The following is a 288,358-nucleotide window of genomic DNA, read 5'->3' on the forward strand; positions in this document are numbered from 1 at the left end:
TACTTTTGTAATATTTTATTTTTTTGTTTTATTTATTTATTTTGAGGTAGGGTTTCACTCTTGCTCAGGCTGACCTGGAACTCACTATGTAGTTCTCAGGGTGGCCTCGAACTCACAGCTATCCTCCTACCTCTGCCTCCCTAGTTCTTGGATTAAAGGCGTGCGCCACAATGCTCGGCTTGTAATATTTTATTTTTATTTATTTGTTTGACAACGAGGGAGACAGACTGAGAGAGAGAGAATGGGCGCACCAGGGCCTCCAGCCGCTGCAAACAAACTCCAGACACGTGCGTCCCCTTGTGCATCTGGCTAACATGGGTCCTGGGGAACTGAACCTGCTAAGCCATGCCTCCAGCCCAATTATGCATAAATTCTATCATTATTGGCTTAGGATCAGATATTTAAATACTGAAACAGCTTGGAATATTTTGTGTATTTTGTGTTGTTTTTCTCTACATGTGTGGGGAGGGAACTGGGCCAGTTACTGAATCTCCCGTGCTTTCTGCATCCTCCGTAAAACTTGAGCTACCACTAGTGGATGCTGGGGCGTGCCGGGACCGCCAGCAGGACCAGGCCTGGGAGGTCCCATGGCGCAGTCAGCCTGGTATCCAATCCGAGGCTTCAGGGCTCGCCTGTCCACTTGTCTTTGGCAGGTGGGTCAATTGAGAAGGAGTAGACTCAGTACTGAAGTATTTTGGGGCACACATTCCTTCCCTAGTAGATTGGCTCTTCTGACCTCCTATTGATGGGTGTTCTGTAGACGTCATCTCGGACAGCACCAGGTTCACTAGTGACATCTGATTACCTAACTGTGTACCGGGACTTTTTTTCACTTCACACAACAGAGTTAAGTTTGGTCACTAACCTGAGGCCCTTAAAGAAACAGTAGGAATAGAAGGACAAGGACGCTTACTGAGGGCTTTGAGGAACCAGCCATGATGAGGCACAGGCAGGCAATAATTTTCACAAAAGCAGCACATAAGAGAAGTTACATGGTTGTTCCCTCAAAATTGGAAAACAGGGACTTGAGATGTAGTTCAGTGGCAGGGTACTTGCCTAGCATGTGCAAGGCTCTGAGTTTTAACCCTAGCAATGCAACAAAAAGACATGGAGATTGCTTAGAAGGGGACATAAGTATTATCCTACTTTCAAGTTAATAATTTGTGCCTAAATTATAACTTATTTCTCATAACAGCTTATGTAAATCTGTGGGCGAAGATCGAAAACATCCTCTGGACTTCATCCAGGAACTCTTTTCTGTGTGTGTGTGTGTCCCGTACTGACCAAGCAGGTGTGGGATTGCTGCTGGCCAGCCTAACGTGCTGGATTATTCTGGGTTATTTTGATAGGGACAGAATGTGGGGAAAAACTGGATTCACTCCAGGGGAAAAGCTACTTAGACCCAGTGGATGTGAGGAATCAGGATGAGGGAGACAGATGGAGAGTGGGAATGATGAAGCTGTGACGAATGAGACAGTTTGCAGTCAGTCAGACCTGGGATCTTCCCACTGAGGTCACAAGGGGTGGCAAGACCTTGCGGGGAAAGTACACAGAGGAACCAGAGCTGGAGGACAGTCCCAGTAAGAGTGAGTTAAAAATAACACGAGGCAAACCTTCAGACTCAACCTTCTCCAGCCCCCTTACACGTTCAAAAGAAAGAGACGCAGGGTGGGTTGAAGTTCTCAGAAGTGAGACCTAGCTCATAGCTGTTTGGAAGGACAAGTGTAAGTTCTAGGCATTGCCTGCAGTTTCAGATAGTCAACAAGTGTCTAACTAACAATAAATAGCAATGTTGACATTCTACAGTGTACCAACAGAGGTGTGCTAAATAAAGTGGGGGACTAAATAAGAGCTTAGCCATTCTAAAACACCTGAAGAATAAGATCAAGTTTCCTCAACACACACACACACACACACTGAATTTAGACATATGAAAAAGTGTTGCCTAATAAGTAAAGCTGTGGTAAGAAAATTAACAACTCTTGTCAGAATATTCTTGTCAAAATAACTAGGCCCAACATGTCCCAAAGTCGGAAACGGAAAGCGATCTACAGGCATTTTCTTTTAATTGCATTAACTTGATTCATGTTTTCATCAGCTCAAAGCACACGGGAAACAGACCGTTAGCTATCCCCAGGCTGGAGAACGATGACTCACGAGTCAGTTTTTCAGGAAGTGAGGTTGTCACTTAGACGTTTGGCAACTCACTGTCAACTTAGTGCAAGGGCTATTTCTAGTTAGAAATACCTTACTTGTGGGAAGGCCATGCCAGAGCTGAATGGGACAAGGTCCAGGCCTGAGGAAGGACATGTGGGGTGCGGATCAGACTCCAGTGTGACGCGGAGGCCTGAGGCAGGAGCACTTCTACAGAGGAGTATGGAAAAATCGCTCAGCCCTGAGCATCATCAAAGTTCAAAATGATGGGATGCTAAGTAACTGACAGTCCTACTCCTTAGAGCTGGGAGATGGCTCAGCTGTGCAAGGCACTGGCTGGCAAAGATTGCTGGCTCAGGCTCAGATTCCTCGCCTCCCATCTAAAGCTGCCCGGGATTCACTTGCAGTGGCAAAAGACCCTAGTGTACTCACGTTCAAACAAATAAATTATATAGTTTGATATATATTTCTCTCTCAATGTGTGTGTGTGTGTGTGTGTGTGTGTTTTATGCATAGATACACTTGCTTTAGATTTAGAGCTGGAGACACACTGTGCATCCAACACACAAAGTTTCAAAACCATCCCCAAACACCATTTTCTTGTCTTCTCTATTTTTTATTATTATTAATTAGTTTTGTATTCAGCAAATACAGGCAGTTTGGTACCATTAGTAGGCTCATCTGTGACCTACCCCTCCCCATTGGCCCCTCCTTGTTGAGGTATATGGGTTGTGCATTGTGGAGTTAGCCCACAGTTATTGGTACAATAAATGTCTCTGCATATCATGACCCAACATGTGGCTCTGACATTCTTTCTGCCCCCTCTTCCGCAAAATTTCCCTGAGCCATGTTGGGTTCATTTTTGGTCTGCTTCAGTGATGAGGTGTTGGGGACCTCTGGGTCACTGGTTCTCTGATTTGGTTGGAGTTGATTTTTTTCTGTGTTGATCTCCTTCCCCCTTGTGCTGGTATCCAGTTCATCAGGAAAACAACACCCTTGCTTATTTTGCCAATTTTTCTTGGTTTCAGCCAGGGCCCTTTCCATTTGGGACTCAAGTACTTTTAAACTACCTGCATCTTGTGTCTGAATATGTTTAAACGCCACCTTTCCAATTTCATAATGAACTCACTTGAGTATAACTATGGGGCTAAAAGTTTTAGTTCCATGATTATCAGCAGCTTTTTCAGCCTTACAGACTTCAACCAAGTCGTTAGCTGCCTCCTTCATTGAATGTCAGTGCATTGCTACTATCTTGGCCATGACCTGGAAAGTATGTGTGTATGAATGTGTTTACCCTCAAACCTTAATCATTTTCCTCTAAGCCCTACTTCTTGATACCACCATATTAGATATTAGGTTGCAATTTATGAATTTTATTCCACCAAAATAGACCAAGTTCATGCCCTTCTGACATATAAAATATATTCATTCCATTCTAATAGCTCTAAAAGTCAGTTTGTTTCAGTACCAATTTTAAAGACTAAAGGCTATAGTCTCATGGTAAGACTCAATGTATGATTTATTCTGAGGCAAATCTCTCCTGTTTATGACTCTATGAACTAAGTTGTGTGATTCCAAAATACAAGGGTGGGATTGATCTAGGATAGACATTCACATTCCTAAAAGGAGAAATGAGCAGAAATAAAGGTGTCAGTCATCCAAAGTAAGTCTAAAGCACAACTGGGCAAACACTAAATATTAAAGATGGAAGGAAATCTTCTTTGACTCTAAGTTTTATTTTCTAGATCCTAGGGTAGGGTTTGGGTCCCAGCCCCTGGTTTTGCTGGGTGCAGACCGGGTAGCCATTCTCAGATTCTATGATCTCAGGTCTGCGGGTCTCTCAGGCTAGAAGTGCACGTGGGGACCACAGTTCCAGTCTCAGCATGGCCACTACCCCGGGGCTCTCAGTGGCTGCCCTCTCCTAGGACCCTCAGAGTCTTTGGGACGCCCTTTGAAATCTAGATGAGGGTACAAATGTCCTCAGAGCTCAGGAACTCTGACCTTCCAGAGTTAGTACATGGACAGTGCTAACGTGGATTCTTGTGCTCTCTGGGCAGTCTCTCTCGAGAGTAACCCTACCCCTGGGCCCGACTGAGTCCCAGCGAGGGAAGTATCACAGGAGCTTTGTGTCAGATGCATGGAACACATGTGAGGATGCCCTGGACAGTGAACCCCAAGGTCTCAAAGGTGCCTTGGAACCCTTTGTCAAAATATCATTCTCATTTCTCTGTGAGTATGATGGGAGCTGCAGCTCTGTGTTTGAAGGTTCCTGAGGTATCTTTGGAGCCATTCTCTCATCCCGACGGACAGAACTGGGCTTCCTTCTACCCATGCTACTCACAGCAGATGACCACTTGAAGCCTACCTTTTTAGACTCTGCCAATTGGCCAAACTGAAAATTTTCTAATTTCACTTTTGCTTTATTTGTTTATTTATTTATTTATTTAGTTGGTTAGTTAGTTAGGGTTTTTGGAGCAGGGTCTCATTGTAGCCCAGGCTGACCTTGAACTTACTCGGTAGTCCAGGCTTGTCTCAAATTCACAGTGATCCTTCTACCTTGGCCTCCAATGTGCTGGAATTAAAGATTTGCACCACCATATCCAAGCCTTCCTTTTACTTCTAAATCCCATCTTTAACTCATTTCTCTATTCATGCATCTTACTATAAATAACCAGAATAACCCATGCCACACCCTCAATACTTACTGGATTTCATAGTTAACTGCTTTTACATAAAGTAATGCCACACATGAGGGAACTTCTTTCTTGGTGAAAATAGGAACAAAACAAAGACAATGAGCAAATCTTCATCAGCAGAGCTTTGGTGGAGGAGTTGTAGGTCAAGAAGATGGGTACAGTACTGATTGAGAGATATCACAATCTCTTCACACAAAGGAAAAAGACTTTTATTCATGTGCCAGGACTATAGAAATAGGCCAAGGCCAGTACACATTGCTAGCCCTAATCACAACTTCAAAAATATATTTGTATTTGTGATGTGCACATCTTGGCTCTGAGGAATAGGCAACTGATATTTTCCCACTGCTGTAGCATTGCTCCAACCAATGCTTCATCCAGTATAAACATCCTAGCATTGGGGTGAGGATGGAACCACCATAGTAGCTACAAGAATACATTGGATGGGCTGGAGAAATGGCTTATTAGTTAAGTTAAGGCACTTGCCTACAAGACCAAAGGACCCAGGTCTGATTCCCCAGTACTCACATAAGCCAAATGCACAAGATGGCATATGCATCTGGAGTTCGTTTGTAGTGGCTAGAGGCCCTGGTGTGTTCATTCTCTCCCTCTCTCTCTCTCTCTCTCTCTCTCTCTCTCTCTTAAATAAATAAATAAATAAAAATAAAATACTAAAAAGAATACTTGGGGTAAAGCTAGGGGAAGAAATCCTTTCCACAAGTAACTTGTGTAAGGCGCCAGGGGCTTGTCTTCTGTCCTGTGGTGTGACCCTCAACAACTCATTCTCTCCCCTGGACATGGCCCAGTGAAGGGACGCTTGTTTCAATGACACGTGTGAAATGTGAGGCCAGTAAGTATTTGTAGTTTTACCTTTTCACTGCTGAGACAAAGCCCCCAGCAAAAACAGCTAATGGGAGGAGAGGGTTTACTTTGGCCTACAGTCTGGAGTGGAAACTTCATGGTGGCAGGGGACAGTATGACATGAGCAGAGGATGGATATCACCTCTGCCCAGCAGGTAGGAAATAGCAGCAGATAAGCCAAACTCTGGCAAGGGGAAACAGGTTAAAGTACACCTAAGCCTGCCCCCAACAGCATACCTCCGCTGGCAAGGCGGCACCTCCCACATTGCCATCAGTCAGGGACCAAACATCCATAACCTATGAGCTTATGGGGGTGCATCTGACTCAAATCACCTGAGTAAGTTTATCCAGGGAGTGAGAGGTCAGGGGTCAACATACATGATATTTGTCATAAGAAACAGCTTCTAGGTTAAGGTTCCAGTCCTGTACTCTGGTCCCTACTTGTGCATGTGTCAATCCAGCTCATGTCTTTGCCACATTGAGCAAGATTAAAGTCCAATTAAACATTCTTTACTTTCCTCTAAGACCCCATCATAAGTGCGTTTGTACTCACATTTTCCTGACCACGTAATCTCTGAGAAGACTGAGGTTTTATGTATAGCATCCTTCTCTAGGTTTTCTCTAGAATCAGCCTTTATGGTCTATTCAGGGGTCTTTAAACTTTTTCTAATCTTCTCCTCCTTCCATTTTCTGTCCACCACCCAGTCCCAAAGACGTTTCCATATTTTAAATTATTTCTTGTATTAATGTACTCTTTTTCAGCACTAATATCTATGTAAGTCCATGTAAGCTGTAGAATGGGAAATTTAAAAAAAGAAAGAAATCTGTTTCTCACAATCTAGAGTCTCAGGAACCAAAGTTCAAGGTTTCAGAAGATTTGGTGTCTGGGGTGTGGTCCTGTCCTTCAAGAAGGTTATACTGCTACTATGTTTTCAAAAAAAAAAAAAAATTATACACACTACTACCATACACTTAAAATTTTTAAAGGATACATTTGAAATTATGTTTTATAATCAAATACTTTCTAACATTCATCCATACCACTGGGCATTGTTAATCATTCTTTATGTAAGAGTCACAATTAGCTTTTAATATTTAGAAGTCTGGGCACGGAAAGTGGGTGATGCTACTTTTAGGCGGGCACGTTGGCATAGAGGATGAGGACGATGGTCTCGATGCACTTACTGGTATTTCTACCACTCTCTGCACTGCCGGTTTTCTTCCTGCCAGGCATGAGGGTGTTCTTGTCCATCTGCAGCTTCCAGCCGACCCTGCCCTTAGGTACAGTGATTGTGTAAGCGCTTCTCTGCCTCCACTGACAGGCGCTTAGTAGGTTTTGTTGGCAGACGTCAGAAGTTTCTTGTACCAGTCACTAGATTCTCGTCTTCACTGAGGCATGCCTTTGTGTACGATTTTGCTGACAAAGATTGTTCAGTTCATTTGAACTCTTGCAAAACCCTTAGAAGAAATGAAATAGAGTCTCCCACGAGTAAGCGTTTTGAATGTGCCCAGGGTATGTTCAACCAATATTATAAAGGGTGTTGCTATGTCGTGGTGTGAACCAGATACTGCCCCCAATAAACTCATGTGGTTTGAATGCTTGGTCCCCAGCTGACGGAAGTTTGGGAGGTGGAGCCTTGCTGGAGGAGGTGTGGTGTTGGTGGGCTTGGAGGTTGTATAGCCAGCTCCTTTACCAGGACTCAGCTCAGTCTCTTGCTGCTGTTTTCCACCTGCTGTGGCAGAGGTGATGTCCAGCCTCTGCTCATGCCTTGCTTTCCCCTGCCATCATGACCTTTCTTCTTGAGACTATCAGGCAAACTGAAAATGCTCCTCGTGTCAGCAGCTTCTGGTTGGGTGTTTTACCCCAGCAATGAGAAGGTAACTACAACATGCTACTTTGTGCTTCTTAGATGTCTCCCAGTGCGCACATTAAGTAACACATGCATGTCCAGGCATGGAACACCTCAGTTATAGTACATACCATCATTCAGCTCCAGGAAGAAATGTCAGTGTGTTTTCAGAATTTCACGGGAACTAGCTAGACTACCTCCCACCGGCAATACATAAAAGATCCTGCCTACTTGCTACTCTCCATCTGTTACTGTCAATCTGTCTCATTCTTTTCTCTTTCCTTTTCTTCAGTAAACCCTCTGTCACAATGGTGTCTTGCTACTGCATCCTCAATGACGTAGCGAGGCAATCATGGATGGTATCCTCTGAAGCTCTATGTCTAAACAAGCTTTTCCTCCTTCAAGTTGATTTTTTCCCCATTGCCATTGACCAATGATACCCTCTGTTTACATGATGTCCTTTTCTTCAGTATATTTTCTGCTCTTAATAGTATATAGAAATGTAATTGATCATGAATACTGCCACATTGCTAAAACACTCTGATATTTAAAATAATTCATTCTGGAGGTGAAAAAAATGGCTCAGCAGTTAAAGGCGTTTGCATGCAAAGCCTGATGGCCTGGGTTTGATTCCCCAGTACCCTATGGGGAATCCAGAAGGTACTTTGTGCCAGATGCACAAAGTGGCACATATGTTTGGAGTTTAGTTGCAGTGGCTGGAGGCCCTGGTGCACCCAAACTCTTTCTCTCTCTCTCCCTCTCTCTTTCTCTCCCTCCCCCCTCTCACGTAAATAAACTAAAAACATTAGGATTATTTCTTTTTAAATTGCTTGGCCTTCCCTATGGAAGTGATTATGCCATCTGCAAATATTAATTTCAACTCACCTCTCTGATGTTTATTTAGACTACTGTACTATTTGTTTTTTAATTTATCATACGACAGAGGACTTCTCATAAATCTGAGCAGACATGGTGTCAGTGGGTTTCATGTGGCATCCTTTAGCATAGTTGTTTCCATTGTTTCCTTATTTAGAACAATGTTACTGCTCTAAGAATTTATAATACAACTTATTAGTTAAGAATTCTCTTAATTTAGCACTTGCTACCTGACCACAAGGGCCTGAGAAGTCCAAGTTCAATCCTTACTATCCAAGTTCAAAGGTGGGCACAGTAACGTGTGCCGGTAATCCTTCCTAGTCCTGCGGGGAAGACAGAGAGTTCTGGACAGTCCTTCTGACAGAACGTGGCAGCACTGGATCCAAAGAGAGAATCCATCTTAAGGAAACAACACATGAGAGTGATGGCGGAGGACATCCGGTGTTCTCTGCAAACATGCACTGGGGGGCAGGCACCCTCACATGCTTGTGCTAATGCCACACAGACAGACACCTCACACCTCTGTGTACATGCAAATTATATCTCCTGTATTTCACTAAATTAGAATACTATTAAACATGTCTATACGTCTACTGAGAAGAGGATGTAGTTTCTTTTGGGATTTAGAGTTTCTGGCTTAACTTTTGTCTGTAATCTACTTTTTGCTTGCATTTTTGCCATTTTGTTCCCGTGAGACTTCTCCATTTCTACTCTCTTACTATCTTGGCTTGGTCTAAGAGTTTTTATCTTGGCTTGATGGGCAAACTGGGATTATTTGCTTTTCTTATAAACACAGAGTGTTTTAATAAAATGGAGATAAGTCTGTCCTTTGACTTTTACTAGGACCTGCCTATAAAACCAGCTGTCTTGTATCCTAAGTGAAGATTGTAGTTACCGCCTCAATTACTTTAATAACTAAAGCAGTATTGAAGGATATTTCTAGTGAATTGTGTTTTTATGAATTTTCCCATTTCATTATGCATTCAAATTTGTTAGTATAGAAGTGTTGATAATTTCCTAGTATTATCTCTTTGATCTCTCTTTATCTGTAGATGTCACATTGACAATCTTTATAATGTTTGCGTAATTTGTTCAGCTGACCATTTAGTGGAAATCTGACTACTGTGACTGCATTCTAAGAGCTAACCTGTGCTTTTGGTTCTCATTTTCTGTATCATACTTTTGATCGTTGTGGTTGACTTTTGCTCATTTGTTTTATCCTATTTCAACTTAATTTTCTTTTATTCTGTCATTGTTTTATAAACTTCTTAGGATAGATACTTCACTGACTAATTTGAAGGCATTTGTTTTTTACACAGATTTAGAGGTTGAAATTTTTCTGGAAGATAAAAATGAGAGAACTTTTGCCTCAGCTACCTCCCACAGGTCTTTCAAGTATGTTGTTTTCATTATCAATCAGTAAATTTCCACCGTGGTTCCTCTTTTAACTGTTGAATTATTTAGAAAGTGTAAATTTCCAAACATGTGAACATGTTTTATCATGCTGGTATTAATCATTACTTACAAAGCATTTAGGATTTTGGTTATTTGAAATTTATTGTTGCCTGACACTGACTCAAGTATAACATGATTCAAGAAAAAGTATATTTTGTCTAATTATTGGTAGCAAAATGCTGTCTTTAAGTAGGTTATCAATTGCATTATTGAGGTTTACTCTATTCTTTTGAATTACATTGTCAAGAATCTATTCTTCTGTGGAGCTCAGGAGGCTGGGACAGGAGAATGGCTACAAGTTTGAGGCCAGCTTGAGTGACATTGTGAGACTGAGCTTCAAAACAAGAAAAATCAGAATGAAACCAGAGCAAAAGAAAATAGGAATCTTCTCCTAGGAGGGCAGATTTAAGCATGTATTTGAAGCCCTCTTCTTTTTTAGCTCCCTCCACTTCCCGGTTATTTTACTAAGTGTGCACGCTTGAAGCAGCCATGTCTTCTTAGTAAGTCAAATCATTCATCACTCATGATCTTTTTCATCTCTGCTCAGTTTTTAATCTTAAAGCCAATTTGTTATATGTTAATATTAGTTAACAGCATTGATTTCATTTTGGTTACCTTTGAGTGTTTTCATCCTCAGGAATATTTTAGGTTTTATTTAGTCTTTCATCTTCACTTATGAGCTTAGTCCATTTACTTTTAACAACATATTGTGATGTGTTTCAGTCATTGTCATTGTTTTAATCTGCCCCTCTTCTTCTTCTTCTTCTTTTTTTGTTTTAGATAGAGTTTCACTCTAGTCCTGGCTGAACTGGAATTCATTATGTAGTCTTAGGGTAGCCTCCAACTCATTGTGATCCTACCTCTGCCACCTGAGTTCTGTGATTAAATACAGGTACCACCATGCCCTGCCATTTTTTTTTTTTTTTTTTTTGAGAGAGATTGACAAGGAGAAAGAGGCAGAGAGAGAGAGAGAAGAGAGAATGGGCCACTGTGAACAAACTCCAGGCACATGCGCTCCTTTTGCTCATGTGCGACTTTGCATGTTTTTGTCACTATGCATCTGGCTGTGCGGGGCCTGGAGATTCCAACAAGCATTCTTAGGGTTCACAGGCAAGTGCCTTGACTATTGAGTCATCTTTCCAGCCCCCTTCCCTGTCCTTATTTTCTATCTTCCTTAATTTAAAACGAAATCTACATTCCCTACCCTAATCATAACATAGCATCTTCTTACACACTTTGGTATTTTCCTCACTGTAAAGTTGACATAGTTTTCTTTCAGGACTTCACAGCATGACATTACACAAACAATCATATATGTGCTGCTACACGCGCACCTTGACCACGGCTTTGACCAGGACAGGGAATGGCTGTAGTCAGGTGAGAACGCACGCTTCCTTGAGTCCTTCACGGTTAGCTGCCAACTTGCAGGCTAGCACAGTTATGATCTGTCTTGAGAAACCAATTTCACAGATTATCAAATTTATGGAAGTCAAATAATCCACATTAATACTTTTCGTGCCAAGTTTCTTGTTCTGGTTTAACATTTTGATATTTATCCATGATATTATACTTATCAATGTTTTATTTTTATTATAGAGCAATTATTTCATTGCTTAAATATATCAAAGTGTGCTTCCATGCTTTTATGACAGACACCTGGGTTGTTTTCAGTTTGTGGATAGGTCAGCATTTCTATGTTGTATGTACCTAATTCTTTTTTTTTTTTTTGTTTTTCGAGGTAGGGTCTCACTCTGATCCTGGCTGACCTGGAATTCACTGTGTAGTCTCATGGTGGCTTCAAATTCACAGCAATCCTCCTACATCGGCCTCCCAAGTGCTGGGATTAAAGGCTTTTGCCACCACGCCCAGCTTGCATATACCTAATTCTTAGAGTTGTCCATAATCTTTATTAATAATTAATGACAACTGTTTTCATTTTATTACAACTAGTATATTCTTTCCAATGTTATCCCTGTTTTTATATTTATTTTTTTATCCTATTTTATACTTTCTTATTTGGGGTACACTTTTACATTTCTTTCAATGAATCTGACTGATTTTGAATTTTTGGTTCATCTATTTTATTACCTGAGGCTTTTTTTTGGAAACATTTTTCAAATATGTTGTTTATCTCTTGAAATAGGTGCACTTCTCAAATGTCTTATTAATTTTTTTTCCTTTTTTTTTTGGCCAGTGAGCTCCTATTTTTTCCTGGAAATATGAGGCCTTGGTCACAGGAGCCTCAGATAGATCAAGTGACAAAAGGTGGTGATGAATACGCCGATTGTAGACAATCTTGAACACCAATCAAAAACCCTGTCATGTCCCCAATACTCCAGCAGCAGCTTTGTGGCTCAGGTGGACACCATTTCTCTTCCATCCGTAGAAAAGTTAAAAAGTCAAACTGATAATGACAGATTGACGTAACCCAAAATGGTAGAAACCAGACTTTAGTCATGTCTGCCTCCAAATAAGCATTTTAGTCTGTGCAAACTTGAGTCATTTTTTAGCACACAGTGAAAGCTCATTAGGCCAAAAACTTGCTCTGTCCTATAGTTTGTTTACCTGCTGTGAGCTGGACATTTTTTGTTGTTGTTGTTTTATTTTTTTTAGTTTTTTGAAGTAAGTTCTCACTGTAGCCCAGGCTGACCTGGAATTCACTATGTAGTCCCAGGGTAGCCTTGAATTCATGGCAATCCTCCTACCTCTGCCTCCAAGGTGCTGGGATTAAAGGTGACCGGTTAGCTGGCCTTTTCATTACAGTGGAACACTGGAATTCTACACTTAGCTGACGGGCTAACAAGGGTCTTTTTTTTTTTTTTTTTTTTTTTTTTTTAAGTCTCTAACTCTCCTCCTTTTCCGAGAATACTGTTGTTGTTATCCCCCTACTTTGCTTTTGGAGAACTGCTAAGTGTGCATTATTTTCTTTTATTTTATTTCTTTGAGGTAGGGTCTCACTCTAACCCAAGCTGACCTGGAACTCTCTCTATAGTCCCAGGCTGGCCTAGAACTCACAGTGATTCTCACACCTCTGCCTCCCAAGTGCTGGGATTAAAGGCTCTGAATATATATTCTTTAAGTTACCCAATTCACTTCTTACAAAGAGCTGGCTACCATGTTGTACAAATTTAATTTTTTAGTGTTATTTATTATTATTTTTAAGCCAGCAAACAAGTGGTTTTATCGTGGCATTTTCTTATACGTGCATCATTGTACTCTGCTCTAATTCACCCTGCTCCCTTCAAGTGTCTCCGTGTCCCCTCAGGCTGGGTCCCGCCCTTTCCCCACCACCCCCAGGTGGGGGTGGTCTCCCTTCCGCTTTCAGGTCACAAGCATCCCACCATTACCTGCCCTTTCCCTTCTCCCAAAGAGCTCTTCCTCCCCTTTCAAGATTCTCTATCGTTTCACCACTGCGCCCACGGACACACAGGTCCACACAGGAAGAGAAAGGATACCTGAAGCCACACAGAAAGAAATGGTTCCATAAAATACCAAAGTCGTGGGCTGGAGAGATGGCTTAGCGGTTAAGCGCTTGCCTGTGAAGCCTAAGAACCCCGGTTCGAGGCTCGGTTCCCCAGGTCCCACGTTAGCCACATATGCAAGATGGTGCATGCACCTGGAGTTCGTTTGCAGTGGCTGGAGGCCCTGGCATGCCCATTCTCTCTCTCTCTCTCTCTCTCTCTCTATCTGCCTGTTTCTCTCTGTCTGTTGCTCTCAAATAAATAAATAAAAATAAACAACAACAACAAAAAAAAAAACCCCAAAGTCCTTACCCCAGGGCAGATCAGGAAACAACAAAGAAAGAAAATGACAAAAAAAAAAAAAAAAAAGTCTTACCTGACCAATGCAGATACAAGAATTCTCAATAAAATTCTTGTATATCAAACTCAAGACCGCATTAAGAAGATCATAAACTCCCAAACATCTTAGGTGTCATTCCAGGTTGGCTCAATATAAGGAAATTGAAGAACAGTACACTGCATAAATAGACTTAAAGACAGAAATCTCACAATCATCTCAGTCAATGCAGAAACATCCCAAATTCTTGCAAACTTTTATAATACACTTCTGACTTGTGATTTAAATATATAAATATATATATATACACACATATATATACTTATATATTGTATTTTATACTTATATATAAGTATAGATATGTATATATATACTTATTTAATTTTTTATTTTTATTTATTTATTTGAGAGAGGGATACAGAAATAGGCAGGGAGAGAGAGAGGGAGAGAGAGAATGGGTTAGCCAGGTCCTCCAGCCACTGCAAACAAACTCCAGATGCATGCAACCCCCTTGTGCATCTGGCTTACGTAGTTCCTGGGGAGTTGAACCTGGGTCCTTTGACTTTGCAGGCAAGTGCCTTAACCACTAAGCCATCTCTCCAGTACCCTAAAAATATTTTTTGAAGTAAGATCTCACTCTTACCTGACCAATGCAAACATACTCTGTAGTCCCAGGCTGGCCTCAAACTCACAGGGATCTTCCTACTACTACTTCCTGAGTGCTGGGATTAAAGGCATGTGTCACCATGCCTGACCCAACTTGTAATTGTTTTTGTGCTATGAAAATCATAATCAAATGTGATGGGCTCACATCAGTAAGTTCAGAGCCAAAAGAAACACAATGACGAAACTAAAAAGTGGAATAAGGCACTTGCCAGTAATTCCTGAAGACCTGGGTTCAGTTCTTCAGCATCCATATAAAGACAGATACACAAAGTGGTACATGTATCTGGAGTTCCTCTAACAGTGGCTAGACGCCCTAGAGCACCCATTCTCTCCCTCCCTTCCTCCCTCCCTCTCTCTCTCTCTCCTTGAAAATAAATAACTAAAATACAATTTTTAAAGTGGAATAAGGGGCTGGAGAGACAGCTTATTTGTTAAGGCGCTTGCCTGCGAAGTCTAAGGATCCAGGTTCAACTGCTCAGAACTCACTGTAAGCCAGATGCACAAGGTCACACATGTGCACAAGGTGGCACAGACATCTGGAGTTCAATTGCAGTGGCTAGAGGCCCTGGTGTGTCAATTTTCTCTCTCTCATACAATAAGATTTATTACCTGCAGCGGGTAAGGAGCGCACATTAAATGCCCTTCCTGAACAAAGAAAATACCTATTCAAGGAAGAGAATAGTAGGAACAGACACATTCTTGATTATACTCGGTTTAAAAATATAATTCAAGGGTTCTGGGGATGCAGCTCAGTGGTAGAGTACTGTCCTAACATGCTCAAGGTTCAGTCCCCAATGCCGCAAGCAACAGAAAACAATCCAAAAGGGAAATGGCTGGTGCACTGTACAAGGTCATGGCCCACAATATCTGAAAAGCTCAAATGACAGTAAGAAGAATTGGAGACAGGCTCAGCTTGCAGTGCAGAGGTGGGAGAGAGAAACGCCTGTAGGCATGCTCTGATTGGGAGCAGAAGTAGGAAGAGAAGCACCTGAAGCATCACCTGCTCACTTCAGAAATATGGCTGACAGGAATATCTTTGAGCATGCTCAGCTTGAATCATAAATCAAGCCATGTGTATTATACACATGGGGCAAATTTTAAAAATGGGCAATAAATAAAAGAGAAAAAAATTAAAGGCACAAAAGTAAGATGAGGATGGGGGGAGAAGAAGGGTGTTAATGAGAGGAAAGTGAGAGGGTAACTGGGGATAATAAGATCAAACTATATTACGTAGGTAATTAAACATGTCAAAGTGGAAAGATAATTTAAGAAAAGAAATTTCAAAAGCAAGCTGGACAGGCTCATCTTGAGTGTCTGCTCTTGCTTAGCAATTCACAAAACATTTTTTAAATATTTTTTGTCTATTCTTATTTATTTGAGAGCGACAGACACAGAGAGAAAGACAGATAGAGGGAGAGAGAGAGAATGGGCGCGCCAGGGCCTCCAGCCACTGCAAACGAACTCCAGACACGTGCACCCCCTTGTGCATCTGGCTAACGTGGGTCCTGGGGAATCGAGCCTCGAACCAGGGTCCTTAGGCTTCACAGGCAAGCGCTTAACCGCTATGCCATCTCTCCAGCCCTCACAAATCATTTTGAAGTCTGTGACACCTGCCAGCACAGGATCTAGTCCTCCGAATTTGTGTATCTCAAACTACAATCCTGATTGACCCAAAGTAAGCTATTTGTGCCCCCTTTTCTTTTGACCTATGTACTGACACATCACAGGGATGAATTGTAGGGGACGGCTCAGTGGTCTGGAGCTCAACATATTGGCCAGTCCAAGTCCCAGACCTTCGGCAAGTTCAGGTCTGTAAAACACATCCAGCTAGTGCCATGCATGCTGGACCTGCCAGTTTCCAATGAGGCCTTGTAGATTTAGAATTTGGGTTTAAATTCAAGTACCTCACAAGAGTTTCAGGATACTGTTTCTCTCCATGTGTTATCAGCTGCTAAGACATAAGGTTGAGAAATTTAAGGTGAGAGAACTGCAGAGAGAATTCCCTCCTGCAGAGATGCCAGACACAGTGAGCATTACTGTAAGTTTCCATTCAGCTGAACTAACGCTTCTCTTTCGCCTTTGCCACTTCCCCCACCTTCTGCTGTGCAAAGAAGTGTCACATGTACCTCAAGCAAAGCGGTTCTTTAGGATTTTGCTGCCACGTGTGGACACTATAAAGTAAGAGCTAGGGGCTGGGGTGATATCAGGCAAGCCTGAGGACCTATCTCTGGCACCCCCACAAAAATCCAGGCATGGCTTTACTCTAGTGCTGAGGGGACATGGGGACAGGAGGGTCTCTGGTTGGCCAGTTTAACTGAAGAACGAGGAGCTCCGGGTTCTGAGAGAGGTCCTGCTTGGGGAAATAAGGCAGAAGAGACCTATGGGAGAGGACAGCTGATGTCCTTCCCTGGCCTCCACATGTGTGTGGACGGGGCACCTGCAGTTACACACACACACCAACACACACCTCACTACCAGATCCATCCATCTATCTATCTGTCAATCAATCATCTATCTATACACAAACACACACCACAACCACATATTACACACACACACACACACTCACAGAGCAAAACAAGGAGAGAACTAAACAGATGTAGGCAGATTATCTGTTAATCAGTGCTCTTCACACAGCCTGAGTGATACAAACTAGCCTCACCTGACACAGCCGTAGCTTATGCAACATCAAAATTTGCTGTTTTATTAAAACAAACAAACAAACAAACAATGTTGACTCATTTGTTGACTATATCCAAAAAGAATATCCCAGGCTAGAGAGAGGGCTCAGAAGCTAAAGGTGCTTGCTTACACTGCCTGACAGGCCGGGTTTGATTCCCCAGTACCCACATAAAGCCACATGCTCGAGGTGGCACATGTATCTGGAGCGTTTGCAATGGCAAGCAGCCCTGGCTTGCCCATTCTCAGTCTCGCTCACTCTCTCCCTCCCTGCTTATAAATAAATAAAATAAAAATAAAAAATAAAAAAGAGTATCCCAAGTAAGGTTCCTCACAATTAATACAAGGGATACTGAAAGCAGAGACTGGCTTCTTTGTTTCTTGTCAGTGCTGGTTACATTTTCAAACCGTTGCAAAATTCTTGAGTGTTTCCTTTCTCTAAGGAATTTAAAAAGAAAAATTCTGATGTAGTTTTGAGAAGCATTTTTTTTTTGCCTTCTCTTTTAAACGTACCAAACACAATGTCACTGACAAAAGAAAGACTGGTGGTTATATTTATTTTGGCAAAGTCAGAATTTTAAGCATAACTTAACGCTGTGAAAAAGTCCATGGGCCTTTACGACAAGGTATGTTTCACATCCATTTACCCAAGTCGACATGAGCTTGGCGTCTACCTCCTGGAAGCCCTCACAAGAAGCAGGAGTTCCAGGCCGGACCGTGGGAGCCATGGCTATGGGCAAGTCGCATGGTCCGGGGGCTGAGCGACAGAAACGCTGAGAAGCAAAGCCCAGAGTGGAAAGCCGGCAAGCACAGAAGGCGCTCCCCGTTGGGGCGTCTGGCCCAGCTTCAGAGGAGAGCTGACATTTCACTTTGGTAGACATGGCAACGTGGAGGAGGGAGGAAGAACGCTGGGGGAGGGAAGCGACATTAAATCAGAGGTCAGGGAGGAGACGCCAGGGATAAGCAAGCCGGAGGCTCGGAAGGGGCATTGGGAGGAAGGGGATTTGGGCATCACCTCAGAGCAGGTATACACATCCTCAGACAAGTTTGGTTTTGGTAATCAGGGGCTAGGAAAGTAGAAACCACAAAAGTCAACAAAAAATTCTCAAAGTTTGAAGACGTCTGAAAAGCTCTGAGTAGCACTGACTCTCTTTAAAAAAAAAAAAATTGTTGTTCATTTTTTATTTATTTTAGACTGACAGAGGCAGAGAGAGGGAGAGAGGGAGAGAGAGAACGGGCGCGCCAGGGCCGCCAGCCACCGCAAACCAACTCCAGACGCGTGCGCCCCCTTGTGCATCTGGCTAACGCGGGTCGTGGAGTATCAAGCCTGAACCGGGGTCCTTAGGCTTCATAGGAAAGTGCTTAACCGCTAAGCCATCTCTCCAGCCCATCACTGCCTCTCTTAAGTGACATCAGAGGACAAATTTACTAAGATGACACAGTTCCCCCCAACCCCCAGAGAAGTATCCACATGAACATGGGAAGGAAAGGGGGCTTGGGCCCCCGGCACGGCGCAAGGCTTTCTCTGGCTCCCACCACATGCATGTACTTCAGGCCTACCATGCTTTGGCTAGACACCTTCCTAAATCAGTTATACCATTGTGATTTGTTACAGCAATTATAGAACTTGATAAACTGTTAATAACATGTAGAAAGCAAAATGTTTGTTTCTATAAGAACTAAGTTCAATGTTTTCAAAGAACTGGTAACAAGGGAGCTACTGGACTTGGTATGGAAAGTTAAAAACACAAGAAAGTGGTAAGTGGTAGAAATCTCAGGCTTCTGGCTCAGTACTTAAGGTGCTTGGCTGCAAAGCCTAATGACCCACGTTTGGTTCCCCAAGACACACTTAAATCCAGATGCACAACGTGGCCAGGAGTTTGTCTGTAGTGGCAGGAAGCCCCCCCCCCTCTCTCTCTCTTCTTCCTTCCTTCCTCCTTCTTTCTTTCTTTCTTTTCTTCCTCCCTCCCTCTGTCTTTCTTTCTCTTTCTTGCTCCTCACTGCTTGCAATAAATAAAAAATTTTTTTTAAAGAAGTAGTAAAGATCTGGAAGAATTCCTGGAGAAAGTGGGGGTGGGAGGGATCTGGCAAAGGTTGGTGCCGATAGTTATCTAATATGCCTGTACTGAGCAAGACAGTTTCTCAGTGACTTGCTGAGTCACTGTATGACCATTCACTATGTAGTTCATCAGTTATTGGAATGCTGGAACCTTATTTTGCTTTTTAAAAAAAATTGTTTTATTTTTAGATAGAGTCTCACTTTAGCCCAGGCTCGCCTGAAACTCCTACCTCAGCCTCCTAGTTGTTGGGATCAAAGCTGTGAGCCACCACACTTGACTGGAATTTTCACTCTCTTTCTCCCCAAAGAACATCCAAGATTAGTCCCTTAATTAAAGACATGACTTTTGGAGTATTTTATAACAATGCATGAGCAAGAACATCTGAGGATGGTGATGGTGCACCAGGTACTCTACTGAGCTGGGATCCTGGTCTCCAACCAGAGCCTAAGAAGCAGTCTCAGCCAGTCTCAAGGTTCTGACAAACAGTGGCAGCAAGGCAAGCATGGATTAGAGCTTCGTGGGGTTCCAGCGAGCTCTTCCCTTAACCATCTTCAGACTGTCTCAGCCAGAGCAAGTTCCGGTCAAAGCAAGGATGGTAATCAGCACAACTCACCTCTGGAAACAGACAGTGGGCTGCAGAGATGGCATGGCAGTAATGCACTTGCTTGCAAAGTCTGCCAACCTGGCCTCAATCCCCTAGTGCCCAAGTAAAGCCAGATACACAAAGTGGCACATGTGTCTGCATTTCATTTGCAGTGGAACGAGGTCCTGATATGCACATTCTCATTCTCTCTCTCTCTGCTTGAAAATAAATAAAAGGTATTTATTTATGAAAGAGACAGATTAGGAATTCTAGCAAACTCATGGCATCCTATGTATTTTCTGGACAATAGAAAGGCTTAAAAATAAGTATTTTTATCAATAAGAGCCATACACACAATATGACTTCATTTAATTACTAAAATGAGACATCAAGATAAACATCTATAAGCAGAAAAGACCAGTCAATATTCGGCTTCTAAAATATTACTTTATTAAATAACTGTTAAATAGGATTTTTACAAAATACATTGCATAGAAAAAGGTACAAATGTTTATGTTGCCTGAACTCTCACTGCTTCTCCCGCTTGTCCACACTCATTCACTCTAGAGAGCTGCCAGGAAGTAGCAGGGTTGAGAGTCACCAACTTGTTGGCCACGCTCTCTCCAGTATGGCGGGGCGGGGGGCTGCGGCGTCTGCACTCAGAGCGAGCCCATCCCAGGAAGCAGCGCAAAGCTGGCACCACGTCAGCCTTCTGGGGCGCTGTCAGCTTTGGCGTGGTGCATCTCATGGCTCAGGAAGAGTTCAGCAGCTGCACTAGGTTTTCAAGGCACTTCAAATAGTAGGCATCTAGAGGGTTCTCTTCTGAACTGGAGAAAGCTGTTATGGAACAGAGGAGTAAGAAATACCGGAATATTAAACTTGGTACTGTGGCTGAGTGGACACTCCAACACAAGCTACCAGTAAGATTTATTCATAAATTGTACTCTGGAAGAAGACTTTTGTTTTTAAAAACTTAAGAAGTTAATAAAATTTACATGCACTTTTATTAATGGTTTACCCAGGGTACATTAACAATACATCACCATAATAAATAAAATGACATCTAATCCTCAGAGGACAGCATGACTTCTTCAACATACCATCTTTCTAAACACAGGAACTTGCATGTAACAGTTCCTTCCTCCAGAAGCTCATTATCATCGCTGCAAACAAACCACCTTACCCCTCTTTCAAGAACACAGATTAAAAACAACAGATCTGCTAGTGTAGGACAGACACCTTTCAACTCTCCTGAGATAAAACATGTTCCAAGGACAATGCTCATTGAAAACTGGTATCTTAAAATGAGGAATGAGCTTTGCAAAGAACACCTCTCCAGTCCTGAGGACCACACAAGAACATGGACAAGACAGGCAACTGGGTCTATTTTTGGAAGGCTTCAACTCCCTGGTGTTAAATCAAAGTTTTCCATCCAAGGTCAGTTCTAATTGGGCCGAGTTCTTATCACCTAAGAACACACATTAGCAAAGTGGCAGCAACCTGCAAAGAAAATTTAGTCCCAGAAAAAGCTGGCTTGAAGAGAGCGCACGCATACATTTTAAGAAACTACTCTACCTCGACCATTTGTCTCCTAAGCACGGTAACAGCAGGCACGGGCTGGCGTGGGCACTCGGAGAGCGCATTGACAGGGAGGTCTCAAGCAGCCACAAAGCTGCCCTCGCCCTCCTGCTGTCCCCGTGTCTCAGGAACCAGAGAACTCGCTCCGAGCTTTCCCAGGTCAGTCGGGAGCTCCGTGACATGAAACTTACTTTTCTTTGCTGTGGAATACGCTTCATCTACTCTTCTTTTTATGGATGGGTTTCTCAAAGTTGTTTTTGCCTGGGGATAACGTAGAGCAATCCTTCTATTAGATTTATTCCCACGTGGTAAGGGATTATGATAACTCAATACTAATTCTGCCCATGCTAACCACAGTGTCAAATAGGCCAGGACACGATCCTGCACTGTAAACAGAGTTTAGACGCTAGCACCGCCTCCGCAGGTCCCGCGGTCGGCCCTCCAGCCTTCTCGGAGCCCGCAGGATCACTGCCTAACGCCCGTGATTCTTCTCTTTTCTTTTGCTCTTCTCTCCACCTTAATTTATTGTTTCAATCAACCTTAGGGAATTCCATATTGCCTCCAACAGATTTCAATATCAAGTATTTCAAGCACTATCCGTTGGTCAGAGAGAAAACACTGTTTACTGAGTGACTGTAAAGTCAGGCAAAGTCACTATCAAGGCCTGTGCTCAGGCCAGGGACACCCAGGCGAGCAGCCCAGGCCAGCGGGGCGTGCGCGGCGCAGGCGCGGGTGCTCAGCTGGGGGAAGGCTGTCGCTCCAACACGCAGCAGCTGGCTGCTAGGCCAGCACGAAACACTGCAGGGTGATTTTCTTAGGCGTGTGATGTATATGGTGAAGAAGACCTGTCCTGAAATAAAACATGAAGAAAGAGGCCAGGAAAGGAGGGGTCACAAGTGCCTACAGCGATGTTCCCCCCTGGGCAAGACCTGTGCTGCCAGGCCACAAGAACTGCGCCAATTTCAAAATTAAGTGATAATATGTATGACAGAAAGGCAAATCACATACTTGGATAACACTGTTTTTCAATTTTGCATCAAAACGCATTCTTCCTTAACACATTTTTTTCAAAGAAATAATTTTATGACAATTGCAACAAATTGCCAAATCAGTTCAAATAAATGAGGAAACTCATTTTACAACAGAGACTACCTTCTGAATTGAGGCGGTATTTACTGAGTTGTGTGCAAAGTCGCTCTAAGTCACCGCCACAGCATCAGAGCATATACTCATTTGAAATGAGTAACGAAAAAAACCCCTCAATGGACCGATTGGCAATTCTACACAGATGAAGGGACTTCACTTTTCTCTGCGGCTGGCGCTCCTGCACCCTTGTGTGCATACTAAGATGACTGGTCCTTTAACTGCCCTCTCCCCCCCCCCCCCCCCCCGCCCCGTGCCCGAGCATAGCGACTGTGGAGACTGGCCTTCTGGTAATTGTAGAGCAGAGCCCACAGCGAGGCCGCGCCGATCCTCTGCTCGTTTCGATTCTCACTCTCCAGGCAGGCGGTGAGCGCAGTGATGACTTTTTCTAAAAATAAACACATTTCAGAGAAGCTTACATCAAGAATACGTTGTGTATTCTTATCTTGAACTAGTCGAATCGGGATACAGGGAAGAAGATGGTATCAGTCAACCATGGCAAGAGCATCTTTTACTACTGCGGCATGTTGGGGACAACCTCAAAGCGAACTGCTCCCTAACAGGCACAGAGAGAGGTCAAGGCTCTCTAAACTTTTTGGCCCAAGCCCAACAAAGATGTATTCGCTGGGAGATAATATTGTAACTATAAATATAGTATGAGTTATATTAATAAGTTACTCAGTTATAGCTCATATTGTCATGTGACCTGCTGTCATAAAATTTAAAAAAATATATAAACATATTGTAGCTTGTAATACTCTAAAGAGAATAGTAACTATTAAAATGTTCAACATTTTTTTAAAAAGAACTATTGTAGAGAAATTCTGTGTGTAATTGACATGAGAAAAACTGATTTGATGGAATTTCAAACATAAGATATGACCTCTTTGCAAAGCTACCCAGAGTAGACAGCCTGCTCATATTAAGATTCAGAGAAATTTATTTCCAAGGTAATTGTTAAGATGTCTCAAACAATATTTGAACTTACTGTCTTATTTTTATGTATCATTAAAGATATTATTTTGCCTCTTGTGTGTGCATAAAACCACATTACATTCCCAAGGATGAGACACTTGCTACTGGAAATTCTCTACCGACCTACATGTTAGCCCCTCCCTCCCTCCCCATCCAGTCACTCTAACTCAGTTAACCTGATTCAAGGACAATGCTGGTTTTCACCGACATGTACTCCAACCACAGGGCCAGGGCATCACTGGGTGCCACACTGGCCCTGACGCCTAAACACCTCTGACCCACTGCTCCGTAGCTGCTGTTACAGTGCATTCATCTTTTTCACAGTGTTTCTTTGGGAATGACTTACTGTGACCTCGATGTTGAAAGAGTTGGAAAAAAGGGAAGCTTTTAGAGAATAGAAGTGGAATTATTTTTTCACTACTCATTTCTGCAGTTTCCCAAATAATCTTCTAGACTAATGGCTTATGTAGACCAATATCTAGTCTATATAAATTATTATTGCATAGAACTTATCACATGAGATTGTGGGTGGCATCATAGAATGGGAGAGTGATTTCATTTTGTTCTGACACAGTATCATTTACTGATGCTTTCAGATACCACACATCCTGAGTACATACTATCTAAGTAAGTTTTGGCACAATACCTTCCACCAGTTGTTATCTTGTAACTTTTTGTAATGATAATGTACTTACAAAAGTCGATGAATGTGGTGATCTTATCTGTTCATGCAAGTGGATAAACATTTTCCTTTGTGAATGTACGTGTGTGTGGTTACATGTGTATATATGTGCATGTGGAGGTAAGAGGACAAGCCCATGTGTCCCCTCAGGAATGCGATCAACCTCCTGAGAAAAGCCTCGCAGTGGCCTGGAGTTTATCCCTGAGGACAGAGCATGTGGTTAGTGAGCCCCAGGGATTTCCATGTCTCAGCCTCACCAGCACTGGACTTTAGACATGCACCATTACTCTCTGCGTCAGGTCTTCCTGACTGTGAGGCAGGCGCTTTACTGCCTGAACTATGTCCACAGCCCTCTGGGGTCAAACTGTTGTCAAATCACATCTTACTGTAAAATACAGCATGCACACAAAAAATATAAAACATTTTTAATAAATCAGTATGATCTTCCATTAAAATATAATAACCTGGGCTGGAGAGATGGCTTAGCAGTTAAGCACTTGCCTGTGAAGCCTAAGGACGCCGGTTCGAGGCTCGACTCCCCAGGACCCACGTTAGCCAGATGCACATGGGGGAACATGCGTCTGGAGTTCGTTTGCAGTGGCTGGAGGCCCTGGCGTGCCCATTCTCTCTCCCTCTCTCTATCTGCCTCTTTCTGTCCCTGTCTCTCTCAAATAAATAAACAAAAATAACAAAAAAATTAAAATATAATAACCTCAGGAACATTATTTTCCTGTGGTTATTATATATATATATATATATATATATATATATATATATATATAAATGGTGTGTGTGTGTGTGTGTGTGTATATCATTAGATTGATGTTTGAATTTTTGTCTTATTAATGTAAGTGACTTCAGTTATTAGTTTAGGGCTGTCATTGTTAGTATGAAATCAGCAAGAGTGACAGATAAACACTGATTTAAGAGATGCTATAAATCCAGGTTGATTTAGCAGGAAAGTTAACAGACATTTCACTTTTATGAATGCATCCTGCATGGCAGTGAAATGGTGCCAACAGCATACTATTAGATTAAAGCACAAAAATTTATTGGGAAAAGAGGTTGGATACAATTCCATTGCCTGTCAAATCATGGCTACAAGGACACCATATTAGCCATGGATACAAAAGATTAGGAAAAATCATGGAAGGCATTCCCTGACAATCATCTAGCCATGGAGAATTTACAGTAGAGAAGATTGCTTATTGGCTACTATCTGCTCATGCCACACATTCTTCTATCAGTAAGATTTATATTAATATGTAAACATGTACTATACACAATACGATTTCCACCTATTCTATATGCTCCACCCCATTCATTCTCTGTGAGCTGATAGATAAATACTGACTGGAACATTCTTTGCCCTTGCAAGAATTTGCTATTAAGGTTATGTGAGCCTCATTAAATGAGAAACTCTCTCTCTCTTTATTCTCAGAAAAAGTCTGTATGTTGGACTTGTTTCAGTGGCTAGTAGAACTCACTGGTTAAGTCCTTTGGGTCTAGAGGTTTTTATGTGGTTAATATTTCTGACTAATTCAATGTCTTTCATAGTTACTGATTTTTTTCTCTATTTTTTAATAAATTTTCTAAGTTACATTTTTCAGATGTCCGTTTCCTTTATTTTTCTCTTTTGCATTTTTTATAAGTCACTGTGATGTGTGTAGGAAGAACCAATACTTCTGCTTAGCTGGGTCTCTCGAATCATTATGTCAATGTCTAAGAATTTGAATTCTAAGTCCACGCCTTCCATTTTCTACTCTTCTTGGGTATTATTAAACATGTCAGAATATCTCAACATATTTGTTGTTACTTGCCTTTAAATCTTTTAGTCCTTTTATATCTTTTTAGCTCTTCATTGCATTCTGAGCATTTTTCTGTTCTATTTTCTAATTCCTTAATTCTCTTTTCTGCTACATCTAATTGATATAAATTTTCTAAATTAATGCTGTCCAATAGAATACTTTACAATGGAATGTATATAATAATCAGTATGGACTCATATGACAGTCACTAACCACATGTTGCTTGTGTGACTGACACAGTGAATATTTCATTTTAATTTACTTCCATTTAAATAGATACATGTGATGACTCATAACTGCACTTCTCAGTGAAGATCTTCAAGTTCTATTTGGTTCTCATTTCAAATCTTTCAATCTTTTAGTTTCCTTGACTCTGAAAATACTTACAGGTTCATGTTTACTAGTGTAAATAGACTGTGATTCTAGTTATTCCTGAGTCTATATTTTCCAGGATGTTGCAATTTTGTCTCTGCTGATTCTCAGTCATGTTACCAAATTTCCTAACATATTTTACAATAAACTGTCTTCTGGTTGGTACTTCCAAAAATTCTCTGTGCATATTCCCTGAGGTCTTGTATGAACTTGACCTTCACCCATGAGTGAGGAATGCCACTTCTTCCAAGACTTCTGGGCACTATATCCCAGTTAAGGATCACTACAAACAAGTTCAAGGCCTACTCAGACCACACACCCTGGGGTGAAAATTCTGGGGAAAGGCAGCTTGTGGTCCGTCCTCACTCCCCGCCCTTTCTTTTCTCCACCGGCCTCTGGGTGAGGAATGGAAGATGCATTTAATCCTCCTCCGCTCACCTCCAAGGATCTGGAGTACCGGCTTCAAGCAGGAGGGCCGCACAGTCAAGTCCCTCTCTTCAGGGTCTTCCCTTGGGCGTGAGAGAAGAACTCACTGACACACTAGGACAGAAGCAGCAGCGAGACTAGCAAGTTCCTTTGGGGCAACAGAGGTTCCAATGGACCCATTTGGACCCAAGCTTTCAATTCCAGTGACCTGGAAGTACCCAGCCACTTTCCAGTTCTTTGAGGACCTTGATGTGAGTTCCTGACACGTATTCAGCATGTTCTGAAGCTTCCGGAAGACATTTCCCAGCATTACCCAAAACAGGGAGCGCTGTGAGCGCACGTTCTTCAGCAGATGAAGTCGCCGCGCGCTCCCCGCCTTGCCAGGCGGGCGGAGCCACTGCGCAGAGGCACAGCTAAAGCCTGGGAGTGCCCCGCACCGCTCTGCACAGGACCTGCCCTGGTGTGGCCCAGCTCGAGAGCACCCTGAACTTGGGTCTGTGGCAGTTAGCAACTCCTTCTCAAGCGCATCCACCTGCTTCAAGCTGATGGAGGGGACAGCTCTGCTCACTACAGGGCAACTCCAAAAATAAAGCCCCCGGGAGACCTCGAAGTGGCAAGCATAGACCCTTGTGTTCTCTAAAAGCCTTTCCTTTTTCCAACTTTCTCAACATCGAGGTCACAGTAAACCATTCCCAGAGAAAACACTGTGAGAAAGAAGAATGGACAGTATCAGCAGCACGGAGCAGGGGCTCAGGCCTGGCACATCCCACCCAGATACTCGACGAGGCAGGACTGGCAACCCTCCCGTCGTGCAGACGCAGCTGAGGCCGATGGTGGGGAGGGGGAAGGAGGCACTGGTGGGGAGCACCACGCAGAGGCGTGGTGTAAGGCAGAGACACATCCATGGTCACTTGATGTGAGTGAAGAGTGGCCTGAGCTCTAACAGATTTTCTATCTTTCTTTTTATAAAATTATTTATATTTTATTCATTTATTTGAGAGAGAGAGAGAATGGATATGCCAGGGCCTTCAGCCACTGTAACTGAACTCTAGACCCATGTGCCACCTGGTTTATCTGGCTTACATGGGTCCTGGGGAATTGAACCGAGGCCCTTTGGCTTTTCAGGCAAATGCCTTAACTGCTAAGCCATCTTCTCCAGCCCTCTTACAAATTATCTATAATATTTCTAGCAATTCCGTAACTGTTATGAAAATAAAGGATCGTTACTTTGCACACAGCGAACATAAACAGTCACTTCCACTCACTTGGAAAACTCCATTTCCTGGGGGGGAGTGGGGGACTCTGAGAAAAGAGAAAACATGAAAGGGAAAGAAAACTGGGAATGGGTAATTCATGTATGCTCATAAAGCAGACCTTACCAAACAAAGAAGGGAACACTTTATAGACTTGGGAATGAGATGGAGTGCAGCGGCCTCGGGCAAGGCGGCCTCAGGACCAGGTGGAGGGGTTTAGGGCCACCTCCCTAGGTTCTCCTTCACTGTAACCCTATGAACCTCACATGCACTCACATATTCCTCACAGAGGCAGTTATGGTTTCAGAAGCAGATCTTTTCAAGTCTTTTCTGTTTCAATATTTTTCTGACTCCGTATCAGTCACTACCGCCATCTGCCTTACAGCTTAGCGAAGGAAGTTTCTGTCCGGCCAGCTTTGCCATCCGGTTATGGCTCTGAACTCTTGGGCCTCTCAGGTTTCCTCTCCATCACTGGAGCTCTTGCTACATAAAAACTGTCGTGCTACATAAAAACCAGCGTAAACCTCTCCTAGCAGATCAGACTGTGATCACACTACACACTAAATACAGTTGATCAGACCATGATCACATTATACAACACAATAGACTTGGTCACACTGTAAGCACTCAATACAGTTGAGTTGATTAGATAGTGATCATGCTATAGAAAAACACAGAGACCGTGCAGAGAAAGAGTGATGAGAGAGTGAGGGGCAGGAGGCAGGAGGGGGGACGGGATGCCACGGTACCTGACTGACATGGTAGAATTTGCTCAGAAGCAGAAAGACGGGGAGTTAGAACAAGAGCGAGTCGAGGAGAGCAGAAGCAGAGGGCGGGGTCACACTGTAGTCCTGCCCACGGCTCTTCCCACCGACACCCTGCAGCCAGTGTGTCCGCCGGAATGGCAAAGCTGGGCAGCTCACAGCGGCTACAGCCATGAAGGATTCACTCTGGCCGGGCCCTGCCTCCCACGGGGCCTTGAGCACAAAGGGTGCTAAAGACGTGGGGGAAGTCACAGAACTGCTCTGCGTCTTCATCTGAACGCCGAGCCTCTGCACCAGCACGGGCGAGCTTGCGCGCGCTGGGAGGCTCACCGTTGGCCAGGATCCTGGGCTTGTGAGCCGGGCTGAAGCAGAGGTTGTGGAAGATCAGCAGCGGGATGCACGGGCCGCCCCGGCGCCTGTACCGGCTCATCTCCGAGAGGAAGTCCAAGCAGCCATCCAGCCTCAGGATCATTTGCTGTCCATCTTCTCCCAACGACAGGTTCAGGAGTAACTTTAACCACAGGACAGCAAGGCTGCTAAGGTGCTTATTGCCTCCTTTTGGCAATGTTAGCGACAGGAAGTTCTGTAAGAAGTTGCTCTGCGGGAGACAGAGAGAGTGTTATTCTGGCTGAATGTCTCTTCCACTATTTTCTGAGTCCCTTGGTGACCAATTAACCAGCATTTGGATATTCATTACCCCAACTTTAATTTCTCCTTTTACCAAACACCATCTAAATACGTCATCTAAACTATTTTAAGTATAAACTAAAAAGGTAAAGAAAGGAAGATTGTGTTCAAATTTTAAATTTTGCTATTTTTTCCTAATGATAAATGAAATAACCTATATTAAACGCAATTATTTAGGATTGATAATTCAGGTTGAGAATTTTAGGCCTCTTGAGTTTTTTGTTTTTATTTATTTTTTCCTTTTTGCTGCCTTCTGGCAGTTTTGCTACTCATTAAAAGACATCCTATGGGGAAGGAGAAAACAAAACTCAGATCAGTCCAGGATATGAGTTAACAACTCTAACTAGCAAAGTTATTCAATATCATTATAACTGCAAGTATTCAATTTTTAACATTAGATATATTTTACTCAGCTTATTTTTTTAACCACAAATAATAGTTTTTCATAGTTGTTTTAAACTTACAGATGAGAAAGCTCTCTGATTTGAATGTAAGGGCCATGTCAACCTTTGGGTAAATTCCATTCTGGAAAACCCTATTATCTCCTCACCTAAATGAAAGGCACAGAGTAATCTACATGCAAACAAAATGTAAAGAAACTACATCAATAGATGTCTACAAAACCAACATGGAAACCAGTTAAATTTTGACTTTTTTTAATCCATAAATTTCTTTTTACTTAATCTGTGTGACCTAATGCTCACACAGCTCCCATACACATTTCAGCCTCGCAGGATGTGCCTGAGGCAGTAAGTCTGACTTACCTACCACGTACGCAATGTTTGCATTCTTGAACAGTGTAACTACCATCTTTCCCTCCACTGACACTCTACTCTAGCTTGTTTGTTAGGTTCTCCTGGACCTAAATCAAGATGGTGTTTTTAATATATAAGATTAATTAATACTTTCACAGAAAAGGACTTTGAGTATAAGAATAAAATGGGTTATGGAAATACTATAAATTACCCAAGCAGCAAGACAGTGTAAGCCGCATGTCCCTCCCCCGCCCGCAAAGCGGTCCTTGCCATCACTGTCAACTATCCCGCTTCTCAGCCCTGGGCACAAACCAATGCTGTTTCAATTCAGACTCTGCCTTTCCTATTTGGCCACAGCGTACCATTGTATGAGGTCTTGGCTGAGGGGAGGTGGAATGTATGTCAGCATTTAACTGCTATGGACTGGATTCTTTTTGTTGGCTCTAAAGATGGTTTTAAACTCCAGTTAAAACTTGCAGAAATGTACCATGGGAGAAAGAAATGAGACATTTCAGAGCTGTACAATAGTGCTAACTGCATTTTCTAATGGCTACCGTGAGTAATGGAGGCATAACAGTAAGTGTGCAGGCTTATTATTACTTTGTGCAGCAGAGGAGGTCTCAGGAGCTTCCCTAATGAGAGCAGGGGAACATGACGTGATTTATCTGCCCTGAAAACTCGCTTCAATCACACGTGTGTACCAATATTCTTAAGTGCAGCAGCATAATCACATACTGAGAGTTAAAGATACTTGAGATATTTTGCTTAAAGTAATTCTTATAAAAGTAGTAAGAAAAACCAGGGCTGGAGAGATGCCTCAGCAGTTAAGGCACTTGGTTGAAAAACCTCATGGCCTGAGTTTGGTTCCCCAGCCAGATGCACAAAGTAGCACATGCATTTGGAGTTTGTTTGCAGCAGCAAGGGGCCCTGGTACACCTGATCTCATTAGCTCCCACCCTCTCCACTTGCAAATAAAATAAGGTATTTAAAAAAAAAAAAAAAAAACACAACCCTGTAGCTTACAGAAAAGAAATCTCTAGCTCAAAGTCATATTGCTGACTTGAGGTGCCCGGGCATTTCATCCACCGCCGGTGCACAAGGACCCAGCAGAAAGCACCGTGAGCCAGGGCTGCGGGCGCATGCGCACACCTCTCACTGGCCGGAGGGCTGCGGGCACATGCGCATACCTCTCACTGACGGGAGGTGAGAGCATGCAGCCATTTCAAGGTGCCATCTCCTTTTTGAAGGGATCTAAATACATGACTATGTACATGAAGAAAACACACACAACATACATGGTGCGTGTGTGTCTGTGTGTGTATGATACATTTCAACCACCCAACCATGTACTGGCCCAAAAAAGCAACTGAACTGGCTGTGTTTGAGTGAGGGTAAGAGGGATCTCAGATTGGCAATGTTTGCCAAATTACATGGTGTGAATGCTCCCACTGCAGAGAATTTAAAGACAACATGATGTCAGTCAGCTTGCGGATTTTCTTACTATTGAATGATGGCACCCGGGAGCCAGTGGGGGCTGGGCACAGCTCATCCCTGCGACCTTGTATCCATAGCCAGACCAATAACCCTCCTCAGGAAGACATGCTGCTTCTCATTTGGTGACTGTGCTCAGCTGTCTGTCTGGGGGAGGTTCCACGAGGTGGAACAGCAGAGGAGACTCCACTCGGAGGAAGCAGGAGTCCTCAAAGCACTGTTATTACTCAGTAATCGCATCATATGGGAGTTTTACGGGGCTTTTCCCAAGTAGAAATTCTTTTTACATCCAACCAAGCTGCACACCATGAGTTCAAGGCCACCCTGAGATGACAGAGTTAACTCCAGGTCAGCCTGGACCAGAGTGAGACCCTACCTCGAGAAACCAAAAAAAAAAAAAAAAAAAAAGTTAGGCTTTGGACCTGCTGGCAGAGAACTCATATAAATTGCCTAGTATGTCATTTTAAAAAAAGTGAAAGTCTAACTGGGGATGGGGGCTCTGTTTTTATAAACTTTTTTGTTAAGTGACCTGAAATTATTACTGCTGAGCTGGTCTGTTTGCAGATCAAATCTATTACTTTTATGATCTCCAATAAATGTAAGACAGCTGTCTTTCTAAGGTCACCATTTTGGGGACAGATAAGACACAATCCAAACTAAGAAGATAAACTAAAAGCAAATGGCATGATCACATAATCATAGTCTGGCTTTGGTTACGTTTCAGGAACCATTTGCCAACTGGCCTTTAATAGTTGATCTCTTAATTCTCTTACAATTCTTTAGAATATCTTGAAATCAAAACAAATTAGACTTAGAAATTAAGTTGCCACATTTGATTAAAAGGATTACATTACTGAATATCCTCCTTATGATATACAAGCATTCCAGTACTTACCTTCTGAATTACTCCCTTACAGTCATGAGACAAAGCCAGGTTTGAGAGAAACATAAAAACCATCTGCTGGAGTGTGGAGTTCTCCAGAGGTGTCTGAGAGGCCAGCTTGAGGATGCAGAGCATCAGGGAGCTGCTCGGGGCTCCCCGGTGTGTGACTTGAGAGTACTGTGCACAGCTGGACCAGCAGAGAGAACTGCACCCTTCAAAAGAAACAGCCTGTCACCATGTCTTCTCCGACCCATTCTTAGTTCTTACAAACAAGTGATAAAGCACATGTCGATCGAAAGACTTGGCCATTAACCTGCGAACCGAAACTGGGCCCTGAAGGCCAATGCTGTGCATACATTCAACCCAACAGACCGAATATCCTCACAACGCAGCATTCAAATTACGAACATATTTTCTTAAAAAGGATGAAATAAGCATAGCAGGCTTCTTAATAGTTTATTAAGTAGGCAATTAAATAAAAGCCTGTATGGAAGAGACAGAAATGGAGCATGGGCGTGGCTCATTTTCCTTAGGGAGCGCAAAAGATAAGGTATTCAAAGAGCCATCCTGGTGGGAGGCTCAAGGTCACACTGCTCATAGGAAGCATGAGAGCTGGCAGCCTGTCTACTGGCTTTCCAGAATTCAGATTTTTCTGAGTAAATTAAACAGCCACAAGATAGTTATTGATGGAGTAAAATAATCAGAAAATGATTTAGAAATGCATTTTACTGTTACATCAATAAGGCCGCACAGTAACGCAAACTTAAGATATAGTTACTCCATAAACATTTATGTAAGGAGGAAAGCTTGAAGTGGAGGAAGTCACACGGGAACCAACACTTCCATGGATGGCGTCTTTCCTCAGGTCATAACCTTTCAGCTGTATTCGCATACCAGTGTTTCCAGTGTTACACAAAACAGGTGTTAGCTTTGCTTAGAAACAAATCAGATAAAAAAAAAAATAACCACTGACAATATTTACAATTATTTTAAGTATAAGCAGAGCACAGAACATAGTTTTAATATATATTTTTTTGGCGTAAGCAACTGACTCTATCCCTCCTCACTGCCCTGAATCCTAAACTAAAACCTGAAGGGAGTTAAAAGAGGACAACATCAAGACCAAGGCTATGTATGTCACAGAATAGCTGCTGGGACGGTTTTGACACAGGAGAGCCTGACACACAGACACACTGAGAGCGGCATCTCAACAGAAGAGATAGACAGAGAAAGTTGCAGCCGCCAGGACGATGCTTTCCTGGCTGAGAGGCTGCGGGGATGCCGGCGTGGCAGGGGGCGGGGGCTCAGAGCTCTCGGAGCACTCCCTGCCCTGGGCACGCTTCGATATGTGGACGTCCCGTGCCTCGCCTGCCGAGTGCTGCCAGAAGCAACCCCTGAATGGCTGACGGGCTGGTCAAGCCTAGGAGCCTGACTCGAAAACTGAGTGGGTGCTAAGCAAGTGACCTCGCCCCCTGCTGTGTTTGCCGGTCCCCGCCCTGCGACAGCTCATACTGGACACTTGCTCTCTTCTCTGCTGACTCGTACACGATGAAGGTGTTGAGGAGGGAGCCTGTCCTCTTATGTGTCCGTCTCCTCTTTCTCCGCCCTGTCCCCAGCCTGCCCTTTCTTTCCTCTCAGCCCCCGGCTCCTGGTCCCCACCCTTGGCCTCCCTTTCCTTCCTGCTGCCAGCGTTTGTGCCAGTCTCCTTCCACCTGCACGGGCCTTCCATGGGCACTATTGCTTCCTGTGCCCTAGATTAGCACGCATGCCTTCAAACCACCCAAATCAAGTGGGAGCCCCCCTCAGCACCAACACGAGTGGAACCCCCTCTCAGCTCCACACGAGTGGAACCCCCCTCAGCTCCACACGAGTGGAACCCCCTCTCAGCTCCACACGAGTGGAACCCCCTCTCAGCTCCAACACAATGGAAGCCCCCCTTAGCTCCACTGCATCTCTTGCTGTAGCCCTGCTTCCTTGCCTCCTCCCAGGAGCACACCTTAAGAAGTCATCTCCTCTCCTCATTCACTTCCTCTTCTCAGCCACGTTAAGTTTCTGTTCCCAGTATTACACCAACATTGCTTTTCAAGTTGGCAAGAATATCAGTGTTGGCAAATCTGACAATCACCCCACTTTATTTGAAATTTGCACAGCATCTGACCCAGCTCGGCGGTGTCTCCTGTGACTCTACTCCCCTCTCCCATCCCCAGCTACTACTTTCTTTTTAATTACATTCACATTTCTTATATATTTTTATTTATTTATTTGCAAGAAGAGAGAGACAGAGATGAAAGACAGAGAGACAGAGAATGGGTGCTCCAGGGCCTCTAGCTGCTGCAAACATACTCCAGACACATGTGCCACTTTGCACATCTGGCTTTTTGTGGGTACTGGGGAACCAAACCCAGGTAGTTAGGTTTTGCAGGAAAGTGCTTTAACTGCTGAGCCATTTCTCCAGCCCAGCTTTTTATTTTTGGTCAATTCTAAATGATGATTCTTAGTTTACAGTCAGTTTATAATGATGCTATTCTATTTTCTGAAGTACTAATGATTCTCTATTTTGACAACTAACTCAAAGTGTCTGTCTGTTGTTTTAATGCCATCCAGAAACTTCGCCTATGTCCAGCACATCACCCACAGGGAGACATGCTTCAGTGCATGCACGTGCGCTTCCCGCCCAGCCTAGCATGGTTTGCGTGCTGTGCTCTGCTTATGGAAGGGCCGTGCTGGCGCTCCATTTACCGCTGGGGAACTGGGCCGTGTAGACACAGAGCAGCTGCATGGCTATCTGCATCAGCGAGTCCTCCATCAAAAGCCAAGGCCAGAGTGAGTGCAGGACAGGGACCAGGTTTGCCTCCAGGGCTGCTTCCTGTTGTGGGACAGAAATAAGGACAGCAATTAGATTGAAACTATGACATGCAAAATTAAATTAAATAAACTTTTAAAAAAGCTATCCCTCGCATAAGAATGCATTTGAGTTTATCTGTGGTAAGCGTGAGGGGCAGCAGTGTGGCTGGCCGGCTTCCCTGAGTTGCAGCGCTCTCAGGAAGATCCCGCTTAGCTCGCTGCTGGGACGGCTGCTCAGGAGAGCTGCAGGGCACACTTGCTGCAGCATGTAAGTAAGTATGCGGGACAGAGAGCACCTCCCAGCCGGTGTGAACCTGGACATGGCCAAGCGACAGGGAGTTGTACTTGCGTCGGTCTCTGACCAACTGTCGCTTTCTTCTTTAATGTGTGTACACCGAAAGAAAACTGCTACTTAGCGTAATCTGAATATGGCAAAAATCAGTCTAACATCACAGTAAGTAAATAAGTTAGTAGTTAAGTCTTTGTTAAAAATTAGTTCCCATCGGGACAATACTATAGATAAAATATAGCTGCTTGCAATGAATGTGGCAGTCTCGTTTAGGATCAGGGATTATTAGGTAATTGTTGTACCCATGTATTCGTGTGTACAGGCACACCTTACTGTACACCTCATGGAGCATCAGGCAGTAGAAAGGACTAGAACTGCATACTGCCTGTGAACTCTGCTGTCCCTCCCATACTCTTCCTCGTGTTTGCCCTGTCCGTGGGCTTGGCACCCAGCCACCCTGGCACAGATGGTGTTTGTCAATAGTTCACAAAGATAGCATGAGTAGGCATGCCCTCTCATCCATCCTGCCAACCCATGCACACGATGATTGTTTGTCCACCCCTCTGTCCTTTCTGTCTTTCTGGCCACAGACACGTGCCCTGCAGCACTCTGCCGCCACAAGCGCCGGCCTCGTGCCCGTGCTTTCCCGCTGTCTCCGAACCACTAGTCCCCGGCGCGCTCGTTTCTGATGTATGTGCAATGTCACTAGTGTCGAGGGACACGGCGAGGTCAGGTGCATCCTGTTCTGCGTCAACTCTGAGCTCAAGCTCCAGTCACCGGTGAACCGCGCTTTCACTGCCCCCGGGTCATCGCGTGTAAGGACCCCGCGCTGCCCCGCGGCCCCGCCACGTCTCCTAATCACTGAGCTGCCCGCGCGCTGCCCACTCACCTTGCACTCTTCGTTTCGGTAAAGACAGTTTCTGAGGAGCTGCATGGTGATGCTGAGCTCTTGAGTAAAGCCGTCCTCCTGTTAACACAACGGAGGGGCACAGGTGAATGCAGCGCACCGCCCGCACCCGGGTCCCAGCGCACCGCAGCTGGGCGCCCTGCAGCCCACTGTGCCCAGGGGCCTGCAGCTAAGCGTGCCCGGGAGACCCCCATCTCCAGAAGGCACTTTCTGTTCCGCCAGGCCCGGAGAAGTCAGGTAAGGAGCAGCCTGCCGGCTCACCCGTCTCGGGGAAGCGGGCAGCACTGACTCTCAGACGCAGTGGGCGCTTTCGCTGAGCGCAGAAAGGAAGGGCAGGAAAGCAAGCCCCCAGCGTCAGCCAGTGCTAGGGACTGACTAAGCTGTCACATAAAGCACTGCCTTGCTTTCTGACTAGATGCTGCTAAAATGTCCTTACCTGCTACACATATATTTACCTATTCATACACACATAAATTCAGCTTCAGAATAAATATGTGAGGCAAATAATTATGATCACAGTTATTATTGACTACAATTATGATAACCAGCTATATGCTATACTGTGTTTACATAAGCATGCAATATCAACCCAGATGAAGCAGACTAAAACCCAGAAGGAACATTCAGAGGCCATGGAAGGAGATACAGAGATTAAAAATGATAGCTTTGTAATGTCCCAGATGTGGGGGCAAATTTGTGCCTCATAATTGCAGGGCCATGTGCCTAAGTAGCTACAAGTGTTTGATCATGAGTTAATAGAGACAGAATGTTTGAATAGTGTTTGACATATACTAAACATTTAATAAATTACAGCTGTTATAGATCTCACTCTATAATTTTATTTTCTTTTTGGCTTTTTGAGGAAGGGTCTCACTAAACCCAGACCAGGCATTCACTTTATAGCCCAGGCTGGCCTTAAAGTCATGGCAATCTTCCTACCTCAGCCTCCCCAATGCCGGGTGAAAACCGTGAACCACCAAACCTGGCCCATAAAATTCATGTGTGTTTTTTTTTTAAATGTGTGTCATATAAAAATCTATTATAATGAAATGTACCTATTTGCAACTCTATATGACGCAGAAATATTTACCATATGGATCCCAGCAAATGTAGAAATCTTACTTCCCCTGACGGTGCCTTCCTCCACAACCCACCCTCTCTCAGGCCTGAGCTCCTGCCCGGCGTGAGAGCGCTAGGGCACGGCCGCATGCCAGGTCTCAGGCCCGAGCTACCTTTCTCTTCAGGGCCGCTTTCCTGGGCCTCAGGGAATCGAGGTTCAGCTGGGCGTGAATGTGCTTCAGTCGCTCCATGCAGCTCTCTACCAGGTCAGCTGAAAGACAAAACCCCCGACAGTCAAGGGATGGTTCATTTCTAGAGCCACAGGGTGGACGCCATGACTAGTGGCGCTGCCTCCCCTCAGTAACTGACTGCGGATCCCACAGTGCATAAGTAACCCAGAGCCCCACGGGGAACACCAGAAGCCCCACTGAGGGGGCCCTGCAGAACGGGGTCAGGGAGGAGGGAAAAGATGGTACCATATATGATGCATCCACACAAAGTATGTTCTTAATTTAAAAAAAAAAATACTGCATGTAATTAACTCTCAAAAGTTCTATTTCTGACTCACTTACTTTAGGAGTATCTACGAGAGAATAATGAACTGAAAAGAAAAGAGAACTGCAATACTGAGGTGCACTCCTCATCAGTTCCATGGAAGATACTCCCCTTATATAATTTATATTTTGCGGATTGCATAATTTGTCTCAGTTAAAAATCAGTAATTGAAATGAATGGACTTGGCGCTGCAGCTCTTCTCTTTAACTCTCAGGCCTGCTCCTGAATGTCCAGAAGGGGCATTATAACACATTAGAGTAGAAGCTTCTGTGAAAATACAAGACCAGCCTTTTAACAAACAGAATTATTTATTTATTTGGAAGAGAGAGAAAGTGGCTGAATGAATGAGAGAATCAGCACGCCAGGGCCTATAGCCACTGCAAACGAACTCTAGATGCACGGGCCACCTTTTGCATCTGGCTTACATGGGTAGTGGGGAATTGAACCTGGGTCCTTGGGTTTCACAGGCAAGTGTCTTAACTGTTAAGCTCTCTCTCCAGCCTACAAGATCATCTTATAGTGTTGTCTTTACCATGAACACTGTTTTGTGTGTGCTAGATATGTAAAATGTGCTTAGCTTATGGACACTAATAATTATGAAATAAAATATGCTAATGTTTTCATTTCTCTAGTATTTAAACACATATTCTCTACAGCAAAAACCATTACATCTTAAATAAAAGCAACCTGCATGTATAGTCCTTACACTGTCTGGCTGAGTAACTACCTGATTTCAGGTGCTGGAGATCAAATGCAAGGGTCTGGGCTTGCTGGCCAATGGTTTACCCAGAGAGATAATCCTAGTCTCCTCTCTTCATTTTAAAGTAATGAATGTATCCATTTTGCTATAGTGGGAGGCTGTATTTTAAGCAACAGATTATAGTGCACATTCTTTACATTTGTAGTCAAAAGAATATTTAACAAGGGGCTGGAGAGATGGCTTAGTGGTTACGGTGCTTGCCTGCAAAGCCAAAGGACCCAGGTTCGATTCCCCGGGACCCGTGTAAGCCAGATGCACAAGGCAGCACATGCATTTGGAGTTCGTTTGCACTGGCTGGAGGTCCTGGTGTGCCAATTCTCTCTTTCTACCTGCTTATTTCTATATCTCTCTCTGACTCAAATAAATAAGTAAATAAAATTGTTTTAAAGCAAGAAAGAAAAGTAACAAGCAGCAGCAGCACACTCGGGCTGCCACGTGAGGAGCTGACTTGCTGGAAAGGTTACGAGTCTCAAAAAATATTTTATTTAATTAATAAACTTATTTATCTATTTGAGAGAGAGAGTGAATTATGGATGCACCAGAACCTCCTGCCACTGCAAACAAACTCCAGAAGCATGTGCTACTTTGTGCATCTGGCTTTGGTGGGTACTGAGGACTCAAACCTGGGCCGTCAAGCTTTGAAAGTGAGTGCCGTTAACTGTTGAACCATCTCTCCAACCCCAAGATTACCTTTTAAGGCTTGCTTCTGGGCCTGCCTGCTGACAGCCAGGAGGGACATCAGGGCACTCGCAGCGACTCTTCTCAAGGCATCTCTGGGGGGCTTTCCTTCATAGCACTACAGAGTACAGATCAGAGAGCTCTGAAGACAGTCTTAGACTGCAACAATACTGCTATGGATAAAAGGCACGACCTAGGTAAAAGGCACAGCTTGATTTCAACACTTGTGTGAAAATTACTATCTAAGAATGCTCCGGTGATCAGACGGCATCCAAACTTTATAACATGGGGAACTGTAATCATTCTCAAACACTCATCATCTACAGGAAAAAAAAAAAAAAATCAAGAGCTTCATACATTTCAACTGAATACTAGAAGTCCCTTACATGCATTATAAATATTCTATATAATCCAAATTCATCATTTTCCAATGCATCAATAATCTTCAAGAGGAACCAGCTCTATAATTATTAGAATTAAAATTAAATTATGACTTTCAATAAAATATAGTGCAGCATAATGACCTGTATACTTCACTAACATTTCCTTTTGGCTTATACTTGGACAGGCAGCATTGGAGATCACTGCACAGTTGTGACCCTCCAGCCTTAATATCAGACCAAAAGATCACCTTAAATATTTTCCTTAGGAGCTGCCTCCAGCCGCACGGGTTCTACTGCCCTGTGGCTTAGATGTGAAATGCTCCACCATGGGGAAAGGTCATGCCTGTGTGCAATCATGGAGCGGGGCATGGGGAGGAGGAGAAATAGTACAGGACAAGGAATGTGTGTGGGGTACAAAACATCACCTGTGAGAACCCTCATGTGCCTAAGGAGGCGAACCTCGTGGTTACTAACACACCCTCTTTACTAACTCCTATGTATTCATCGTGAGGAGAACAAAGCTGACTGCACGGAGAAGTAGTTACCACCTACCGCATGAACTGTTAAGAGGACAGAAAGTCAACAAGGGGCAAGACTGCTAATGAAACAGCTTTGTGACAGATGTCTTTTATTACCTCTTGAAATCTCATTAATTGGACAAAAATGGAACCAATCTCTGAGACTGACACACATGTACACCTACACACACTCACACACACACACACACACACACACACACACACACCTAGAAATGAGAAAGCAGCTGGGTGAAAACAGAAGAGCACTGCTTGAGGATCCCGACTGCTAAGAGGTGATCGAGGAAGGCCACATAGCACCCTCGGTAGTCTCCAGGCACCGAATTGCTTGAGGTTAAGGTTAAACACTAGATTCCCCAGCACTGAAGCAAAGCAACATTGTTTGAAAAGCCTCTAAATAGCAGTTAAATGACTAGATTTTGTCTACTTCCAATTAATTTCTGAACAGCCAAGCCACTCTTTCCAAGGAGAAAGAAACCAGAAATCATCCCAGATTCACAATTTTCTGCCTCAACACTGAAAGTTAAAGGGAATAGCAGGATCTTTGAAAGATTTCCAATCAAAATTCTCACTTGCCAAACTATAAACCACATATAAGTGATATAAAGGTAGAATAAAGGCTGTCAGTTTTACAGATCTCAGAAAGGCCAATACACTTTCCCCTGAAACTGTAGAATAGATTCTAAAGACATCAACCAAGAGAGGACACAGGTGCCAAGACACAGAACACGGAGGCCAAAACTGTCCTCAGGAATAAGATGAATAGTCCCCAAGGAAGACACAGGGTATCAAGGTCAGAAGAAAGTGGGAGGGCCTTCTTTCTGAAGATGAAGCAACATATACATTAATTTTATATTATATTATATGTATATGTCGTATATATGTAAATATAAATTTTATGTATTTGAGAGAGACAGAAAGAAGCAGACAGACAGAAAATGAGCTACAGGTGCACCAGGGCCTCCGCCTTTGGAAACGGGCTCCAAACGACTGTGCGCAGCAGCGTGTGCTCCGTGCAGGTGCTCATACCACAGTCTCTTCATCCCTCCTCTGACTTTTCTTGGTGCATTTGGTGCATGTTGAAACAAGTGTGGATTTGCTCATTACTCCCATTTAGTTTTATTGTATGTTTTTTGGCTTTTATATCTTTGGGATATAAATATTTTAGAGCATTAAGCAGTTCTACATGTTTTCACCCAAAATAAAAGGGATAGCTTAGCATTCTCCCTTTCTCTGAAAGGTGTTCACTTATACTTCAATTGGATAATTATCTTATAGCTTTCCCTGAATTTCTCTGAAATACAACAGCATTCTGTTTTCTTTTCCTTGCATTAGTAGCCTTAGACACCAGCTCAAATAAAAGGAGTAAGATTCATTTACTATATCAGTTACAAATAAAACAGAAACTTTAATCAATCTTACTGTGTACATGTATTTACAAAAGAAACATATTGAGAACATTGTAGGAAAGGTAAAACATCATTAAGTCAAACATACTCAGCATTTTCTGGACCAAACCAGCTAATAATTTCATAGAGCATATTCAACTTTTGAAGCCATCGTGAAATGGACTTATGAAAAAAAATAATCTTACACATGTTTTTATGATATAAATATATAAAATTTTAATATGTATTTCCTATGATAAAGTACTATAAAGTAGTAATTTGAAAGGTACTCTGGCAAGAAATTTTAATTGAATGTCCCATATAACAATTTACTAGGAGATAGAGAATTTTAGAAGTGTCTCATGATTCCAATAATATAACACAATCCTCATTCTAAATTCAAGGAGATGAAATGCAGGAGAATAAGTGATTTGCCCAAGGCCTCGCATCTAGCTTTCTTTGATAATTTTACTTCTTTGCACACGTGTGTAAGCTAGTGTGACATTCGCATGTGTAGGTGCCTGTGTGGTGTCCTGTGCCTGGGTACTGCCTACATCAGGGGAGCCTGGCCTGCAGTAGCTGGAGGGGAGTGTCAGGTGCCACTCTTCCTTTGCTCTTCCTCCAACTCTTACTTGGGCCCAAGTCTCCTACTGATTCTGGAGCATGCTGGTTTTTGTTTTTTTTTTTTTTTTTTTGTCAGCCCTGGTGATTCTCCAGTCTCTCTGCTCCCCACAGGACTGGGGTTTCAGATGTGTGTGTCACGTTCAGTTGTTTATATGGATCCTGGGGATCAGACTGGAGACTCTCTTGCTTACACAGGAAGTGCTCTTAATCTCTGGGTCACCTCTCTAGTCCATTTGAGCGTAGTTTTACAGAGACTAAATGTCCCTTTGGAGAAGACCAATTTTCGGACAGTATCTATTCTGATAATTCAAACATAGTTGACTTTGCTATGTCGAGTGCTTGATTCCGCCCCATCCTACATAAACACACGGTGCAATGCACACATCACTCACAATAATGTGCTGCCATTTAGCGCAGTCTAGGACTGCTGCAGTTCACACGTCACTCACCTCCGGGGCAAAGCAGACAGTGCTCTAAGCTGGCTCATCTTCACCATGAGTCTACTCAGGATGCACGCTGCTGGGGAGAAAGCTTCTCCAGTGTGGCCTGGTTAGAAGGTCATTACATTCCACCAGGGCTGGCAGTAAAGACCACGCAGCCACAGGAGCCAAATGCCCAGAGCACCTTCGTTCTGACTGGGCCAGGAGGCAGGGCCAGCACAGGGTGCTCACAGCACCCTTCTCAGAGGGAAGCCCGTCAAGTTCCCTTGAGAGGAAACCATGCTGACTACACCAAGTCCCTTTCTGCAGGGGGGGAGTGGGGGAAGAAGTGTTTCTTCTTTTCTTTCTTTTTTTTTTGGCAAAGCCAAGGTTAAAAAAGAGATGAATTTGAGTTTTCTTGCCTCAAAACTCAAGAGCCACCTCAGTTAATCACTGGGAGAGTACAGTCTGTTATGTGATGAGGCTGAGCCCGCTGGGAGAAATAGCAGCTGTGCACTGGGAAGCAGGGTGGCGGGCGTGGAGGGAGCTGCAGGGACGCCACGGCCTCCCAAGAACAAGTGGCTTTCCGAGGCCTGCTTCGAGGACTCCGTGCCCTGGACACCGACTGCTGGCGGCAGATGGCAAATGCTGGCAATCCCAGCTGCGCTGGAGAAGCACCCTGATCTTGTGAGGCAGGGCAAGTTGCCGCCCCCCGCAAGGGACCCTGGGAGACTGGACCAAAGCGCATCCTCTACTGCCTGTCTTTTTTAAATTAAAATTTTCGACTTACCTACAGAGAAATACGTTTCATTGAGGCATTTTCACACATACATATCATTAAGCTTTGTTCTTATGACCACTCCACTGTCCTCTCTCTTCCTCTTCTCCCTGCTTGTTGTGAGGCCTTTCCTCTACACTAACTACCCATACACATATATTCCATTCCCTTCTCTTGCTTCCCCTCCCTGCTGTTGCCCGACCAGCCGCTTTTGCACTGCAACACAGTCAAAGCTAGTGCTCAAAATGTACAAATCTTCAAAGCCAGAAATACCTTTATGACTACAACCCTCCCAAGCCAAAAAAGGGTGAAAGTCCCCAGTTCTCAGCAGCAAAGAGACTGCGACGAGTCAGCAGCTGGCGAACCTTGCGTTCTGCAGTGTGCTGAACATGGTGACACAGGTCACTGAGTGCAGGCAGACCCCATCATTTTCCACCTTCCAGAGGGGACGTGGGAAACCGTAAAGTCACATGGGTTAGACTTTGTGTAAGACAGGGTCTCAGCATCCCAGGCTTGCTTCTAACAACCTAGGAGAAAAAGGATGACCTGGACCTCCTGATCCTCCTGCCGCCATCTCCCAAATGCTCCTATTCAAGTGCGTCACAGTGCCTGGTTTACGTGATGTGAGGGATTGAACCCACGGCCTTGTGCATGCTCAGCAAACACTCAGTGGAACTATTTCCCCAGCAGGGTAATCTCAATGAGTCAGGAGCCTGAGACAGAAAGATCACAAGTTCAAGGCCAGCCTAGGCTATAGTGTTTTTAAAGCAAACCTAAGCAACTTTATGAAAACCTATCTCCAAAGTTTAAAAATAGAAGGATGAATAAGGAAAAAAAAATGAAATTTGTAGGAAAATGGATGGACCTGGAAAAAAAAAATCATACTGAGTGAAGTCACAGAAGTTCAGAGAGACAAATGCTACATGTTCTCCCATCTGCAAATCCTAACATGGAATGGTCTTGTTTGTTTGTAAGCTGTAGTAAGCCTCAGGAGTACTGGTGAGGAAACTAGAATGAGGCTCGAGAGAGGAGAAGCAGGGAGGGATGGAAGGAGAAAATACTAGACAGGCAACTAACTGGAGGAACAGAATATAGGGGCGGGGGAGGGAGTGACAGGAGTAAGGAGGACGAGATACACGACACAAATGAGGCATAAATCAGTAACACAGAAACCTTCCTCTTGGATAGCTAAGGAAAAGATATAACTCACTTTAAAACAGAGACAGATAGAGAGGGATGTTCTGGGCCTCCATCTGCAGGTGTGGAGAAAGCTTTGCCCTAAAACCACAGGCTACTGCTGGTAAATCCCATTGTCAGAATTGCATAACTGGGTTACACCCAGAATAGTAACTTGTTGGGTGAGGGAAGGTGAGGGAGGTCCCAAACCAAAGTCCTTGGTTACCCACCAGACCTAAATGTAAGACGCTATTGCTGAAGACGTCACAGGCTGCGATCACAGGATACTGAGAGCTCATCTTGGAAATGAGATGGAAACCAGCTCTCTCCTGGCAGCTGTCATAGGGGCGAGAAAGTGTTAGGTGAGCTGCTTGGGTAATGGTCACCAACAGTGTGAACAAGCAGTGGACTACGCAAGCTATAAAAAGAACCAGACAGGCAGTATGGGCACACCAGTGCAGTATGGCACATAGGGTATGGGAGTAACCAACTGCTCTCTGACTGAATATAAGGCTCACTGCACTGGAGGGAATTCATACGTGGTACTGAGAACCAAGTCTGAAGCCTATGTTTGGTAAGTCATAGAATCTAGGGTAGGTTTCCATTGTTCTTTGGCTAAAAGGAGCTGTAATGGCCATCAAAAAATCTTCTAAATGTTTACGTTTATTCTCTTTGATCCTTGTTGTTCTCGCTCTTGGCTAGAGAGTCACCTTAATTACACCTACCAGGACCCAGGAAGCATTACACAGGAAATGGACTACTACATACGGGTGCTGCTCTCATTACCAGATTGAGAGAGAACCTCCTCCAGGGAGACGGTGGTAGACACCAAGGAGACTCAAGGCTCATCAAAGCAGAAAATCAGAGGCTGCTGAGAGGTCAACACTAAAGGAGACTTACAACAAACTCTTCAAGGCTTAGGGACCATTGCAGAAGAGAGGATGGGGAGAATGTCAGAGCCACAGATAGAGAGGTGTTCTGTAAAGCCTTGTTCCCCCACTCAAACACACAGAAACTGGCAGGTACATTCATGACTCCACAGTGAATACCAATAACCCCACTGAGAAGGGCACTCCATGGAATTGAGGCATGAGAGTATAAGCCAAGGGCAATATGACCAATTTGAAACATGTTCATATGTTAAAATCCTCAATAAAAAAAGAAGCTGAGGGGCTGGAGGGATGGATTAGCAGTTAAGGCATTTGCCTGCAAAGCCAAAGGACACAGTTCAATTCCCCAGGACTCATGTAAGCCAGACGTACAAGGTGGCACATGCATCTGGTTTTTGTTTGTAGTGGCTGGAGGCCCTGGTGCACCTATTCTCTCTGTCTGTCTGTCTCTCTCTCTGACTCTCTCAAATAAATTATTACCAAAAAATCTTAAAAAAAAAAAAAAAGAGGCTGAGGACATAGCTAAATGACAGAATATTTGCCTAGGATTCAAGAGGTCTTAGAGTTAATCTCCAATACAACACACACACAAATCTAGAAATATTCCTACTTTAAAGTGGGTAACATTTTGAGTCCTTTTAAAAATTATTACTTTGAAAAGGCCCAAGTGAGGTCTGGGGAAGAAACTGAGTAAAGGAAAGGTGGAGGGAGGGCTAATCAAAATCTAAGAGGCTATAAATAAGTCATATGAAAACCTACTTTGTTGGACAATGGAACACTCAGGAGCCGTAGATTGTTATTAGAAAATTTTCAGTGTCAGGGATGGGATATCTTCCAGTGAGTTGTTGGACAGAGAGGTCCGTGATTCCCCCAAAACATTATAGGCCATTGCTGAGGCCCTTGGTTTCCCACCAGGAATAAATGGTAAGACCCTATTGCTAAAGACTCGACATACTTGGGCTGCAAGGTCACTGAGAAATCTTCTTAGAGCTGAGCTGAAAACCTCTTTGTAGACCAGCTGACAGAAAACTGGAAAAAGCCACGCTGCATGCAGTTCAGTGGGAGAGAGAGAAATCACCAGTGAAGACACTCAGTAGTGGACACTGCAAGCCTTATATTTGGCCAGCCAGAGCAAATGAGCCAATGGGTGCAACAGTGACACATCTGTTATGGGGGAAACCAACCGCCCTCTAATTGGACTGGAGGCCCGCTCCATGGGAGGGAATACATCCCTGACACTGAAAACTTAAAACAGGGGTAGTCATGAGCCTTAGGGGTGTAACATCTGCTGGTATCTGGCTAAATATTAACATATATTAATAATAAATTAATAATAAATATTAATATATACTATGCTCACCATACTACCCAATAAGCACTTCTCTTAATGTTTATACTCCTATATTAATGCTACTCTCACTTTTAGTTAAAGAACGTTCTCTTTCCAGATGGTAATGACCTTGGGATGACTCAGAAGGCACCATGGTGCTGAGAAGTGACAGAGGAGTGTTTGGCACTGAAATATCTCTATCACACCTTCTAAGGCTCAGAGTACATTGTGGAAGAGGTGGCAGAAAGAATGTAAGAACCAAAAGAAGGGTAGGACCCCTTACATTGTGCTCCTCCAGACACAAAATGGCCTGGATATCCATGGCCTCACAGTGCCTGACACTAACTAACTATACAAGACCATCATAATAGGAGGAAAAGATCATGACATCAAAATAAAAGAGAGACTGATTTGAGAGGGGGAGGGGATATGATGGAGAGTAGAGTTTCAAAGAGGAAAGTGGGGGGGAGGGACAGGGAATTACCATGGGATATTGTTTACAATTATGGAATTGTCAGTAAAAAATTATTAATTATACAAAAAAAGAAAAAAAATATTTTTTGTACTGTAGCTTCTCTTCAGATTGTATAAATCCCTTGCCTTTTACTAAAAACTATTTCTTTATGTATTGTTTTATGTTTTATATTGTTTTGTATGGGTTAGACAGTCATAACGAATATTCATTACTTTTTAAAATTCAAATGACTAAATTTTTTTAAAAGAAGATTAGAACTGAAAGTCAATTCATTGAAATACTGAAGCTTAGGAAAATCAAGTGATCATATACCTGAAGAATCACCTTGCTGAGTTGCTCTGAAGATTCCTGGTTTTCATCAAGAAGGGCGGCAACTGTGGGAGGACGGCCTCCACTTGTCCTGCCCTTGGCCTGGAGATGGCGCTTTTGTTCTTCAGTCAACAGAACGGACAGGAACTGCAGACTGGCCACGCACAGTGCCGGGCAGCTGAGGGACAAGCCCACACATGCACAGAGCGTATCTAAAGAGAGATGATTCAGATGTAAACATTTAAAGTTCTTCAAAATTAAAGAGGAAATGAATCAGATTGATTTGAGTAATTACATTTAGATTTCTTATTTTTAATAGTATAATGTCATAAACAGCGCAAGTAGAACAAGAATATTAAGGCCATATACTGAATCAAAGAATCTATTCAGTTTTTCATTACATGAATCTGTCTTTTATATATCCATGAAGACAATATGTAGACGAATACTGGTCATTCAAGCTCAACTGGTGTATGTAACTTCTGATGTCAGCACTGAGAAAACGTTAGCTTACTGCAGTGGCTACAGGCTAGTGGCGGAGCCCTCGCCTGGCATGTGTGTGGGCTTGGTCTCAATTCCTGCACCACAACAAAAAGAGAGAGAGAGAGAGATAAGGAATAGAGGAAGAGGAAGAAGAGAAGCAGGGAAAGCAGGAAGAGGAGAAAGAGCATGCGGGTTCTGTTAGTGTTTATGGCAGAGCGATACGAGTCCTGTGCGTGTCTTCTTACCCGCCACCTCGTCCCAGCGCCGGGCGAGAGCCGAGGAGACAGCAGGCAGGGAGGCAGCAGCAGCTTTCCTCAGCAGCGCGGCCAGCAGCTCAAACAAGTGTGTCCATGTGTGATGAAAAGTCAACTCTAGCTGTGCATCTACAAAATAAATCACAGCATTTCATGTTATCAACACAACTAGAGGTTTGCAAAATACATGGACACTTCATTTACAATAGTAAGAAGCATATGCTTGGGCCGGAGAGATGGCTTAGCGGTTAAGCGCTTGTCTGTGAAGCCTAAGGACCCTGGTTCGAGGCTCGATTCCCTAGGACCCACGTAAGCCAGATGCACAAGGGGGCGCACGCGTCTGGAGTTCGTTTGTAGTGGCTGGAGGCCCTGGTGAGCCCGTTCTCTCTCCCTCTCTATCTGCCTCTTTCTCTCTCTGTTGCTTGCAAGTAAATAAAAATAAACACATTAAAAACAGGGCTGGAGAGATGGCTTAGCGGTTAAGCACTTGCCTGTAAAGCCTAAGGACCCTGGTTCTAGGTTCGGTTCCCCAGGACCCACGTTAGCCAGATGCACAAGGGGGCGCACATGTCTGGAGTTCGTTTGCAGTGGCTGGAGGCCCTGGCGTGCCCATTCTCTCTCTATCTCTCTCTGTCTATCTGCCTCTTTCTCTGTCTGTCACTCTCAAATAAAAATGAACAAAACAAATTTTAAAAAATAGCACATGCTTGTCAAACACAAGACCTGATTCATCACTTACCAAAATTCAATTAAACTAACTTCTTTTGAATTGCTTATTAAAGGTAAATATTCCTCTTTTCCTCCTACACAGAAGGACACATCAACTTTCCTCTTGTTAACATATTTCAAAGAACAATCACGAAGTGTTAACATGCTGCGTATACGTTATAGCTTTGGAACAACATGGTGGGCACATTGTAAAAACACTGCATTATGCTACTTTTGTAAAGCAAAGTTTTCTCCTGTTTTCTTTATACCCACAACAGCTCTGGGCTGGGGTGAAATGGAAAACACACCATGCCATGAGCAAAGCAGAAAAACAAAACAAAAAAAACAACTTTATTTGAAGAACCAAACAAAATGTTACCCACAAAGAAAACTAGGATGAACAAGAGGACTTTGTCCCTTTGCCTGTGGTCAAGCATCTAAGCATCTCTGACTAGAGAAATGGGGCTGGAAAGCAGGGGCTGTCTTTCTCTCTCTCTGGCCAGGCTTGGGGTGCAGGTGTATAAGATCATTATTTGAGGCCAGGCTTGGGGTGCAGTTTATGTTATGTTTATTGGGAAACATAGGCAAGTTTGAGAACTGCCTGAATTACAGAATGAGGTAAATTCAGCACAGACAACTCAGCAAGACACTATTTCAAAATTATAAAATCATAAAAATGTGCTGGTATGTAACTCAGTGTAACGTGTCTGAGTTACCTTGCGCTCGGCCTCACTATCTGTGGTAATGAAGAGGAGGAAGAATGAATGAATACAAAGGCAAATCAATGACCAGTTATGTCACTGTAATCTGTAGTCTAAACTTATAAAACCACCATTACATTAGATTTATGGGGGGTGATGCTGACGATCTAATCCAGGCTTCACATGTGGTGTGAGACTCCGCTGCCGAGCCAACCCCCCAGCCCTGTTGGATTTGTTCACATTTTCTCTACAGCAGAGCATTACACTGCATTTCCAACATAAAATGCTTTCCGATAATTTAAAATCTTAGGAAAAATCTGATATTATATACTACACTGCCTTACACTTGTTACTGCAAGTGACTTAAGTAAGGCCATTTAGCCTTAGCCACAGTTTATAATTAATACATAGAACTCACTGTAGTTAGATGTATTTCAGATGACAGACACAGTCTTTCATTATACAACAACTAAGTTGTCTTCTAGAACCTCTATAAACTGTCCAAACTGTAAAACCTAGCAGTAAAACCTCCCAAAATCATGACAAAATATGCTCCCTAAAAGTAAACTTGAAGCAAGATTTGTTCCACAGTATCACAGAGTTCTGAACAATATTTAAAGTGAATAAAAATAAAGCTCACCCGGTAGGTCTTTGATGCGCACAGTGAGAACTCCCACAAGATTAGTGATGAGAGGTCTCAGGAGCTCATCCTGCACTACCAGGGCAGAATCCACCAACAGGCAGGACCGCAGAAGCCCGGACAAGGACGACAGGTATTCCAGGAGAAAGGAGACCTATTTATTGGGAAAGGAGGTAAATACAAGAAAACAGGTAGGTCACAGGCACAGCCGACCTACACATGGTGGTATCTTGTTTCCCTGGATATTATAGGGAAATACTTGTTTGTAAGATAACTTTAATAAAGTACTAATAAAATATTAATCACAATTTATTTTTTAATTTTTATTTTAGAGAGAGAGAGAGAGTTGGCACACCAGGGCCTCAGCCACTGCATTTGAGCACTGGAGGCTTGCAGCACCTAGTGGGGACACTTGCTTCCCCTTCGTGCCTCAGGCTAAGGTGGGATTTGGAGAGCAGAACGTAGGCGAAGCCGAAGGCGGCTTTGCAGGCAAGCACCACCAAACCTTCTCTCCAGCCCTTAATCACAATTTCTGTAGCTCTGAATTAATATACAGCAGCCATGGCATTAGTTTTTGATCTCTCTTCTTTTGTTTTCTGGTTTTTCAAGGTATCTTACGCTAGCCCAGGCTGATCTGGAATAATCATGTCCTCAATGGTCATGTCACCTCTATCAACTACAGAGTATTTTTAAAGTTGAATTTTGTATTTAACTTTTTTTAAAGTCTTCATATTTTAAACTATCTAAGTAGTAGAACTAATATTTAAGAAAAACATAGAGGGTATAATAGAGTCATAATAAGCACAATTTTTTAAACAAAGAAAGATTACACACACAGACACACACACACACACACACACACACACACACACACACACACACCCTTCCCTCTCATCTTAGTTATGTAAGCAGAGTTGTGTTTCAGAAACTTGCCTATATTTGTGGAAGGGTATATGCCTCAGCACGCAGCAATGGCAGGCAGAGCCAGGGGATTCCTGAAGCTTGTGAGCCAGCTAGGCTGGCCTTCCCCATGTGCAAACAGTAGGAGCGACCCAGTCCTCCTATACAAGGTGTACGGAGAGAGCCCATACCCTGACACTGTCTGCAGACCTCCACATGCATGCAATGCCATGTGTGTGTCCATGTACATACACACTCACACACACACACACACACACACACACACAAATCATCACGATGGCGTTTCTTTTCCTACTTCTCCTGATACATATGCCCTTCCTATATCTAATTTGCTGTCTTGATTTATGTTAACATATACGTTGCTCTGTCCTACAAAAAAACACCTCCTGAAACAGCTTTTAAAATTCCCACTGTCATTGCTGTGAAGTCTGCCTTGATTACTTCATATGCTACCTTGTTAAAGGTAAGGCAAGTCTGATCTTTCACTTTCTACTCACACTCTGCAAAATATCTTACTGTTTCAATTAAGATCTGATTGCAAAATTAAAAGGTCAGTAGCAACAACCATATGAAAACTTTTAACAAACGTAGCCTATATGGAGAATCTAGCTATTGTCAAGAACCCTGAGCAGTAAATATCTGCACCCCCCCCAAAAAAAAATCAAATTTATTCTTACCAGATTATGCCTTAAAAATGGAGCCGAGTGTGGTGGTACACACCTTTAATCCCAGCACTCGGGAGGCAGAGTTAGGTGGATAGAACCTAAATAGTGAATTCCAGGTAACCTTGATCTAGAGCAAGAGCAAGACCCTACCTCAAAAAACAAAAGCAAACATACAAACAAACAAACAAAAAAGCCATAATTTAGTCATAAGGTATTCTAACAACTTCACCAGAGGAGAAAAAATAATAGACATAACAGAGGTAGCCTACAAATACAGAAGGGCAAGTGGGTTATACTAACACCCACCTTTTAAGTCATCCTCCAAGAAATGTGACATTCACAGCTGACTCATGGTGAGTCAGGAGTCAGCCAAACCCATTACTCTCTTCCTCCATCCAAAGATAGAAGATATTAAAATTTTAAGTAACCTATTTCAAATAAGCTTTTCATACCGCATACATCCCGAGAGATCTTCATTCTTTTCCTATGATCCAATCTCCTCAGCAGGGTTTATGATTTTGGCACTTAAGGTCAGGAAACCCAAGACACAAGGTAAGAGCCAGACCTCAGATGCTCACCTGAGCCTGGGTATGTTCAACTGGGAATGACGAAGGCAGTGGGCTCTTGAGATCCTGGACATACATGTCAATGAGGGAGGCATCCACAAGACTGGCAGGGACAGAGAGAACAGCCTTCAGATGGCTACTACATGTCTCAGTAAATACCAGTAAATCAGAAGTTGAAGTTTGAATGCAAACCTGAATACAAAGAGAGGAAACTTTTTTTTTTTTTCAGTTTTTTGAGGTAGGGTCTCACTCTAGCCCAGGTTGACCTGGAATTCACTATGTTGTCTCAGGGTGGCCTCGTACTCACGGTGATCTTCCTACCTCTGTCTCCTCAGTGCTAGGACCAAAGCTGTGTGCTACGATGCCCAGCGAGAGGAAACTTTTATAAAGAAAAGATGTGTAAAGGTTTTCCAAAGTATTTTAGAAAACAGAAATAAAAAAGTTGGTAAATATGAGAATTATGGGAAGTGAAACCAAGGATAGGTAGGTTTCAGTCCTTTATTTCATTTTATTTTTTTTTTATTTTATTTTTTGTTTTTTGAGGTAGGCTCTCACTCTAGCTCAGGCGGACCTGGAATTCACTATGGAGTCTCAGGGTGGCCACGAGCTCATGGTGATCCTCCTCCCTCTGGAGTGTTGGGATTAAAGACGTGTGCCACCACACCCAGCTTTCAGTCCTTTTAAATATACTACCAAGAAAAGACAGCAAAGAGAGGAAGGTAAAGAGCTACAAAAATGCAAATATGCTGGGCGTGGTGGTGCACACCTTTAATCTCAGCACTCCCGAGGCAGAGGTAGGAGGATCGCTGAGAGTTTGAGGCCACCCTGAGACTCCATAGTAAATTCCAGGTCAGCCTGGACCAGAGTGAGACCCTACCTTGAAAAACAAAACAAACAAAAAAAATGCAAATATGCATGTGGTCAGAAGGAAGCTGTCCACAGTGGCTTGCGTAGCTAGTAGCCAGAAGAAGCAATGTTTCCTGCACTCAGAAGAGCATCCTGGACACCATCCCTTTAAGCTCACACGAACCTCTTTAGACAGGTGCTATGACTCACGTTGAGATGAAAAGATGCTTCCAACAATACAGCAGTGCTGAACCTGTAAACTTAGACGGGCCTGACTTCAACATTCAGGCTTTTCTACTGCATTTTATAAGAAAACCAGAAAAACTGTATCAAAGGCTCACTAATAACATTAGGTAAATAAAAATTCAGAGGATTAGATCATCATTTTCCTAAATGTTATCACAGTATTTCTGATGAAAATTTAGTTTCCCATTACAAAATAGCTCTAAATGAACTTAACAATAATTTTAAACCCAACAACATTACAACTACTAAGAAGACAGATTTTCAAACCCCTTCACATGCAATTAAGAATAACTCTGGGGATGGCAATTCTATCAAAAGCAATTATACAGATTTAATGCAATACCAATAAGTATCCCAGCATCATTCTTCACAGAGATAGAAAAAAAGATCTCTGTGGGTTGGAGAGATGGCTTAGGGGTGAAGGCACCGAAGGACCCAGGTTCAACTCCCCAGGACCCACGTAAGTCATATGTACAAGGAGGCGCACACATCTGCAGTTTGTTTGCAGTGGCTGGAGGCCCTGGCATGTCCATTCTTTCTATCTCTTCCTCCCCCTGCCTATTTCTATATCTTTCTCTTTCTCTATCAAATAATTAAATAAAAATTTTTTAAAAATCTCTAAATTCATATGGAATGGTGGCAGACTTCAGATATCCAAACATATTCTCAGCAAAAGAAACTCCTTGAGGTATCACCATACTCGATCTAAAGTTATATTACAAAGCCATAATAACAAAAACAGCATGGTACTGGCATAACACCAGACATATAAACAAATATAACAGAATTGAAGACCTGGCCCTTAGGTCAAGTAACTATAGCTACTTGATCTTTGACAAAAGTGCCCATAATATAGACTGCAGAAAAGATAGCATCTTCAACAAATGGTGCTGGACAAATTGGAAAACCACACATAGAAAAATGAAACTAGACTCATTCATCTCACCATACATAAAAATCAATTCCAAATGGATTAAAGACCTCAATATAAGACTTGATACTCTTAAACTACTGGAAGGAAAAATAGGAGAAACTTTCTACAATATATAGTATAAGACTGGGGAAGAACTTCCTGAACAATATTCCAGTAGCCCAGGAAATTAAACAATCACTCAACCAATGGGATCTCAATGAAGCTAAAAGGCTGTTGTACAAACATACCATAAGCAGAGCCCACAGATTATGAACAGATCAGAAAAAAAAAAAAAAATTCTCTAGCTATAACAGTGACCAAATCCTAATATCTGGAATCTACGAAGAACTCAGAATACTACACAATAAAAAAAAAAAAAAATCAAAGAACCCACTCAAAAAATGGGGTAGAGAATTGAATAGGGAGCTCTCAGAGGAAGAAATACAAATGGTTAACACACACTTAAAATGTTCAACATCCCTAACCATCAAAGAAATAAATATTAAAATAACTATGAGATTCTACCTGACTCCAATAAAGATGGCAATCATTTAAAAAAGAAAAAAAATCAAATGACAACAAATGTTGAGAATGTGGGGAAAGAGGAACCCTCATTCATTGTTGGTAGGAATGCAAATTTGTACAACCACTATGGAAATCAGTATGGAGATTCCTAAACAGGATAAATACAGAACTACCAACAGACCCAGTTATTCCCTTACTGGGCATTTACACTAAATGCTCCATGCTTCACTACAGACATATTTGCTCAACCATGTTTATAGCTGCTCAATTCATAATAGCTAAGAACTGGAATCAACTCAGATGCCCATAATTGGATGAACGGATAACGAAGTTGTGGTACATTCACACAATGAAATTCTATTCAGCAGTAAGAAAAAAAATGATACAATGAAATTCGTAGGAAAATGGATGGACTTAAAACAGATTATATTCAGCAAACACACACCATCCCAGAAATGCATTCATTTGTGATTCCTAAAATGGATCAGCTTGAGTAGTTGCTGGCGTACCTGATAGGCAATATGAGACCCAGAAAACAGGGAGGAGCCTGGTGCGGTGGTACACATCTTTAATCCCAGCACTCGGGAGGCAGAGATGTAGGAGGATGGCTGTGAGTTCAAAGCCACCCTGACACCACAGAGTAAATTCCAGGTTATCCTGGGCTAGAGTGAAACTCTACCTCAAAACAGCAACAAGGGGGAAAAAAAAGGATGGAAGGGTTTAGGGGGAGAAGAAGTGGAGGTTGGGGGAAAATAAACACAAAGCAAAACTAAACCCAAAATGAACTGGTACCATAAAAACCTTTCTCCTTGCAGGTGGACTAAAAGATTTAACTCTCAACAGGAGTTAAGGGAGCATCAGTAAATAAGGGCCCTGGAGAGAGTGGGATGAAGTCTAGTATTTTGGCTCTGCTCTGTCACTCACAGTTCCAGAAAAAGGTGCTACCCAAAATACTGAGCTGTTGACTGAGAGATCTATGAGGTGCCCAAAATAAGACAGGCTTCTGTCAAAGTACTTGATTACCTGCCTGAGGTAAAAGGTAAGACCCTACTGCCGAAGACAGCATATGCTGCTGTTACAGAACATGGAGAGACCTGGCTAGGATCCAGAAGAGAGCCAGTCCCCAGACAGTCAGCACATCTAGTGCTGGAAGGTGCTACATGAGCTACTGGGGAAAGTGGCCAACAGCAGTGTGAGCAAGCAGGGTCTAAGCTGCTCAGAAGCAACCAGCCTGACAAGAAGTACGCACCAGTGCAATGGGGCGCACAGCCCTGGTGGGTAACCAGTGGCTTTCTCATTGCCCAAGAGAGCCACTCACTAGAAAAGAACCCACAGCTGGAACTAGGAGCCAGGTCATAGGGTTCTGACCATCAACACCTCCCTAAATTAGTAACACTTACCCTATTTAACCCATACTGAGTTCACTCTCTGCTTGGAGAATCGTTTTTCTTTCTCAGAAGGTAGCAAGACCCTAGGAGATAAACCACCCCATGCATCTCAGCAAAGGCCCAGGTACAACCACGGAGGAAGTGGGGAGACAAGCAAGAGTGTTGCTTCCATGATGAACCTGACAATCAGTACCAGGAGGAGACAGACCTTGAGATACTCAGCACCTACCAAAGGAGAAATCCAGAGGCTCCTCAGAGCTCATCACTGAAGTAGACTTAAAACTCACCCACCAAGGCTCAGGGAATTCTGTGGAAGAGGGGGACGTGGCAAGATTTTAAGAGCCACAGGTTAAGATCATGCCCGGAGGCATTGTCTCCCCACAATAACTTACTGCTACTCTCACAATGCATGATCCACAACCATATGGGGAATACCAGCAACCCAACGGAGGCGGGCCCTTGTGGAATGCGGGCAGGGAGGAGGGAAAGATGGGAACAACACAGGATGTATCCATACAAAGTATGTTCTTAACAAAATAATAAGAATAATAATAATAAACAACCTGTTGGCATCAATAGTGAAGATAACAAGCCAATCCAAGTATACTAACAGACTTAAAAAAAAAAAAAAAAGAAAACCTGTGAAGATGTGAAGACAATTGTGGCATAAGCAAACCCTGGAGTTTAAAGAGCTAAGAAGGGATGAAAACACACTCCATAAACGAGGTCTTATGCCAATCCAAGAACCCCACTCATGAAAACTCACGTTCTACCAGGCCTCCATGGAACATGGACCTCTTACCTGCAGAGCAGCTCGATGAGGTGGGCTTGTCGCAAAGCTTCGGCAGTGTCCCTTGGGGCCGTTACCAGGAGGTTGTCTAAGAGGCTGCAGGTTGCTGACAGAAGGGACGGCATGACAAGAACACACTGCTTGGGGAGGGGAGCCGAAAAGGAGGAATCGCAAGGAGGCAATGCTGGGGTAACTTCAAGTTGACCTACAGATGAGCATAAGCAGAAAGTCATTACTTCCTGTGCACTTCAAGTATCTACAAGCTCTAACCATCAAGGGAAAGTTCTTGAAGATGATGAAGGGGGATGGCTGGTCAACTTCCATAGACGCCTGCTTCCCCTTAACCCTGAGGCCCGGGAGTGAAGGCTGTTTCTCCTGCTCCACACCTCCATCCTCTACCCTCCGGGTGTGTGTGTGTGTGTGTGTGTGTGTGTGTGTGTGTGTGTGTGTGTGTGTGTGTGTATGTATCCTGGGAGACAGCAGAAGAGCCTAGGCAAGAAAGAACTAAAGCTATTGTGAAAATCACCCCTTCAGACACTCAGAAACCAACTTGTGGTCCACACTTGGTTTTCCTGATTCTAGGTGCCACAAATGTGCCCAACTTTAAAATAATTTTGGACTCTAGAAAAGTAAAAAGTTACGTTCATATGCATCTTCACCCGGGATCTTAGCACCCTGTGATGACAAATTCCTGCAGGACAACAAGGGTTCCATCACAGCAGGAGGAAGGAATCAGTAAACGGACGTCAAGTCAACGCTAGTCATTAGAGGTTCCCCAGCTTAGCTGCCTGTTGAGTTCTGAACAGGGTTTTAGAACTGGCGATGTACACTGTGGACCTTTCCGAGCAGAATCAAATCTTCCTCAACATTTTCCTGATTGTACACAGTCCTTGCTTCTCTCTTAGAGAACACATTGTATGTTGAATTAATTCACACTTAGCAAAGAAAAGAAAATAATGCTGACACACCTATACTTAGGTTATTTAAGTATTATTTTGCCGTATTTTATTTATACATCTCTCTGCCTCAGAACTTGTTAATTTATAAATTGTTTGAAAGTTAGAGATAAACCCAAATTAATTTTATAAAAACATGAATGCTGTCTCTTATCACCACTGCACCATTAGTAAAATGAGGACATTAGCATGGATGCAATGGCATCATCTGACTCTACATTTCTACATTTTGCCAATTATCCTACAAATGCCTTGGCTAACAAAACATGAATTTTGGACCTGTTTGGGATGATGTTGTAGTCAGTTCCACGTTGCTGGAATGAACATCCAAACCAGACAGTTTATGGGAGGAAGGAGTCCATTTCAAGATTACAGACCCAACGACAGAAGCTGCTGCTTCGGTACATCCAAGCAGAAAGAAACAATCAAACGCCAGTAAAATTCAAAAGCAGCAAACATGAATGGCAAGCAGGAACCCCAGGCCCCTAAGACCCTCCCCTCGGCCTCTCTGCATGCCTTTAAGTTAGAATTCAGATCCACCCTAAACACACCTTTGGGCTGGACCCTACAATCTTCTCCAGTGACACCTCCTCCAGCCAGTGGCTGGAGACCCAAGTTACAAGCTTTAATAAAACACCTGAGTCTAAGTCTGAGGAACTTACATTCCAACTACCACAGTCATTTTGCATTTGGTTGACACATTTCTACTTTCTAAACTGGAACAGTTCCTCAGTCTTGTTCTGTCTTCTTGACCATGATAATTCTGTGAAGAAGATGGTTCAGGGCTTACATAGAATATGTGAGGTTTCATCATGATCAGATTTTTGGAGATTTTATAAGAGGAAACATGATTTCTATTTTCCCATTATTCTAAATATTAACTTTTCCATGTAGTTAAGGCAGTGTTAGGGTTTTAATAGCCATGGCCCTCACAGGTTTATGGGGTAATACCTACATCCCCAGATGGTGGAATGATTTATGGAGGTCTGGAAACTTTAAGGCACATGTCCTAACTTGAGAGAAGTGGCTAGGAGCAGGTTCTGGGGGAATCATCCCCTTCCTGTCTACTTCTCACTGCTTTCCTAACTGCCATGAAGTGAACTGCTTCTGACACACAGTCCCCTCACTGTGACCTGACTCATTCAGTACCAGAAACCCAGTGTCAAGTGACTATGAACTGGAACCTCTCTGAAACTCTGAGTCAAAATTAGTGATTCTTCTGTTTAGGTTGTTCTCACATACACAAAAGTTACCAGCACAGTAGTTCCTGATAGATTTCTCAAGTGTAAAATAAGGATTATTCCCTTCTGTGATAAAACAACTCCTAGATGGTAACTGTCTGATTCCAACACTTATGGTTCTACTTGATTTTCGAGAGTTTGGAAGACCACGCACCTCTCTCACTTGTTTATGCCAGCACAACTCAAGGGCTCTGTAATCTCAGTATCATACTATTACTTGTTTTAAGGTTAAAGTTACCCTAGGAGTTAGCCCCTTCATGATGGATCCTTTATCTCCTTCCCCTGCTGTCACTGGCCTTGGAGAGCTCTTTCTCTCTGGTACAGTGAGCTGCTCCAGGCTGATGGGGAGCTGTCTCACCCCAAGCGCTGAAATCAGACATTTGTTCCAAACAGTTGGTTCTCAGAAGGGAGAATGGATTCTGAAACAAGGATCTGGGCAGTAAGCAGACATATTGCCTTTAGAGTGTCATTGTTTGTGTGACTGTAAGGATGAGCGTGTGACTTAGATATATATGTATGTGTTCACACATCCTTAGGCACCTATGTATCTGTGAGTCAGTAAAACATCAATTCACACTGAATACTCTACCTCTAATTTAACCCTAAACTGTCCATTAAAATGCTTTTATTCCTTCAATGTTTGCAATTCCTGTGCATGAAATAAACCTGACCTATATTCTCCAGTCTACTAGTGCGTTTGCCCAACCTTAGAAACACCTCCAGAAGTTTCAGAATTGCTATTTCATGCTACTTTAAAAAAGTAGAACTAATGATATGAGTTTAACACTTGCTTACAAGTTTCTTTACCCTGATCAGTTCTCCATAACAATGCCACTCATGTAACATGCAGACAGAGTAACTTGTCTGTATTCATGTTATTATCCCACTTTGTCAGTTTTTCTCTATAGCACAGAACATGAGGCACAAGTGACTATACAGCCTCAGTAAACAGCGCATGTTCCGAGGGCAGCCACTGCTCCCCGCCCTCACTGCTCCCACCCTGCCCCTCCTGTTCTAGCTCCTCCATCACTGCCGCTCACCCTCATGACTAAGCTCAGAGTTTCTAGAAGATCTGATCTCTGTTTTGTTTAGAGTAAAGACACTCATGGACATAAATAGGGAAAAAAACTTTAAAAGTAGAAAACTACAAATATTGTATAGTAGACACATTCTTTTGTGGTATGCTTTCCTTACTAAGCAATATTTTTTAAAATTTACTACATAGCAATGTGAAGACACCCTTGTCCTTCCGTTTAAATGTTTACACAGTTCTTCATTGGACAAATATTTATTTGAAGACGACTCCATAATGGGAACTTGAAAGGTTTAAAGTATTTTGTAATGACAAATAACAGTGCATTAAATAGCCATGTATACATGTATGTTCATATTTTAAGAGTCAAAAGAAAGTTCCTATCTGTAAGATAAATGCATTTATAGATTTCCTAGACATTGCCAACATCTGTTGTATGAATTACATTCTTTCTTCTGATTTATAAAACTGCTTGATTTCTATGGCCTGACCAACAAAATGTATTCCCAATGCATTTTAATTATTGGCAACTTAATAGATAAGAAAAATTATCATCATGTGACATTAATTTTTATCCAAAGACAAGTATTATTTTATGTCTCTAGTGAACGAAAGCTGCATGTCTCTGTTCATTTTTACATGTAGTTTACAGTGCTTTTCCTCCATAAGTACTGGGGGTTTTGTATGTTTGTACATCTTTATATGTTATGTTACAAATAGGCTGATTTGTCCCCATCTTTTACTGATTGACATTTTCTCCCATGCAAGTTGTCTTTTATTTTAACTGAATGTGAAATGTGTCAAAAAAAATTTTTAAACTGAAATTTGGAGTTTGCAGCAAAGTGAGAAAGTCTCTACGCCTTCTTTTGAATGAACTTGTCTGAGTTTCCTTCCTCAGTGCTCATGTCCAGGACCCAGGTGTTTATTGAGTAAGACATGAAACATACATCTACTTTACCTGGCTTCCAGTGATTTATGAGTTTCTGGTACCATCTATCAAAATATCCATGACTTAGCCAGGCATGGTGGCACACGCCTTTAGTCCCAGCACTCGGGAGGCAGAGGTAGGAGGATCACCATGAGTTCGAGGCCACCCTGAGACTCCATAGTGAATTCTAGGTCTGCCTGGGCTAGAGTGAAACCCTACCTCGCAAACCAAAAAAGAAAAAAGTCCATGGCTTTTTCAGTGACCTGTCATGCTGCTCTAGTGACACAGGTTTCACTAACAATCCCACGTGCGCCATAAACATAACATACTGGTCTGATGACTGTTCCCAGAATGTCTTCATATCAAGTAGGACTCATCTCCTTTTAGATTATTTTCCTGGTTATTTTTTCACACTAATTTTCCTTTGTGGGTACAATTTTATTCACTTTAAGAAATCTCATGGCACTTTGGTTAGGGCTATGCTTGGCTTGAAGATTAAGAACAGACATTTTTTAATGCTGAGTTATCCCATTTAAAGATAAAGGATGTGTGTGTTTACATTTTCTGACCTCTATCTTGCAGGGCTTGGGAGTAGTTTAACGTTTTCCCCCTATGCTGGAAGAGGACTCAGTGAGGCCAGTGTTTATGGCACAGCATGAAGACTTCACTTCAGATCAACACCCATGTAAAAGCTGGACATGAAGTGTATCAGTAACCCCAGCACTGGCGAGGCAAGGACCAAGAAGCCCAAGGGCTTGTTGGCTAATGAGTCTAGACAAGGTGAGCTCTATGCTCAAGGAGAGGCCTTATCTCAAACAGTAAGGTGGGGAGAGATTGAGGAAGACACCTGACATAGACCTCTAACACACATATGCGTGCATGCATACCACATATGTAAATTTTATATATCTCCCATGCTCTTTTGTCCATCATATATTCTTGTTGGCATTGTCACTGATTTTTCTCTAACATAACTGCTTAAGTGCATATGCAAAATTTCTTACTTTCCCCAACTATCCTTTCTTATCCCCATTAACACTTTTCTTCCCAATGAATCCTCATTTTACTTTTATGCCTTCTTTTACCCATTGAGTTCTTATCATTAATTCTTTAAAGATTTCCAAGAATACTGTATACAGGATCAATTAACTATTTTGTATAAACAATTACATATTAAAAGGAATTACCAGAAACTATAATGAGACATTTTACAAAATGATTGCAACAAACATTGAAATGAAAATTCAAAGCCTTAAATAAGCACGTTTTTCTTGGAGCATTTTCTGTGCATATTCTATAATTTGATGTTTAAAATTAGTTTCTTTTCAGAAAGTATATTCCTTTAATGTCAGGGATAAACATTACCAAATACAGCCTATTTCTCTCTAGAGTTAATAAAAGCTAGGTTGAAAACTTCAAAATAAACTGGATGCAATACAAACAGTGAAACTTCTCTCCTGGCCTCTATGGTTTTTTTTTTTTGTTTTTTTTTTTGTTGTTGTTGTTGTTGTTGCTGTTGTTGTTGTTTTCGAGGTGGGGTCTCACTCTAGCCCAGGCTGACCTGGAATTCACTCTGTAGTCTCAGGGTGGCCTCGAACTCACAGTGATCCTCCTACCTCTGCCACCTGAGTGCTGTGATTAAAGGCATGCGCCACCACGCCTGGCTTTCTCCTGGCATCTATGGAAACATTATAGGCTGCTCCTTCACACTTCCGGGAACACAGAGACTGGTGTCTGCTGATGGAAACACAGCCAGGAAGAACACTTCTATTCAAAATCTCTTCTCTTTCTAGTCAACTACTGCAGTCACACTGAGTGTTTCCCCTTAAGTTCAGAGGGTCAAATGTGGAATTAACCAAAGTCTAGGAATTCCCTGATTGAAACCCTACATTCAGCTAACAAGGACCCATTTGGAAAGCAGACACCTTTTCCTTCATTAGTTAAGAGCATTTGTTTATTACGTTCTGCTATCTCTAAATCTGTTCTATCGTATCATGTGCCTTACTTCATTAACGTTTTGTTCAGGGAGTGCTAGTTCATGCCTTTAATCCCAGCACCTAGGAGGCAGAGGCGGGAGGATCGCCAGAAGTTCGAGGTCAGCCTGAGACTACATAGTGAGTGCCAGGTCAGCCTGTGTTAGAGTGAGACCCTACCTCAAAAAATAAAATTAAAGTTTTTTAAAAAGTTAACATTTTGCTCTTTCAATATTTACTTTCAAAATATCTGGGGGTGGGGCTTGGGTGATGACTCATCACTTAAAGACACTAGCTTGCAAGCCTGCTGACCAAGTTCAAGCTTCCTCAGCACCCATTTAACTCAGGGTGCAAAGTGGCACGTGCATCTGTGATCCAATATGCCTACAGCAAGGTGCAGCCAGGAGAATCTGGAAGCTCTCAAAACAGCAGCAGCAAAACAGTGAGGGAGTCCTGTCTCGAAAGAAGAATGGGAGGGCTGGAAAGATGGCTTAGTGGTTAAGGCACTTGCCTGCAAAGCCAAAGGACCCAAGTTCGACTCCCTAGGACCCACATAAACTAGATGCACAAGGTGGCCCATGCGTCTGCAGTTCATTTGCAGTGGCTAGAAGCCCTGGTGCACCCATTCTCTCTCTCTCTCTCTCTCTCTCAGAAAGATTCAGAAATAAAAATTCTTTTTTCTTTTTTTTTAAAAAGCAGGGAAGATAAAAGGAGAGGAGACATACCCCAAGATCTTCCTCTGACCTCCACAAGTGTACAGTGTGCCAATCCATGCACACATCCACATATACAAATAATGAAAAACATTAAAAAATATCTGCACACACACATACAAACACACACACACACACACACACACACACACACACACACACACGAAAGTAAAATGCCTTCCTAATAGAATACCTTGAGCCACAAACTGGTCGTGGGAGGCTTCGAGAAGAAGTGTTGATGGCGCTGGTGGGTGGAACTCAGTGCTCCCCGAAGAAGCCGTAACCTGCGAATGAGGAAAGTCTCTGACTCATGTGACAACAAGAAAAAGGAAACACACACAACGCATATGCCCGAATGCAAGGAGTTTAAACGTGAGTTGCCATGACTAGCATGTCTAGAAAACCGGCCAGGCCTTGAGTCCTAGCCACCTGTGACCTCTAACAGAAACTGTCAGCATGAATCAGCAACTCAAAGGAGCTGTGATGTGAAGGCCACTTAGGATTTTAAATTTCTTACATAAGAAACCATGGTCCTCGTGGCCCAGATGTTGAGATGCTAGTACTACTTTACCTAAAGTTCATTATGTTGAGGTATTTTTACATTTATAACAAAAAAAGGAGTTACTTCAATGTTAACAATGGCACACTTAAATCATAGAAATGCCTATAAAATCATAAGCATAAGTATGAAGAGATTTTTCTGTGCCTTGTCTCTTGTCAGAGGGAACTTTGTAACAGGCTTGGCGGGGTGCTGACACTCTGGTGCAGAACACGGTTTTAGACACGAAGCCTTACAGAGCCGCCGCAAACACAAAGGCATCCAGAGCCTCCACGTCAGCGGACGGCGTGGCCTCCACAAACCGAGTGCACCCAGGCTCCTGCACTTGGCACAAATCGGGTGGAGAATGCCTCCTCTGGGGAAGTGAGCTACTCTTGTCCGTGAGGGGCATGCGGGGCCCGGGCCCGGGAGCCGCCTCGTCGGCGCATAGCTCATGGCCTCTGTGCAGTCAGTTTTACATCCAAAGACATGTTTTACCTTCTCCATAATGTGACCAAACAAAAGCAGGTGCTGAGGGTATTTTGTTTGTAGTATCTGATAGTAAACAATATAAACCTCTGACGAAACTGATAGAAAGGAAATTTATGCAGTTTCATAAATCCCCATTCTAACAAGATATTAATCATCTCTCGTGTCAGGTAAACTTAACAGTTCTGACACACATAACTAAGCCAGAGAAAGCTAAAGGCAAAAAAAAAAAAAAAAAAAAAAAAATCTAAAGCATAAACCTATCTGAAGAAAGCTGCCTTAATAAATTTCTCATAAACAGGTAAATTTCTTAGATTATAAAATATTAGAGGTGACAAGAAAAATACTCTAAAAGTTGTTTTGAAAATGTATTTGCCAAGGTGGCAATGAGAGGCATGTAAAAAAATATATATTCTTGTCAACAGATGTCAAGATAACTTTTCTGGTTCTAGGAAGAGAGCCATCAAACACCACGACTGATCTCACCCACCACACAGACACTGAAGAGCACGCCCTGCTTCTGCCGCAAGCCCCTCGGTGAGCAAAGCTAGAGGACAGGGATGCTGGAACTCTTTATCGTTTCCCTGAACATTCTTTTCAAGTGACAACAACTCAAGAAGTCCATACTGAAAAAAACTGAGGCAGTTTTAGGCATTCTTTATGGGCCACGACAATTTGTAGGCAGCCACTTAGAAGCTAGCTTATAAGAAGAAAGGGAAGTGTGATTCATATCCCAAGGTCAGGCATTAATAGAGGTTGTAATTTTCCACTGTAGAGTCTGGGGAAGGGAGACCAAAGTTTGGAAAAGACACTTACAGGAAGTATCAAATGGGGCTGGAGACATGGCTTAGTGGGTAAGGCACTTGCCTACAAAGCTGAAGGACCTAGGTCCAATTTCCTAGGACCCACGTAAGCCAGATGCACAAGGTGGCGAATGCGTCTGGAGTTTATTTGCAGCGAATGGAGGCCCTGGTGCACCCATTCTCTATCTTCTTCTTTCTGTCTCTCAAATAAATAAATAAAAGCATCAAATGGTTGTATTATAACTTGTCCTGTGTGGTTGAGAAAACACAAGAATTTCTCTATACAGTACTAAATAGGCTTTAAAAGGCCTCTCTTTTTTTTACATATATTGGCCTATTATTTTTTAAAGCAAAACTAAAAGATGCATTAAGCTGAATTGCTCCGGTTCCATGTACAAATTCTTGCTTACTTGTAAATAATATGCAACAGATGTTTATTTGATGATATTTGATAATATGCACCACTTTAAAAATCTGTTCTTTTTCACTTGAAATCCAAGTAATAACATGAGAGTTTGGGGCAGTAAGTTGCATCTACTGGACACTTGGATTCACAGCGACGACACCTGACGTGGTCTGGTTCCAGACACGCTCTAAGGAAGAGTCTTGGGCTACAGCAGCCTCCAGGACAGCACAAGTCCAGCCCGGTCTGAGATGTTCTGGACATGTGTATGGAGATGTGAGCACCCTGTTTTGGAAGAGCATACTTTTTCCAGCCTTTCCTGAGTTCACGTGAGGAAACTTCCAGCCCTCCCAGGCGGAGGCAGTGGAGGAAATAGCTGCCCTGAAGCACAATGAGTGCGTGAGTCATCCCTTCCTTCCTCCCAGCGAGGATTCTCAGTGTCGCTCTTTCTACCACGCAGCAGGGACACTCAGAGGCACTGGGTTCTGTTCGTCCTACGGTAAGTCTACCTAACTCGCACATTCCATTTCCTCAGCTCATTGAGATGGTCTCCTTGCCTTCACATCTGCCATGACATCTTCAATTTGTGTTCTTTAATAATACAAATACGCTGAGTTTCCTTGGAGCTGAGGTACATTTGCTTCTAGCCTTATCAGCTTGCTAATGTTACAGAGACCCAGAAAGCTACACCAAGCACGTACATCGGCCATAAATACAGTGCCATAAATAAACAGTCATGGCCCTAAAACTGACTCAACTTGATTTTAGTGATGGTCAGGAAAAGGATGAAAAGTCCATCATTATAGGGCGTTGCCTTTCTGATACAAGATGAGGAAGTTTTGGTAATCCAGTATGTAGAATGATGACTACAATTAATGAGGATGTACTGTACACTTTATATATATACACAAGTAAGCATGAGGGAATGGCTGTGTCAACGAACGTGACTGCACAATGTTAAATGCCAATCATTTCACACTGTCCGCATACATCAAATCATCACTATTTCAATGAAGCTGAGGGAAACATCATACGTTTTCTTCATGAGAACTGAAAATGTTAATTTTTTGCCTTCACTGCACTTTGCAGGCCTGACACTACACTTCTGTGAAAACAGTCACAATTACAAGAGTTTCTTTGCAGTAGTAGCACCGAGCAGTTGTCTATTAAAGTAAAAACTGAATATTTAAAAATATAATATACCATGTAACGAAAATAAATGAACATTCAATTTTTTTATAATCTGTTTCATAGAAATAAAAGATTATATATTTTAGGGCTGGGGATGCAGAAATGTATCTTGCCCTGATTTGGTCTAAAGAAGTACTATGAAAGATAGAATATGGAATTTTTTCAAAAGAATTTTATGATGTATTTCATATTTTTTCATGAAAAGCAGTATTGGTACTTAAATAAGTTATTTTTTAAAAAATACAGTAAAACAGAATTTGTTATATTCAAGAAATAGGGGGCACATTACATTTTAAAAGCATGGCAAAAAAAAAAGAAATCTAGGTGTGGTGGCTCAAGCTTTTAACCCCAGCACATGGGTGGCCAAAATAGGATGATCACCATGAGCTTGAGGCCCGTCTGGGCTACAGGAAGAGTTCCAGGTCAGCTTTGGAAAGAGTGAGACCCTGCTTCAAAGAAAAAGAGTCGGGGGGACAAGATGTGAAAATTTTCTGTGGGATTGTAGGATCCATATGTCACTTTTATAAGTGACCTTCCTCTTAATGCCCAAGAGCAAGAAGCTTTCAGAATTTACAAATCATGAATTGACAAATTAAACTATGCTTAAATCACTTTGTCACAGATTCATCAGTGTGCAGAGGAAGAATTTTTCTCCTTTCAACATTTAAACCCATTTGAATAGCACTTCCGATACAAAATCACCCCTCTTCCCTCGATCTCAGTGCCACCTCACTGCCCCCGGCTCTGGCATGCACTACGGCACCTGGCTTTGGAAGGGAAGACCAACACGGTCAACAACCGCAGAAAACATGCTTGTGGATTTGAAGGGTGTTCAACCAGTTCTGGACACTGGGGTCTCATTCTATTCCGATTTTTTTTCTTTTTAAATTATTCCAAGTGCTTTAACACAGCAATGGAAAGCTGACAAGCTCCAGCGAGCTTCTATTGAAATAATGATATAAATCAAATATTTCCAAAGTTACTCTCACAAATTCTAGTATTTTTAACCTGGAAGGTTTATATGCTTATATAAAACAGAAAAATATAAGTTTGATTTGGCTTTTGTATTTAGATATTCTTATATATGATAAATACACTTTGAATGATACCTATAAAACAGCTAAGCTAACTAAGCATAATTAGCATTGAGTAGCTAAGATAGTCAAGTAACAGAAGAGACAAAGATTTATTTCTATGTTATTCTTCCAGTTTGATCTTAAAGTTCCCCCAAGCCCTGTGTTGAAAGTTTGGTGCTCAGTGCAGTGTTCTGAGGTGGGGGCTTTAGTGGGTGGTCAGATCCTGAGGGCTCTGACCTCATCGATGGTGGACTCAGACCTTAATGGCTATTGGGAAGCAGATGGGAACTTTGGAAGGTCAAGCCTAGCTAGTGGAAGCTGATCAGCTGGGGACAGACACATTCTGCGCCCAGATGCTCCCTGGGCCTGTCTTTTTGCTTCCGGCTGCCAGGAGGTTCACCACGCTCTCCCACACAGTCCTGGCTGTGACTCTCGGCTGCGCCTCAGGCCGAAACAAGGAGCCCAGTGAAATCTCTGAACTCATAACCCTAACTTGTCTGATTCTCTCAGGCATCTTGACGAAGATACCAAAAGTTTACAATCCAGGGCTATTTTATAACCCTTTTAAAATGAGGGTAAGTTAAGAAAACTTAATTTTAAGCATATATAAATGCTGCCCTGTGTGAACTAAATGACCAATTAATACAACTCATTTTTCCATTTCATTACATTATTTCTCTTGTTGAAACAAGGATGCTTGTGATCTCACACTTAGAAGGAAAGTGTGACATCTAGTGGAAGGAGGGTAATTATCCTGTATTGCTACACAAATGTCTAGTTTAGAACTAAATGTGAATATTCTCTTGAATAGTTTTCTTGAATTGTATTCTCTTGAATACAAAAATGAGAAACTATAGGAGGTAAATCTTATTAATGTCTATACGACTATTTGTATTTCTAGTTTTGTTTTACTTCTGAAAGCACAGGTACCAAACCTTTGCTTTCCTAATAGGTTCTAAGACACACTTATTGTGTCAAAGACAATTTAAAATCAAATGTGAACAAGTACTTGGAAGAAATATGTTTAAAATCAGCAACACATTGGAATCATCTGAAAAGGTAAGCATTCTCATACTACCTTGCCAATGAGCAAAATTTCAAAATAATCAAATACTTATTTATTTATTTATTTATAAGAGAGAGAGAAATAAAGAGAGAGCAAGGCAGAGAGAATGGGCATTCCAGGGCCTCCAGCTGCTGCAAACAAACTCTAGATGCATGTGCCACCTTGTGCATCTGGCTTACATGGGTCCTTGGGAATTGAACCTTGGTCATTTGGTTTTGCAGGCAAGTGCCCTAAATGCTAAGCTATCTCTCCAGCCCTAATCAACCATTTATTTTTATTTTATTTTATTTTATTTTATTTTATTTTATTTTATTTTATTTTATTTTATTTTATTTATTTGAGAGAGAGAGAGAGAGAGAGAGAGAATGGGCATACCAAGGCCCCCATCCACTGCAAATGAACTCCAGACACATGTACCACCTTGTGCATCTGGCTTACGTAGGTACTGGGGAATCAAACCTGGGTCTTAGGCTTTCAAGGCAAATGCCTTAGCCACTATGCAATCTCTCCAGCCCCGTAATTAATAATTTTTAATCACATAGTATTTGTTCCACTTACTAATGACAATATTTTGCTACTAATTTACATCTGGTTCAATCAAAAAAGGTACAAAGCTAGGCGTGGTGGTGCAATTGGGAGGCAGAGGTAGGATTGCCATGAGTTTGAGGCTACCCTGAGACTACATTGTGAATTCCAGGTCAGCCTGGCCTACAGTGAGAACCTACCTTGAAAAACCAAAACCAAAACAAACAAACAACAACAAAAAAAGCTGGGTGTGGTGGCTCACGCCTTTAATCCCAGCACTCTGGGAGGCAGAGGTAGGAGGATCATCTGAGTTCAAGGCCACCCTGAGACTATATAGTGAATTTCAGGTCAGCCTGGCTAGAGCAAGACATACTACCTCGAAAAAAACAAAAAAGAAAAAGTGGTAACAAAAAGATGTTGAAAATTCCCAAAGGAAAGATGATTGTGTCCAGCTGTAACTAGAGCCAACTAATCCAGCCACTGATTCTACAACAAGCTCTATGGGAAAGCAAGAAGACCTACTATGCATGGCTAATGAATAGGCTAAATACCATAATTAAATAAAGACAGAGAAGGATTCTGCACTGAGAACACTTTCAAAATCATAACAATTATAACCATAACCTTACGTTTTACATCCATTTCTATGTCTCCACCATGCAAATTCAAACTTTTTAAGAGACTCAAAGTGAAGCAAGCCTGCACTTTTGACAAGTACCATTGTTTCTGAAGTGGAGAGAGAGCTTGGGTCTTGATGCTGACTGGATGTCCTTGATGGAGCTCTCCAAAACTTGAATGAGTCATCTAACCCTGTGACAAAACAAGAGAAAGATTAACATGGACACTCACCTTAGATACACCAACAATTAGCAGAAAGAATGCTCCTTCCAGGAAACCTACTGAACACAGGAGAGAGGCCTGTGGCGCCCGCGAGGAAGCCATTTATAGAGCTCTGGTCAAGAATCCCAATTCCCCAGCCCAAGGTGGGGACCGCAAATGCACATTTCTAATGAAACCCAGATGATACCAAGGCAGTCTGGTTAAGGGCTGGGTTTTGAGTAGCAATTAGCCAGAAAAACCCAAACAACTGAATTTAAAATCACTTTTTAAAAAGAAACGTTTTTTCTTTTTTTTGCAATATTCAAAAACTTCATCAAATCCCACTTTCCTCCCAGTGTCTCTAAGAAATAAGTAGGAAGGTGAATTATAAATTCACCTTTAAGCAATTGAGAATAAATTGAACTTTGTTATCTACAACTTTCTCTTTAGGGAAAAATATATACTTATACACAATCATGTAAGCTAATTTTATTTATAATCGCTTATACATATTATACACATATGATGTAGAGACTAAAATACAATGAAATGTTAATAATTGAGGATTTTGTACTGCTCTTTTACTTTTTCTGGGTTTAACTGTGCTTACATTCTAAAAATTATCCCAATCTCTCTCTCTCCTCTCTCTGCCTCTTTCTTTCAAATAAATAATTAAATGCTTTAAAAAGTATAAACAATTTTGTTAAATTAACCTTCATTATATGAGATCTGATTACTACTTATGTATTAAGATTATTTCTTAGTGAACCAAAGAAATTTTTAAAGGAAGTCAAATGCTTTCAACAAGACAGCTTGATAAATTACTAAAATAGTAACATTAAAAGTTTTGTAATATCTTTAACAAAATGAATTAGAAAATTTAGAGAGAAAGATCTCATTCACAAGAATGGTTGAAAACAACTGTAGAATGCCAAGAAATGCATGTCCCACAAAGTTTAAGATATTACCAGAGAAGAAAAGCTATGAAACTTCACTGGAGGGCATAAACTAACTTATAAAACATTAATAGGATGTTCAAAATGGCTCCCATGAGTAATGCGTGGGCCATGCTTGCTGGGAGAAGGGGATGAACATTGCATGTGAGCTGTAAGAACAAACGCACAAAGCAAACAAAGGTCATGTGGGAAGAGGAGGCAAAGAAAACAACATACCAAGAGTATTCACTGTGGAGCAGGACAGGAATAAATGTCTTCCCAAGCTATTGTTTTGAAAAGGAAGAAAAAAAGGAAAGAACAGCGCTGGAGAGGTGGCTCAGGAGTTAAATGTGCTTCCCGTGCAAGCAGGAGGGCCTAAGGGGGCCTGCGACGGCCCCAGTTCAAATCTCCCGATCCCACATAACGCAGCCGGGTGAGGCCGCTGCAACTATACCCGCTGCCTTGCAGGACAGCAGAGACAGAGTGCTCGGAGCCCAGCAAGTTCTGGAGCTAGTGAAAGGAGACTTCAGGTTAAAAACAAGATCAGGTGCGAGTGCAAGGGGCGGGATAACCTATGCTCCACTGGGTCCTCAGGCAAGTGTGTACACCACCCACAACACATTACACATGCATTCACAAGCACAAATGGTTCAGAGACAAGTAATAAAGACACCGTATTTACCATTGAAATCATTCCCTTCTGAAGTTCCACCAAAGGCAGAAATACTCAAATCGAACATACACCTCCCGACATAGCAATGCTTCACCATGTGCGTCAGATGCTCATAGAAATGGCAGTGATGTAAGAGGGCCTGAAGGGCAGGTTTTCCTACGAGTGACAGGCCCGAGTCCTCATCATGGACACAGGGGCCCTGGAGGGAAAGAGAGAGAGGTCACACGTTTCGCACACTATGTCTGCAGAAAGATTCCGTGTGGCCCATTGCGAACACAGCGCCTCTCAGATCTTCTGCATCCCTCACGGCTCTGCCACCCAGCGAGACGCCCTCGGCGCCCTCCAGGCCTCTGCTGCGCCCACGCTCGGAGGCAGCGGGGACCTGCTCTCTCTCAGGGCTAGCTCACTAAGGGAGCTCCCTGTCTGTTGGCCATGCCATGAGCGCTGAAACTGCCAGCTCACCTGCGGAACTGCCAAGGAGAGCTGAAAAGGGCGGGATGTGGGATGTGAAGAAACAAATACCTCTAAAGGCATCAAGGTGACATCAGGTGACAATCACAAACACAGTTCCAAAGAAAACTGCTGATTAGTTATATCACCGAAGTCTCCAAGAAGGTCTACGGTGATACCACCCTGAATACAGCCAATCTCCCCTGATCTCAGAGGCTGAACAGGGTCAGGTCTGGTTAACATTTGGATGGGAGAACTCGCCTACTAGATTGAAAATCTTGCTCTGAAGGAAACATACTAGAATATTCATCTCATTGCACATATTGTGTTCCTAGGGTCACTGTGCTAATATTCCCATTATATAAATCTGAAAAGGAAGTCAAAACAAAGAAATACACTTTATAATAGAGAAACAAATAAATTTGGCACATAAATATACTAATAAAATAATAAATATACAGTCCTAAATATATTAGAAATTTACTTACTACATATCAATTATGATGACCAATTAAAAGAACTTTACCTCACCAAGAAATAACCATTTTGAGAAGTGTGTCATCATGTAAAAATTTTAAAGTGTGCCTGTTAGTCACAACTAGTATGAAAATAATGCATGCTACCATGTTAAGTGACTCAACTATTTATTTACTCCCCCCCACACACAGAAACATAATTACCAGCGTGTATCCTGAGAGGAACAGAGCACTGATACTTCCAGAGCACTGCGCATACCAAGATGCTGAACCTTCATTTCCAACTACCATGGAAAGGAGTCAGGGCGCAGGTACTGTGGACCTCTACTATACCTTTCTACAGCAAAAAGTAAGATGATGCCAACAAACTGACATCGACAAGTCCAAAGGACACAAGATCATCATCAAGGGACTCTGCCAAAGCTAGAACAATTTGACCATGTACACATTAAACAATGAAACACAGATAATTGTCTGTGAAACAATCGAACTTGAGTCTATACTAATCTAAGTCAGTGAAAAAAAAAAATCTCTTCTTACAGCAGAATGTAATGCATGTAGAAAAACATGACACAATCACAAAATCATTTGGTAACCTTTGTGTAATGATTGCCTCAGGCAAGACCGAGGGAAGTTAAACTAGTGAAAGAACATTTGATGAGAAACAAATTCATATGGCACCCCGATTCCTCCCTGCAAAAAGGGAAACAATGGAGAAATAAGACGATTTCTTCACTAAGCACCCAATTCACATGACCAACATGAAAAAAGTGTATCATATCTCCTGAAGTCATGCACTGAAAAAATAGACCACTTCTACAGGTCCTGTGCCAGAAATGTGCAACTGAAGTTCAATCACAAGGAACCAGACAGATCTAATGAAAAGGATATTATAAAACTAAATAGCATATACTCCTCAGTAATATTCAGGTTAGAAATGATGAAGATTTAAAAACAATTTCAGATAGAAGCAACTAAGTAGATATACCGACTAAATGTAAAATCTATTTCTAGATTGGATCCAAAATTGAGGGGTTTTTTTTCTCTAAAAAAAAAAAAAAATTAAAAAAAAAAGATGAGGTGGCACATAACTTTAATTCCAGTACTTTGGAGGCAGAGGTAGGAGGATTGCAGTGAGTTCGAGTTTAGCCTGAGACTACATAGTGAATTCCATGTTTGCTTAGGCTGGAGAGAGACCCTACCATGAAAAACCAAAAAATAAAAATAAAAAAGAAAGGAAGGAAGAAATGAAATTTAATAATTGAAAAATGAAATTGCCTAACTTTGGTAATTATCACTGTGATCATGCAGGAGAATATACTTGATTTTAGGAAATTCATGTGTCAATATTTTAGCAAAAGGCATCATTCTGTCTGTGGTACATGTGTCTGGAGTTCATTTACAGTGGTTGGAGGCCCTGGCACACCCATTTTTTCTCTCTCTCTCAAATAAATAAATAAATATTTAAACATATGAGCAAGCATAACTACATCCTAACATGAGATATCCTTGCTGCTACACATACAATTTCACAAATAACAAAATACAGCAAATAATAATAATATCAAAATTATTAAAATATCACAAAAAATATATATAACACAATGGTATCCACAGGAAGGTGTTCAAGTTCTTTATATAAAGCAGCATTATAGTGCATTTGCCTATATCTATGCACATCCTTTCACACACTTTAAATCATCTCTAGGTGATTTGTGATGCCAAACTGCTATGATATAGTATATGTTATACTAGTTAGAGAATTGTGATAAGAAAGAAATAAACTAAAAAACAAACAAACAAACAAACAAACAAAAACTCTCTGAGCTACCAGGTACAATGGTTTTTACATGAATATTTAGTCCTGGGATTGGTTAATTCCACCAATGTGGAATCCATGAATATAGAGTATTGGCTAATCCATACATGCTGAAAATTTATTACCAATTAATGCCAAATATCTTTTAGGTTGATAACTATTTGAGATCACCCACCTGCCAAGTGTAGTCCTTTATAATTTCTGAGGGCATAGGAATTACAAGGAGATTCTGAAAAATAAATGCTGCCTAAAAAGTAAAAGAAAAAACAAGTTTCAACACTGCCATCTTGTTGCCATCCCTGAGATAGCCAATATGCTGTACTTCAAGAGAAGATGGGTCTCTGGTTGACTGCACGGGCTGGGAGATCCTTGTAAGAATCAGTAAAGTGCATTTCTCATTAGGTGATAAGCACACTGCATGAAATTATTTATTAGGAAATATATTTTTCCTTATTTCAAAATTATTTTTATGCAAAAAAATGACTAGTATGATTTAAACTATTCTGGAAGCATTTTAAAAATACACATTAACAACTTTATTATTCTTTTGTAGGTAAACACACACAGACACACACATGCACATCTGCTTTCTCCCTAACCCCTTCATTTTTTCCCTCTCTCACCCAAACTCTTTTAATAAATTTAAACCATAAATGTCCAATGCTACAACACAAAAGTGATCAAATCAAATAACCCCACTAACATAAGCATTGGCTTTCTGATGAATTGAACATTATGAATATCCACACTAGAGAATAGGAAGTGTGGAAAATTCTAAGAATGAAATTTCCAACCGTTTTTACTGGGAGTTAATAAGAAAGCCTTAAAAATGAACAAGTCACAAAACAGCCATGAACCTAAATGTAAGGCTGACGAGTGAAAACACACAAGCAATGATGAGGAAACCAGCCTTTCGAGTTGGGAACGAGGCTCACTGATGGCGGCCCCGCAGCTGCTGCGTCCTCCAGGAGCCTCTAAGAACGTGTGACTGTCCTTGTTACACTGACAGAACCAGCAATGAAAAGAAAGCCACAAATCACGTTAGGGCTTCATTGTTTTTCTGCATATGTCTCTCTAGGCTATGAAAGGATGTATCTGAAGGCAGTGTATCAAAGCTTTGCAATCATTAGGGACCCACACACTGAGGTAAAGGTGGCTGTCTTCTATGCACTGCTCTGCACTGTGAGGTAAAACGAAGAGTCCATATTGAAGCATACCCTATTCTGTGTTGATCTTAGCAGAACAAAGGACTAGACTTAGTACTGTCGATTAATAAGTGTTTATTCTCAACCATCATTTTCTTTGGGCTTTCACAAGCAAAGTAGATAATGGTCCTTGGTCAGCCCATTCTGCTGAACAGCGAGAAAGTCAAGTCTGATTTCTGACAGCCGAAACAGTCACAGAGAGCAGACATACCTCCCGGCGTACCACACTGCATTCGGACTGGTCCAGGAGAATGTTCACCACAGTTCCCCAAAGCCCACCAGAAATGTTCTGAAAACTGTTTGCCAAGGCCACACAGCCAGCTTCCATAGTGGTCAGCGCTGATCCTAATCCCAGGGCAGTGAATCTCACCTGTCAAATGCAAGAACTTACCATCTCCTACACAAAGCAGAGTCCATAATTTTATAACTATAGCGTTGTCTTTACAAACTTGAACAAGGGGGCATTTACAGAAGACAAAGTCCATACATTTTCAAATAATAAAAATCCTATCCATGAAAGAAAAGAAGTTAAATACCAACCAAATGTCACCTTATGTTACAACCAGGTGGCCACAACACAAGTAAGCATAAAGATGTCCATAGACCACGGCCTTTTTTAGGGAAACCATAGGATATTCGCACATATTTTTTAACTTAATTTCTGTTTATTCTTTATTCTTTTTTAAAAAATACATTTTTGTTTATTTTTATTTATTTATTTGAGAGTGACAAATAGAAAGAGGAAGATAGAGAATAGGTACGCCAGGGCCTCTAGCCACTGCAAATGAACTCCAGATGCATGTGCTACCTTGTGCATCTGGCTTATATGGGTCCTAGGGAATCAAGCCTTGAACCAGAGTCCGTAGGGTTCATAGGCAAGCACTTAACTGCTAAGCCATCTCTCCAACCCCCTTTTCTTTATTCTTAAGAAAACCATTATTTTATTTCTTAATTTTTCAGTGGTTTCTTCTAAAGAAGTGGTTCTTTCTTGAACCTTTTTTCTAAAACTAATTAGCTGAATTATAACTTTTCACAAGGAATGCAGCATTTTCTCTATAATTATTTTAAAATAAAAAGGTTTCAAACATGATTGATGTTGTGCAATAATGCTGGCTATATACTACTACTGCAGCTGTTTAAGTCACATCATTTTGGTGAATTTCTAAGTTCTAACCACAACCTGTGTTTCCAATGATAGTTATAAAGGTAAACATATCATACTCACAACATAATCAAGTAATAAGTCAAAGCTTAAAGTGCCTAAAAATGCGACCCCTAAGTTCAGATCAAATACTACTTCTGAAAGTCAAGGTTTTGCTTATGATGGAATCTATTTTTTGTTGTTGTTGTTGTTTTTCTAAAATCAGTGAACACATGGTTAAAACTAGAGTTAACTAATAATTTGAATTTTTATTCTAAAATGGTTCTGTTACGCTAAAGGTACTTAAGTGTCAGTAGGCTTTATACCTTAAATTTTCCAGTTATCCTTCTAAACCATTTGAAAATGGCTCTTTTTTCCCCCATAATTTTCCACTGCTCTGCAAATAACAGATGTCTTATCTTTTTCCTTTAATATTTTCCATCTGTACACTAAAGGACTTGATTTAAAAGGGAACCCTGTGAGCTGAGATGTGATTCCCTCAGAACTCCTGTGTTAATGCCATCATCTTCAATGTGACCATGTTAGGAGATGGAACTTTTACAAGTGGATAGGATAATTTGGAGGTTTTCAAGCATGAGCCACCGTGTATAAGAAGGGCCTTAGGAAGAAGAGATGACTTATTTGAGAGACAGAGAGAGAGAGACGGGGGGGGGGGGCACAGACATAAAATAGGAGCATCAGGGCTTTCAGCTGCTGCAAATGAACTCCGCATGCATGTGCCACCTCATGCATCTGGCCTACATGGGTCCTGGGGAATTGAACCTTAGTCCTTTGGCTTTGCAGGCAAACACCTTAACTGCTAAGCCAACTCTCCAGTCTGACACACGCCTTTCTCCATGGTGCCTGCACCAAGATGAGGTCATGTGAGCACATGCAGAGAAGGCAGCCATCTGCATTGCCCAAAGAGAGCCCTCTCAAGAAACCGTAACCATGCCGGCACCCTGACCCTGGTCTTCTAGCCTCCAGAACTGGGAGAAAATAAATCTCTGCTTTTTAAGCCAGCGTGCTCTGGTATTTTATTGTGGCAACCTAATACAGACTTTTGTACCAAGAAATGAAGCTGCTGCTGAAAAGGACACGTAAGCACACAGAAGCAATGCTTGCCCTGGGTAGCAGGTTAGAGGCTGGAAGACTTGAGGTGTATGTCAAGACTCCAATGCAAAGCCATACAGAAATGAAGAATGGATCATTGGATTATTTGGAAGACAGACAACCCTTGAAGGTATAGCTGTTTTGGATAAGTGGCCCTCAAAGGCCACCTGAGAGGGATTTTTCCTCAGTATGAATGGTACATGAATTCTCAATGACACTTGATTGAGATGATTTTTAGATGAGTCTTTGGGCTTCAGAACTTACACCTGAGGATGTAGTAAGTTAATTTTTTGGACCAATTGATGTAGAATGAATGCATTTTGTAGGGGGGAATGGTAGAAATTTATACCGATCAGAGATGGAAAGCTATACTGCAGCATGACCCTCTCCAACTCTCATATGTAAGAAGCCTTAATCCCCAATATAATTGTGTTTAGAGAAAATCATTTTCCAAGGTTCTTAAGATGAAATGAGGTTATGAGGATGACCTTACAGAATAACAGGATAAGTAAAACAGAAAACTTACAAACACCCCTGATACAAATACAAAGGAAAAGACGTGTGAACACGCTGCCAAAAGGCAAGTGTCTGTAAGGGACGTGCATCTTGCCAGAACCCAGCGAGGTGGGCCTTGGGCTTCCAGCCAATAAAACTATCCAGCAACAAAGTAAATTTCTCTTATTTAAATCACCCACTCTACCATGTTTTCTCATGGGAGCTTGACCTATGGTGGAGGCTAAATAAAACATATGTTAGGGCTGGAGAGATGGCTTAGTGGTTGAGCACTTGCCTGTGAAGCCTAAGGACCCCGGTTCGAGGCTCGGTTCCCCAGGTCCCACGTTAGCCAGATGCACAAGGGGGCGCACGCGTCTGGAGTTCGTTTGCAGAGGCTGGAAGCCCTGGCGCGCCCATTCTCTCTCTCTCCCTCTACCTGTCTTTCTCTCTGTGTCTGTCGCTCTCAAATAAATAAATAAATAAATAAACATATGTTATAATAGTAATTATAATCTCATAATATTATATTTTAGGTTGTTTTTCCATCTGGACCCAATGCATCTGATTCTCCCCTGCACTGACCTCCGGGTCCCGATCAACCCATAGTGGAATTAACCAGGCCAATCCCTGTTGAGTGGGAGTGAGGTCTTCACTGTGACCACCCAAAGGCAGGAACCAAAGCGACACCCATTCCTAGAACGAACAACAAGGGTGGGGGGAGGAGAGCACTAAGTAAGATTAAAGTCAGAAATTTGTAAAGATATATATTATAAAAAGTAGGGGCTGAAGAGATGGCTTAGCGGTTAAGGCGTTTGTTTGCAAAGCCAAAGGACCTCGGTTCAATTCCTCAAGACCCACATAAGCCAGATACACAGGTGGTGCCTGTGTCTGGAGTTCATTTGTAGTGGCTGGAGGCATTGATGCACCCATTCTCTTTCTCTGTCTGGTTTCCCTCTCTCGTTCTCTCAAATAAATAAAATAATAATAATAATAATAAAAAGTAGCCAGGCACGGTGGCACACATCTTTAATCCCAGCACTGGGAGGTAAAGGTAGGAGGATCACCATGAATTCAAGATCACTCTGAGACTGCATAGTAAATTCCAGGTCAGGGCCGGGCGTGGTGGCGCACGCCTTTAATCCCAGCACTTGGGAGGCAGGGGTAGGAGGATTGCTGTGAGTTCAAGGCCACCCTGAGACTACAAAGTGAATTCCAGGTAAGCCTGGAATACAGTGAAACCCTACCTCAAAAAACCAAACCAAAACAAAACAAAAAGCAAAAATATATCTCTTAGCTTAGAATAAGGTTCAATCTATTATTTTCACCAAAACAATGTGAATAAACTCTTAGCTTCTCTTAAAATCCCAGCTTCCCTTAAACACAACAATTTTTCTATAGAAGCTATGTTTTTCATAGTGGAGTCAAAATATAGTTTTAAAGTAACTACATTTCAACCAATCAAAATAACTTAAACAGAATTCATTCATATTTACACAATATACAGCTTCCAGGGAAAGCCTTAGCAGAAAGTAATTATTGTCTTCTAAACAAGTCAAAAGGCACATTTTCATGTAGCATGCTTGAAACGCCTTTCAAGCAGCTGCTCAGATGCAGACCCCGACCTGCGCCCTCTTCTTGTGGGCTAAGGGATTGATTGGCAGGGCACTCACCACGCGTGGGGCCTGCTCCATCATCTCGTGGGCTAAGTGAAGCAGGCAGAGGATCGTGCTCTTCGTGACGCCTTTCCCCATGAATGACATGGAGTTTCCCCCACGGTCCACGTAAAAAGACGTGATGACCTAGGAAGCAAACAAGCAAACAGTCTTACGCTGGCTCTAATCTTAACGGTGCAGACAGATAATATATCACTTTCTCTGACTTGTGTAATCGAATCTAAACCTCATCAAGTTAAAACATTCCGACTTCATTCTCTCAAAGGTGACTGCAGTGATAAACTTAAAGGTTCTATGTTTTGGGGCTCAGCTAAAATTTATTTGTGGTTTAAGCATTTTTCCCTTTTGGGTTTGTTCACAGGATGTTTAATGCCCTCTCAGGACATTTTCTGTGTATTAAAATGTACATGTAACTTTTAGAATTTACAGCATTTTAATCAAAGAACTAATATCTGGTGAAAAGAACATTCAAAATTACTAGCTCTATAGCACTCACTGACTAACTACCAGGGTGTTAAATTTTCTTAACTATGTAAATAGATACTTTCTTTACTTCTAAATGGTCTGAGGCCTCTAAAGTATATGCTTATTATTTAAACCATTGATTCTCAGGGTTTTTTTTTTTCTCTCCTACCTATTTTAGAGGTCTGACACATTTCTGTCAGTAGCAAGCAAAAGAAAGAAAGAAAGAAAGAAAGAAAGAAAGAAAGAAAGAAAGAAAGAAAGAATAAGTTAGCATCATAGGAAGAGATGGCCCTTGACCTGAGGAGCTGTGTTAGGAAAGTCCTTCTTCCTGACCTACAGTGGTCTATGAAACATGCAGGCAGCCTCGTTGTCCTATTTCTGTGTAAATCCTATGTTGTTCCAAATAGGGGTTCAGTAAACACCTGTGAAGTCACTGCATAAAAGGAATCTTTATTGTTTGCCAATAAAAAAATTCAATAAGATAAAAAATAATTTGTAATTCATAACATTGAATTTTAAAGGATGTTACAAAGACTCTTGGGTCCCAGCGCATGTTAAGGGAAAATCTGCTGGAAGCAAAAGCAATCAAACTCCTTGTTCCTGCACTACGGCTGCTGAAGGGTGGGGCTGCAGCCAGGCCTCCCAGCGCAAACACCTTCCACCGGGGCGTTTACCTTAGCCTACCTTAGCCTATTCTGCAGATTCTTCCTGTTTGTTTTCCACTCCCACGGCAAAACAAACTGTGTGTATGCATTCCATTTTAATAAAACGTTCACAGGTAAAGCCAGGCGTAGTGGCACACGCCTTTAATCCCAGCACTCAGGAGGCAGAGGTAGGAGGATCGCCATGAGTTCGAGGCCACGCTGAGAGCACATAGTGAATTCCAGGTCAGCCTGGGCTAGAGTTGAGACCCTACCTTGAAAAACAAAAACCAAAACCAAAAAAAAAAAAAAAAAAAAAAAAAAATTCACTGGTAAATAACGAAGAGGTTTTGATCCGAGATGCATTTTTCATAAAACAACACATTTAAAATTATTTCTCTAAAACTAAAACACTGACCTATAATTGGAAACTCTTAATGAATGATTGCTACATAGGCTCTGTTTCTCTTCTAACATGTATATTTACTTGACATTGTTCATAATTAAAATTTCAAGTTTTGCCGGGCATGGTGGTATACGCCTTTAATCTCAGCACTCAGGAGTCAGAGATGGGAGGATCGCGTGAGTTCAAGGCCACCCTGAGACTCGATAGTGAATTTCAGGTCAGCCTGGGCTAGAGTGAGACCCTACCTTGAACCCCCCCCCCCAAAATTCAAGTTTTTAAGTGACTACACTGAAAATGAAAATCCTGAATAATCCAACCTTGTCACTTTCCTCTAAGTCATCTCTGGAGACTTGCAACATCGGGATGACATTCTTTTTAGAGGGCATGTGATACACCAATAACTTCAGTACTATCTCTTTTCAATGTGACTTTTTTTTTCTTTTTTTTTTTTTTTTTGCCAAATCGCTGGAATGATTCACCATGTACCTTAAGGATTAATGACTAATTTATGCACCCATTATAATTGATCATAAACAGCTTAAATTTTCACTATTATAAAAATCAAAGACTTAATATTCCAATTCTAATATGCAGAAACAAAATAACTTGATTTTAGAAATATTACTCCCTCCCAAGAAGGATCAGCTTTAATTTCTGAAAAATCATGAAGCAAGTCCGCTGATCGACAGTGACTTTGCTTTCACGTCCACTCACCTGTGCCTCACTGTGTTATTAAACACATCGATTTAGTCAACTATACAAGAGGCTTATTTACATAATTAATAACCTAAACAACAAGTCCCAAGATTAAATGTGCCTCTGCTATAGTTTCTAACAAGTGATACATTTCTTTAGATTATGTTCTTTTCATTGAATATGATGATGTATATATTGTTCCCAAGCTGTTTTACAGAACATAAAACTCCTTTATACCAAATCAAGACTTGTTAAGTTTTTATAACTCTGAAATATTATAAAACAGGGACTATATATTTTATATACAGATTTGTATAGTAAGGAAAAAAAAAGAGCCACTGTTAGATGCAAAGATGATTTCAGAAACAGCAAATGTTAAACCAGTCAGAAGGCCACTTCTACGACTCATGGAGACACGGGCAGGAGGCGCTGGGTGACTGCCGCGCCCTCTGCAGGACAGAGGCCCGCAGCGCAGGAGGAAGTGGAGCCACACCCGCAGCGCTCTCCCAGAGTACAGGCAGGAAACCCACGCTGCATCCAACCTAGGACCTAGGAGGCCGTGAGAGTAAGCTCAGAGCAGACATACTTCCCATAGCAAAGTAAACAAGCTTCATCCTGGCACTTTCTCAATCAGGTGCTAGGGAAATTCTGCCAAGACTTAATTAAATTAAAAAAATAAAATAAAATAAAGGATGGATTTCACGTGTTAAAAAAAAAAAAAAAAAAAAGACTTACAGCCGCGGCGGGTGGCCCTGTGCTCGTGGCAATGAGTACACGCGTGCCCACCCTGTTCCCAATGCCCTGCAGCAAAGCTGATCTCTTCCAGAAACATGCACAACCACGTCACCGCAGTTATTACATCACACTTAAAATACTGTGAGTAAGGATGGCCAGATCGGGGATGGAGAGATGACTTTGCGGTTAAGGCACTTGCTGAGAACCCTGAGAACCTAGGTTCAATTCCCCAGTGTCCACATAGGCCAGATGCACAAGGTGGTACATGCATCTGGAGTTCATTTGCAGTGGCTAGAGGCCCTCACATGACCATTTTACTTTCTCTCTCTCTGTCTCTCTTTGAGATAACTAAATAAGAGATTTTTAAAAAGACAACGAGAGTGCGATGGCAGAATGAGGCAAGGTAATTAAGGCTATACTTAAAATGTAGTAAGAGCTAGAAATGCTTACTTGAAGAAAGCGAACAAAATAAATATATCAATGAAGACCTACATAAGAAATGTTAGGAAAAAAAGACATAGTTTGTGTGGGAGAGAGCATTAAAGAGAAAAATCAAAGACAAAAACTATTCATTATTTAATAATACTAATTAGTATATTATCACTAGTGAGATGATGTAAGAAAAACAGAAAAAGGAGTAATAGATGATTGACAGGGTCTACAGGCTTGGTAGACATTTAAGTGATGAATAACTTTATGATAATTAATTTGACAATTTAGGTAATTTCTTTAAGCTTAGAAAATATAATTTATTAAAACTAACATAAAGCAAAGTCTGAATAATTTGAGATCTATTAAAAATTAATTGCATAATCTCTAATCCAGACCAGGATGACTTCATAAAAATTAAAGGCTTTTGGTTTCAAACTGGAAATGAGAGTTGCTGGCTAGTATATAAAAATAGTGTTTGCATATATCAAGAAAAATGATAAAATTTTTTAAAAATTGATATAATGACCTCGTTTCCAACAAAAGACAAGAATGTTCACAGCATGTGTATTCACAATTTCCGTCCACTGGAAAAAGACTAAACAGACTTTGTGACTGTCATATATAGAGATCATGACTGTCACATACAGAGTAACACAAGGTTAAGCTTCACCTACAAGAAGCAAAATGAACAGATGTCTTAACTATATTGTCAGAATCAACCTAGATGATATCATGTGCACAACTGCTTGCATTAGAAATCATTTTATATTCAGACACTGAAGTGGGAAGAGTGTCAAGAATGGAAAAGGATGGTATCCAACACAGTGAGAGCCTGACTCTGGAGAAACACGGACAGGAGCACGGTGGGCACCTTGGGGTGGGGCAGGGGAGGGCAGCTGTGCTACAGTTTTGGACCTGAGGGTAACTAGGGTTTCACACATTAACTGATTAAGCCACATATTTATATTTTGTGCATTTCCTGTTGGTGCTCTATACTCACAATTAAAAAGGCATCAACTAAAAATGGAAAAACAAACCTCCCCAATGAAAAGACTTAACATAAGCTTAGTCTTTCTTCAAAATGAGAGTGTTTGTAAGAGTGACCTCACATATGTGTTTGGGATTTAAGCATATCTTTATCTCATGTAATAAAAATGATCAGGAAATTGTCCATGGCTGCTATTTGGGGGGCGGTCCTTTAACTTGCCTCCAGGAGACCTGACAAGTACTTCACACAGATGTCAAGCGGCTCAGTTAGAGGAGAATGTGAGCTCCATCCGGGGGAAGCCGTGAGGTGAGCCATCCCTCGTAAGGTCCGCTCAAGAGAAGGCAGGCCATAGAAGTGAGGTGCGTCGGTGACCCGCAGACACTGCAGCAGCCTCAGAGACAGCTGAGTTTGGAAAACGTAGAGGAGCTCCAGGCACTTCCTGTGTGGACACAAGAGAAAACAACCACCCAGTAAGTGTCGGGGCCCAGGGGCGCCTCACTGCCTGCAACTTGTTACCACGCACTTGGTTAGCAAAGTAGGAACTAGATAAGATGGTAGAAAGTATTCCTGCCAAAGTAAGACTTTTCATGGCTGGTGTGCTTGCCTGTAAAACCTAACAACCAGAGTTTGATTCCCCGGTACTCTTGGAAAGCCAGACACACAAACTGGTCCATGCATTTGGAATTTGTTTGCAATGGCCCCAGGCTCTGGTGCACCCAATCTCTCTATCTGTCTGTCTGCCTGCCTGTCTGTCTGTCTGTCTGTCTATCTATCTATCTATCTATCTGTATGTGTGTGTATTCACATATACATACATACATATATATATACATATATAATGTCTCTTTCTCTGCTTTCAAATAAATAAATAAAAATATTTCTTTTAAAAAAGACTTTTCAAAGGAACATAGCCAAAGCATCAACCACCATAACATGTGAAGTAAAATATATGTAACAGTGCATTATGCTTATTTCATGGAAAATAAAATGCTTTAGGTACATTCCTTTTACTTTCTCTTCTTTAAACAGCTGCCTTTTAATGCTGGACAGTGAAATCCTGCAGCACTGGTAATCACTTGCTTAGGAAGTAAAAAGAAACATGGTGAAACAGAGGTACTCTATGCTCCCTCACAACCAACTTTTTTGTTTTTGTTTTTATTAAAGGCCTATGTAGCTTTATAACCTTAAAATGGAATTCTCTGGCAACAGGAAGTTAGTTTCTTTCTTTTTAAAAAAAAAAGATTTGGGGCTGGAGAGATGGCTTAGCGGTTAAGCGCTTGCCTGTGAAGCCTAAGGACCCCGGTTCGAGGCTCGGTTCCCCAGGTCCCACGTTAGCCAGATGCACAAGGGGGTGCACGCGTCTGGAGTTCGTTTGCAGAGGCTGGAAGCCCTCGCGCGCCCATTCTCTCTCTCTCTCCCTCTATCTATCTTTCTCTCTGTCTGTCGCTCTCAAATAAATAAATAAATAATTTAAAAAAAAAGATTTTATTTTTATTTATTTATTAGAATCAGAGGGAGGGAGGGAGAGAGAATGAGCTCGTCAGAGCCTCTCGCCACTGCAAATGAACTCCAGACACATACGCCACCATGTGCATCTGGCTTACGTGGGACTGGAGAATTGAACCGGGGTCCTTAGGCTTCGCAGGCAATGTGCCTTAACTGCTAAGCCATCTCTCCAGCCCTAGAACTTAGTTTCTTATGAATTTGGTTTCTCTGGTTTTACATGGAAGGCGTGAGTCATGTGAAGGCTGTTCTGAAATGCCTCTGCAGTACTATGTGCTCACTACATGAAACCATGACCAGTGAGCATCTGCAATCATGTGTGTCTCTTTTTCTTACTTAAGTTCATAAGGCATTTTCTGAGGAGGGCTTCTAAAGAAGCATGTACCAGAACGGCCTGCACAGACTTTGTTTGGGGGAGGGGTGTGATGACATGTCCAGCTGTGTCGGGTAGTGACAAACCCATCTGTACCATGTGCTGACAGTGACTTGCTCTGTTCCCCTTCAGATATTCTGATTGCTGCATATCCCAGTATAAACTTGTCCCATTTAAGTTTTCTTAATATTTTATTTCGTTTATTTATTTGAGAGAGAAAGATAGAGAGAAAATGGATGCACAAGAGCTTCTAGCCCCTGCAAATAAACGCCAAAGGCATACACCACCTGAACTGTGTGTGCGTCTGGCTTACGTGGGTCCTGGGGACTGAACCTTGGCTCTTGACTTGGCAGGCAAGTGCCTTAACTGCTAAGACATCTTTCCACCTCCCATAACTATTGAGGCAAGAGTGTTATATGCCACAACCTGAAGCAATGAGTAAGAACTGGAGCAAAATCACGCCAGCTTAAAAGCTCATCAAACAACTGGAAGGTGAGACAGTTGAGGAGGTAACCCTATCAATGAAATAAAATCAATCCATAGAGGAATACAGTAAAATTCATAACCATTCACAATTTAAACAAGAAACTGTTACGCAACCAGTGGGTCAAAGAAGTCATCACTAGGGAAATTAGAAAATATTTTGAGAGAAATGAAAATGGAAAAAAACAATATACCAAAATCTATGGCATATAATAAAATGCAGCAGCCAGGGATAAATTTCTATCCTATACTAAAAAGGACCTGAAATCAATATGCTAACTTTATAACTGCAAGAACTATAAGAAAAAGCAAACTAATACACAAGGTAACCAGAGGAATGAGATAATAAAGACTCCAGAAGAAATAAGTAAAATGAAGGAAAGAAAATGAGAGAAGACTGGCTTCCTTGAAGAAGAATTGGAAGGTTCTAATTTTGAGACGTTGTGATGAAAGCAAGACCGTGGTGCCTGGCGGCCAGAGAGAGCGACAGTCAAGGGTAGAGCAGCGAGCACTTTCACACCACCAGTAAGACACTCTACATAAAGTAAAACGGGCAAGTTCTTAGAAATAGGCACACACCTCAAGCTGAACAAAGAAACAACATTAATTCCGTCAAAATCCTAAAGTTCATATGCAAACAAAAAAGACCCCAACAGTTGAAAACAACGCTGAACAGGGAATGCCCTGTAGGAGGGACCCCACGCCGGGCAACGCCGTGGTGCTGCCCAGGGCCACTGAGCCTGGTCGGCAAGAAGCCACCCAGCTGCCGTGAAGAGGCCTCTGCAGGGACTCCGGGTGAGAGCAGAGGAAAAACGGCTACTTTCTTTTCTCCCAACACAGGATGCACATGTGTGGGCATGTGTTCACACGCATGGTGAAGGAGACAGAGAAGTCACAACCTAGCTGTGGCAGAAACTGGTGAGTGCTCTTCTCTTCACTGACAGGTAAGGAAGTGAGAAGTGAAACTCTGGAATAAAAGTAGGCTTATCTGTGTGAGCCCAAACCAACAGTGACACAAACGTACCTGTCCGTGACCACTGAGAAGCAGAGCAGCAAGGTGCTGAAGAGAGCAATCAGTTCCTTCTGAAGCCGCTGCCTGACCGCAGCGTGGACGTCATCTGCTTCTGCTCCTGCCTGGGCCTCGCTCGGAACCAGCAGGTCTAGCAGTGGGTTTGGCTTCTACAAAGTCACGTTTAAGAAAACAGAAACTTATTCTCTAGTTGAGCTGTGTGTCAGTTTGAATGAGAGGTATTTCAGTTGTGTTCTGGACTAACAAAGGTTTACATTGGCCAACCAGCAAGACAAAGAGCCCCAGGCTACAATTGTCTTAATAAAGACATGAACTCATTAGGGTCTTCACATATTATCTCAATAAGGACAGGTGTATCTGGCCTGGAGTGGCTTAGTGGTGGAAGGCGTTTGCTTGCACATCCTGCTGGCCGGAGTTCAAGTCTCCAGCACCCATGTAAAGCCAGGTGGATGAAGTGGGATATGCATCCGCAGTTCACTTGCAGTGGCAAGTCCCTGGAGCGTTCCTATTCATTCTCTCTCTCTTTCTCCTTGCAAATAAATAAATAAAAAGATTTCCCTCTCTCTCCTTTGGCACACCCATACACACTCATTCTCTCTCTAGAGAATAACTAAAAAAAATTATTTTTTACACTTTTTTTAAAAAAAAGCATATCTGTTAAGACAATTAAGAAAAAATAGAAATTGCCTACTCCAAAACTAGCTAATTTCATGCTTATAACAAGGAACTGTTAACACTCATCACTAATGCACATCACACACAAAAGAGTTAAAATCTTAGTTCAGTCACTATGATGAAATCTTTCACATAAAGCACTCAGTTAATAAACTGCTGCATTACCTTTAGTGAGTTAACACAGGCATAATAGCCATATTACTATGAGCATTTCACTGTTAAAATTACTTGACAGATATGTTTGCTTTACCCTTTGATAAAATTTCTTCCTGCTTCAAAATAAAAATAAAAAAAATAAGAATTTCTTTAAAGTATGTGTGTGGGGGGGGACTACTTACTTTCCATGCAAACAGAAAGAACTGAGTTACTGAGTTCAGGTCACCAACAGTCCAGTAAATGTTGGCACGGCGGTGCAAGCCTGTAATCAAAGCACTGGGACGAGGAAGCCCTGGGGTTCACTGGCTAGCTAGGCCAGCTGAGTCGGTACGATCTAGACTCAGCGAGATACTGTCTCAAATCGCATAAGGTGGGGAGCATCCAACAAAGACTCAGTGTTCTCAGTGTTAGCTTTTGGCCTACACACACACACACACACACACACACACACACACACACACACACACAAAGAGACAGAGAGAGAGAGAGAGAGAGAGAGAACATGCATACACACCTGCACATGTGCCACACTTGTACACAAGCAAAAAGAAAACAAACAATGCACAGGCTAGATCATCCCTTTCAATAATAAAAGTAATTTTACAAATAAATTACTTCTCAAATCAAAATTTTAAATTCTTTGAACAGTACTCACATTCCCGAGAAGCAATTCTAGAATCCAGGTTAGAAGCTCCACTGAGGGGTTCTTTCTCTGTTTCTTCATTAGCTTGTTCAGAAAATGTATGATGTCTATAAGCAGCTTCTCGTCTTCAGTGCAAGCAGGAAGCACTTGTAGAAACCTGATTAAACAGCAGACAGGAATCTAAAACACGCCTCACTGCCCTTCACGGACATACAGGCAGCACATGCCACAAGCACACTGTCTGATAAGAAAACGGTCTCAGGGCTGGAGCTAAGAACTCATGCTAGACTCTCCAGGCCCCATGTAAGCCAGACACACAAGGTGACGCAGGCGTGCAAGGCTGCAAATGTGCACGAGGTGGAGCCTGAGTCTGCAACTTGATCACAGTGGCTGGAGGCCCTGGTGTGCCGATTCTCTCTCTCTCTCTCTCTCTTTCTCCCTCTCTCTCTCTCTCTCGCTCTTTCACATAAAATAAAAAAAAAAGGAAATACTCTCGATGCCATGAAGATGCAGAGGGACAGAGAAATGCAAGTTATGTAAAATACCTAATACAATGGAATACTATGTTTACAGTTGCTACACTTTTTTAAGAAATGATAACAACAAAAATATCCCTTTGTTACAGATGCTTTATGTCTAGTACTTTCCGTGCACGGCTGGCTGGATCCAAGTGTGGCGGACCCCGCTCTGGAAGCTGACTCTAAGTGACACACGCGCACTGCGCACTTTTGCTGCTCCAGGACTAAGCGCTAAGCGCTCAGAGTTTCTGCTACGCCTACAAGTAGCGCGAACGACCCCAGGGATTCCCACCGACCCACCCTCTGAGAGCCTTTATTCCATGAGTCGTTTATACATGAATGGGCTGACAAAAATGTTTAAAGGAGCAGCCTGTCAGAGTAGGGTGCGAATGGGTGCATTTGCCAACTTGCATGATGGCTACATCCACGATATGGTAATTTTCAAACTACAATGTAACATGAACTTGGGGAAAGATCATGGCGGCACACAGTAACACAGCACTTCCATGAGAGACGAGGATCTATAAACAACCCCATCTATGATCACAGCAAAAGGTTATAAAGCAATCACAACGTGATAACTCCTCCGTGTTCCTTACCTTTATTTTTACGTAATTCAGTTGTAAGATTTTGTAATTTTAAGAACATATGTATTGAACAACCAACTTCTAACAATCCTGACAACTGAGCCATCAGCTCTGGGACAAGCTCCCCACCAGCTGGTGGCTGCACTCCTCTGGCAAGGCCAACTCACACACTGCCAGTGACACCTGTAATCTGCGTGTGCCTACTTGATGCCAAGTGGAGGCATTCACACTGGGTAGACTCATTTACCCTGGCATTTTCCAAGTCACACTGTGCTTCAGAAAGCTATACATTTTACGCCAGTCACGGGAACACTGACACACAGCGGCTGCTTATCAGCATTAGCTCATGCACAGCCGTCTGCCACTGGCTAAGCATGTTAACGTGCAAGCCAGTCTTGCCGGTCACGATCCAAGGATCTCCACGTGGCAATCAACTTCCTGAAGTTCAGAGTAAAAGAAAACTGAGACAATTTACTTGGTAACAGAACAAAAGCAAAGCAGACAAACCCGCCTGTGGCAGGGGCACCAGGGGCAGCAGTGACATCAGGCAGCCAGGTGCACCCGGTCAAGCCTCACCAGTGCCCAGCTGTCTCTGCTCACGCCCCGCACGGACATGAGCTCAGCCAAGTCTGACCCAGCCGCTTACTTTCGTCAGACAAGGTTTCCTGAGGTAGGATAATAATTTTCTTATAGATTATTAACAATTCTTTCTGGAATGAAGGGGCTAAATTAAAAATTTCCCATTATTATTAGTTATCATAGATAACAAAAAATAGTTAAGTTTTTCTATATTTCTTGTTTTTCTTTGATTTTAGAGAGACAGAGAGAGAGAGAGAATTGGTGCATCAGAGTTTCAGCCACTGCAATCAAATTCCTGAAGCTTGCACCACCTACTGGCCATATGCAACCTTACACTTACCTCACCTTTGTGCATCTGGCTTATGTGGGTCCTGGCGAGTCAAACATGAGTCCTCAGGCTTCGCAGGCAAGCGCCTTAACTGCCAAACCATCTTTCCAGCCCAAGTTTTTCTTTTTATCAAAGACTTTTCCCTCATAATAGCTAGTGTACAAACTCACGCTCATCATTTCATAAGCTTGGAAATTAACTGCCACCTGGTTGAATCCAGGTCTATGAAGTCAACGGCCTTACATCTCACTGACCGGTTCAGCACAGTGTGGCAAGCCAAGGACCTCAAGGCGCTCTCACACGGGCCGGTGTCATCGTTCAGAGAGAGCTTGTCATTCACGAGGTGGAAGCTCATCCTGCTCACAGCGGCCCTCACGTCCCGGTGGCCGCCAGCACGGACGATGGCCTGTAGGCAGTCCTGCAGTCCACTGGCCGTGTGTGTGACCTTCAGTGCCAGCAAGTCCTCCATGGACAGCTGCAGCGAGTCTAAAAACCTAAGTCAAAATGAAAAAGGAAGCAACAGACAGCTACTTAAATAAGAGCTCTGCCCACTGGAGAATCTCCCCTAAAACCGTTTCATTATCACTGTCTTTTATAGGCTGACTCACCAGCCAAAAGAAAGCCGGTGTGCAAATGTGTGTGTGCGAGAAAGGGTGTCTGTGCATTTCACATTTTATATTAGCACCCCAGTTATGTATGCTTTTCGTCCTTTACAAAATTATGCACTAGTAACACATGATTCACATAAGAGACTACTAAGACATGCAGAAGTAAAAATATTCAATATACAATTACTGACCTTTCGTCCCAAGTTTTCCAAGTGACCTACATCTATTAAACTTTATCTCATCTCTAATATAGCATAAAGTACAATCCTCTCTAATTTAAATGTCCTTTTGTAGTAATTTGTAAAAATAACACATATAATTTTTAAATCAAAGTAAAACTTATAATCTTCAGTTAAAAACAGAATCAGATAACACAAAATGGCCTGGATATCCATGACCTCAACAGCGCCTGACACTACCTACCCAAGACCATCATAATAGGAGGAAAAGATCATGACATCAAAATAAAAGAGAGACTGATTGAGGGGAGGGGGTATGATGGAGAATGGAGTTTCAAAGGGGAAAGTAGGGGGAGGGAGGGCATTACCATGGGATATTATTTACAATCATGAAAATTGTTAATAAAAAATAATAAGGAAAAAAGAAAAGAAAAAAAAGAGTCAGATAATATCAAGTGAAAATTCTTCTTTCCGAAGGAAAAGTAAAATCTACTGTGGTGGTTTGATTGAGGTGTCCCTCATAAACTTAGGTGCTCTGGATGTTAGGTTCCCCAGCTGATGGCAACTGGAAATTAAAGCCTCCTGGAGGCAGTGCATTGCTGAGGATGGGCTTATGGACACTCTCCTGTCCTGTTGTCCACCTTATGTGGGCCAGGGGGTGATGTCCACTCCCTGTTCATGTCATCATTTCCCCCTGCCATCATGGAGCTTCCCCTCAAGTCTGTAAGCCAAAATAAACCTCTTTTTCCCACAAGCTGCTCTTGGTTGGGTGATTTCTACCAGCAATGCAAACCTGACTGCAACACTAATTTCATTTAATTAACTGTGGATGTTTGTTCTGTTAATACAACAGCTTACACTTGGCTTTGAGTTTCGGAGTTGGTTTGCTTCAGGAGATTATCAACCCCATGATACCATGACAGGTTCCACGCTATTCTCAGCATATCTGACACAGGCTTCAAGGCCAAGCAGTCTGAAGACAAGGGTAAAACTATCGCGTAAGGGCTCACAGCATGGTGGCCGGTGACATGCACAGGCAGATGATACCTGAAGCAGACAAAGGAACATGATTACAGACTGACAATGTTTACCAACTACCACTCAAAATGATGGCTCACAACTAGCCATGTGCTCCCCTGACAGTAATGCAAAGATGGCCCTCGTGACTGCCACCACATTCGACACCTGCCATTCCCGCTCTCCCTCTCCTCAGAGCTCCCAAAACACTGGATGAAACTCTTTCCCGAGGCTGGCCACATGAGAACCCTTGGAGAGATAGCCTGTGCTCCTTGAAGTCGGGCCCCATGACTAGAATACACCAAACATAAGAGCTGTCCGACTACAGCATGAATGCCTTCATGTAACAAACGCAGCTTGACTCCACTGCTCATTCAGCAACACAACAAGTCACTAGGACACCCATTTTACAGCTGGTCAAATAAGGCTTCTCAAAGAGGCTGCAGAAAATGCCTGTGATCAAGGCCGATGACTGAGTGCGTGCAAACATGAGTTTCTCTGCAGAACACATTGAGCACTCATGAAGAGAGGAGCACTGGTAGATAGAATGGCAAACCTTACTTAGGAGTCCATCAGTTTAACATGACAGCAGTGGCCAACTCTTTGCAACGTTAAAGGACAACTCTTTAATGACGCATACCCAACAAGAGGGGCTCTAAGTCGGTGGCAGACAAACAATGGCTCAGGGTCTCTAGGAGATACAAAGAGGGGCTTTCATTTTCCTCCTTTCTCCACCCAGCCACAAAAGGCTGGAGAAGTAGATAATGCTGATAGGGATCGGGAAAATCAAGGGTGCACTGTGGCTTAATAAGGCAAGGGCCTATTTAAAATGATCTGCTCTGTTCAAGTAAGGAGCAATCTGAGCATCTAAAATAGATAATGTTTGGGTTTTTGTTTTAGTAAAAGAGTGAAAGGACACAAACCAAGAATGCTGGCACATGCCTCGTAAGTGCAGCATCTAGGAAGCTGGGTGAGAAGGAAGGGAGGAAGGGTGGAGAGAAAGGGGGAGGGAGGAAACAGGGGGAGACAGGGAGGGGAAGAGAGCTGGATGGAAGGAAGGGAGGGGAAGGGAGGGAGCTTTAGAGATGGCTCAGTGGTTAAAGGTGCTTGCAGATAAAGCCTGCCAGGCTGGGTCCAATTTCCTAGTACCCGTGTAATGCCAGCCATGGGAATGTTCATATTCTCTCTCTCTCTTCTCTCAAGTACATAAATATAATACTTTAATGGAAACAGGCTGCAAAGAAGATAGGAAGACATTAATTTATTTGTTTAAATAATATATTCACCAAAACATGCAAAGCAACACTTGCCTAACAAAGCCATAGCTGAAGAATCCATTATGTACTTGAAACTGATTCTCTGGTCACAGAAAGAAGAAGCCCAAGGAAGCCCTGAATGGCACAGTTCCCATTCCCGAGTGGCTGGGTCTGCGTGGACCAGAGCATCCACCTACCACTGTATACACATTACTTATCATTCCCAGACACACACAGGTGCCTAGCAATTGGGCACATTTTCACATATACAGTGAAACCCAGAAATTCTAACAACTTGAAACCACAGGAAATATTTTCTAGTGACAGTGAAAATATACCAGAGATCAATAATAAGTAGATAATGGTCACTGTTCTAAATTATATTTAAACTGAATTTTTAATAACTTACTCAACAGTTAAAGATTAAATTGTAATGAAGTTAGAAAGCATTTAAAATATATCATAGAAAATATGGTATTGCTGGGTATGGTGGCGCACACCTTTAATCCCAGAAGTTGGGAGGCAGGGGTAAGAGGATCACCGAGAATTCAAGGCCAGCCTGAGACTTCACAGTAAATTCCAGGTCAGCTTAAGCTAGAGTAAGACCCTACTTTGAAAAACAAAACAAAACAAAACAAACAAACAAACAAAAAACATAGTATATCAACTTTGTGTAATGTTCCCAAAAGCAGATTTGGAAACATTAAGAACACCAATGGTAAAGACCATTACCAAACCAGTGATCAAGCTCTGGATAAGTGAGAAAATACAGCATGGATCAGGTGTAAGGAACACAGAGGAAAACGATGGAAGCAGTGCACACGCACCAGATGGGCAGTCTAACTTGATGGCGTCACTATGAGCAAAGGAGTAATAAGTCTTTCTCCTCTAGATAAGTTTATCTGGAGTTTAACACTCTGGCTCTTTTGCCCAGGAAAACCTGACAGAAATGGTACATGAATGATGCACTGAAGTTGTTTTGCTAATAGCAAAAAGGACACTGTGTACCTCATCGAGGGAATTGTGGCACACTTTACTAGAGCTCCCACGTTTGCTTTGGGACATGCAGTTTCTAGGACAAGACAGTCTCAGTGCCCACAGTGTGATCGTCTTTGAAGCTTGACTGCAGCAACAATTAAACCGAGGTGTACTCCTGGGTGGTGGAGTGAGGGGGAGTACGACCATGAGCTCTGACTAGAGGCGATGCTACAGAATCCCCGTGTGCACGTTAGTGCCACAGGTGAGTGTGTTCAGAAAAACACAATGGTTCTATTCCCATGACTGTGAATGTCATGCACATTATGAATAAATACAAATTATGTGTTTCAAAGCTCTCAAAAGACAAATATACGTATCATCTGAGCTTGACTGGACCAACCCTTCAATTTGAGAAGGTAAAGTGAGTTCTCGCACCTACTTTCAAATGGTTGAAAGGGCGATATGTGTGCAGACATATATGCATGTATATACACACAGCCATAGAGAGACAGCAATTAGACCATGTGTTATTGACGGATAACTCAAGGCTCAGGGTGTACAGGTGTACACAACAGCTCTTCCAACTGTTCCTTCAACCTGAACGATATTAGAATGAGAAGGTGGTGATGGCAGCGCAGTCACAGAATTGCCAAAGGCCCACAAGGAAGAAAACATGAACGCATTACAAGTCATGTGACGTACAAGTTAAATGAAAACTGCGAAAGTTACAGACTGAAACTTCCCTTCATGTAACAGCGTGTTGTCCTTGAGGAAGTGGAGAGGAAGAAGTCTCTTTACCTTCTGAAAACGGAGACTGGCAAACTGAAGCCTGAAGACGCAGAGGGCTCACTGGGAGGAGCGGCGGACCTGGTTCAACACGGAACAAGAGCCTCAGTCAGCCAGCGTCCCCGCTCAGCCACGCTGCCTCAGCGCCGTGACGCACAACAAACTCAAGGCTGCAGCTGGGTGCATCACACTTGCCACCGCCTGAATTAAGAAGGCAATCTTGCTTTTGCCCTAAGTTCTGCACAGGGACTCACATAATATGGTGGATGTACTAGCAGGTGAACTCCTACACATTTCTCTTAAGATCATGTTCATTGGATACGTTTTTCTAAATATCTTTTCAGGTTTTAAATAATAAAATACTACATAAAAAAGCACACGGAAGGCTGGAGAGATGACTCAGCAATTAAAGATGCTTGCTTGCAAAGCCTGAGGTCCTTGGTACAAGTCCTCAGTCTTCCCATAAAGCGAGATGCACAAATGCCACGTGTGTCTGGAGCTCATTTGCAGTTGCTAAAGGCCCCCGACATCTATTCTCTCCCTCTCCCTCTCTCCCAGTCTCTCGCTCATTCTGTCTACTTGCAAAGAAATAAAAATATCTTCTTTAAAAAAAAAATCACACAATGTTGAAGGCATGCACCGAAAATTTGTCCAAGACAAACCTAGTTATAAACTATGTACTGAGCTATGCTCCAGTGTAAAATTCGAGGTGACTTTCTCAGTCAAACCGTTTACAGAACTCAAGCAGCACAGTGCGTGTGCCCAGCGGGGAAAGTCTTCGAAGTCAACAACTTTGAGCGCACTGTTGAAGACACACAGAGGGCTTAGGTAAACGAAGAGGAAAGAACATAAATTCCTTTATCTCACCACATATCCATTCTTGAGACTTCATCAAATAACAGGAGACAAAACAATGCCCCAACTTCGGTCACTACAGTGCAGTCTTCATGGAATATCAAGGAAACTGAAGAACAAAAGGGAGTTCAACTTCATGAAGTATTTTTACATCTACGGAGAATGGACTTCAAATGAAAGCATCTTACCTTGAAGGAAAAAGAAATAGCTTAAGCAGAAACATGGACATCAACCAAGCAGTGTGTCTCAAACTCCGCAAGTGTAGGAAACGCCTACAGGGTTTCCTAAACACAGTTTCGGCCTCTGTTTCTTTAAGGCGGGACCTACAATGTATGTGCCCAGTAAGTTCCCGGGGCATGTGGACTTGACACGTCTACTACTGGTCCAGGCCACACGGGCAGACCACCTCACTGGGCACTGTCTAGCTGGAGGTCAGCGCAAGAACAAGTTCTGCCAATCGCTTAGTTCTTCCTAAAGCATCGTCCACAATGACCTTGAACTACAAGTACCAGACCCAGGAGCTTGCATACGCTGCCAAAGCGTGGTTTATGCGTTGTTGCTGTTTGCTCTTACTTCCTGCTTTTATGAGAAGCCGGAAGGACATCCTGTGCACTAGCAAACGTAATAGAAGCCCCAGCAAATTCTATTTAGTCAAGAGGCCTCATCAAACCCTTTAATATTAAAAGGCCTTGGCTTCTGTTTCTCTCTGTTCCTAATTCTGTGATTTTTTTCAGGGTTTTAAAACAAAGAAATTCTAAACAGACATGATTGCACCAATCACACAAGATTAATAACACAACAAAATGTCACAAATTTAGGGCACTAGAAATAAAATTAATATTTGTAAAACATCTTTTTCCTAATTGTAAGAAAAGAACTATATCTTATAACTGCCATGTCTAAAAACAGCACTAAACAGTTGAAAAAAAAAAAAAGCAGGTAAAAAGTAACTTAGGCCGGATATGGTGGCGCACACCTTTAATCCCTGCACTTGGGAGCCAGAAGTAGGAGGCTTACCATGAGTTCGAGGCCACTCTGAGACTACACAGTGAATTCTAGACTACATAGTAGACTAAAGTGAAACTCTACCTCAAAAAAAACAAAACAAAAACAAAAACAAGAAACTTAGGTATTAATAATGAGCTTAGGTATTTCCCCACAGTAGAGAGAGAATGCTCTAGAATGTTTCCAAATACATAGGAAATTTCTGGAATACAACTAGCTATGATATAGGGTAAAAACAAATTTAGAAGCTTACCTTACACTATATCAAAAATCACTTTTAGAGCCGAGCGTGGTGGCGCACGTCTTTAATCCCAGCACTAGGGAGGCAGAGGTAGGAGGATCGAGGCAGAGGTAGGAGGATCGCTGTGAGTTTGAGGCCAACCTGAGACTGCATGGTGAATTCCAGGTCATCCTGGACTAGAGTGAGACCCTACCTTGAAAGACCAAACAAAGAAAAGAAAAAAAAATATGTTTAGATAAAGGCCTTGCTTTTAAATGCCATCAAAACTTGCAGGAGAAAGCATGGGAGCCTGTGCTTCGAATCCGGAATCAGAAAAGCCTTTTTGTTTCCTTTTCTACCATCATAACATTAAAAAAAAGCTCATGTATTTTCATAAAATAATCAAACTGACCTCATGTTTAAGATACATTTAAAAGGATAAAGAAATAGAATAATGAAAATAAGCAGAAAAATGTTATGAATTATAAAATGGAGATCACTAAGAAGAAGTGAAATACAACAGAAAAGCAGACAATGTGCAGCATTAGAAATCTAAGAATATAACAAACATGAAAAGACAATGAAGTTCTCTAAAAGAAAATGGTGAAGTTATTATTTTCATCTACACAGGTGAGAAATACTTGGCAAAGTTATGAGGAAAGTAAGCTTTTTGTATCAATGGGAATGATTTGAAGAGGAACTTAATGATATGTCATGAAATGTCTGGGACACAGCAATACAATTACAGTGTAGGCACAGAGATGAACACACCAAGATATTGTCAGGGCAGGGGAGATGGCTCAGTGAATAAGGCACTTGCCACGCAAGTCTGAGTAGCTGAGGTCAAGTCCCTAGAACCCACATGAAAAGCTGGTTGCTCTAGTGCTGATGTCTGTAATCCCTACACGGGCGAGAGGAGAGGCAGAGAGGAGGACCTTGCAGGCCAGCTAGCCTCACAAGCAGAACAGAACAACAAAAATGAGAGAAAATAAGAGACCAACAGTCAAAGTTGTCCTCTGACTACCACACATGTGCCAGGGCATACATATGCTCACACTCAAACACATGAACATGCATATATATACACAGCAAAACACACACACGCACACCACCATCATCATCATCATAGTGAAAGGTGTGAAACAAATACTCAGTAAGATGGCAACCTGATACTCAGAAACATCAGTCAATAGCTCTGTAGGATTTTAAGAACGATTCATATGCAATAAAGAGAAAACATTCAAGATATATTTTCAATTTAAAAAATTAATAATATAACAGTCTGAAATATATATAAGTGCTTATATATAGAAAAGATCATTCCAGATGCTTTGGGGATATTTAGAAAAAGACGAACACTTGTAGATCTTCACTTTGTATACTTCTATACCATCCAAACTTTTGCAACAAGGATGTGGAGTTTCTCATGACTTAAAACATGCACAAGTGAAAATAAGGAAGACTGAGTTCTTCTGCTTCCACCACATAGCTAGTTAGGATTCTCTCTGAGTTCATAAAGGTCTCCGAGACCTCAATTTCTTCAGTCTAAAATGGTGTAATAAATAATGTCAAGGGCTGGAGAGATGGCTTGGCGGTTAAGTGCTTGCCTGTGAAGCCTAAGGACCCCGGTTCAAGGCTCGGTTCCCCAGGTCCCACGTTAGCCAGATGCACAAGGGGGCGCACGCGTCTGGAGTTTGTTTGCAGAGGCTGGAAGCCCTGGCGCGCCCATTCTCTCTCTCTCCCTCTATCTGTCTTTCTCTCTGTGTCTGTCGCTCTCAAATAAATAAATAAATAAAAATTAAAAAAAATAATGTCAAGGCTAGAGAGATGGCTCAGTGGTTACAGGTGCTTGCTTGCAAAGCCTGAAGGGGATTCCCCATTAGCCACATAAAGCCAGATGCACAAAGTGGCACATGTATCTGGAGTTCATTTACAGTGGCAGGAGGACCTGGCACGCCCAAACTCACTTTCTCTCCTCTCTAATAAATAAAAATATTTTAAAGAATAATAATGTCTACATTAGTTTCTTTTCCAGAAATACAGTACTGGGTTCTACAATAGCATGAAGTTTATAATTAAAGCAGTAGGTCTCAGTGAACATTTAATTTTTAAAATCATTCAATGCATTCTTTCTGCTATGAACAGAATAATCTCTGAAACACACATTGCCCTGTTAAACAGTGTCAAATGACTCTACAGCGGTGCTCAGTGCCACTTACCAGACCCTGCATGAACTGACCTCTCCACATCATCCTACCGTTTCCACCTTACCCAGCCGCCCCAAATCCCGCTGTCCCTCACCAGACACAGTGTCACCCACCATTCTTCCACACACACATAGCCAGGCTCCCTCAACCACAAAGTCAGTCATGTCTACCTAAATGCTGCTGCATTTCTGGGACTCCAGCTTAGCGCATTTCCTGGAAGCATTGTCTGAGGCTTTCCCATACAGTGAGCACTTCTGGCGGCAAGGATCCCACTGCAGATCCTTGCCAGAGGGCTTACCACTGTCCCTAGCACACAACATGTGCCCTAAATGCTTGCTAAGAACTGACGCCTAGCTGAGCAGCTACTTTAAAAAAAATTCCTTACATATCTATGAGCTAGAATAATAGTTAAAATGCAAAATACATACAGATTATGCCTCTCCACTACTCAGGGAACATTGTGAAGTAGGGGCATTAAATGCTTTCCATAACCTTTGCGTGCGTGCGTGTGTGTGTGTGTGTGTGTGTGTGTGTGTGTGAGAGAGAGTGTACGTGTATGTCTGTGTGAGTATGTGAGAGTGAGTGAGTGTGTGTGTGAGTGTGAGAGTGTACGTGTATGTCTGTGTGAGTATGTGAGAGTGAGTGAGTGTGTGTGTGAGTGTGAGAGTGTATGTGTATGTCTGTGTGAGTATGTGAGAGTGAGTGAGTGTGTGTGTGAGTGTGAGAGTGTACGTGTATGTCTGTGTGAGTATGTGAGAGTGAGTGTGTGTGTGAGTGTGAGAGTGTACGTGTATGTCTGTGTGAGTATGTGAGAGTGAGTGAGTGTGTGTGTGAGTGTGAGAGTGTACGTGTATGTCTGTGTGAGTATGTGAGAGTGAGTGAGTGTGTGTGTGAGTGTGAGAGTGTACGTGTATGTCTGTGTGAGTATGTGAGAGTGAGTGAGTGTGTGTGTGAGTGTGAGAGTGTATGTGTATGTCTGTGTGAGTATGTGAGAGTGAGTGAGTGTGTGTGTGAGTGTGAGAGTGTACGTGTATGTCTGTGTGAGTATGTGAGAGTGAGTGAGTGTGTGAGTGTGAGAGTGTACGTGTATGTCTGTGTGAGTATGTGAGAGTGAGTGAGTGTGTGTGTGAGTGTGAGAGTGTACGTGTATGTCTGTGTGAGTATGTGAGAGTGAGTGAGTGTGTGTGTGAGTGTGAGAGTGTACGTGTATGTCTGTGTGAGTATGTGAGAGTGAGTGAGTGTGTGTGTGAGTGTGAGAGTGTATGTGTATGTCTGTGTGAGTATGTGAGAGTGAGTGAGTGTGTGTGTGAGTGTGAGAGTGTACGTGTATGTCTGTGTGAGTATGTGAGAGTGAGTGAGTGTGTGTGTGAGTGTGAGAGTGTACGTGTATGTCTGTGTGAGTATGTGAGAGTGAGTGAGTGTGTGTGCGTGCTTGCGTTCTTATGCGGGGGAGGGGGCCAGAGGGTGACGTCAGGTGTCTTCCTCAGTCGCTCTCCACCGTAGGTGCTGAGACCCCAGCGCTCACTGACAGGTTAGTCTAGCTAGCCAGTTTATCCTGGGGATCCCCTGGCTCTGCCTCCCAAGTGCTGGGATTACAAGAGGGCTTGCAACCCCACCTGGCACTTACGTGAATACTGAGTGTATGAATTCAGGTCTTCATGCTGTGTGGCAAGCACTTTCCCAAACAAGCCATCTCCCTAGCTCCCTCCATTATCATTTTTTAAAATTTTGTTTATTTATTTGAGGGCAACAGACAGAGAGAGAAAGAGGGGGAAGAGAGAGAAAGAGAGAGAGAGAATGGGCACACCAGGGCTTCTGGCCACTGCAAACGAACTCCAGACGCGTGCGCCCCCTTGTGCATCTGGCTAATGTGGGACCTGGGGAACCGAGCCTCGAACCGGGGTCCTTAGGCTTCACAGGCAAGCGCTTAACTGCTAAGCCATCTCTCCAGCCCCATTATGATTTTTTGGCAGAATAAATACTTAGGAAGATTGTTGATTTCTTAGTAAAATGCAAAGTAAAGGTTACTACACTTAAAGAATGAATGCTTGATGTTTACAGCTGACCTCCCTGGCAGCAGTTACTTCACTCACCTCGGAATAACAGGGTCAGGAGGGAAGACTGCTGGGACAGAGACGCTCGCGTGGCCGGGTCTGCACTCAAAACCTTCCTCAGGAGGGTGAGGCACGGCGGCGTCAAGCACTCCACATCCTGCCGGGCAGACAGCTGCTTTAGTCCCCAACTCTAAAGCGAGAGAGGCTCATCACAGCGTTACCTCATTCTACACCGTGTGGCTGGGTCATCTGAGCTAAACGAAGCTAAATTTTAATTTCTTTACTAAACTTTATAAAACTTGCTTTGTGTAATATATTTCTCTTTATAGAACGCACAGAAAATTTAAAGGCGGTTTTCCTTTAAAGAGGCCACATTTTAGAAATTAGAAAAGAAAATTTTACAGAGGTTATAATAAGATGAAAATTCAAGCAATCATCAAAATTAATCTGAATTCAGTTTCAGAACTGATGAATAATGCTAACCTATAAAAAAATGTGTATACATTAGTCTTACCTTGCCATCTTGACCCACGCATTCATTTAAGTACTTGATTATCTTGTCAATTAAGCATAACTTTTTCACCATACCATGCATTTTAATATCTACAGATTTAAAAAAAAAATGTCAAAAAGTAACTTTTACAGTTTTAAAAACATATTTTGAACTTTGCAGGACAAGTTCCACACAACTTTCCAATGAATAAAAACAACTACATCCAGGGTTGAAATGAGAAGAGAAAGCTTTCTATCTTCTGCGTTACATACAATGAAAGCATTCGTTACAGCTGTATCTTAAATTGCACTGCAAACAAATAAAATTAAAAACAGTTCAGACCAAAAGCACAGAATGTTACATGTACAAATTATTTTAATTAGCCATGGCAAATTATGTTCTTCACATTGTTTCACTGTCATTTCCCCTCTTTCCCAATTTCATCACCTCAAAATATTTAGAACTCTCCATAAGTTAATGTGTAACTATGATTTACAATAAGAACATTTCTCTATTGATAAGATTTGTATCCTCAAATTATTAATAGAAAGTATAAAAAGAATTTAATATGCTGTATTTATGTTTCTGAAAAATTTGAATTCTCATAATTAGCACATATTTACATAATATAGTTTTAAGAAAGATTTAAGGATTTTATAAATACAGAGAAAGAAGTACACAGAAAAATGCTGTTTGTTTATGAACTACTTACAAGTATTTTGCAACTAACTGGCAGACAAATTCTCTCCTATATTCTCACTGAGAAAAATGCAAACATGGCCACACAGATGTTAAACTAGTGGGTAACACTGCAGCTACCTTTAACATAGCGGGTGGTAGTTAAGTTAGGCTTTGCTGACTACATATGGTCTCTTTTGCATATCCCTGGGCCTTGGCTTTTATTTAACTCTAAAGACACGAAAGCCATTCTTTCCAAGACTGAAGAGAAGAAGCCATGCCCCAGACTGGACTTGGCCCACACTCTGCCATCCCCAAGCCCTGACTGAATCCCCGGTCAGCAGCACAGAACCATCCACAGACCTCACCTTGCATGATCACAGCTAACTGCTCTGCAGCCGACTTTCTCAAAACAAGGTCGACATCCTCAGAGGTGAAAATGTCATATACCTTTTCAACAGTCTCCAGCTGAAACCAAAATAAATAAAAACAAAAATTACATGTTCACTTACCTACAATTTTCCAATAAGATTTGACAGATCATGTCATAAAAAAAAACCTCAAAATCAGTTTATTTAAATAAGTATTTGTTTGCACACATACTGTAAGAATGATGCATTAGGCTGGGCATGGTGTTGCACACCTTTAATCCCAGCACTTGGGAGACAGAGGTAGGAGGATCACTGTGAGTTTGAGGCCACCCTGAGACTACAGAGTGAATTCCAGGTCAGCCTGGATTAGAGCAAGACCCAACCTCAAAAAAAAAAAAAAAAGAAAGAAAGAAAGAAAAGAAAAAGAAAGAAAGACTGATGCATTAGGTTGTGGAAAACCTGGGATCTTAGACAAAGAGCCATAATGTCAAATAAGCCTCCTTCCTAATAATGATTATAGTGATTCAAAACAGATCACTACTCTACTGCACTAGAAACAACTCTCTGAAGTGGGAAGAGCACCTTGGGTCTGACCCAAGAGTCCCCTTTTGTCCCCTGGTGCCCTCAACTGGACAGGCTAAGGCCTCTTCCCTGGCTGTCTCAGAACCCCGCAGCGGGAAAGGCCAATGAAGTGAGCGGCGAGCCTGGCATCCACTCACTCACTCCGTATGGCAAAGACAAGCCAGTGAGAGAGAAAGGACTGCAGCCTGCTCCTGCGGCCGCAAGCCCACTGCTCTCTCGAGTCTGTAAGTTCTCCTTCCAGCCTTTCTCCAAACTGCACACAGGGCGAAAGAATGATTTCCAGGAGCTTAGTCTAAGCATTGAGTCCCTGCTGGATCCTGTATTGCACCAGCAGAACATTCTCCAAACCTGCAGCTGGGGCTGTCATTAACTAACCATTAATATTTAGCTTAGAACAACACAGAGAATGCACTGCTCATTAAAGGTGGGGGGGGGCAGTGGAGAAATGGCTGAGTTGTTAAGAACACTACCTGGGAAAGCATGAGGTCCTAAGGAGGCCTGAAAGACCACTTCAAGTTCAGTCTCCAAGACGCTCACACAGCTGAGTGCATCACTCGTGTGTGTGTGTGTGTGCGTGTGTGTGTGTGTGTGTGTGTGTGTCTCCAGTCACAAAGGGGGTGGGGCAGAGCCTCAAGAAGGATCAGAGCTCACAGCCAGGCGTGACGGTGTGCGCCTTTAATCCCAGCACTCAGGAGGCAGAGGGAGGAGGATCACTCTGAGTTCAAGGCCACCCTGAGACTACATAGCAAATTCCAGGTCAGCCTGGACTAGAGTGAAACCCTACCTCAGGAGGAAAAAAAAGAGTGGCAGAAGTGTCAGAGCTCACAAATAAACACGGGGTCAGCGAGAGGCTCCCGGTCAGTAAGAACGAGTGGAGGAGCAAGGGAGCAGGGCAGCACCAGGGGAGGACACACCTGGGGCGTGCGCATTCACACACGCGCCCAGAGAGAACAACACTGTCTACTGGAAGCCAGATATGATGACTCACACCCATAGTCTCAGCACTTGGGAGACTAAGACAAGAAGATATCCAAGTTCAAGGCCAACCCGAGGTACACAGAAGATCGTACCAAAGCATAAGAAAACAATTACAAGTGACAGGTCGCAGCCGGAAGTGGAAGCAGCGGGGCACAGAAATGAGTCAGCAGAGGACGGAGGACATTCCTGAATGAAGCCTCCTGTCCCTATGTTCACTCCATGCTGCACAGGAGACACTACTCAAAGTAATTTGCTTTTCCAGTGTATTTATTCAATTAAAAAGACACAATCTCTAAAAGACAGTAAGCACTGAAGCAATATGTGTCCAATTAAGAAATGCATCCCAAAGCCAGACAGCCAGACACAGATGGAAACCAGCCTTGAACCGCACCCTCCGGAACTGAAGACTGCCTCATAAAACACAGGATGTGCACCGCTGTATTAAACGACCCCACTGTAACAGGCGCGGAAGTTATCGTCACCTTAATGACCAGTTCTCTCCTGTCATCCAGTCTGAGTTCAATGGGCTTCTTCACAATAAACAGGTTCGTAACTCGGGACAGCACTCTGGCGTCTATGAGTGGACGCTTGGAAGCGGCCCCTTCTTCACTCGTGAGATGAAATGCTAACAGTTTTAACGCCAGTGAACGAACCCTAAAAATGCAAAGCATTTGAGTCAACACCTTGTGTTATGCAACAGATTATGATTGAAGTCAGATATTTTGAAGAAAAGATCAAATATGACATACCACTAGACAATGACATGGAAAACATCAAGTTCGCAAAGGTCACTGGTGGGAGATATTGGGATCACCCACCTATCTGTCATTACTCTGGTAAGTTCTTAGACTGAAAATGGGGCTGATACCAAGCACAAAAATGTGGCAAGATTTTAAGTATTACCAACAATAACTAAGACATCTCTTCTTACTACAGACTAGGTTGGCTCAACTTCCTATGTGTGGCTCTGTCACTCTGAAGTCCTCCAAATTATAGTAATTTCTGTATGTGACCACAGTTAATAATAAACTCAGAGTGAGCTTCGTCGTCCCAACTACAAATTCCGTGGACAGGGCCCATGTCTGAGCTGGGTGCTGCTTCGCGCCCACAGCCACCCAGAGCTGAGACTCCCGGAAACAGCGCTAAACCTAAGGGAGAGCAGGCGCGGCCCGCAATACTGTAACACAGACGCCCCAGGGGACAAAGGGCCGTGCTGAGGTGGCACGATTCAACCTGTCAGGGCCGAGGCAGGGGATCACGGGAGCATGGGCCACGCAGAGAGCTAGTGTAGAGAGGTGCGGGACAGGAAAAAGAAAGGCAAATGATGGGGGGAGGAGAGAAGAGCAAGGCCACACATCTACCTAAGAGGTGTTTCTTCCTTTCTTCCAGGCCAGTGATGTATACTTTAAGACACGGGGTTGTGAGATTAGGGAGATTTTAAACCCCTAGTAAAAGAACACTAGAAATAGTTAAGATAAAGCATATTTTTCTATATATTCATTTCTGATATACTAATTTGGCCCATTTCTAAATACGGCATGGGGTAGTAGCATCTATTATTCCCATACACCTATTCAAGTCTCCCATGTACACCTTTTGAATACACACACACACACACACACACACACACACACTCTACAGTGTAATATGCATTAGCCAATAGCCTGGGTTACTGGCCCCATGGAGTTTACAGACGGGGTAGGGTAGAATTAATCAAATAAAATTACATTAAGTTCCTTTGAAAAGAGAACTGCCTTGCTTTTGGCTCTGAGGGAATGTCCCACCTGTTAAGGGTGTGTTTGGAGAACTTGGGCCCCTCTGATATAGTTAATATTCACCGTCTACCTGATTTGATTTAGAATCACCATGGCAACACACCTGTAGGTGTGTCTGTACAGCTGTTCTTCAGGAAGGTATAACTGAGGAGGAAAGTCCCACCCTGCATGTGGATGGCACCGTTCCTTGAGCTGGTCCACACTACCTACAAGGAGAGCGTAAGCCCCGTGGTCATCACTGGGGCCTCCTGACTGCAGACGTGATGCCAACAGCCAACACAAGCCAAGCTTCCATCGCCTGCTTCACGTGCTGTGATGGGACTGAACCTCAAACTGTGAGCCAAAATAAAACCTTAATCTCTTTTTTTAGTTTAAATTTTTTTTAATGTTATACTCACATCCTCTCCTACCTGCTCCCATTCCACTGAGGGTCCTCCTCAGTGGGGTTACTGGTATTCACTATGGGGTCCTGAAGGCATCAGTCAGTCTCTGTGGGGGACAGGGACATGCCTCAGGATACTCCTACTCACCCTGTGGCCCTTAGAATCTTCCTGCCCCTTTTGCAATGTTGCCTGAGTCTTAGAGTATGCGTTAGCAGCAATGTGATTTGGTACTGACTTCTCTGTAGCCTCTGGATTTCTGCCTTGATACGTTTTGAGTGAACACAGTGACTGTCAACATCTCCCTGGAACTGGTTGTCAGGCCAGCAGTGAGAGCAGCTCGTGAGTCCTTTTTCTCTTAAAACTGCTTTTGTCAGTTATTTTGTCACAGCTACACGAAAGCAAATAATACAATACCCTCAATGAACTAGGAATAACTTGTCATGCTAACTCAGTGAACGAGGGTGTGTTAGAGCCCTGGTAAATACTAGTGCAGCCCAGGAGCACAGGAACATGCCCGGCAGCCAGTCCCCAGCAACAGTGACCCCATCCATCCTGTTGCGTGCCACAGGACATATAACCTGACCCTATACAGATATGGGGTCTCACTTTGAATTTTTTAAATCCATTTTTTTAGATCTATTTACTTATTTGAGAGAGAAAAAGAGAGGGGCAGATAGACAATGGTCATACCAGGGCCTTCAGCCACTGAAAATTCACTGTGGACACATGTGCTACCTTGTGCAGCTGACTTATGTGGGTACTGGGAAATCAAACCTGAGTCATTGGGCTTTGCAGGCAAGTATCCTAAGTGCTAAGCTATCTCTCCAGTCCTTGCTTTGATTTTTTTTTTTTTTTCCCCTATCATGCCCTTAGTGTTTTAGCTTAGTTCCACATACTTCCTCAGTTTTGAGTCTGATCATGTTGGGGGAAACAAATGTGAGGAAAACAATATACCAATGAAATGTCTGTTCCCCCCAGCCTTTTCAATGGACTCTTCTTTACTGCTTGACTAACCTGTTTTCTCTTCCTACTGAGGGAAAATGTATCCACTGCTAACTACAGAAAGGAACAGAGGACCCGGCTGCACTGCACTGACAAGGATGGAAAGAAAACAACTGATCCTCCTCCTGCTCTTGTAGTAAAAATGACCCCTGCACAGCAACAGTCGTGGGAAGACTCTTCTCAGTGTCCCTTGTACTAATACAACCTCAGCGAGATGAAAATGCCCCAGAGAACATTCAAAGTGCACACATACGCTCAGGGCCACAGTCCGGCTTTTCTCTATGTTGTAATGTGGCGTCACCTCCCTCTTACTTGCTCATTTTCACTGTTTGAGACTGACAGAATCATTTACATACACACTATTACACTATACTCACGATGGCTTTTTCACTAGCAGAAGTCGAAGCACAGACTTCAATCGGATAGTACATGGGAGAATCCCTTCTCCTGCCTCCGAACTTGCTTTGCTTAGAAGGAGAATGGAGTTGCCTAATGGATCCTCTGGGTCTGCATAGCCCTGAGAATTTGAGGATTTTTTAAAAGAAAATTACCAGTCAGTTTTATTTAAAATAATTATTGTATAGGCCTGGTGTGCAAGGCATCAACTTCTTTCAATTCAGTTAACATACTCTCTTCTGTAATAACCTATATGAGCTAAACGACCTACATAAAATTTTACTTTAAAAGAGTGCTTTATATAAAGTAAAGTATTCCAATACCTTTTTGATCCCTGATTTCCTGTTTTCCAAGATCCTAGTAGCAGCACTCCCCATAGGAGAGGCATCCTCGACCTGCAGCTCCTCTCCGAGCAGATGCAAAGTGGAGCTACGGCTGCTGCGTGTGCAGAGCAGGGCCGCGCGCCTCCAGAGCTAAGGCTCGTGCTGTCCCCGAGGAGGAGGGCCATAGCCTCGGTCTCCTTTCCATGCAAGGCAGGAAGGGACCTCAACTGTCCTCCTTTAATGCTCAGGACTGCTAAGAAAGCTTTGTCTCCAAGTGTGGAAACCAAAGCACTGCTCTAATCTGTTCATAGACAAACGGCACTCCTGAGGCAAGCTGCCTATCAAGGTCTGCCTCGGAAGGACTGCTAGCTCGGCCTCCGAGCCGGGCACAAAGCTGAGCTCGGCTTGTCAGCAGGAAGCGCCGACATCTCGCTTTCCTAACCTCCCACCCCGACGCGCCAGTGTCCACAGGCAAATTAGCTTTCCTTGTTTAACCTCCTGCCAGAAACAAGACAGCCGCTCGCTTCCTGCTCAACTGTCCCCAGAGCCTTTGCGGCTCCTCCATTCCTCACCAGTGACAGTTCTGCTGTCTGCAGGCCTTAAGTCCCGCGCACCCGGCCAAAAAGAAACGGGGCCACCAAAGAGGGCTGGCACCGCGCACCTGCAGCACGGGGAAGACCGGGCAGAGAGACGCGATAAACATGCTCCAGGTCGCGGCGGTCATCGTCAGTCGTCCCTGAAGCAGGTACAGCAGGATGGCCTTGGCCGCCGTGTGCACCTGCGCAACGACACAGGCAGCCAGTGAGCGCCGTGCCCACCGAGCGCCGTGCCCACCGAGCGCCGTGCGCACCCGCGGCACCGTGCGCACCGCAGCGGGCCCGGCAGGGCGCAGAAGCCGCCACTCCTCCCAGAGAGCCACCGCAGGCGTGGCTCGTCACAGCAACCTGCTTTCTGCTTTTCCCATCCGAGTGCCAACCAGGTCCAGCCCTGCTGAGCTTCCAGGACGAGGCGAGACCGGCTCGTTGGCAGTGGGGAGGCTGTAGACCTGTTTCTGCTTTTCTACAGTCAGAAACTCAACCGTGACACAACCATTACTGTAACTATCCTACAGTTTCTCTCTCTCGCTCTCTACCTATCTCAGAGGAAAACTGTAAGTAAATTGCTGGACATGTTCTTTAACGTCAACTACATTCTGTATGTGATTCTTCTATTTTAATATTTCTATGTAAATAATATCACAACTGAATCAATATATCAAAGTTACAATGTGTTTTAAGGGTTTCATCAAACTATTCGGTTTCATCAGATGATTCTCTTGTGTTAGCTGAGTAATGTTTTCTACTTACTTCAGTAAATCTTACCTCAGTTTTGGGTTCCTGAATGCCGAATGCAGAGATCTCATACAGAACTTTTGGATGAAGCAGAAAGTGAATTCCACTGCACAGTGAAGACACAGGTTTAGTGACATTATGGACACCTAAACATTCCTGAAAAACGATAAAAAGTTCTTTAAGTTAGTGATGGTGATTTTTTTCAAAAGGTCCTTCTGACATTTATAAGTCTCTTACAATCATGAAAACTTTTTTTTTTTAAATCTAATCAAAGATTCTCTCCCTGAGTCTGTGAGACATGTAAGTTTCTACCAACGAGCATAGTCATGATAAATTAAATGTCCAAACTCTGAGGCAATTACAACCTCTTAAAGTTCAGACATAATGGACATAGATGACAAAATTTCAAAATCTTATCATAGAGTGCTTATGTTTGATGAAAATAAAATTCAAATAAAATAACAGTACTGATAGTAATGTTTTAATGTTTCAACAATAATATATATAATAATATCTTGTTAAAGGATATTTAATGTGAAAAAAGCCATTAAAATATTAATAGAATTTAAATACAGCATGTGAAAATATAAGCCATAAAGAGTTATAAAAACACTAATTTCTTATATACTGCAAATTATTATTTTCTAACCAGATTCAAAGCTTAAAATGTGTATGTATGTATGCACATATGTAGTTATAATTAAACCAGTGGCTTCACACCAGACAACTTTGTAAACCAACATATATACACATGGACTCACATACAGCATACATGTGTTTTTATACTTAAGCCACTGACTTCATGCCAGATATTATTTCATACACCAAAGTTGTGAGCGGAGAGCTGAAGTCTCAGTAACATTTAAAAGCAGCTATCATTCATTTCCTTAAGATGTTTAAGACTCTGAGCTTCAGTTTATTCATCTACAAGGGGAATAACACCATGCAGAAGGCTTCCTATGCCCTATATGCTAGGGGAGGATCCTGTCAAGGACTGTGGCTCTTAAAATCATCTCTAAGCGGGTGTGGAGCTGCATGGCTATAATCTCAGAACTCAGGATTAAAAACCTTGGTTCAGGAAAAAAAAGGAGATGCAACCTAAATATTTTCAATAAGTAAAAGGAAATAAAATCAAAGATGAATGAACTAATTAGAGCATGAATCCTAGTAGATAAAAGGAACAACTTTTTTTGGCAAAAAAACAAACAACAACTCTGTCATATGGAATATTTTGATGAAGGGGAAATACACCCAACATGGAGAGCAGCTCCGCAGTGCTGGTAGAAGGACGGGGAGGAGTGTCTGTCCTGCAGCGTTTTTATTACTGTGAGAAAAAACGGATCTGAAGTAAAAGCGTCAGAACATAAACACTTATACCCAGGCAGCACTTAGAAGAGGGCTTGACAGAATACGGCAATTCAGCAAGGCTTAGTAAAGGAAATTTCAGAGAGTAAGTTTTCAGAAATGATTAATAAAAGCCATCTACTTTTATGGAATGCAGCTCTTAGAGCTCCCACAAAAAGTCAAGCAATTTAATTTTGGAAGCATGAGGGCAGAATCCACTATTGGTTCTCAAAATAAATCATGCATAAAATAAATAAATAAATAAATAAGAAGTAAAAATCTTACCTTAACAATTTCCAGGCAGCAGTGGTAAGTTTCCACTTTCACTTGTGTCAGTGGGTGAGAGAGCATGCGCAGAAACACCTTTTGACTTTCTCCTTGCAGCAAGGGACTGGCTTGCGCAGACTTCCAGCTGGCAAAGTCAAACACACACAATTACAAAGCACACGCAAAGAGGTCCCTGCCGACTCCAGCCAGTGCCTCCCTCTGACTAAGATCTTCCTTTCACTAGTGAGACTAGCCAGGATTACCTGTGCACCTGCTTGATTCAGGGGAAAATGTGCTCTCCTTTAAAGCATACAGGAGAGACAAGAACCAAAATGTCTTTCAAAATTCATATGAGTACTGGAGAGATGGCTCAGCAGTTACAGGTGCTCACTTGCAAAGCCTAATGGCCCAAGTTCAAAACAAATACCCTCAAAATAAATTATCTAATTCAGAGTCTTTTCAAAAATTTCAATTAAGCTGGGCGTGGTGGCGCATGCCTTTAATCCCAGCACTTGAGAGGCAGAGATAGGAGGATCACCGTGAGTTCAAGGCCACCCTGAGACTCCCTAGTGAATTCCAGGTCAGCCTGGGCTAGAGTGAGACCCTACCTCGAAAAACCAAAAAAATTAAAAATTAAAAAAAAAAATTTCAATTAAAAAATTAATGTATTAACAAAAGTTTTAAAAGGAACCTTAGAATTAAGCTATTAATAAAAACTTTTAAGTTAATGATTTAAGTTTTGGGAGGGACTAAGACTCACTGTAGCCCATGCTGGCTCTGAATTCACTGTGTATACCAGGCTAGCCTTGAACTCCTACCTCAACCTTCTGAGGCCAGGGATTGCAGGTGGGAGACACCATGCCCAACCCAGTTATTTAAGCTACTAAATGTTTGCACAGTTGATATGGAGAGATGCAAACGTACAAAAATCCAGACACTCACTCATACTAACTGTAGGCACTTCTTGCTGACTGAAAGAGTGAAGTTTTTATTATTCATGCACCTGTCCTAACACTGCTCAATGGTAAGACACACAAAGCAGTTTAAACTGACACAGCCAAGATTTAAGGCTCACTTCATCTATATTATTCTTAAATTTACACACTCACATTCACACACACACACACACACACACACACACACACACACAGTGTCCTATGATAATATGATCACACTAAGAAAGAAGACATTACATCTTTGAACAAATGGAGATGATTTCCTTTATTAGTGGGAAATGTTGATGATAGGAAAAGCTTCGCAAGGCCTGGTCTGCCAGCTCCACCAATTCCAGGAGATTCTTCTCTCCCTTAAATAAAGAAGACTGGACAGTAAATGTCAAGTTCATATGCAATAACATTCGCACTAGTTAACTAGGCAACTTCAATAAATTAAACCATTCAAGGCTGGAGAGATGGCTTAGAAGTTAAGACACTTATCTGCAAAGCCTAATAACCCGGGTTTGACTCCCCAGTACCCATGTAAAGCCAGATGCACAAAGTGGCATACATATCTAAAGTTCATTTGCAAGTGGCTAGAAGCCCTGAAATGCCCTTTCTCTCTCTCTCTCTCTCTGTGTTCTCTGTATTTCTCTGCTTGCAAATAATTATTTTTCAAAACCTTTTTTAAATAATTTATTTTTATGTATTTATTTACGTAACAGAGAAAGAGGGGCAGAGAAGAGAGAGAATGGGCATGCCAGGGCCACCAGCCACTCACTGCAAACAAACTCCAGACCCATGAACCCTTTGTGCATCTGGCTAATGTGGGTTCTGGGGAATTGAACCTGGGTCCTTTCACTTTGCAGGCAAACGCCTTAACCACTAAGCCATTCCTCCAGCCCTCAAAAACTTTTTAAAAAATCAAACTGTTCAGAGACCCTGAGATTGTTCACATTTGTTTACATCTACCTTCTCAAAAAGCAACCAAAAGTCAGCCAAAGAGAAAAAATGGGAGAATCCCCAGACCACCTGAGGATTTGTACTATATTCGGAGTGAGCTTGAAGCAACAGCAGAGTGGCCTGGTCCTTTGCTTGTTTATGGTTCTACCTTCCTGATATTGTGGTATCTCTCTCCTAACATCCTGACAAGCTATGGGAACAGAGAGGAGAGTCTGAGCATGGGTGGTCACATGACTGTGCAGAATGTCAGAGAAGTAAGTCCACCCTGGGCTGTAGCTCAGTGGTAGAGTGCTTGCCTAGCAAGTGCAAGGCCCCAGGTTCAAACCTTAGTACTGGGGCGGGGGGGGAGGGGAGCGGAAAAAGGTATTATAGTGAGTAAATGAAGAAAAATTACATATATATAAATCAGGAAGAGTGGGAAAAGAATGAGAATTATGTACCCAATTCTCCAAGAACCATCTTGGCAGTGTCAGACATATAGCCAATGTCCTTTCTAATACTCATTAACTCTTTCAGAGACAGTATATCAAGAAAAGTCCTAGTAGAATTTTAAATGAAATAAATGGTGTGAAATACCTGAACACATCCTATTATCTTGCTAACTGCATTTAAATGTTATAACTGCTATAAAAAAAGTAAAATTAGGGCTGGAGAGATGGCTTAGCGGTTAAGCGCTTGATGTGAAGCCTAAGGACCCTGGTTCGAGGCTCCGTTCCCCAGGTCCCACGTTAGCCAGATGCACAAGGGGGCACACGTGTCTGGAGTTCGTTTGCAGAGGCTGGAAGCCCTGGCGTGCCCATTCTCTCTATCTCCCTCTATCTTCCTCTCTGTCTGTCACTCTTAAATAAATAAATAAATAAATAAATAAATAAAGTAAAATTAGGGCTGGAGAGATGGTTTAGCGGTTAAGTGCTTGCCTGTGAAGCCTAAGAACCCAGTTTCGAGGCTCGATTCCCCAGGACCTACGTCAGCCAGATGCACGGGGGGGCACATGCATCTGGAGTTTGTTTGCAGAGGCTGGTGGCCCTGGCGTGCCCATTTTCTCTCTCTGTCTGCCTCTTTCTCTCTGTCACTCTCAAATAAATAATTTTTTAAAATTTTTAAAAAGTAAAATTATTTGTTTCTGTAAATACTCAATAATAGACCCTTCTCAATTCTGCCTAAATCCTGGATAACTCAGTAACACTGAGTCCATACACAGTAAGTCCCGTAACAAAGCTTTTTACTATTAAATATTAAGACACTTATGACTGCTTTTGTAAACCACTAATATTATAAATACTTGTTATTCAATAATCTAAGCTTTTGTTTCAGTTCTATACAAATCACTTCTGTAATCTGATATCAGAGCCATTCAATAAGAATGCATCACGTCTCTACCAATCCACTAATTACATGTCTTATCAGTTTGAAATGTACAGGATAGGTTTTCTACATATTTCACCTGAAACCATCTTTAAAAGATATTATTAGTAAAACATTTTACCTCCTTCCCAGCCTCCGAGAGGAAGTGACAGGTGCATTCAATTGAATATACAGCCTCAGCAGTTCGTTTATAGATACTGTAGCTTTCAGAATTCAGCTGCTCCAAATAGGCCACAGAGGCATCATGCGTATTTGGGTATGCCAAAGAAATCGGCATGTCCAAGGAAATAAGGAACAGCGCTGCTTCCATAGGCTCTGGCAAAACCTCGCTTGCCTCGATTAGAAAAAAAGACAAACAAGAAAGTTCATCTTAGTCCAGCCCACCTTCCTTCATAATTCTGTACACGAAAGCATGTTTACTATTTTATTTCACAGGTGCAGGTGCCATGTGTGCATGTCTGTATGCAGGTTCACTTGTGTGTGAGTACATGTGTGGTCCACATGTGTGTGCAGGTGGAGGCCACAGGATGACATCGAGTGTCTTCTCTAGTCACCCTCCACTTTATTACTGAGCCAGGATTTCTTACTTGAGCCCAGAGCTCACCCATTTGGTTACTTGGCTAGCTGGCTTGCCTCGGGGATCCCTTTTCTCCATCTCCCAGGTTCTGAGGTGACAGGCAGTTGCTGCCCTCCCTTGGCATTTATGGGGGTGAAAATTGTCATCCTCATGCTTGCATACCAAGCCCTTTTTCTACTGAGCATCTCTCCAGATCCTTTCCAAGAGAAACGTCTATTTCCCAATATGTCATTGACTTCTACGTCTTAGTTCATGTAATTTTTTTCGCAACCAAAATGTATCAAGTCCCAGCATGAACTCTTTCTCATAGGCCACAACTAACCGCCAGGCTCCTGTCCCCCACTCTCCAGAGCTCTGCAGCTCTCCCCCACAGGCCAGGACTCTGGACATCTACTTCTCCCCCCACCACCCCAGTTCCTGTCCCCAGAGCTCTCAACTTGCTTCCAGCTGTGCTGCTAAAGTCAGACACACCGCCTCCTAGTCGAAGAAGGTTGGGCACAGACACAACCCTCCACCCCCCCCAGAGCACTCCTGAGAACAGCCCCTTCACTGTTGTAATAAACGTGCAACACAGGGCTTACCAATACACACTAACCTGAGGAGCGCCAATTTAAGTTCAACCAAAGAGTGAATTGAGCAGATATTTATTTTCCTTACATTTCAGAGAAGGCGGAAACTCAACCTATTTTTAAACTACTTCTAGAATACTCAAGCATACAGACCTCCTCTATTACATTATAGAAAATGTAAAAGAATTTCTTATTAAGGCCTCTAATGTTGTGGCAAGATCTTAAACTTGAACTCAAGAAAAAATAACATGACCAAGTCAATGCTGAGAGGCCAGAGATCTGGGAGATGCCCAGTGGGTAAATGGCTTGCTGCACAAGCACGTGGATGGGAGCTCTGTGCACACCACTGAGAAGTGAGGCAGGAGGCTGGCGAGCTACTCTGGCCTAACTGCAGAGGTCTGCAGGCTCAAGGAGGCCTTGGCTCAAGGTGAAGAGCAGCTCAGGAAGACAACCACTATCAACTGCTGGCCATCCCATATATTCACACATGTGCACATGTCCCTATGCACATACATGCACTCAAACACACACGTGAACACATGCATATACACACATCCTACAAAAAGCAAGTCATTTGAGCAGATCCACGGTTATGGCTGAAATTCTGTCTGTAGTAGTGGCAGTGGTCATGATGTAACCCATGGCTGATCTGTTTTAACTGTGAACACTACCTCTCTGGAAGGGCTGAAACAGCTCAACAGCAATGGCCTTGAAGTGAAGATTCAAGATATAAACTACAGGGATCAAATTTTAGGTTATGAAGAATGAAAAGCCTCCCAACTCTAGTAAGGTAGCAGCTATTAGAAAGTCAAGAGAAAATTCATTATCTTGTGAGCAACTGATCATTAAGAAATAAAAAGTAGCCAGGCATGGTGGCGCACGCCTTTAATACCAGCACTTGGGAGGCACAGGTAGGAGGATCACCGTGAGTACAAGGCCACCCTGAGACTACATAGTGAATTCCAGGTCAGCCTAGGCTACAGTGAGACCCTACCTTGAAAACCAAAAAATAAAATGAAATAAGTAAAATAAATAAAAAGTTCCATTACACGCTCATCCAGAACTCACTCACTCAGCAAGTACTGAGCCGACACAAGTGATCTAATGTATCCTGGGCTGCTGCCCATCTGACAACACAAAGGAAGCAACCAATCTCACACAGCTGACCTTCCTATCCTCATGCATCTGACCTTCCCCTGTCCTTGTGCATCTGACCTTCCCCTGTCCTTGTGCATCTGACCTTCCCTCGTCCTCGTGCGTCTGACCTTCCCCTGTCCTCATGCATCTGACCTTCCCCCGTCCTTGTGGGTCTGGCCTTCCCCCGTCCTCGTGCGTCTGACCTTCCCTGGACTCGTGCGTCTGTCCTTCCCCCGTCCTCGTGCGTCTGACCTTCCCCCGTCCTCGTGCGTCTGACCTTCCCCCGTCCTCGTGCGTCTGTCCTTCCCCCGTCCTCGTGCGTCTGACCTTCCCCCGTCCTCGTGCGTCTGTCCTTCCCCCGTCCTCCTGCGTCTGACCTTCCCCGTCCTCGTGCGTCTGTCCTTCCCCCGTCCTCGTGCGTCTGACCTTCCCCCGTCCTCGTGCGTCTGACCTTCCCCCGTCCTCGTGCGTCTGACCTTCCCCCGTCCTCGTGCGTCTGACCTTCCCCCGTCCTCGTGCGTCTGACCATCCCCCGTCCTCGTGCGTCTGTCCTTCCCCCGTCCTCGTGCGTCTGACCTTCCCCCGTCCTCGTGCGTCTGACCTTCCCCCGTCCTCGTGCGTCTGTCCTTCCCCCGTCCTCCTGCGTCTGACCTTCCCCCGTCCTCGTGCGTCTGACCTTCCCCCGTCCTCGTGCGTCTGTCCTTCCCCCGTCCTCGTGCGTCTGACCTTCCCCCGTCCTCGTGCGTCTGACCTTCCCCCGTCCTCGTGCGTCTGACCTTCCCCCGTCCTCGTGCGTCTGACCTTCCCCCGTCCTCGTGCGTCTGACCTTCCCCCGTCCTCGTGCGTCTGACCTTCCCCCGTCCTCGTGCGTCTGACCTTCCCCCGTCCTCGTGCGTCTGACCTTCCCCCGTCCTCGTGCGTCTGACCTTCCCCCGTCCTCGTGCGTCTGACCTTCCCCCGTCCTCGTGAGTCTGTCCTTCCCCCGTCCTCCTGCGTCTGACCTTCCCCCGTCCTCCTGCGTCTGACCTTCCCCCGTCCTCGTGCGTCTGTCCTTCCCCCGTCCTCGTGCGTCTGACCTTCCCCCGTCCTCGTGCGTCTGACCTTCCCCCGTCCTCGTGCGTCTGACCTTCCCCCGTCCTCGTGCGTCTGACCTTCCCCCGTCCTCGTGCGTCTGACCTTCCCCCGTCCTCGTGCGTCTGACCTTCCCCCGTCCTCGTGCGTCTGTCCTTCCCCCGTCCTCGTGCGTCTGACCTTCCCCCGTCCTCGTGCGTCTGACCTTCCCCCGTCCTCGTGCGTCTGACCTTCCCCTGTCCTCGTGCATTGACCTCCATCTGCCCTCACGCAAGTGACCTCCCTCTCTTCTCATAAGGCTGATCTCCCTCTGCTCTCATGTGGCTAACCTTCCACTGATGCTGAGGTAATTCAATACCATTTTGAGATGGCCTATGTGGTTTATTGATACAATCTGTTTAACCAGAGAGGAATAGAAAAGTGCAGGGGAAATGAGACAAAGAAATGCTGCTACTTTAAACATTATGGGAAGACTTTTCCAAAAAGTGACATTAAAGCAGCAACTTGGGGGCTGGAGAGATAGCTCAGCACTTAAGGCGCTTGCCTATGAAGCCTAAGAAGTCCTGCTGGAAACTCCAGGTCCCACATAAGCCAGACACACAGTGACACAAGAGTGCAATGTTGCACATGTGCACAAAGGAAGGACATGTCTGGAGATCTTGTGCAATGGCAGAAGACCCTGGCACACCCATTCTCTCTCTCAATATAAATAAATAAATAAAATAGTAGCAACCTGGAACTGTCAGGAGATATGCAAGACTTAGGGGTAACAGTCCCAGCAAAGGGGACAGTAAGTACAAAGGCTCAGAGAGTGTCCATTGTGGTGACAACAAAGGCAGTGTTCCCTGCTGACAAGGTGACGGGGGAGAGTGGTGCTCCATATCCATATCCATATCCATATCACATCCATATCATATCCATATCCATATCATATCCATGTCCATATCCATGTCCATATCCATATCCATATCATATCCATGTCCATATCCATATCCATATCATATCCATATCATATCCATATCCATATCATATCCATATCATATCCATATCATATCCATATCCATATCCAGTAAGGCTTTCCTTAAGGACTCACCCACTGCTGGACACCACTGACAAGATTTAAGCGAGTTCAAGACCAGACTATAGAGAACCACTGCTAAAGTGCAAAGGGCAATGAAGAGTTTGCTGCAGTAAGTGACACCAATCAAGAAAGACATTCAAGGGAGAAGTGGCAGGCACATTTTGATCAGGGATTGGATCTAAGCTATCATTTGTTACAATAATATTACAGAAATGGCAAAGACCACATGGACAGCATACTTGTGGGAAAAAGCAAAGAATTAGATTTGAGTCAAAATGATAAAGGTGTCTACTGTGATCCAATAGAAAAATGTCAAAAAGGACACCAGAGATATTGTGTGTGTACAGGCTTGGTGTTCAGGTGACGTTTCACATCTGTAAACATAAAATTAGAAGGCATACACAAACAGGTGGCATTTACAAACGGGGAGCTAATTCACGAGGACAACGGTCAGCCATGGGTAGTTTGACCTCTGTAAGAGTTAGAAAGACCAGGAGCTAGTGAAGGACAGTGAGTGTGCTGGACACTGTGCTAAGATAGTGTATCCTAGAGGCTCAAGTGCCAAAGATACTATGTTTTAGTTTAAAAGCACATTTATCACTCAAGTCAGAAAATTTGTAGCTGTTGTAAGTATACAAAATCCAAACATTAATTTCCTCTCTTCTTTTCACCTCACGGAGAACTTAAGGCACTTTCACACAGTATATCTATTTGTGAAAGTAAGTGATGTCAGCTACTCAAAGCAGTGCTAAGATCTTAAACTTCATCCTTGCCAAGCACAGCATGATCAAGGTTACACAGGCAGACCCTCAGTCCCTACCCTGACGCATCAGAATATGCAAGCTGGAGACATGGAAAGGTGACAGCAAGATCTCTAGCAGATTCATTTGACCCTCTGGATCGTCAGTGGGCTGCACCCATCACTAGGTCTTCCACACCCCAGGGACAAGCCACTGACCTGGCGATACAAATTCTGCCTCACTCTCCCTAGGTGTGGCAAGCTAAGAAGGGCAATAGCAGTTCTGAGAAGCGTGGGATTCTGCTTCCAGCACAAGGCCTGGATTTTTAGCTTGTTTTTTTTTCAGCTGTTTCCCCAAATGAAATTACCTACATTTGGTTTATTCAACTATATTTTGTACAAGATGACCCACATTTTAACCTCTGCATTAGTATTCTTCAAAGCTATTTAAAAATCAACAAATACCAATTTCAAAAGAAAGCCCACTTTGAAAATGGAAAGTTTCAAAGCTCAAATTCCACATCGGTTGCTGGTGGGCCAGTGGCAGGCAGAGGGCAGCAAAGGCCTGCATTTCTACATAATGAAGCCACCGACGCAACGGACCCACTGTCAGCACATACAAATGTGTCTGCTTGGGCTGGAGAGATGGAGAGATGGCTTAGCGGTTAAGCCTAAGGACCCCGGTTCGAGGCTCGGTTCCCCAGGTCCCACGTTAGCCAGATGCACAAGGGGGCACACGCGTCTGGAGCTCGTTTGCAGAGGCTGGAAGCCCTGGCGCGCCCATTCTCTCTCTCTCTCCCTCTACCTGTCTTTCTCTCTGTGTCTGTCGCTCTCAAATAAATAAATAAATTTTTTTAAAAGTGCCTGGCTAATAATCAAAGCAAATTGAATCACCTATAAGCTACCCATGCATACGCACAAACGCACATATTCACCAAGCACCCATACATACCAAAGACACATACACACCATACACACACATAAACATGCAAAAGAAAAGAAATATTGAAACATAAAATGCTTTTATATATATTTATACAGTGGATTGATATTTTTGAATAAAAATTAACCAATTGCTGTTACAAAAAAATAATGTAATAAATCTCAAAACAGAAAAAGGTGGGCAAAAACTGACTTTAAAATCCACTTAAAAGAACCTTCGCAAATGAATTGATCTATACATGCAAGGCCTTTGGTAAAGGAGTTGAGCTCTCAAATGTAGAGGCATTGAAAAGGGTATTCTATTTCTTATTGTGCATGTTCCACTTCTCATTCTATGGAGGTATTCACTTTTTATTTTTTTTTTAATTCTCACTTGGCAGAAATGTATTGAATTGTATGCTTTTCCAAACACATATGACACTATAACAAAAAAGACCTTTGTGGATTGTTTTTTGATAATATATTTAAAAACTTTAGTGCTAGAGAGATGGCTTAGTGGTTAAGGCACTTGCCTACAAAGGCAAAGTACCCAGGTTTGATTCCCCAGGACCCATATAAACCAGTTGCACAAGGTGATGCATGTGTCTGGAGTAATTTGCAGTGGCTGGAGGCCCTGGTGTACATATTCTTTTTTTCTATATCTGCACCTTTCTCTCTCTCAAATAGGTAAATAAAATAAAATAATAATAATAATAATTTTAAAGTTCAAATTGGTATAATTAAGCTTTCATAATGCATTACTGGAAAAGTAGTGATTAGCAAAACATAAAAAAATAATGATCCTGGTCACTTTAGTCTTTTTTCAATTATTCAAAAGTATTTCTAATAATCTTCTTACATATAAAATCACAATTATGTTTTGCATGAACTACTTTTCCATAAAAAGGATAAAATTGTGAAACTATAAGCCTGTTAAGCTATATTTATAATGTTTTTCATGCTCAATATTTAATTTTATACATTTATCTGGCAGAAGGAGGGAGCGAGAGGAAGAGGCAGAGAGAGAGAGAGAATGGGCACGCTAGGGTCTCAAGCCTCTGCAAATGAACTCCAGATGCATATGCCACCTTGCACATTTGGCTTATATGGGTATTGGGGAATCAAACCCATCTCCTTACGCTTCTCAGGCAAGCACCTTAACCACCTACCCATCTCTCCAGCCCTTTCATGGTGAACTTGATCCAGCAGTGCAATAAGAACTTAAAACTTAAAAATCCAAAATATAAGTAAACCTATGAAGATATTTAAGTGTTATTCACCACAAATGTGTACAGGTATTTAAGTGTTAGTTGTCACAGTACACACTAAATATTTAGCACTGTTATTCATCATGCGTGTAGATATTAAACAGTTTTATTCATTACAACACACACACACATGAAACCTAAATGTTTCATTTCTAGAGGAATTCCTTAATAAATTAGGGAATGTCTTTATGGTAAAATATTAGTATTTACTAAAATGTATGAAGTGTCTAATTAAGTAGAAAATGTGTTTGTATACTAGAAAACAATGAATCATAAAAATAAGTTTTTTATGGGGTTTGTTGTTGTTGTTGTTGTTGTTTTCCTGAAGTAGGCTCTCACTGGAGCTCAGGTTGACCTGGAACTCTTAGCGATCCTTCTACCTCTGCCTCCCAAGTGCTAGGATTAAAGACATGCATCACCACCACACCTGGCTAAAAGTGAGTATTTTTATACATGATTTAGTTTGATTGTAAAGAAGGAAATGGAAAGACAAAAAGCTGAAATTAATTGGAAAGTACAAATAATTTTTTATTCTTTGTATGGTTAAGTGTCTACTAGGTGACTTTATTTTCCGAATAAGAAGAGTGATGTTCCTTTAAGAAAAGATGGGCAGTGAAGCGGAGAAGTGGGCAGAGCAGGGGAGAGGAGCCTCTAGCACAGAAGGAGCCTGGAGGGCATCGAGGGCAGAGAAGCAGCTCAGCAGGACATGGCAGAGGTAACTGTCAAAGACTCTAGAACAAGAATTCAGAGTCATGTGAACCTAGGATGACCAAATATCAAACACCAACCAGAGGAGTCCAATCAGGGTCGTTAGTACTACCAAACATACATTTCTTGAAATTCTTCTGATCAGCTGACATAATTAATTAAGCTACTGGTAGAAGTTTTAGGAAACAATGCACACTTTAAAGGAGGAATGTGTGCCATCAAAAATAAAAAAAATTAAAAACAACTAAGCCATTTAAACGCAGAATGCACCACTGGTATGCTTAAACTGTGACAGACATATGAAAGAGAAGAGTCCTAGAAACCAGCTCTACCGACATTGAGAAACTAAAGCTCTGCAGACTAGTTCTGAGCAGGTCAGACAAGAGGAAAACGTCACAGGATGGAAATAAAGGACCAGGGCAAACTGTCTGTAGCATCCATCCATCAAGGAGTTTGAGAAGCGCTAAGCAATGACCTCTCCCTAGTTTCCAAAAGACGTGCCTGCCCCGACAGCACTGAGAAGCACCAAGAGGCACCTCTTTGCAGAGATAGAAGACCAGCACATCTTCACAACAGCCATTCAATTAAAAGATGCGTCTCCTTTGTCTACATGTGTGTTTCTATCTGAAGGCTGACTACCTGCTAAGCAGAGGCAGGCACAATGGGGGAAAGGGACGAGGAGACGGCATCTGCCATGTAACTCCACAGTTATTAGACACGGAAATGAGGTAATCAAGCATGCAAGTGTAGATACAACTGCAAGTGCTGCTCCTCAAACAAGACCAGGTTCTGTGAGAGCAACTCGACTTTCTCAGATCTACCTCAGTTTCTAAGGCTGTTGGCCAACTGCTGATCAACTAAGGGTTCATGGCATAAACAGGTGAAGGAACACACAAAGGCAGAGAATTACATGCAAGCACCTAAAACAATCCTACCGAGTGAGCTGTCAAACCACTCAGCATGCTTCCCCATTTCCCTGGAATTGCTATGCACACGTATTTTGAAACAGTCCACAGCCCAGCACCTTCGCAGCACGAAGTGGTCGGGACATTCTGACCGAGCATCTCCTGTGCTCACAGCACTCAAGGAGGCAGGCCCCGCCTTACCTTTTCAACAGGGAGCAGAGTCTGCAGCAGACGGACTGCAAACAGGGCAACGCTGACGAAGGCTGTTCGGTGGTGCACCAACATCGCCTCTGCTTGCTCCGAGCTGAAGCTACTCTTGCGGTAACACAGGGTCTCTCCAAGGGACCCCAACACGAGCAGCAGTTTCTCCTTCTGTAAGCATGCAAACAACAGCAAACTGAGCAAAATGAGCAATTTTAGGAGCAAATGTGCAAATGCCATTGAGAATAGTTTAAAATATTATCATTACACTTGAATGTTTTCTTCTTTTGATTAGAATATGGGAAAGAAATAAAGAACGTCAAATATACACATACACACATATATACATATATTTATTGAAACAAAAACTTCTCTTGACTAGAAAAACTAAAATCAGATAGCAAAAAGTATAAAAATTATACATGTATGTACATTTTAAGGAAAAGCTACAATTATCTAATGAGAAATTCCAATCAATAATGAACAAAACCACTAAAGAAACATAAAACCTTAATAAGCTATAAATTAGTTCTAGTTTCTAGTGCTTAATTTTCCAATTCAAACATGCAGACTTCTCAAGTGTTACTGGGCTTAGCGTGCACTCAGCACAGCAGCCAGCACAGCATAGCAGTACAACAGACATGTCCTCAAGTTGATCTAAAAGTTACTAAACAAATGAAATGAAGCCAAGCATTTAGGGCTGGAGAAATGGTTCAGTGGTTAAGGTGTTTGCCTGTGAAGCCTAAGGACCCAGGCTTGGTTTCCCAGTACCCACGTAAGCCAGACACACAGAGTGGTGCCTGCGTCTGGAGTTGGTTTGCAGTGGCCAGAGGCCTTGGTGTGCCCATTCTCTCTTTCTTTGTCTTTCTTTCAAATAAACAAATAAATAAAACGTTTTTTTTTTTAAAAAAAGAAACCAAACATTTTTTAAAAGGACAAAGCCACCAGGGCTGGAAAGATTGGTTACAGGTTAAAGTCATTTGCATATAAAGCCTGACATGCCAGATTCAATTTCCCAGTACTCACATAAAGCCAGATGCACAGAGTGTCGCATGTGTCTGGAGTTCATGTACAGTGGCAGAAGACCCTGGTGTACCCATACTCACTCTCTGTCTTCCTGTGTGCCTCTTTCTCTGTCTCTCTCAAATAAATAAAAATATATTTTTTAAAAAACTAATTACCAAATTATATAAATAAATTTCAGGTAATAGACTTGTTTCAAATGGAAAATACTCTGCCCTCACAAATTTCAACAGAACTTACCACTTAAGCAGATGTTATGCCTTTGTAGTTTCAAAGGTACACATAAAATATAAAGAAAAACATCAAGCACAATCTAGGCCTAAACGCACATATGTTGGCATACTCTGCACACTAGCTCGAAACAGGACAGCCTCAACGGAGTAGCATGGAGGCGCCACACGACAGCCCCGGGTCTCACTCTCCACATGGTACGTGGAGAGCACGTAAAAAATAAATGCGAACCAGGAGCACCATCAGCTCACAGCAGTTCAGTTGGGACTTGAGAAGCTAGGAGTCATAGGAGAGAGGGAAGACAGCTTATCGACGACATTATGATGTTAGGCTTGGACACAGAGAAGAAATAAAACAAAAATTAAAAGACAACTGTTCCAGGAGTCTGAAATCATCTAAAATGAGTCAAGATTCCTTAAAACAGGAATCAAACTTATCCAATGTACAAGGGCAATGCAGCTTGGTTTTATAAGGGCAGTAGAATGACATGTTCTAGGTCTATCTAATCTAGCCAAGTGTTTATCATAAAGTCTCTATTAGAACAACAACAAAAAAAAAATAAACGGTGAAAATATCTTTCTCTTATTTCTCTTAGCTTTAAGTGAAGTAAAAATATTCTATACTAGGGAATAAATTCTTTTTACTATGATTAACTAAAATAATTTCTGAATGGCAAGCTTGACTGGCAATTTGGAAATAGCAAAAATTTAGTTTTATAAGTATTAAATTCCTGAATATATAACACACTATTTTATTCCTGGAATACTTAACAAAAATACTTCTTTCATCTTAAGGATAGCAAAAATAAGAACAGTAAAAAAATTTTACTTCTTTTCTTCCTTTTTAATATAAAGTCAAATAACATGCATTTTCTCAAAGAACCATTTACTCTTCTTAAATAATAAAATCTGATGTAATTTCGAGCTATGACACTGACCTAGCATTTCTAATATACCAATTGGTACTTGTAAAATATATCTAACCTTTAAAGTAAAAATAATTCATTGACACTTAAAACCAGCAGCCAAACGTAAAAAGTGAATGACTAACTTTCACAGACAGCACTCTGCCCAAGAAGCCTCAAGTTAATTTAAGAAGCACATGATGAACCATTCCTCACATTTCTAAGGGGGAAAAACACTTGCTGAAAATCTCTAATATGTGAAAATATCTTTAAGAGTGCTACAAAACAGTGTGATAACTTTAAAGACTAAGGCAAAAACCAAGAAAACCAACTATTATAAAAACTAAAGGGCTGGAAAATATATTGCACCCACTGTAAAATATGTAATTTACTTCTCCTTTCAAAACCCATATTATTAAAAATAATAAAATAAGCTTGAGGCTTCTGCACACCTCGTCTATGGTTTGGAATCTGAGCGTCCTCAAAGGGCCATGTGTTGAAGGCTTGGTGCCCATGGTGACGCTGCTGCAGGAGCTGTGGAACTTGAAGAAGCAGGGCATAGGGGAAGTCCTTAGCCACTTAAGACTTTCACTTATAGGGACTAAGACACCCTGGCTTCCTCCTCTTTCTTCTTGCTTCCTAGCCAGCAGGTAGCACCCACCTCGTGTTACACTTATACAGCACACCTACAGAAGCCCAAAGTCACTGGGTCTACCCAACCAATTAGGGACTGGATAAATTAACTATGCCAAGTATTTCATCATAGTGATGGAAAACTGACACACTAGCTGCATAGTTACATAAACATCTGTATTACCTATATCTTACTCACATTTTTATGTTTTGTTCTCTATTCATAAGGATTTCTAGCAGCCGACAACAAAGCTTAATTAAATGTGAACATAGGTCATAACAGAATAAAAAAAAAATTATCAACTTCCCGAGTCAGTACATGGGCTGGACATGTGAAGCCCTCACCTACATATACAAAGCTCTGGATTTGATCCTCAACAGTTTTAAAACAACTAAAACAACAAGCAATTTATATTTTTATGACTACAAAATTATGATTCTACTTCCTTAGTAAGATAAGCAAAAGAAAAGGAACAAAAGATAGACTAGCTGTTACCAATTGACACTAATGAAAGAGATAACATATAAGTACTTCCAGAGAAACAAGCTTTTTGGATGATGATTTTAAAATAGATGACAAAATGACTAAAGAATTTACAATACATTGACATAAAAAAAAAAAAAAAAAGCCAGGCGTGGTGGCACACACCTTTAATCCCAGTACTCAGGAGGCAGAGGTAGGAGAATCACTGTGAGTTCGAGGCCACCCTAAGAATACATAGTGTGTTCCAATCCAAGTCAGCCTGGGCTAGAGTGAGACCCTACCTTGAAAAAAACACACCGGAAAAAAAAAAAAAGGTTTCCAATTACGTATGGAGAGAGGCGTGGTAAAGTGCGTGCACAGCATCTGAAAGGCCCTGAGTTCCATCCCCTGCACCACCAAAAAGAAAAAGAAAAGAGGTCTGGAGAGATGGCTTAGACGTTAAGTGCTTCCCTGAAGCATAAGGACCCCAGTTCGAGGCTCGATTCCCCAGGACTCACGTTAGCCAGATGCACAAGGGGGCGCACACATCTAGAGTTCGTTTGCAGTGGCTGGAGACCCTGGCGCGCCCATTCTCTCTCTCTCTGTCTGCCACTTTCTCTCTTTCTCCCTGCCTCTTTCTCTCTCTCTCTCTCTCTCTCTCTCTCTCTCTCTCTCTCTCTGTTGCTCTCAAATAAATAAATAAATAAAATTTTAAAAGATTTAAAATGAGAGAGGGAGCGAGAGAGAAAGGAAAACAAAATCTTGCTCTAGTAGTGTATACATCTCTTAAAGAATGTTATAACATGCCTGAGACTACTCGACTCATGCAAACTATGACCTAGCCAAATACTTTCTCTGTGTTAAAACATATAAAATGCTGAACTTTCAATAACTATCTTCCCAGCTGAAATACAAAGAACAAAGCATCTGCCATGCATAGGATGATTATTCTATGACTGATGCAGAGTTTACCTTATAGAGAATGGTGCATTTACATCCCTGATGACGTCCAGGCAAGTGTGTGGCCTAAGTAACATAATTTAAGACATCGCCTTCTGGCTTCTGGCCGTGCAGTCGTAACACAGACTGACCCTTTCCTTCTTCCTAAGAAACAGCTAGTAACACTGCACAAGGAAAGCAGAAGGACGCTGGGCATGGGCGCTGTCAGAGGTGTGAGGGGAGGGAACACCGGAAAGGAAGGTCTGCGTGCGATGCCTGCAGACAATCACCAAACAGCAAACAGACAAGAGAGGCCCAAGGAGTCCGACAGTCTTGATGGCTTATGTGAAGGTGATGTGGAGGCCACGATGACAACCCCTTGTGGGACAAAGACTAGACTGAGAGCTCTGTACAGAAAGAAAGAACTCCAGAAACCTAGACAAGGTCCCATCCAGTCCATGCTGAGACAGACATTTGAGTTACAGCTGTGAACTCCATTAAAGCAGGCCAAAAGTAGCCACTGGCATTTAAACTGGACAGTTCTTAGCACTCACTGAGGAAAATAGAAGATTCCAGCCCCAACCAGTCATAATCAGTCATGAGCAGTTCGGAGAGGGTCCCAGAGGAGTTACATGTCAGGGGCAAGGGTCACCCAATTAGAGGGTCCTTGAAGATGACGGCTCCTCAATCTCAATACTGCTGACATTTTCAGGTAAAATACTCCATATGAAGTTGTGTGACTTCTAGACACTAGATGCCAATATAAGCATCCAGGTGACTGCTCAAAATGTCTCTAGTCATTGCCAGCCAATCCCAGGAGAACAAAACTGTTTCCACTCGTGAATCAATGCCCTCACCAGTAACATTTTAAACAGCCTCAAAGAACTGAGGCTGTCCCACAAGTAACAGCCACTTTTCAGAATGGAACCAAATTATAAAAATATAAAATTTGAAACGAAAAAATCAATAAGTTCTTCATTGTGATATTAATACTGCTACCCTCAAACTATTTTATTTATGTCAACTGTTAAAGCTAATAAGCTATAATTTTGCTATTTGTATGAACTAATGCTTTCTATAAGCAAAAGTATAAGAATACAAATTTAACATCAGAAAAACAGCAATACAAACTCGTCATCTTTTCACAGTCAATATCCTAGTTCTGTTACATAAGGGAAGGAATGATATCACAATAGCTGTCAACACCCCAGGTGGCCGGTTACTGATCTTGGTATAACTTCCTCTATTAAAGTAACCAGATTCTCCAGGGAAATGACCTGTCTAGGAGTGTGTACAAAATGAGCAAGGAATATCTTGTGCCAGAAGGGGAAAAAAAACAGTTTCAAAGACTTATGAGACAATCAAACCAACTTTAAAGAACCTTAGGTTAAAAACATATGACTACCCATGTCAAGAAAACACTGATTCTCACCATATCCATAGCAAAAAGGCTGCTGTCATCCCAAATATCAGCTGAAACTGCTTCTCCAATAAGTATCAGATCCTCTGCAAGCAATTCCAGAAGTCGTATTATCATTTCTCTACTGCCTAGGAGAAGAAATAAGAGAGAGGTAAGGGACAAGGACGTTACTTAATTTTCAGCTAATCCGTTGAACTACAATCCCTTGTCAACTTGATACAATTTATAATCAACACAGAAGCAAAAGAGAGACTTCCTAAACGAGATGAGTTGAGCTGGGTGGACCCACCCACCCAGGCTGTGGCCAGCACCATGCCATGGACGGGGTCCCAGACTGTATCTACTCCTTCCTGAAGATGCAAATGTGACCACAGCCTCACTTCCCTGCCTGCCATGCCTTCACCACCGCGATGGGCCACACCCCCAACCGTGAGCAAAAAACACCTACTTCCTGCCTTACGCTGGTTTTTGTCAGGTATTCTGTCAGAGCAATGAGATAAACGACTGATACCATGTTATAAAATATACGCAGCACAACACAGGTAAGGTGATAGAATGCATTCTAATCATGTGTTTCTCGGAAGAAGCCTTAAGCTTTGCCATAGAAGGGCACTCTCACAAACAGGATTGCCTAGGAAGCTAATGTTGTAACAGAGCAACGAAAGATATATATGCAGTTTACTAAGGAAATGCCATCCAAGAATATTCCAGAATAAGTGTTGGCCAGGCAGGGGGATGCAAAAAGGTAATCCCAGAACTCCAGAGGCTGAGGCCCAGTTTGCAAGTGAGATGTCAGCCTAGGCTGCCTCACAAGTTGTAGGCCAGTCTGGACTACATAGGGAGACCATCTTGAAAAAAACAAAATACAGCACCCCAAAATGCAACTGCACAATGTCCTTTCTCCACAGAGACAGAAAACAAAGAATATCACTTTCCATAACTCTGTATGAAGTAAACTTTCAAATAAGACTTTCCCATCCCACATTCTAAAGGTTAATTTCTAATGTGTAAGAGTAAAACAAACTACTAAATCATAAGGAGCTACTTTATTTCATTAGAACAGCTGGAGCAAACTCTTGTGATATCTATCACGATACTGAACAATTACAAATGGTGCAATAATTTACTACAAAAGGGCAAGAGAACATTTAGAAATTTTTATGTACCAAGATACAGCTTTATAATTATCAATCTGACTTTTTACAGCAAATTAAAGAAAGGTTAAATGAAAATCATTAAGTCTAAAATTGTTCTCAGTACACCAGGCAGATAAACAGAACACCTCAGGATGCTGAAGCTCAGCTCTTCCCGTGTCTCTCATTGTCAGCACAGGAGTGAGGACATGGTCCCGACTCCCGGACACAGTGGCCCTCGGTGAGAAGGGCACAGTTGTCCTCAGCATAAAAGTCCATGTTTCTTCCCAAATACATACCTTTATTCTATGTTCTTCTCCATCGCTTCTAAGCAGGCAAATAAATGAACCACAACTTTGAAAGAACTATGAGCATAGGATATATTTTTCACTTTGACAGTGAAGCTAAGAAGGGCAAAAGTCTTGCATTGTTTAGCAACAGGGAAAATGTACAGACTTCACGGACAACAATCACGACGGCTCCAAGACTTGATTTACTTTGAAAGCTGCCAAAGAGCAGGAGCTCTGGGTTTGGAGCTTTGGGTCAAGTCTTCCTTTCTCTTAGCGACTCCACATTACGTAACTTTGCCAATCATTTTAAGTCCCAGTTTTTTCCATCATAATAGTAAGGAGAGAAATATTAAGTACCACTGCTGGACAGAGAACATAAGAAGGAAGGATGTTTACAGGAGCAAATGGACTGAAAACCAATCTCTAACAGCTGAGCACAAGGGCGCTCAGTCCCTGTGTCTGACTCCTGGCCTGCGGACAACCTACATTTCTGGGAAGATAAGGCGGGGGAGAGACACGTGCGGGAAGAAACGCGCACGCTGTCACCTATAGTCTCGTAACGGCTGGACACGGGCACGCAATCCGTGCGCTGGACTCCTGCACTCTGGAGGAGACTGGCCACACGGTCACTGTGGTTATTATCACCGCGGCTACCAGAACACCCAGCATATTTCAGGGAAAGCATAACCCTCAGTATGTGGTGTTTTCATTAAAGAAAACCAAATTACCCTGAAGGGAAGGTAAGAATCCAGCTTGGAGGTCTTCCCTGTACCCTGCAGGGAAGAACATAGGGTGAACTGCAGAGCAGATGGCCAGTGTCTGAAGAAGCAGAAGGGATTTGTTTTGTTTTTTCTATTCTGGCCTATTCATACAGTATATCTTCCCTAACTTTTTCCAGTATTTTATTGTCAGTGTTCACAAACAAAATCCAGAGGAAGCCTGTGCCCCAAAAATACCCCACACTGAAAAGGGGACTCTAGTGGGAAGAGTAACATGGAATGCACACGTCATTAAGTAACAAAGGCCTTGTTAAGTTTGCAGGGATTTGTATTCCAAATGATTAGTAAAGACTGATGGTAAAGGCACTATCACAGAATGAACAAAGAAAAGTCCTGGAACAACACAAAACGAATGCAAGTGGCCGTGAACAAACAGGACTTCAAGCACAACTGACCTGCTCGCAGCAGAGGAGCCGCAGCCTCGAGAACGGCCACGCAGAACTGAGGGAGGCTCAGCTGCTGGATCTGCAGCGCCAGCACGTCCTCCGCCTCCAGCGCAGGCCAGTCCACCCGGGCCATGTCCAGAGCGGAGTGGACAGACGCCGCCGAGTTCCTGTGAGCATGACCGCTGCTGCCACTGCAGAGTAAACAAGTGAGCGATGACCTTGCATGTGGACACGACCCTCTGCAGACCCACTGCAACCTGCCTCCTTGCACACTGCAGGCCTGACCCCGTCACAGTCTCGTGCTTCTCACCGCTGACGCTCCCAAAACCTCTGGCGCCTTCATTGACTAAACTCCATACGGAAAGCTGCACATGAAGGGGCGAAGCGCATATGCAGTCCCATGGCAGAGCACTTCCCCAATGTTCACGAGACTATAGGTGAATTTGCAGCACCATAGAATTACATATTACACACACACACACAATTACATCAAGCCAAAAACACATTTATACCTTGCTTTTCAAATGGCAGATTTTGAAAAATGTCAACATTTCTACAGAAGTCATAACCCAAATATTTCTAAGAAAGCAAACAGATTTATAGCAATGTTCTTGTGGAATCAAATTATAAAGCTAAACGTAGTTTACACAGTTGCCTAGTGTCTGGGGTCTTCACCAAATGTTCTAAGTAAGCAAACATTAGCAACTGGAGAATGCTCCCAGAAAATGAGCATGGAATCTGAGTTCCTTTATTCCACACATTCCATCATATGATTCCGAAAAGATGTCAAAAAATGGAAAATCCCATTTTCCTTGGATTCTTTCATTAAAAAAATCTGTACTTGGGCTGGAGAGATGAGTTAGTGGCTAAGGCGCTTGCCCAACAAGCCAAGGACCCAGGCTCGCTTATCCAGGGCACATGCAAGCCGGGTGCACAAGAAGCACAGGCTTCTGCAGTTCACTTACTGCAGCTGGAGGCCCAGGCACGCCCATTCTCTTTCTCTGTCTGTCTGTCTGTCTCTCTCTCTCTCTCTCTCTCTCTCTACCTATTTCTTTTTCTCTCAAATAAATAAAGAAAAAATTCCTGTCCTCAAATGTCTTACTATTTTTTTTTTCCTGTTATTTCCCAGGTAGGCTCTCACTCTAGCCGAAACTGGCCTGAAACTCACACTGTAGTTCCAGGCTGCCCTCGAACTCACAGCAATCCTCCTACCTCTACCTCCTGAGTGCTGGAATTAAAGGCGTGCACCACCTCCCCTGGCTAAAGATCGTACTTTTAATGTCATCTACAACTACAGCTGAATCACACTTAGAACACCCCAGTTTGGTTTTGTTTTGGTTGGGTTTTTTTGTTTTTGTTTTTTATTTTATTTTATTTTATTTTATTTTTTTGCCTATTTTGCTTTTCTTCAACTTCAATATCTCAAGGATCCCAAAACATGGATGTGCCTAAGGCTTCTCTCAACCTCTGAGAGGCCCTGTGAGGAAAACGTTTACTCGGCAGTGAACTCTGGTAAGCAAGGAGTAGACTAGAGAAGAAAGCAGGTAGGCACTACAAGAAGAAAAAGAAAGCTCACAGGCTGGGGTAACGAAACACTTGCCACGCAAGCGTGAGTACCAGAGACTGGGTCCCCAGCACCCACGTAAGTCCTGGTGGCTGTGATGGCCCACCTATAGTCCTAGCACACGGGAGGCAGAGACAGGGCGCCAGGGAAAGCCCACCAGCAAACCCTGACAAAGCAGCCAGCTCTATGTCCAGCGAGAGACCCCGCCTCAGTCAGTGCCTACCTCCCTGGCTTCTGGGCACAGCTGCAGACACACACCCACCTACTTACATACAAGCACAAACTCACGCGCATGCACACACACACGCGCATACCACACACCACGTACACACAAAATAATTTCATGACTCGATATTTCAACCTAGGATAAGCTAATCCACGAACAAAATGTCACTCCTCAAGCAAACTTGGTAGATGAAAACATCTGCATTCACACAAAGAAATGTGTCCTTTGAAAGAGTCCTTATTCCCCAATCATGTCTTCACCAAGTACTTATGCATTTAAAGGAGAATTGGACTTACAAAATAAGGGTAGGACTCCTTACAACGTGCTCCTCCAGACACAAAATGGCCTGGATATCCGTGACCTCACAGTGCCCGACACTACCTACACAAGACTATCATATCATAATAGGAGGAAAAGATCATGACATCAAAATAAAAGAGAGACTGATTGAGAGGATGAAGGGATATGATGGAGAGAGGAGTTTCAAAGGGGAAAGTGGGGGGAGGGAAGACATTACCATGGGATATTGTTTACAATCATGGAAGTTGTTAATAAAATAAATAAATAAATAAACAAACAAACAAACAAACCACAAAAGTGCACCTATTGGACTGGGAAGATGACTTAGCAATTAAATGTTCTTGATTGCAAAGCCTGAGAACCTAGATTTGACTTCCTAGTACCCACATAAAGAAAATGCACAAAATGGCACATGTGTCTGGAGTTTCTTTGCAGTGACACTAGGCTGTTCTCTCTCTCTCTCTCTCTCTCTCTCTCTCTCTCCCTCTCTCTCTTCCTGTCCTCTGTTTTTTTCAAATAAATAAAGTATTTTTAATGCACCTATCATTTAAAGCCATGCTTTTTGACTTTTCGAACTAGATCACATTCTCTTCATAGCTGATTAAAAACATCTTCTTGGACCACAATCATTTCTTTGTTAAGGAAACAGAAAGGAAGATAACATTTAGTTTGACTGCAGAACATCAAAGCAGAGTAATGTACTCTCAACATTTTGATTTGGTAGACACACACATTCATGTAAGCACACACACACACTTGGGACACGCAAACATTCATGCATACATGCACACACACGTATAAGCACACACACATACACACAGTACATGTTTATGTACCAAGTGCTGAGTTTCAAGGTAGCATTTATTTCTCCTAATTTTAGTCTCCTGATCAAAGCAGTATGAGAGGCAATGGCCTATACAGCCCATTTATAGGGTAATGTTTCAAAAATGGAGACAGAGTGGAATAACTACCTCCCTCTGGAAGGAAAACACACACGAGACAGCCAACACTCTCCCTGCTCACAGATGTAGCAAGAAGTCACCTGGAGGACACTGCGTCCCAGTCCTGGCCATCTCCTCGGGGCCGCTGGCCTGTGCGCCCAACCACAGAAGGCCGAGGGCTGCTGCTTCCTGGGGACGGGTTCTGGGAATGGTGAGCACCTCTCGCTTCATGGCAGTAAGACAAGGAAGAGTTCTGGGAGATTGTGTCTGGAGAAATAAATAAATAGAATTATCCCTTAGCAGAGACATACTTCTGACTAAGTAGATTATCTGTGCCATTCTTCCAATAATAATAATGGTAATTACAAAAGACAGTCGCGATGCTTCTCTCGGGGCAAAGTCCCAGTCAAGTGAAGGTGCTCTGCAAGCATTCACACAGCCCATTCCAGCCTGCGTATGCGGGCCGCTGGCCAGGGCGGCTCTCACGGGAGACAGCGCTGGGTGGACCACCAGCTCCTGCTTCCAGCCTGCCCTCCTTGAGCCCCTGCCTCAACTCACACGCAGACACTGTGTCCACTGGACCAACATTCTAAACATGAACGAAAACCACAGTGCTCTTCCCAGAAAATAAGTGATGACCTTCATGACCTTGGCTCTAGAATGGATTCTTAAGACGACGAGACCAAAATCATCAGCAGCCTAAGAAAATATAAATACATGGGGTTCGTCAAAATTAAACATGGTGCTACTTCAAAGGATATTGCAAGAAAGTGAAAAGACAAAAATGTCTGCCAAACATATTTCAGGTAAGGGTTTACGATTCAGAATACAGAAATCGTTTCCTGAAACACAGCAGAAAAGGTGTACGGGGCATGAAGGGACAGTTCTCCAAAGATAAAGAAGGGGCACAGGTGACAATTAGGAAGCGAAGTCACCAGCAATCCAGACCTTCACCATGAGTGCTAGAAATGCAGGTAAAACCACCAAGAGAAGCTGCTTCAGCTCTCAGAGTGGCTCTGGCTACGAGACAGGGTAAATCTTAACGAAGAACGTTACTGCTGGAAGCTTCATGCGCTGGGAGTAGAAATGTAAGACGGTGTGGCTACCACGAAGAGCAGTGCAGCAGGTCCTCCAAAACCCGAACCAAGGAAAAACTGTCACCAATTCCAATCGCAGGTATATATGACTGAAGAACTGAAAACAGCTAGTCGTGCGCACACTTGCGGGCCAGCGTGCACCGCAGCAGCAGTGCTCAGCAGAGGCGAAGGGCGCTGGCTCGACGGCTCGGTCCGCTGAGCGGCCACCACGCACGCCCGGGAGCCTGACTTCAGAGCCCAGCACCGATGTAAGCGTGGTGCAGCTGGGAACCCACCCAGAGCTGGGGACGAAGACACAGGAGGGGCCCGCCCTCACTGGCCAGCTAGTCTCGGCAAATCTGTGAGCTCCAGGCTCAGTGAGAGACGCTGTCTAAAACTATAACACGCAGACTGCTTAAGGACACACCTGTTATCAACCTCTGGCATCCACATCTGTGTGCACATGCATATCCACAGGCACGAACACATATACATACATACACGTGTATATATACCACACACACAAAACATCAACAAAAGGTAGATGCAGCATACATGTTGTGGTGGTTTGATTCAGGTGTCCCCCATAAACTTAGGTGTTGTGAATGCTAGCTCCCCAGCTGTTGGGGGTGGGCTTATGGGTATTATAGCCAGTTTCCCCTTGCCAGTGTTTGGCACACCCTCCTGTTGCTGTGTTCCACCTTATGCTGGCCAGGGGGTGATGTCCACCCTCTGCTCATGCCGTCGTTTTCCCCTGCCGTCGTGGAGCTTGCCCTCGAGCCTATAAGCCAAAATAAAGCTCTTTTTCCCACAAGCTGCTCTTGGTTGGGTGATTTCTACCAGCAATGCGAACCGGACTGCAACAGTTATCCATCAGCAGATGAATGAATAAAAAACTGTACATAAGTAAAAAGGAATAAAATACTAACAGGTGCTACAATGTAGATGAAACTTAAAAATATTACAAATGTTACAAGTGAAATACTACAAAATTACAAATATTCTATGATCTCACATGCACCTAAAATAGACAAATTGACAATGAAAATACATTAGAGGTTAACACAGGTTTGGAAGAAAGGGAAAATGAGAGGTAGTGCTTAACAGTTATAGAGTCTCTGTTTAGGGTAATGAAAAATATCTGGAGACAGAGACGTGTTCAACAGTGTGAACATAATGCCACTATACTACACACTGGAAAAATGGCAATAACTGTATTTTGTGGCATATATATATATATATATATATATATATATATATATATATATATATATGTTTTTCAAGGTAGGCTCTCATTCTAGCTCAGGCTGACCTGGAATTCACTGTGTAGTCTCAGGGTGGCCTCAAACTCATGGCAGTCCTCCTACCTCTGCCTCCCGAGTGCTGGGATTAAAGATGGGTGCCACCACGCCTGGTTCATGGCATATTTTATGTGTGTATATATAATATATATATAATACAAATATATATATGTATATGTCCTTAAATGTGTATATATATATATATATATTATATATTATAGTATATATATATATATATATATATATATATATGTATGTATTTAAATGTGGGTCTATCATCTGTAGATATATACATATATATATATTATATTTATTTGGCAGAGAGAGAGAGAATGAGTGTGGCAGGGCTTCTCGTCACTGCAAATGAACTCCAGGCGCATACACCACTTTGTGCATCTGGCTTTCATAGGTATGAGAGAACTGAAGCTGGGCCAGAAGGCTTTACAAGCAAGCACCTTTAACTGCTGAGCCATCTCCCTAGCTCTTGAGCCATAAATTTAAAACAATCTTCCTAGAGTTTCTCACTATTCCTCAAAGCAAATATGACATCCCAGCAAGATTGCCATGCCCCTCATTACCTGTGCGGCCTCACCTCATTCCCTCTGCCCACTATTGCCCTCTGCTCATGCAGGCTTTGCTTGCATTGCCCATCACCCTTCCTGGTGCCTCCATCCTTTGCCCTCCCTGGGACTGCTCTTCCTACAGCTGGAGGGCACTGTCCAGTCCGGCATAAGCTGTCTCCCTGGCCACACACGGTCACATCTCCCTTTCATTTCCCTGGAGCATTTCTCATCAGAAAGCAGCCAGACTGCTCAGTGCCACTCTCGCCTGTCAGCGACAGCTGGCATACAGCAGGTGACACATAGGTACCGACTTAACATATGGTCAGTCTCCTGAGACAGCGGCCACTTCTGCCAGCATTATAACTCTTCCTACGGAAGCACAGGGACTTCTTGTCACATGTCTGTTACCAGTCATTTACACAAAGCTCTATGTTACAAATACTAATGAAGAAAGCCCATGTCCTCTCAATCTATAATCCTGAAGAGGTATAAATATTCAATCAGCATTGAAGTTCCCAATAATACGGGGACTATGAAGCAAGACAACGAGTGGCTGAGGTTCAATATTCAGCGTCAATGCATACATACTGCCTACACACACAGAAACTAACTGTAGTTGTCCAAGCTAGGCTGGTGCTCAGGTTCGCCACTAGGTGGCACTTGCTCTCTGAAATGTCTGCCATCACATAACTGTCTCACATATTGTATGAAAATAATTTCAATGAGATACCACTCAGTATTTTCAAGACAAACACTGAGAAAACACTTGCAAATGTTTTTCTAAAATGCATGAAAACTAATTTCCATCAATAAGCTTTGGAGAATGGCACTTCTGCCATCATTAACCCTTAAGAGGAAGAGGAAGTCTCAAGGGGACAGGGAGGCAGGATGGAAAGACCAGGGAAGAGACAGGAGCCCCTCGAGACCCGGTTTAGTCAGTCTCTGACCAAGTTTCCAAACTACCTGCAAAGGAGTAGAGTCCCCTTTAAACCACGTTTACAGCTAAAATATGGCCTCTTGACCTACTTTGTCTTATCAGACTGTAAAGCCAAACCGCACACATCACACACCACCTAATCTCGTTGACTAAAGCAAAGTTATTTATAAACATAAGCATACAGAGATGGAGGATGGCTCACGTTAGCCAGATGCACAAGGGGACGCATACGTCTGGAGTTCATTTGCAGTGTGGCTGGAAGCCCTGGGATGCCTATTCTCTCCCTCCCTCTCTCTGCCTTTTTTTTCTCTCTCTCTCTCAAATAAATAAGTAAAAATAAATTTTAAATAAATAAATAAGCATGCAGTCCTAGCACTTGGGAGGCAGAAGTAGGAGGATCACCCTGAGCTCGAAGCAACTCTGAGAGTACATACTGAATTCCAGGTCACCCTAGGCTAGAGTGAAACCCTACCTGAAAAGAATAAAAACAATGATAAAATATTTTTTTATATAAAAAAAGCATGCCAAAACATTTTTCTTTTTTTTTTTTTCTTTTTTTTTGGTTTTTCGAGGTAAGGTCTCACTCTAGCCCAGGTTGACCTGGAATTCACTATGGAGTCTCAGAGTGGCCTCGAACTCACGGCAATCCTCCTACCTCTGCCTCCCAAGTGCTGGGATTAAAGGCGTGCACCACCACGCCTGGCTAACCAAAACATTTTTACTTAATCTTTTATTCAATCCTCTGAGCAATGTGACTTCAAAAGACACTAAAATGGCGCACGCGCGCGCGCGTGTGTGTGTGTGTGTGTGTGTGTGTGTGTGTGTGTGTGTGTGTGTTTAGGGCACTTAAAGCATCTCTTTTGAGAATGTAGCACTCTTCCCTGGGAGTATACTACTGTTCTTTTCTTCAGTGTGTCTTTCTCTTAATGTTTACGCTTACATCTGTATTAAAATGTCTTTCTTGGGTTAAGGAGACGGCTCAATGGATGAAGCAGGCTTCTGTCTCCCCGATGCCTGCAGTGAGACAGGAAGCGGAGAGGAGTTCCCAGAAGCCCAGACAAGCTAGCTTGGGGAACACAGCGGTGAGCAAGAATGGGACTCTGCCCCAAAATGAAGTGAAAGAAGTTTCTTCTGACCGCCACACTCATGCTGTGGCACAAGTTTGAACTCACATACACACACACACCAAAAATCAAAACACCTGTTGTCTTAGTAACCCCAATTTGCCTTCATATAAAAATCCAAGTATGGGATCATGGTGGTTCTGTCACTTGGCTAATTTCTATTCATATGTTGAGAAAATGTACCCAGAAAACCTTAAATTAGATACAATGGGCAGTCTAGGAGAATCTGCAAAGAATACCAGTGGCTAACGAATAGAATAAAAACAAATACCTTGTTTATTAGAGAAAAAGTTTGGGTCCCGGTAAAAATTAAGTCTATTTCTTAAATACGTGCACAGCTGCTGTAAGCAGGACACGGCCTGCATCGCCAGTCTATGCTTTCCATCTCCTTCAGGGGCCAGTTTCAGCAGAGACAGAAGGCTCTGAAATGAAGAAGAGCGGAAACAGTTCAGGGAACTGTGTGTCAGCTGCGTGGAGGGCCAGGCTTGGAGGGGTGTATCTTATAATCTCAAGGCAAGGGGACAGACACACAGGAAGAACAGACACATGGGGGAGACAGACACATAGGGGGAAAGACACACGGGGGGGGGGGGAGCACAAACAGAGGGTGGCACAGACATACAGAAGCAAGAGGATTACAAGATTGATGCCAGCTCTATGGTCGACATAGTAAGCAAGTTCCAGGACAGCCAAGGCTACATAACTACATTTTGTTAAAATGGTGAAAATCTGAATTGGTTCTTCATATTACAATATTAAAACAGTCTACTTAATTTATCAAGTCATGGTCATGCCCTGATTTTATACACTTGTATCTATCAATAATAAATCGTGATACTTAAAAAAATAGAAAAGTAAATGCTAGGTATGGTGGCCCATGCCTTCAATCCCAACACTCAGCAGGCAGAGGTAGGAGGATCACCATGAGTTCAAGGCCACCCTGAGACTACATAGTGAATTCCAGATTAGCCGGAGCTAGAGTGAGACTATACCTCAAAACACCAAACTAAATAAATGAATAAAGAAAGAAAGAATGTGGGCCTAGCCAAGTGTGGTGGCACACGCCTTTAATCCCAGCACTCAGGAGGAAGAGGTAGGAGGATCCCCGTGAGTTCGAGGCCACCCTGAGACTACATAGTGAATTGTGGGTCAGCCTGAGCTAAAGTGAGACCCTACCTCAAAAAATAATAATAGGGGGCTGGAGAGATGGCTTAGCGGTTAAGCGCTTGCCTGTGAAGCCTGAGGACCCTGGTTCGAGGCTCGGTTCCCCAGGTCCCACGTTAGCCAGATGCATAAGGGGCACACGCGTCTGGAGTTCGTTTGCAGAGGCTGGAAGCCCTGACGCGCCCATTCTCTCTCTCTCCCTCTATCTGTCTTTCTCTCTATGTCTGTCGCTCTCAAATAAATAAATAAAAAATGAACCAAAAAAAAAAATTAAAAAAAAAATAATAATAATAATAATAATAATAATGTGGGCCTAAGACAAGGAAACAAAGTATATTGGCCAGTTTTGATAAACGATGATAAATAGATACTGACAAAAATGACATGAAAATTCAAAAAGATCAAAAGATAATAAAATTTAAGTAAGTAAAAAGTGGTAACAAGTGACGAATGCAGTACCAGCTGTGCATATGACGAAAGCAGGAGGATCATTTGAGACATGAGCTTAAGACTAATAACAGCAAATAGCAAGACCTCGTCTTAAATAATAACAGTAGTAACAACAAGAGGACTGGAGAGATGGCTCAGCACTTAAGACAGTGGCCTAGGGGGCCTAAGGACCTTGGTTTGATTCCCCAATATCAGGTAAAGCCAGATGCATCTGGAGTTGGTTTGCAATGGCTAGAGGCCATGGCATGCCCAACTCATTCATTTTCTCTCCATTCCTCTCTCTCTAACAAATTAATCAACAAAATAATTTTTAAAAAGTAAGAAGAGAGCAAAAGAGAGAAGGAGGCGAGGAAAGGGAAAGGGAAGGAAAAACATTAAATAGAACAGTCAGTGCTTCTTGTTTCTAAAATCTGTTCAGTACCCCTTCTGAAATAAAGGCAAAAAGACATCATATTATTACACAGAACACTGCTCACTGCTGAAATATTTCTCCAGTATTATTCCTTAAACATACAAAATACTCAAAAACAGACACAATTCTTCCAGGTCAAATATACTGTTGCCCAACCTTAGTTTGCAAACGTATTCTCTATCACATTACCCTTGAATGTTAATTCAGATGAGAGTACTAACCACTGGAAGAAATGTAACTATTCAAATATTCCAAACACTTCATTCTTAAAATATATTAATACAGATTTTCTTCCCAAGGATTCTTACTTTGTAAAATTTGTTATAACTGACACACTTCCCTGCAAAGCTAAAGAACCCAGGTTCAATTCTCTAGGACCCACATAAAGCTAGATGCACAAGGTGGCACATGCATCTGGAGTTCATTTGCAGGGCTAGAAAGGCCCTGACTAGCCCATTCTCTCTATATATCTATCTGCCCCTCTCTCTCTCTTCCCCCCCAAATAAATAAGTTAATAAAAATAATAATAAAATGCTCTGTTTCAAGATCTAAAACAATTAGAGAAGATAGTAACCTGAACGATTTTTGGCCTTTGAAGAAATATTTCAGCGGGAAAGTCTTGCATGATAACGTCCTTCAACAGTTCACAGGTGTTCCAGATCAAAGTGTGATTGCTACTCCTCAAAGAGCTAAAAACAAACACATACAGCATTCACTGTGTGTCTGCGTGAGCTGCTGGCACAGTGACAGCTGACAACCCGCCGGCCCTCAGCTGAGACACTTCCCCTTGGAAAGCCTGCCAGTGACCTGTCCCGGTCAAGAAGCCTCTAAGGGTCCTTTGTCCACTGCCTGTGGCTTTGCGGCCCGAAGAAGAGGAGCAGATCACGTTCCCCACCCTCTGCAGACCTCATAACGCTACAAAGTGAGGTCGAAAGACACAGAATTCAATAAAACCTTCGAACTCAGAGAAAGAATGTGGTTTAAATACAGAGATAACGCCTGGGAGTTAAATTTCTTTGCAACCTTCACTATTCTCGATGAATCAAGATAGGGTTCGCTCTTATCCCCACAGTGGAAGCCCCTCAGCTTTGGCCTGAGAATAGAGCAGCTGTCCACTGCCCTCGTCAGGAAACCTCCCTCCCGAATGTAGGCTGAGCCAGCCCGCCATCCACAGGGGGCGCGAGAAGCACCACGATCCCCTCCGTGGGCCTGACTCAGAACTGGCAGGTAAAGCAGGCCCCGCCCACTGCGGTGCGCGGCACCCACCTGCTGAGTACTTTTCCCAAGACTGACTTGTGCTCTAGGGCACCACCAACAGTAATCACTGTGACACACGCATCCACATCTCGTCCTAACTGTGACACCCTGCTTTTGTTTCCCAGGTTCACACCCACGAAAGGCAGGCTGCTCACTTACGGGGAAAGTAAATGAAAGAGTGCCACATGAACCTGGGTATGAAACACTCTCTGAACACCGACATGTCAGCCTTCTATTCCTGAAGGTAAGGTAATAATAAAGTACGATCCATTACCCTAGATCAAAATAACTGCCCAACCTTCTCAATATTCTAAGTTCTCCTAATGGAGTCCAAGTTTTAACATGTATTCTAACAAAAGAAATCCGCATTTATGTTTAATTTTTCCATTTTTATTAATCAAGGGCACAAGCAATGGCCAGGGACTCAAGTCAATAACAAAGATATAACATGTCATGAAGGACTATATGATTCAAACAAACAACAAAAACAAACAAACAAAAAAAAAAAAACTGGATATGAGCTAAGTTTGGTGATCAGGATAACAAGGTCACCCTGAACTACTCAACAGACTCTGTCTCCAAAAAACTGGATGGAAAGAGGGAAGAAGGAGGAATGGAAACTGGATGTATGAAGATTGATCAAAGCCATATAAGAAATTTCTGGCTTGCTTTTTTGAAGTAATGAGAATCTTTTATATATACCCATCCTTCTTATACTACTTACCTATTCCAGATGAAAATATACAGTACTAATAATCAGACTTTAATGGTATAAACAACCAAAACACCTGAAATAGGTCAGGATTGTACCTCTCATTAGAGGAGAGAACATGTCTATCTGTTGTGGTCAGAGGCAGCCAAGGAAACACAGAGACCTTCAGCCAGTTCACGTTCTGAGTTACTGTGAAAGGAAAAAACAAACTTCAGATGTCAATGAATCCAATGGTGATGGATTTACAAGCTTAAGAGTGAGGCTTTATCTCTAAATCCGCTGGGCGTGGTGGCACACGCCTTTAACCTGAGTGCTCCAGAGGCAGAGGTTGGAGGACTGTCTTGGGTTCAAGGCTACTCTGAGACTACACAGTGAATCCCAGGTCAGCCTGGGCTAGAGAAAGACCCTACCCTGAAAAATCCAAAATAAATAAATAAAGTCCCAAAGTAAAGGTCACAGCAACCAGAAATATTCCACACAAGGCAGCTGCAAATCTGTCCTCTCAGGAGAGACAACAGATGCCTAGTTTCATAATTTAAGCTGAATACACTAAAGTAACAATTACAAGAAGAACATTAGGTGAAAAACAATGCTAAATGACATTCAGTTGAAAATTCAGTTGAGTTTTCAATAATACATTGAGGTTAAAGAAAAAATGGAAATCTAGTATACAAAGAACTGGTTGTGTAAAAAACCTTCATACAGGCAGTGGTTAGTGGTACTTGCTTGCAAAGCCTTCCAGCCCAGGGTTCAATTCCTCAGTACCTACATAAAGCCAGATGCACAAAGTGGTTCATGCATGTGGAGTTCATTTGCAATGGCAAGAGGCCCTGGTACAGAAATTCTCTCCCTGTCTGTCTCTCTTAAATAAAAATACTTTTGATTAAAACAAGACAAACTTTACTTTCAAACATTACAAATGATAGAAAATAATCACACATATACCTAGTCATGTTAAAATATCTTATCTGGTGTTCAAAGTTTAAACCTCTAGGAAGGTGACTTAAAGACCAGGAATTTGAGACCACATGTCAGTGCTCAAAGATGACTAAAAAAATCTGAAAATCAAGCCAATTTTTTAAAACTTCCCTCATTCCACTTACTTCATAGCAGGTCTTACATTGCACCAAAGTGGCAACGTATAAAAAATAGCACCCGCATGATAAATAATATTAACAATAATATCTACATGATATAATATGAAGTGTCTAAACATTACAGTAGCATTTGCATAACATAAGCCCTTTCAGATGTGCAAATATTTCTGCCAAATGTCTCCAAAAGAACATGGAATTATTATACGCAGACAACATTTCCAGTAGGAAAGGTGCACTTAATAACAGAGCTTCCACACTGAGTTCATTTCACCACCTGACACCAGCAGACATTCTCTGGACACATCCTTTCCATCCCCACTGTACAAGCAATAAAACGTTAAGGCACGCCACCTTAACTACTTCCTAAGTCACCAAGCACAAAATGGGTAGCTCTTCTCAGTCTCAGTGTTCTCTGGGGAACATGAGGAGCCGGGAGAATTTTTCATCTGTCACAGAGTCCACACGGAGTGCCCAATACATGGGTTTCAGTTTCAGGCACCGGGACAGAGTCACGTTCGTAGCCATTGCTGGCGATGAGAGAGACAAGTGAGGGAGCGCATATGTCACAGCACAAGCGGGACGGACGCAGACAGACGAGGCGGAAAGCGGCCGTGCCCGGCACGTCGGGAGGTCGCCGCAAACGTGACCCGAGGGCAGAAACCAGACACACCCGGGCCTGCAGAGGACATTCCAGGTGGCTCAGAAGAAGACTGCCTTCACCTTTAGTCCCCTGGATGCTGCACACAGCGAAAACAAAGAGCCAGGACCATCCTGGACTCTTGTTGGAGTGACTGAGTGAAGGTGCGTGCTGGGAGCTGGGGAATAAACGAATCCGCACACACAGAATGGTGCGAGGCACACTCTCCCACAAGCACCTGTGTTCAACGGGCACCAAGTGCTGAAGACACGAATGCCACCCGCCTGCATAGTGGGTCAAGCCCAGTTAGAACTGCCTAACATTTCTGCCAGGTAGACTTTATATCCTAAATTAATTTGAAGCCATTGGAAATTTTAGTTTGAGGTTAAAACATTCAAGTTGGCCCACAATGTCTCTTGACAGAAAAGAGAACAAGTACATTTATCTTGTCATTTACAGCTGGGCAGGATACATAGCCTGATAGACACACACCACGGCTGAGCAGGACACACATCGTGACTCACGCACCACGGCTGAGCAGGACACACATCGTGACTCACGCACCACGGCTGAGCAGGACACACATCGTGACTCACGCACCACGGCTGAGCAGGACACACATCGTGACTCACGCACCACGGCTGAGCAGGACACACATCGTGACTCACGCACCACGGCTGAGCAGGACACACATCGTGACATATACGCACCCATAGCTCCCGGTGCTAAGTCCATCTGGTTCACATGACTTCTATCTTGAGGGAAATAGCCTATTAAGACTTCAGGCTGTTGTGACAATTCTGGAAAAAAAGCACATAAATTACTATACTGCTGACTACAAGCTAACAGTGAAAATCACTTTTCAAATAGTAAATAGTAAGATTTTTCTCTTCACTTTCCATCATTGTTAAAACTAAAAACAAACAAACAAACAAACAAAACCTTCTCAGCCAAGCCCTCCCCCGCTGCTCTGTTGGGTCAGCACAGTCATCTATTGGAATGAAAGTATCCGTCATGTTTCCGTCTCTGCTACAAAGTATCCACCTAAGCTTCTCCGCCTGCATCTCTTCTCTTCTATTCCTCCTTGACAGTTCCTACTTACTTCTCACCAATAACCGGAAAGAAAGAATGTTCAAAAACAAAGGAGTCAGGCAGGGGCCGGGAGTAACTTTGGCACAGCACTTGCCCAGCATGCATGAGGCCTTGAGTTCAACCTTAAGTAATAACCTCTCCCGTTCCACAAACAAACAAACAAAAATGTGTATTTTTCGGGCTGGAGAGACTGCTTAGCAGTTAAGGCATTTGCCTGCAAAGCCAAAGGATACTGGTTCAAGGACCCATGTAAGCCAGATGCACAAGGGGATGCATTCATCTGGAGTTCCTTTGCAGTGGCTGGAGGCCCTGGTGCACCCATTCTTTCTCTCTTTCTCTACTTCTTTCTCTCTCTTAAATAAAGAAATAAATATTTATTTTTAAATGCATTTTTCAATGTCTCTGAAATTGCCTAATACATATGATTATATATCCATTGAAACAAAAATAAAGAAAAAGCTAAAGTTTGTAATTTTTCTTTGAGGTTTTTATGCCTATAGTTCCTACAGTATTTCTTTAATCTCACATTCAAGGAGTTAGATTTTTAAAAATTGACAATTTAAGAGTCTATTTTTGATAAGAGGATGTGTTGAGAGCAGCTCACTTTAACACACCATAACAATAAATGGTAGCTGCTATGGCTAGTAGCCATAGCAAAAGTTATGAAAGCTTTCCATAAAATGTTTAAAAAAAAAAGTTGAAGGAGCAGGATTACAACAGAACAGTGACGTACAAAACGTCACTTCACGTGCTTTCTGTGGGTCAAGGCACTACATTGGGAATTAGCATTGAATAACAAGAGTGAAAAGTAGCAACAGAAAATAAGAGTAGGCCGTAGCGGCCACTGCTGTTCTCGATACACGCTAGGTCACATGTATGAGAACTCTGTTCTGTATTATCACCCCGAGTTTTGGAAGAGAAAGCTGAGGTGTTCATGAAGCCGAGGTCACACGTGTCATGGCAGACCAGGGTCCCTGTCTCTGACTGTCACCAGGACAGTCATAACGCAGCCCATGAAACTGCTGCGCTGTGACATTTTACTTGGTCCCCATAGCAACATCATGAGCAAAGGTTCATTTACTATGCCTCAGTGTGAAGAATATAATCCCAAAGTACAGCTATAAAGCACTAAAAACAACATTTGACACCCAAAAACTAGTGTTCAATAAAAATAGGTTGGAGGAGGAAGCTGGAGAGATGGCTCACCAGTTAAGGCATTTGCCTACAAAGCCTAATGACCTCAGTTCGATTCCTCAGTACCCGTGTAAAGCCAAATGCACAGTGATGCATGCATCTGGAATTCATTTGCAGCAGCTGGAGGCCCTGGTACACCCATTCTCTTTCTCTCTCTCTTTCTCTACATACAAATAAATAAATGCATTTTAAATAGCTTGGAGGTGGGTGTGGAAGCACACACCTTTAACCCTAGCACATAGGAGTTGAAGATAGGAGGATTGCCTTGAGTTGAAGGTCACCCTGAGACTACATAGTGAATTCCAGACAGCCCGGGCCAAAATGAAACCCTACCTCAGAAAAAAAAAAAAAAAGTTTGGCACTGGCGCTGGGAAAATGGCTCATTGGCTAAAGGCACGTGCCTGAAAAGTTTGCCTCCTGGGTTCAATTCCCAAGCCATGCAAATAAACCAGCCATGGAAAGCGGCACAAGCAGCTGGGTTCATGTCCAGCAACAAAAGGTCCTGGCACATCCTGGCACACCCCCACATGCACCCCCACATGCAAATAAAAAAGAAAAATATGTTAGTATTGTTTCAAAAAATGGTTCAGGATAGTCTCATAAAAGCAAGGCCCCTGGAATCTTTAGGCCAAAAATGACAATAATGAAATGCATGCATAGAAAGGAAAATTATGTCAAAGTTTTGTACAATAGCATGAAAAAAAAAAAAAGATAAGTGAAAAAAAAGTTCGATAAGGGTAAGCGGAATTTTTTTATCTAATCTAATATTCTTTGTCTTCCCTCCCCCACCCCCAGGTAGGATTTCACTCTATCCCAAGCTGATCTGGAATTCACTATGGAGTCTCAGGGCGGCATCAAACTCATGGTGATCTGCCTCCCAAGTGCTGGGATTAAAGGCGTGTGCCACCACACCCAGCTCTAATATGCTTTTCTTTAATAAGAAAGTCTACACATTTATATCTTAGTTGACTCTACTGATTGATCCCAAAATTATTTCCCAGGAAGAGTTACCAGTTTGGCTGGCTTGGTAAGGGCCAGAGTGCGGTTCAGGGACTTCTGAAGGAAGAATGAAAAGTCCGTCCAGAATGCCATCAATCTCAGCCTGCAGACTTGGCTCCACGTTCGCACGAAGCTTCGATAAGAACTCCACTGCTCCAAGGTCAATCATGTGCTGGACTGCAGGGGTATACTAGACAAGATCGAGAAGTTCTCAGAATTACCCTAAGCACCAAGAGCTTCAAACTCCACTTGAAACAATAAAAGCATAAAATTATTTTGGCATATCAAATGGTTCATTTTCTAGGCAAGTGTTCTACCACTGAGCTACATCCACAGCCAACTGTTCCATCTTCTGAAAAATAAATCCTGCATCGCCATACCACAGTGTGAACAGCATTCATGAATTAAAATAAGTCCACAGAGATGTTCATAAAACACCTATGACACTTAAGAGAAAGAAGACAAGATACTGAACACCAGAAAGCACACTATCAATTCCTAAGCTCTTATTGATTTTAAAATGTGATTATTGGGCTGTGGAGGAGGCCTCGGTGGTTAAAGGTACTTGCCTGTAAAGTCTGATGGCCTAGGCTGGATTCCTAGTACCAGGTGAAGCCAGATGCACAAAGTGCTGCATGTATCTGGGGCTCCTTTGCAGTGGTTAGAGGCCCTGGCATACCCATTCATTCTTCGCTCTCTCTCTCTGTATCTCTCTCTCCCTCCCTCCAAATAAATAAAAATATTTTAAAGTGATTATTAATATTTTAGCCTCTTCCTCTTCTATGCCTGCCTTCCCACAGTCACCCTTCTAATTTTATGTCTTTAGAAAATAGGTTACATTTCTCCACTGACAGGCACCTAACCATAACCTAATTGCTTATCCTTACCGTCAATCATTCAACAGGATGCCAAAGTAATTAGAACCTTCTATGAACGTGGCGCTTTAACGATCTGAAAGGCCGAATCTATTTTGACATTTAAGGGGACAGGAGGAAGAGGAAATAATTATGGAAAAGCACCACGTGTGCTATCAAACATGGTTTGCAAACAGCAGAAAAATACTGCCTTCAAATATTACCTGAAACCCAAGATGGTTTCAGAAATCAATAGATACCCGAACTCCCGAAGTGGTGAGCTCTGTTCTGCTTCCGGGCGCAGTATAGGCAAGGTGAGATCGAGTATCAGATAGAACGGATGGGCAATATGTACACCCAGGCGACTTAAAACTCACCATCTCTCGCAGCCTTCTTCCCAAGCTCAATTCATGTCTTTCAGTAGATGCTACAATGAGGTGACAGAGAAGCGCTCTGACTGCGTTCCCAGGCTGACCTTACCTTAACCAATCTGTTCAACAGTTGCAGAACTTCCTCCTTCATGGGAACGGATGGGAAATTGAACCACTCGAGCAGATGGAGGAAAAGCAGCCTTTCCTGAATGAGGTCTGCCTCGCAGATCAAGCTGTGCTCGACTTTGCAGAGAATGCTGCGGAGCGCGCGCTCCCTGATCTCGGCCAGCTGATGACCTGCCGGGGAGTGAAGTTCAAAGCTGTTTTATTTCCGGACGCCCACCCAGAACTGATTCTACTGCTAGGTGGCTTTCCCCGGGGACGGGGACGGGCACGGGGCCGGGTGAAGACAGAAAGCGATGGTTTCAAGGAAAAGGCCGCGGGGCTCTGCGGGCGTGGACTTGAGGGGGGATTGCACCAAGCGTGATGAAGGTCCCGGGGGCGGCAATATATATATTTTTTAAAAAAAAAGGGAACCCCTGGAGACATGACCTGACCGTGCCGTGACCCTGGAGAGGCTCCGATCAGGGGACACTCAAGACTATTACCAAGTTTCCTGATGAGCCCGGTCAGAACCATCTCGTCGCTTCAATGGACCGCCGCCGGAGAATTAAAACTGCCGCGCCACAGCGTCCGCTCATCATGAATGTCCCCCCCCGGAAACACGGGCGGGAGGACAATAGGTTCCCCCATGCCTGACCGAGGCACCCCAAAACTTAAAGGGTATTCGGTGACACGTTCTCAGTGCCTGGTCACTCCACAAGCTTACAATCTCCCTACATGGCTACTGAGCGTCCCCTATAAAGCAGACCGGGGCGTGAGAAGTAGAGGGAATAAAAGGGTCGTGCAGGATTAGAACCCGCAGCGGCCGGCGTGCATGTCGGGAGTTGTAGTTCAGGCTCGGCCGCGCGCTCTGCAAGGAATTCCGGACCCTCCCCGGTGTCCTCGCTGCTCAGAGTTCCGTTGTGCGGGCGCGGGCTCCGCGGCGGGCGCTGCGACGTCCAGCCCGGGCGCTTTCCCCTCCCGCTGCCAGGGCTTTGTGTGGACCTCTGTCACTCCGAGCGACCAGCTTCCAGGGCTTTACGGCTTACAACGTGCACTTGGGTTTTGTTTTGTGCTGACCCCTTGCATCCCCCCCCCCCGCCACCCCCCAGCTTCTTAAAGGACTCTTAAATGTCCCTGCAGTGACCCAGAGCACCGAACTTCAGGTCTGAGCGAGTCACTAAGGAAGAGCAGAGGGAGAAATGAGAATCCGGGGCGGGGACAGCACTGGGAATAATCAGTTTCTGTTTGAGTGGCATCTTAAGTTAATTGCTCCACATGTATTGTTTTCGAGTTCAACAAACTGGGAGGGGAAAAAAAGCAATGTTTTTTTTTAAAGCAGTGACAAAAATTAAATTTATACTCTCTATCTGCCCTCTCTCAAATAAATGCAATTAAAAATAAATTCATCCGGCAATTTGCATTTTATTTCACTGATGTTTGCAGTTTCCCTAAGGAAGGGATGTCAAAGCAAGTACTTCCATTCTAATTTTCTAAAAGAGCAAACATTACGGTGGTGTCCATCCAAAGTCATACCTACTAGAAAGTGGGAGGTTAAGGGATGAGCTCCGTGCCTGTTGTCCACAGTATTGGAACACCACTGCCTTTGCTTATATCTAGATAAAGGGGATATTCGAGTTAGATCTTGAAGAGTAAGTAGCAAAATTACCAAGCAAAGAAATAGGGTCAGGGGCTGGAGAGATGGCTTAGCTGTTAAGCGCTTGCCTGTAAAGCTTAAGGACCCCGGTTCGAGGCTCGGTTCCCCAGATCCCACGTTAGCCAGATGCACAAGGGGGCGCACGCATCTGGAGTTCGTTTGCAGTGGCTGGAAGCCCTGGCGCGCCCATTCTCTCTCTCTCCTTCTATCTGTCTTTCTCTCTGTCTGTCACTCTCAAATAAATAAATAAATAATGAACAAAAAATATTAAAATAAAAGAAAAGAAATAGGGTCAGGAGATTCCTACAAAGAAAACAGTGACTACAAAGAAAAGAATTCAGAGGGAGTGTGTCAGATCAAATGGAAGAAACTTGCTGTTGCTATTTACCTCTGGGAGGAAGAAAGAGAGGGAAGGGAGATGCTGGACATTCTGCATTTGGCTCTCTGGTGGCTCCTCTCACCTCTCCTAACCCTTGCAGCAAAAATTATTAAGTCTATGTATTCCCTTCAAAGCAAAGAAATTTCTCAAAGAATCCATGTCCAATTTCTTAATTCTCCTGTTCAAAAGTGCACACGCAGAAAACAAGTTCTCCCCACATGCTCCTGCATCTGCAGGCCTGAAGGCTTCAGAAGAGGCCGGACTCCAGTGTTTTCCGCTGGGGTCACAAGAAGGCATGGTTGGATCCTAATGAGGTGAATGAAATTGCCAAGCCAGCTCCTCTCCACAGACCCGGAAACTGATCAAGGCTAGGCAGATCATACTTAAGCCTGCGCCTGTCCACTGCTGGGCTCATAGAGAAGACTATCATGTGTGCCTAGGTAAGGGAATGGGTAAAGCAAATGTGCAAATGCCAGAGAAGTTATACCAGATGAAGAGGAGGAGGATAAGGCACAGGAAATACTGAGAATATAAAACGTATTACCAGTGCGCTGGCTGAGTTCTTTTGCTCAATCTAGATGGAAATGTCAGATAAGCAAAGGATGGCTTCCTCACTGTTGCTGGTTCTGGCCTCATGAGTTCCTATATCCCAAAGCTAGAATAGCAGACCAAAAGGCTCACAAGGCTGGCTTCCGAGAACTACAGGCTTATAGCAACCAGTTCTGATGTTCAAACACGTAGCTGCAGGTGCTACATCACTTGCTAGTCTTGCAGCTCTGGCAGAAATACCTAATAACTGCAACTGAAGAGAAGAAGGGTTTCCTATGGCTAATGATTTGTGAGAATACTCCATTTTATAGGGGGGAAAATGATGAGAGAGTGAGGCAGCTGGCCCCATTGCATCCACAGTCAAGAAGCATAGATGCACACTTAAAAATTACCAAAGCAGAAATCCAGAAACTGATGAGAGCTCAACGCTCCAGTAGACTTAAGACACACCCAGCAAGGCTCTGGGACTTTTGCAGAAGAGGAGGTAGAAAGGAATATCTGGGGGCATTGCCCCCACCCACGCTGACTGACTGCTGCTCTCACCATTCATAACCCACACACCCACAGTGAGTGCCAGCCATCCCACTGAGGAGGGCCCTCAGTGAAATGTGGGTAGGGAGGAGGGGAATGATGGTAACAGTACATGATGTGTCCATACAAAGCTTCTACTTAAAAAATAAAAGCAGCTGCAGGGATGGAGAGATGGCTCCGCACTTAAGGCTCTTGCCTGCAAAGGGTAAGAACCCCTGCTAGATTCCACAGCACCCACGTAATGCCAAATATACAAGGTGGCACATGCATCTGGAGTTCGTTTGCAGTGGTTGGAGGCCCTGGCATGCCCATTCCCTTTCTGTCTGCTGTTGTCTCTCTTGTTCTCTCTCTCAAACAAATAAATAAATGATGAATTTAGAAAAAGAAGCATAGGGAGATAAATGCAGCTACTAAGCTCACGTTCTCTTTTTATTAAGCTGGGAACCCAGTCTATGGGTGGCTCCCATAGACTCGGGTGCTCTGAGTGCCTGATCCCCAGCTGATGTCAGTTTGGGAGCCGGAACCTCGCTGGGGAAGTGCGTTGTCGGGAGTGGGCTTATGAGTGCCCTAGCCCAGCTTCCCTTCTCAAGTGTTTGGCTGCCCCTCATCCTGCCACGTTCCACCTGCCATGGCAAAGGTGACATCCAGAATCGCCTCGTGCCATCCTTCCCCTGCCACCGTGGAGCTTCCCCTTGAAACTGTAAGCCAAAATGAGCAATTTTCTTCTCATAAGCTGTTTTTGGTTGGGTGTTTTATGCCAGCAACAAGGAGGTAGCTACGATAGATGAAGAGCCTCAATTTCAGGGTGGAATTCCCTGCTCTGTTCATCCTTCCTGGAAGCACCCTCACAGATACGCCCAGAAGAGTGCTCCTAAGGTGTTTATGTGACGCTATTTGCTTTGGTGGTCCAAGGGATCAAATGAGGGAGGGCCTTACATACACACGGCCAGCGCTCTACCACTGGGCTCAACACCCAGCCCCCCCCCCATGGTGATTCTAAGCCCAGTTCAATGGACAATGGAGATTAACATGCACATGTGCTAAGTTTATTGCTCTTACTGGAAACCCTGACTGTCAGTGGGCCCACATTCAACAACCAGCAATCAGAAGTCCAGAACTCATAGGTTGCCTATCAGCAGCGAGCATTAACAGCAGCAGGCAAAGGTGAGTGGAATAGCTCTCAGTCCTTGGGCGTCAGGACTCTGAGGGCCCCCAACAGCAGCTAGTACTCCAGGCCCTGGCCTTTGAGGCTTGGGATATACACCTTTAGGCGTGGACGCTCCTTGGAACTCATCTCATGACTGGAGCGCAAAGCCCCTCATCCAACTCTCAACAGGCCGGCCCCCACTTCCCCTGGTCTCAGTTTTCTGCCTCTTCTCACCATCTTTATGTCGTCAGCTGCTTTTGTTCCTCCAGTGTATGCTCCTGGTCACTCTCTGAAACTCTCCAGCTGCCTCCTGGCTGCTACCACTGCTGCCATCGCGGCTTTGACTGTCACCGCTTTCACTGCGGCTGCCGCCAAGGCCTGTGCACGTTCCGCACTCGACCTGTACTGAGGATAACAAGCAGACAAGACTGGAACGCTCCAGACAAGCCTTGTATTGGGCTGACTGTTGTACCACCACAGGACAGCACAGGAGAGGGCCTCCTGGGTGACTTGAAAACTGAGCTAAACAGCCTAGCTATAAAGTCAGGATGGAATGTATGAGGAGAGGATTGGAGGTGCAGCAGGCAAATGAAGGATTGCATTTGCATCAATCACAACACAGGTTCCCGTTCCACCAGTCACAGGCCACATAGGGACCAGTCACACAAGGCACCATCACTGGCTTCCAGTTCAGTTCCTGGCACTCCCATCCTAAATGAGAATAGCTGCTGGTCATCTGAAGCTTCCTTACGTGTGTCTTACTGGTGTGCTACATTCCAAGGCATATGTAAGGTGTCTGGCGGATGTTGTGACTGGTGCAAGGCCTCCTGGAGAAGAGCCATGGGTGACTCCAGTTCCAGTGCTCCATGCAGCTGGGGTGCTCTCTGAGTACTCCCAGAGCGTCCAAAACCTCCGGGCTGCCATGAATGTAATTTCGCTGGTTTCCAGAGAAGTGGGGTGGGGTGGGGGGTGCTGCACAGGCGTGAATGGATCTACCTGCTGCCATTCAAAAGCGTGAATGGCTAGTTCTCTATTGCTTTCTCATCCACAGAAAATCACAATGTAGTGCTTACAATAAGAGTTGAGGAAAACTCAACGCAAGACTAACTTTACCAACGTCCTTGAGCAGTGCTTTGCAGTTTTGATCAGAGAAGCTTCTTTCTGCAGTGAGCGCCGGTCACTGCACAGAGTCGCAACTGAGCATAAACAGTGGTCAAATGCTCATCCCCAAATGAGACATCTGTGTCAGCCCCCTGCAAAGCTCAAGGAGCCAAGGGCAGGGTGGGGATGAGTGTAAAGTTTGGGGAACAGGGTGAAGTGCTGTGAAACTCGGCCTCACACATATGAAATCACCAGTTGAGCTCATGAACTCACAACAGCTATGGTTACCTGCACAAGACAGGCACATTATTGGGTCTACCATGGTTTGGGGAGATCATGAGGCCCCACCCCTCCCTGAGGAGCTATTGGCATAATGATGACTTGGAGAGGGGTGTCATTTTGTTCAGTGGTGTAATCCCCGTCTGGTAAGTTGCTCATCTTCTGTTCAATAACCCCTCCCCCATAATCATGCAAGCAACCCTACTTAAACACGGTGGCTCAGAAAAAAGCTAAAAGACATGAAAGCAGGAGGGAGATGAGGGATATGTAAGGAAGAAAAGCTTTGGTGGGAGCATAGGAAAATTAAAAGAAGGTAATGGAGTGAATATGACCAAATACATTATACACATGTATAAAAGTTTCAATAGGAGGTCTGGAGAGATGGCCCAGTGGTTAAAGGTGCTTCCTTGGAAAGCATCAAAGCCTGAAAGTCTTCCCAACATGAAGTGACTGGTGCTTTCAGGACCCTGTGGTACCTACCAATATCCTATGAGACCTGTTCTGTTCTGTGCCCATAAATATTTTTAAAATATTTTACTTAGTTCGTTTAGAAAGAGAAAGAGGGAGATATATCGAGAGAGGTGGGGAGAGAGAGAGAGAGAGAGACAGAGAGAAAGAGGATGGGCACGCCAGGGCCTCCAGACACGTGTGCCACCTTGTGCATCTGGCTTTATGTGAGTACTGAGGGATTGAACCTATGCCCTCTGGCTTTTCTGGAAAGGGCCACAACCACTAAGCTGTATCTGCAGCCCAGAACCCCTGAACATTTTGGCATAGATAGTGGAACAGGACAGAAGGAATGAGACAATGAAACAGAAGGACTCCCTTGAAAAAAGGAGGGTCCTGACCAGGGAGAGGGGACAAAACAGCATAACCTAGGGGAATATGACCAAATTATAGCATGCTTGCATTTTAAAGTTCTCAGTAAAAATGTTTAAAAGATACAGACCTCACTTCAGATATATAGAGGTAGATAGATGGTGAAAAATAGATGATAGATAGTTTGATAAATGATAGATAGATTAGATGATAGATGATAGGTGATAGATAGATAGATAGATAGATAGATAGATAGATAGATAGATAGATAGATAGATAGATGATAGATAGACAGATATATGATAGATTACATAGAGAGATAGATGATGGATAGATAGATAGATAGATTGATTGATTGATTGATTGATAGATAGTCTTTTCTCCTCCTCTTCAGCTTTGTATCCAGTATCCTTGTCTTGCTTTTTTCTCTTCCATAGGCAGAGTATCCTTCTAATGCAGGGTAAAGAAGACTGTGCACTGGGCTGCCACTCTTCTAAGTAATGAACCCAGAAAGAAAAGAAAGCTCCACTTTCAGTGTTCAGACATAAGAACCACCATTAAAACCCCAGTCAGAATTCCCACTCAGAGATGACCACATGCCGGCTACTTCTTCACCATCTCAACAGCAGGGCAGCCAGGACTTTGGGGAGCGGGGCGGAGCACCTGCAAACAGAAAGCGGCAGTATCAACAGAAAACAAGGGGGAGACGCTCATGTTTCTGTACATTCCAAGCTTCAGCTTCCATAAGTAAAGCTTGGGATTAGCAGTAGTACCTGTTGATAGGACTGCTTTCAAACTGAAGAAGATAATGGAAAGAACGCACTTATTCCAAAACCATCTGTAATGTTTACAGCTACCACAAAAAAAACCTGTTTTTATGGGTATCAGACATGAGGCTGCCTCTCATTTGTAGGGTGCAAATGCAATGTCAAATTATGTTCAGTGTCATAGGCAAGTACACCTAAGAGTAGATGCACCCATCATCAAAAAAATTCTTGGGCCCAGGAACAGCCTGGCTACCTCCGTGATGGTGCGTTCAAAAGCACTGGTACATGCTCTACTGCAGCCACTTATTTGTGAAGCTGTATACAGGCAGTATTTTCAGCAAAAATAAAAGGAATGCTCTCTTTTATTATTATCATTTTTCATATTGGAAAAATTATTAGCTTAACAAGAAACATTCTTTTACAAACTACTTCTAAACTAATTGTGGCTGCAATTTATTTACGTAAACAACATATTAAAACAACAAGTGAACAGATCCCTACACAACAGGGGCTCATATCAATGAAGTATAGAAGTTATTTATTGTCCCCTGGGCAAACTAATGTTCTGGCTGTCTTCCAGAAAAGTCACCTGGGTGCCAGCCTACCTTATTTAAGAAGAAAGTTCATAATTTATTCATAATTCTGATCTTGAAGAAGGAAAAATGGTCGAAAGTGAAGGATTCATCCCCCACTCATGAATTCTCTTAATCATACTCCATAACTTCATGCTATGAGTTCACATAATATTTAATTTTTAAAAGGATCATCAAATTCTAATTTATCCTCCCAATTCCAAAATAGAAAGTTGATAAATATTTTATACCCTTTTGGAGTGGAAAGACATGACACAAAATATATTCACTTTCAATTTCAAATAGTGCAGCAAAATAGGGATAAGCCCTACTTTCTTTGTACAATTAACATATACACATCTTAATTATATAAGTCTAGGAATAAACACAATTATAATCAATTGTCCATCTCAACCAGTGTGGTAAGACAATTGTGAGGGAGAAGAATAATTTGTTCAATGATGGGATAACAGGGAAAAGAATGAATTTGCATTCATACTTATACACTGCAAGAAATTAATCCAGAATATATCAAACATCTAGATGTATGAGCTGCATTATAAAATAAAAATTCTTTGAAAAATAGGCATATGTCTTTATGACTTAAGAAATGGTCTTAGAGATAATATCAAAATCTCAAGTAGCTTACTTTCTAGACATTCAAAATTAATTTCTAGGGACTGGTGAACATAGAGACTTGGAAATGACCACTTAATGGGCACACCCTCTTTTGTCGGGGGGTTGAAAATGTTCTGGAGGTAGATAGACTGTTTGTGCACAATATTGTGAATGGACCAAGGCTACTGAGTTGTACATTTTTGAATGGTGAAATTGTACAATATGATGTAATGTTCAAGTTAGGAAGTAATAGCTGAAACCAAAAATACACAGGAAAAAAAAAACATGTTTTGAGTAGAACATGTAGAAATTGAGCTCTCTTAGACTGGCAGTAGAAGTGTATATGTCAGTCATTGTGGAACACAGTAGAAAGTTCCTCACAAAGTTTACTTAATGTCACTAGTCCCAGAATCTAGCATTGTGCTTGAGAAATTTCACCTCTGTGTATCCCTCTCCCAAAATAAAGGCATATGTAATCATAAAATTTGTACGTTTGTACATAGAATTATTCATAAGAGCCAGAAGGCAAAAAACAATTCAAATGCCCATGAATTCATGAATTAATAAGTGAGAGTTGAAGGAATGAATGCACATCACCTCTGTACAATGATGTATCACACAGCTTAGAATGCCAATGAAGTGCTGACTCCTGCTATATCAAGGTTCATCCCTTGAAGACATCAATCTATGTGAAAGAAACCAGTCATAGAAAGCTGCATATCATGTAATACAGTTTTTTTTTTTTAATGAAATGTTCAATTGGGTAAATGAATAGAGATGGAAAAGATGGGAAGTCATTTAGCAGTTGCTAAGTTTTGGGAATCAAAGGGGAAATAGAACACCACTTGCCAAAGGGAGGGAGGGCCCTTCTTCAGGAGGTGGAAATGTTCTAGCATCGCCTCTGGTGATGGAAGCATAAGCGTACTAATGTGTAAGATAGTGTATTCTGAATTCCAAGCTACATCGAGGGATTGTCTGGTGTGAGAACTACATCTGAATAAAGTTTCACAAAAAGAAACATGATAGGATGTTGATTTTGAAGATAATTAGTTTGAGCTGGATGTGGTGGCCACACCTTTAATCTTAGCAAAGCATGGGCTAGAGAAAGTCCCTATCTCAAAAATAAAATTAAAAAATAATAATTTATTTTCTAAAGAACTTAGTTTGTATCAGCCTCAAAGCAGTTTGGGTATGCAGAACAGTGTCTTTCACTGAAGATGTAAAGGCGTGCCTAGACTGTTTCTTCCTGGTGACTGTGAAACACAGCCTTTGCAAAGGAATGTGTTAGGAGAGGGGTCCTTAGGGTGCTGGACAATCACAGTCAGACAAAACTTCCACTGAGTCAATGGCCTCCAGTTCTTATCTTATGAATTTCAAAGAATGAAATCCATAGACCATCTAGGGTGCAGTGTAGAAAGATTTTATTATAGAGCTTAAGAGAAGAAAATAAGGTACCTGGAAACAGGGAGAGCACCTGGTGACTGAGTAAGGTCCTTCATGGGAATTTCTAGGAGCTGAGCTGGTCATTCTGGTTCCTGTCCCTACAGGCATGAGTGCCTTGCAGTCTCAGTCACATGGTTCTGCCAAGTTTCTAGAGGAGCTCCTTGAGGAAAGAGGAGAGGAGACATCCCACGTCATGTGCTTAGGTGTCTCCAATCATTAGGTGAGATTTCTAAGGAAGGAGGATTTCTTAGACATAAGGAAAAAACAGACCCCCACCTACCCACTTACAAGCTCAAAGACATTTATTGCATTTAGCCAAGAAACAAAAGTGTTCATTTTACCCTCCACAGCCTAGTCAATTTATATCTTATTCCCCACTCTGAATATGCAACTCTAACTGCCCCAAGTGCTATTTTCTTTTGCATACCAAAGTACAATTTTTGTGCAACTTTTACCTCGTTTGATAAGGCTTCATGGAATAATATTTTAAAGATATTTATTTCATATTTAAGTCTCAAATATTTACATTTAAATATTACATTTTAATGTTAAGCACATGTAAATTATAAATATTTATTTAATAGTGAGGTATCCAAATTACAATTTAAATTTAACCCTATGGAGTGGTATCAATTCCAATGGTTAATCAGCTGGTATGAAGAATCTTCTAAATATGGCTACATTGGAAGATATGTATGTGGTGGCAATTATTTTATTTATAATTGACATGAAACAGATTCTTTCTACATTTATTTTTAAGAAAAGTCCTTCATAGGCTCATGTGTTTGAGCACTTGGTCACCAGCTGGTGACGCTATTTTGGAAAGTTGGGGAACCTTTAGGAAGGCAGATAGCACCTTTCTGGAACAACTGGGTCACTGGGGGCAAGCATTAAAATTTTATAAGTTCATTAATATCATCCTCACAGTCCCTTCTGAATCTGTTTATCAATTCATTGATCTATGAGACCAGGAACCTGCAAACGTGACTTTGTTATACCCATAGGTAACAGGCAGAGTAGTTCAGTTTTGCAAGATGAAAAATTCTGGAGATAGAATGTGACTATGGTTACATAACAATGCATCACACAATGCATTAAACTACATAAATATCTATTAAGGGACTGGAGAGATTTCTTAGTGGCTATGGCACTTGCCTGCAAAGCAAAAGGACCCAGATTTGATTCCCCAGGACCTACATCAGCCAGATGCACAAGGTGGCACATGCATCTGGAGTTTGTATGCAGTGGCTGAAGGCCCTGGTGCAACTGTTGTCTATCTGCATCTCTCTCTTTTTCTCTTTCTCAAATAAATAAATAATATAATTTAATAATACATTAAACAATATATATATGTATATATATATAGTGGTAAAGTTTCCCTCTCTCTCTCTCTCTTTCTCTCTCTCTCTCCCCCTTGTTTTGTATCCTTTTATTTTTGAGGTAGGGTCTCACTCCAGCCCAGGATAACCTAGAACTCACTCTGTAGTCCCAACTGGCATCAAACTCATAACAATCCTCCTACCTCTGCTTCCTGAAAGCTGGGTTTAAAAGTATTCACCACCATGCCCAGCTAAAATGGCAAAAATTTTGCTTTATCTAAGTTACTAAATAAATAAATTTGAACATAACTAAGAAATAGAAAGGTACATTTCAAAAACAAAAGGTAATGGCTACTTATATCCTGTATGGTCTTTTTATAGTTTTATGATTTTGTCCAATGTTGACCCTTTACACCTAGTGAGAAAATGAACATTTGACAATTTCACAGAAACAAGGTTTGAGGTAATAGTGCTGAAGACGGTCTGAATCGGGTCACAGCCTCAACACGAAAGTTGGAGTCACAGAATATAAGGCTTCAAAATGAACTTAGAGATTGTGCTTATAATTTTGCTTACTTGTTTATTTAATTTGAGCTCAGTAAATACGGACCTCCAGTGTGTTAAGTCAAACCCTAAGTTGTTAATATTTTTACAAATATTTACATTGCACTAGTTTAAGGGGAAAGTCCATGGCTTTCAGCAGACTCACAAGATATTCTATCCACCTGAAAAAAAAAAAAATAAAGGAATAAATCTAGTCCACTCTCTCCTTTTTCCCAAGTGGAAACTGAGAAGTGGAGAAATGTTGCTTCAAGCCTCAGATCACAGGGTTGGTGACAATGTGTCCTGCTTCTCCTGAACAGGAAGGCATTGGGCTTCAGGTGGCTTCCCTGGAGGGCACATTTCCATTTTTATGAGGACAGTGCTAGAACTAGCTGACTTTGAACCAAGTGAGGGATTGAACTGCACCCTGGCTCTGCTGGTCCTGCCTTTCATGACTCCAAAGGGAGCCCTTCAAGGAGAGAGGGATAAAGGTGCCTGGAATAGAAGCAGAGAAAGGACACAGGACTGCTGATGGGGACAGGGGAGAGGAAGGTCCAGATTTAACTTAGGATGTCCTTGGATCGAAATGACTCCCTTGGTATGGTGGCAGGAACTGGAGCCATTATATTCATATCATAGAACAATCTAGATGCCAGCCGGGCACAGCACGACCTGCCTTGAAAAGGAAAAAATGGAGAGCGATTCACAGCAGGAACTTCCCAGAGCAAAGGGAGAAGGAAGAAATGAGGGCTCAGGACAGAGAACACAAAAGACCAGACAGGCAGTCTGACAAAGCCTCAAGCCAGCCAAAAAGATATCCAAGCCCTTTTATTGGCGCAAGCTGGCAAGGCTTAGGTAAGAAGGTCCTTTCACGAACAGCAGGTGCTTTCTCAACAACTGGCATTAACGAGCTCGCCCCGGTAACTGTGGCTGTAAACTTCGCAAAACCAAAGGACAGAATAGTTAATTCAAACAGGAAAAGGGCAGTACTGTGGTTCAGTAAATGAAGGCACTCTGCCCAGAAACTGCATGCTGCGATTAACTCTCAAAATGTTTTACTGATGCTCTAAATAAGTGTTAACTGAATTAGTAGACTAGAATGACCAGCTAATTTAATTGCGGGGCATAGTTTTCTGGCCTGAAGCAATAGTTGGTACCAGAGCCGCTCCCAGTTGCTGGCAGCCCATGCTCAGGAAGCTTGAGCTAGCCTCTCCAAAGGCTCACCATGAAGGATGTGCTTATGCCATTTGCAAAAGCAGAACTGTTTCCTATATTGAGAGCAACAAAGTGCTGTTGCGTTCTGGGTGAGGGTAGCCTAGAGCACTGGACACTTGTTATTTCCTGAGGCCTGTGCCCCTGGAGCTCTTGGCTTATGACTGGCAAAGAATTGGCAAGCACAGACACACAGAAGAGAAGGTTAAGAAGGATTTGCTTGGGCTGGGGAGATGGCTCAGAGGTTACAGGCACTTGTTCCCAAAGCCTGCCAACCAGGGTTGGATTCCCCAGTACCTACCTTAAAGCCAGATGCACAAAGGGGCACATGCATCTGGAGTTCCTTCGGAGTAGCAAGAGATGGAATGAGTTTCATTGCCTCGATTGGTTGGTGGGTCAGGTAGGAGAGGTCAGATTCAGAAAGAGCTCAACAATGGGGCTAGAGAGATGGCTTACTGGTTAAGTGCTTGCCTGTGAAGCCTAAGGACCATTTTGAGGCTCAATTCCCCAGGCCCATGTTAGCCAGATGCACAAGGGGGCGCACGTTTCTGGAGTTTGTTTGCATATCTGCCTCTTTCTCTCTCTGTCTGTCACTCTCAAATCAATAAATAAAAGTAACAAAAATTTGTTTTAAAACAAAGAGAGCCCACCAATGGGAAAAACCAAATTAAGGAGGAAGCAGCCCCTGGTCACCATATGGAGTTGGAATGCAGTTCCCTTCTAATCTCCACAGGGCAGGTTGCATCTATGTTCTCTTAGGCCCATGCCCTTACTAACCACCTGCAAGACAAGGCTCCTTCGCTCTGCATCTCTATCAGAAACAACTCAATTTGCCGTGCATAATAATTCATCCACCTCTTTCAGGTCATGGGGACTGTTAGGCAAGACATGATGGCTTATTCTAGCTCGTGTCCATGGCGTGTGCAGTCAGTAAGTACTAAGGCAGGATAGAAAATCAGAAAAACCAAGCAGGGGACACAGGAAGAGAAAGACGCCCTTCACCCTGAGCACTAGTTTTCTTTTCTTCTGGCTTAGAGGCAAGAAGCATGGATAGAACTGATGGAACAATTGAACAACATTGACCTTTGGGAGACAGTGCGGGCTTCCCCTAAGGACACCTGAAACAAAGTTGTGCGAATCAACAAATGAACTATGCTGACTTATGGCCAGAATGTTCATACACTGGATTTAAACCTACTAGAAATCCTCTCTCATCCCTAAATCTAAGTAACACCCCTCATAAAACACCTTACATTTCATTCATGATGGGAATTGTTTGAGATCTGCAAAGCAAGTAAGATAGCTTGTATATTTTTTACTCAGTTTTTCAACTTTGCTTAATAGTTACATGTTGTACATGATATCCTTTAAGCAATGAAACTTGAATTGTGACTTTTGTCATATATATATGTAATATATATATATGTCATATATATGTAATATATATATTTGTTATTACATATATATATATATATATATGTAATAAAGATACCTAACTGTGATTCTCTTAAGAAATTCATACCCCAGTATTGCCTTTTCTTCAAGCTTCTCCTTTTCTCTCTTTCTCTCTCTCTCTTTCACTCCACCTGAATGTACACCTGAAATGAGTGCTCACCCTCACACATACTCGATGAACTCAACGACTGCTTCCCTCTGACGACAATGCTCTGCTGCTCTGCTTCATCTGCAGAGGGAGGGACCCCAGGGTGCTGGTAGCCATGTTGGGCTTCATCCCACAGCCCCACCGACAGCATGAGGCACACTGGTCTGTCCTGACAGGACCTTTCTTTATGTGGCAGCTACAGTTTGGGTTGTTTAGCCCATAAAAATTAAAAACCGTTTCCTTTAATGTCAGATGTTCAGTACTCTGCTGGTATTTTTTTTTTTTTTTTGCAAAAATCATACACTCACCATTGGGTTGTTTACTGAATATATATAGCAATGTATAACATGAATTAATTAATTTATAGAAACTTCTCCCATCTCCCTATCAATCTATAAATGGTGAATCTCAATTGCTATGTGCAATTTTATCTTTACTCCATGGCATATAAAATTTGGCTGTAAAATTATTTTCTTAACTCCATTCCCTGCTGAAATACTGAACCATGACTGGAAATAAGCCCCAGTCAAGGCACCACACAGTATGTTTGGCCGTTTCTGAACAACACTTCCTCAGACTAATCACCAAGGGAATTATACTACTGTAATTAATCACAGATACACAGCTTGAATCTGTTTTGAGTATCAGTAGAAATTCAAAGCTATATTGAAGCTTTAATAATTCATCAGGAATATGCAATGCTAATGAAGTTGAATAGGCAATCATTTGTATCACAATATAGACATAAAATGCATACATATCACAGTACTTGAGACCACAAAATTGGGGGAAAAAAACCCATCATCCATTGAGGTAACACCTTCTGTTTGATTTGTAAAGAATTTAGGATTGTGTTAAAAGCAAAGCAAAACCACACGAGATAGACCACAATGTGTTAGTAAGTAGATAATTCCTCATTAGAAAATACTGTCAAAATATTATTAACAATATAACTATTTCTCTTAAACTTTATATACCTTTTGACTAAGATAACAAAAGCCTTTTTGGTCATACAAAATATACAGGAATTATTTACCATACTGTAACAAAATCTATAAATGACAGCTATGAAGAATACACTGTGATGGGCTGGAGAGATGGCTTATCAGTTAAGTTGCATGCCTGTGAAGCCTAAGGACCCAGGTTCAATTCTCAAGGTCCCACATAAGCCAGATGCACATGGTGGCAAATGTGTCTGGAGTTCATTTGCAGTGGCTAGAGGCCCTGGTGCATCCATTCTCTCTCTCTGTATTTAACCAATAAATAAAAATAAATCTTCAAAAGAAAAAAAAAAAGAAAAAAGAATCCAGTGTGTGTGTGTGTTGCTACGGAATCAAAGTTAGGACCTCACACATGTGAATCAAGTGCTTAACTATGTAGTTAGGTCCCCAGTGCCAAAGATAACTTTAATAATGGCTTTATATAGAAGGTTAACTGTTGAAATTTGAAATGTCCCCCATAGGCTCATGTGTTGAGTGCTTGGTCCCTAGCTGGTGGGAAGTAATAGAAACTTTAGGAGGAAGAGCCTAGCTGAAGGAAATGGTTCACAGGGGTGACCCCGTCCCTTTCATTGTCTCTTTTTCCTGTCCACAATTAGGTGAGCAGTAAGCTAAGTAAGCCATGATGTCCAGCTTTTCCTCAAACCTATTGAGATGTAGCCAGATGACCACGGGCTGAAACCTCTGAAACTGTGATCCAAAATAAGCCCTTCCTCCCTGTGTTGCTCTGTCCCCTACGTCATCACTGCGCAGAAGTCTGACTAACGCAGCAGGAAGCTTCATCTGTAACATATTTTGTTATGCATTGACATACATACCCAGATTTAAATTACCTATATATGGTCACAGTAAGAATTATTATGCATGTATTAATTTACCCATTCAAAATGTTGTTTCTTTTTTTTTTTATTTTAAATTATTTATTTATTTATTTGAGACTGACAGACAGAGAGAAAGACAGATAGAGGGAGAGAGAGAGAATGGGCGCGCCAGGGCTTCCAGCCTCTGCAAACGAACTCCAGACGTGTGCGCCCCCTTGTGCATCTGGCTAACGTGGGACCTAGGGAACCGAGCCTCGAACTGGGATCCTTAGGCTTCACAGGCAAGCGCTTAACCGCTAAGCCATCTCTCCAGCCCCAAAATGTTGTTTCTGTTTATTAATTTTTAAGTTAGCACACAAAGTACTGGGCTTCATTGTGACATTTTTTGCTGTTGTTGTTTTTGAGGCAGGGTCTCACTCTCTTCCAGGCTGACCTGGAATTCACTATATTATAGTCTCTAGCTTTGAACTCATGGCAATCCTTCTACCCCACCCCCACCCCACTGCTGGGATTAAAGATGGGTGCCACCACGCCCAGCTCCATTATGACATTTTTGAACATAATTGTACTTATTTCTCATTCCCACCCACAATGCCCTCATCCGTCCTCCCTCATCTCCCTTACCTCCTCACCCTCGGATATCCCATTCCTCTCCCAGGAACATTCCCCTTCTGTTTTCCCCTCTCTCATTAGACTTCTTTCTCCTCTCTCTTAGTCTATGTCTAGTTGTGTGTCTCTCATGTCTCTCTCTCCATATGTATGTATGTACATACATACAGATGTATATACATTTAAATATAGATCCCATATATGAGAGAACATATAACATTTGTCTTTCTGAGTCTGGTTTATTTCACTTTGCATAATTATTTACAGATCTATTCATTTCTCTATAAATGTCATCATTTTATTATTATTTAATGACTAAATCGAATTCAATATGTGTCACATTTTCTTTATCCCTTCGTCTGTGTGGTAGTTGAATGTGTGTCCTCTGTAGACTCGGGTGTTTTATTAAAGCTTGTAACTTGGCTCTCAGCCACCTGGCTGGAGGTGTCACTGAGGACAGACCTGAATTCTAGATCAAAGGTGTCAGAGAGAGGTCTGAGCTTTGCTGGGGTCCCTGCTGTCTGTTGCCCACTTGTGCTTGTTGTTTTTGGTGTTTTCTGGCTGGTGATGGTTCCTTTCTGCTTGCATGTATGCAGGCAGCTTCGTCCACCGCAGAGAAAACCTCCCCCTGGATCTGTAAGCTTGAAATCAATCCCTTCCTCCCCCAAACTGTGTCTGGTTTGAATGTGCATCCCAGCCACATGAAACTGACTACAACAATGTGTTGCTGATGGACATCTAGGTTGGTTGTGCAGCCTGGCTATTGTGAATAGTGCTGTTATATACATGGCTCAGCAGGTTTCTCTGTAGTATGTTGACTTAGAGTCACTGTATATATAGGTTGCTTTGAATAGTCTAGCCATTTTCACATGATTCATTCACCCAGTCCATTAATATGCCATGGCTGTCTATCTTACACATCTTCTCAAGGAGTTGGTGGGTTAAGGAAGGCAACTAGGAGCTGAGGAGATGTGTCACTGGGTATCAGTGCCATCCAGACAAGCATGAGGATCTGAGTTCAACTCCCAGGACCCACATATAAAGCCAGGTGTGGCCACACCTGATTGCGACCTCAGCCCCAGCAGATGGAGTGACAATACAGAGACAGAACAGAAGAATTGCTGGGTCCCCTTGGCCTGTCTGACTATAAACAGCTCTGGATTCAATGAGAGACTCTGTCTCCAGGAAACAATGTGGATGAGAGATGGAGGAGGACACCAGATATTCCCAGCTTGCCTCCACATGCGTGTGTGTGGGGAGCATGCATACATATACACGTATATACCATATACACCACACCATACCTACCACACACACAGGAATGAAAAGGCAATAAAGTGGGTGAATATGAGTGTTCTAATCAAATTCTCATTGCTGGGACAAAGCACATGACCAAAAGCAGTTGATGAAAGAAAGTTTTCATCTTGGCTTACAGTTTTGAGGGATAACGTCACAGTGTCAGTGGAAAGCACAGCGTGAGTAGAGGCTGGACGTCACCTCTGCCATGGCAAGGGAAAGCAGCACCATGAGAGTGAGTTGACTTCTGGCAAGACGGAGCTGGTTTTAACAGCCCTAAGCCCATCTCCAACACACCTTCTCCAACAAGGCTCCATGTTTCAGTTACCTTCTCATTGTTGGGTTAAAAGACCCCCTAGAAACAGCTCATAGGAGGACAGAATTCATTTTACTTTCAAGGGGAGGCTCCATGATGGCATAAGAGAGGATGACATGAGCAGAGGCTGGATGTCACCTCTGCCATATCTGGTGGAACACGCAGCATAAAAAGGAAGCTGGCTTTCAATAACACATCTCCTCCATCAAGGCTCCAATCCCCAAATTGCCAACCGTTGAGTGAATTCAGACTACATGAGTTCATGGGTGACATGTGATACAAACCACCACACTACACCTTCCAAAATGCCATCAGCTGGGGACCAAGCATTAAAACCACATGATTTTATGGCAGGAATCTGATCTGATCACAATAAGTAAGTATATTATATGTTTAGATTGAAATATAATTATATTTTGTATATGTTGGCAAGAAACTTTTCACAATTATGTAAAACTAAGTGGTTATTGCTCTTGCAACAAAGGAACATAGAGTTTAATAACTTCTAGGATTTGAATTCCACCTATAATGTATATTGATCTTTTTCTATGCAATCCTTGAATAAAATTATAGACCTGAGAAAGCACCTGATTTCACATCAACACATAATATTTGTAAATTTTGTCTCAACAGTCCTTAATCCTTGTATCCTTCTTTCTTACTGTATTTGTTTTATGTTATCTATTCAAACAACACATTCAACTATTATTTACAGAATATGCAAAAGGGTTTCATGAAAGGTAAAAGTGCCTTTCCAGATAGGTGAAGTCAAACAAGGATTTCGATCATCACTGAGCCATGGGAAGAAATGAAACTTTTGTCTTTGGTTAGCTTTTCATTTTACTCTTTATTTGTAACTTTTAGAGCTACTCATCATATTAACAAGGTCTAATATCAGTTCCCTTCTCACTGCTGGGACACAAATCCTTGTCCCGAAGCCACTCAAGGAAGTGAAGTGTTTATTTCTGTTTACATTCCAGAGGGGAGGGATCCTGAGTGTCATCAGCTCAGCTGGGAGGAAAAGAGAGAGAGAGAGAAGGAGAGAACCTGGGCTGGCTCAAGACCTGACTGACGTCAGTGACATACTTCCTCCAATAAGGTTCCACCACTCAGAGTTTCCAAAACATTTGCAAACATCTGAGGATGTTGAATTCTTTGAGCATCATTAGTTTATAGGGAAATTTTACATTCAAGCCACCACAAGATGTAATTAAGTTTTATTTAGAAGTGTAAATATTCACAAAGACTGTGACATGTTGGATACTTTCTGGAGTTCTCCCTGGGCATTTCTATGGGTTTGTTGTGAGGATCAAACCCTGCAGATGCTCAAGTACACTGCATCTATATTTATATTTGTATTATGTGTAGATCATGTACAAATGTTGTGTAAGATGATACAACATTTGCATAAGATGATACAACATTTGTAATAATGTACACATTACTTCTAGACTGCCTGTTATACTCTGGAAAAACAACGTAAGTGCTACACAAGTACTTAGTGTACTGTATTGTTTGGGGAATAATGATGAGAAAACAAATCTGTTCAATACAGATGGAATTTTTTCTGAATACCTTTGCTCTACAATTGGTTTCACACACAAATGCAGAACTCACAGATAGAGGGGCTGGATATCCTTCTTCTATAACCAGATTTGTTGGGGGCAATTTTCAAATAGCCACTTTGTTCAGTTGGACAACTTTAAGGGAATTGTGACAAGATAAATAAAATGCATGAAGTTTGGTACTAGAACATGACTACATCAAAATTATGGAATTATTGTTAAATTCTTAAAATAATCATTTTAGATTGTGTGCTTAAGTTGGAATGTTTGCAGAGGTAGAAAGAGGCCTTGGGAAAGGAGAAAAAAGAGGACTTGGGGGTACTATAAAATATGTGATAAGACAGTAAAGTGGGACAGGAAAGATGGCCCAGCAGTTAAAGCTGTTTGCTTGCAATAGCTTAGTGGTTAAAGACATTTGTTCGCAAAACCTGATGGCCTGGGTTTGATCTGCCAGTATTCATAAATCCAAAGAGGCACATGCATCTAGAGTTCATTTGCAGTGGCAAGAGGCCCTGGTGTTTCTCTCTATATACATACATACATATATAGATAGATATAGATATAGATATAGATATAGATATAGATATAGATATAGATATAGATATAGATATAGATATAGATACAGATACAGATATATATATATATTTACTTATTCATACCTGCTCGCAAATAAATAAATATTTGAAAATATATAAAATATTTTTAGTATAGTTGCTGCCAAAGTAAGCACAAATAAATGTTTTTTTCTTCTTTATTTTTCGAAGTAGGGTCTCACTCTAGCTCAGGCTGACCTGGAATTTAATTCTCTATATAGTCTCAGTGTGGCCTTGAACTCATGGTAATTCTCTGACCTCTGCCTCCCAAGTGCTGGGATTAAAGGTATATACTACCACGCCTGGCTAAATAAAATATTTTTAAAGCAAGAAAATAGATGGGAGAAGAGTGAGGAAAGGATTGGGGTGGGGAGTCAGCCAACCAAAACTAAGCATGTATGAAAAAGCCATGTGGAACCCTATTTCCTACAAACTAATTAAAATAAAATTCTCAGTCAGTCTGCGGGACCTTGTGAAGTGTCTCCATGCACAAGAACACTGACCACAGGCGCATGAGGACCTGAGAGGATTGGCAACAACCCGACTTTGATCCCTAGAAGTTACGTAGAAAGACGGATGTGGCCGGGCGTGGTGGCGCACGCCTTTAATCCCAGCACTCGGGAGGCAGAGGTAGGAGGATCACCATGAGTTCAAGGCCACCCTGAGATGACAGAGTTAATTCCAGGTCAGCCCGGACCAGAGTGAGACCCTACCTCGAAAAACCAAAAAAAAAAAAAAAAAAAAAAAGAAAGATGGATGTGACCACACATGCCTGGAACGGGGAGCGCAGAAAGGAAACATTCTGGTGCTTGCTGGTTAGCTAGTCTGACTTAAAAAAAAAAAAAATCAACTCTGGGTTGAGAGAGAGAGTTTGTCTCAAGGAAACAACTGGAAACAAATGCCTTTAACCACAGAGCCATCCCCCCAGGGTCCTCAAAAAAACAAGTGGAATAGCAAGAAAAGAGGATACATGGTGGACATTCTCCTCTAGCTTCCTCACTCATGCCCATGAATCACACACATACCTTCACACACATCACATCACACCACAGCACACACACATACCACAGATACCATACCACTACACACACACATACACACACACCACATGCACCATACCATTCATATTAAATACACACTCAAAAAATAACCCAAAGTATGGGTTGAGGAAATGGCTTAGTGGCTTAGTGGTTAAGGCATTTGCCTGAGAAGCCTAAGAACCCCAGTTTGATTCTCCAGGACCCACCTAAGCCAGATGCACAAACGGATGCATGTGTCTGGAGTTCGTTTGCAGTGGCTGGAGGCCCTGGTGTGCCCATTCTCTCTCTCTCTAGCTGCCTCTTCCCCCTTTCAAATAAACAAATAATAAAATATTTTCATTTATTTATTTATTTGAGAGAGAGAGAGAGGGAGAGAAAGGCAGGCAGACAGAGAGCAAGAGAGAGAGAATGGGCTCACCAGGGCTTCCAGCCACTGCAAATGAACTCCAGACGCATGCGCCCCCTTGTGCATCTGGCTAATGCGGGTCCTGGGGAATCGAGTCTCGAACTAGGGTCCTTAGGCTTCACAGGCAAGCGCTTAACCGCTAAGCCATCTCTCCAGCCCTAGTTTAAAAAAAAATTTAAGTGTGAATGAAGATCCCTATCATGACTAGATGAAGCTGCTCCTAGAAGCCATAGGTCACCGACACTCCCAGTGCCAGAGGTGAGGTATGTCCCTGTGAGTCGTTGGTTTGTTGGTTACGGAAGCCACTGTGGCCCCTAAGACAATATAGGCCGTTGCCATTGCTCTTGGTTGCCTGGCAAAGGTAGGTGGGAAGTCTCTATTGCTAAAGACACCACACACTTGGGGCTGGAGGGATGGCTTTGCGGTTAAGGCATTTGCCTGCAAAGCTGAAGGATCCCGGTTTGACCCTCCAGCAACCCTCTAAGCCAAATGCACAAGGGGGTGCATGCATCTCGGGTTCATTTACAGTTGCTGGTAGTTCTGGTGTGCCCATTCTCTCTGTCTGCCTCTTTCTCTATCAAATAAGTAAAGTATATTTTTTAAAAAGAATGTTTCCATTAAACAAAAAAAAAAAAAGGCACGACACACTTGTACTACAGAACGTAGAGAAATCACGGAACTGGAAGCGCGTTGCCTGCTGGCTGGCCATAGTGTGAGAAGGTGCCTATGCAGTCTACTGGCAGACTGGAGTTAGTCACAGTCTTACCAGCTATGGACCCTGTGTGCTACACAACCAAGCCACCCACAGGTGCAATAGTGGCGTGGCCATTAGGAGGAAACCAACCACTTTCTGATTGGGTTTGAGCCCTGCTCAATCGGAGAGAACTCATACCTTGTGTGGCAAGCCTGGATAAAAGATGGTGGTTAGGGAGGCCATAGGCCTTAGAGGGTGTGGTAGAGGCTTGAATAGATGACCCCCAATATATTATTTTATATATATATTAGTTTGTAGTTTGCATCTGCAGCCTCCTGGCCGAAGGTGGTTTCACTGGGCATTAAGGTGTGGTGGTGGGTTTCAGGTTTCAATCTAAAGATATGCAAAGTGTGCCTAGCTGGAGTTCCTGAAGTGTTGAAGTGTGTTGTGCTGTGTGGCTTTTGGTTTTTGGCTTCTGCTTCTCTCTCTGCTTGGCCCTATGAAGGCAAGCCAGCTTCTTCTGCCATTATGGGACTTCCTCTGGATCTGTGAGTTTCAGTAAATATCACTTCCTCCATAACTGTGCCTGGCCTGGAAGTTCATTCCAGTGAACCTGAAGCTGTCTCTTACAGAACTTGGTACCAAGAAGTGGACTAAGATGAACCTGATCATGTGGATGTTGATTTTTGGGAACCGTTGTTTTGGAGGAATAGGCATGGACTTAGTGCTTGCAACTGAAGATGCCTTCTGGAGAGGTAAGCCAAGTTTTATGGACTATTCTGATGAGAGTTTGAGAATGCTAAGTGCAGATAGTATTGAACTTTGAGGCTTCGCTTATGGACTTTCTAAGGGGAAAGAAAGACTACGGAGGACTTTGTTGGAATTTGGCTACCAGCATAAAGGCTGGCTGCATTCTGCTGCCCAGGCCCAGAGTTTGGTCAAGATTAAATTTGTAATGGACTGATGTGCTTGGCTAAAAATATTGAACTGAGGGATTTAAGATTTCAAGTTGGAAAACCTCAAGCAAATTAAAATTATAGGCAGAGACTGATTTTAGGTTACTGAACCTGCTATTGTCAAACACATTAGCAATCCTGAAGAAAATGGCTCAACTCCTTTACATTAAAACAATGGAAAAAATGCCTGAGGAGAAACTATCAGAAATGCAAGCTCTTCGGGAAAGAGTTGACTGGAGAACGAATCTGCTTTTCAATGTTAGGATTTATTTTGTCCCTGAATTAACAATATGGCTGTGTCCTGCACAACTGGTATTGGTTTCAGAAGCATGAAAAATGTGAGAAGTGATCATGAATAGCGCATGGTTCCAGGAGCTGCTGCTGAGATGTGGCATGAGGCAGGGCCTGATGCCCTGATGGGCTAAAAGAGCCTTTGAAGATTGACCATGGTTTGCATCAAGACCTGAAGACACTTTGGAAATACCAGGACTATGCAAGGGCTACCATAGAGTGCCCTAAGATGGCAGTGTTCCCTGGCTACTCTGCCCAGCTGGAGGGGCAAAATTGGAAAACGTGGAGACTGTTAGTCTCTGGTTGTATTGAACTTGAATTGCAGAAGTTTGATGTTTGTTTGATGATGGTTGAGTTTGCAATTGTTTTAGTCTCTCTGTTATGTCTTATACCAGTTGAAAATGTTTACTCTGTACCTTTATATGTTGGAAGTATTTAACTTGTTTGATTTTATAGGACTTACTCTCTTAAATTGGTCAAGACTGTGGGGACCTTTAAAATTGAGCTGAGTACAATTTACAATGTGTGATTGCTATAGATTTATTGGGGGCCAGGCATGGAATGTGGTAGTTTGAATAGATGGCCCCCAATATATTCATTTTTTTTAATTAGTTTGTAGTTTGCATCTGTAGCCTCCTGGCCAAAGGTGGTTTCACTGGGCATTAAGGTGTGGTGGTGGGTTTCAGGTTTCAGTCTAAAGATATGCAAAGTGTGCCTAGCTGGAGTTCCTAAAGTGTGATGTGCTATGTGGCTTTTGGGTTTTGGTTTTTGCTTCTCTCCCTCTGCTTGGCCCTGTGAAGGCAGGACAGCTTCTTCTGCCATTATGGAACTTCCTGTGGATCTGTAAGCGTCAATAAATATCCCTTCCTCCATAACTGTGCCTGGTCTGGAAGTTCATCTCAGCGAGCCTGAAGCTGTCTGCTACAGAGTGGAACCTACTTCTGTTGGTATGAGAAATGCAAAGGTTATCAAACTACCTTCTAGATATGTGTGTTTACACCCATAGATGAGTGCTGTCCTCGGCTTCAATCATAGAAGTTTCTTTCTTTAAAAAAAAAAAAAATATATATATATATATATATATATATATATATATATATATATATACACACATACATATCTATATTTAGAGAGAAACAGACAGACAGACAGAGAAAGAGAGGGAGAATGGATTGGCACACCGGGGCCTCAACCACTGCCATCTGACTGCAAGCACTTGCGCCATCCACTGGGCAACCTTGTGCTTGCCTCACCTTTGTGCCTGTGGCTTATGTGTGATCTGGAGTCAAACATGGGTCCTTAGGCTTCGCAGGCAAGCACCTTAACCACCAAGCCACCTCTCCAGCCCCAGAAGTTTCTTTTTATCAAAGTGGGCAAAGGTTAATGTGGAGAAGCACAGCTGGCAGAAGGACTGAGAATAATTCACTAATGTGTGCTCAGGCCTAAATGTGATCTATAACATGGCCGTAAAACTTGTGACCTCACAGCATGGTTTCCGGCATGAGACTGAGCCTGTCGACTTGCCGTCATGGATGAAGGAGCATCTCATGATAACTCACTTGGAAGCCTTTTGAGCAGCTAATGGTTGGGGAGTGATGTTCTTGAAAAAAAAAATTATATTTACTGGCTGGGCATGGGAGGCAGAGGTAGGAGGATTGCTGTGAGTCACTTTGAGACGATATAGTGAATTCCAGGTCAGCCCGGGATACTGTGAGACCCTATCTTGAAAAACTATATATATCACTGATATTAATCATTCTGAGGGCTCTTGGTGGCACAGAAGTTGCCTAGCTTGTATGAGGTTTGGGATTTGATTCCCTAGCACCGCCAAAAAAAAGTCATTTTGAAAGTACTTATTTGTCATAATAAGTATGACTTCAAACGAGTATATGCCAAGTAAATCTTTTTAAAAAAATGTTTTGTTTATTTTTATTTATTTGAGAGTGACAGACAGAGAGAGGAAGAGGCAGAGAGAGAGAAAATGGACGCGCCAGGGCCTCCAGCCACTGCAAATTCGAACTCCAGAAGCCTGCGCCCCCTTGTGCATCTGGCTAACATGGGTCCTGGGGAATCGAGCCACAAACCCGGGTCTTTAGGCTTCACAGGCGAGCACTTAACCGCTAAGCCATCTCTCCAGCCACTCCAAGTAAATCTTTTACTCTTTCATTTAACCTGCTATAAGGAGGCTGTTTTTAACTATTATTTATACAAATGGAGAACTAAAAAAGCCGAGACATTTTGTTTATAATGATTCGACTAATAAGTGACAGTATCATTCTTTCCATGAAAGCATCAAACAGCTAGTTTTCCTTGGAACAGTTTTATTTTCCCTTAGTACCATGGTTGCATTGCAGAAGGTTAAACCGTGTGATAAAGTGGAGCCTGACATTGTCAAGAGAAGGTCTTAGTTCAGAGCTGGCGAAGCTGCAGGGAGAGCTTGCCAGACCACAAGAAACGTCTGACTTCACCTCTAGCCCAGAGGCCATTCACGTCTACCTATAGCGGTCCCAAGGTGTGTGCTCTGGGCTCATGCAGGAAGTCTTTCCTCTCAAAGGTTCCCTTTATTCTCCTCAAATTCTAAAGGTAATTTTCCTCTGTCCAAACTCCCCCTTAAGCTACTAACTTAATATCTCCTGAGGGTTCAACTGTTATGTAAGGTGAAGGCTATATTTAGCTCATGAGATGGGCTCGTTCTGGAAGCTAGGAAAAGCTGCGCGCGTATCGTTTGCGCTGACCGCTGTGCCCGACCCAGGGTGGGAAAGAGGGACAGATGTGTGACCCGGCAATGAGGGAAAATAAACACTGTTAAATTTACTTTTATGTTTGTCCCGGGAAACATGGCATTTGGGAAGAATCCAGTGTATGAGGACTGGATGCATAAACGGAATGTACAGAAATGTTGAGGAAAGATGGAGAAATCCACAATAACTTAAGACATTAATGACGGAATTACGGGCAGAAGCATCGCTTGGGCCGTAGCACCACAGGCTGGTTCCGATGAAGGAATAAGGGTGTCATATGATGAGGTAAACAGAGGTGTTCCACAGCCAACCAAACTGCGCCTGCACTTTCTCAAAAGCTATCAACATGGGCTGCAGAGATGGCTTAGCGGTAAAGGCATTTTGCCTGCAAAGCCAAAGGACCCAGGTTCGACTCCCCAGGACCCACATAAGCCAGCTGCACAAGGGTATGTATGCATCTGGAGTTTGTTTGCAGTGGCTGGAGGCCCTGGTGTGCCCATTCTCTTTCCTCTCTCTACCTGTGTTTTGATCATAATCCCCTCCCATTACCTTCTTTTGGCACACATTGACTGGGCCATTCCGTGGGCTGGGGCCCTGGACTGTCTGAAAAGGAGGGAGCTGGCTGAGCAGCAGCGTCCATCTCCCTCTGCTTCCTCGCCACGCTGAATGTGAGAGCTGCCTGGAGCTCCTGCCATGGTGCCCTCCCTGCCATGATGGATGGCAAGCTGACACAAGCCCTTCCTCACTTAAACTGGTGTTTTTCAGGTGTCTTCTACCGGCGACAAGAAGTCAACTAATACCAGAACATGGGTACCAAGAAGTGGAGCGGTTGCCGTGATAAACCTGCCATTTGGTTCTTAGTGGTTTGGTTTGTGAAAGGCACGTGGAAGGATTTGGAACCTTGGACTAGAGAAGCCTTACGGTATTGTAAGCAGCACTGACTGGGCCAATCTGGTGGGAGTTTTAAAGACCAAAGCTTGGGGAGAAATTTGAACTGTGGGAGCCTGACATATGAAGTTCTAGAGGGGGAAACAAACAATACCAGGAACTGGTCTAGAGGCAGTTCATGTGATATTCTGGCAAAGAATCTGGCTCATTCTGCCCATGTCCAGAGAACTTGAATGAGGTTGAATTTATATGTAATTGATTAATGTGTGTGGTGAAGGAAATTTCAAGGCAGAAAGTCATCGAGTCTGTGGCACAGTTTCTCTTTGCTGTCCTGATGCACACATATGACGAAAGAAAGGAAAATGCAGAGCAGAAAGATATGAAAAAATACAAAGTTCAACATGGAAAGAAATGTATGCTAATTTAAAGTCTCAGACCCAGAGACTGCAATCACTTTGGCTATAGTCATTAAAGAGATCGCCATCATTGAAGAGAAAACTACCGCCCATTGCATTGAAAATGCCCGGAGGGCAAGACGTAAGCCATTGAAGGCTCAGGTCAGAAAGAATGGAAAAGACCTGAGGAAGAATGCTGAAGGAGGTTTTTGCTCCCCAAGGTAAGGCATAGTGAAAGTGAGGGCAACAACACAACAATTTTATGGAGGACACAATTCAGGGCCCAGCATGAAGTGCATGAATCAGAATATTGCTTCTAATCAGTAGTGGCTGAAGGATGCTTAACAACTAGCTGTCAGTTTCAAAAGGCAGAATGAAGGTTGGTGCTGAAAACTAAGAAAATAAGATTGGGAAGTGTTGAAACTACAGACCTCTGGAAGTTGTCTAAACTTATGACTTCTTATCAAGTCTAGGCTGTGATGGTAGCCTGGACTGTCAACTTAACAGGACTTGAAATCACCTAGGAGACACACTTCTGAGTGTTTGTCTGGTGAAGGAGTTTCCAGAGAAGCTTAACTGAAGAGATAAGACTCACCCTCAACATGTAGGAATTCAACCTCACCAAACCTGAATTACTTCCTCATTCCTAATAAAGCCACAGTGACAGTGACAGCTCAGGTTATTTCACTTTATTTATTTTAAAGAAACATTGAATATCTCCTTAAGATTATACATTTACTGTCAAAGCTAGGACTAGAAACTGGGCTCCTTTATTCCTATCCATCTGTAGATCCCAAACATTGTTCTGTGGATTTTAATGAATAACATGTCTTTCTGAAGCATTATACAAGAAGATAGGGGTTTCTACTTATTTGTTTACTTAATATTTTTCTCTCTCATACATGATTGAGAATTTATGTTTAATCCCCTTTCCATTAGAAAATATCTAATCCTACACCATTACAAAAGTTACTTTTCCCTGGAGAGATGGCTTAATGGTTAAGGTGCTTGCCTGTGAAGCCTAAGGACCCATGCTCAATCTCTCTCTAGATCCTACATAAGCCAGATAACCAAAGGTGCAGCAAGCACAAGGTTGCACATGTCCATTAGGTGACCCTAGCATCTGGAGTTTGATTTCATTGGCTGAGGCCTTGGTGCACCAATTCTCTCTCTCAGTCTCTCTGTCTCTCTCTTTCTAAAATTAAAAAAAAAATAAAAACAATAAAGTTACTTTTCTCCTTGTTGTAGTTAAAATACATAACAGAAGAAATTTAAGAGGGAGAAAGGTTTATTTTGACTCATGATTTAAGACAAGATGCTGGTGCTCAGCTTACTTTCTCTTTTTCTGTGGTCTTATCTTGTGGGATAATGTCACCTATCTTTTCAGGTAAACATCTCTGGAAATTTCTTCACAGAAACTCCCAGAAGTGTGTCTTCTAGGTGATTTCAAATTTCATCAAGTTGGCAATCTAGATCAAGCACCCCTGTCTATCATTGCTCAGATAACTAGAGGCAATACTAGGTCTGAGGATAAACTCAAACGCCAGGATGGAAAAGGGAGTATAAACATCCAGCTTTCTGGTGATAATGTTTTTCCTGGAATTTAAGTCTAGTAATGTACTGCAATGTACTGCAAGTGATATATATATATGATAGAGAGAAAGGAAAAGAGTAAGATAGAATGTGTTCTTCAGAGCCTCTAGCCACTGCAAATGAACTCTACAGATGCACCACCTTGTGCATCTGGCTCACATGGATGCTGGGGAATAGACTCTAAGTCCTTTGACTTTGCAGCAAAGCACCTTAACCACTAAGTCATCTCTCAGGCCCCGAAGGCAATTTTTATACCATTACCAGAGAAGACTTGGGAAAAAGGCTTGCTCCTGTGAAAATCAAAAGGATGTGTGTTTAGCCTTGAAATTAAACTGGAAGAAAATAGGTTAATGGGAGAGAATCATACATTTGAATTTGACATACCTGATAGGTGACCAGAGGCTTCATAAGGAAATGAAGCATCAAGGAAGATGAGTCAAACATTTATGTACTGAGCCAGACAAACAAATTGTGAAAGCATCAAAAGTAGAGACCTATGATATAAGACTGAAAAGTGACCAATAAGACGTGAGTTAAGCTGGGTGTTGCTGGCACACGTCTTTAATCCCAGCACTCGGGAGGCAGAGGCAGGACGACCGCTGTCACTGGGAAAAGGTGGACCTTGAGGTTTATTCACCCTTAGCTTGCCAGCTTGTTTGGCTCACTCTCTTGCTGCTGTTTTCCACCTTCTGTGGCAGAGGTGATGTCCAGCCTCTGCTCATGCCATGCTTTCTCTTGCCGTCATGAAGTTTCCACTCGAGACTGTAAGCGAAAATGGTAACTTTTCTCCCATCAGCTGCTTTTGGTCGGGTTTGTTCCAGTGATGGGAAGGTAACTGCGACTCTGTCCCTGATGATTAAGAATGTTACTTTGGGCTGGAGGGATGGCTTAGAGGTTGAGGTGCTTCCCTGCAAAGCCAAAGGAACCAAGTTCAATTCCCCAGGATCCAGGTAAGCCATATACACAAGGGGGCTCAAGCATTTGGAGTTTGTTTGCAGTGGCTGGAGGCTCTGGCACCCCCATTCTCTCTCTCTCTCTCTCTCTTTCTCTCCCTGCCTGTTTCAGTATCTCTCTCTCAAATAAATAAAAATAATAAATAAAAGAATGTTACTTCTTCCTGGTAGAGAAGGGGCAGCTATCATATGAGAGTTTTATCTCCACCTCTCAAGAAGAAAGAAGTCAGAGTGACCTTCTTGAACCTAATTGTTTTTTAAGTGCCTTTAGCTCAAAATAATTCAGTGATCTTTTGTTTTATTTTCCACCCACCTTTCCATTTTGCCTCAGGGCCGGCAGAAGAGTTCATGACCTCTGGGTGGTTGTTCCTGCCCACTTTGGCCTGAGCAGAGGGAGCTGCATGCTCGCCCTCAGCGGCCAGCGAGCGAGGCGCTGTGGTCTTCAGTGAGGAGCTACTGGACAGGCACAGAGGCATGCATGCCTTAAAGCCAGCCGTCCACCTCGGGCAGTGGCACAGTCCACTCTCACGGAAACTTTATCTTGGTCATAGCTATCTGGAAAGCAGCTTTTTGTTGTTGTTGTTGTTCCTTCTCAATCCCTTCAGCATCTCTGTAGACGTAGAGCTCAGGCATGACCTCCAAGTGGTTCAGCTTCAGGTTGCTGAGAATGACTTCCAAATCAGGCTCAGTTATGGAGGAAGGGATATTTATTGAAGCTTACAGACCCAGAGGAAGTTCCATAATGGCAGAAAAAGATGGCCTGTTTTCACAGGACCAAAGGGAGAGAGATAGAGACAGAGAGAAGAGCTACAAACCCAAACCCCAAAGCCACACACAGCACATTTAGGAACTCCAGGCAAAGCTCAGGTGCTTTGCATGTCTTTAGACTGGAATTCCAATTCCACAACCCCACCTTAGAGCTGGAACCTAGGATCTGCCCAGAGACGCCTCTTTCAGCCAGGTGTTGCCAATCTAAATTACAAACTACCACATCCATTCAAACTACCACACATGAAAAATACACTGCGTTAGTATTTACCAACGTATCTTTCAGGGAGGAAAAGTAATATGTTTAGAACCCATGCAGAAAGAACCCATGTCTGTGGATAATCTTCTTGTGAAATAAACAAATGTCTATGTCTTCAAATTGATCACCCTGGAGAAGATGAAATATAATATTGTGACTCAACAATCAACTTTAAATCAATTTGCCATCATTTAGTTAAAACACACCAACAATAGCAACATTCTCAGCAGCTTCTGGAATTTCTATATTTCAAAAACAAGTGCATGAGGAATTATATTGTTTTGACAAAATGAGTAATTTGTTGCTTTCTCTGCAATTATTATATGTTTAGTCTTGAAAAAAAAATCACACAAATATCCCCAGAGAGAAAAATGACTTTAAGATTCACTGTGGTCATTTGAATGTATATTCCCCATAGATTCAGGTGTTTTACTAAATGTTGTAACTTGGGTCTCCAGCCACTTAGCTGGAAGAGGTACCCCTGCAGGTGGATCCTGGGGCCAGCCTTAAGGTGCGTTTGGGGGTGGACCTGAATTCTAGCCCAAAGGCTCACAGAGCAGTCTGAGCTCTGGGAGACTCTTTCCTCTTGCTGCCCCTCAGTGCTTGCTGCCCTTGGTTTTTATAACCTTTTTGGTTGTTTCTCTTTGCTTGGAAGTATGAACGTAGCTTCTTCCCTTCCACTGTCCATGAAACTTCCTCCTCCCTGGATCTGCAAGCTTGAAACAAATCCCTTCCTTTCTAAACTGTGCCTGACTTGGATGTTCAGCCCGGCAATGTGAAGCTGTCTACAGTATTCACCAAACTCTGAGTAAATACATATTGAGTCAGTTCTCCCTAAGCTCCATGTACAGCGTTCTTCAGCATGACGTCCAAGACCTGAAGCCTCTGTCTTTCCCAACACCATCACTAACATTCTGTGGCTGTCTCCTGATAAGCCTCTGGTGACTTATTCACACTTCCTCACGTAGTATTGACGTACCAAACAAGTGTTATTCTTAGTTGAAAGCAGCACTGAATTCAATGGCAATGAAGTATTTGTGGAAGGAAAGCAATCACCGAATCATCCTACGTGTGTCATGAAACTAGGTTTTCTGCTTTGAAGTACTTATCAGTTTGAGGAGAGAATTATGTTGTGCCAGAGTATTTATTTCACTTGACAACGTAACTTTTACTGGGAGGTTGCTAGCATGTTTGTCAAAAGCAGCTAAATCAGTAACATATGGTAAAAATAAATGCGGCGTGTGGAGGTAGGCTGGTAGACGTATGGTGCATGTGACTTAATCAGTGCATATATAATGGCCTGTCCTCATTTTCCCTGCTCTGAGATGTTGTCACTGCAGCGCCACCCTCATAAGCAGAATCAATATGAACATATACAGTGTCAGTGCTGACCAGCCTGATAAAAAAATACTGAGCCCATGTGTGTGGGGAAGAGGGTGCACATGTACGAAGGTGAATGTTATGCACACATGAACATGTGCATGTGAAGGCCAGAGGGCAATGTCAGGTGTCACACTTCATGTGCCATCCACATCTTTTTTAAAAGAATGAATTGGTGTGTGTGTCTCTGTGTGTGTGTGTTTGTGTGTGCACGTGCACTTTGTGGAACAAGGACGTGCCCTTGTGACATCCCATGCTCATCTACGGTGGCCAGGGTGACAGGTCAGGTGTCCTGCTCCAACTCCCTTCACCTGTTCTCGTTTTGAGCTTCTAGAGCTTACGGGCCTCCTTCAGTTCTCGAGGTCTCTGTTCCCCTGTGAGAGTGGAGTTATAGGCAGGCATGGCCATGTCCAGCTATTTATGTGGGTTCTGGAGATTTGAACCCCAGCAGTCTTGTGCCCCCCAGATACTTATGCATGTGCAGAAAACATGGTGCACCACTGAGCCATCTCTGTAGCCCACACCCACTTTTTTTTTTTTTTTTTTTTTTTGAGTCAGGGTCTCCTAGTGCCTTGGAGCTTAGCAATTATAATGCACTGCTAGCCAGTGGCTCCCAGAGGTCTTTCTCTCTCTGCCTCTCTTAAATGGGGATTAAAGGCCATATCATGCCTGGCTTTTTTATGTGAGTGCTGGGTACTGAACCTACATGTGCGGCAAGCATTTTGCTGACAGCTATATCCCCAGCCTTGACATGATCGTTATCAGATGGAAAAATTCCAGTAGCCATGTGGACAATATTGTTGAGAACGCCTTTCCCTCATTTGTGTTCTTGTTACCCATCCTTGGGATGCAGTCATTTGTTTTTTCTTCATCCTGGGTGAGGACAGGGGCAGAATGCCATCCATCACCCTGCTAGGTAGGTATGGGTGAAGTGACTGGTGATTCATCATCCACTAGTAAGACAAGAGGCAGAATCTACAGGCCAGGGATTCTAAAGATAGGGCATGAGAAGAAATGCGTTTTTCACTGTCCAGCCAAACTCGGGGATATTTCTGTGTGAGCACATGATGTTTAAAGCTGATGTAGCCAACTTGTGATCACAGGGAGAAAGAAGGAAGTGGCTCATGTACTCTGAGGAAGGCAAAGCAGAAAGACAAAATCCTCCTCATCCTCTTGTCTTGAGCCTCTGCCTTCACAAGGACCCCCCCAACCCGAACCACCCTCATTCCAGACGGCTTGTTACACAAGACCTTCTGCTGGATGTACTGTTATTTTCAAACAGAATATAATGGCTGATGCTTGATACAGCCAACATTAATGAGCTAGTTGATAGAAGTACCCAGTTGATGGCTAGAAAACACAGGCAAATTTAACAAGACATTGTATGACTGTGGTCACTGCTACTATAAAACAGCACAGTGACATCAAGAGGGTTTTTGTCATCATTGTTGTTTATTCTTTACTTTCTTGAACCCATCCAAGTCAGACATAGCAAGAGCCTTCCCTATACAGATAAGTAGAAGTAGGAAATATGCTTTTCCTCTCTCCTGCTAGATACACCTTCCTGTCACGTGACTTTCCTGTGTAGCTGCAAGAAAACATATATTGGCACTAACAAACCAGAGAAAGGGTTCCGTCAAAGTCCAGTTTGGTGAACCAGTGAGTTTTCTAGGGTTACATCCAGAAGTGTGGGTGAGTCATGAGCAACTTACAGATAGCTCTACCACCTTTTACTAAGGAAAAGAAGTTGTACCGTTGAAATGTCACCCTGGAAAATGTAAGGACAGCTAAATTAACAAAAAAAGAGGAGGCTGGAGAGATGGCTTAGCAGTTCAGGCATTTACCTGTGAAGCCTAAGAACAATACCCTAATACCCACATAAGCCAGATGCACAAGGTGGCGCATGTGTCTGGAGTTTGTTTGCAGTGGCTAGAGGCCCTGGAGCACCCATATTCTCTCTCATAAATAAACAAATAAATATTTTTAACAAAAGACTTTGGACTCTTTGAAACATGAAGCCCAGCAAGGAAGTAGCTGAACCCTGGGGTTGTGTATTACCTTGTCCAGAGGCTCCTCCTTTGCCTGACTGGTGCCTGAAGGCCTTTGAGTTTGTGATTCTTTGTGAAGGAAGAAGGGCTGTCAGTCCAACCACATAGGGTCAGATGCTAGCTCCAAAACATGAGCATTAGGGTAGCCTGGACAAAGTCATTTCATGTCCTTCCACCTCAGTCCCCAGTGAGGCCAGGTGGGGATGAAAACATAAGTAGAGGAAGTGGGGATGAAAACATAAGTATAGAGGAAGGAAACCAAACCACAGACCACCTGATCCTTCTCCTAATGAAAAGTTAGGGTGAGGCTGGGGAGATGTCTTAGCAGTTAAGTTAAGGCACTTGCCTGAGAAGCCTAAGAACTCATGTTCGAATCTCCAGGTCCCCCAGGTGCACAGTGGTACAAGCTCACAATGTTGTACATACGCCCCAAGGGAAGGCAAGCATCTGCATTCATTCACCGAGGCTGAAGGCCCTAGCACGCCCATGCTTTCTTTCTCTCTCCCTCTTTCTCTCAAAATAAGTAATAAATAAAAAACTTTAAAAGTTAGGGTGGCACATAACTGATTCCATAACTCTGGAGACTGGGGAAGGAGATTGTGAGTTTGAAGGTAGCCTCCTCTGCATGTCAAGACGCTTGTGTTGAGAAGGAAATGTCAAAGGTGGGGGGAATATTTCATGAAAAAGAATTGTAACAACATTTTCTTGGGGGAACAAAAGGAATAGACACCATGGACCAAAATACAGTAGGAAAATTCTAGGGAAAAGACTTGTACCCCGCCCCCCAAAAGGAATTGGGAACTTGGGTAGTTAAAAGTAGTTAAAGTCCCTTGCTTGTGAGGCCTGAAAGGGCAGGTTCAATTCCCCAGGGCTCACGTAAAGTCAGATGCACACCGTGGCACCTGCATCAGGAGTTTGTCTCCAGTGGCAAGAGACCCGAGTGTGCCCATACCCCCCCTCCTCTGACTCTCCTCTCTGTCTCTCAAATAAATAAATTCAAAGACCAATAAACAAATAAGTATATTTACAATAGAAGGATTTAGCAGTTTTTATAAGCAATTAAAAGAAATCACTTGGCCTCGTCTCCCGAGCCATTTGTGTGGAGTTGTATTTGAACCCGGTCTGAGAGTTTACTCCTCTCGTGAAGTAGTAAATCTTACAATGACATTAGGAGTTTTGCTCATTCTCCCCAAGTGAGGCCGTGTGGGTCCTTGGATCCTCAGGGCCGTGGTTCACTGAGGGTGTGTAGGTAGAAGTGGCCAGCAGGGTCTTGAGTGGCCTTGAATTCTACGAAAGAGCCGCTTTCCGCAGGCCGTCTCGGTGAACAGCTCAGTTTATCCTACAGGGAAATGGGTTTATCAGCAGTTGAGAGTGGGAAGAGGGTCCCAAGGGGAGTGGTGGGTTAAAAGGCTGCTCGCCCTAGGGAGAGAGTCAGGTGATGGACGCACTGGGGGCAAGAGGGGGGACAGGGGGCGCAGGGCTGTGTGAAGACTGCACCAGGAGTCTCCTAGGCAACGGGCCAAAGGTCACAGGGCTCCAGGTGTGCGGGGCTTGGGGAAAAAGTGGCCTCGGGTGGGTGGGGGAGGGGTCCTTCGCCGTGCCTGGCAGCTCAGGCCCATCTCCTGAAGGCTCCAGCCTGTGCCTGGCAGTGCCCGACAAGGCATCACAAATTACGGGGTCAGGCTTCAAGAAGTTAGGGCCTGGCTGTTTGGAAGTAGAGGATTTTGCTTTTAGGGAGGGAGGAGTCTTTTTAATTTAATTTTTGGCCTTTGAGTCTCTACAGCTATCTTAAAAAAAAATATGTATGGAAAAGTTCACTAAAAGAAAAAGTTAAACCTGTACCAGCAGAAATTTAAAAGGGCAGGATTTTTATGACAGATAGTAGCAATTAAAAAAAAAAAAAAAAATCCCAGGCACAACTCTGCATCTCCCGAGTCGTCCTGGAGAGTGGCATCTCAGGAGTAGGTTCCAGCAGCAGAGGTCTCTAGTCTGGGGCAGTGTGTCTTTCTTCTCTTGTGTGTGACAACGGCATCTTTAGGGAGGAATTCATGAAGCTGGGCGCGAGAACCAGAGCGACTGGCTTTCTGCCTCAGACAGAGGCCCCGGGGTTCTGAGCTGGGTGGAGCACCCGTGAATCCTGGGATTCCCCCACACACACACAGCATGCGTCCTGCCTGCTTTCTGTAGGCTCAAGGAACTACTGTATGTGATGCATGTTCAACAAAACCTAAAAAGAGAGAGAGGACTGGAGAGATGGCTTAGCGGTTAAGCGCTTGCCTGTGAAGCCTAAGGACCCCGGTTCGAGGCTCAGTTCCCCAGGTCCCACGTTAGCCAGATGCACAAGGGGGCGCACGCGTCTGGAGTTGGTTTGCAGAGGCTGGAAGCCCTGGCGCACCCATTCTCTCTCTCTCCCTCTATCTGTCTTTCTCTCTGTGTCTGTCGCTCTCAAATAAGTAAATAAAACAAAAGAGAGAGAGAGAGAGAGAGAGAGAGAGAACTCTGAAAGCTCATTTTAAACCATTCTGCTTGACCATCTTAAATAATTGAGTTCATAGGAAATAACATTGAATCTGCCATAAAAATGTCTTTGATGGACACATTCAGTAAATGAATGGAAGTGTTTGGCAACGCACAACTCATGTTTGAACATTTATAGCCAGGCTAGATGTGCTCCGCCATCCCTTGGAACAAACAGGAACTTGTTCATTCATTATATCTTTATTTAATTGCTTAAGCCACACATAGCATGATGCCAGGGTAAGATTTTATAACGTGGAGAAAATGGGCACTGGGCATGCTTTGCGGAGGTGTGTCTTTGTTAGAGAAGACCAGCTGGGCTGTGACAGAGGCTAGAGTGGGCATGAAGTTACAGGTGTACCCAAACAAAACCTCAGAGGACACCTCATGCCACACAATGGAAAACTCACAAGTTGCTGTGCCGCTTGGGCATGTCTTCTGACTGCGGCCAGAGACCAACCAGCAAAACAAACAAAAGCTCTGAGAGTTTTGAGGTAATTTTTCATATATATATCAGCCTCCTCCGAGGCATAACATATCACTTTACACGAGTTTGTAGGGCACCACCACACCAAAACGCAACTTGGCTGGGCTGGATGAAATACGGAATTCCAAGTAACCCAATTGCTGGCTTTTGTGTGAAGACCAGCAGTTAACAGTGAACAGCAACCAATGACATGGTTTGCACACTTGGGCAGGCAGGAAAAGTTAATGGAATCTGGCTCATGATTGTAAAAGGAACTGCCATATTTTCTTTTCCTTGCCCCAAAACAAAAGATCCACACATGAGCTAAAATCGTCGTTACACATACTGCGCTTGGAACTAGGCTTCTTTGTTTATGCAAAATTATTCTCGCAAAGTTTAGTTACAGTGAAGCATAAAACAAGGCCTGTGGCGTAATAGCCACCTCTCACCTTTTTCCTAGCAAATGATAAAAATTTTTAAAAGAATAAACATGGAACTTTTGAAAATGCTTTTGAGGGAAAAGATTGCATTTTTATAGTAGCAGTGGAATGTTATTTTAGTGGGTGGAAACGGTACTAAGCAGACACTTGGGAACATAGTTCTATTGTTTTATTTCATGGAAAAAAAACCACACATTTGAATGTATTGCAGATTGTCTATAGAAAAATCAGTGTACAAGAATGTGAAATACATTACTAGCTTTCAGAATCAAAATAGAATCGGATATTAACTTAAATAACTTTACTGACGTGGTTAATAAAATAATCTTAGAAAATGGTCTGGGGCGATGGCTTCAGTGCCGCCTGTACAAGAATGAGAAGTTTAGTTTGGATCCCTAGAACCCAGTGAAGATGCTGACAAGGTGACAGATGGGGAGGTGAAGATGGGGAGACCCTCAGGGTTTGCTGGCTAGGGCTCTATCCTGATCAGTGAGGCCTGGGATCCGCAAGACCCTGTCGCACAAAATAAGGTGTAGAGCAATTAAAGAGAATATCTAGTGTCAACCTCTGGAATTCCAAACCCCCACAAACACAAACATCCGGTCACATACCCCCATACATACCACACATGTAGACATGCGAAAAATAAAAACCTTAAAGAAACATTTTTAAAGAATAGCATGCAAAGGTAGCTAGATGCTTAGGGCTTTTCTTTGTTTGTGCAACCTGAAATATGTGTACACAGAAAAGAAGCAATCTATATTAATGGTTGACCATATGTGTATTTTAAGCAGAGGAGTACATTTTAGGAAAAATGGTTTATTCAACTTAGAGGCATATTGCGTCACGTGTGGTCTGGTGGCTCAGGATAACAAGCAGATTGTAGGTATACGTATCAATATCTGCTGGAGGCCTGGAATAATCTATAAACAGGTACTCAGACATTTTTATCTCATCGATGCAGTAGATGGGAAAAAAATCTTGCCATATCCGTTCTGCAATACCCAAATTCCTAAAACCCCACACACCCAGAGGATTATTCTCACTTGGCCATATAGCTTTTCCTGTTATTTTAATTCTAATATTCTGATGAGAGGAAAACAACATGAATTGTGGCCAGTGATACCACGTCTAGCTGGGCATCAGGATTACATTGAAAGCTGTTTGTGATAATTATTGCTTATTATATTTTCAAAAAAGTAGAGGATTAGGGGAGCTGAAGAGATAGCTCAGCAATTAAGGCACTTGCAAAGCCTAATGACTGGGGTTCGATCCCCCAGTACCCACGTAGGAGTGGATGCACCAAGTGGCACATGTGTCTGGAGTTTGCTTGCAGCACCTAGGGGCCCTGGTGAGTCCCTTCTCTCTCTCTCTCTCTTTCTTCCTCTCTCTCTCCTTTCCTGTCATTCTCTTCTTGCAAATAGATAAATAAAAATACTTTTTAAAAGTAGATAATTATAAAGATCAGAAATTAGGATTCACTATTGCTTCTCCCTACAAACCATGCCCTAGGATATATCAACATTAAAAATCAAATGCATCTCTCCAGGTATTCTGTTGAAGGATATGAATGATCAAAACACAGCATGTCTGGGGTTGGGATCATGGCTCAGCTGGTAAAGCGCTTGCCATGCCAGCATCCTGAGGACCTGAGTTCACAGCCCCAGCACGCACATGACTTGCAGGCGGGTGTGGCTGTGGTGCCCTGCCTGGGATTCCAGGACCGAGGAGGTAAAGACAGGGGACTTCAGAGGCCGGCTAGCTAGACTAGTTGAATCGCTGAGCTCTGGATTCTGGGGGGAGCCCCTCAGTAAATACAACAGAGAAAGAGGAAGACAGCCAACACAGACACCCTGGCTTCCACCCATACGTATATATGCATGTGCACCCACAGATGCACACACACCCACACACAGCATACACACTCACAGGTCACGCATAGCCATGCGAAATAAAACAGCACATCAACAAATTAGGGGTAAAGTTGTCTCAATGTGGCTTGTGTTTATGTAACAGCTAAGCCAAGGCTGAGTCATTTATAAAGAAAAGAGGTTTGTCTGCTTCACGGCTCTGGAAACAAAGTTCAGGACAGTGCAAGCTGGGTCTGCTCACTTCTGACCAAGGCCTGAGCCACTCCTGGCATGGCAGGCCCACAGATGGACAAGTGGGCATGTGCCAGGAGAATGAGCACAGAGGAGCTTCGCCTTATGATGACCGCTGCCACAGGAATTCACTTGTTCCTGCAGGGAGCCCTGGCTCACCCCCAGGAGACAGCACTATTCGGTTCATGAGGACGCCTTCCCCAGTGATTCAAACTTCCCAGGAGGCCCCACATCCCAACAGTGTCCCATGGGAGCAGTAAGCTTCAGCCCAAGTTTTGGTGAGAATACAAACTGTTCAGACCATCATCCTGATCTACTAGTTGGCTTTTATGAGTAATTCATGAACCAGGCTGTGGCTCCATTCATGAAGCACAAAAATGTTAGGTTAAGCTAAGTAGAGAAGATTGGCTTTTAGCTGGAAAGAAAGCTAAAGACAGCCAAGTGTGGTGGCACATGCCTTTAATCTCAGCACTTGGGAAACAAAGGTAGGTGGGTCACCATGAGTTCAAGGCTACCCTGAGACTACATAGTGAATTCCAAGTCAGCCTGAGTTAGAGTGAGACCTTACCTTAAAAAACCAAAAAAAAAAAAAAAAACCAAAAAAAAAAGCTAAAGAAACCAGAAAGTAGGAACAGAAAGATTAGCTACTACTGGGCTGGAGAGATGGCGCAGTGGTTAAGGCACTTGCTGGCCAAGCCAAAGGACCTAGGTGTGATTTGCCATTACCCACATAAAGCCATATGCACAAGGTGAAACATGCATTTGGAGTTTGTTTGCAGCAGTGGCTGGAGGCTCTGGCATGCCTATTCTTCTCTCTCTCTCTCTCTCTCTCTCATTCTTTCTACTAGGTCCAGCACTCTGAAGGCTAAGGTAAGAGGATCACTGTGACTTCAAGGCCAGCCTGAGCCTTCAGAGTAAATACCAGGTCAGCCTTGGCTAGAGTGAGACCCTACCTGGGGAGAAAAAAAGAATTAAAAAAAAAAAAGTTACTCTCTTATAGGTTAAAGCAAGGGGGACTTGCTTATCCTCAGGTCAGATGGACTGGACTGCTTGGGATCTGTGCTACAAATGTTCTTTCCAGAAACCTGGCCCATTTCTAGGTCCACTGATCTAGTACACATAGATGAACGATTCCCTTTTGACTGGTGATATGGATTCAGAGCGAGGCACCCTCATTTTCTGACAGTTATCTCACAGAATCATGGATGCCACTCCGCCTGCTTGGGCAAGGCTAGAACTCACCCCTGAGTCAGTCTCATCCAAGATGGCTTCAAGCAGCGACTCCAGGGGCTGCTGCTGCCCTTCCTCAGCCCTTCCAGGGCTTAGAGCCTGTGGGCTGGCCCTCCCCATCCCATGTCTCCCTCGTACACCTGAGTCTGGTGATGGCCCTTCTTATAACTGCATGCCGACTCATGTGGACCTGAGACACAGTGTAAGATCCCTTTGCAGTTTGTGAACTCTCTTGGTTATGGGGACCTCTCTCTGCCTCCTTATCTTAGCTGGTTCTTTCCGTATGTGAGGGATATCGCTTTTGGTCTCCAGCTAGGTTTTGGAAAAGGGAGAATATCTTTTTTTTTTTTTAACTTTTTTTGTTCATTTTTATTTATTTATTTGAGAGTAACAGAAAGAGAAAGAGGCAGATAGTGAGAAAGAGAGAGAATGGGCGCACCAGGGCTTCCAGCCACTGCAAAGAAACTCCAGACACATGAGCCCCCTTGTGCATCTGGCTAACGTGGGTCCTGGAGAATTGAGCCTTGAACCCAGGTCCTTAGGCTTCACAGGCAAGTGCTTAACCACTAAGCCATCTCTCCAGCCCGAGAATATCTTTTGATTCAACGTTTTCCTGCTTTACTTTCTGTCTGTGTGTGTGTGTGTGTGTGTGTGTGTGTGTGTGTGTGTGTAAGAGAGAGAGAGAGAGAGAGAGAGAGAGAGAGAGAGAGAGAGAGAGAGGGAGAGAAACAGAGAGAGAGAAACCCCTCCCCAGAGATAGACCTGGCTCTATGCGAGGAAGATTTTTCTTGGCCTCCTCTCCCTCCCTCTTCTTGGTCTGGGCTTTCTTGCTTGCTGTCTGTTTGTTTGCCTTGAGATTTTCAAGGTAAGGTCTCACTCCAGCCCAAGCTGCGCTGGAATTCTCAGTGTAGTCTCAGGGTGGCCTTGAACTCCAGATGATCCTGCTACCTCTGCCTGCCTCCAGAGTGCTGAGACTAAAGGCGTGCGCCATCACCCTGGTTTGCTTTTCTGTCTTCATCCTAACTCTCCAGAAAGAAAAAAGAAAAGAAGAGAAGAGAAGAGAAAAGAAAAGAACAGGAAAAGGTAAGAAAAGAAAAAGAAAAGGAGAAAAAAAAAACCTCTGGGAATTTTCCCTTCTGTGAGTCTGCATTTTCAAACCTTTGGTAACTCGGACAAGGAACCGCAGTTGGAGCTTCTGGGCTTGGAGTTCTTGCGCAGCGTTATGGAGATCTAATTGCTACCAGAACTCCAAGTCCACACCATTCAGACCTATACCTTCCCCTTGTACTGAACACAGGAAATAAGAAGGTCTTTATTGTAACCAATGTGTCTCCACTTTCATGAGTGGCTCTACTGTGGCTTGGTCTGGTCTTCTGGGACCTGGTGTAGGACTACAGTCCGGATCAATCACCTCTCATACCTTTCATTTAACAAAGGATGGGGCAGGTCTGTGTCCGTAAAATTTATGCATGCCATTTTAAATGACTTGGATCAAACTGTTGTATCCTTGCCCCTTGTCTTTGAAAGCAGTGTTTGTTTCCTCACTTAAAGGGTGACAAAGTCATTGACACACAGAACCCGAGGGGTATGAAGTAGAGATTTCAGGCACCAGCAAAAGCTTGTCAGCCGGGATCTTGACAGGAAGCAGATGGCACACTTTCCCTGCACTGAAAAGAGGGGACAACTGAAGCCCTTTTGTTATCAACAATGTGGTTTTAGATGCTGTCCCAATGATACAGACAGCCACATAGTCCTTTGTGAGGAAACTCACACTGTCCCCACATGACACTCACAAGAGAGAAACCCAAAGGCAGCGCTTCCAAGTTAGCCTTGCAGAGCCTCACTTAAAAATAGCAGCTCATGAAGGATCAGCGAGCATTTGAAGAAACCCAGACACAAAAGAGCCAAACAAACAGAAGAGCGAAGCGAGCAGGGGAAGGAAAACTAAGGGGATCCGATAAAAACGTGGGTGCTGGTACTCTCACACTTGCAAGAGAATATACCCCTCCATGAGATAGGAGCTAATCTTGTATATATAAAAGAAGCATCCAGAAAGCAAAAATAGTTCTGGAAAAATTAATACTATGAGAGCAGAAATAAAGTGTGGAATATGACTGAAAGGTGGACAGAATGTCTCTCAAAGAATGAAATTAAAAGACAAATATAAGAGCAAATATAAGAAAAGGGAAAATTGAAGTCAGAATAGAGATTAAAAAAAAATTTTACTGGTAAGAATTTCAGGAATAGAAAAGACTAAATGGAGAGGTTTATAAGAACCTCCTGCCCCAACTGAAAAATGAGAACTTCTTGTAGGAAAGAAAATTCTTCACTAGGGGCACAACTAAATGCAGAGAAAAAGAAAATATCAAAGCAAATCTTTCTAAAATTTCAAAACGACAGGGACAAAAACAAGATCTAAATGTTCCCACAAGGAAAACTAGGTCACAAGTTTCCAGGAGGGGAACCAGGTGCTCAAAGACATTGAGACAAAGCCAGTATACAGTTAGGAAGTATTAACCAGGCATAGTGATACATATTTTTAATCTCAGCACTTGGGAGGCTGAGGTAGGAGGATTACTGTGAGTTTGAGCATAGCCTGGTTTACAGAGAGAGAGTTCCAGGTCAGCTTGGGCAGAAGTGAGATCCTATTTCAAAACAACAAACTATAGGCTGGAGAGATGTATTAGCAGTTAAGGTGCTTGCCTGGGATGCCTAAGGACCCAGGTTTGATTCCCCAGGACCCACATAAGCCAGATGCACAAGGTGGCACAGGTATCTGCAGTTCATTTTCAGTGGCTAGAGGCCCTAGTGTATTCATTCTCTCTCTCTCCCTCCCTCCCTCTTTCTCTCAAAAATAAACTAAAAAAAAGAAAAAAATATCATTTCCAACCTTGAAATATAAGGCCAGTATGGAAGTTATTTGAATATTACCTAAAGTTCAGATTTGATGATATATCTATTTGCTACATCTTTTTCTGGCGATTTCTGAATTCTAAGCGGTAGTCACAGCACATATGCACCTTTAATGGATTTATAGATTTTAAAAAATATCTAGACCTATGCTATTTGAAAATATTTGCTTCTGTTATCTCTCAAATGCCTTTTTTTTTTTTTTGTCCTCAAATTTGTGACAGTGTGTCACACTGTGCACATTGTATTTTTTCGCATGTAGCTGTCTAGGCTTGCAGGACACACACTGGTGTGTGTGGAGGCGCTTGCTCACACACCCACACCACTCACACACTCAGGTTTGCGTGCATACAGATGTGGGGAGGCCAGATGACAACCTTGGATGCTGCTCCTCAGGAACAAAGTCCACCTCCTTCTTTTTTATCAGCCATTTCTCACTGGTCTGGGACATGCACAGCAGGCTATCTGTCTGGCCAGCATGCACCAGAGATCCACCTACATCTGCCTCCCCAGTACAAGTTACAAGTGCATGCCAACACACCCAGCATTTAAAAATATACTTTATTATTTATTTGTTGAAAGAGAGAGAGAAAATGGGTGCACCAAGGCCTCCAGCCACTGCAAATGAATTCCAGGCACATGCGCCGCCTTGTACATCTAGCTTAAGTGGGTACTGCGGCATTGAACCTGGGTTCTTAGGTCTCTCAGGCCTTAGCTAAGCCATCTCTCCCGCCCTCCCCCAGCATTTTTTTATGTGAGCTCTGAGGAATGAACTCAGGTCCTCATGCTAATGAAGTAAAGGCTATACCAACCAAGCCATCTCCCCAGCCTCGAAGCCATTTCTTGGTTAGATTTCTCTCTCTCTTTCTCCATTGTTTGATATTCACCTCCTCAGCCTGTGAGCATTGCACAGGAAAGCATATTCCGACATGTATTTTTGAGGGTCTTCCTTGCCATTCTCTTATTAGAGTCACTAAAGGTTATATCAATATAATTTTGCTTTAACTTTTTACTTGTAATATTTTTATTTATTTGCAAGCATAGAGAGAGGGAGAAAGACAATTGGGTGTGCCAGGGTCTCTTGGTGCTGCAAAAGACCTCCAGATGAATGCGCCAGTTTGTGCATCTCACTTTACCTAGATACTGGGGAATTGAATCCAGGCAGGCAGGCTTTGCAAGCAAGTGCCTTTCACCACTGAGCAATTTCCCCAGTCTCTAATTTTTGCTTTTGAGAGGTTCACATCCAGTCTCATTTGTCAGCCAGAGAGTATTAAACACGTGGTTAACAACTGCCCCTTGCAGGTTTCCGGCACAGGCTGCTCATGGTCGCCAGACTGAAGCCATGTCCTGGTGGACCATGACAACGAGACATAGTTGACCTCCTGAGCAAACTCAGTCTTCAGCATGGTGGACGTACCACCTCCTGATGCCTCCTAGACGCTTAGGATCACCTGACTAGCGAGAATCACCCAGGCAGGCTTTCTGGTCCTCACCACAGACTGACAGAATCGCAAGCTCTAAGCTGTTTGTATGAGAACAGCAGCTGCGTGATTCGAGGAGACTGGTACTACCAGTAATAACTGTGCTGATGAGTTAACTCTGCAGCCACCGGCGTCCGTGGTAGAGTTGTTAACACTGTGGAGGTTTGAAGCTCATGTCTCCTGTAAACTCATGTGTTCTGAATGCTTGGTCCCCAGAGGGTGGCTCAGCCTTGCTGAAGGAGTTGTATTGTTAGAGGCAGGCTTAGGGGTGTTCTAACCAGCTCCCGCTTGCTAGAGCTTGGCTCACTTTCCTGCTGCTGCTTTCCAACTGCTGTGGCAGAGGTGGTGCCCAGCCTCTGCTCCTGCCGTGCCTTCCGCACCATCACGAGGCTCCCCGTGGAGACTGTGCACCCGGGTAAAAACTTCCCTCCTATCCGTTGCTTTTGGTCAGGTTCTTTTGTCCAGCAACAAGAGGTAATTGCAATAAATACCATCTCCAGAAGAGATGGCTTAGTGGTTAAGCACTTGCCTGTGAAGCCTAAGGACCCCGGTTTCCAGGCTCCATTCCCCAGGACCCACGTTAGCCAGATGCACAAGGGGGCGCACGCGTCTGGAGTTTGTTTGCAGTGGCTGGAGGCCCTGGCATGCCCATTCTCTCTCTCTCTCTCTCTCTCTCTCTCTCTCTCTCTCTCTCTCTCTCTCTCTCAAATAAATAAAATAAACAAAAATAAAAAAAATACCATCCCCATGGACCTGGAAAGGATTATACTAAGCCAGGTAACCCAGGCCCAGAAAGCCAAGCGCCACATGTTCCCTCTCATATGTGGATCCTAGCTGCAGATGATTGGGCTTCTGTGTGAGAAGGAAAATACTTAGTAGCAGAGGCCAGTAAGTTAAAAAGGAGACATAAAGGGAAGAGAAAGGAAGGGAGGAGGATACTTAATAGGTTGATATTGTATATATGTAATTACAATGATTGTAATGGGGAGGTAATATGATGGAGAATGGAATTTCAAATGGGAAAGTGTGGGGGTGGGGAGGGAGGGAATTACCATGGGATATATTTTATAATCATGGAAAATATTAATAAAAATTTTTTAAAAAGAAAATAAATAAATAAATAAATAAATAAAAATTAAAAAAAATACCATCCCCAGAGTACATCCGCACACTCACTCTGTGACTTTTTGCACACTTTGCGTAACCTCTTCTAAATGTGACTGCTGCTAACCTCCTGTACTTATTTATATTTTGAAAGAAATAAGTTTGATTTTATATATGTGTGTTTATGCGTGCATAGTGTACGGGTGTGTGCGTGCAGACGAGCAGAGGCCCCAGAAGAACAGTGAGCCCCTCCTCTGGCTCTTCTCCCTGTTTCCTCGAGACAAAGCCTCTCACTCAGTCTAGAGCTTCCATTTGCATCAATCGTACTTTTCACTCAGCGACCCCTGGCCATTTCCTTGCCTCCAACTGCTGCTAGACTGGGCAAAGCGCTTGAGCGTCCATAGCCAGTTGATTGCTTGGGGGCTGAGAGTCAACCTGGGGTGCTTCCGGTCCTCTCAGACCCACACACTTGAACAGCAAGCTCTCCTGACCACCGAGCCATGGCTACAGCGCCCTTAACACGACTTTTATTACTCTGGAAGATTATTTAGAAATATGAAACGTAGAGGGTTGGAGAGATGGCTCAGCAGGGAAGGCACTTGCCTGCAAAGCCTAACGACCTGGGTTCAGCTCCTCAACGCCCAGGTAAAGCCAGAAGCACAAAGTGACACATGCATCTGGAGTTGGTTTGCAGCTGCTAGAGGCCCTGGCATGTCCATTCTCTGTCTCTCTGTCTCTCTTTCCTTGAAAACAAATAAAGAAAAGAATGTCAAAAGTAAAAAATCTGTTTTGTCTTCTTGCAGCTACCAAAATGGATTATTCAAAATATATAAATTTTTATTTATTTATATTTCATAAAGAAATTAGGTTGAAAAGTCCAATATAATGATTAAATTCAAAATTACCAAAAAATCTTAAGTATATTCATGACAGAAGGGAAACTTTTATGGATAGCAGAGAATTATGTAGCAGAGAATTTTGACTTTGTACATGTGTATTTAAGGTTGCAAGATTATGAAAATAAAAATCATGGAACCACAGTCAAATTTGAATTTTAGAAATAATAAATAGGCCAGGTGTAGTATTGCATGCCTTTAATCCCAGCACTCAAGAGGCTAAATTAAGAGATTTGCTGTGAGTCCAAGGCCAGTCTGAGACTCCATAGTGAATTCCAGGTCAACTTGGACTAGGTCAAGACCCTACCTCAAAAAATAAAAACAAAGGAAAAAAACAGCAAATAATTTTGGACATATGTGTACATACAACAATTAGGTGCTATTTAAATTAAGCAGACAATTTTTTTTTCCTGGAACTCAAACTGAATGGGGCTATTTTAACCAGCAACCCTGGTTATACAAGTATTGGCTATGCCAATGAACACACAATCTCTGGTATTATGACAATGAGTTAATGAAAATCACATTAGAAGGGAGAACTGTAAAAGAAAGATAATTTTAATTGTACTGAACATGAGGTGCACTTAAGGAGAAATCACCCTTTGTATTACCAGATACCAGCACATGTCTGTCAATTAAATCGCAAATTGAGATTATTATTTTTTGTGCTTGATGAACACACTTCAGAGATGGATAAAACTCATGAATTCCTGATTAATGGTAAAAAAAATGATATGTAGGTTTTAATGACCCCGTTAGAGGAATAACTTGGTTAAATCCTAAAGCAGGAAAAGGAACCAATGGGACATAATTATGAGGTGCTCTCTGGATTACCCGAGAGCCAGACACCTCCTTGGGGGGATTTGGAATAGCACGGGGCTGTTTCTAAGGAGCACTGGGGCACACATAATCACATTACATGCTTCCTTCTCTTCCTAACCATCAATTTTGCCCAACTGCAATCTAGTTAAGTAAATCCCCAAGGCTCCCCGGAGGAAAAACGAAAGGTCACAACAAGACAGAGAGGGATGGTTTCCTCTTGTGCTTTAGAAATGTGGCGAGTCTGAAGTGAGGGTAGATGGCATTCTTTCATGTTCCCCATGTTTCACCAACCATGGGCACTGCTGAGACACATGGCCCATGCCATAGAGAGTCTAGGAATGCTTCACACATGAAATCAAGAAACTGGAAACAAAACGTTCCCTGCTAAAACTTATAAACTACATGTCAGGGTTCTAAGACCCATAGATTTGAGGGAACAAGTGATCAGTTACTGGGCGCTTTAAGATAATGACGATCCACAGAATGATCCCCAGGGTGCTTCCATCCATCAATTCACGCAGCGCCCTTGTTCTCGTGGGACAGGGCGTTGCCTCGGGATCTCTTCTCTTTCAGTCTCATCCTCTGTCTTGGGCGCAGCAAGCGCTGCGCAGTGCAGGTCTCAGCCCTCAGCCTGCGCCGGGCCTTTCTAACCCGCCACACCTCCTGGGCCTCCTTCCAGCCCGCGCCAGCAGCCGTGAGAAGCTAGAGCTGGGGTCCAGCCCCAGTTCCTCATTCTCCATAAGAATTAACTGCATTCTGTGAGACTTATGTCAGTAAATTATACGAGAGTTTCGTTCCTAGTTAATATATTAGAATGAAACAAATTACCTTGTGATTTCAAACCTGAGAGATAAATGGCCAGAGGTGGGTGTAAATGAAATGCACATTCTTTTCATTGAGAAGACGGATGTCAAGGATGCGCGATTTGAACAGAAGCCAAAGTATAGAAAAGCAAAACTCTGCCCATGGCTAAGTGCAGTCATCAACGCAGAGGTGTTAAGCTGTACCCAAGAGTATAATCTTGCTTTTAAAGGAGGCCACATAACATATTTTTATTTCTTGAGATTGTCTTTTCCATTAAACAGAATACATTTTTACCAAATCTTGAAATTGTTTTACTTAAATTGAGCAGTAATTTCTCTAACATAATCTTATGGGACAGAGAGGTGAATAAGGAGTGAAACCCTGGGATTGAGGACTAATTACCACTGGAAGGAAGACCACCAGGCAGAAGGACCCCAATATTAGGACTAATATTTTGTATAAATGTGTTCATAGCTTTTGCTTTGCTGTAGTTCTGAAGTTATTGACTGATTGTTTCATTTATTTATTTGCAAGGAAAGAGAGAGAGAGAGAGAGAGAGAGAGAGAGTATGGGCATGCCAGGGACTCTTGCTGCTACAAATGAGCTCCTCATGCATGCACCACTTTGTGCGCTTGGCTTTATGTATGTACTGGAGAATCTAACCCAGGTTGGTAGGTATAGCAAGCAAGTGCTTTTAACCATTGGGCTAGCTCTCCAGTCTGCTCATTGATTTTTACATCAATGGAATTATTCCTCAGAATAATAATAACCTTCTTTGGTTGCACATAAAGAAGTCATGTCTTGATTCCATCATTTTCTAAGCCATCTCAATGAAGCAGCATGGAGTCTTTAGCACTAGGAACTTTAAGACTGACTTGATAGCCCCTTCCCCAGTAAACAGATGATTACATAGATATGTAGGCATGACATATAAATATAGAATACCAAATGCATGCAAGACATTTCAAATAGGATTCGACCACAGAAGTTTCCATTTAAACCAAGACTTCCATTATCAGTATCTCCTTCCCAGTCCTCTCATTGAGAATATGGCGGTTGCTGTTGTTGTGTGTTTGGGGAGGGCTTGGGGCCGGGTCTCACCTGAGCACAGGGTGACCTGGAACTCACTCTGTAACTCAAGCTGGCCTCAAGCTCACAGTAATCCTCCTACCTCAGCCTCCAGAGTGCTGGGATTAAAGGCGTGCGCCACCACACCTGTCCTCATGCAGTTTTTAGTGATGTTTTCATCAATATTTGTTGAATTACTCGTTGCTAATTTTTTAAAAATAAGTCTAAAAGAACAACACAGGGAATGCTCACATTCTGTCCATTAGTTCCTTAATTTCAGAATATGCTTACTAAGTGAGATTATAGTTCCCTGCATAATCATGATAGCAATACTCTACCTAAACACATAGACACCTAGACAAAATAATTCCTTCTCAGCATTCAACACTCAGTCTCCTTTCAGATTTTCCACAATTTTCTGCATTTTTTTTTGTGGCTGGCTTTATCTTATTTTTTATTTTCCAATTAATTGTAACATTTGTTGTTGTTGAAAATGACATGTCAATATTATGTATGAATAAAATTATATCTACACCATTGTGCTCAAATGTAAAACCTTGATGAGATTCCATTGGCATATTCCTGGCCATCTTATCGGTGACACATGCCTATCCTGGCATGTCTCATCAAGAGGGGCAGAGTGTCCGATTATTAGTGACCATCCCTTAGGAAGCAGAGACAGCAAAAGCAGTGTGTTCCACTTCCAGACTCTGACTAGCAAAGAGAATTGGTTTGCTGCAACTGAGCTGATGTGGGACCAAAATTTATCAGGGATGAAACCTTGTGAATTCCAAACTCCAGGGCTTATGGGAAATATTGGGTTAGAGGTATAGCACATGAAATCTTGTCAATTACACATTTTCAATTTTTATTTGCTTGTTTTTTTCAAGGTAGGGTCTTGGTCTAGCCCAGGCTGACCTAGATAGAATTCAGTATGTAGTCTCAAGTTGGCCTTGAACTCACAGTGATCCTCCTAACTCAGCCTCCTGAGTGTTGGGATTAAAGGCAAAAAAAAACCCTGATTTTTTTATTTGCAAGCAGATGGGGGATAGTATGAGCATGGGCATGCCAGGGTCTCTTGCCATTGTAAAGGAACTCCTGAGACATGTGCCACTTTGTGCATCTGGCTTACATGGGTACTGGGAAATTGAACTTGGACCATCAGGTTTTGCAAGCAAGCACCTTGAACCACTGAGTCATCTCTCCAGCCCAATTACACATTAAAAAATAAGATATGAGCCTAGTAGACATGGTAACACATTATGTGACTACAATAGTTCTCCATGAAAATACCTAGTTTACATAGAGAAGTGGGTGTCAGAACATTGATTCTTGTGGATGAAATCAGGTATAAGCAAGGGCAAAATTTACAGTATGTTCCAGTTTTTCTCTAAATATTAATCTCACTAGAACTAAATTGTGATGTCTAAGGAAGCTATATAGCTGGATAAAGTCTTCAAAACCATGTAACCTATCTCCCACCAACACTTTTCTTCTTTGGAGGCAGGATCTATGTAGCCTGAATTTACCCTGTACCTCTGGTGGTCCCCTGTCTCGGTCTTGGAGCACTGGAATTACAGTCACGTGCCAGCACACCCTGTCAGAGTCAGCGCTTTCAATGAAGTTACAGATGGTGACTTTCAAATCCATCAGCCCTTGATTACAGGAACATGGATCTGCACAAGAGGTTTTCTACTTTCTACTTGTACACGAGACAAATTGACTCACTGTTACACTTCGGGCTGTGGATGAGGGTAATCTTTGTTTTTGTGGGTGTCTTTCAAATGTGTGGGAGTCATAGCCTTGTTTGCCTTCATTCTTCTTGTTTTTGAATTCCTTTCACTGTTCATCACACCTCAGCCTTTGGAATTCAGCCCCTGTTCTCTTCATTTTCCCTTGAGAACACTAGAATTTCACTTTTTTTAAAAAGTATTTTATTTATTTGTTAGAGAGAGAGAAAGAAAGAGGCAGGAAAAAGAGAGAAAGAGAATGGGCATGTCAGGGCCTGCAGCCACTGCAAACGAACTCCAGATGCATGTGCTCCCTTGTGCATCTGGCTTACATGGGTCCTGGGGAATTGAACCTAGATCCTTAGGCTTCTCAGACAAGCACCTTAACCACTAAGCCATTTCTCCAGACCCAATCTCAATTTTCAAATGAAGCCTCAGAAGATGGAGACAGGGGCTTCTCTCACCTGGACACGATCCGCTCACCCAGCTCAGAACCAGCACATCTATGCTGTGACTCACATCTTACTGTTTACTTGCATTTTTATTTTTACTAAAATTGGTAGCAAAATTTCCTCTTGTGGCACTCATTCAATTTGTTTTAAGACTAGTTATTGTGGCGAAGAGATGGCTCGGTGTTTAAGGGGGTAAGCCCTGTCGACCTGGCTTTAATTCCCTAGTACCCATGTAAAGGTGGGCATACAGAGTGGTACCTGCATGTGGAGTGTGTTCTGCAGTGGCAAGAGGCCCTGGTGTACTCATCCTCTCTTTTCTCGCTCTCTCTCAAAATAAGTAAGAACAAAATATAGATACACAAAATAAAGACCAGGTATCAAGTCTATTCAGTAAATTCATTCTGACCATATAGATCTATCACTTAAGTTTTTTCTTTTTGTTTTTTAGAAGACAGTGTGCTCATGTGGCCCAGGCTGGCCTTGAACTTATAATCCTTCTGTCTCAGCCTACTGAGTACTGTGATGATAGGCCTGTGCCACAACGTCTGGCTCTTACTCAATTTTTAATGTTGACTATAACTCTAAGGGGCATCCTATCTTCATCCAACTCATTAACAGATTTAGTCATTACAAGCCCAAGGTCAGAGCTTCCCTTGGATATGGTTATTTTGACATTTCCTGATCATTACCATCCATTTAGCAGACTCAGTCCATCAGGGCTCGACCTACCAGACAGTCCTTTGCCTCTAGCTAATATTTCTCTGTACCATCCTCAAAGACATCATATGCAAGACCTTGTCAAAGGCTCTGCTGAAGTCTGCTCCTTAATTGCCCCTTTAGTCACACTGTCTAAACAAGGAATAAGGTCAGGATGGCGTCACATGTTTTTCTAGTTAAGCCTTGCTGGCCTTGTGATGCCGACTCTTCCCTCTCCAGGACTTCCAACTGCTTAACACCAAGCAGTCCATCAGGGAACCAGGCATCTGTCCTGAAAGCAGAAAAAAATGCAACAAAGTCAAGGGACAATGACCTTAAAGCCAGATAAAATATTGAGTTGTTACATGGCTTTTCTACAATTTTCTATATTTTACTTGTGATTTGACAACAGATGGGCTACATGGAAGCATGAAAAAATGTATTAAGTTACATCGAGGATGCTTAATTGCAAAAGAAAAAAAAAACACTTTTTCTTTAGGTTTTGGTATATCATATTAATTTCTGTATATTTGAATAAATCCTCATGATTGCACATTCCTTTTTTTTTATTTTTGAGATAGGGCTTTACTCTATTCACTCCGTAGTCTCTGGGTGGCCTTGAACTCATGGTGATTCTCCTACCTCTGACTCCTGAGCACTGCGATTAAAGGTGTATACCACCAAGCCCCGCATGATTGTACATTCTTTTATTATTATTATTTTCACTTATATATTTGAAAGCGACAGACAGAGAGAGAGAAAGAGGCAGAGAGAGAGAGAGAGAGAGAGAGAGAGAGAGAATGGGCGCTCCAGGGCCTCCAGCCACTGCAAACGAACTCCAGATGCGTGTGTACCCTTGTGCATCTGGCTAACGTGGGTCCTGGGTACCGAACCTCGAACAGGGTTCCTTAGGCTTCACAGGCAAATGCTTAACCACTAAGCCATCTCTCCAGCCCAATTGTCCATTCTTAAATATAAAATGTTCAAGGTAATCCTGCCTTCGAAATGTTAACACATTACTGTAGCCCTAGTAAAGTTTGCTAAATGGCATTTGTGTGTTACTGGCTTTATGTGATGTTTGATAGGCCTATAAATTTTAAATAGAGAAGGAAGAATCTACTGATAGAATCCAAGGGGATCCATCTGTAATTTCATGGCAGACAGCTCTAAGAAGAGTTTGAGCTGTGTGGAATATCTAGCACTGTAATTCTCTTGTGGAGTAAAAAATAAATAAATAAATAAATGAATAAATAAGCAAAAATTCAAGAAGTGGAGCCTAAACAACATTACTCCATCAAATTCAAACACAAGTGGGGAAAAGAAGTCAAATGACTGCATTTGCACAAACTTGGAACACTGAAGGAGTTTTTCTGGAAGGGCATTTTACTAGACCTCAAACAACAACACCATCTTTGTCTTTGAATTCATGTGGGAAAAGTCAGCGTGTAGTACAATTCCCCAAAAATGTTATTGTGAGTTGGGCTGCTAAAAACCAGCAGAGTGACGCATGGGGCTTGAACCCCAGAGACACAGAAATACTCCACTGGTGCGTGTAAGCGTTTGTTCTGTTTATTCTAAGATAGGAAGTCAGCTAAAGAACTAATGTCGGTGCCCAACGCTATCAGGCTATGAAAGTGACTCTATAAATAATTTTAATACACAATAGAATGTTAGGCATTTAATCAAGAAAAATAATATGCTCTGATAGTGCTGCAACATTTGGAAGGGAACCTTTAACAGTACTAAATAGGGAATATTAAAGTTAACTTACATCCAGTCGAATCTAATGGCATCAATCCTGTTTAAAAGAGGATAATTTTATTAGCGAGTTTTCCTGGAGAGGAAATGAGGTCCTTGCCTTCTATTTATTTAATAGAACTCCACTAAGAATTCTGTTTCTAAATGATGACTTGATAATTTTCATCTTCTCTAGAAATATTGATCTTTTTTTCTAAACTATCCAATAATTACTACATAAGGCAAGAAATAAAATTTATGAATCAATTTATTTCTCTCTTTTTCTCCATGGTGAGAACAAAACAGATATTGTAGTCTACTTCTTTTCTGTAATTTGTGTTTTTTTTTTGTTGTTGTTGTTCAGTTTTGGTTTTGAGGCAGGATTTCAGTTTACCCCAGGCTGATCTGGAACTCACTATGTAGTCCCAGGTTGGCCTCGAACTCATAGCAATCCTACCACTTCTGCCTCCTGAGTACTAGGGCTAATGGTGTGCACCACCACGCCTGGCTCTTTTTGGTGATTTTTAAAAATATTTTATTTACTTATTTATTTGGGAGAGAGAAAGAGAAGAGACACAGAGAGAGAAAGAGAGAGAGAGGGAGAATGGGCTCAAAAGGGCCTCTAGTCACTGCAAATGAACTCCAGATGTATGCACCACCTTGTGCATCTGGCTTTATGTGGGTACAGGGGAATTGAACTTGGGTCCTTAGGCTTCCCAGGCAAGCGACTTAACTGCTGAGCCATCTCTCCAGCCCTTCAGTGGTTTTAAAAAAATATTTATTTGCAAGGAGTGAGAGAGAGATACAGAGATAGAGAAAGAGAGAGGGAATGGGCATGCCAGGGCCTCCAGCCACTGCAAATGAACTCTAGATGTGTGTGTCACTGTGTATCTGGCTTACGTGGGCACTGGAGAATGAGACCCTGGTTGTTAGGCTTTGCAGGCAAGCGCCTTTACCTTCTGAGCCATCTCTCCAGGCCCCTTTTCTGTGATTTTTAAAAGTTCCAGCAGATTAGTATGTCTTCTAAGTCTTGGTAATACTATAGTGTGATAATTTATCATGCTAGCTTGTATTTTAGGGAATGGTGGAAAAATATGTCTATCACACAAATGAAATCAATGCATTAGTTGCATGCTATGTAAAATGTATTCAACTATGAAGTTTATTCCTTTTTTATGAATGACCTTCCTGTAAACTTAGTTTTCCCCCTCCTTTTACCCCATGTAAATGAGCTCTGTTAGCTATGGACTTAGCTCTGGCTCAGGAACTAACCATCCTAGCTTCCCATCTACTTGTACTTAGCTACAAAGAAATGTAAAATCAGTGGATAGAATGTTGCCCTGGTTCCCTGCCAATTACTTTAAAAATAAACATCTTCTCACTAAAACGAACCCTGCTCCAATATGTGTGTTTGATTTAGCAAATGATTCTCAAAATTAGAAGCAAATCTTGGCTTAGCTTTTATAATGGTCTTAACAATTCCAGTCCATTATCCCACTCAGATTGATGAGTTCCATTGTGGATGGTATTTAATTAGTAAGACAATACATGTTCTTACTAATATGATTTGTCTCTGACAAGGGAGTCCAGAGCGAAGAAAGTCAAATTTTAATAGTTACGCACAATTTTTTTTCAGGCTGGTGAATTGAAAGGCTCTTAAGGTATGATTGTTTTCCAAATAGTTTTGTTCTACTCAGTTAATCTTTTCCTTTTTTGCATTTCTAAAATGAACTAAAAGTCTGTCATTCTTCTACATGTCAACCATGTTTATTTAACTTACCTTTATAGATATGAAGTTTTCCCTCCTTAACAAAAAAAAAAATATGTGCATACAACTGACAATATGTCCGTATCCACACAAGTAAAAACAGCCATTAAAAAAAGAAAGCCCTGGCACACATTTTTCTGAATGTCATTATCTAATATTGTGCCACATTTCCTGTCCAATGTGGATATCAAAGAATGAGCATATTCCAATTCAGTCTTAGATTTTGAGGCAGGATCCCGCTGGCCTGGAACTCTCTCTGCAGCTCAGGCTGGCCTCAAGCTCACAGCAGTCTTCCTACCTCAGCCTCCGGAGTGCTGGGATTATAGGCATGAGCCACCATATCTGACGACTGAAAGTCTTAAATTTTAAGGATAAGAGAGAAAATTGAGGGGCTGTGGGGGGTGCTCAGTGTATAAAGCCCTTGCTGCCCAATCATGAGGACCAGAAATGGTCTGCGTGGAGACACATAGTCTCACGGACTTTTGCTGCTGGTCTTAAGTGATCCTCCTCCCTCATCCGCCTGCACACGGGAACGACACGCGTGTTGCCATCAACTGCTAGGGGGAAATTTTTTTTATCAGTATAACATAAGAAGGTGTTTCTTTTCTATTGATAAAACACTAAGGAGAAAGAGGTTTGTTACTACAAGTCGGTCCGTAAAAGAGCAGGTGGCAGCCTTTTTCTATTCAATTTAGACCTCCGTATAACTAAAGAGACAAAAGGAAAGAATGGGGCGAACACACAAATATAATAAATTAAATTCACAGTACATTTAAAATTTATGCCAATAACTGAAAAAAAAAATATTATTACGAAAACCCAAGAACTACCATACCATAGTTGGAGATATTTAAAAAGAAATCTAATCTGAATTTTAATTCCAACTCTCATTCTCCGAGAGGACACTAATGGACTCAGAGTAGGTCTCAGATTGATGGTGATGGGTTAATGATGTTCTCAAACAGAAAAGGATCCCAGACTCACTCTAAGAGGTTTCAGAAGGCAATGCAGCTCTGAAATTACAACTTAAATGGCATTATAGAGGACAAAAGATAAAGTGTTTGAGCATCTAATACATATGTAGAAAAATAAAAGGATACTATAAGTTTGTCAGCCCCAGAACCACTACAGGCATTTTAAAAATGAGCTTTGATGCGTTTACATGGCATGTGATGTTTGTGTGTGCATGCGTGCTTGATGTACGCGCGTGTTTGCAAGTGCAAGCTCCCCACGCGCACAAGTGTGCAGGCGGGAGGGAGATGTCAAGTGTCCTCTCCCAGTTTTCTACCATATTTCCCCAAGACAGAGTCTTTCCACGAACCTGGGTTCACCATTTTATTTTTCAGTAAACTGGCCAACATTTCAGGGGGCCCTAGAAATTTTCCTGTCTCTTCCCCCCCCTCCCCAACACAAGGCTATAGGCATGTGCGCCCACTCCTGGCTTTTTATCTGGGCCCAGGGCGTCAAACTCAGAGCAGCAGGCACACTTTCTGCCTGAGCTCCGCAGGCCCACTCTAGGGGTCCTCTGTCATACTCCTGTGCTCACGTTAAAAGGAGTAGTCCCACACCATTATGCAGGCCAGTGGGATGCCCTCTGTGACTATAGCCCCCTGTCTGGTGCTTAACCTTCAGTCCACAGGGCCATGTTCAGGAAGGGAAGATGGGTAGGAAGTTGGAGGGTGAAGAAAACTGAACTGGTCGAGCCCAGGAAGACCCAGTGAAAGGAGGCAGGCATCATCACTTTCGGGAACGCTTGTGTGCACACCTTGCACATAGTAGTGGGCGCACAGTGGAACCCACACCCGGGCCAGCCCCAGAGCGCCGGGGGAGCTGGGGCGGCGCAGTGGCTGCAGGTGCGCACCAGCTCCTCACAGCAGCCCGTGAGCTGCGTCAGTGACAGCAGCAGCAGCTATGACGGTCAGCCACGACTGGTGCCTCCTCCCCAGACCTTTTGAGCCTCCAACTGACTATGCATTTTTCTCAAATCTCTTTGTGACCCGATCCATGTGGAAACTTAGAGGGAAAAGAATACAGGGGAATGTCTAGCCTACCTGTTGTCACGCTGTCAATTCAGACACACGTACAGGTAAGGAGAAAGAGAAAGAAGAAGTGGAACGGACAAGGATTTCTAAAAACGCACAAGTCATTTAAAATCTAACCTTTATGTCACGTCCTTCTTATTGCAACCAGTGTATGGGATTATGTAGGGAACGCGACATCAGTATGGATCTTTAATATGTGCTCCAATAACAGATCTCCAAGTTGCCAACTTGAATTACATCAACTCGCATGCTAGATGGGTGTAAAGAAAGTGCCACGTGGATCAGCTCTGGCAGCAAATGCAAGTGAACCCGGAAGCGTTCCTCCAAAGAGAGCTCAAGAAAGAGCTGCCACACAGAGTGTTAAGTCAAATTAGCAAGCCAACACAGGAGGCAGCAGCCCTTAGGAACTCGCAGCCACAGGAAGTCATTCCCACAAGGGCCTGTGGGGCGCTCCTCCCTCCCTCCGTCCCTCCCTCCGTCCCTCCCCGCACCAGCTCCTGGCCCACCAAACCAAATGCCTTCGCTGCCCTGCCTCTGCCTCTGGACTGGGCAGTCGAGGCAGCACCTTCCTTCCCAGTGGCCTGCCAGTCCTTCCCGCAGTGGTCCAGCGATCCCCCAATGGCACTGCAACTCCTGTTCAGGGACAAGCTGGGTACCCGAGACCAGGATGGGCAGAGCTCAGCTCACGCGTCATTCTGAAGACCCCATGGTGCCGACAGATCAATGTGGGGGCCGCCGTTGTCACGCCCTGTGTTTCTAGAGCACACCCTTGTCCATCAGAGTCCAGGAGAACATGGACCACGCCCACCCCACCACGCACACACTGCCCCAGACCTAGGCTATGTGGAGGACGAGGAAGCGCCTGTGAAGGGAGACCCCAAGCACCGGAGCATGCTCCACTGGCCCCATGGGGATTCATTTACAAATTATATATATAAATATATATATATATATAAATTATATATATATATATATAAAATAAATGAGGAGGCATTCCAAGAGAGAGCATGAACCCACAGTTGAGGGTCCTTCTGTCTGTGGGAACCTAAGCAACAGACTAGTCAGGAGACCTCAAAGCCGGCCCAAGATGACCCAAGGGCTGTTATTGTAGGGTTGTTAGGGTGTTCCAGAAATTGTCTCAGAGATTTAAACCGGTATTAAAGGAAAGCCACTTGCCTGGTTCCTAATATATCTTGCCAATTACTCATGGAATCATCATAGTTATTGAACGTCTTGGGCTTTCAGGAAAGGTGGTTTTGTTTTAATTTTCTGTGATTTTGTGATTGGCTTTGCTACTTATTAATTGCACATTAAGAGACATTTTCTGGGATCGGGAGATGGCTTAGTGGATAACAGGCTTGTGCATGCATGAGCGCCCAAGTTCAGATCTCCAGAGCCCATGTAAAAGCAATAAGTAATGGTGGGCCATGTAATCTCAGCACACAAGTGACAACGTGGGAAGCAGAGATATGAGAATTTCCTAGACGCTCCTGGGCCAGCTGGCCTTGCAAAAGTAGTAACGGATGACAAGAATGAGATACCGCCTCAAAGGAGGAAGAAAGCAAAGCTGACACCCAAATGCTGCCCCTGACCTTCACACACATGCCACGTTGGGCGAACAGCAGTCTTTCATCTTGGCATGGGGTGACGCCTGTGGATATTCCATCCCACCTTGTGGCTTTCACAATCTTTCAGCCCCCTTTTTTTCCACAAAATTCTGTGGGCCTCGGTGGGTATATTTTAAGTCTATGTCAGCGTCGCGCTCTGGTAGCTTCTGGAGCTCTGCTGTGGTGGGTGGTGAGCGTCCTTGGTGAGAGTCTCCAGCCCCCTGGCCCAGGCGGTCACACTCCCCGTGTTGATTACCAGCAACCCCACCGAAGAGGGCCCTCTGTGGAATGGGGACGGAGAAGAGGCAGTGGGGGTACCAACACGTGATGCGTCCCTACAAAGTTTCTACTTCATAAAAGAGGGATATTGATGATAATGGCACAGTGTCAATGAGAGAGACCTCCCTACAAAGTTGTCAGAAAGGCCAAGAGGTCCCTAAAACAGTATCACTGCTCTCAGTTGCCCATCACAACCAGAAGGCAACTCCCTGGTTCTGAAGACCCCACGCGCTTAGGTTGCAAGACATGCTCAAGTCCAGACCGAGCAGAGCTGGCAGCTCCTTCCCTGTTGCCTAGCTGCCACAGTGCCAAAAAAGGTGCTCCGTAGGCAGCTGCGGACCCAGAGGACTCCACAACTTCCCAGCCTGGCACAGTGCCCCCCCTCACGCAGCAGTGACGTGACTCTTGCTCCGGGAATACCTGCGTTCTGACTGGGTCTGGGGCCTGCTCAAGAGAGAATGCATTCCTGTCTAGGAAACCTGGTCAAAAGGCTTTGGCTGTGGGTCATAGAAGGTGCGGGGGGGGGGGGGGTAGGAGGAGACTTGCTACTGGGCTATGCTCAACTGCCTCTTCAATATTCACGTCTACACCACAGCTGAGGGCTGCTCTCCACCTCCATTACAGCAGCACCATGCGGAGGACAGAGGTTAACGCAGAAGCGCTGAGAAGAAGGGACTGTTGCATACTCAGCCCTCAACAGGACATCAATATGGCCTCCTCCAAAGCTCAGGGACCATTGCAGAAGAGGGGGCAGAAAGAATGTGAGAGCCAGAGGATGAGGAGGAGAGCGGTGGAATGCCATCTTCTGGACATGGCATGGCTGTTACGCTCATGTTCCTGCACACGACTGAGCCCATCAACATCTCATCATAGAAGGTCACGGCTTTATGAAACCCTACCCCACTCAGGGGAGATATTGGCAGTTAATGGCTGCCAGGGTGTGTGTGGGGGGGTCATCTTCCTCAGTGATTTTGCCACTGTTAAGTTGCTTCTGTTCCAGAAAATAAGCCCAATAGCCCACAAAGGAGAGAGAGAGATGTTTTCTTTTATTCAGGTCAATTTTCAATAGCAAGAAAATTTTTTTTATTATTTTTTAATTTTTTTTTAAATTTTATTTATTTATTTATTTATTTGAAGCGACAGACACAGAGAGAAAGACAGATAGAGGGAGAGAGAGAGAATGGGCGCGCCAGGGCTTCCAGCCTCTGCAAACGAGCCCCCTTGTGCATCTGGCTAACGTGGGACCTGGGGAACCGAGCCTCGAACCGGGGTCCTTAGGCTTCACAGGCAAGCGCTTAACCGCTAAGCCATCTCTCCAGCCCAAGAAAAATTTTAACACTCGTATAGGAAGTAAAAATGCTTAGCATTGGTCATCATGTGAAAGACAGAGTTCCTGTTTTAATTTTCACTCTTCAAACATCCTATCTTGTTTTTTTTTCAGATTTTAAGATTTTTTTTTTGCATTTCATTTTGAAAATGCTGAGCTGCTGTTGTACAAATATTAACTTGTTGAAGGAAACATTAAAAATATAATAACCTATGCAAGAATTTCTACATCTATTGGAGTTTCCCAGCTGAGCTTTTCTTGCAGAAATCAATTTAATTAGAAATGAATGTCGGTTTCAATGTGTCATTTTCACTTAGTTTGATGAACAAGCAAATTATCAAAATGTTACCTCTTATTCTTTTATTTGTAGTAAAAAAGAAAATATCAATAAGAAAACTCTGGCCTTGGGGTCTGCAGAACACTTGTTGTACAAACATGAGAATCTGAGTTCAATTCCCCAGAAATCACATAAAAAGCCAGGCATGGTTGCACGTGCCTGTAAGCCCAGTGCCGAGGGGATTTTTTTGTGTCTGGCTTCACACAGGTGGCTGGGAAATTGAGCCTGGACCAGCAGGCTTTGCAAGCAAGAGCCTTTAACTACTGAGCCCTCTCCCCAGCTCTTGACCTTTTTCCCCCTATTGATATTATTGCCTAGAAGTGTTTCAAACTTGTAACAGTCCCAATTTACATAATGAATTTTCTTTTAATATCAGATAATTGAAAAATATCTGATTTGAGAAATTAAAAGGTACAGATAAGATGAGGAAGGACAATGACTTTTGCTTTCTTTTATTCTCTGACTTTAAAAATAATTAGATAAACATATAACCAACATACTGAACATTGACTTTAAAATATTTAATCAAAGTATTTCTGAAAATTAGCAGCCATTTAAGTTCACATTCTATTTATTAATTATTACATTTCTATTTTATTAGTTTTATGTATCCCTACTTCCCTTTAAGAGATCCCAAGTCATAACGAACTACAAAGCAGTAAATAAGCATCTAAGAGCTGTGTAAGAAGTTTGGGGCTGGAGAGAGAGATGGCTCAGCAGTTAAACGCACTTCCTGCACAAGCATGTTGGGCCTGAGGGGGACTGAAACAATCCAAGTTCAAACCTCCAGATTCCATGTAAATTGATAACTGTGCACCTATAACCAACCGCAGCCCCACAAAGGGAGCAGTGACCTGAGAACTGTCAGGGCCCCACAGACTCTGGAATCAGTCAAGTGACTCCAGCTCAAAACAGGACCAGGCAGAAGAGCAATGCAGCAGGATGCCTGGCCTTCCGCTCCGGCCACTGTGGGCACGTACAACCTTCACCCTGCTCCCCCCGCCCCCCGCCAGCAAGCACTGGTACACTATAAGAGCATATAAACACGTGTACCCCACACACATTACATCACACCCACACAGAAGCAAACCAAAGTGATAATAAAATCAGAAAATAAAGTGGGAATTTATATATTATATTTATAAATTATATTTGTTTATTATACAGAAAATGTCTGTATTTCATGCTTTGTTACAATGGCTTTAAAACATTTTTTTTGTGTAGGGTTGGAGAGATGGCTTGCCAGTTAAGGCACTTGCCTGCAAAACCTATGGACCTACATTTGACTTCCCAGAACCCACGTAAGCTAGATGCACATGGTGGTGCATGCGTCTGGAGTTCATTTGCAGTGGCTAGAGGCCCTGGCCTGCCCATTTTCTCTCTCTCTCTCTCTCTGATATAAATAAGTAAAATAAAATATTTTTAAAAAATCTTAGGGCTGGAGAGATAGCTCAGCAGTTAAGATGCTTGTCTGCAAAGCCAAAGGACCCAGGTTCAACTCCCCAGGACCCATCTTAGCCAGATATACAAGGGAGTGCATGCATCTGGAGTTCGTTTGCAGTGGCTAGAGGCCCTGGCATTCCCATTCTCTCTCTCTCTCTCTATAGCTTCCTATTTGTGTATCTCTTTCACACACACAAATAATAAAAATAAAATATTTTTTTTAAATTTTGGTGTAAACAATTTTTGCCATGTTTTAGTTTTGAAATTTGACATTTCTGTTTCTTGGTTTGACAGAGCAAAATGTAGCTGTACTCTCAGGATGCCCTGTACAGTCTGGGACCTAATATGAGACTCTTCTATTCAGATCTAGTCTCACCTGATTCCTCAACTTCTATGCATGGGACTGACCTTCCCTTGGCCTATCGAAAGACAAATTCTATCTCTCTGCACCAACAACCCGCAATAAACGCTAAGTACTCTCCAGGCATTTGTCAGGGATAAAATGTTTATCTGGCTGCCGCTTAGTGCTTATCAACAGCTCATGTGGGAGATACCGCATTTTCAGTGGCAAGCTGTCAGGAGTCCGGGGAGGCTGTCTTTGCACAGCAGAGCTAAGTAATTGCACTACAATTATTTGTTTCCCCGTCCTCCATAGAATCATCTTCAAACAAAATTCTGTTAGTGACAGAGGATCTGAGTCACACAGATATTTCCTAAACAGCTCTCTAGGCCACACCTTGTTGTTTTAATCTTTCCAAGCTAAATCCTCAGATTGTCAGACTTTTCCTGAGCTTATGCGGACACACCAGTATCTTGAAGGGATGATATGATAGAAAACCATTGCAATCAACGTAGCTGCTTGACTGTTGTTGGTAGATGTTGGTTTGCTATCGTCATGAAATAATATTCAGGCCAATGAGAATGTGAGATGTAATCAATACTGATTTACAGCCACTTGTTAATTTCCTCAGATGATAAGAAGATGTGTTTCGCCATGTGCTTTCCTTATGTTGGTGCCCAGTTTATTCTACTTGCATCTCATTTGAAGTCATATGTTTCCATGATGACAACTGAGAGGGAGGCAATTATAACAGTTACTGGATGGTTGCTGTGACCAAATACCTGACACAAGCAGCTTAGGAAGGGAATGAGTTTATCTTGCCTTTCAGTTTGAGGGACTGCCTCCCATTGCGGTGGTGGGAGGTCTGGCCATTCACACTGCATTTACAGTCAACAAGCAGAGAGGGGACAGGAAGTTGAGTCAGGCTGTAAAACGTCTAGGCTCACCCCCAGTGACTCCTTTCACACAGGAGCATTCCACCTGTAAAGGTCCCAAACCTTCCCAACCCATCTCACCAACTGTGAGCCAAGCATTCACACACAGGATCCCATGAACATTTTACATTCAAACCACAACAGCTAGTGAGGAGAGATGGAAGTGGCTCTTTGGTGGCTGACCATACTTACATTCTGTTTCCATTATTAACACGAAGCGTGGGGTATACATCTGTGTTTCTAGCACTCAAGCCACTGAGATGAGACAACGGGATCGTGAGTTTGAGGCCACTTTGGATTACAGACTGAGACACTTTCTTAAAACAAAATGATAGATGGGCTGGAGAGATGGCTTAGCAGTTAAGCACTTGCCTGTGAAGCCTAAAGACCCCGGTTTGAGGCTCAATTCCCCAGGACCCATGTTCGCCAGATGCACAAGGGGGGGGGGGTGCACGTGTCTGGAGTTCATTTGCAATGGCTGGAAGCCCTGGCGTGCCCATTCTCTCTCTATCTCTCTGCCTCTTTCCATCTCTGTTGCTTTCGAATAAATAAATAAAACTAAACAAAAAATTAGCCGGGCACGGTGGCGCACGCCTTTAATCCCAGCACTCGGGGAGGCACAGGTAGGAGGATCGCCAGGAGTTCGAGGCCACCCTGAGACTACAGAGTGAATTCCAGGTCAGCCTGGGCTAGAGTGAGACCCTACCTCGAAACACCAAAAATAAAATAAGATAAACAAAAAAAAAAAAAAAAAATTTAAGATGATATGAAACTAAAAAAAAAAAAAGTAAAACATTAACTGGACCAAACTCCTCTTGATCATAAATAAGGTTTAGGGATGAGCCAGCTAAGACAGACCTACAAGTTCAAATGCTGATCATGACCCTTCCGGCTGCATGACAGCGGGCGAGGTGTGCTCTTCATGTCTGCAATGCGGTGCACGAGTCGGCTGTCGTGACACTCTGCACCGCCCCCAGGCGCACTGGCTATTTAGTGCCGCTGGCCGCAGACCCGACAGAAGCGGGTGTGTGCAGGAAGGACTGCCTGGAGCTCAGGGCCAGCGGGGCGCCTGCTCGGTGGTAGGGGGCGCTGGCGGCAGCACGGGGCAACAGCGAGCGGAGGGACGACCTGGAAGCCGGGCTGGCTGGGACCCCCGAGGCCTGCCTCCCGGCCGCGCACCCGGCAGCTGGCTCTGCAGCCCTCTACGCCCCTAAGGCTGCACAGCCTCCCAAATCAGTGCTTCCAGCTGTGCAGCCGACAGCGGACATGCCACGTTGAACGACAACCATGTGCCATCTCAACTGAGGACCGAGGCGTTGGATGGAGAAGCGATTCAGAGAGTGAAACATCAGCGGCTCCTTCTGACTCAGCTTTCTTGCTCGGTTCAGGTCTTCAGTTGCTTTAAATAGTAACCAAGGATGTTGGCGAGCAATTTGTTTCACAGAGTCTGCCAATTCAATAGCAATCTCATCTCATACAAGCAAGAGCCTTTAACCACTGAGCCGTCTCTCCAGCCCTCCATCCCGTACAAGAACACCTTCATGGACATGTCCAAAATGGCTGCATCCCTTGGCCCTGTGGCACTGATATATGACCTTAACCAACCACCGCGGACCCTCCTGTGGTACCCCACCATCATGGTACCTCCTCTGATATCCAGGAAAACATGACGTGTCTTCCCAGGGCCTCGTCCAAATTACAATTCAATATGTAGAGCTGGTGACTAGGGGGGGAAAAAAAACACTTAATTTTCAAGGTTACAATTAATATATCACTTTTTGTTTTTTTCTTATTTTACCTCAAAAGAAAATAGTTGACACAAGGTACTGTGGGATGTTGTCTACATGTAAACTTGTGTGGAGAGAGGAGCACTCTTCTTGTCGAGCACTGTCCCACCACAGCACCCAGGTGAACACAGATATTGTCACTGCTGAAAGAGACCTCTTAGGATACTCTCTGCTATCCCAAGGACTATCAGCTAATTAAACATTCTTGGGCTGGAGAGACGGCTTAGCGGTTATGGCGTTTGCCTGCAAAGCCGAAGGATCCCGGTTTCACTCTCCAGGCCCCAGTGTAAGCCAGATGCACAAGGGGACACATGCGTCTGGAGATTGTTTGTAGTGGAGGCCCTGGTGTGCCCATTCTCTCTCTCTCTCTCAATCAAATAAATAAATATATTCTAAAATATTTTTTAAATTTTCTCATTGTATTTAGATTTTTAAAAGTCTAGTCTATTGTAATATCAAAACTCAAAACTATCATTTTTAGAGAAACTATTTGTATTTTTTTCTAAAGGGTTTCAGGTTTTGAGGGCACAAGATTCTGTTCAACTTCTTGGCTAGTTTCTTCCTCCTGTTCTTCTATATTTTGTAGCTACTGATCTGAGACATACCAGCAAGAGAGAGGGGTTGGGGTAGGGAGGGAGGGAAGGAGGGAGGGAGGGAGGGAGGGAGGAAGGAAGGAAGGAAGGAAGGAAGGAAGGAAGGAAGGAAGGAAGGAAGGAAGACAGGTAGGCTGAGGAAAAGGAGGAGAAGGAGGAAGAAGAGGAGGAGGAGGAGGAGAAGAAATAGTAATAACAATAATTAAACCGGGCATGGTGGCACATGCTTTTAATTCCAGCACTTGGGAAGCAGAGGTAGGAAGATCGATGAGTTCAAGGCCACCCTGAGACTATAAAGTGAATTCCAGGTCAACCTGGGCTAGAGTGAGACCCTACCTCAAGATAATAATAATAATAATAATAATAATAATAATAATAATAAACAATAACAAAATGGGCAGAAAGTTCTTGCCTGCAATGTAGTTGTCACCTCACACTGGAGATCAGGTTCTCAGTACTAGATTTTTCTTCTTTATTGGATGCCTTTGTGACGTTTTGGAGACATGTATCCCCAGTCATTACTGGATTCACTCTCCCACAGTTCTGATTCAGGGTGGATTTCCAGCAGCTGCTCCTTAGGCTTCTTTGGTTCTGGTCAGCACACAACAATCCGTTATCCCTCTGTATTTGTTACTCTTCCTGTTGCTGTGACAGGATGCCTGACAGGGAGCAGCTTGTGGGAGGAGAGGTTCATTTCAGCACGGTGGGGGGGATATGCTCCATCACCGTGGGCCGGTCAGGGAAGGCACTGTAGCAGCAGCAAGGGGCAGCTGCCCATGCTACGGCCACCAGAAACCAGGGAGGTGAGTGCTGCCGCTCAGCTGGCCTCTCCTTTTTTAAAATTTTTTTTTTTGTTGTTGATTTTATTTATTTGAGAGTGGCAGATGGAGATAGAGAGAGAATGGGCATGCCAGGGCCTCCATCCACTGCAAATGAAGTCCAGACGTGTGCACCCCCTTGTGCATCTGTCTAATGTGGCTCCTGGGGAATCGAGCCTCAAACTGGGGTCCTTAGGCTTCACAGACAAGCGCTTAACCACTAAGCCACCTCTCCTTTTTATGCAGGGCTGGACCTCAGTCTACAAAATGGTGCCACCCACGGTTAGGGTGGGTCCTCTCACCTCAATTTACCCATTGTAGAAACTCCACAGATATTCACAGAGGGTTAGTGTTCATGGTTATTCTAAATCCCATCAAGATCTCAAGAGCTCCAGAACCCTCTCTTCATTCTCACCTCACCATGCCTAGACTACATCTGGGATTCTGGAACTGCCTCCTTTAATGGCAATTGCTGAGAACTCTGGGCTGAGAAGAGAAAGAAAAACACGTTCCGCTGGCCCTGTGGGAACACATCAACCAAGGCCCTTCTTTCACAGGACAGTTTTTCTCCTCCTCTTCGCATAGCCCTCTCTCTGGTTCATTATCGCTCATAGCTCTCTCCCTCCCTCCCTTCATCTTATTCCCTGCCTCTGTCCCCCACCCATGAAAGCATTTAAAACTCTTAAACCCAAGAAACTATTTGTCTCCACACCTCTGTCCCTGTGGTGGTTTGATTCAGGTATCCCCCATACAGGTAGATGTTCTGGATGCTAGGTTCCCCAGCTGACGGCAATGGGAAATTAAAGCCACCTGGAGGCAGTGTATTGTTGGGGGCAGGCTTATGGGTGTTATAGCCAATTTCCTCATGCCAGTGTTTGGCACACTCTGCTGTTGCTGCTGTCTACCTGATGTTGTCTAGGTTTGCCATCATTTCCCCTTGCCATCATGGAGCTTCCCCTCAAGTCTGTAATCCAAAGTAAACCCCTTTTCCCTAAAATCTGCTCTTGGTCAGGTGATTTCTACCAGCAACGTGATCCTGACCGCAGCAGTAGCGTCGGTACCGAGAGTGGTGCTGCTCTTAGACACCGTGTGGCGTCGGCCTCTTGGAGCTGATTTTCAAGAGGAATGTGGAAGGATTTGAAACCTTGGTTTAGGAGACGCCTTGTAGTGCTGTAAGTACACCTTGATGGATTCTTCTGGTCATAGTGGCAAGACCTGAATGCAATAAGAACTATGGACTGTGAGGTTTGGTTTATGAGGATGAGAAAAAGGAGCTTTGTCTGGACTGGGCTAGAGGCAGTTTGTGTGAGAGGCTTGCTGTTATGGCTGTGTCCTGAGAAGTTGTGCAAGGTTGCATTGCATAAAGATGGATTGGTGTAAGCAGAGGGATATGGCACAGAAATGAAACCTTTGGGCTGAAACATCTGCCCCTTCTTATATGAGAGATTACAACCTTTGAGAATGAGCCAGCTGACATGCACTGGGGCAACAGGAAGAATGTAGACTCTTCTGAAGGGGCCTGAGTGTTCAAGGAGTGTCCTGTTCTTCAAAGTCTACTTTATTCCCTCCTGAATTAACAAACTGGCACCCTACCTGGTATTGTGGAGTATAATATGTGCAAGAAAGAGACAGTCATTGAGTTTGCAACACGATCTGTTTTGGAAATGGCCATGGCAATGTGAAGCAGGTTTGCTGGATGCCGGCATGGAGACCCCATGGGGCTACGAGGGTGAAGCGTGGATTGCAGTGGAGATGCCCGGACCATGAGAAGGCTGCTAAGGAAAGCCGCCATCCCTGGATGAAGTTATCCAGGGCTGTGAGTAGCCTAGCTAGAGGGGCGGATGAATTATCAGACTTGGAGATTTCTCACTGATTAGAGTTGTTGGACTTGAAGCTACAGAGTTTGATGTTTTGCCATGGTTGTTTTAAATCTTGCATTGGCTGCACATTTCTTTGCTAGGCTAAGTGCAATCTTGTGCAGTGTGAATTTTTATTCTGCACCATTATGGTTTTTTGGGGGGATTTATTTTTTTTTTTTGGTGTTATGGCTCAGTTAAAAGATCTTGGACTATGGGGATGTATAGACATCACTAGAATTGATAAAAACTATGGGGACTTTTAAAGTTGGATGAATGCATTACATTTTATACCAAGTATGGTTATCAGTTTATGGGGGCCAGGGTTAGAATGTGGTGGTATGATTCAGATGTCCCCCATAAACTTAGGTGTTCTGATTGCTAGGTTCCCCCACTGAAGGCAATTAGAAATTAAAGCCTCCTGGAGGCAGCGTATTGTTGGGGGCAGGCTTATGGGTGTTATAGCCAGTTTCCCCATGCCAGTGTTTGGCACACTGTCCTGTTGCTATTGTCCACCTTATGTTGGCCAGGGGGTGATGTCCACCCTCTGCTGATGCTATCATTTCCCCTGCCATCATGGAGTTTCCCCTGGATCCTGTAAGCCAAAATAAACCTTTTTTTTTTTTTCTTTCTCCAAAAGCTGCTCTTGGTCACGTAATTTCTACCAGCAATGTGAACCTGATTGCCACAGTCCCGAATTCCACACACCACCAAGATGAAGCACCCCTCCCTCACGCCTACCCCCCGCATGTCCTAGCAAACAAAGCACACGTCCAGGCTTAGGAAAAAGAGACTTTGTTCTAAAGGATTATTGCACATGGGTGGTGGGGGTCGGTGGGGGGGCTCATCTTAGAATGGGAGAGCAACTGCTGCCTCAGACACAAGCAAAGGGCAGCGGGCTTGCACTAGTCAAGGGGCCAAACCAAGGCCAGACTCCTTGGTTTCCTTAAGCTTCTCATCATTTGACTTAGATGAGGAAGGAAACTCTCTCTCTCTCTGAGTGGAGGGTGAGATATGCATCTTTTTTTGTACCCTGAAGGTAGATGGTTACACTAAGGTTTGGGAGCACTTCTTTTTCCTTTGTTTTGTTTTGTTTTTTTGCACCCTGGCATACTCATTGCAAAGGTACTTAGCACCTATTGTTCTCGGCCTCAGCCAAAACCTCTGAGCTAAGAGGACATTAAAGAGAGTCCTGGCAGGGAAGCACTTGTAAGGCACTTTTTTTTTTTTTTTCAGAGATCTCCTTCTGAGCTCAGGCCACTTGGCCAGCTGCTACCAAAATGTAATGCAGGATAGGAAATTTACGCTTACCATTTCCAAAGGAAGGCTTGTTGCTAAGTGAATGACCAATACTTTTTCTTTGACGTAAACCTCACACTTCTGACATATGTTTACTGTTAATAGAAGAGGGTAAAGTTAGTTCTATATAAGGTACACCTCATCCTAAGTGCTTTACTGATCCTGGGTGGATGGGCTGGGGAGTTGATTCAGTGGTTAAAGGTGTTTATTTACAAAGTCTGCAGGCCCAGTTTCAATTCACCAGTACCCACATAGAGCCCAGATGTACAAAGCGGTGCATGTATCTGGAGTTTATTTGCCATAGAATTAGGTCCTGGCAAGCCCATCTTCATTCTTTTTCTGTATATCTACTTGCAAATAAATAAATAAATATTTTTTTTTAAAAAAAGGAATAGGAGATTTTAAATAAGGCTGTCAATTAAAAATGAATAAAGCTAAGGGCTAAAGATGACCAAATGTGACCTATTTCCATTCCCAGCTGTTAACCTACATTGTTCTAGAAATTCCATTTGTAGTAGCAGACATGTCTTTTACCTCTGTGTAAAACCTTTGTGACCCATGGATTTTCCTTATCAGACTGCAATCCTATCTAAGACACTTCAGGGGTCAGCCAATGACCTCACTTACCAGAAAGAGAGGAAACAAGGAGGTTTGTAGCAACACATTGCCACAGAATTCCAGTATATAGCTGGCGCTTAGCCCTGTAAGCACTGCTCCTCCTCAGAGGCCCATGCCCACCCTTGCGTGTGTACTGAGCTTCCCCTGAGTGACTCTCTTTCTGTTAATTTCCAGGCTTAAGTAAATTATCTCTCTCCTTCAAATTGGTTTATCCTGAAATGAATTTTTTTAGAGAAGTCCAGACCCCAATCTTCACCTGAATAGAGAGGTCTTAGGAAAGAACACTCATGGAGGATTGAGGTGAGTATGAGGCCAATTTGAGACTAAATAGCAAATTCTAGGTCACCCTGGGCTAAAGCAAGACCTACCTCAAAAACAAACGAACAACAACAAAAAAATAAAATAAAAAATAAAAAGAGGGCTAGAGAGATGGCTTAGCGGTTAAGCACTTGCCTGTGAAGCCTAAGGACCCCAGTTCGAGGCTTGATTCCCCACGACCCATGTTAGCCAGATGCACAAGGGGGTGCACATGTCTGGAGTTCGTTTGCAGTGGTTGGAAGCCCAGGCGAGCCCATTCTCTCCCCCTCTTTTTCTGTCTGTCACTCTCAAATAAATAAACTAAACAAAAAAAAAAAATCTTAAAAAGAAAGAAAAAGAAAAGAAAAGGACACTTCATGGTATAGGAGGCAACACATTTCAAAACCTGCCTGCCTATTCCAGTAATATTTTCTCTGATGTGATAAAATCAGATTTTATCAGATGTGTGGTTTTCCATAATCTAGATTTAAACAAGGGGGTTAACTTTTCTTGGTGTTGTGACAGTATAGGTGACAGGAACCAACTTGGGAGAAAAAGGCGGCATGGAGAGATGGATTACCAGTTAAGGCATTTGCCTGCAAAGACTAAGGAACCAGGTTGAATTCTCCCAGACCCACGTAAGCTAGATGCACATGGTGGCGCATGCATCTGGAGTTTGTTTGCAGTGGCTAGAGGCCCTGGAGTGCCCATTCTCACTTACTCGCTATCTCTGTCTCCCTCTCTCTGTCTCTAATAAATAAATAAATAAAAATAAAAATATCTTTAACAAAAAGAGAAGAAGGCTGCACTTTAGCTCCCAGTTTGCTTGACAGGTTGCAGTCCATCGTGGCAGGGAAGCCACAGCAGCAGCTGGTCAATGTGCACCCACAAAGAGAACACAGAGCAGGGTGGATGTTGGTGCTCAGCTCCCTTACTCTTTCTTAAAACCTAATTTATTTTTTAACAGGTAATACTCTTTTATTCCCTCTCCCCTGTTCCCATTTCCCTGGGACCCTCTTCTGTGGGGTGCCGGTATTTATTGTGGGGTCATGCAGGCCTCAGTCCCGGCGGAATAGCGGAGGGGCTGTATCTCAGTGTATTTCTGCCCATTCTGTGGGTCTTGCAGTGCTTCCGCCCCCTCTCCCGCAATGTTCCCCGAGCCATGGCAGGCCTGTTGGCAGCCTGATTTGGTGCTGAGCTCTTCCTAGCCTCTGGAATTCTGCTTTGGTAGGTTTTGCTTGCTCACTGTGTCTGGCACCTTCACCCTGAAGCTGGTTGTCAGGTGATCAGTAAGAGCCATGTTCATGGCACAGCTTCCACTTCGAGTTCTCCTGGACCTGGCAGATGTAGAAGAGGTGGCAAGTGTCAGGCTTATCTTCTTGCCCTGTGGATGGATATCAACACTCCTGCATTCTCTCTGCCATCTTTGAAATAATGTAGACTCTCCAACCAAGAGTGAGAGCAGCTTGGGAGAAAGGAGGTATGTATAGTTATTTGAGAGATTTTTTTTTTTTTTTTTTTTTTTTTTTGGTATTTAAACCCACCCTTCTTCTCCAGAGAGCAGTGTGGGCTTCTGTCAGAAGTCTGAGTTTCCTGACTGTGGAGTTCAACTTGGTTTCCAGCACCAGATATGGGTTCTCTCCCGCTGAGTTGGCTGCAGGTCCAGGCAGGGCAGAGGCTGTGTGCCTCTGTGGCACAAGTTTGTACTCCTCGCCTGGCTACTTGACTTCATGGTCTGCAGGGCGTCCTGCTTATTCATGCTGTTGGTGCTTTTCCTCCCGCAGCTCCCATAGTGCCTTCCGCCCCTCCCTTACCTTGTCAGGGAGCTTCTCCTCTCTTCTCCAGAGCTCTTCTCTCGACTGTCTCATTCTAGCTCAGTGCCCGCACTCCCGGTGCTGACTCCGGTGTGCACTCTTCTCTAGTGGATCCCGGTGAGAAACGGCAGATGACGGCGCAGGCAGTGTTTGTCTTCTTATGACCTCGCTTAGTTGTTTTTTCCAACTCCATTTATTTACCTGTAAGTTTTATTATTTTATTTTCCTTACCGCTGAGTAGAAATCCACTGTGTAGATGTACCACATTTCATTTTTCATTCATCAGTTGATGGGCATCTGGCCTCATCCCAGTTTCCAGCTATTATGAATAGAGCAGCCAACATTTCTCCTTTTCACTCAGTCCAGTATGCCAGTCCATAGAATGGGGCTACCCACATTTATGTTGGCCCTTCCCTTCCCACCTCAATTAACCCAGTCTATAAACTCTGTTACAAGTATGACCATAAATTTGTTTCCATGGCAATACTAAATCCCATCAAGTTGACAGTCAAACTCTCAGGTGTGTCCTCTTTCCCGTGGGTGTTATTCTTTCCATTAACCCCATCGCTTAAATCTATATTAAAATCTGTTCCCAATAAACTCTAATCTGCTAAATACAGACTCATCTTGATATTCTTTTGTGAGGTAAGATCAAGAAGCCAGCTTAGTATTTAAAGTGCTTTTTACATAGGCATGAGTTCCTGAGTTTAGATCACCAAGCACACCTGGAGTCTAATGCTATAGTGCATGTGTCTACAGTTCCAGCATATCTAGGCTAAGAAGAGAGGTGGACACAGGACAATTGCCCAGAGGCCCAGAGGCCCAGCTAGCATTGTGAATACAGCAGTGAGTGAGACTCTGCGGCAAATAAGGCCGAAGGCAAGGACCAACACCAAAGATTCTCCTCTGATTTCCACACATGTGTTCTGAGGCATCGACACACCCATATTCTGAGTCTACACACACACACACACACACACACACACACACACACACACAAGAATCTCAATTTCACCTGAGTTGAAAACTCTGAAAGGAACTGCAGCTGCTACAGGGAGCAGTGTGGAACACTGACCCCAGCTCTGATTTGACACCATCTGAAATAACAGTGGGAAATAAATGATTTGCTAAGCAACCTTAATCAAAGTGTTTAGGTTCTATATTGAGGCCTTTTTTTTCTCTGTTTCAGATATTAAACTTACCTGCTGTAGTCTGATTGCTCACATGCCCTCCAATTTCACATATTAAAAATCTTACTTTTGGGCTGATGGGATTACTTAGTGGTTAAGGTGTTTGCCTGCAAAGCCAAAGGACCCAGGCTCAATTCTTCAGGACCCACATTAGCCAGATGCACAAGGGGGTACACGCATCTGGAGTTCGTTTGCAGTGGCTAGAGGCCCTGGTGTACCCATTCTCTCTCTGTCTCTATCTCTCCTCTTTCTTTGTCAAATGAATAGATAAATAAAATATTTTTGTTTATATTTATTTATTTATTTACTTATTTATTTGAGAGTGACACACAGTGAGAGAGAAAGAGGCAGATAGATAAAGAGAATGGGTGTGCCAGGGACTCCAGCCACTGCAAACGAACTCCAGATGCGTGCGCCCCCTTGTGCATCTGGCTAAATGCACATCCTGGGGAATCAAGCCTCAAACCAGGGTCCTTAGGCTTTGCAAGCAAGCACTTAACCACTAAGCCATCTCTCCAGCCCAAGAGATTTTTTTAAAGTCATGTGTTTTATTGTTTTGGTTTATGTTTTAAAATGGGGAGTGTGGTGACTTGGATCTATTTCTCCCATAAAGTGATGTGTTCTGAATGCTAGGTCACCAGCTGTTGTTCAATATGGGAAGAGGGTTCTTGCTGGGGGAGGGGTGCTGTTGTGGGTGGGCTTAGGAGTGTCATAGCCATCTTCCCTCTGGCCAGGGTTTGGCTCACTCCCCTGCTGCTGTTTCCCACCTGCTGTGGCAGAGGTGATGTCAGCCTCTGCTCATGCCATGCTTTCCCCTGCCATCACGAAGATTCCCTTTGAGACTGTGACCGAAAGAAGAATACTCTTCTCACCAGCTGCTGTAGACCAGTGCTTTAGCTCAGCAATGCAAAGGTAAGTACAATGGGCGGTGGGAAGGGGGTCTCACTGTGTTGTTCAGGCTGGCCTAGAACTCTGGGCTCAAGTGACTCTCCTATCTCTGCCTCCTAAATAGCCAGGATTACAAGAATGACATCAATATTTTAAAAAGTTGTTAGCTGTGAACATATGTTTTTTCTAATCTAAAGTCTTACTTATATACCAGATGCTAGAGTCTAAGTGGAACTTTAAACATGTCTTGAAGTAAATAACAAAATATATCTTCTTTGCAAGCCTGTGTAGTAAAGTTTGGTAGAGTGACTAAATTATGAGCAACTCAAAGGCTTGCCAGACTTGATGACAGTTACTTAATTAGTTCCACATTTGATCTTCAAGCAAATTACTCAATCTCATTCACAAATCGACAGTGCGTTTTCTAAGCACATCTGGGAATTTTGTGGCTATAAATAAGTCCCTCTAAAACAAATTTACTACCAGTCTTTTTTCCCCCACCATCCCTTTGGATTTGCTCATAACTAGTATTTTAACATATACTTCTTTCAAAACAAATGTAAGGTTATCATCAAATCATGAATTTATTCAGCATTGTGTGACTCAACACATGCACACTTAGACATGCATGCATTCACACACGTATATGCACACTACATGCTCACTGCTAGCAGGTACTGAAGAAACAGTGATGAATGTGAAATCTTGCCCTGCTTTATATTTTTATTTTATTTTATTTTTTTTTTTAAATTTTTATTTATTTATTTGAGAGCGACAGACACAGAGAGAAAGACAGATAGAGGCAGAGAGAGAGAGAATGGGCGCGCCAGGGCTTCCAGCCTCTGCAAACGAACTCAAGACGCGTGCACCCCCTTGTGCATCTGGCTAACGTGGGACCTGGGGAACCGAGCCTCGAACCGGGGTCCTTAGGCTTCACAGGCAAGCGCTTAACCGCTAAGCCATCTCTCCAGCCCTATATTTTTATTTTATTTTTTATTAGTTATGTATACAATGTGTATACAGCCATTATGGTTCCATCATTAACCTTCTCACAAGCCACTTTGTGCTAATTCACTGTGTAATAACTCAGTCCTGTTAGCAACCCTGTAAGATCCGTTATGACTATTGACCAAGTCCCCTCATCCTAACTCGGGTTAGTCTTCTGAGCCTATGATCCTTGTGTTTAGTACATATCCTTGGCTCTTTTTTTTTTTCTTTTTTCTGTTTTAATGTGTACATGCACATGGAAGCCAGGAATAACATCAGGAACCATTCTTCCAGTGATGCCCGCCTAGAAACAGGGTCTCAAAGCAGCCAGGATTAACCCTGCAGCCAGACTGGTCCTCTAGCAAGCCCCCAGAGCCTGGGGCACTGGGACAATGCGTGTGCTCCTCCACAGCTGCCGCGCGTGCACAAGTTCTGCGGATCCGACTCAGGGTCGCACGCTTGCGAGGCGAGCACTGTCCCAGCTGGGCTAGCTCCCTGGCCCTTTCCTTGTTCTTGTCAACCTATATCGCCCCGTTTCAGCAAGGCTGTCCAAGTCCCTGGAGAAAGAACTCTCATCCTGGGTATTGGATCAATTTCCTTATCCCCCACCGTCTCTGGGGTGAAATGTGATCACTCTGGCTTAGCTATAGCAAGCATCCTCTTGTTAGGACTCATAATACAGTGCCCTAAATATTATACCTTGTCATGCTGAGTACTTTGAACTAGAGGCATTTTGGAAAGCCTCACAAGCAAGGCCTCGCGTGTCCTCCTGCCACTTGCCCCTCTTATACTTATAATTTATTTAATTTAATTTATTGGAGAGAGAGACTGAGAGACAGAGATAGAGAGACAGAGAGAGGGAATGGGGGCATCAGGGCCTCCAGCCACTGTACACGAACTGCAGATGCCTGCACCACCTTGTGCATCTGACTTACATAGGTACTGGGGAATCAAATAAATAAATAAAATATAAATAACTGAATATATGATATAAATAAATAAGTAAAATATAAATAAAATAAATAAACCCTGGGTTCTTGGGTTTGGTAGGCAAGTATCTTTACTATTAAGCCATCTGCCAGTTCACTTGCCCCTCTTTTCACCCCAAAGCACTTTTAGAAACAAGTTTCCTCTTCCTCACAGTGAGTCATAGAAGCTAGACTCGTTCTTCCACAAAACAATGTATAAAACCTAGCAAGGTTACTTTTCGCTCCTTCCGTTCTTTGTGAAGACCCTCATGCCAGAGAGATGAGTTAGGGAGAAATTCTGCACAGAGAATCTATGAAAAATCTTAAAAACATAAAACAGGTGTCGTTGGGTTTCTCCTATCTCAGTCTGCTATTCATGTCGGTCCCTTACTTCCTCCCACTCACACTTCTTTTCTCATCTGTCCATCCTCCTTGGTTACACACCTAACAGTGTTCCTTTGCGTATTTCTGATGGCCCTAAAGCAAAGTAAAACTTTGATTAAATAAATATTTTAGGCATTTTGGTATTAACTTGTCTTTTTTGCCTTATGTGTATGTGTTTGGTGTGCATGCACACATGTGTGTACACACGTTCATATATGTGTGGTTGCATATGCATGCACAGGGATGTGTGTCTGTCTGTGTGTATGTGTGCGTTGGACAAAGATTAACAACCAAAAATCTTGCTCAGCCGGGCGTGGTGGCGCACGCCTTTAATCCCAGCACTCGGGAGGCAGAGGTAGGAGGATTGCTGTGAGTTCGAGGCCACCCTGAGACTACATAGTGAATTTCAGGTTAGCCTGGGCCAGAGTCAGACCCTACCTCAAAAACCAAAAAAAGCAAAAAAAAAAAAAAAAAAAAAAAAAAAAAAAATCTTGCTTAATTCCTCTCCATCTTATTTATTTGTATTTTTTGTTTTTATTATTTATTAGAGAGAGAATGAGAAAGACAAAGAAGTTGATAGAGACAGAATGGGCATGCCAGGGCCTCCAACCACTGAAGACTAACTCAGATGCATGTACTACCATGTGCCTCTGGCTTATCTGGGTTCTGGGAAATTGATCCTGTCTCCTTTGGCTTTGCAGGCAAGTGCCTTAAACCACTAAGCCATCTCTCCAGCCCTCCATCTTATTTTTTGAAGCAACATGGAGCTCACTAATTCAGCTGGACTGGTCATCCAGTGAGCCCAGGGGTCTTTCTATAGCTGCCTACACAGAGCTGAAACAACTGGTTCATGTCACCATACCTGTCCTTAAAATTTTATCATTTATTTGTTTGAAAGAGGGGGGGGGGAATGGGCGTGGCAGGGCCTTAAGCCACTGCAAATGTGCTCCAAATGCATGCACTACCCACCTTGTGCATCCGGCTTACATGGGTCCTGGGGAATCGAATCTGGGTCCTATGGCCTTGCAGGCAAGTGCCTTAACTGCTGAGCCATCTTTTCAGCCCCATACATGTCTTTCATATGGGTACTGGGGATCCGAACTCAGGTCCCCATGCTTGCATGGCAAACACTGTACATGCTGAGCCATCCCCTTAATCCCACCACCTCACTCGACTGAGACACCGTCTCCCGCTGAATCAGGAGTCACCAACTCAACTAGACAAGCTAGCCAGCAAACACTAGAGATTTTTCTGTCTCTCATTCTCTCTCTCCCCAGGGCTGGGGATTGCAGGATCATGTTGGAAAACCTATCTTTTCCATGGGTGTTAGGAATCAAACTTCAGATACTCATGCTTGTAGACACTTTTTGGACTAAGCCTCTCACCAGCTTATAACCTGACTTTAAGAAAAAAACAAAAACTGAAATGACAGGTGGAATGTGCATGATGGATGATAAAAGATATTATACCTTTCCACACTAAACTTTGATGCAGCCATGGTTTCTCCTGCCCCCGGTGTTTCCTTTTAGTAATTTTATTTCACTGACTCCCTCACCCTTTCTTTGGCTACAAATCCCCACTTATTCTTGTGTTTGGAACTGAGCCCAGTTCTACACTGAAGTCTCTCTTCTCCGGTTGCAATAGTTTCTGTAAAATCTGTTTTTATGACTTTAACTTCTATACAGCTCTTATTTTCTTTAACACTGTAATGGGCTTCCATTTTATGACTTGCCTTGTGTCTCTGCCACCTTCTCTTTAAAGCTGTACAAGTTATTTTAATTGTAGCATAAGTCTACATTAGGTGGACATCTTGGTGTTTGGAAATGAGGCTCAGTGCTAAAGCACTTACCCAGAATGTAAGATCCTAGGTTCGATCCCTATTTTTGCAGGTGGGGAGGTGGGGAATGTCTGCCTATCCTTTTTCATGGATTTTGGGACTTAGAAACCACTGCTCCAATGTCTAACACCTTTTGTATGCTAGATGTTTCAAACTGAAGAGACACTGATGCCTCTCCGGCCTTCTGCTTTCTCCTCCATTCCTGCTTCTGACTTTCCTGACTTCCTTGCAACACAGGAGTCTTCTCTGAAGTTCCATCTACCTAAAGGTGTGCACAGCCCTGGAGTTGAGCTTCTAGGAAGAAAGACTAGTGTTGGGGCTTGGGAGAAGATTCAGTGGATAACGTGAAGACAAGAGTTTGAATCTCCAACACCCCAAAAGTGAGTAGTTTGTTAGCTCACTTTTAGTCCCAGTCCTTAGGAGGCAGAGACAGAGAATGGCCTGGGCAAGATGGCTAGCTACACTAGCTAAATCAATAAGCCTTGGATCCAAGTGAGAGATCCTGCCTCAATAAATAAAACGGGGCTAGAAAGATGGCTTAGTGGTTCATGCACTTGCTTACAAACAGGCTCAATTCCCCAGGCCCATGTAGGCCAGATTCACAAGGAGGTGCACATCTCTGGAGCTCATTTGCAACAGCTGGAAGCTCTGTTGCATTCACTCTTTCTCTTTCTCTCAATAAATAAGTAATAAAATATTAAATAAATAAATAAAGTGGAGAGTGAGGGGAGAAGCCATCAGACATCAATACCTGGCCTCTGTACATGCATACACGTGTGCCCACACAAGTGCTACCATGCATAACACGCACACACACACACACACGAGACTAATGTTGACAGGACATCCGGAGCCAAGGTGAACTTTGTTCCATCCTGCTGTCAACATTTCAGGCTCATTTTTCTCCTAAAAAAAATCACTCACCGTTCTAAGCTTGCCTACAGACCCTTTCCACTGTGAAGGGAGTTTTACCTTCAATCGCCTGGTCATTCTTTGAGTTTTACACTTTTGCAACTCCCATGCACCTGAATGTTAGTAAATTTTTTTCTTTTCTTTTCTCCTGCTGACCTACCTGCTGTCCGTGTGCTTTATAGTGTATAATTATTGAGCCTTTATGAACCTAAGTAAAGGATCCTTTTGGCTCTACATGAACAAAGCATTCTCGATAGTTGCAGTGAACTGTTCCATGTTTAATTATACACACAGGGGTAAACACAGAATACAATCTCGGAAGTGAGAACGGCATCTCCCTGACCACACATAGAATGGGCTCACACCTCCATCCTCTGTCTCTCTCTCTCTCTCTCTCTCTCTTTCTCTGTCTGTCTCCTGCAAGATGACGAGTTTTTCCACAGCATGCATTCGCGCTGATGTACGCCATGCCGCAGGCTTTAAAACAACTGGCCAAATGACTGAAACCTCTGAAACCACGAGGCAGCCTCAATCTTTCCTCCATTTAGTTGATTTATCAGAACTCTTGGCTCTGGAGGAGTTGCCCTCAGCCAGCAGTCTCTTGACAGGCGGTAAGCTGCTCAGGGAAGCTCTGGCTCGTTGCCTCTCGTGGAGAAGAATACGGAGACCTTCCTCCTTTGCTCAATTAGTGGATCATATTCTGTGATAAGTTATGGCTTCCAGGCTTCCGGAAGGAGTAAATACTGCCATCCACTCTTCTTGCTAATGGGCATTTGCACTAAATCACTATGGCTACCTCAAATACTCAAAGGCTTACCCAAGCAGCCAGAAGGGTCCCTGACTCCTAGAAGTGCAGAGAGCAGGTGCATTAGTCTCTCTTTCTCACTGTGGTAAGACACTTTAGCTAATGAATTCAAAGGTGGAAATATTTATTTTGGCACACTTTTTTTTCAGAGGTTTCGGTCACTTGCCTCTGCTGCTCTTGGGCTGTGGTAAGGCAAAAACACTGTGGCAAGAACCATGTGGAAGGACAGACAGAGTCATTTACCTCATGGAGAGAGAGATAAAGAAAGAGAGAGATAGAGTTTGTGGACAAGATGCAACATGTACCCCTGGAAGGCACGTACCCCAGGATTTCACCTTCTCCAACTAATCCCCACTTCATGAGCCTTTTCAACTATAAACTCATGAATAGATTAATCCATTGATAAAGCTAGCACCCTTGTGATTCAATCACACCTTAGTGGCACCATTACGTGGGGACCAAGTCCTCAGCATATGAGCTTTTGGGCAAAACACACACACTTCCCACTTAAACAATACCAGCAGACAAGAGTGAAATGTTTCTTTTAATTATTTACAAAGTTGATGCTTTGATCTTAAGTTATGCTCACTTGCACTAAAGTTACTAGGGCTCTTTATGAAAGAACAAGATGCTTACCTTCCCGAGTAAACAAACGGCTGCTCACAGAGCAGTAACACATACTTCCTCTGAGGTCTTAAGACTCCCAGAACTCATTGCTCTGGCAATAAATGCCCTTCCTTTAACTCCAGCAACCTAGCGGAATCTAGACGTTTAACACAATAGCACAGATATTTCCACTCAATAATTACATTCTGCAGAGTAGTCATTTTTCCCTCCCCAAAGGACAAACCAGCCACCCCCTATCTTGACATGCATCTATAAAAGGGCTCAAAGGTCTATTTCTCCCAGAAATACTCTAAAACAGATGGAGAGAGAGATAGAATATGGATATGTATTCATCAAATATTTCTTGAGTATGTTTTCAGTGAAAAAAAAAATCACTGTTCAGTTCATAGCACAAATACACACAATGCAGTAATGATGCTTAGGGTAAAGCATCAGCATTCACAGGAGAGAAGAAAGACAGCGACTCAAGGACGCTGTGAAGTATGTTCTAAGAGGCTGAGCCCAAGGTGGAGTAGAAAATTCCCAGCAGATCTAAACCTTGACTGGTATTAGGTAAGATTTTCAACAGATAGGAATAATCACAGGTGAGAAAGGGAGGAAGCACCCAGCAGACAGAAAATCAGGAGTGAAGCCACAAGGGCGGGGCCACGTGGAGGTGGAGTTACTCTGCTGACCTTGCAAACGCAGCAAGAGGAATGTACGAGGAGCGGGGGTGTGTGTGGGGGGACAGGAGGGAGAGTCCACCCCTCAGGGAGCTTTGAATGCCTACCTGGCCACCACGCCACTATTTGACACTTTAAGAGGAAGGTAGGCTGGATAAATAATTTAGAATCCAGAGTGGGATTATCTGGGGACCAAACCCAAGCTTTGTGAAGTCTAGCCAAGGATTCTATCAACTGAGCTACATCTCCAGCCCTTCGATAACTAATTTCTGTTGTTCACAACCACAGGCCCTGTCTGATGGATAGACGTGCTAAAAAGGGACAGCAGCTTGTAACAGCATGTCATGGTTTCAGGCAGATGTCCTCCAGAAACTCATGTGTTCTGAACACTTGGTCCTAGCTTATGGCGATTTGAGCCTTGCAGGGGGAGGAGGAGGTGTGTTTCTGGAGATAGGTTTATGGATGTTATAGCTAGCTTCCCCTTGCTGGAATTTGGCTAACTCTGTTATTGCTGTTGTTCACCTGCTGCGACAGAGGTGATGCCCAGCTTCTGCTCATCCATACTTTCCCTGCCTTCATAAAACTTCCTCTTGAGGCTATCAGCCAAAAAAAAAAAAAAAAAAAAAAAAAAAAAAAAAAAAAAAAACTTCTCCCCCCATTAGCTGATTTTGGTCAGGTGCTTTATCCCAGCAACACGACTGTAAGCCCAGCCCACCAGAAGAGCCCTCCTATTATATGGACACGGTCAACATCATTTTCATTCTCTGAAGAGAAAATGGGTTGCCTAAAGTGAAAAAAAGGTCAAGTCATGACTTGAACTGACATCTCTCAACTTCAAGTCCTGCTTGGTTCTCAATATTCAATTTCGTTCTTTTTTCAGAAGTGACAAAAAAAAAAAAGGAGCCTAGCCTTGAGGAAATTGAAAAAAAACAGGGCGGGACCTATCATAGAGCAGCCTTCTGACCTAAGTCCAGGAAACCCACTGCGTGAAAGCCCTTGCTGGGCTCTTGAGGTGATATGCAAACTCCAGCTCCATTTACTTCCTTCATCCTGCCCTCTATTCTGCTGCCCTTGGTGGTTCAAATGTTGTCCATCAACTCCTTATAGTGTGCTTGTAATGGCTTGAGGAAAATGCTCAAGAGATTCCTGTCAGCCCCAGACTGACAACCTCAGACTTTGACCTTGCTGGCACGGAGGCCTTCAGCAGCAGTTAACTGAGATGAGATTATATGGTAGTTTGGACTCTTAGTCCAGTGTGGTTGGTGTCTTTATGAGCCAGGGAACAGGACCCAGAGGACTGGCATGCACAGAGGGGAGACCATGTGAAGACAAAGAGTTTACTACAGAGGCAGTGGGATTAGAGATGTGCTCATAAGCCGAGGAACATTGGGGAACGGCTGGTGCAACAGCCTCCAGGAAGTGCCCCCTTGTACATTTGGCTTATGTGAGTGCTGGGGAATCAAACCTGGGTCCTTTCAGCTTTGCAGGCAAGTGCCCTAACCTCTAAGCCATCTCTTCAGCCCCATATTGTACTTCTTGCTCCTGGAACTATGTGACAATATTTTGAACCCCCCCCCCCCAAGCCTGTGGTCTTGTGGACACTCTAGAAAAGTCATTCAGTGCCCAAAGCCCTGCCTACCCTGCCTGCTTGCTCCCTGGAATGAAACCACCCAGTAAGTTCCCTCCAAGTCAAAGCTTCTTTGCAGTTTTTCAAATCCTGGAAAGACCATAGGAACTACTTTGCCAGTACAGGACCTGGTTATAATCAGTGTTCTGACACCGTTATTAATGCCAACTTTCATTTTAATACCAAGTAAACCTGGTATAGTGGTACATTCCTATAATCTCAGAATTTAGGAGGTAGAGGCAGGAGGACCAAAAATTTAAAGGTATTCTCAACTACCTCATAAGGTTGAGGCTAACCTGGACTACATGAAACCTTATTTCATTAGAAGAAGGATGAGAAAAAAAGAAGAAAGAAGAAGGGGAGAAGGAAGAGGAAAAAAGAAGAAGAAGGAGAAAGAGAAGAAGTTGGAGGACAAGGAAGAGGAGAAGAAGTAGAAAGAAGGAGAAGGAGGAGGAGAAAAAGAAGGAGAAGGAAGATGAGGAGGAGGAGGAAAATGAGGAGGAGAAAAAGGGAGAAGGAGAAAGAGAAGAAGGTGGAGAAAGAGAAGGAGGATAAGCAAGAGAAGGAGGAGGAGAAAGAGGGAGGAGGAGAAAGAATGAGCAGAAAGAGAAGGAGGAGGAGCAGAAAGAGAAGGGGAGGAGAAACAGAAGGAAGAGGAGGAGAAAGAGAAGGAAGAGGAAAAGGAAGAAGAGGAGGAGAGGAGAAGGAGGAGAATGAAACCATGAAGAAAAACAAGGTTGGTTTTAGTGGGTCCCTGGAATCTGGCACCAAGATCGCTTTGGTAATGTAATCAGTTAAAGTGGATCCTCTTTCCCTTCCCATGTCTTCCTATGATGGTATGACTTGCTTCAGTCTAATTAGGAGTATCATGGACATATATAGGCTGCTCTAGCTGTAGGTAGGGCAAAGATGTTCCCCAAAGGAATAATGAGTTGTTGATGGAAGGGCTGGATGGTAGACTGCCAAAAAGCAAATCCATGTTTATGGTCAAGAAGGCTTTGGAATCTCGCCAAGCATGAAGATGTCAATAATATATTTAGATGCTATTATCTCTACACTAAGTTGTTGCAGCATTACTAATATTGTTATCACTGTTATTTTAATTTAGTGGTTAAGAGATTGTATTCTGGAACAAAGACACCTAAGGCTGCTGAATTCCAGGTCTTTCCCATAATAGCTTTGTGAGAAAGTGATTTCAAGTACATATATATTCTGGAAGTCTGAGTTTTCTCATGTCTAATGTAATAATGACAATATTGTCCTTAAAGAATTATTACAAAAATTAAAGAATATAATATAGTCAGAAGAGCTTAGTGCAGTGCCTAACTAATAAAGTGTATACAACTTCTTAATAATCATCATTGTGGACCAGATCCCAAGTGGTTTTTGAATATTTTGTAATCATTATAACTATTGGCATAGATAATATTTGTATCTACCATCTCTCCCTTTTTATGAAAGCAGAAATTGAGATTAGAACTAAGAAGCAAGTTTAAGGTTTTACAGTTATTTAAAAAAAGAGGGCTGGAGAGATGGCTTAGCGGTTAAGCGCTTGCCTGTGAAGCCTAAGGACCCCGGTTCGAGGCTTGGTTCCCCAGGTCCCACGTTAGCCAGATGCAGAAGGGGGCGCATGCATCTGGAGTTCGTTTGCAGAGGCTGGAAACCCTGGCGCGCCCATTCTTTCTCTCTCCGTCTATCTGTCTATCTCTCTGTCTGTCGCTCTCAAATAAATAATAAAATAAAAATTAAAAAAAAATAAATAAAAAGAAAAACCATGTCCAGGGATGGAGAGATAGCTTAGGACCCAGGCATGATTCCCTAGAACCCACATAAAGCCAGATACACAAGGTGTTGCCTACGTCTGGAGTTTATTTTCAGTGGCTAGAGGCCCTGGTGTGCCCATTCTCTCTCTCTCTGCATATATATTCCTCTTTCTTTCTCTCAAATAAATAAATGAAATAGTAAAAAAAAAAAAATCATGCCCTGTCCTGTCATCCTCAGAGACCAGAGTCTCAATCATTAACCTATAGCCCATGTTGTTGAGGGTCACAAGTCCCTTCTGCACAGTGAAAGGCTTGCTATCAAGTTTATATTTGGCCACCTAATATGTATGTGAATGCATGTGTGTGTGGCCACAGTTAAAGGTGGGCACTTATCTTCTTATTACTGGAACAAGAAACCTGGCCAGAAGCAGCTTATAGAAGGAAAGGATTTATTTCAGGCTTACGGTTTCCAAAAGGAAGCTTCACCATGGAATGGAAAGCAAGGCAGAGCAGACAGGCAGGACAGCGCGCCTTGTCACAGTCGCTGCGGTGGGGTGAGGCAGTAATGTGCTAGCTCTACATACCCAGTGGGCTAGACGAATGATGCTCAAGGTCCACCCCGAGTGACAGAAGGGTCCACCTCCTATAGGGCCCACTAGCTAGGAATTAAGTAGGAGGCTTAATCACAGACACATTCAACCCACTATATTCTGCCCCACGCCCCAGAGACTCATGGCCATTCCACAAAGCAAAATACACTTGGTCCAACTTTAAAATTCCCCGTAAGTCTTGACCCATCTCAACACTGTTCAAAAATCTAAAAATCCCATTTGAGATAGTCTCTTAACTGTGAGCCCTGTAAAAATCAAAACACAAGTTACATGCTTTCAACATACGATGGCTCATAGTAAACCGTTCCATCATAAAAAGAAGTCAGAGCAAAGAAAGACTGGACCAGTGCAAGGCAGAAAGCCATGAGGGCAAACATTAAATCTGGCATCTTGGACTCGTGATGAAAATCCTGTGGGCAGCTCTGCCCCTCCAGCTGTGGTGGATCTACCCTGAGCCTGCAACTTCCTTTGGTGGTTGCCCAGCAGATCAGGCATCTCTAAACTCCTGGCGTCTCCACTGCAACCCATGGTTCATCTTCATAGCTCCGTGCCATGCTCCCCCACCATGACTTCCATGCAGGGGCTTCAACCGTACTCAAGACTGCCTCCATTCCCATAACCATGTGCAATTCATAACCCCATTTCCAGCATATTAATGTTTGCAAACTGGTACCAAGTCGACTACTAGATTTGTTGATCTCCAGGGATAAAGGCTTACCTTGAGGAACAATACACTCCTTTAGCATTATTCCTCTAGGCCTTCTCCTTCCCAAAGAGTCACATTCCTACTGTTGTCTCCATGGACAGTAACTGGCCCATCCTCCATTGTGGTCATCTCTTAACCCATTGGAGCTAAAGTGGCCACAGTATCTACAGTAGGCACTGAATCCTAGCCACACCTCCTTCAGTGTAAAATTTTACCTCTTTCATATGCTGGCGGTGTGTATTTTCCTCTGCCAAACATACAAGCCCATTACTTCTAAATTCAATTTTGCTCAACTCATCAGGACATGGACAGAATGCAATAAACATTTCCACTGGAATATCATACAAACTACCTTTGTCCCAATTTCAACAAAACAGCATTGAGAAGTGTGCTTCTTGCAATTGACTAGTTGCAACTACCATTAATCTCCCTAGCAATGCAACTTCAGTCTGCATTCTGTTACTCACTGAAAGCAGACATTTGAGAATTGAGTTGACCTGGGTGTGGTGGCTCATGACTAACAAGGATCCTGAGTTGGAGGCCAGCCTGTGGGGGAGGAGAGGATTGAGGTGCATTTAAATCAGTGGAGTGGTGGTCATAGTATTTCCTTAATAAATTCAGTAAATAAATTCAAGATGACACTAACCTGGTGAATAATACACACTCAATAACATAAACTTTGCATATTTTAAAAGCTTGTTGGACTCTCTACAGATGTCATTTTTCTGTTATGAATCCAGATTTTGTGTTTAGATGAACATTGTAAAGTGGACACTTGTAGGAATTCAGGTCAGTAGTTTAAACTTTGTTATTATTTAAAAACATTTTTATGGAGGGAAAGAGACGGAAAGAGTAAGGGAGTGTCAGGGCCTGTGGCTACTACAAATACACTCCCAGTTCGTGCGCCCCTTGATGCATCTTGCTTTACACGGGTCCTGGGGAATTGGACCTCAGTCCAGTAGGCTATGTAAGCAAGCGTCACCAGTGAGCAACACCCCCAACCCAGTGCAATGCTATTGAGCTAAAACTGAGGTAGAAATGTACATTTGAGTAACTTCTAAGTATTTGTTTTTCTTGAAGCTTTATTCCTTTGTACTTTTTTTTTTAAGTTCCTCCTGTTGAAGAAACAAAATCCCCCAGCTACACCGTAGCTATACTTAAACCTCCCTGCTTAATCTTGATACATTAATATGAACAGTTACTCATCATTTCCCGTTGACTGTCGTGGACAAGAGTTAACAAACTTTTCTGGGACCATTACCATACATCAGTGGCATGTTCAGATAAAGGCTAAAACAGGGGTGGAGAAGACAAGGGAGGGAGAGAGAAGGAGAAGAGAGAAAGGGGGAGAGAGAGAGAGAGAGAGAGAGAGAGAGAGACTATGTCTTGCCGAGTCCCCCTCCCCCTCCCAAGGATGCACGAAGGGTAGCTGGCTCCAAAGAGGGCCCGGGAGTGATTTTCCGAAGCCATCCTCAGGCTGAGCCACCTAGAGGGGGTGTGGGAAAGGCTTTTCCCACTTGTGGCTGCGCCTGCTCGGGCTGGGCCTCCGTCTCCCCGCGGGCATCGGACGGGGTTGGCGCCCCGAGCAGGGGCGCAGGGGGTGCGGGGAGCAGCCGGGCTCGAGCCGCGGGGAGGGGGGGCCTCCTCCTCTTCCTCCCGCTCCGCCCGGGGCTCCCGTTCCCCCGCGCCCTTGGAGGAGGAGGAGGAGGAGGAGGAGGAGGAGGAAGAGGAGGAGTTGCCGGGGAGGAGCGCCGCCGCGGCCGCCGCGTGTGGACCGAGGAGGCCGGGGCCCGGGCGCGCTCAGCTCCGGCGGGCGGGGAGGCGAGGGGAGGACCCGCCGCCGCCGCTCGCTCCGCTGCTTCCCGCCGGCCGGGCGCCAGGCTCCCCCCTCCCCACCGGCGCCGCCTCCTCGCCCGGGCGAGCTCGGGGCTGTGCGGCGGCTGGAGCGGCCGAGGAAGTCTCCGGACGACCGGCGCCCGGGGCGGGGTTGGGGGCGCCCCGCCGCCCGGCCGCGAGAGCGCCGAGGCCTGCGCCGCCGCCCGAGGCCTTTGTTGCCCGCGGCCCCCCGGGGCGGGAGCGGCCCGCGCGCCAGGCCGGGGCTCGGCGAGGCCTGCGCCGGGAGCTGCAGCCTGCGGCCCGGGGTCGCGGCGGCGCGGGCGCCGGGCGGGCGGCTCGGGCGGCCCCTTCCCCGCGCGCGGGCCTGCTCCGGGACGCGCGCTCCAGGTAACGCTCCCTCGTGCCTCGCGGACCCGCGTGCGCTGCGCCGGGGGCAGGCGCTGGCCTCGAACTCGGGACGCGCGCGCGCGCGGGTGTGCGCGCGCGGAAAGTGGTGGGGTGGGCCCGCGGAGCTTCTGCTTGCGGTGCGAGGTTTGGGGGTTCCTGAACTGAACCCCACCTCTCTTTCTGCAGTCAGGGCAGCTGAGGGGTGTGAAACTCACGCTTCCGGTGGGGGATTTATATAAATAAGTGTGTGTTTGTATATATGTGTGTGTGTGCGTGCATATATATATATATATATATATATATATATATATATATAAAACAAATACACACTGAGAGAAACAGAAAGTGTGTGTGTGTGTGTGTGTATGTATATGCATACATATATATTATAAACACACATATAGAAAGTATGTGTGTGTGTATGCATACATATATATTACAAGAACACACAGAAACTGTGTGTGAATGTGTGTGTATATATGTATATGCACACATATATATTACAAATGCACACACATAGAAACTGTGTGTATGTGTGTGTATATATGTATATGCATACATATATAAGTACACACACATAGAAAGTATGTGTGTGTGTATATGCACACATATATATTACAAATACAGAGAGAGAGAGAGAGAGACTGAGTGTGTGTGTGAGAGAGAGAAAGTTCAGGTTCTGCACAATGTTTCTTGGAAGTTCCAAGCAGACAGCCTGCTACTGTGCATGTACTAATTTACAGTAATAACGTGAAGTTAGACTTGAGACTCCTCACCACCACCAACCGAACCCCCCGCCCCAAAATATACGTTTTTAATGCACCCTGTTCCTTGAAATAAAGATACACTTGTAATCAAACAAAAGTGAGCTAACTGCCCACTTCAAGGTGAAATAACCTGGTGGGAGGTGTTCAACCGTAGTGGGTGATAGTTTCAAACTGGGCATTTTTATACTTAACCCACCACCGAGGCCTGAATTCCGTGGGGTTCGCTTGGCTGCGTGCATTTCGAGTGGCACGCTCGGTGCTGCCAGGAGCCTGTGGTGTTTGAAACCAGCGTGGCGTGCCCAGCTGCTTGGCAGGTGAAAACCAGGAGAGGTGCAGTGAGCTGCCCGGCTTCCCTCACGCCCATTCTGCTTTCTCCTCAGTGCTGCTCGCATGGATGCGGGACGTGGACGGTTCAGGATCCAGCCCTGCTTCAAAAAAGTAGGTCTCCTTCTTCACCTTTTGGTTCGACCACCCTGTCTAATCTTTGTGGTTGTGGAGGACTGTGGCTTCTGGACAGTAGAATTATTTATTTGTTTTCTGGGTGTTGTGGGGAGTTGTAGAAGAATTTCTAAATTCTATGAATTTCTAATTTCTGGAGCTGGTCTGGGTGGTCAAGATGTTCACTTGTACTTTTAGTTGTTCTGGGACTACATTCAGCATCTCGTTTTTAGAAAGTGTGTGTGAGAGAGAGAGAGAAATATGTGGGTGTGTGAGCATGCCATGGTGTGGGCGTGCGTGTCAAGGTCAGAGGACAACCTCAGGTGTGTCCTCGCTTTCTTCCTTGCTTGAGGAGAGGTCTCAGGTTTGCTGCTGGGGGGCGCACATTAGCTGGCCCATGAGCATCTAGTTCTCCTGTCTCTGCCTCCTGGGATTATAGACATGAGCTCCTTGGTCCAGTTCTTAAGGCGTGTACGTGGGGTCTGGGGATCTAAACGCTGACCTTCACGCTTTCAGAGCAGGCGTTTTATCCACGGAGCCCTCTCTCTGGCCTGGTGTCTCTTTTTAAGTGCTACTTCTGCTTGTCTATTCTCCTTTAAAATACTTTTGGAACTGGTAGCAAGTATCTTGACTTCACCCTTTCTCCCTTGTGGGGGAAGACAGGTATCCCTGAAACATGGCCTTCCGCAGGGTGTCACCTGAATGCCTGCCCTTGTTAGGCCACCTGCAGGGAGTGGCAAGGCCTGGATTTGGGCGCCAGCCACAGCCCTGGGCGTGGTGTGGAAAAGCCCTGCTGCGCTGACTGCATTCCGAGCTCTTAGCCTTCCCATGTTTCTCTTTAGTCTTGCTTTAGAACTCAGACAACAGAAACCGGGCTTCTTTGTGACGGTCTCATGTCACCTCAGTCCTCAGAGACAGCCCGACCAGCTTTCTCCACCATGGCCTGTTTTCCGGAAATTTGATGTTACTGAGGAAACCTTTCATTTTGCTCATAGAGGTAAAGTGGTCTTATTTAAATAAGTCATGAGATAACCTGGGAAAGAGTGAAATGCTACGTCTTATTTCTCAGTTAGTCGTGACTCCTGTCATTCTCAAGGATACGTAATCATGGGGAACAGGACACCCTGTGCGCATTTATCCCTAGCACAGCCGATGCACAGGGCTGCGTCCCTCTTCCGCTCTCTGTTCTCTGCTCTGCCTTCTTCCAGTTACTTCTGTGGTGCCTGAGTCCTTTTGTAAAATGACTCCTTTTACAAGTGCAGGCTTCGGGAATAAGGAATTGGCTTCCTTAAACTGACTTCAGGGTCTTTATTGAGGAACCACACAAACATAAAATTCTCCACTTGGGAGACAATTGTTTTATAGGTGGCTGTTGGTCTGGTTGATATTTTGGTAAAGTCCTTTAAGATTTCAGTTTTCAAGCCAGGCCTGGTGGCACACACCTTTAGCCTTTAATCCCAGCATTTTGGAGGCAGAGGTTGGAGGATTGCCTTGAGTTCGAGGCCACCCTCAGACTACAGAGTGAATTCCATGTTCGAAAATTCAAAAAAAAGATTTCTGTTTCCACATTGCACATCAAGGGTGGGGCATATGTCAAGGGTGTCCACTCACTAATTAGGAGTGTTTACTCACTCGTTAGGAGTGTCCACGGACTAGCTATGTGACCTGGAATGAGCTTTGGATCTCCTCTGAGCCTTATTCCTCCTGTGGATCCAAATTCACCTTACAGAGCTGCAGTAAATATGAATGAATTTTATTTGAAATAAAACGAAGATGTGTACCTAGGTTTGCTCCTTGCCTTGGACCACAGGTATAGTTTAGTCCTTTCTGTCCTCGGTCTTCCACAGTGCTTTCTGCCAACCCAGGCCTTGACACCGTCGTTCTTTAAGGACAGAGGTTGGTTGTCATGTCTTACAGCCAGGGGCCCCACCTCAGAGGACCTTCTTGAGTAGCCATGGCTCCTGTATCATCCCTAATCAGAACTGGTATGTTTCCTTTGCAGCATCTGTTCACTGTGTGGAAGCGTTCCGCTTATGTGTGTCTGTCTGGTCTGGTCTCATCTAGGCTGCACGAGGGCAGGTCGTGCTGGGTCTTCGCCCTCTGTGTCCCCCACACAGGACACTTCCTGGGGAACTTGTCCTCAGAGTAAGGAAGGAGCTGGTGTGTGGACAGTGTGTGTAGTTTCCGTCATGTTGAAGGTGGGGTGTTATTGCGGGGCTTTGGGTACCCCGGTGGGGGTGCTGCTTGCTCTCCCTGTCCACGCTGATCTGCTGAGCTGAGCGACCGAGGGCGAAGAGAGCAGAGAGTCCAGGCAGCCGTGCGAAGCGGACCCTCCCTGTGGAGCCATTGCCGGGGTCTCAGTGGACTCACGGGCCAAACCAGCTTGTACGTGTATTTCCCTGGTGTTACTTTACCTCACTTAGGAAAGTGAGGCCTCAGTTATCCGGAATGCCTCAGCGGCTTCTGTTTTCTGACATAGACTCAAGGAGGCAGAAAACACTGTCTTGAGGATTAGAAAGGCTGGAGACCTGGAAGACGCCATCACAGCCGGCGGAGCCAGTCTCTCACGGGGATGCTGAAATACGCTGCAATTGCAGCACTTTGATTGTGTAGTTTTTGTTTTTTGTTTTTTTTAATGCTGTTTTATTTGGTTTCTATCTGTCAAGTCATAGTAGTTTCTGAGAGCTGAGATGAAAAATTCAGACAATGAATAAAAGCAGTTTTGCACATGGACCCTCATGAATGCTAGTAGCAGTATGGTAGTCAAAGAAGCACCCCTGTGGAAGACTTGGGTTTTCTTAAAGAAGCCACGTGTGGGCAAAGGGCATGAGAACAGAGAGGTAAGGGACATGGAAGTGACAGAGGGAAGCAAATGGGTGTGGGTCGGTGGCACGCGCTGCCAGAGTGGGTGTTAGGAGTCGCGGCACCGGGAGCGGAGGCTCGCCCTTCTCAGTCGATGTGAGACCTCGGCAACCTCTGCCTCGCAGCTCATTGACTGGCTGTTTGCTCTGGTTTTTTTTCCTCTTTACAGCCGCCACACTAAAATATGTTCTAAAAATTGTGTCAGGACACCTGTGGAGGGGTTTTCCCAGTAGCCAACTTTTGAGCTGCAGAGAGGAAAAGGAAGAGAAGGTGGAATATATGGTGTCTCTGAATGCTCCGGTGGCAAACGGCGATCAGAGCATCAGTGAACAGCAGCCACAGGTGTCAGTCACCATGCCACCGTGAAGTTTTCCAGCTTGGTCATCTGGAGATTTGTGCGTTTCTGTATAGAAGTTTAGATTACATTTAATGTACACGCTTGTGCTTACAATATTTCTTTACTGGCTGGAGAGATGGCTCGGTGCTTAAGAGCACTTCCTGTGCAAGGAAGAGGGCCTGAGGACTAGACAGCTGCGTGTGGCCACACACCTCTGCAACCCAGTCATTTGGGGAGCAATGACAGGTGACACACGTGTGCACACACAAAGAGTAAGCTCCTAGATCAGTGACTACTGCTCATATAAGAATGAGTTTCTGTGGGCTGGAGAGATGGCTTAGCGGTTAAGTGCTTGCCTGTGCAGTCTAAGGACCCCAGTTCGAGGCTCGATTCCCCAGGACCCACGTTAGCCAGATGCACAAGGGGGCGCACGCGTCTGGAGTTTGTTTGCAGTAGCTGGAGGCCCTGGCATGCCCATTTTCTCTCCCTCTCTCTTTCTCTCTGCCTCTTCTGTCTGTTGCTCTCAAATAAATAAATAAAAATAAAAACAAACAAAAAAAAAAAGAATGGGTTTCTGGAAGAGGAAGAGCAGTGGAGGATACCCAGTGTTCTCTAATCACTGGCCGCCACTGCTGAGTGCTCCCTACCACAGGTGAGCAGTGAGGGCCTACATGGGCGCGCGCACACACACACACACACACACACACACACACACACACACACACAGTGCTTTTATGAAGAATGTGTGGCTATTATATGTCAATTTTCTTTTTTCTTTTCTTTGTTCGAGGTAGGGTTTCACTCTAGTCCAGGCTGCCCTGGAACTTACTGTGTAGTCCCAGGCTGGCCTCAAACTCACAGTGATCCTCCTACCTCTGCCTCACAAGTGCTGGGATTAATGGCATGTGCTACCATGCTTGGCGTATGTCAGATTTTTATAAATGTGGGAATAGTCTTAATCTTCAGAATTGTCTTAGCAGGCTGTATTTACTAAGGGCTCCAGAGAGCCAGTTCTTGGGTTCAGTAGAACAGTGGATGGTTGAAAGAACAGGCTTAATGTATTTAAGGTAAGTTCTCTTTGGTAGATAGAGCCCTTTGTATGCATGCTGTTAGTGTAACTTTTGTTTTGGTATTTATAATAATGATGATACTGTTATATGAGCTTAATTTGGTTTTTAGTTAAAAATATAGCAAGGCCTTCCGCAAGCTAGGTTCGTCTGCTAACATTGCTTTTATGGAGACACTGGTACGTGTTTATGGAATAGCACTGTTCCCAACTGCCACAGACTGGCAGAAAACATAAATAAGTACTAAGTATAAGGACTTCAGTGGTGATAATATTTATTTGCAGAGTTGTGGAAATGTCAAGCTAGAAGGTACCCAGCTGGTTACAGGCCGTTTTCAGTCCTCGCTGTGACAGGGACAGTCAGACTGGAGGGGTTGTGTGGTCTCCTCGGCACGTGCCGTGTTGCTGGTCCTGCACGTGGGAGCTCGTGCACAGAGCTTTTCTGGCCCTTGGTGCAATGGTCTGATTTAATCCTGGCAGCCGAGCCTCCACATGCATGTCCCCACGAAGGATGTCGCAGTGGAGCCGGGTCTTGAGGTTGGCTGGGGAGACACAGAGCAGGGGCAGAAGCTTCAGGAGGAGCTCGTGCCATCGGTCTGGAAGCTCTCTCATGAGTGCCATCCCCACGCTTTTAGATTTTCTTGATTTAGTGGCGCTCACACCAGAAGAAACTTCTCTAAAGTGAGAGGAGGCTCATTCTTTTTGAGAGCTTGTGAGTCAGATAATTTCTTGGTCAAGCCCTTGGTCTGTTGCCTGGCTGTGAATGGAATCCTGGGTCCTGTTTCAGTCAGGACAGATGAGTTTATGTGGCACTGAGGGATGAACCCTGGTATCTCATGGGTAAGTGAAGGCTGAGGGTTTGTTTCTTGCCTTCACAAAGGTCTGGTCTGGGCTCCTTGTGCCCTCCCTGGTTCACTCAGCTCGTTTGCAGTTGACCATCCTGAGGGTGCCTGGCCTATGGAAAAGTACTGGCAATGTCAATCCATTGGCAAGAATCATATGGCCTTGCAAGGCTGCCAGGGAATAGGGATGATCACAAGGACAGTGGGTGACACCAGTTGTCATATGGCTGACTGGTGCTATCCTTTGCTGTGTGTGTGTGTGTGTGTGTGTGTGTGTGTGTGTGTATCTTTTTCTGGAAGTTTTTTGAAACTTTTGCATCATCTCTTAAATATTAAATTTTAAAATGATCAAGCCAATTGTTGATCTTTTCTGCCTGAAATATACTATTTCCTTGATCCTTCCAACCTGTAAGTTTCTGTTTTCCAGTTCCAGGGAAAACTTTAAAAGTGCTCCAATATTTTTGTCAGTTTACTTCCTTGCTGTCTGCAGGAAGTTCTGAATTGTTCCATTTATTATTTTAGCTTTTCTTTCAATATTTTGTACTCATAGTTTTTTGGGAGGGTGTTTGCAGTTTTTCTTTCATGGCATTTACACTTTTGGTGACGAGAAGGTTTTACTTTACTTTTCTATCCTACTTGCCTTTAAAGAACGGCTTTCAGATTGTTCAGGATCGGGGCTCCTTTCTTGCTCTGTTTTGTTCTCCTCCCTCCTAGCAGGATTCGCCTTTACTGACGTTTCTTACTCATTTTCACTGCTTGGCTCGGAAACCAGGGCCCGGGGCGTGCTGAGTAAGTGCGCTTACCACTGAGCTGCCACAGACTCGCCCCCGACCCGGGCACCCCAGCCCAGGCTGGGCTTTCCTTGTCCTCTGCTCTGTGTAAATCAGTTGACCACTCTTCCCACGGACTGTAACCTGCTTCTGCTTTCTGGTTTTTATTGTCTGTGTTTTGGAGGCAGGGGATGGTGGAGATTATGTAGTGTTTGTCTTGCTTTGTTGGATGTCTTGGCATGTAGTTCTGTAGAACCCAGGCCGGCCTTGATTTTAAAATCCCCGCCTCCGTCTCCCAAGTGGTAGTAGGGTTATGAGCTCGCAGTCCTGCGCCCTCCTCCAGAGGCCTGCGTTTAATCAGGAGCTCACCCAGGTCGGGCCAGCTGGCCTCCTTTCCTCCTTGTGCTAGGACTCAAACTTGGGGCCTTGTCCACACTAGGCCGGCCAGCCCTTACATCCCTGGCCCAAGCCTTCTGATCTCACATGGGCAGCATGAACAGCTATAAGTTGAATGATTTCAAAAAATGTCAACAGACCTCATCTTTGGGAACTCTCAGTAAGTGATGAATTTTGACAGTCAAGTTCACTTTGCAAAGTGAATTATTTTCTATTTCGTAAGATCGTCATTATTTCTTAATAGGACTACATTATTGATTTGAATAATTATTGCCCAAGATCCTCTGTGGCTCTAGAAGTCAAGGAGCGAGGTTTACCTTGTCCTTAGCGCCCATTTAGTAGCAAATTTTATAAGGACTACTTTTTGTATCCCAAATTAACCATTCTAAAGCCCCACTCTTTGTTTTGAGATATGCACCACCATGCCCAGCTTAATTTTTATTTAATTTTGTTTAAGGGAGAAGGGGGAAGGAAGGGAGGGGATGGCTGACTATGGGCATGCAAGGGCCTCCAGCTACTGCAAATGAACTCTAGATGCATGTGCTACTTTATGCATTTGGCTTTACATGGGTACTGGGGAATTGAACCTGGGTCGTTAGGCTTTTGCAGGCGCCTTAACTGATGAGCCATCCCTCCAGCCTCAGTCCCATTTTTAACTTGAGTATAGAAAATGAGATTATTTTTAACTAAAGTCCCATATTCTTTAGTGTAAAGTGAATTAAAACCTCGTTCAATATGCAGAAGTATTTGGATAATTAAAAAGTTACTTTTTAGATTGGAGCTTTTGTACTGAGGTCTAAAGGTCAAAACAATTTTGTTACTGTCTTTGACAACGTATGAGCTGTCGTTTCAGAAATTAAAAGTTGTTCACTTTAATGGTTCAATGCATTTAAGAGATTTTTATATTTTACATATAAAAATTAATTCTTGAAGAGAATGCAGGTTGTTGGAGAATTTTACCATAGCACTGTTTGCCCCAAGAGAAAAACAAATCTAAATAAAAATGTACAATTTTGGACAATTTGTTCAAAATTCTTTAAGGGTTTTACTTATTTGGTAGTTTGACCAATACAGCTATTCTTTCTCATAGGCAATAAAAGTGGTGAGGTCTTGGGCGGGTTTGCAGTGTTTTAGCCAAAACAACCAAGTTGACAGTTATTAAAATAATTGGTTTTGCTGGGCATGGTGGTGCACTCCTTTAATCCTAGCACTCAGGAGGCAGAGGTAGGAGGATCACTGTGAGTTCAGTTTGAGGCCACCATGAGAGTGCATAGTGAATTCCAGGTCATCCTGTGCTAGAGTGAGACCCTACCTCAAAAAACCAAATACATATATGTGTCTGTCTGTATGTATATGGCCATATATATACATATACATACATACATACGTACGTACGTACATATATATATATATATATGTACGTACGTATACACACACATATATACACACATACACACACACAGGCATACATACACAGACACACACACACACACACACATATATATTTGATTTTGATTCAATTGTCAATTGTGATATAAATTGTATTTAAATCGTGTTTTTCTTTTCTCATTACATAACAAAGTGTTACCATAGATATTCCCAGCTGTAATTGCCCCTATTCAATAAGATGGAGATTTTGGGATCATTAAGGATCTTAATAATATGTTGGGGGTGGTATATTTTCCACATGTAAATGATTTCCTTCTCAGTGTTTCCCAATTCCACTTGTGTAGGATTGAGAAAACAATATGTCGCATGCCTAATGGTTATTTTATAAGAGGCTCGGCCTAGGTATACAGTGAAGAAATGGGTGTATTTTTTCTCATGTGTTTTCGGTACCAGGAAGCAGTCTCCACCATGTAAACCAGGCGTCTTCTGTCCTGACTCTGGCAGCGTTAGCACAGCCCCCGCGACTTAGAGGCTGCGACCCACCTGCCCCATTTCACGTGCCAGCTGGAGGTCACGGCTAGCGCTTCTTCCGCCTAACCATAGGCCAGAGGTTCCTGTGACAACCTCCGAAGACTAGCTGATTTGCTAGAGAACTCACTAAAGCACTTTCTTAGTTCACTAATTTAGTATAAAGGCCACAACTCAGGACCGTGGAGTGGGAAGACTGCCCAGGGTGAGGGTGGAGGTGATGTCAGCTTTCCCGCCCTCTTGCGGCCCCTGACCTCCCAGAACCTCCGTGTGCAGAAGCTCAGTGGTCTAGTTAAAAGGCTTTTATAACACACGGTTTCTGCCTCTGTTCTGATGTAGGGGTGGGGTGGCAAGTTCCCACACGGTCATCCTGCAGATTGCTGGCGAACAGCCCCGACCTGAGCTAGCCAGGTCCCTCACGGTCAAGTCGTCCATCGGTGTAAGTGCAGGTGTCATGGAACAGGACTTAGCAGAAATAACAAAAGGTACTTTTGTCTCTCAGGAAATCCTAAGGACTCAGCATCTTTACCTGTGTCAAGAACTGGAAACAAATACCCAATAGTTCTTATGATACAGTGCTTCCTTGAATTACTAAGAGCCTAGAGAAGTATAAAAAAATGGGTGTGTTAAAACTTAATCTATATCCATAAAGACAATGGTAAGTTAGTACTTAGGTGTACTATTTTTTAAACATGACATGTGAAAATTTGAATAAAATAATCAAGGCAGAGTAAAAGCTCATTAATGCCTGTAAACTAGCTATATAAACATTTTTTAAATGTGTGATTAGAGTTAGTATATTTGTTTCCTATTCAATTTTACTGGTCTGTATCAAACACAGTTATAATAAAGGATGCCTAGAAAAGTTCATGTAAAAGTTATACTCAGTCAGGTCTCTAAACATAATCTCATTGAATCAGATATTATTAGAACTAGACATGCTCAAGAAATTAAACCTGTTATTTTGATGTGAAAATTAGGACTCAGAGGTCACGAGGGTCCCCCACAGACTTAGCTAGTGCTTTCCCGTGTTTTTATGCCACTCGTCTCTGATCTGAATGAACCCCTAGAAAAATAGTTTGACTCTTGCTGTAATTATAACTACTTAATTTTAAATTATATAAAAGTTTGTTTTTACACTATTTATTTATTTGCAAGGAGCAAAAAAGAGAGAGACTATTGCTATTCCAGGGCCACTGTAAACAAGCCCCAGATGCATGTGTTACTTTGTGCATCTAGCATTTTGTGGGTACTGAGGAATCAAACTCAGGCCAGCAGGCTTTGCACCTTAACTGCTGAGCCATCTCCCCAGCCCTTTACAGCAATTTGAAGATCATTTTTGTTAACTTGGTTGTATTTTATTTTATTTTTGTCCTCATTTGTGGCCTGCAAATACCGCATGTGCCTTTTTTCCTTTATTGTTATTAGCATCATATTCTGAATGGATACATCATGTGCTGGTGTCCTCTGTTCCCTCACCCCTGCCCCCATTCTGCTGGGGACCCCCCTCAGTGGGGTTGCAGGTTTTCCCCATGGGATGGTGGGTTATGTCTTCTTTTATTAAAAATTATTATTAAAAAATTATTAAAAATTTATTTTTATTGTTAGATAAGGACATATTTTGCACGTAAACGTCACACGTTGGTACCATACTTTCCCTCCTCCGTGCTCCTTTTCTGAAGAGGCCTTCCTTGTAGGGAATGCCGGTCAACTGCGTGGGGGTTGTGGGTCATGCGTTGTGGGGGAAGGGAGAGGCAATGTCTCTGTGCAAAATGTCCCAACTTGTGGCTATAATTCTTTCTGCCCTCTCATCCGCAAAATTTCCTGAGCCATTCTGGGAGAATTTTAAGTCTACTTCAGTGATGGGTACTTAGGAGCGTCTGGATCCCTGGTTTGGTAGGTGTCGAGTGTCCTCAGGGTCTTTCTCCATCACCCTTGTGCTGATGTCAGCTTAACTAAGAAAGCAGCACTCTCGCCCATTTCCCCAATTCCTCTGTGGTTTCAGCTGGGGCCAGGGTGGAGTGCGCTGGGTCATTTCTCTCCTCAGGTCCAGTGCCCATCTGAAAAAGAGAAGCAGATTCTTCAATGGAGAGTGAAGTCAGTTAAACGGGGTAACCATTATTAATTTAGAGAGAATTAAAAGGGTTTAAACATTCTTTTTTTTTTCACAAAATTATTGAAAGCTTTTTTTGTGATTGGAATGATTCAACAACATAAAAAAGCAAAAGCAAAAGCAAATGAGCCTGAAAAAGGAACTGAGCTGTTGTCTAGAAAGTCCTCAGAACATTCAGTACCTCAGTAGCCAAGCTGCCTTTGCACCTGGCTGGCAGGACACGGGTGGCTCAACATACACAGCAGTTGAACGAACAGCAGCACAAACTTTCCCCTTAAACTTTGCCCATAATAAAGCAAGAAAGCAGGAGGATTGTGCATACTTTACCAAATAAGCATATTCAAATACTGCATTGAATTTTTAATAGCCTAAGTCTAAGGTTAGTGGGAGCTTGACAGTGGAAAACAGAATCATTATCTGGATATAATTCTGACTTGTTTCCATCTTCCTGATGTGGTTTCCTTTCCACTGAACAGATCTCTTAGCGAATCCAAGAGTAGTTGGTTATCCACCACGTCTGGGTGCCACTTCTGTATTTGTGTGAGAAACATCACATCAAGTTGTTTGCTTCTGAGTTGCTTAGACTTTGAATTGCTTGGACAGAGGTTGGCCACTTTCCTCTGGTAGCTCATGTAGTGCCTTCCAGCACTAGATGGGCAAATTGTCTGGGTACTAGCTCTCCTCCAGATTCTAACCAGGTCTCTCCATGGCCCTTTCCAACAGTGTTTGGTGTCTTCAGCAGTAGGATCTTAACCATTAACCTCTGGTGAATCAAGTGCTCTGACAGGAGTCTGTCTTTTTTGTTTTGGGAGATCTAGTAGGTCACTCTGATCAACAGCTCATTGTAGATGTAGACCACATCCTGGTATAGGGAATTACAGGCCAGCACCAAAGGAAAAGAAAAAAAGAAAAAGCCAGAGAAGAAAGAGAAGAAGGAGGAATTTGAGGTTAGGGTTAATTTCACTATCCAGGGCACTTTGATTCAGGTGCTCCCCCTAAGGTCCTCTTGAGGGTTCTACCTTTTAGTCTGACTTACAGGATAAAGTATTCTATGGTAGGAGTTCAATTTGGGTTCACATTTTGTGTCCCTCCCCCACCCTTCCCCTTCCCCCAAGCCCAACCATCCCTGTTGTCGAAGCCTCAAGATGCTATTCAGTTAGGTCAGCAACTTGGGCTGATCCACGTGAGGAGCTGCAGTGAGTGAGATCACACAGCGGTTGTCTGTCTGTGATTGTGTGAGTTTACTTAGAATGATCTGTTCCAAGTTCAAACATTTTTCTACGAATTTCAATGTGTCATTATTTTGTTTTACTGCCGAGTAGTAGAATTTCACCATGTAGATATACCACAGCTTGGTTATACATTCATCCAGTGAGGGACACCTGGGTTGAGTATAGTTTTTAGATTTTTTGAATTGAGCAGCTATAAACTTTGTTGAACAAATATTTCTGAACTGAGATGTGGAGCTTTTAGGGTAAATGCCCAGTATGGGATACCAGGGACTTTCCACAGTGGTTGTACCAACTTACATTCCCACCAACAGGGAATGAGTCTTCCTATTTCTTTATAGCCTCACCATTTGTTTTCATTTTATTTTTTTAATGTTTATTAATCCTTAAGGTGGAATCTCATAGTTGTTTTAATTTGCATTTCCCTAATGGCTGGGGATGTTGAGCATTTAAGTGTTTGCTACCATTTGTAATTCTTCCTCTGAGAACTCCCTATTTAGTTCTCTGCCCACTTTTGGAGTGGGCTGTTTGATTTTTTATTGTTTACTGTTTTGAGTTCTTTTTAGATTCTAGATATTAGGTTTCTGTCAATGGTATGGCTAGCAAAGATTATCTCCCATTCAGTGGGTAATCTATTGGCTCTTTATGGTATGTTTGTCTGTGCAAAAGCTTTTTAGCTTCATGAGATTCCATTGGTTGAGCACTTGTTTAATTTCCGTGGCTACTAGGATTTTGTTCAGGAAGTCTTTTCCCAGTCCTATATTGTGGAGAGTGCTTCCTATTTTTTCTTCAAATAGTTGAAGAGTTTCAGGTCTTATATTGAGGTCTTTAATCCATTTGGACTTCATTTTTGTTTATGGCGAAATGAGTGAATCTAATTTCATTTTTTCTACGTGTGGTCATCCAATTTGTCCAGCACCATTTGTTGAAGAGGCTGTCTTTTCTCCAGTCTATATTCTTGGCACCTTTGTCAGAGATCAAGCAGCTGTAGTTGCTAGCCCTAACGTCTGGGTCTTCAATTCTGTTCCATTGGACTATGTTTCTGTTTTTATTCCATAACCCTGCTGTTTTTGTCACTGTGGCTTTGTAATGTAGCTTTAGGTCAGGTATGGTGATACCACCAGAGATGTTTCTTTTGCTAAAGATATGTTTGGATAACCGAGGCCTTCTGCCATTCTATATGAAATTTGAGATCAGTTTTTCAACCTCTGTGAAGAGTGATGCTGGAATTTTTATTGGTATTTTGTTAAATGTATATATTGCTTTTGGTAGAATTGCCACTTTCACAACATTAATTCTAACTACCCAGGAGCATGGGAGGTCTTTCCATCTTCTCAAGTCCTCCTTTATTTCTTTCTTGTGTTTTTATATTTTCATTATATAGTTCCTTCACATCATTTGTTAGTGTTGTTCCAAGGTATTTAATTTTTTTGTTGCTGTTGGAAATGCGACAGCCTCACTGATTTCTTTGTCTGTATATTTGTCCTTTGTATATAGAAAAGCTACTGATTTTTGTGCATTAATTTTTGTGTCATGCCACTTTGCTAAAGGAATGACCTTTAGAAGTTTTGGGATGGAGACTTTCAGGTCACTTATATATAGTATCGTGCCATCTGCAAATAGGGCTAACTTGACTTCTTTCTTTCCAATTTGAATCCCTTTTATTTCTTTATGGTGTCTTATTGCTTAGACTTATTTCTAGTACTATGTTGAAGAGCAGTGGTGAGTGTGGACACCCCTATCTTGATCTTAGTGGGAACTCTTTGAGTTTTTCCCCATTAAATATTATTTAGGCTTTAGGAGCTTTATATATAGCCTTTAATGTGTCAATAATATAAAGCCTCTGTGCCTATTCTTTCCAGTGTTTTGATAATGAAATGTTGTTGTATTTTGTCAAAGGCTTTCTCTGCATCAGTTGAGATGATCATGTGGTTGTTATAGTTCAGTTTATTTATGTGGTGTATTACATTGACTGATTTCTGCATGTTAAACCATCCCTGCATTCCTAGGATAAAGCCTACTTAAGGTGGATAATACTTTTAATGTGTTGTTGAATTCAGTTTGCAGGGATTTTTTTCAGGATCTTTGCATTAAGTTCATTAGGTATATAGGCCTGTAATTTTCCTTAACTGTGGCATCTCTGTCTGGTTTTGGTATTAGGTTGATGCTTGCTTCATAAAAGGCATTGGAGAAGATTCCTTGGTCTCTGATTATTTGGAATACTTTGAAAAAACTTGGTTTCAGTTCTTCTATGAAGGTTTGATGGAATTCAGCTGAGAAGCCATCTGGTTCTGGACTTTTCTTTTTTGGGAGGTTTTTGATTACCTTTTCAATCTCCATGGATGTGATAGGTTTGTTTAGGAGATTAATCTGCTCTGAGTTTAGTTTTGGTAGGTGGTATGTGTCTAGGAATTCATCCATTTTTTCCAGATTATTTAATTTTGTAGAGTAGAGGTTTTGGAAGTATGCCCTGATGATTCTTCCAATTTCATTGATGTCTGTAGTGAACTCTCCTTTTTCATTTCTGATTTTGTTAATTTGAGATCTCTCCCTCTCCTTTTTTTTTTGCTTTATCAGTTTGGCCAGGTGCTTGTCAATCTTGTTTATTTTTTCAAAGGACCAACTCTTCATTTCATCAGTTTTTTAAATTGTTTTCTTAGTTTCCACTTCATTAATTTATGCTCTAATCTTGATTATTTCTCTCTGTCTGGAGCTATTTGGGTTGAATTCTTCTTGTTTTTCTAGTGCCTTTCGGTGGACATTCAGGTTATTGGTTTGGGATCTCTTTGTCTTTGTAATGAAGGTGTTTAAGGCTATGAATTTTCCCCCTCTGACTGCCTTCGTTGAGTCCCATAAGTTTTGGTAGTTTGTCTTTTCATTATCATTCTATTCTAGGAATTTTACAATTTCTTTTTTGATTTCTTCCATGACCCATTCATTGTTTAAAAGTGTGTTGTTTAGTCTCTAGGAGTTGGTTGAGTTCTTAATGTGTCTCTTGTTGTTAATTTCTAGCTTTAAAGCATTGTGATCTGACATGATGCAGGAAGTTAATTCTATTTTCCTGACTTTATGAAGGCATGCTTTATTGCCTAATATAGTCAATTTTGGAAAAGATTCCTTGGTCTTCTGAGGAAAATGTGTATTCTTTAGAGTTGGGTTGGAAAGTTCTGTAGATATCTGCTAGGTCTAGTTGGTCTGTGGTGTTGTTGAGCTCTATTATTTCCCTGTTGATTTTCTGCTTGGATGATCTGTCTGTTGATGATAGTGGAGTATTGAAGTCTCTGACCATGATGGTGTTGGTGTTTATTCCTGTTTTATTGTTGTTTAGATTTTGTTTTATAAACTGTGATGTCCCTGTGTTTGATGCATATATGTTTATGATTATGTGCTCGTGTTGGATCATTCCCTTGATGAGTAAGAAGTGGCCTTCTTTGTCCTTTTTGATTACTTTTGGTTTGAAGTCTATTTTATCAGATATTAATATAGCAACTACTGCTTGTTTTTTATTTCCATTTTCTTGGAATATCATTTTCCAACCTTCCAACCTTTCACCTTGAGGTGTCTATATTTAGTGGTGAGGTGGGTTTCTTGAAGACAGCAGATAGAAGGGTCCAGTATTTTTTTAAACCATTCATTTATTTATTAGATACTGAGGGACAGAGGGAGAGAGAATGGGCATGCCAGGGCCTCTAGCCACTGCAAGTGAACTCCAGACGCATGTGCCACGATGTGCATTTGGCTAACATGGGACCTGGAGAATTGAACCTGGATCCGTAGGCTTTGCAGGCAAGTGCCTTAACTGCTAAGCTATCTCTCCAGCCTAAATTATTTATTTATTTATTTTTATTTAAGAGAAAGGAGAGAGAGAGAGAGAGAGAGAATGGACTTGCCAGGGCCTCCAGCCACTGCAAATGAGCTCTAGTTGCATGCACCACCTTCTGCATCTGGCTCATGTGGGTCCTGGGGAATTAAGCCTGGGTCCTTTGGCTTTGCCAGCCTGTGGGTCCAGTTTTTTGATCCATCCTGATAATCTGTGTTTTCTGATGGGTGAGTTAACACCATTAATATTTAAGGTTAGTACTGTGGGGTTTGATATAATCCCTGCCATGATGAGGTATTTTGTGGGGTTTGGTGCATTCTTGTGTTATGTACTGTTTTGAGCCTGGTCTATTTTGGTTATTGTGGTCATCTTCTTGTTGGCTCTTGAGATTGGTTGTTTGACTGTTCTCTGTGGAGTCAAGTATTCTCTGTAGATTTGGCTTTATGTTCATATAATCATAGAATTGACTTTTTTTATGGAAACTTTTTCTTTTACCATCTGTTATGAGGTATACTTTTGCTGGGTAAAGTAGGTTGGGTTGGAAGCCATTGTTTTTCAGACTTTGAAGTGTTCCATTCCAGGCCCCTCTGGCTTTTAGAGTTCATTGAGAAATCTGATGTTATTCTAATGGGATTGCCTTTGGATGTTGTGAACTGTTTCTCTCTTGCTGCTTTTTTTTTCTTTTTCTTTTTTCTCTTGCTGCCTTTAACCCGCTGTCTTTATTTTCATTGTTAAGAGTTTTAACTATGATGATGTGTCTTGGAGTTTCTTCTTTGGTCATGCCTATTTGGTGTTCTGTGGGCTTCTTGTTTCTGGACGGGCCTCTCTTTTGCAAGATTCGGAAAATTTTCTTCAATAATTTTTTTGAGTATGTTCTTTCTGCCTCTGATCTGGATTTCCTTTCCTTCTGATATACCCATGATCTGGATGTTTGGTTGTTTTAGTGTCCCACAGTTTCCAATCAGTTTCTTCTGTCTTATCTTCCAGGTCAGAGGTTCTGTCTTCCACATGAGTAACTCTGATGGTGAGTGGTTCTTGAGAGGCTTTTTATAATTTCTAGTTGAGTTTTTGTTTTTGTTGTGTATAATTTCAGTTTAAGTTCTGATCTTCTTGAAGCTCCCTGTTGTCCATTCTTGCTTTTGATGAAGTCTTCATTAAGCTTAATCAACCGGTTGTTGAGGTCTTCCATTTCTTGACTTACCTTCAAGTTATTATCTCTTTAGAGGGTTCTAACATTTTCTTCAATCAAGTTAAGCCCACTGTCAAAGGCTGAATGCTCTAGGGGACGATTCTGTTCAGTTTCATTGATACAATTGTTCATTCTTTGATAGTTTGCTTCAAGTTCAGTGATTTTTTTAAAAAAAAGAATTTGTTTATTTTTATTTATTTATTTGAGAGGTATAGACAGAGAGTGAAAGAGGCAAATAGAAAGAAAGAATGGGCGTGCCAGGGCCTCCAGCCACTGCAAACAAACTCCAGGCACGTGCATCTCTTTGTGCATCTGGCTAAGTGGGTCCTGGGGAATCAAGCCTTGAACCAGGGTTCTCAAGCTTCATAGGCAAGCGCTTAACCACTAAGCCATCTCTCCAGCCTGACTTTTTTTTCTTTTTTTTTTTTAATCAGGGTCTCATTGGTTGTTATGTTTTCATTTTGGGACTGAATTTCTATTGATTTCTCTGTGATTTCATTGGAGGCTTCCTTAGTAGGACTAGGCATCCTTGGTGGAGATCTCTCCATTTTCTGACTTTTGTTGGCATTTTCACATTGTTCTCTACCCGTTTTAGGAAGACTATTTTATAAAGGTGGGAGCAAGTCTTTGTCCTTTGGTCCATTCACTTTCTGACTTAGGTGAACGTGATGGTTGTTGGTACCTAGTGGTCAGTCAGGATACCAGAGCAAAAGGCCTTATTCCACATCTCACACAGGGGCCAGGCCTCCCAGGGTAAGGCCCAATGGGTTCTACCAGGACCAGGGGGCAAGGAGGAGCAAGCGAACAGGGATCTGGCCTACTATGTGCTGTGCCTCCAGGACACCTACCAGTGCAGGCAGCCCAGATTGGGGAGGTTGACGGAGTCCAGATACAGGGCTCTGGCCTACATACTCCAGACCGTCATGCCTGTGCACACACTGACCTCGCAAGGAACTCAGACACTGGAGGTGAGAGGAGCCCAGAAATGCGTCCAGGTACTCACTGCAGACCACTGCGCCTGCCAATATACCGACTGTGCAAGGAATTCAGACCCTGGAGTGGGTCATGTCCTTTTTTATATTTATTTATTTATTTGAGAGAGAGAAAGAGAGGGGGAATGGACACACCAGGGCTTCCATCCCCTGCAAACAAATTTCCAGACCCATGTGCCACCTTGAGCATCTGGCTTATGTTTGTCCTAGGGAATCAAACCTGGGTCGTTTAGCTTTGCAGGCAACCACCAAGCCTTCTCTCCCCACCCCTCCCCCCGCACATTAAATTAATCTCTACCTTATATGTAAAGTAGACATTATCATGTTGAAATCTATAAGCTCTGAGAGAAGCCAAAGAAATTTTATTGTGTTTATTGTGCCTCAGCTATTTTTACTGTGTGTATGCGTCAAGACTGAAGAGCCTGATCTTCTTCCCTTAAATGCAAGCTGAGTGGGTCTGGTAGGTTCATAGTTCTGGATGAAGACAGGAGGCTTTACAGAGATAGAGTGGGCTCTGTTCCTTAGCAGAAGCAGAAACTGAGTTAGTCTATCTGAGTTTCCTAGGCAACAATAACCCTGTCCAGCCAAAGGGGGCTAACAAACACGGGGAGACCCAGTAAGATGCCAAAACAGTAATGAGGGTAGCAGAGGAATGACTGGCTTGGTCTGGAGGTCAAAAGCAATGGAATTCTGTGCAAGTCTTAAACATGCCCATAGCGGGGTTTTGTGACATGGGATGTGAGGCGCTGGACGAAGAAAGGAGTCCAAGTGGCTGGGAAAGCGGCTTGGTAGGTCAGGTGCTTGCTGTGCACCCATGAGGACCTGAGTTTGTATCCTCAGTGCACCTGTAGAGTTCAGGTGTGGCAACACACACCTGTAATCCCAGTGCCAGGGGGGCAAAGGTAGGGGGACCCCTGAGGCTTGCTGGCTGGTGCAGGTGAGCGGATGAGCTTGCGAACTCAGTGTGAGTCCATGTGTCAGAGAACAAGATGACAAGTAACTGATGACAACCCCTGACATTGACCTCTGGCCTCCACACCCGGGAGCCAGGGTGATTCTGAGGGGCTGACCTGAGCAGCGTGGTGACAAGGGGAAGCAGCCGGGACTGGCAGTGGAGGAGCCGCCAAACAGCAAATGGCAAGCGGAGCGGGTCTGGGGGCGGGGAGGGAGCGCCGCAGAGTTCCTTGTTAACCTGTTACGTTCCAGCTGTTTGTAGGGAAGCCTAGTGGCACGATGAGTTAGTCTGTAAATGATTAGATAGGAATTTGGGAGCGGATGACACACAGCTCTTATTTAGCACCACGAGAATGAGCGTGCAGTAATGGGGGGCGGTGCACAGACAGAGAAGAGGTGACCTGCGTCTGTGTGCTCCGTCCATGAGGTCGGAGGGAAACTAGCCGAGATGAGTGAGGTGTCCTTGGAAAGTCACTTCCGGGAGAAGGGAGTTGTCAGCAGTGCTGGAGCACCTGCCTTGACTGTGCAGTGACCTCGGAGCCCCTGGCTGTGGAGTGGACAGGGCTCGGGGAGGCTGTGAGAGAAGAGGGGCGAAGAGGAGTTGTGGGTGCTGAGTTCACACAGGTCCTCGGAAGCTTTTCTGCTAGATGCAGCCACAGCTGGTGGGGAGATAGGGGTCAAAACAGGTTTGTTTTCATATGAGGAAGAACATTTTTAGGAATGATCCAAAAAAAGGTGAGCTGTTAGATGGGCTGCGCAGTGGTTGGATTGGGAGCGTGCCTTTAGCAGGGAGATAAATGGGAACAAACATGGTTAAGTGGGTTGATGCCATGTAATCTAAATGCTCCCTGCTTTTTGGTGCTGAGGATTGAACCCAGGGCTTCACACACACTAGGTGCATCCCTAACTAACCCCAGCGTTTCCTGTTGATGTCTCTGAAATTGGAAGCTGGGCCACCAGCTGAGATTGAAGAGTGAGGTGCAGGTGTGAGGAAAACAGAGGTGTGAAATGATCAGCAAGAAATGGGTGGAATGGACTGAAAAGCTGTAGTTGACTTCCACACAGTGGCCAGGGTGGACCTGAGGTCCATGGTCATGAGTCTGACGTGAAAACAGCCGGCATGGCTCTTTCTCTAGCCGTGTGCGTTAGTGTGTGTAGGCATGGCCTAGGAAGAGAGGGGTTTACTTTGTGCTGGGATGTAAGAGTGGACAGAGGGAACTGAGGCTCGGTGTGTGCAAGGGAGTCGTCACAGGGTGGTCGTAGCATGTGCACTGAGGAGGGAGGTGGGGCGGGAGGAGCGAGACTGAAAGTAGACTTGTAATTCATTTACACTTTCAATATATAAAACCAGCAGCCCACCTCCTTCTCTTCCTCCCTCTCCCCCGTCCTATGTCTGTGTGCGTGTATATATATACTATATGGATTCATCCATATATGAACTGAAGGTAGAAATGTGCCACATGGCCAAAAGTTACTTGGCATGAAGTGATCAAAAGTCATAATCACACTACTGACATATTTGTTTTTTGTTTGTTTGGCAGATGTGGAGTAATTGAAAGAGAAAGAGAGTCTTGCCTTTTGCTTTAACCTGGTGAACTTACTTTACCACTCCCTTGGGAAGTCAACTTTTGGAAAAACAAACCCGCAGAATTTATTCTTATGAAAGCACTACATGTTCGTTAGGGCATTTTGAACGAAGTATTGACTAGCGAGTGCCAAGACCTCTGCCGTCCTGTGCGCTGCTCTCCAGTCCACTTGCTCTGTTCTTCCTGATCTTCCAGACCCCACTGGGCACACAACTCTAACGAGCGAACAGCATGAGCGTTCCCCACGTTATTTATGTAGCTGGTTAAATATCAGTTTCAGTGGTCCTCGGACATTCTACTGTGTGCGTGTGCCAGGATTTTGCTTCCTGCTGTCATACTGTTGGAAATTAAGATGCTTCTGGTATTTTTAATTTTTATTCGGGGAACATTATTTTTTTCTTAAGATGTATGAAAAGCATTATTGGATGGGAGTATAAGTTTTTGTAAAGATACATTATTTTTTGCTTGTGCATGATGTGTATGTGCTTGTGCAGTCTCTGTGCTCAGAGCTGAGCATCACATGCCCTGCTCCCTCACTCCTCCACGCATTCTTACTTGAGCCTCGGTGTCTTTATTGATACCTGAGCTGGTTGTTTCTCGTGAGCTCAGGCCGTTCCCTTTGGGGGAGTGGGGTTGCAGGCGTGTGTGGTCATACCCAGCTATTTATGTGGGATCTGCAGATTTGAACTCTGTCGGTGCCAGGCCCTCTCAAGCCTTGATGCTTGTTCAGGATGTGCAGTTAACCTCTGAGGCATCTCTCTGACCCAGTTAAGCAAATCATCATTTGAAAATTGTTTGCTGATTTGACTTCTGATTGTTATAAGTCAGTAGATCTGCATCATGTATATATACTCATTATTATTATTATTATTTTTAATATTTTTTTGTTCATTATTTATTTATTTATTTGAGAGCGACAGACACAGGGAGAAAGACAGATAGAGGGAGAGAGAGAGAGAATGGGCGCGCCAGGGCCTCCAGCCACTGCAAACGAACTCCAGACGTGTGCGCCCCCCTTGTGCATCTGGCTAACGTGGGACCTGGGGAACCGAGCCTCGAACCAGGGTCCTTAGGCTTCACAGGCAAGCGCTTAACCACTAAGCCATCTCTCCAGCCCATTATTATTATTTTTTTTAATGGCAGGATGTTAATCTAGCCCGAATGATCTGAAACTCATTCTGTCACCAGCTGGCCTCATACAACAATCCTGCCTCAGCTTCCTAAGCAAGTGCTGAGACAGTAGGTGTGAGCCACCATAGCACACCCAGTTTGGGTCAACAACTTTCTGTGAATGTGTGAGCCAATTGCTTATCCATGTGGAAGACTTAAATTAATCTCTACCTTATATGTAAAGCAGTGCTTTACATATGACTTAAATGTGAAAGGGGGAACTTGAGGGCTTTTCATAAGAAATGCAGGAGGGTATGCATTTCATTGTCACGTGTCCTTTAGATAATAAAACGGGAAAATAATAAACACAGAGTGGTAAATTTTGACTAAAATGAGACAGAGAAACTTTAGTTTCTCAAATTGCCGAGAAAGTGAGAGAAGAGAAGAAAATTGAGAGATTGATTGTTCTTCAGACGCAGGCGCTGTCCAGCAGGGGTGGGAGAAGAAGGTATTAAAAAGGAAAGACAGGGCTGGAGAGATGGCTTAGCGGTTAAGCGCTCGCCTGTGAAGCCTGAGGACCCCGGTTCGAGGCTCGGTTCCCCAGGTCCCACGTTAGCCAGATGCCCAAGGGGGCGCACGTGTCTGGAGTTCATTTGCAGAGGCTGGAAGCCCTGACGCGCCCATTCTCTCTCTCTCCCTCTATCTGTCTTTCTCTCTGTGTCTGTCGCTCTCAAATAAATAAATAAAAATTTTTTTAAATAAAAAAGGAAAGACAGACACAAGGCCATATGACTTGATACTGGAGTGTCTAGGGATCTGAAATGTAGCATCTTTAACAAAAATGTTTTAATTTATTTATTAGAGAGAGAGAAGAAAAAAAGAGAGAGAATGGGCACTCTAGGGCTTCTAGCCATTGCAAACAAACTCCAGATGCATTTGTCATCTTGTGCATCTGGCTTATGTGGGTACTGGGGAATCAAACCAAGGTCCTTAGTTTTTACAGGCAAGTGCCTTAACCACTAAGCCATCTCTCCAGCCCCAGACTTATTTCTGTTGTAGACATGTAATTTAGCTGTATTGGGGTCAAATGACATAATTTGTGTAATGTCAATTTTCTAAATTTGTTGAAGCTTGTTTTAGTTTATCCTAAAGGATGAGAACCTGGGGGCGGGGCGCTGTGTTAGCTGACGTGTTCTTGTCCTGTGTGTCCTTCTGTTTCTGTCCACTCTGCCGTTCACAGGGTGAACTTGTTATCTGAAGTGTGAGACCCCAAGTGCTTCCGAGTTTGGACTCTTGGTTACATGTGATGAGATGTCTTTGGAGGAACCCAGGTCTGAACACCAGATTCCGGTGTTTTATGTTCTCCTAGTGTAGTGTCTGGTATATTAATCTGCTTTTCATTTTAAGTGTCCATTTTTGCCTCTCATGAATCTTTTTCTCTCTGAAAGCCTATTTGGCCTGTTGTTAGTTTAACTGTTTGTAGACACTGTTCTTTGGATATATTCTTGTCCATCCCTTTCTTTAAGTCATGTGCCAATCTGCAGTAGAGGGTTCTTAGAGGTGGCACTAATTGACTTTTGTTGTTGTTCAGCCTGAAGACCTCTCCTTTTTGATTAGGACAGGCAGCAGCAGCCGTGGTCTGTGAAAGAGCAAACAGTAAACATGTTGCACTTTGCAGGCCGGGCATCTAGGTGCGGGGTGCGGTTCTGCAGTTACAGAGGGGAAGCAGCCAGACACAGTGTGGACAGAAAGGTAGCTGTGACTTTGCACCAACAGAACCTTTGTGTGTGGACACTGAAAAGTTTCATAGAATTCTCTTGAGCAGGAGAGATGGTTTAGCTGTTGAAGGCACATACTTGAAAAGCCTGACAGTCTGGGTTTGATTCCCTAGTACCCACATAAAGCCAGATGCACAAAGTGACACATGCTTCTGGAGTTTTTTGCAGTGGCAAGAGGCCTGGGTGTGCTCATGTGCGCTCTCTCTCTCTCTCTCTCTCTCTCTCTCTCTCTCTCATTTTCTCTTTCTCTCTCCGAGCCACTCTTTTTGTTTGCAATAAATAAATAAATACATATGTATATATTTACATATATATACATGTATATAGGGAGAGAGAGAGAGATAAATACTCTTAATTCTACTAAGCTAGTAATATCAAAACTTTTACCTCATGAATATGTAAAAAGATGGTGGGTGGGGATTTGCCTGTGAGGAATGTTGTCCTGGAGTAATGAGTTTGCCCATTCACATTTAATTTCATTAATGATATCTTTTACTTTATCATTTTGCTCTTTTTTTTTTTTTACTCCCTCCCCCATTTTGCTCATTTTTAAGTTAGGGCAATTAATTTTAAATTACTTCCAATGTCACTGCATTCTCTTCTGTTTAGATAGGGTACCAGTTTATGTTGGCTTCAGATTTTCAGAGTGATATTCTTTGTGCACTCTGCATGGGCCATTGGATGTTTCTTATCATGGTCTTACTTGAAAATAATGTTAATATAATTCTGGTAAAATACAGGAATTTGGCTTCAAGTGTCTCTGTGCCCTCCCTTGTTGGCAATGTGTACATATGTTCTATTGATGTCTGCATATGCTGTGACCTCAGCAATGAGGGCTGTAACTTTAATTTATTCCTTTTTAGATCCTTTAGAAGGGAGCTAGGGGAAAGCACAATATGTTTCATTAACCTGAACACTTAGCATTTCCGCTTATTGCCAAGTTTAACTTTGTTTGAAGCACTTTCTCTGTCATGAGATTTTAACATAGGCCGTCTGACGTCTCAGCCTCCAGTCAGCCAGTGAGAGGAGGAGCGTGTCAGGAGAATAGCCAGGGCTGACTGGCGGGAATCTCCCTCCTGCTCCTGGCCTCAGCTGATGGCCTCTGAGTGATTCAGCAGCTGACGTGTTCCTGGTGCATGTGATTGCTGACTTCTGTACTGGGCAGAGCCTGAGGAGTCCAGAGTAACCCTTTATCCTCTGGCCCCGTGCTGAGTGCTCTGGGTAACCCTTCACCCCCAGCCTGTGCCCAGTACTCCAGAGTAACCCTTCACCCCCAGCCCGTGCTCGGTACTCCAGAGTAACCCTTCACCCCCAGCCCGTGCTCGGTACTCCAGAGTAACCCTTCACCTCCAACTCGTGCTTGGTACTCCAGAGTAACCCTCCACTCCCAGCCCATGCTCAGTACTCCAGAGTAACCCTTTATCCCCTGGCCCCATGCTAAGTACTCCAGACCCCCTGGGCTGACTATTTCAGAGTAACCCTTTATGCCCCAGGCCTGTGCTGAATACTCCAGTGTTACACTTTATCCTCTGGCCCTCTGTGTTTGTGTATGTGTGTGTACTCTGCATACATGGGGGTATGGGTGTTTGTATATGTGTGGGCACATGTGTATTGTATGTGTTGACATGTGTATGCTTATGGAGGCCAGAGGTGAAATCATGTGTCTTCCTCCATTCCTCTCTGCCTTATTGAGAGAGACTCTCTCGCTTGCACCCAGAGCTCACTGATTGTCCTAGTCTTGCTAGCCATCTTGCTCTGGGGATCTCTCTCTCTCTCTCTCTCTCTCTCTCTTTTTTCTTTTTTAAATATATTTTGTTTATTTATTTGAGAGAGGGGGAGGAAGAGGCAGAGAGAGAGAAAGAGAGAGGACAGGTGCTCCAGGGCCTCCAACCATTGCAAATGAACTCCAGATGCATGCTCCAACTTGTGCATTTGGCTTACATGAGTACTGGGGAATTGAACTTGGGTCCTTAGACTTCACTAGCAAGTACTTTAACTGCTAACCTGTCTCTCCAGCCCAGGATCTGTTACCGCCACCCCCAGAACACTGGAATTAACAGACAGGCTCCAGGCCTGGCTGGCACATCAGTGGGAGCTGTGGGTCTAAACTCAGGTCTGCAGACATGTATGGCTGATCATTACCAGCCGCTCTGCCCTGCCAGCCCCAGTCTCAGCCCTGTGTTTTTTTTTTAAACTTTATTTTTATTGACAACTTCTATAATTATAGACAATAAACCATGAGAATACCCTCCCCTCTCTCACTTTCCCCTACTATGTTTATTAGAAAGACAGAGGACAGACAAGTGGTTACTCAACAAGTTTTAGGTATTTTTCTTATAAATGATCAAAGTGAGTCTCATACCTCCTCTGAAAGTCACTGTATCATTGCCAGTGATGAAGGAAAAATGACAGTGGTGGAAAATGTGTCTCTGGCCAGTGCCTTACCTATGGCCCACACCAAAGGCCTTTTCTAATGAGATCAGCAGAAATATTCACAAGGGTGATGTTTTAAATGTCACACGACGCAGTAACTAATATACAATATTACAAAACCATGCATGTCTGAAACTTTGATTCAAAATGCAAGATAGGACAGTGGATCTGAGTGTAGTAGTGTCAAAACAATTCTTGTCCAAGGATCACATTTTCCAGCACAGTTTAACTTCTAAGAAACTCCTGGAGATTGGTAGCATATCAAACATACACACAGTCATATGAAAGATGATTAAACAAAATGAATTCACCCTCTTTTCCAGTTCTGTCCATATGGTACTGATTTCTTCTACACTTCAAATAAAGCAGCGTAGTATAAGGTCAGCTGAGAGGTAGGCATGAGTCCAGCAGCTGTCCCTGCGTCAGGCCCAGCTGTGTCCAGTGGTGTGAACTGCTCCCGTTCCCCTCACTGTCGGGACTGTGAGGGAAGTATTTCCCATGAAACTGTTGTTTATGTCAACACAAAAGAAGCCTATGTATTGTTGTTTTAAGATGAGTACATAATCAAATGTTTAAAACTCTTGTTTTAATTCCTAGTAGGATCAATCCGTGGCAGTAGATATAAAGCTCATAAATAAAGCCCTTTTGTGTGGACATCTATCAGCCTGCTGTGGTCTTGGATCAGTTTTAAAGGGAATAGAGATGCTGAAGCCAGGAGGTTCAGGGACCACTAATGTAGAGAATGAACTGCAGGCAGAGCAACTGGGAAGGGACTGCCTGTTCCCCTTAGCAGTGGTTTAACTTCATCGGGCAAATATTAATTTCTTTGAGACCTAGGGTCCTTGATTATAAGATGGGGGTAACAAAGCCACTGTCTACTGTTAACTAATTGATTTGCGTTTTCAGTATTTATTTTTTGCATTAGTATTATAATGGCTGGTAGACATGGCTACCTATAATCACTCCATTAAAAGGAGGTGGTAGGGTTGGGGAGATGGTTCAGCAGTTTCAGACACTTGCTGCTGGCCTGGGTTCAGTTTCCCACCCAGCCACAAAAAGCTGTCATTCATTTGCAGCAAGAGACCCTGGTGTGCCTGGACACACGTGTGCACACACATATACTCACACGTGTAGATAAATACGTAAAAGGAGGTTGTGAAGCAGGGTGTGGAGGTGTAGAGGTCTGTAACCTAAGCCCTCCAGAGGCAGAGGTGTGAGGTGCGGGAATTTAAACTCATCCTTAACTACAAAGTTAAAAGAGTTTGAGGTCAGCCTAGGTTATGTGAGTTCTTGTATAGAAAGCAGGAAGGAAGGAGGGAAAGATGGAGAAAAGAAGGTTTGTGGAAGTATCTATGGGTGTAGTTTCTGTCCGTAGAGCAGTCTTCACTTTAAATATCTGAAACCTCTCTTCTTGAGCCATTAGACACATTTTCAAGTGTATGCGTAAACTTAAATTTTTGTAATTAGAGAAGCAGCAAGATGAATTCAGAACATTCTCTTAGGCAGGAGACAGATGGTAATCCTATAAAAAGATGCCATATATTTTTGGAAGTGCAAACAGGAAAATAGTAAAATTCCAGAGGAGTCTGCCTAGAAAATGCAAGAAAAAGATAAAGGACCATATGGCTTTGTAGAACTTGGCCACTTTCTAATATCGAGCTTTGGAGTGTGTCCGCACTGCTAGTATTGAGTTGCATATGGATTAGTTCAGAAAGGAATACTCTTCAAATGGGTCTGGGGTGCAGACATGTGATAGTGGAAGCTGGTCCCCTTGAACCCCACGTTTAGTCGGGTCACTTACCCTCTCGGAATCCATTACTGATTCTGTTCTCAGGCCTCTTTTCCATGTTTCCATGCTTAGGCTATCAGACAGGGTGCTACTCCGTAAGTTCACCTGATACGCAGCTTAACGTTTAAAAGTAGCTGGTCTATTTTCTACACTGTCTTCAAAAAGATAGTATAGACAGAGAGAGGCCGTTAAAATTACTGCTGCTTTTTATGGCGATGACGGGGCTGTCGGGGTGTCTGGTCTGAGTGGTTTTCAGTAAGCAGATTGCGTCAACACGCCAACCAACTGCCGTCTGCACCCGAGTGAAACTTTCCTGTCTCTTCCTCCCACCTCTGTTACCGGTTTGCCTCCAGCGGACTTGTATTGTCACTTATCTATTTGCAGTGTCTCTCCTGCTGGATTTGGAAGATCGTAAATAGCACATCAGCGCGCATGTCACGGCAATGTGTGGTGCGCGCCGTAGGTGCTTAGTGAACATGGATCCACGAACGTGATCACAATTAAGAGCTGAAGTCTTTTGCCACTCAGCCAAGGGTCTCTGAACTGTGCTTGAGGAGTAGCCATTGTGCTCCCCTTCCCCCCGAGTCTGAGCTAGGCTTGAAGAATGAGAACTACAGATCCCTGTTTTCAGGGAGCTAAGGAGTGTGGAGGGCCATTTCTACACTACTCGACACAAGCAGGGAACTGTGTTTTCATTTCTGTACGTCGTTGAGCAGTGACAGGTTGCACCCCCCCGCCCCCAGTTCTGTATAGCGCCTCCTTCAGCCTGGTGTGGGGGCGGCCGGGGCTTCTAGGCAGAAACGGTGCTGGGGAGGAACGTGGTCCGATACCTAGGGAGGATGTAAGCCACCCGCAGGGTTCAGAATGGACCACAGGCTTGGTTTGTGCCTCAAGCAAGTCAGATATTTGCACGCAGTCTGCAGCAGGCCCAGCTCCCCTTCTCAGGGGTGACATTCCTAAGAATTGGCTGTTCTTGTTCCGAGCTAAAGGCATAAAATAAAACTTCTGTGAGAAGTCTTATTTGAAAAGCAGAATGTACTTTGGGCTGTCTTAATGCCTTTCCTTTTTTCTGTTTCAGAAAATGGCTCCACGGGTTAAGTGACCCCGGGCAAGCTCCTCCATGCCTCATCGCGGGCGTGGCCGCGGCGCGTTGGGGATCCTGCTCCCGAGAGAAAGCGGTCCCCTCGGCTAGGTCACAGTCAGAATGAAGAAGATCAGCCTGAAAACCTTCCGGAAGTCTTTCAACCTCAACAAGAGCAAGGACGAATCCGACTTCATGGTGGTGCAGCCCCCGTCCCTGGCCGGCGACTTCGGCAAGGATGACCCCCTGTTCGGGGGCTGCTACGCGAAGGACGTGGCCGGCTGCGGTGGAGGCGGCGGTGACGACGCGGACAAGGGCGGCAAAGGGCGCGCCAAGAGCGAGAGCCTCATGGGCACCCTGAAGCGGAGGCTGTCGGCCAAGCAGAAGGCCAAGGGCAAGGGCTCCGCGGCCGCCGACGACGCCTTCTCGTCGGCCTCGGCGCCCCTGGCCTTGAAGGAGGCGCGCGCGCCGCGGCCCATCCGCTCCACGTCGCTGCGCAGCCACCACTACAGCCCGACGCCGTGGCCGCTGCGGCCCACGAGCTCCGAGGAGACGTGCGTCAAGGTGGAGGTGGAGGTGGAGGTGGAGGTGCGCGTGAAGGCGCTGGTGCACGGCAGCCCCGGGCCGCTCAACGGTGTGCGCAAGGAGCTGCAGCCCGAGCCCGCGCGCCCCGGCGCCAGCGCCGCCCCGGGCGACCTCCAGGACCACCGGCCGGACCTGCGCCTTCCGCTCGACGACCACCACCACCACCACCGCCACCAGCAGCAGCAGCAGCACCGCGTGCCCGTGGTCCTCGGACTCCTGCCTCAGGACTACCTTCAGTACACCGTGCCTTTAGACGACGGGCTGTGCCCTCCGGAGGGCTCGCCCATGGAGGTCTCCTCCGGGCCCCCGGGCCCCGCCGCCGCCGCCGCCAGCGCCTTCGCGGTCCCCGAGCCTCAGGGACACCAGGAGCTGGGCGTCGCCCCCGAGATCTTCGTGGACCCGGCGGCCGGCGGCCTGCTGGTCGGCACCACGGGCGTGGGGCTGCAGAGCCCCGGGGCCGGCCGCGACGACGCGCCCCCGCTCTCTCCATTGCTACCTCCCTTGCAGAACCACCCGATCCAAAGGACCTTCGGCGGCCTGGCGGGCACCGAGGCGCACGTGGCCGTGGCCGAAAGCGTGCGCTGCCACTTGAATTTCGACCCCAACACGGCGCCCGGGGTCGCCAGGGTATACGACTCGGTGCAGAGCAGTGGCCCCATGGTGGTGACCAGCCTGACCGAGGAGCTGAAGAAACTCGCGAAACAAGGGTGGTACTGGGGACCCATCACTCGCTGGGAGGCCGAGGGCAAGCTGGCCAACGTGCCCGACGGCTCGTTCCTCGTGCGGGACAGTTCCGACGACCGCTACCTTCTCAGCCTGAGCTTTCGCTCGCACGGGAAAACCCTCCACACCAGAATCGAGCACTCGAACGGTAGGTTTAGCTTTTACGAGCAGCCCGACGTGGAGGGCCACACGTCCATAGTAGATCTCATCGAGCATTCCATCAGGGACTCTGAAAACGGAGCTTTTTGCTACTCCAGGTCTCGGCTGCCGGGGTCCGCGACGTACCCGGTCAGGCTGACGAACCCGGTGTCCCGCTTCATGCAGGTGCGCTCCCTGCAGTACCTGTGCCGCTTCGTCATCCGCCAGTATACCAGGATAGACTTGATTCAGAAACTTCCTTTGCCAAGCAAGATGAAGGATTACTTACAGGAGAAGCACTACTGAGATGGGAGAGCCCGCGTCCGTCCTGCACTTTGGGAGTCGGAGGAGGAGATTGATGAATACGGTTTACAAACGTCCATCGCCATCAAAAGAATCTTGCTGCCATAACTGTTTTGAGTTTTCTTCTGTGTCAGTCCTCGGTGTGTGTAGGGTGGGAAAGTGTCTGCAGACTAAACAGAGATTTATTTTGTTTTTTTTTGGAATGGGATGTCTTGAGGTTCTAGAAGTGTGAATTATCGTTCCTTAGTGTGCAGAATAATCACAATGTGAATTGCCAGATCTTCCGTAAAGCCCCGCCCCCTTTGCTGCTATCCGCTGTGACTTTCATGCGTTAAAAGCACATCTTATGTGTATTCAACCCCAAGTGAAGTTGAATGGAACGTAAAGGATGAATATTGCTGTGTCTTTAAATGGCCCATCTTTCAAATCACAGTGTTGAATAAACACATATGTGTGATAAAACAATTACGTATACACTGAAAATGATTTTTTTAATCTCATGCTTTAAAGAGATTTATTTAGAATTATGAATCCACACAATCTTGGTTAGTAGATTACAAATCTGCATCATCTTTTACAATACTTTTTGAAATTGTTTTTAAGATTGTGTTAATTTTTTTTGTTGTTTTTCTTTTGGTTATGAGAAGTGGAATTTTCTGTTGCCTTTGTTTTCATCTTGTGATTTGTCCATTTTAATAAAAGGCCTTACATTAAAAAAATTGTAAAGAAATACATGCCACCAACGTAGATATTGTTGCCTTTTCTGTCATTAAACTCGGGTACAAATTGGCATAACATAAAGACTGATAGAACCCAAACTGCTATGTGGAAATGAGATGAGCTTGGTTTCCTATGAGCGTGCATTTGTGTATGTGTGTGCGTGTGTGCCTGCGTGTGTGTGTGTGTGTATGGCACTTTCCTTGGGTTAAGTGATTTCCTTAGTTAACATTTCCCTAGGGAAACTTGTCAAAATGAGTTTCATAAATGAGCTGGATTCCCTTACAACATGAAAGTTTATATAACTTGATTTGAATAGAAAAGATTGTTTTAAAGATGAGTTGGTATTTTTTCTTTATGTAGTCATTCTTAAAATGGGGTACCCTTGACCATTTTTCCCCTATAATTAACAGCCCTTGGTAACTTCAGTTGGCAATTTTATAAAATTTTTATTTATTTATTTATTTATTTGAGAGTGACAGACACAGAGAGAAAGACAGATAGAGGGAGAGAGAGAGAATGGGCGCGCCAGGGCTTCCAGCCTCTGCAAACGAACTCCAGACGCGTGCGCCCCCTTGTGCATCTGGCTAACGTGGGACCTGGGGAAACGAGCCTTGAACCAGGGTCCTTAGGCTTCACAGGCAAGCGCTTAACCGCTAAGCCATCTCTCCAGCCCTCAGTTGGCAATTTTATTGAATTCAGTTGAAATTATGAAGCGTCATGCATAGTAAACCCATATCAGATCTATGGAAGTCCAGTGCCCCACCTATACCACATTAAGAACAGAGATTTTATTTGTTTCAACTAATTCCTAAGTAGATTGCCATCTTCAATTTTTGCAACACAGATTGTATTCATATCATGATTCTGCAAGGTAACATTTATAGACTGTCCCATTCAGGAAGTATTTCCAGCTATAGTTGCTTTAAAGGGAAATGTTTCCAGCATAGAAAGAATGTATCATTCGAGATAAGTGTCACTTAACGTTTTCCTGTCTCACCTCCTGTGAACACAAGGGTAAAGTTCCTGGGCCAAACTTGCTGGCTTTGCCACTCAAACATATCTGTATCCTCACTCTTTCCTCTATTTTTAAGGTCAGAACTGGGATCTTACCAAGCAAAGGCACAGTGCCATCGTGTTTCATTGTTGTGGTGTTTTGACTTCAAGGAGAAAAGGTACTTACTTTTGGTGGAATGCTGATTGTACCTTGTTACAGACTTATTGTTCGATGTTTTCACCTAATAAAGATGGAATACGGAGTATACTGTAATAATATAATTGTTCACTATAAGCTATTTGGATTAAGATCTATTGCAGAGTTGTAGGCTTCTTATCAAATTAATGCAAGACATTTAACTATTTTTTTTGCAAAACTATTTATTTTTAAACAACTTAAAATATATTTAGGGTGAGTGGAAATTCCCTGAGCATCTATGTTAGATGGCGGTGTCGTCACAGTTGCCGTGTGTTGATGGTAAATGTTAAGGTGGCTTCTTTGTGGCTTCAGAAGCATGCCGTGCCCTCCTTAAGCTTGTGCACGGGGTCTCTGGACTGCCCCAGCCCATGTCACATGGACACACCTGCTCCCCTTCTTTCCTCATGACACCATGTGTTTAAGATCAAGATTATTCTGCTGTGAGTCTATGTTTCTAAAACTGTGTTTTGTGTTCTTTTGAAGGGAAATCTCTTCATTCTACTTTAGAAAACCACCTCTTGATGTTTGTTTGCATTCCCGTAGTGTAAAGCAGTTGAGCATAATATCCCCCATTTGTAATCCAACTTGAAATCATTAGATTCTGATAGGGAACAGAGAAAAATCAAAGCATTTGCCAAGAAATCATATTTACAAGCAGAACGCTCTATTGCAAGGTTCCTGCTTTCGTGAAGACGAGGTGTTCATTTGGCAGAGGCAGGGCAACATCCTGTGGATGGCTGATCACGTGACACTGGATCAGTCTGGCAAAAACTGGGAAGGGGAGAAAGAGAGAGACCCGTGTTCATCGTGTAGCCTGGGAGAGGTGGCATTTGGCTAACTTTCTGAATTCTGTGGAGTCATATTAGGTGATAGAAAAAGTCTGAGTTAGGGCAAGAAAACAGGAAAGCTCTATGCATTTGCAAGAATGGGTGAGTCATAGCTTTTTGTTGTTGTATCCATCAAATATTTCCTTGCCAAGCATTATCGGAGCTAGGGGCTGTTTTGTGGCTTCTTAGGACACTGACTGCATTTTTATAAATAAGACAGCTATGGAAAGTACTTGAAAAATTTCTCTCTCTCTAAACTGTTGTCTTTCTACCTGGTGCAATCATCTTAAATTTTAGATCACATATCACAGGAAATGACCATGGAACTAAAAATACTTCTAAGGGAAACCATCTTGCTGTTGAAGAAAATGTGCCAAAAGGCTAATTCATTGGCATGTAGGAAATAAAACACAAAGCATAGCTTATAATTTCTGAGCCAGTATTATGGAAACAGGATAAAAGTTAACTAAAATCTTACAGGCTGTTGCACTGTCTCTAGTGATACACATCTCACTGCTTTCAGGAATGCCAAACTTAAAGGTCACATTTCACATTGTATACGAATGGTAATGATTTGATGAATGATTAAAAATAATATATTTTGATTTACATCTGACTTGCTTCTATTGAATGTGAAATGTTAGTATGAAAATGAAACCACACTACCAGCAATAGACAGCTGTTGAATACTCTGATAAGGAACCCTAGCCAGTTCCATAAGTAACTTTAAAATCCTAAAGGCATTGGTACGTTAGTAATCACAAATTTGGTTTCTATTAATAGTTTTTTAATTCTTCAGAGAAAGTTTTTTATAATATCCTTTTTATTATCAGTTAATAACATGGCAAAATGTGAACTTAATGTTTTTGAAAAGGGGTCCCAACTCTACATCCAGAGGTGATGAGAAATTCTTAAAAGATTTTGTAATCGTATACACGTGGGGGAGAAGAAATCTTACAGTTGTTGGAGTGCCATGAAATTAATACTTGCAATTCAGATTGCTGTAGTTTACACTTTTTCTGTATGTTCCAAATCAGGTGTGTACCATTTGTACTGAGAACACCACAGAGTGAACTATCCAAAGTCCATTGATTTTACTATGTCTTTTGGTTTGTAAGTGAATTATAGTAATTTCTTGCACATTTTTGGAAATTAATTGTAAAAAAAAATTATGTATCTGCTTCTAGATACGGTGTGTAAATAAAAAAATAATTTGGTTCACAAGATCTGCTTTGTGATATGTGACATCCCTGTGTCATGCCTGCTTAACTAGTTCCTGCATGTCTCAGGAAATGGGCAGATATTGGAGACTTGGAGCAAATACATATTACTAGATTGGTAAAGTGCTTGTCATGCAAGCACAAGGACATGAATTTGGACCCCCAGCACTCATATGAGAGCTGGGTATATTGATACATGGCCACAGTCCCAGAACTGGGGAGGGAGAGGTATATATAGGAGGATTCCCTGAACTTGGTAACAAGCACACACATGCACATACACACACGGCACACATACATACATGGGGGTGCAACGGTCCCTCAAACAAATTCGGAGTCGGGCAGTGGTGCTGATACACCAAGCTACCCAACAAAATGGAATGAGACTATCTTACTTAAAATGATTCAAAACTATCACAGTAATGAAACTTTACTAAAAGCATGTCTCATTTAATAGTATTTTATAATAAGGTCATTTAAGTATATATCTTTAGAGGTCATTTATAAATCCTTTCATAGATAAAAATGTTCCATAGCTGCTGAATTTAGTTTTCTGATTAAAAAGTTCCGGGCTGGAGAGATGGCTTAGCAGTTAAGCGCTTGCCTGTGAAGCCTAAGGACCCCGGTTCGAGGCTCGGTTCCCCAGGTCCCACGTTAGCCAGATGCACAAGGGGGCGCACGCGTCTGGAGTTCGTTTGCAGAGGCTGGAAGCCCTGGCGCACCCATTCTCTCTCTCTCTCCCTCTATCTGTCTTTCTCTCTGTGTCTGTTGCTCTCAAATAAATAAATAAATAAAATTAAAAAAAAATATTTATAAAAAGTTCCATCATCCTAGGATGAACATTTCCTTGAAAACTTTGTTATAACATTATTTTGAAATCCTCAAAAAAAAAAAAGATGAATTTTTAGCACAATCTTGTCCAAAATATGTTGCAACTTTTGAGTACTAGAATCAAATGGTAAGCAGTTCAGTCCACATTTTCCAGCGCTTGTTCAGTTGATACCATCGTCAGCGTTGTGGTAGGGGCTGCTGAAAATACGCGGTTGTGAGAGCAGTGTCGTGTCTTGAGCTGGGCAGCTAGCGCAGTGTGGAAGCACAAGGGTCAGATGCCACCTGAGTGCCGTTTCCCAGAGCACGTTGCATGGCCATACACGACCGTGACCCCAGTCTTGTAGAGGGCAAACACCACATAATCTCCCGGGCTCACTTTGGGGAAAATGGCAGCTCTGTGTTGAGACAGTCTATCTCGATGAAACAGGTGGTCGAACAAAAAGAGAACACCCAACGTTCTCATCTGGCCCCCTCGTGTATGTGTGCACACAGTGTATCTATCTGCACATGCATCACATCACAACACATTCTACATACTTACCCCCCCAAAAAAGAAACACCCAAGCACTGTGAAGCACTAGACTTTAAAACCTGTTACCTTAGGCAGGTAAACAGTTTAAACTTATCTGAATGTTTTTTTAAAATAATTTTTAGAGAGAGAGGAGAGAAAATTGGCACGCCAGGGCCTCAGCCACTGCAGTTGAACTCTAGATGCTTGTGCCACCTAGTGGGCACGTGTGACCTTGATCTTTCCTCACCTTTATGCATTTGGCGACCAGGACATCTGGAGAATCGAATATGGGTCCTTATGCGTCTCAGGCAAGCGCCTTAACCGCTAAGCCATCTCTCCAGCTCTGCTTTTTAAATTTTTTTACTTGAATATAAATTGTAAAATATCACATGAGGACAACAGTTAGCACCCCCCAATCAATGTCTTATTTGGTTAAGACCTCACATGAAATGTCAATGATTTGCCAAATTGTTCTATTATATACTTGTTATATCAAACCGCAAGACTTAATGTTATCCAAACAATATAGCTTCATGCTTCAGACTAGCCAAGGATTGTTACCCATCACATGCATGAGACTCCTATCCAATACAGCGCTGAGTTTTACCTTATCGACTCAGGGCAGGAGGTGCAGACCTGGAACCTGCCCCTTGGCTGTCCCATTCAAGGAGTGCTTAGGAGTATGGTGAAACTTGGCACCCCAGAATTTGTCTTGGATCTCCACTTTATGCAATCGCAGAGGACTCAGGAAAGCAAAGACCCTCTGTCATAGGATAGCTGTTGTGACACGAGCTGATATGGTAACGACCCTAGTTAAGTCCTCATCGTCCTTGCAGGTGAAGGCCGCTGCTCCCAATAGTGCAGAGCACTGCAGATGTGTATGAGTGAGCCGCACCGGAGACCCACGGCTGGAGCACCAGCAGGGCTTGTTGGTGAAGATTGGGGTAAAGGGATGTATTAGAGTTCTCTAGAGGAACAGAATGGAGAGAATGAATTTGCACTATAAGTGGGGTTGATCGGATTACTTTAGAGGGTGTGAGCTGGATAGTCCAACAATAGCCTTCTGCTGGCTTGGGTATCCAGGAGCCCTGGTCGCTGCTCAGTCCACAAGGCTGGATGCCTCATCGGTCCCAATCTGGCACCAGAGGCCTGGAGGCTTCCTGGAGAGCTGCTCATCTTCAATCTAGGTTGGGCCACGGATGAAACTTGGTTCCAGTGCCAACAAAGGACAGTGGACAGATGCGGTAGTAGGTGCATTAACGGACAGCGGGTAGCGGGGCAGCCAGGCAGAAAGCACATACCAGAGAAGTAGGAGCAGCCAGGCGATAAGGGTTTGTTTTTTTTTTTTTTTTTCTTAAAAAATTTTTATTTATTTATTTGAGAGAGAAAGAAAGAAAGGCAGAAAGAGAGAAAGAAAGAATGAATGAATAAGATTGGGCATTCCAGGGCCTTCGGCCTCTGCAAACAAACTCCAGATGCACATGCCGCTTCGTGGATCTGGCTTATGTGGGTCCTGGGGAATCATACCTTGGTCCTTTGGCTTTGCAGGCAAGCACCTTAACCGCTAAGTCATCCCTCCAGCCCAGGGGGGGCTTCTTTATATATAGCCCACCACTGGGAGGGTCATCCACTTTAGAGGAAGAACTTCCTCCCACAGTTAACCCTTCCTGGAAGCAAGCTCACAGGTTGAAGTCTTGATTCCTAATCTGAACAAGCTAATGAAATACCTTAACTGTCACAGAAACAACTCCCAAGTTGAACTCGTGGTAGTCCTGAGTCCTTTAGGATTTTCCCTTTTTATGAGAGAGAGAGAGAGAGAGGCAGAGAGAGAGAGAGAGAGACAGAGAGAGAGAGAGACAGAGAGAGAGAGAGAGAGAGAGACAGAGAATTGGTGCAATAGGGTCTCCAGCCACTGCAATTGATATGTGCCACCTTGTGTGCATGCATGATCTTTGGATGTGCTACCTTGTATGTCTGGCTTATGTGGGCTCTGGAGAGTCAAACATGGGTCCTTAAGCTTCATAGACAAGTGGCTTAACTGCTAAGCCATCTCTCCAAGTCTCTCTCTGTCTGTTCTTTTTTTTTTTTTTTTCTTGTCCCCGAGGAAGGGTCTCACTCTAGCACAGGCTGACCTGGAATTCATTCTGTATTCCCAGGGTGGCCTCGAATTCATAGCGATCCTCCTACCTCTGCCTCCCTAGTGCTGGGATTTAAGGTGTGTGTCGCCATGCCCGGCTACAGCCCTCTTTTTTATTTTATTACATGTGCACAACATGCATGTGGATGCTGCCAAAGGAGTACCTTCGTGTCTCTCATTGGCCTGGAGCTGGCCAATGAGGCTCGACTTTAGCTAGTCCGAGGGGCCCGGAGATTCTCTCCTTTGCACTAACGCTTGGCTTGCACGTGTGTCCGTGTCTGGCAGTTCTGCAAGGGTACCGGGGATTGAACTGGAGTCCTCACGCTTATAAGCCAAGCTCTGCCAGCTTAACTGTCTCTCCAGCTTTTGTTTTCCTTTTTAAATTAAAGGTTTTTGTCATTGATTTTGTATTCTCCATCCCCTTGCTACAGTCATTCCTTCTGCCACACTGTGGAGGGGGAAGTGCTGAGGCCAGGCAGTGGCCCTGGCAGGGGACTGGGAGTAGACGCACACTCATCAAAGACAAACAGCCGGTGCTGCCACGGGTTGTGATTGATGGAAACATTGCTCCAGCCTCGGAACATCGCTCATTGATTACGATGTTTAATATAGCCATTTTCTCTTACTCCTACCTTTAAATTCTTTCTGTGTTTCCTGGACTTTCAACTTTCTGGCTCAAAAATAATTTAACTTTCATTTCAGTTGAATTTCACTTTTCCTGGAGTCTGCTATTTCTGCCTCCAGTAAGTTTTATCCCCCTCCCCCGTAAAATTTTCACCATCATGCTAAACTCATGTTTAAAGATCTCCTGTAATTCTCTGAGTTTTTTTTTTTGTATTTGTGTGTACCTGTGTTTGTGAGTGTGTGGCTCCATGTGTCCAAGTGCATGTGGGTACCAGAGGACCGCCTCGGGCATCAGCCTCACGCACTGGCAAAGGCTAGCCTTTAAAGCCTGACATCACCACAGCAGCTCAGCAAACTTTTTAAATAGCCTGGATGATTATTTTTTAATACAGTACATAGCAGCCTATAGCTCAGCACTTACGTTAGACTAGTAGGCCAGCAAGCCCAGAATCCCTCCTGATTCTACCTCCCCAGTGCTTGTGCCAACACCCCGGGCATTTTACATGGGCAGAAAATACACGACTCAAATCCTCATGCTTGTTTGTGAGGTATTTCCCCAACCCCACTCCGAACTCTTTTGTATTTTATTTCCAGTTTGAAGGGATACCGTGCCTGAACCCTCTTTTTAACAGGCATTTAATTCTTATTTTCTGTTTTTAAATTTTTATTTATTTATTTATTTATGCCTTTTTTTTGAGTCAGTGTCTAAACTTGAGCCCAGGTTGATCTGGAACTCATTGTGTAACCTAGGCTGGCCTCAGACTCATGGCAATCCTCCTGCCTCTGCTTCCTAAATTCTGGGATTATAGGTATGAGCTGTGCAATCTTACATATAATCATACACTCAGAGCCCTGCCCAGCTCTGATTATTATTTTTTTAATTTGAGATAGGGATTCTTGTAGCCCCAGCTGGCCCCCAACTTGATACATAACTGAGGATAACTGTGAGCCTCTGATCCTCTTGTCTCTACTGCCTGAGTGCTGGGATTACAGATGTGTACCACAAAGCCCAGCACTGGGCTGGAGAGATGGCTCAGTGGTTAAGGCACTTGCCTTGTGAAGCCTAAGGATTCATGTTTGACTCTAGGTCCTGCATAAGCCAGACACACACAGTGACAAAAGTGTGCAAAGTCATACACGCACACCAGGGGACACACGTCTCCCTCTCTCTCTCTCTCTCTCTCTCTCTCTCTCTCTCTCTCTCTCGATCTCACACCCCCTCCCCAAAAGAATGGCCAGTCTGCTGGGCTTGCTTCAAAAAAGAAAGTTTTATGCAATATTGGGGATCTAACTCACGGCTTCCTGTGTGCTAGCCAGACAGTCTACCCTCTGAGCCTCATCCTCAGCTCTGAATTTTGTTGTTGTTGTTGTTGTTGTTAACACTTCAGTTTTATCATGCCATATTGTCTGTATTTATGGAAGTTGTCATTAAACAGCTAAAGAAAGATTCAATTCCAAAACATGCCTTCCAGTCATAGCATGCAGATAGATTAAAGGTTAAAAACTAAATGACTAGCCAGAACTGTTCCATTACCGTTTAAAATCCACCGCCTCTTTCTCATCCCCCAGTATTGCCTTTCCTAATGGCTGTCCAATAAAGAAGTTGTAAAGAAAATAATATGGCAAGGCAGGAGGGAAAATACACACCATTATTTTGGGATGTAGGGATTCCCAGTAAAATGTATTTATTTACTTGAGTCTAAATAATTTACAGATTAACTTTTTCAAGGCTGTGGTCACTTTCTGAGCCAGAGTTTGATTTCCTGGGGCAATGTTTTTTCTTTTCTTTTCTTCTCTCTCTCTCTCTTTCTTTCTTTTCATTTTTTTTTTTCACTGCAGGCAGTAATATGATATGGTTTTGGAACCAAACTTTGATCCTTATCCTTTATTTTGGAGAAAAGTACAAGTGCCGTTCCCTTTGCAGAAGTCGCGCGCTGTGACGCCCCAGTTGACAAGCTCAGCGTGTTCGCAGGCACGTGTTGCGGTAGGTAGGGAGAAGTGTATATTTGGGCCTCTGGCTACCATTCACTTTTAATACTAACTCCAGATTTCCCTAGTAAGGATGGCTGATTTGGGTTTAATTCTCTTTGTGTGAGAGTGTTCTTTTTTTTTTTTTTTTAAAACCTACATCTAAGGAAGTAGTTTTTCCCTGTTTAGAATTTAAAGACAATTGGTGGAATCCAGAAATTCAGCCAATGCCAACTGAAAAGTGAACTCTGAGGTTGAGTTCTTAGAACAATGGAAACCACATATTGATTTCATTTTCCTTTCTGCCTGCCTGGCACACTGAAATGCCCACAACTTTATATTATCTCCAGTCAGTGGGGTTTTACAGTCTATCTATGTTTGCTTTGCTGTTGGAAGAGTAAATGCCAATTCTACATTGAATAAAATTAATCATTTAATTACTATGAGTTATTGACCAAGAGTGTTAAAGAGTTTGTCTGAGAGTATCAAATATGTAACATTCATCAACTGTTAAATTGCAATCCTTTGTCATTAATGGCATAAACTTGGATTTGATTCCTGTTCTTTTTATTTTTTTAAATTACTTGTGAGGGAGAGAGAGAGAGAGAGAGAGAGAGAGACAGACAGACAGACAGACAGACAGACAGACAGACAGAGAAAATGGGCATGCCAGGGCCTCCAGCCACTGCAAATGAACTCCAGACATATGTACCACCTTGTGCATCTGGCTTACATAGGTACTGGGAAATCAAACCTGGGTCCTTAAGGAAAGCGCCTTAACTGCTAAGCCATCTTTCAAGTCCTCAAACCCTGTTCTTAAACTGTGTGGAAGGCTTTGGGACGTGGGGCCATTTCCCACCTATTGTGAATTGAGCGGCAATAGATATGATTGAGCAACTATTTCTAAGGTAATGAGATCAGTCCTTAGGATATATGCCTAGGAGTGCTATAGCTGGGTCAAATGGTAGATCTATTTTTAGCTGTCTCAGGAACCTCCACACCAGCTTCCACAATGGCTGGGCCAGATTGCATTCCCACCAACAGTGTAGAAAGGTTCTTCTTTTCCACAACCTCGCCAGTATTTATGGTCATTTGTTTTCATGATGGTAGCCAACCTGACAGGAATGAGATGGAATCTCAACGTAGTTAAGCACTTCTCTTAATATTCATACCCTTATATTAACACTACTATCACTTTGGGTAGAGAATCTTCTCTTTTCAGATGGTAGTGACCTTGGGATGACTCAGAAGGTATCATAATGCTGGAAAGAAGTGACTGGAGTACTGAGTAACATCTCAATCGCAACTTCCAAGGCTCGGGGTCTAATGCGGAAGAGGTAATGGAAAGAATGTAAGAGCAAAAGGAAGGGTAGGACTCCTTACAACATGCTCCTCTAGACACAAAATGGCCTGGATATCCATGACCTCACAGTGCCTGACACTACCTACACAAGACCATCATAAGAGTAGGAAAAGGGGCTGGAGAGATGGCTTAGCGGTTAAGCGCTTGCCTGTGAAGCCTAAGGACCCTGGTTCGAGGCTCGGTTCTCCAGGTCCCACGTTAGCCAGATGCACAAGGGGGCACACGCGTCTGGAGTTCGTTTGCAGAGGCTGGAAGCCCTGGCGCGCCCATTCTCTCTCTCCCTCTATCTGTCTTTCTCTCTATGTCTGTCGCTCTCAAATAAATAAATAAAAAATTAAAAAAAAAAAGAGTAGGAAAAGATCATGACATCAAAATAAAAGAGAGGCTGATTGAGATGGGGAGGGGATATGATGGAGAATGGAATTTCAAAGGGAAAAGTGGGGGGGTGGGAGAAGGAGGGTATTACCATGGGATATTTTTTATAATCATGGAAACTGTTAATAAAAATTGAGAAAAAAATGTTTATTTTTATTTATTTATTTTACAGTGACAGAGAGAGAAAGAGGCAGAAAGAGAAAGAGAGAAGGGGTGCGCCAGGGCCTCTACCCACTGCAAATGAACTCCAGATGCATGCACCCTCTTGTGCATCTGGCTAACGTGGGTTCTGGAGAATCAAGCCTCAAACCAGGATCCTTAGGCTTCACAGGCAAGCACTTAACTGCTAAGCCATCTCTCTAGCCCTCAACGTAGTTTCCTTAATGTGCATTTCCCTGTTGACTAGGGATGTTGAACATTTTATTTACATGTTTATATGCCATCCATATTTTTTCTTTTGAGAATTCTGTATTTAGTTCCATAGCCCACTTTTTAACTGGCTTGTTTTATTTCTTATTATTTAATTTTTTGAGTTCTTTGAATATCCTAGATATTAATCCTCTATCAGATGTATAGATGGCAAAGATTCTTTTTCCCATTCTGTAGGTTGCCTCTTTGCTCTATTCACAGTGTCCTTTGCCATACAAAATGTTTGTAATTTCATGAGGTCCCAGTGGTTAATCTGTAGTTTTATTGCCTGAGCAATTGGGATTATATTCAGAAAGTCTTTGCCAATACCAAGATGTTGAAGGGTTTCCCCTACTTTTTTCTCTTAACAGTTTCAGAGTTTCAGGTCTGATGTTAAGGTCTAATGAGATGATCATGTGATTTTTGTCCTTTAGTCCATTTATATAATGTATTTCATTTATTGATTTGTGTATGTTGAAACATCCCTGCCTCTCTAGGATAAAGCCTACTTGGTCGGGGTGAATGATCTTTCTGATATATTCTTGTATTCTGTTTGCCAATATTTTGTTGAGAATTTTTTCATCTATGTTCATGAGGCAGATTGGTCTTTAATTTTCTTTTTTTGTTCTATCTTTGCCTGGTTTTGGTATCAGGGTGATGCTAGTTTCATAGAAGGAGTTTGGTAGGATTCCTTCTTTTTCTATTTTATGGAAAAGCTTAAGAAGCAATTGTATTAGTTCTTCCTTGAAGGTCTGATAAAATTCACCATTGAATCTATCTGGGCCTGGACTTTTTTTTAGTTGGGAGATTTTTGATAACTGCTTGGACCTCCATACTTGCTATAGATCTATTTAAGTGGTTGATCTCATCTTGATTTAATTTAGGTAGGTTATATAAATCAAGGAAATAATCAATTTCTTTCAGATTTACATACTTAGTGGAGAGTATGTTTTTATAGTATGCCCCTATGATTTTTTGAATTTCTCTTGTATCTGTTGTGATGTTACCTTTTTCACCTCTAATTTTATTAATTTGTGTCTCTTCTCTCTTTCTTTTTGTCAGATTTCCTAAGGGTTTATAAATCTTGTTTATCCTTTCAAAGAACCAACTCTTTATTTCATTGTTTCTTTGGATTGGTTTTTTGGTTTCTATTTCATTAATTTCTTCCCTAATCTTTATTATTTCTTCCCTTCTACTGATTTTTGGTTTGCCTTGTTCTTTTTCCAAGGCTTTAAGGTGAAGCATTAGGTCGCTTACTTGCAACCTTTCTAATTTCTTAATATAGGCACTTAGCTATAAATTTCCCTCTTAGGACTGCCTTCATTGTGTCCCAAAGGTTTTTGTATGTTGTGTTTTCATTATCATTTGACTCTGAATTTTTTTTTTATTTCTTTC

General features: G+C 43.3%; 2 protein-coding genes across 10 annotated transcripts; one reads left to right on the forward strand and one right to left on the reverse strand.

Moving 5' to 3' along the window:
• Window positions 1-20,105: 20,105 nt before the first annotated feature.
• On the reverse strand, window positions 20,106-153,172 carry Rttn (rotatin). 7 transcript variants are annotated; one of them, XM_045135099.1, is made up of 49 exons: window positions 153,122-153,172; window positions 152,623-152,810; window positions 151,301-151,478; window positions 148,714-148,803; window positions 146,368-146,458; window positions 144,875-144,989; window positions 142,546-142,696; window positions 137,375-137,540; window positions 134,252-134,433; window positions 131,667-131,782; window positions 126,042-126,212; window positions 116,986-117,198; window positions 114,795-114,907; window positions 113,620-113,746; window positions 112,021-112,146; window positions 111,321-111,437; window positions 110,318-110,457; window positions 107,263-107,434; window positions 105,218-105,317; window positions 104,193-104,281; window positions 103,718-103,835; window positions 98,205-98,301; window positions 97,350-97,418; window positions 94,159-94,347; window positions 92,768-93,007; window positions 90,514-90,658; window positions 89,022-89,176; window positions 85,858-86,077; window positions 81,273-81,401; window positions 80,185-80,295; window positions 77,065-77,223; window positions 75,824-75,895; window positions 72,913-73,102; window positions 71,195-71,286; window positions 64,579-64,669; window positions 57,554-57,746; window positions 52,846-52,936; window positions 50,682-50,835; window positions 48,624-48,761; window positions 47,911-48,107; window positions 39,600-39,705; window positions 37,768-37,865; window positions 36,518-36,595; window positions 35,235-35,361; window positions 32,508-32,707; window positions 29,010-29,277; window positions 22,684-22,787; window positions 21,448-21,517; window positions 20,106-20,515 (listed from the first exon to the last, which is right to left on the reverse strand). In XM_045135099.1, the coding sequence occupies exons 1-49, from the start codon at window positions 153,150-153,152 to the stop codon at window positions 20,430-20,432; spliced, it is 6,663 nt and encodes a 2,220-aa protein (XP_044991034.1). In that variant the 5' UTR covers window positions 153,153-153,172; the 3' UTR covers window positions 20,106-20,429. The 7 variants fall into 7 exon arrangements, with proteins under 7 accessions (XP_044991034.1, XP_004654869.2, XP_044991036.1 ...); XM_004654812.2 differs by having other exon boundaries at window positions 47,899-48,107; XM_045135101.1 differs by lacking the exon at window positions 94,159-94,347 and having other exon boundaries at window positions 47,899-48,107.
• A 90,346-nt stretch (window positions 153,173-243,518) lies between these two features.
• On the forward strand, window positions 243,519-275,933 carry Socs6 (suppressor of cytokine signaling 6). 3 transcript variants are annotated; one of them, XM_045135066.1, is made up of 3 exons: window positions 243,519-243,569; window positions 244,717-244,774; window positions 273,036-275,933. In XM_045135066.1, exon 3 carries the CDS (start codon window positions 273,162-273,164, stop codon window positions 274,788-274,790), a length of 1,629 nt encoding a protein of 542 aa, XP_044991001.1. In that variant the 5' UTR covers window positions 243,519-243,569; window positions 244,717-244,774; window positions 273,036-273,161; the 3' UTR covers window positions 274,791-275,933. The 3 variants fall into 3 exon arrangements, with proteins under 3 accessions (XP_044991001.1, XP_004654870.1, XP_044991002.1); XM_004654813.2 differs by lacking the exon at window positions 243,519-243,569 and having other exon boundaries at window positions 244,702-244,774; XM_045135067.1 differs by lacking the exons at window positions 243,519-243,569; window positions 244,717-244,774 and adding an exon at window positions 245,753-245,771.
• Window positions 275,934-288,358: the final 12,425 nt, after the last annotated feature.

Source organism: Jaculus jaculus, chromosome 15 (assembly GCF_020740685.1).
Source record: "Jaculus jaculus isolate mJacJac1 chromosome 15, mJacJac1.mat.Y.cur, whole genome shotgun sequence".
Classification (NCBI taxonomy): Eukaryota; Metazoa; Chordata; class Mammalia; order Rodentia; family Dipodidae; genus Jaculus; species Jaculus jaculus.

Coding starts and splice junctions, on each gene's coding strand:
- Rttn (XM_004654812.2), bottom strand. CDS start 153,152: ATGGTTCTGACCGGGCTCATCAGGAAACTTG. Junction 94,348..97,349: donor CCAGTCTCCGTTTTCAGAAG/GTAAAGAGACTT, acceptor TGTCTGCTTCAG/GTATCATCTGCCTGTGCATG. Junction 20,516..21,447: donor GTATTCCACAGCAAAGAAAA/GTAAGTTTCATG, acceptor GTTCCATAACAG/CTTTCTCCAGTTCAGAAGAG.
- Socs6 (XM_045135066.1), top strand. CDS start 273,162: ATGAAGAAGATCAGCCTGAAAACCTTCCGGAAGTCTTTCAACCTCAAC.